We start from the raw sequence: 273574 nt of genomic DNA on the forward strand, positions 1-273574 counted from the left end.
CACGCTCTATAAAATAAAAAAAGTTTTTTTAAAAGACCAAAGTCCTGTGTGAACACAGATATTCAAGTTTTTATAAAAGCCTGCGCCTGACCCTGCAGCTCTCTTTGGCTCCCCGTTTTAGATGCGATTCCTTCCTCCAAGGCGAACGCTCGTTGTTATTACCGTCAGCTGCCGGCGGCGTAGCCGAGAGGGAGCTTTTACCAGAACATACACCACCTCATTTGGACTTTGAGCATCCCCAACTTTGAGCTAAATAATCTGTTGTTCTTTAGAAAGTGAGCTTGCATTTTGTATGTTTGTCACAGCAATGAAATACTGAACGCTTTCTCAGTAAGATCAGAAGCAACTCGGGGAGACGGGCACTCTCGTCACTTCTGTGGTCGACGTTCTGGAAGTGAAATTAGACTAGAAACAGGAAGTCACAGGCGCGCAGACTGGAAAGAAGAAGAGAAACTATTTAAAAGACACGATCAGTAATGCAGAAAGTGTTTCAGAATCCACACAGACGCTGCTGCTCATTGAGTTTACGAAATTTCATGACACATATCAAAATCCAATACAGAATGTCTAACTGAATCTCTACATACCAGTTGAAAATGATTAGAAATTGAAATACTTAAATACCATTGACAACAGCCTCAAAAATATACCTTAATTAGAGCGAATCTGGTGACAGATTGAAAGCCGACACAGGTGCCTTGTGGGGATGCTGCAGGTTTGGTTCCAGGTCACTGCAACGAAGTAATTCTTTCCATTTTCTAGTGCACGGAAGAGTTACTACATTCTATGGTAGTTTATTACCAGATGCTCAAATCACTGGTGAGCGTCCAAGCCCCCAGCAAGTCCCCGTCCTCCTGGCCAAAGAGGGCTCTCCTGGATGCTGACGGCTGTCAGTTACTTCTCGGGGTGGCGGGCTGAAGGTGGGGTGACCTGGCATCGCCTTAAGGAAGACAAATGTAAGTTTGCTGCATCAGCTGATTCTTTCACAGAAGAGCGATCCGTAGCACGCAGTGCTGTCTGACAGCGTTTTCCCACAGTGGGATTTCCCTCGAGATCGGAACTGATCCCATTAAGAAAACTTGACACTGCTTTGTCAACTAAATCTATATATCTTTTATTATCATTTCAGCAAGGTTCACGGCCTCCTCACCTGGAGTAGTCTCCAACTCCAGAAATCACTTCCTTAATCACCCATAAGAAAAACTCACCATCTTTTGGACTTTTGTCACGCAGTTGCAGTGAATGGTCACACCCTCGAGCTCCCCCTCCAGTTCTCATGTCCACCTCATCTACAGTTACTTCCTGCCCTGCGGCCATCCTTGCGTGCTGTACTCAAGATCCTGTTAGTGTGGATGGCTCCTAGGAAAATAGCTTCCCTTAAACTCCTTCCCTGCAACAGGTATCTCGTCATGCTGGCCGGCTGCTTTGCAAGGAAGAGATCTGTGGGAACTTTGCTCAGCATAGTTTGGTGGCAGCAGCATTTCCCGACGGAAGTCCCATTGTGGTCACGTGGTATCACCCCTTGGTGATCTGAGCTATCAGGTATTTTATTTTAAAAATTAAAAATTAAGATGTGCATATCGGGTTGTAGACACAATGCTATTACACACTTAATAAACTGCCGTTTGTTGTACAAATTATGCTGGTGAGCGGATGATTACTGCTACAAACCACAGCAAAGGGTGGACCTTGGACCTTGCACGGTGCAGAGGGGTCTCTACCAGCAAGAGAAGGCGTGGAGGCTCAGCGATACTCAGGCATCTTGCTTTGGCCACCAGTCCTGAACTGGGACACCTGACATTTCTTGGGTCTGGGGAATCTTTCATCCTCCAAGAACTGGTGTGGAAGAAGTTGTTACACTCATTGCCCCAGGCATATCTACAAAAATGACCACTGAATCCTGAGAGTAGTAGTGCACGCCCGTAATCCCAACATTCAGGAGGGTGAGGCAGAAGGGTTGTTGCAAGTTCAAGGCCAGGCCGACTACATAGCAAAAGCCCATGATCACCTGAGACTCACTGAAACCTCCCAGCCAGTCTCAGGAGAAAAAATAGATGTCATGAACATCCAGCAGCTTTCAGGGTACTAAGTGTTGTGGTATTTTACAGAGCTAGCTTAAGACACGAAATGAAAATTAAATTTGTACAGAAGAACAAGCTGTAGCCATGACAGGAGTGGATATAAATGATGCAGCTGCTGATTGTGGCCAGATACTGCAGTCACCATGGGCCAGACTGGCCCAGAGTTTGCAAAGAGGTAGCAGGCGTGGCCCTGGTAGACATGAACCTCCAAGCCATCCTGTCTGCAGCCGAAGAGGGTTAGAGGAGGTCCTGGTTACTTTTCTCTCATTGCTGGGACAAAATATCTGACACCCAAAATGAGGGAAGGAAAGGTTTATTTAAATCACAGTATGTGAAGGTTTCAGTCCATAATCAGCTGGCTCCAAGGCAGGGTGGCTCTGCACAGGGGCAACACTTCAAGACAGCAGAAGACAGCAAAAGCAGCCAGAGCAAAGGAGTGGCGGGGAATAAGCCTCTTCTCCTCCCTTCTATTTTGAGCAGATTGCCCCCTACCAGCATCTCAGGTTGGATGTAGCACTCACACATCTGGCTGCCCTCCTCTTGCACAGGATAAGGAAGTTTACAAAATGAGGCCCCTGGCTGCCCGCTGAGTTGGCTTAATTAAACTTCTAAACTTCTGGAGATAACACAATGACCATTCTAGAGCCAGGAAGGCTTGTCCTCCACCCCCAGGATGCAGAGCTGCTGAGTTACTTCACTAAGTTTCTAGACTTATTGAGTTGACACAATGTATCAACCATAACAGGGGATTTATAACATTAAACAGCTCCTTAGATTTCAGCTGAGCAGAAGTACAGAGGCACTGTCTTTAATATCACTGGTTACATTAGTGAACTTTCCTGATCCGTGTAAAGCAGATTTTATGGATCAATATTTTTATGGATCCACTGGCAACACAGCCTCAGAGTGGAGCCAGGGAGTAAAGATGTCGTTTATAAACCTACTTGCAACTGGAGGGATGGCATTTTGACTAAAAATTTAATATTTAAAACACATGTGTCATCCATAATCCTCGTTGTGAGCAAGAGCTGCTTCGGGTGTGACTGTAGTATCACCTTGAGATGCTACAATAACCTTCACAGGCTTTATGTTTGTATTTTTTAAGGTTTAATTTTTTATTTTATTAGCACATGTTTGCAGAACTGTTTTGAGAAGCAGGTACATGCACATACCACGGCTTGCTTCTTTTTTTAAAATCCCCTTCCCTTCTCCTCCTCCTTCTTCCTTGTTATGGTTTGTGTCTAGATGTCCCCCCAAAGCCTCAGGTGGTCACAAGGGGCAGGCTTTTCGGGGGCAGCGGAATCCAAAGCTTGTGACTGACTTGTGGTCCAGTGCTGGGTTTATGGGTGTGAGCGCTACCCTCGCCCTAGACTGCATTCAACGTATGCGACAGAAAGACAGTCTTTTCCTCCTTTTGCTCTGGCTGCTTTCGCTGTCTTCACCTCTGGGATCCCCTGCCATCCTGCTTTGGAGCTAGGCAATTATGGACTGAAACCTCCACAAACTGAGAGCTAAATAAACCTCTCAGCCTTCCATCTCAGACCTGTTGGCCTCCTGATATGGACTCCCACGGAACTCCACAGAAAGCTCCAGAATTTGGACTGAAACCTTCAGCCTCTAGCGTGCAGACAACCTCTGCACACTTCCTCATCCAACTTCGTGGCTGACTGTTAGCTAATCTTTTAATTTCTGATACATTTGTGTATCTTGTGTTATATGTTTCTCTAGTAAAACTCTGACCATAAAAAAAATTGGTACCAGGTCCATGGGGTCATTGCTGTGACTAGACCGAGCCACGTGGCTTAAGAGCCTTGGGAATTAATTTGGAAAGGTTTTGGGAGACTGGCTGAAGAGGCAGCCCCTGTGCACTGTAAACTATACTGGAGACTCTGGTTGTTGCTTGGGAAATTAAAGTGCTCACGGAGATGCTGCCGGCTAGCATGAGGCTCAGGAGGCTTCTGCTGGGAAGCCCGGCCCTGGCTGCTGGATCCCGGGTAGCGGGTGCTGTGCTCTGGCAGGGAGCTGGTCTGCATTTTGCTTGCGTTTAGCAATACTGCCTGAGTGACAGAAAAACTTCAAGGCAGTCTACTGTTGGGACGGTGGCGAGGATACTGTTGAGAGCTTTTGGACAGATCTATGTTGGAAATTAAGAACAAAGAACCAGTAGGGCGATTTGAAGCATTTGGCTGGAGAGAAGCTCCAGTGGAGCTGTGGGTTGCACGGATGACACAGAGGAGAACGTGATTGTTGAGGAGGAACAGGATGGTGAAATATGGCCTGAGGCCTCTCACCTAAAGGGAAGTGTCTCTGAAATGCAGGAGATCCCTGTTTCTTAGTGTCCCCATGCATGCTTTACTGTTAATTGTTAATGGGAAGTGAGGACTGTGACCATAATAGCTCTTTTAATATGAGTTTAGTGTAATTTTAGATATATATTTGTAATCAGATTAGTTAGTCAAAGTATTGTAACTTTAACCTTGATTTTTTTTTTTTTTTTTTTTTTGTACGTGGGATCAAACTCATGATTTTGTGCCCACTGTGCAGACATATGCCACTGAGTTAAGTCCCTGGCCTTAACCTTTGGTGTGGACATGAGTGAAATAATAATTATATATACACATGTAACTGTTATATTATGTAAATCTGAATAGACCGAGATATGATAGCTTTTCACCAGTCTGCCGCTGGAGACCATGGTCTACGGGAATAGGTCTGGTTATCAAGTTGACTGGGGTGGATTGCAGTGGATTAACTAATGGTCAGCTTGTAACAACACCCAGCTGAACTGAGTCAGCGTGGTGCTGGGCACGGGAAGCCCACCGGAGGACCGTTGCCAACAGCATACACAGAGAGCTGCAGAGAAGAACGGTGTGCTGCTGATTCTCCCGGAGAAGACTGTCGCGCTGGCTTTCCGTATATGAACTCAGCTTCTCTCGTCATCCGAGGGGCCTGGACCCTCACAGTTGCTGGGGAGGCCGCGGTTCCTTTCCGGGGAGCTCTGGTCCTTTCTCTGAGCACCACTTCCTGGCTCCAGTGCAGATCCCTCAGCTGCTGGCACAGCTCCAGCCTGCCGACACAGACTTTCTAGCTTCCGCCACTGGCCCTTGTGCCTTCCCAGCACAGATTCTTGAACCAGACTTGCATGAGGCATCGCCGTAGGCTCTAGGTCTTCAGCTGGACTCATGCAGGACATTGCCCTGGGATCCAGACTGTCCACTAGAATCTTTGGGTCTCTGGTATGTGGACAGAGCTCCCACTTTTTTTTTTTTTTTTGCATTTGACTCTTTGGGTGAATATTATAAAATAATCCTATAAATCATGTGTCCTATTTTAAATCCTCTCCCTTGGAAGCCCTGACTACAACACTGCCCCTCCAGTTCTGTGTCCCATTTTTTATTCCTGTTGAGATTGAGAATCTTAACTCATGACATCTAATATTTACATCCGCTGAGCTTCCTGGACTCCCATACATGACAGAATTTATTCCTCTTGTCCCCTTTCCCTCCTGCTCACCCCTTGACCTGTTCCCTGGTCCACCTCCCTACTGCAAGAGACTCATCCTCTGCTCCCTTCTGGCCATCCTTCGCTAGTCTCTTTGTTTGTACTGTGCCTCACTCCAACGACAGACCACACGGTGTGTCGCTGTGTGTGTGGTTTATCTCACTCGGTGTATTTTCCAGATGCACGCACTTTCCCACAAGTGTCTCAACTCTGTCATTTTTTATAGCAGGTAATATTCTGTTCTGTGTAGATACCACATTTTCCTTACCCAGTCATCTGTGACGTTAAACGGCCTGTTCCAGGACTGAGCCATTATGAATCGTGCTGCTGTAAACATCAGCAAGCATGTATCATGTAGTAGATGAGGAAGCCCTTTGGGGAAGACCATGGGGTCGCTGGTCATATGGAATGTCTCACTTCTGTTCTTTGAGAAATCGCCACACTGGTTTCCATAATCTTGGTACTAGTTTGCATTTCCTCCAGCAGTGAGAGAGGTTCCTTTTTACCCCAGCCTCACCAGCATTTGCTATTTCTTTTATTTCTTTTTTCCCGGTACCGGGGATCGAACTCACAACAGCCTGCTTGCAAGGCAGGTGCTTACGCCACTGAGCTAAATCCCCAGCCCCTATTTCTTTTATTTCTTGGTGAGGCATTCTTTCTGGAGTAAGATGGGATCTTAGCATTTTCATTTGCATTTCCCTATGCCCAACAGAGATGTTGAACATTTTTTTTTCTCATAAATGTTGGCCATTTGTATTTTTCTCTGTGAAATGTGTGTTTGCTTCTTTCCATTTCTTGACTGGCTCTGTACTTTTGGGTCCTTTAATTGTTTTGAGTTCTTTGTGTATTTAAGGTACCAGTCTTCTGTCTGAGGAGCAGCTGGCAGTTTTTCTCCTCTTCTGTAGGCTCTCTCTTCACTCTGCTGATTGATTCTTTGTTATAAAGAGGTTTTCAGTCTGGTATAGTCCCATTTGCTGATTCTTTCTGTTATTTCTTGTTCAACTGAGGTTCTGTTTTAAAAATTCTTTCCTGCACCTATGTCTTCAAGTGTTTAACCTATTTTATCGTCCAGTGGGTTTAATGCTTTTGCATCAATGTTTAGATCTTTGATCCATTTTGATTTTGATTTAGTAAGTGGTGACAGATATGGATCCAGCTTAAATCTTCTGCACACAGATAACCGGTTTCTTATCACTACTGTTGAATAGGCTGTCCTTCCTCCCACACGCTTTTGGCCCCATTGTTGAAGACTGAATAGCTGAGTGTGTTGGGGGCCGTTTCTGTGCCTCTGTTCTGCTCCTCTGACCAGGTGTCTGTGTTCGTCCCAGTGCCTCACTGTTTTTGCAGTGCAGTATAGCGTGAAGTCAGGCGTTGTAGGCCTCATGCTTTGTTCTTCTCGTCCAAAATTACTTTTGCTATCCTGGGTCTCTTCTGGTTCCAAATGAACTTTAGGAATTTTTTCTAGATTTGTAAAGTATGTTTTTGGGGTTTTGATGTGGACTGCATTGGATCACTGTAACACCTTTGGGAGCATGGCCACTTTGACAATATTGATTCTGCCTGTACAGGAGCAGTGGACATCTGATGTCCTCTTTAATCTCCTTTTTCAGAGTACTGTGGTTTGCTTTGTCGAAATCTTTCACTCTTTTGGTTAGGTTGATTCCTAGGTATCGCAATTTTCCTGAAACTGTTGGGACACACTCGTAGAATAGAAAACTTACAGGGATTTCACAGTAAATTCTGGAGTTCGGTTAGAGGCCGGTGACCATGCTCCTGCTGCTTGTCACGGAGCTGCCCTGCTAACTTCAGTGAGCCCTGACTGTCTGCATCCCAGTAATGCAGAGTCCGCTTGGCTGTGTTCCTGCTTCAAGGACTTCAGGCCCAGGACAGACGGGCCCAAGGCCAGGTTGAAGTCTGTTTTTCCCACAAGAAACCCCCTCCCCACTTTCCCAGAATGTCCCTGTATTACGATAAACAATTCCTTTTAGGTAAATGTATTTAGAATGACCTGACTGACAATGTACGTAACCAGTCATGTGGCAACCTGATATCAGCTTTTGTACTTTCTGCTTACAGAAAGAAGCCACTGCCAAGGATTTGGACTTGGTGCCAGGAGCCGCCAGCGTAGTAACAGTTGCCTCCTGAGCCCTTGGTGCAGTCTTCCATTGGATCAGACTTCCCATAACCACACTTGTGAATGCTGTGGAAATTCCCTTACTACATTCATTGTTGTTCACTGTCAGCATACACGAATGCTAATGGGTTTTGTGCATCAATCTTGTTTCCTGCTGCATTGCTGAAATTTGTTATTTATTTGTAAGATTTCTGGTGAAGTTCTTTAGGTTTTCTCTGTGGAATAGTGCAACACGTCGTGTGTAAATAATGATAATTTGAACTCTTCCTGTCCTGTATGTGACCCTTTTGTTACTTTCTCTTGCCTAATTGTTCTAGCTAATGTTTCAAGAACTATGTTTAAGGACAGGTGATAGTGGACGGCCTTGTTTTGTTCCTGACTTCAGGGAAAGGCATTTGGGGTTTCCCCCATATGTATGACACTAGCTATCAGTTTGCCATATACCGTTTTGTCACTTTCAGGTGTGGCCCTGCCACACCTGTTATCTTCAGGTGTTTTGTCATGAATGGGGGCTTGGACTTTGTCAAAACCTTTTTCTGCACCTGTAGATAAGATCATAGCTTTTTGGCCTTGCTTCTGTTTATGTGATGTTACATTTGTTGATTTATGTATTGAACCATCCTTGCATCTGTGAAATGAAATCTACTTGATCATTATGTATTTTATTTTCTTTTTTATTTTTTATTTTTTAATGTATTATTTTTTGATAATGCCCTGAATTCTATTTGCTAATTCTTGTTGAGAATTTTTGCATCTATGTTCATTAAGGAGATTGGCCTATAGTTTTATTTTTTAGTTGGGCCTTTGTCTGGTTTGAGGATCAGGGTGATAATGTCTTCTATAAATAAGTTGGGGAGCACTGTATCCCTTTCAATTTCTTTGACAACCTTGAGTACTGTTGATAGAGCATCCTTAAAGGCTTTATAGAATTTAGCCATTTATCCATCAGGTCCTGGGCTTTTTTAGTTGCTAGATTCTTTATTATTGAGTCAATTTCATTGCTTGTTATTGGGCTGTTATGCATATTTATTTTGTGGGTTAGTTTTGGTAGTTTTTACGTGTCTAGGAATCTTTCCATTTCTTCAAAATTTGTTGGAACATAATTCGTCAAGGTAGTTACTAAGCAGCTCCTGTATTTCCAGTGTCTGTTGTGACTTCACATTTTTCACACCTAATTGCACTGCTGTGAGTCTTCTTTTTTCACTCTCTCTTGCTAAGTCTGGCTAAGGGCTTATCTATTTTTTCTTTCAAGAACCAGCTCTTTGGCGGGTCTCAGCAGCTCTGGCAGCAGGAGGAGCAGCCCCAGTCGAACAGTGAAGGCTCCTGAGCTCCTCAGCCATCCACCAGCAAGATGCCCAAGAGAAAGGTCAGCTCGGCTGAAGGGGCAGCAGAGGAATCTAAGACATTAGCTAGGTTGTCAGCCAAAGCTGCCCCTGCAGAAGTGGAAAGGAAGCCAGAAAGGGAGGTGAGGAGCCTGGGAACCAGCGCCATGCGTAGGCCGCCACCAGCCTGGGAACAGCCAGCCCTTCCAGCACTTGGGCTGGCAAACAAGAACTACCAACCTGCTCACCCCACCATAAGCAACCGGCTTATCTGGAGAGACACAGGCTATGAAGGTAGCTACGGAGGTGAAGGGCAGCTGGATGCCTGTGGTGCTGTGGTATGTCACTGACACTGCAGGCCTAGGGCCAGGGTCTGACCACGGCTTCGGAGGATAGCGGTGCACAGTGGGCGGCATCTGGGGTGGGGTGGGGGGATCTCCTTCTGAGGGCTGCAGCCATTGTTGATTCCCTATGGCCTTGTTGAGGTCCTATATCATTTCCATTGTTTTTTTGGGTTGGGTCTCATTCTCTTTTGTTTTGTTTGTTAAATCCAATGGCAGGAGCAGCTATTTCAAAGATAGCAAGATACATTATAGCAGCAATTTTGGATTTACTATTGGCTTATTTTGGAGTCCTTTATTGCATTAATTGCTTGTTTTCGTTGTTTCTGTTCTGCTGTTTGATTTTTACTATGTCCAGTTATCTGCAGCTATTTTTTTTTTTTATCTGCAGCTATTTTGAAGACATCAAGAAGCATTGTTAACTACTGTTGATTTTGTAATGTTTTCAAGTCCTGTATCTCTCACCCTGGTTTGCTTTGATTGGTCCTTGTCTCCCTCCTTGTACAATCCAGAGTACTTTTTTGGAACCAGGTATTAAACTCACGACCCCATGCTTTCCAAGCAGGCACTCATGCCGCTGAGCTAAATCCCCGGCCCTGAGGAATATTTTTATCAACTATTTTGTAAACACAAGTTTTTAGTAGCTCTAGAAAGATTTTTAAAAAGGAAAGAATCCCACTTCATCACATTTTTTAACTGTAAATGACTTTTTAGAGGTGAAATCATTCGCTGGTTGTTTATTTTTTGGTACAACCAGAAAATAGTGGGGTATTGAATTGCAGCAGGCTTTGGCTGTTTAGGGTGTCAGCTTAACATGCCACGGATGGGGGTCAGTTTTATATCCTGCAACACAAAGCATACTAAATGGCAATTTGGCATCACAGTCATGCACTCGTATGTCCTGGATATTTTAAACAACTTCTATTCCCATGTGTTTTTAGTACTGTTTCCTAAAGGAAACTGCTTCCCGATGGTTGCCCCGTCAGAATCCTGTGCACTTCAAAACCCAAGCTTGTGAGGGTGCTTGAACCCAAAGCCGAAAGCTCCAGCGAGAATGGCTACAGGTGTCACGAGCACCACAGCGTAGGGAAGGTGGATGCTATTCCAGCAGAATGAAGCTGGGGGCACAGCCCTGCGCAATGGCTCCAGTCCTCCAGCAGGAACGCAGTGGCAAAGCCAGCTCCACATCCTCAGACAGGGCCCTCGAACACAGCACAGCCAAGACCCAAGAGGACTTCTCAGCTCATTAGAAAGGTTTATTGCTTCAAATGCATCCAGAACATGGGGCTCTGGTTCGGAAGGTTGTCACACATAGCAGGGGGCGGGACAGTCAGCCAGTCCTGTGGATTCAGCCCCACTCCCACCCCCTCCTGCACAGCCGCTGGTGGGGACCACTCCAGCATCAGCCACTAGGCCCTAAGTCTCTGCAGAGGGAGCAATGGCTTCCTCCTGCCCAGACACTGCGGCTCCACCCCTGCAGAGCCAGGTTTGGGGGAGCTGCCTGGGAACTGAAAGGACAAGGCACACGTGAGCTGGGGGTCCCAGACAAGCCTTCGGCCTGCAAAGTATATAAAAAGATAGCTGCCAATGTTTAAAACTTGTGAGATTTCATGTAAAAATCTGGATTTTGGCCTCTCCAGGGAGGGAAATGAGCCTCTGGCACACTGAAACTGTAACATTCCTCCATGGTCCCAGCTGCCCGCGTCCCCGCGCCCACAGGACTGGACTGCAGCTGTCTCGCATCAATGCACATGGCCTGATACAGCAATAGGGATCCTAGGGATCTATTATCTTTATGAGTAAGTAAAAGTGGAGGTCACACCTGGAAGGAAGCTGTTTCTACTGGTTCTAATTTCTCTTGGCCCTGCAGGCGCCTGAGTTTGTAAATGATCTTAAACAGCTCCAGCATTCTTAGGATAATTAGCGCCTGCAGGGAGCTTCACCACACACACCTGCCTCTCCAGCACACCCTGCCACACTGAGCAAGCAAACCTAGAGAGGAACGCAGTTAATCACGGAAATTAGTGGAGGCACAGACTACCTTTCAGCCTCCTGCAGCCCTTCAGCGCAGGAGGAGTCTGCAGAGAGGAGCAGTGTTAATACTGGCACTCAGCTGGGAAGTCAGTGATCACCAACACTTCGCAGTTCTGGAAGCCAAAGAAGTTAAGAGAGAAAGTCCCTGGGCGGGGGGAGGAGGGACAGGACCATCCCGGCAGAGCTGCCCCATGCGTCCTCCCCCCACCCCGGACCAGGGCTGCTGGCCCTGGCCGGAGACAGAAACGTAAGTGGCACAAGTGAGGCAGTGGACAGCCGTGCGGAGAGGAGCTGAGGGCCATATTTGGGCCCCTGCAAGCTCCAGGTGCCTTATTTGCCCTTCAGAGAGGCAGAGATCTTGACACAGGCCAGCCGCTTCTCGGTGCTGCTTGCGACGCCCTGGACACGGTAGTTCCCGCTGCTGAGCCAGCTGGGCAGCTCCAGGTCAGGCAGGGTGAAATTACTGCTGGGCAGGGAGTAGGTACCCTGTGGGGAGGAAGTGGTTACCTAGGTCAGGAGAAGCTGGAGACAGGATCTCATTCCTGGAGCCTCCCCTGGGACTGCAGCCATGAGCAACCCCTCCTCCCACCCTCCTGAAGGTCACAGGAGTACACAGCACCATGGCACCATACAATATTACAGCTAAAGGGTCCCTGAGGTCGCACCTAAGGTTATGTCTCCCATTTCACAGATGGGAAAACTGTGGTCTGCGGAAGAATGTAAGGACCCTGTCTCTAAGCCTCCTTGTCAGTCACAAGGGCAATGTTCCCCTTGCCCAAGGACTTACTTCTTTGAAGGGACAGTGGCAGGGAAGTCCTAAGGTATGCAGGGGCTCTGGGCAGGGCTCCCCAGGGGGAACGAAATTGTCCAGCACATTACAGAAGTCTTCATAGACACAGCTGCCGATCTGTTCTACACATGGGATCTTGATCCACAACCCTGCCACTTCACGCTCCAGAGTTACTTCCACCTGTGGGGAAAGATTGGCAAAAGTTACATATGTAAATTCCCCTGCCTCCTTACAGGGTCAGTATGAAGCCAGGCGTGGTGGCGCACCCCTGTGATCCCAGCACTTGGGAGGCTGAGGATCACTGCGAATTGGAGACTGGGTGAGCTCAAGGCCAGTCTGAACTGCATAGCAAGATCCTGTCTCAAAAAGACAAAAAATAAAATAAAAACCTTATTCTCCCTGCGGGCTGCGAGACTCAGGCTGGTTCCAGCTGCCTGGATATCAGGCTACAGGCTGCAGTGCACCAGGCCTGGGAGAACAGCAAGTCAACACCCCGTGCCCTGAGTGGGTGAGTTCAGTTCCCTCCTGCCAGCCTTGCTGACACAGCCGCCACCCATCCCACAGTGGAACCTCCACCAGCTCTGCCCTCCTGCCATGCGGCCCCAGGCCTCTGAGAAGGACAGCTGGGGGGCCAAGTGGAAAGGTCAGCTCTGCAATTTCCAGGCAGCATAACCTGGGGAGAGTCACCCCACTTCCCTCCATCTGCATGCCCCAGCTCCCCAAGTGGAGTGTGCTGCTGCCCCCCTCTTCCACAGCCTACTGCCCAGCACATGGCACGGGGCCTGGAATGCACGACGTCCCGAGCCCAGCCTGTGGCCCAGCTGACACCCCTCCTTCATTCCCCAGTACCCCAGAGAAAACGCATGAGCCAGTTACACCCACGAAGCAGAACTCCCAGTGCAGGGGTACGGGAGTCTACCAGAAAGAGGGCTGCCTCCTTCCTCACCGTCCTCAGCCCAGACCAGCACCGTGCAGGGCTCACAGCACGCAGGGGGTGCACAGTGGGTGTTTCTGCACTGAAGGCCACGGGCAGCTGGGACTACCTCGTGGGGAGGACCAAGCACAGCCCATGTCCTGCTCTCAGTCACCTCTCCAGCAGGGTCTCCGAGGAGCAAGCAGGACTCAGCAATAAGGAGCCAGCAAACTCTCCACTCTGGGACTTGTTCCGTGCTTCACAGCACTACGTAATTGGCTCCCAGCTCCTGCCAGGAGACAGCGACTCCACCCAGGGGCCCAGATCCCAGCCCAGGCCTCTGTTTCCCTGCCCTGACAGGGAGGTGTGCAGATCTCATGACAGCAGGAAGACCTACCATCACGGCAGCCTAGGAACACAAGTTTCCTGCAGGTTGGAAAATGATGGCTTTTCCTTTTCCTGGTGCCGTCACAGAGCCAGGCACACAGAAGGCTCGAGATACAGATCCGTTGCCTTATATCGCTGTCATATGATGTTTTTCATTCTTGTGGAAGATATCCAGAAGGGGAAAGGAGGACCTCTAGTCCTGGTTTGTTGGGGAATCTCCACACTGATTTCCACGGTGGCTGCACCAGTCTGCACTACCACCAGCAGTGGAGAAGGGTTCCTGTTTCCCCACAGCCCCTCTGGCATTTGTTATTGGTTTGATCTTTTTTTTTTTTTTTTTTTTTTTTTTTTTTGTCTTTTTCATTTTTATTGGTACCGGGGATCAAACTCACGACCGCTTGCTTGCAAGGCAGGTGCTTATGCCACTCAGCTAAATCCCCAGCCCCTACTGGTTTGATCTTTAGATAACAGCCATTCTTTCTGGGGTGAGGTGGAATCTCAGCCTTGTTTTAATCTGCATCTCTCGAATGACCATTGACGTGATCCTCCTCACACTGCTTTTAAAACCTTCTTTTGCTTCCATCTCCTTGAGTACATCAGTTACTGTGGTTTGTGTGTTCCCACTGCAGGGCTCTCTGCATCCCTAATACGCTAATTAGTCTTCGGAGCCCCTTTCTCTGCATGTAATTTAGGTTGAAAATATTCACAAATCACATATCTGACACAGGACTTATAGCCAGGGTGCATTTTAAAACTCTAATTCAGTAATAAAAAGAAATAAAAGGGGAGCCTTTGAATTGACCCAGTGTGCTGGAGCCCCAGGCTGCAGCTCTAGCAGACACGGAGATGGGTGCCCGCCAGCCCCGGAAGCCCAGTGCGCGTGCGCTAAAGCCCCAGCACTCCGACAACTTCCGGGTGCACAGGAGCCGGAAGCTGCAGCGAGCTAAAAGGTAAGGGGCATCCCGCCCCACCTGTGGCTCTGGGGTCTGGGGATTACAACATTGGGGCTCTGGGATCACAACAGCCGCTTCTGACGAAGGAAACCCCCCTTCACAGGTGGGAAGGGACCTGACGGGTGGGCGACCTGCACAGCTGAGGGCCCGAAGGCGCCGACCCTGCAGTGCTGGGCAGCAGCGGGGAGTGCTCCCCCCGCACCAGCCACCACAGGGGCTGGCGTCCTGCAGGGGTGCCCAGAGGAGACAAGAACTGACCTCCAAACACACACAAACTAGAAACGTGCAGGGAGGGCCCGGGAGGATCTGGGCCGACTGGTACGAGGCTCAAGGGACAGCAAAGACAACACTGGGCCCAAATGGAGGGCAGGTGATAACACAGCAGCAAAGGGGCAGGGGTAAAATCCACTGCAGAGGCCACGAGGCAGCCAGGAGAAGCGGGCTGGGGCAGCGGCGGGGGGGCTCTTCCTGCTTCCACGCTGGCCTTGGGATTGGATCTCCCCAAAACCTGCCAGCCAGTCAGCCCCGGGTCACAGAGCACCCACTTGACCCTCTATGCTGGCTAACAGCTAAAAAACCCTGCAGACGGGCTGGGGATTTAGCTCAGCAGCATAAGCACCTGCCTTGCAAGCAGGCAGTCATGAGTTCGATTCCCGGTACCGTACCGATAAAAAAGAAAAAGACAAAAAAAAAAAAAAAAAAAACCCTGCAGTCACCCAGCCCGGAGAGGCCTGGAGGAAGACAGGGAAGCAGGAGGCTAGCACTGGGACAGGACCTGCATTTGGGTCAAAGGGGCTGCAGGACACGATTGATGCCACTCAGAACGCTGGCAAGGACTGGCAGGCACGGTGCAGGTCCTGTGTGCCAGGCCCACTCGGGGCACTTCCCAACCACTGATTAACTCAGGAGCATTCAGCAGGCCCAGGAGGTAGGGGCTGGGCTGTGCCAAGTGTACAGGGACACAGACTGCAAATCAGAACTCTTTACCATAATTAAGAAAAGAGGTTCCAGAGTAATGGGGTGGGGAGCAGCCTGCAGGGCATGTAAGAACATTCCAGAAATGTGGGATCCTAACTAGAGTGTAAGGGCTGCAAAGAGCAATGTTGCGGTGGATGTATTAAAAGCCCTTACTGTCCTGCAAAGGAAAGGTAGCAGACTAAAGCTAGTGATTCCCAAGTAAATACAAAAGGCTAAACTCACAAAGACACTTACATTCCCTGGGACGGCACAAGCGACTGGCAAAGGTTTTTAGAACATGCTTGCAGTAGACAGTGTGTGGGAAAACAGAAAATCCACTGTGGTTAGGAGGTCAGTTGCCTAGAACCCTGGGAGGCACCTTGCCATGTGTCTCAAGGTGCACAAGGGCGGGGCCCTTAGCTCAGTGGTAGAGCACTGGTCTGGCATGCACAAGGCCCTGGGTTTGCTCTCCAGCAGCACAAAACCTAAGACAAACAAAAAGACCTAAAAAATCTGTGTCCAAATAATCAGAAAAAAACATAAAAAGATGTATACTAAGGGTAATTTCTACAAAAAACCCCTCCCTAAACCAAAAATATAAGCAAACAAAAACTACCCTGGAAACAAACAAAATGTCCAGCATCGACTTGTTATATAAAATATCAAAGATTTACAACATGATATTTCTGCCCTTAAAAATTATTAGGTGGTTCTGTGCCAAGCGCCATGGAAACAGGTACAGAATATCAAGTATTATACTAAATAAAAAATAAAATGCAAGTTTAATAGCAGATGTCACATGACCCCATTAACGTAGGAACATATACTACATTTACAAGCATGTAAAAATTCTGACAGGTTAAATATCAAGGAGACCCTTTCAGAGAAGCCTATGGGAGAGCCTTTCTAAGAAGCATTGTTTCCTTTCATATACAGCTATTAAAATAAGCACATGCAGTCTGGGTGACAGCGTATGAGGGAAAGCTGCAGAGAATGGCCTGTAAGGTGTTTTGCCAGGGTTCCGATCAGTAGCACAAGCACCTGCCCGGCAAGTGTGAGGTTGTGAGTTCGATCACCAGTACCCACAAAAAAAAAAAAAAAAAAAAAGTGCCTGATTCACATCACTAGGCAGTGAGATTTCAGGAGATTTATTTCCTTCCCCTGTGTTTTCTACAATGACTATATCACTGGTTGATTGATACTTCTATTTCATAACAAACAGTTACCAACCAGAGTAGGCCACCCTATCTTAAGAGACTGAGGTTGGGTGTGGTGGGCTGTGATCCCAGCACTCAGTCCTTCATGTCCCCATGGGGAAGCTGCTGGGCTGACATCAGGAATTCCTTTAATCCTGTGATCCTGTCGTTTTCTGAACCTGAACGGGTCTCTGCATCTACCCAACCTGCATTGCCAGGAAACCTTAGGATCCCAACTCCTTCTGGGTCCCCACACCAGCTCCCCTCCTTACCTTCAGAGGAGAGCTGAGGGACACGCTGGTCCTGCCCTCTGCGCTGATGGTCACATTCCCAGGGATGACAATGGGGTCGGGTTCCACAGCCAGCGATTTAAGCACCGCCGGGTCCTTCCCTTCGTCACAGTTATCCCAGGAAAAACTGCCAAGCCGGGAAGGCTGGGGTCAAGGAAAGAGAACAAAACAAAGTTTCACAAAAGGAGCGGCTCAGGTCAAAAGAATCAACAACAGAGCGGAGTACTGGCGGAGTCTCCCGACCCCTCTGCAACTCTGCACCTCATAGCTGAGACCACACCTGTGCTGCCCATTTTATAGGCAGGGCTGCACTAAAAGACATCACATCTGGGGAGGGGGCACGAGCCGTGAAGCATCATAGCCTGAACACCAGCAGGAGGGCCTGAGCTCAGCCATCCTCGGGGAGCCATCCCTGATCTACCCAGCCCTCTCCAGCCAGCCTGGGGTCCCACGAGGACCAGCTCCCGGGAACCACCCTTCATGGCCACGTGCATGGCGCCCAACACGCACAGAGATCTCCAGCCGGGTCTCTCATATTCCCATCCCATCAGGCATGCCATGGCTCCCACACCTTCCTGAGGCCCTCAAGCCCATCACCAGGACCTCACTATCTTTAACACAAAACTCCCCAACCACTCACCCTCTTCCAGCCCCCCAAAATGGCCAGTGCTCCCACCACCCACACAGTCTTAGAAAAGATGTCAGACCACACCCCAAGCTGAGCAGCAGCTTCACCACACCAAAGGCAACCAGGAGAGAAACCCAGTTCGGTCCCAACCCCTGATCCCCATAAAAAGGAAGAGGAGGAGCAAAAGACAGGCTGACCGTCTCTCTCCCTGGGGTTGGGATTAAGACACCAGAGGCTGCATCGCCTCACACGTGGGGCTCAGTGCCACTGCAAGTCCTAAGTTTTGGGATAAGGACTGGGGCTGGGATTTAGCTCAGCGGCATAAGCGCCTGCCTTGTAAGCAGGCAGTTGTGAGTTCAATCCCTGGTACCGATAAAAACGAAAAAGACAAAAAAAAAAACTCTTAGCACCTGCCTGGGATAAGAACTGAGGGCTCTACCATGTGATAGACGTGGCAGCAGGCGGGGTCACATGCCGTGGGGACCCTGGAGTCCACACGGTAGCGGTGAAGGGCGTGGCTTTGGGTTGGCATCAGTTCAGCCACATTTGCCACACGATTCTAGACGTCAGTGACCCATTCGGAGCCTCCACGTCCACATCTTTTCTTTTTTCTTTTGATAAAAGCTCTAACTATGCAGTTCAGGCTGGCTTTCAACTCAACACCAGTATGAAGTCCGGGCTGTCCTCAAACTCACTGCAGTCCTCCTGCCTCAGCCTCCTAAGTGCTGGGATTATACATGGAGGCCACCACACCACATCTTTTTTTTTTTTTCAGTGCTGGAGTTGAAACCCACAGCTTCACCTATGCTGGCCAAATGCTCTACCACTGAGCTGCATTCCTAGCCAGCATAACTTTTTCTTTTTTTTGGTACTGGGGATCGAATCCTGGAGCGCTCTTTGCCTGAGCCATATCCTCAGCCCTACGTATTTACTTACTTTTGAGATGCAGTCTCACTAAGCTGCCCAGGTGAAATTCAAACTTGTGATCCTCCTGCTGGAAGTACAGATGTGTGCTCCTCACCTGCTCATGACATCTTTTTAGTGGGGGCATCTCTGCCTTCCTCTCTGAGCTGTCACAAGACTGAGAACGCATCTGTAAAAGCTCGAAAGACTGCACCAGGCACAGACCGCCAGCTGGCTCAGGAAGTGACAGCCAGGAACGGTCCCAGCCTCCATTTCCAGCTATTGATTTCAGGGTTCCCTGTACACCAGTTAAACTTCCCTTTACTGGAGCTGTCGTCAGGATGGGTTTCTAGTCCTTGGAATGGAAGGTTGCACCGTGACTAAGATTAAGGCAGGCTGGGTAGGAACCAGCAGATATTTCCTTCAACATTCATTCTGCAAATATTTACAGAGCGACAATTACAGGCATTATGGGATGTGTCAAGGCAAGCCATTAGACACTGTTCCTACCCTGCCTCCTGCAGCTTACAGTCAGGTGTAGATAAACATCACCCTGGGCCCTGAGTGCCACTGGAAGTGACAAAAGACTGGAGAGTCAAGAAAGACTTTTCAGCAGGACAAGATGAGGAGTCACACCTGCGAGGCACTCTGCAGGCCTTCCAGGAAGACTGATGGGCTAGGGGTGCTAGACCAGGGACCCAGCAGAGGCTGGAGGGGCTGGGGGACCGCACGGGTCACAGTCAGGAGGCAGTGGGACCCTGTGAAGATCCACAGCTGTGGACAAGGTGAAAGAGAGCCGGGAGAAGGCCTAGAGTTTGGAGCAGGCTGCGGGATGGACAGAATGGGCGGTTTCCTCGAGGCTGCCTTCCCCAGTGCCAAAGTCACCTGACACACACTGAGCAGACCCAGGCCAAGGGGTGTTCCCAGCATGCCCAGTCCGGAGCCCCCATCAATCCACCACCAAGCACCCTTCCCTCAAGGCCCTAGGGAGACGGATGAGGTGGCACCCAGCAGTAGTGCCCAGCTGGCCGCCTCTGTAGTAAAGGGTTCTGCAGCTGAGTCCAGGCTGCTGGGAAAAGAGACACAATGGCTTGGCAGAACCCACAAAGGGCCAGGCCCGGAACCAGGTATCTCCCTTGCCAGACTATACCAACACATGGGAAAAGAGACTCATGGCAGAGGGCAAAGGCATGACTCTAGGGACAGATCCACGGTACGGTCAGACTTGGCCGCTCTCACTCGTTGAGGTACTATAAATTAACCCCTTGAGACTCAATGTCCTCCTCTATTAAATGGGCACAATTATATCTTCTCACATGGAGAGTCTGACAGCAAGAAGCCTGACTGCAGGGCTCAACTCCTCACGGAGCGCTGTCAAACTCCTGAAACATGGGGAAGACTGAAAACCATCACAGGTCAGATGAGCTCAGGGAGAAGGGGCAGCAGGGGCAGCACAGTATCCCAGGACAGAAAGAGGGCATTCATGGAAAACCACGGGAACTCAAGTAGTCTGGAGTTCCGTTCACAGGAAAGCACCTTTGTTGGTTTCTTAGGCATATACTGAACTTGACACTATCTATCTTTGTAAATCTAAAGTTGTTCCATAACTGATTTAGGAAAACTAAGGTAAGGTTCACCGCATAGCCTGCAGGGCGTGACCAATAAGAGGCAGCCACCATACAACATGGAAGACTGTCACCCCTAGAATACGCCAGCCAGTCACCGGGCTAACCATTCTGTTACTTGACAGTCATCAAAACCCACAATCACAAGACGGTCAGTACTGGACGAGGAACTAGAATTCAGAGTTCTGGAGGCCAAACCACACCTCACGTATCACCCCAGAGCTTGGCTGGCGATCGCGGGGTCAGAAGGAAGAGCAAATAGGGATCCGTCCCGGTGCGCTGGCTCCAGGCTCTCCGGTGAGGCCGAGGCACACGGGAGAAGGGGTCTCCGCAGGGCGCGCGCGTGCGGCCTCTGGCCAGACTCACTACATCACAGGAACCCCGAGTTTGCAGTTCCAAACGACAGTCGAAGACCAGATCCCTGCTACCGGGTAGGCGGGAACCGGTCCCTGATGCTCCACGCAGCAGATCACTAAGAATTCTGCCTCTGAGCAGCGTGCGCCCCACCTCACTGGCTCGCTTCACTTCACCGGGTGGAGAGAGCTTTCTCAGGCCGCTTCCCCAGCAGGAGGGATCGGAGGCCAGAAAGCCCTGGTCTCGTCCTGCCCGCTGTCCCCTCATGCACACAGCCTCGCAGGCAGGCGACAGACTCCGTCCCCGGGGTGTGCGGCACAGGCCGGAGGAGAAGCCAAGAGGAAGCTGACGGGGGGCCGAGGGCACAGGGCCAAAGCTGGCGCTGCCCCCCGGCAGGGCTGGGCCCACCCGCCCGGACAAGCCCCGGGGAGGCTGCAGGCCTCGGCCCAGGCAATGGGAAGTGGTAGGGGTGTCGGGAAACGCGCCCGGTTCTCCGGGCACGAAGGGCTTCGCACCAGGCAGCGAGACCCGCCCTCCCCACGGCACCCAACGGACGGCGGCCCTAGGTAGCTCCGCGGGGGGCCCACGCGAGCGAACGGCGCGACCGCACCCGCGCTCATCCCCGGACCCGACCTGCGCCCCCGATCCCGATCCAGGCCCCCCCCCGATCCTGACCCGCAACCCCCGATCCCGATCCAGGCCCCCCGATCCTGACCCGCACCCCCGATCCCGATCCAGGCCCCCCGATCCTGACCCGCACCCCCGATCCCGATCCAGGCCCCCCGATCCTGACCCGCACCCCCGATCCCGATCCAGGCCCCCGATCCTGACCCGCACCCCCCGATCCCGATCCGCGCCCGCGCCCGGGCTGCACTCACGCGGCTCACGCTGATGCGCGCAGGGTCCGCGCGGCCGCAGAAAAGCAGGCCGACGACGAGCAGGGGCAGGGGCAGAAACCACTGGGCGCGCATGGCGGAGCGAGACGGCGAGACTGCGCGGCGGGCGCCTTAAATGTGTGAGGAAGCCGAGCGGAGGAGGGAACGCGCGGAACAGACCCAGCCCATTATGAGGGGCGGGGCGGATCCGGAGCCGGGCTCGGCGCTTGGAGGCGGAGCTCGGCGGGTGGGCGGGGCGGAGCTGAGCGCTAGGAGGTGGGAAGGGTGTTGCAAGGCTGAGCGCAGGGGGCGGGGCTAAGCGTGAAGGGGCGGGGCTGGGTGGGGCGGGGCGGAGCTGAGCGCAGAGTGCGGGGCTGGCCGCGGGAATAGGGGGTGGGGTGGGGGTGGGGTGGGGGTGGGGTGGGGGTGGGGGTGGGGGAGACGGGGAGCACGGTTGCGCACAGCGTTGCCGGTTTTAGCACATTCAGATTCTTCTTGAATAACATTTCATGCTTCCTGCCACTGTTTCTTCCCAATATCCGTGTTGCCAATCGCTGTGTCCGAGGAACGTGATCCTTATGAGCCACAAATGTGCATGAAAAATGGGAAAGGCGCCCAAGGGAGGTCAAGGGGAGGGACAAAAAAGGGCTGAGATGCGCTGGTGTCACGTCCCTGCACTAGGAATTGTGTGCTGCAGTCATGTGCGAATGAAATTACACGCGTGATGTCACCTGCTACAAAGTCGAAAAGACTCCCAAGTGGCAAACATCAAGTATAGCCACGCTGCTCACCACCAACAAACGCAGTCAGTAAATGAAATCGCTGCCTTTTATTATAATTACTGCAATAACTAACACTTTGACGCTTTATGGCAAGCTGAGGACTTTACCAGAAAAGCTGGGGTTTTGGTGATCTTTGCCCCCTATTTTAGCGCTGAGGATACTCTGCAAGGGTTGACTTTGACAAAGTCACACGGAGGTCACAGAGCATAGTGAAGATTTGGCTAGGTGTTTATGTTACTTAATGTTTGCATTAAAGATGGTGAAGGAGAAGGAGAAGATAGAAATATTTCCACCAAATTACCACTAGATTGTAACTGCACAAGAGATGGGACCATACTTACAGTCACTAAAGAGACTAAAATCCAGTGTCCTCTTTTTCAGATAAACTTTCTATTTTGGGATTAATTTTGGATTTATAGAAAAGTTGCAAAATACTTCAGAAGCCTCTTCCAACATCCCAACCGTTAGCATTAAACTATCATGGTGATAAAGGAGGCTGTAACTAACCTAACCCTCACCTGTTAGATGAGAGGTGTGCCAAGTTGCTGGTCTCACATTGCAGAATAAAACACACACACACACACACACACACACACACACACACTCGAAGGATAAAATCATAACCCAAAGGAGAAAGTTAGGAGCATTATATGGGAAATGAAATGAAGAACAGCTCCTGGGTTTCCAGGAGGGTCGGGAGTGGGCAGCCCCCGCAACTCAAAGGAATTCTTGGGAAAGCAAGGAGGAGCAGGCATCTGGCCCCCACCCGCTCGCCTGATGCCTGGCTGGGCCCGGGGGCCAGGTGCTGCTAATCACAGCAAACCCTAAACGGCTGTTTATCTCCTGGTAGGCCTGCAGGCCTGGCTGATGCTACTCCCGGAGGCCAGGCTCTCTTGAGCTGTGCCTCAGACCACTAGCTCCCATGTCTGTCTTTTTGAGTTGCCTTCCCTTGACAGCCCAGTCCCTCTCTGATGCACATTAACGTCTAATTTAGCTGCCTATAATGGTCCTTCTCTGCTACCCATTAACCTGAGGTTGGAGTAGGCTCCAGGCTCTTCCTCCTGAGCCTCTGGTTAGGAAGGCTCCCCTCTCCCAGCTCCAAACCTCTCCCCATGTCCAAGTGCAGATTCAGAACAGAGAGGAGGACTTCCCCAATGTTCCCCAGATGAATAATCCGAAACTAGAAGTCACCATCTGCAGCTGACCCCACGCTGAAGAAGAAGAGCTGCTAGGTGGACATGGGGGGAGGTGGCAGCACTGTAACCCCACTAGTCCTCTGGGGGGGCACTGGAAATAGTCACCAACTCCCTGCCAGGGTGGCCCCTTTGCCTTGGGAGCTGCCAGACCCCCCAACCCCGTGCCACCCACTTCCTCCTGCATACTAGATATTCTGTTCTCTTGGCTTCAGGTGCAGTCCACCATCGAAGGCAGAAAAAGGCTAATTTTCCCGGAGGAATTCACATTCTGGGGGAAATGTTTTAGAAAACTGGAAATCATTGTCACTTCACCATCAGTGACAATGAGCTTCCTGGGGGAGAGACTAGGGCATCACCCAGCAGCTGCACTGGAGAAGTGGGCATGTGTCTAAAGGCTAACGTGTGTGTGTGTGTGTGTGTGTGTGTGTGTGTGTGTGTGTGCGTGCGCACATGTGTGTGTGTGTGTGTGTGTCCTGATTGTGAAGCATGATGACCATTACAGGTGCATACCTGTAATCTCAGCACCCAGAGGCTTTGAGGCAGCAGGATCACCAGGAGTTCACAGCCAGTCTGGGCCACATAGTGAGCTCAAGGCCAGACTGAATCACATAGCAACACTGTCCCAAAAAACAAAAACCAAATAAAATTTGTATAAGCAAGCAAGGTATATAGAGGTCAGACACAGAGGTCACAGAGAAAAAGTACAAACCTCAAACATGATTTGTCTGCATGGTTAATTCTAAGACATCTTTACATAGTGTCTAAGACAAAACTTTATAAATCTTTGGTATAGAATTCTAGCTTGGCCTAAAGGATCCCTGGGGAGCCCTCCCCCCACAGAGCTGAGGTGTCCCATGGTGGGAGGTGGTACTCCGGCCCTCAAAGCTTATCTCCCATTCTCATTATCACCTGGTTTACAAGTCTCAATCACAACTTTTTTTAGGATGTCTGGTTTTAAATCTTGACTATTGCCATTATTAAAAGATAGCTTTCAGAAAGAAAATAAAAATCCACATCTCTCACGCATATATAAAAGGCACAGGTAGGTAGTCAAGATTTTATTTTGCTCATTCAGTGAGGGCGCCTAGAAGATGCTGCAATCATGGGCTGGGGATTTAGCGATTGCCTAGTAAGCGTGAGGTCGTGAGTTCAATCCCCAGTACAAAACAAAAAGAGAGATGTTGCAATCAGTTTGAGGAAGATCCAAAGAACAAACACATTTCTAGGCCAGGAATAATTAAATGCCATCAACCGAAGAGCTGGGCATGGTGGCTCACGCCTATAATCCGGTACTGTGGCCAGCTAAGTGGGCTGTAAGTATCGCAGGCAGTTAGAAGAGCCGTGGCTGCATACGTTCATGGAGGCCAGGCTTCAGGAGGACAGGAGACACCCACATTCTTCCCTTGGGGATGGACGGCTGTGACTGATATTCTCAATCACCTGGGGCGGAACCGAAACCTCCCTAACCCATTGCTTCCCGGAAGTCCCTAATCCGTCCGCGTGCCGTGTAATTTGCTTCCCCCTGGGTGCCCATTTAATCAATATTCCCTAAGCCGCTGTCCACTTTCCAGGTCCCCTCCCATCCCTCTTAGCACCTCTGTTTCAATAAACTCTTTTTACTCTTAACCTCCGCTGATGCTAGAATTCCTTCTTTGACTGTAGAGAACATGAACTTGCTCGGTGTTGGATGTCCAGCAGGTTGGGATTATATTTCCCTTATATTTGCAGGTCCACAAATCATCCCTGTATCGTAAACCCTATAGCACCAGCTCTCGGAAGGCTGAGGCAGGAGGATTGCTGCAAGTTCAAGGCCAGCGTGAGTTATGAAATCTATAGCAAGACCCTGTTTCCAAAAACTTTAAGATAATGAATAAACCTGAAAACAAAACTGGCTGCTTCCATAGCAGGAGAAGAAGGACGATTTATACCCCAAGGGGCCCAACTGTGTGTGTACATCAAAGATTATCACTGATGAGAGTATCCAGAGCCAGAAGACCTGAGGAAAAATAGATGGCACCTTAAATAGACAGAAGAGAAATAGGGAAGCCGAGAAGGCTCAGAGTGAGACGGAGAGGACCAGACTGATCACCCGAGAAGGAAAAGGGCCAGCGGTCTTCCGGGTGCCGCGGGGGGCTGGGGCCTTGGTTTTGTCATCCTGGGAGACTCGGTTCCCTCAGGGGCTCTGCCCCTGCTTGGGGGCGGGAGGGGGCTCCCTGCGGATCCCCACGGAGGAATTGCTCCCGCTGGGGAGGTGTCCTCGCAGAGGGGTGGCCTGTGAGGCTGCAGTTTCCCTGGGATACGAGGTGACCGCGGTTTGTGGGGAGGCCATGTGGGTCAGCAGCCCCTGGCTTCTGCCTGTCTCTTCTGAGGGACCAGTCCCAGGTGTTGGGAGCTCAGCAGTGTCTAAGAGAAACGGGATAACCCGGGACTCCCACAGACGGTGGGCTGGGGCCCAGGCTATGGCAGCTTGGTCTCTTCCAAGCCCTGGGGCCTGAATTCCAAAAACGGGGGAAGCTAGAGAAAGGACCTACATTCTGTCACCAGTACCGCCATCGGCCGTTGCAGTTTATTTGCAAGCATTCTAGCACTGCGCTCATTCACGCTTGCAACAAACCTTGCGCCTGGGTCCCGGCTCGGCTCGGGGACTCAGAGCCCGCCGCCCTCTGGGCGCACCCGCTCCGGGCGCACCGCCTCCGGTGACCTCACGGCCCAAGGCCACCGGGCGGGGGCACCAGACGCTGCGGCCACGTGTACTACGCGAGTTCAGCCAGCAGGGGGCAGCCGCCCACCACATGGATTCCCTGTGGCCGGGAGCCCGGGCCCAGCGTTCAGAGCTGCAAAGAACCCGCAGAGAGGAAGGGGCTTAGTTTACTCCGAGTTGTATGCGTGCGCGAGTGTGTTTCACGGGGCAGTGAATCGAGGGCCTTCCCACTAAGCTAAATCTCCAACTCCCCTTTATTTTTTTTTTCTACTTTGAGACTGGATCTGGCTAAATCGCCCAAGCAAGATTGTAACTTACGATCTTCCTGCCTCAGCCTCCCGGAATGCTGCCATTACCAGCCTGCACCACCACACTCGGTTTAATTAACTTTTTTTTTAATGAGATAGGGTCTCGCTCTGTAGTTCAAGCTGGCCTTAAATTCACAGTGGAACCTAGCCTGCCCCAGCCTCCCGAGTGCCTGGATTACAGGCCTGTGCCACCCTTACCCAGGTTTAATTTGCATATTTATAACTCTGCTTGAACTAAAAATGGGTCTCCAGGACAGATGTACTCTAGAAACCTCAGTAGGCAAACCCCACTGAACTTTGACCGGAAAATGAGATCCTGGAGGTAGGTCATTATTCTGAAGTCCTCAATTTACCTGTTGGGAGGCTGAGGTCCAGGAGCAAAGGGGACTTCCTGACTTCCGGCCCAGGTCATCCTGCCCCAGGAGCCCCGGGGTGGGGCTGAGGCCCTGATTCCACAGCTGGGCGGGGCCTGCTGGGGGGCTGGGCCCTCCGAGGGGGAGCCCCAGGGCAGGAGGGGCAGGGGTTATTTTTAGCTGCCTGGAGTGTTCCTCCGAGCCTTATTTAGACATTGGGCGACAGGGCGAGCCGGAGGAGGGGGAGCCCCGCTGCTGGCCGCGCTCAGCTCAGGACTGCTCGGGCTGCGCCTGCCCCCGGGGGGCTCCGCTGCCCTAAATAGCAGCGCGGCCGGCCTGGGCGCTGTCCAGCTCCGCACCGGCTCCCGCCTCCCGCCCGCTCCTCCACCTGGCTGAGAGCTCAGGGGAGGACCCGGAACGAGCGACCTCCCCTCCCCAGCCTGGGCGCCAGCCCTGCTGGACCGCAGCTCAGCGATGTGGAAGCAGGTGACCAGCTCAGTTCGTCCTGGGACAGCCATGGTGTCCACCCCGCAGTGGGACGGCCTCCCCATATCGCAGCGCTCGGGGGCCGCACCCTGCAGCCCTCCGCTCTCCCCTGGTGCCAACTCAATCCTGCTCATTAGGCCCCTCAGCCACTTGCTGTCAAGTCTTCGCGGAAGTGTACAGGATGGCAGGCACTGGGGACAGGAAGGGACAGGAGGGGACAGGAGGAGACAGATCAGAGAAGTAAATGCTTGTCAGTCTTTGGGGTGCAAATCAGTAGCAAACCACAGATCAGAATGAAAGTCTATTTTTTTTTTGTTTTTGTTTTTGTTTTTTGGAGACAGGGTCTTGATATGAAGCCCAGGCTGCCCTCAAATTCGAGGTGATCCTTCTGCCTCAGCCTCTGAGTGCTGAGATTACCACTGTGCACCTGCATGCCCAGCCCCAAAATGTCTACTTTTAAAATTTATGGAGATATAATCAATATACAAAAGACCCCATCTGGTTAATATACACGATTTGATAAAGTTGGTCACATCTCTACACTCACGAACCCATCACCACAACCTAAGTGACCGTCAGACTCACTGCCTCCAAAGCTGCCCTGTTCTGTGTTTGTAGCGCTGGGTTTTATCTGGGTTGTAGTTTTGTTGTTTACAGTGAGATCTACCCCCCTTAATGAGGTTTTAAGTGTGTAATTGTGGCCAACCATGGCTCTTGAACTAGTTCATCTTGTGTCACAGAGACTGGACACCTACCTGGAAGCAAAGCCTCATTTCCTCCCAGCCGCCAGTGATGCCATCCCCTCCTCAGCTTCTGTGAGCCTGACTGTTCCCCCAGTACCAGGGACAGAACCCAGGGCCTTCATGCTGAGCTACATCCCGCCCTTTCTTTTATTTTTTACTTTGATACAGGGACCCACCAGGTTACTAAGCTACCCAGACTAGGCTTGAACTTGTGACCCTCCTGCTCCAGCCTCCCAGAGGGTCGGGGGTTCAGCCATGTGTCCCCGCACCCAGCAAGCCTAGCTTAGGGACCTCACACTACCATGGCCTGCTTGTCCTGCTTAGCAAGATGCCCTCGGGGCTCACTCACAGTGTGGCAGGTGGCCAGCGTCCCTTCCTTTTCAGGGCTCTGTAATGTTCTCCTGGGTGAAGCAGCCCGGCCTTTATTCACTGGCCGTTGGCTCGCAGGCTCTCTCTGCCTTTGCTGTGAGTGGTGCTCAGGTGAAGCTGATGTCTCCGAGGTCATTCTGTTGGTGACCGCACTTTGGGCTTTCTTGGTGGAACCCCACACTGGCTCACACCCAGGAGCTGCCCTACCCTCTGGCCCCACTTAGCGGGGTGCCAAGGTCCTCGCTCCCTCCTGGCCCTGTTAGGCCCTGAGAGCAGCTTCCTGCATGGTCTGCAAGTGCCCTCCAACCCTCCAGAGGACAGGAGGGAGATTCCCTCCACGCCTGCCCCACGGCTCCGTGCAGGAAAGGTTTCTGCTCTGAACAGGTGGGGTGAGGCCCTGCTTCCAGCCTGATGGAAGCCACCCGCATTGGGACCCCGAGGCTGCACCATTGCCTGCAGCGCTGGGGTGCACCCGCTCCTGCCAGGCTGGGCCGACACTGACCCGGTGGAGGAGGAGCTGCTGGACCCCCGAATGGGCAGAAGGGGACGCTGGCTCTCGGAGGCCCAGTGCCCTTCTCCACCACCCCCCACCCAGCGCAGGCTGAGCCCCGTCCGCAGCCCGCAGCTGCTGCTTTAAGAAGTGCCTGGGGCGGGTCCTGCGCTGCCCTTGGCGCCCCACCAGGCCCTGATTTAAAAGGTATTGCAATGTTTTCAAAAACAAACATGTGTTGTAACCCAAAGCCCTGGTAACCACAACACTGCAGGCTTCCCCTCCCCAACTGACAGAGGAAACTGCTCCCCGCCTCCAGCCCGCGCACAAATTACCGTATTCCACCAGGCCCGGCCTCAGCCAGCCTGCCAAGGGAGTCACCCAGCCCTCGACCCGGAGGAATCTGCCCCTCTGCCCAGCACCCCTGCACTCCAGCCCAGCCAGGGCCCTGAAAGCCCCTGGGACCTGGCAGGGAGACGCAATCCCCACACTCCCCACACTGCTAACAAGAACTCATGCTTGATCTACACAGCCCAGCCCAAAGGTCCCAACCTGGGCAAGGCAGCCCGAACTTCAACCTTCGCTCTCCCACACAGGCCTCATCACTCAGCTTGCCCCTGGGGGATTTTTCCGTACCCTCTGACCCAGTGTCTAACTACCTGGGCCAGATGCATGTAATTGCCTGCAAGTAGTTTGAACTGCAGTGATGTGTGCGTGCGTGCGTGTGCGTGTGTGTGTGTGTGTGTGTGTGTGTGTGTGTGTGTAAAGGAAAGGAGAAAGGGAAAGAGCACCATTTTGCATTTCTAAGGATATACAGCCAGGAATGGTGGGGCACCCTGTAATCCTAGTATTGGGGAGGCTGAGGCAGGAGGATTGCCACGATTTTGAAACCAGCCTGGCTACATGGTGAGTTCAGAACCAGTCTGAACCACATGGAGACTCTGCCTTGAAAACAAAACAGAGCTGGGGATTTAGCTCAGTGGCATAAATGCCTGCCTGGCAAGCCTAAGGGCGTGAGCTCAATCCCCTGTACCAAAAAAAAAAAAAAAAAAAAAAAAAAAAAAAAGAAAGAAAAGAAAAACCAGAGGAGATTTCCTGCTTCTTTTGTATTTTTTTTTTTTTAATTAGTACCGGGAATCGAACTTACGACTGCCTGCTTGCAAGGCAGACGCTTATGCCACTGAGCTAAATCCCCAGCCCCTCTTGCTTCTTTTGATAAACTGGATGACCTGGGCCACGAGGACATGTATTTCTCCCCGCACCTACTAACCACGCAGACCCTCCCTTGTTCTTCTGGGCGGGCAGCCACTCGGGTTTGTGCCACACTGCTCCCCACCAGCCCTCTCCTCATTTACGAGTCACGCCCCCCTGGTGGGCTTTTTGTCAAACTGCTGACCTGTGCCTGAGCTTTCCCGTTTAGAAATAGTTCCGCCTCACCGTTTCTCTGAACGCTTCAGATGCCCCAGGATTCCAGTATTTTGGCCCAGAATAGGAGGAGCAGGAGCAGGAGCAGATCTAGAAAGGCATGCAGATGTCTCCCTGATCCTGTTCTGATCCTGCCCGAGCTGTCCCATTGCTGGCCCTTCCCGTCCCTTTCGGAGAGTGGGACACCGAGGTTCCTGGAGCTTTGCTGAGGGGCAGCTCTCAATCACACAAGGCGAATGGCTCATTTTCCCCGTCAAAGAGCGAGGTGGAGCCAGCCGCAGCGTGCACACCGGCATCTCAGCTACTTGGGAGGCTGAGACAGGAGGCCCACAAGTTCCAGCCCACCCTGCCTACCTTAGAGATTTAGGGAAGCCTGGTTCAGAATGAAAAACAAGAAGGCTGGGCTGTGACTCGATGGTAGAGCAGATCTGGGGCCACGATCCAGCACCATGTCTGGGGAAGAGGGGGGACACTGGAGCTAGGACTCACACCGACCAGGGACACAGCGGTCAGAAGGACCTGAGGGGAGGACGTTGGGTGGGAACCGGCAGAAGGTGCAGATGGAGCCAGGGGAGGAGGGGTAGAAGGGCAGAGGGGTAAGGGGTGCACCCGACAGCGCCAGCCCCACTCGGCTCCCGCTGCCTTCAACCCCACAAACTGCCTGGAGAAGCCGGAGGAGAGCTCCAGCAGCCGCACACAAGCGGCCCCTGCGCCTCACCAAGGGCGATCCGGACACCGCCACACAACCCAGCCCCCATCTCTCAGACCCCGCCACCGGCTGACTCTGAGCCCATTCGAAGGGCAGGAGAGGCTCGGAGACAAGACAGGGACAGGGAGGCAGAGGCAGTGACTGTCCAACATGACACATGGGGCACCACGGCCAGCCTGTGCCAGCCCAGATGCCAGGCACACACCCAGGACCCTGAAGCTGCAGCCGGGGGTGGGGGCAGGAACCGGCCTTTCTGGGTGCCTCCCAAGGGTGCTGAGGCTGTTGACCCTGGCCCACATCCTGAGAACCCATGGAGATGTGTCCCCCGCTCCTTCCAGTGGCCACCAGACCCCACAGCCCTTTGGGGAGAGTGCTCCTGGGCACCACCCTACACCCCTAAGTCGGGCTCATGGGGGCTCAGCTCAGCTAGGGGACAGAGAGGGTGCAGTGGAGACCAGCATGGGTCAGCTCTAGGCAAAGAAAACAGATTTCGCCCCTTCTCCCAAAGCAACCCCAGATCCCACTCCGCATGGTACCCAAAACCCAGCAGGGAGGGAAGGCGTAATGGACTCTGTCTCCCTTTCCCTTAATTCAACTTAAACAGCCTAGTCCATCCCCTCCCTGGTGGAAATGTCAGAATGAAGATGCCCCGCCCCACCGGGTCCCCATGTCCCCATGTCTCAGCAGGGAGAAGTGGGGCCAGGGCAGCTGCGCCTTCCCTGCAGGCCCCGAGCCAGCCGCTGCCCTGCCCTGAGGATGCTCGCACAGGAGGGAGCCGCAGCATTCCTCCAGTTCCTCCTTTCAGCACCAAGAGGAGGCGCCCAGGGGATCCCCAGGGAACCTTGCTAGTAGAGCCTTGTGTCTGTCCTGCAGCTGGGCTTCCTGGTGTCCCTAATTCTAATTAATCCCAGTATCACAAGGCTCTGTAACAGACCTACATCTGAGTTAGAATTGCATGCTCCACTGGGCCTGAATCTCAGTGTCAGTGGCTGGTGCCCACCGCTGCTTGTCCTGTAAAGAGCAAAGGTCTGGACCGGTGTAGGTTGGATGAAGCGTTCTCCTTTGTGCATGGGGTTAGAGATGCCCGCTGGACAGGAAAGGAAGGAGCAGTCAAAGGGGAGGCATCTCCTTGTGAAAGTTTTCTGGACGCCCCTAGGTATCACCGTCTACCCCTAAACCCAGATGCGGGGAAGCAGCCTGTGAGCCCAGGAACCTCAGCATTCCGTAAAGCAGGAAGACAGAAGGACAGATGCTCGGGAGGGCACTGGCCATCTGCTGAGTGCCAGACAGAGGGGATCGGTGAGGAGGGCTCCATCACACTCGGTCCTTCAGTGGTCCTTCGGTGGTCCTTCGGTGGAGCTCATCAGCAGGGGGTGCCGGGGAGCCGCAGAGAGAGTGTGGGGTCTTTCAGGGCTGAGGGCCACTGAGCGACTCTCTGATGGACACAGAGAACTGGAACCCACAGAAATGGGGTGAAGGACGTCACCTGGGCTGCAGACGTATGTTTGGGGGACCACTGCATTCAACCGGAAGAGCTGGCAGAGAAAAACAGCTTAACTAGAGATCTCCACATCCCTCCCCGACCCCCGGCATGGGCTGCAGGGTCCCTGAAACTGCTTGAAACTCTGCGGGAAGCTTTTGTGTCTGAGCACAGTGCACCCTCCTCATGGAGCCCGCTCAGGTTGATCCCCACACCGTCCTTTCCTGTCTGTCCCCAGATAACCCAGCGCCTCCACATTGTCCTTCATACACAACCTGGCGACACCACTAGTCCCTCACTGGCAGCTGCCCAGCCTGCGCGCCCTCCCCGACCTGACTCACCCTCTCCTCCCACTTCTCCTCCTCCCCTTGGATAAGGAGAGATGGTCCCGACTTCCGCCCCTGCAAGCCCTAAACACAAGCTGCATCATCCCCTGAGGGGAAACCTTAAAAAGCCCTTGCATGAGTCACTGTTCTTAGCTGCAAACAGAAGTCAAGCATCAAATTCCATCCCAGCCAGAGACCAGAGAATCCCTTCTGGCAGACGGTCCTCTGGCTCTGACCGTCCTCTGGCTCTGACCGTCCTCTGGCTCCTCCAGGAAGTGCTCCTTGACCCTCCCCGTCCATCCTGGCCCCTCACCTCCTTTTAATGCTAACACCTGTAGCACAGCATTAGCCCTATAACTTGCTTTGTAGGATTTCTCTTTTTTTCCTGTGTATGAGTTTAATGTCAAAAATATAGATTATAACTAACTCAAAACAAGGGCTGGTTTTTGTCTGAACCTTCACAATGCCTTACCCATAGGGTGGCCAACTGTCCTGCTGTGCCTGGGACTTGGCAGAAATGGGGGAATCCTGGCAAACCAGGATGAGTTGGCCCCCCTAACTGCCCAAAAATTGAGCACACAGTAGCTCGGGCCTGATTGCTGATGGCTGCTGGAGACTGTTGAGGCTGGATACAGGTACAGGGCTGTGGCATGACCTGAGAAGGAGCAGACCCCTCAGGGGGCAGGACAGGTCACAGCTGAGGCCACCTGGAGACTTCCTGGACAGCCTTCCTTAGTTAGCACCATCTCTTGCTCTGAGGGGTCCTTGAACCCCTCCCAAGGTCCTGCTCAGGTTTCCTCCATTGTCCACTCACCTTCTTGCTTGTTCTGATTAAATACGGGCTGCCCAGCGTCAGTCGGCCACCGGCTAGCAGTTACCAGCTCTGCCGAGGTCTTACTCCTGCAGCCCTAAAAACTGGCGGAGTGTCTCATTCCTTTGGGCCTTCGCTGTGCACCCTCTTGGGGTTTGGGGATCTAGGCACAGACGCCAGCAGATTGCTAACTACAGAAGGCATTGCTGTTCCTTACCACTGTCTGCTTCCGGTGGACCCTATGTTTCTCCACCCTCTTTCTGAAGTTGGCTGTGACTGTGTGACCTGCTTTGGCCCACAAAACGTGAGTCAGCTTAATGTGTGTCACTTCTGAGTGGGAGCACTTAAGACCCACACACCAGGTACAACCCTGGTAACCCACAGCCAGCCTGGCAAGACAGATGTGCCCCAGGAAGACATGAGTGTCTCTCCTTGTCCTGCCCAGAAATGCAGTGTGAGCCATCACGTAGCTTCTGGCATGTTAATCACTGACATTTTTATGTCTTCTGTTATTGCAGCAAAACCTGACCTGCCTGGCTTGCATACTAACCATCCAGAGTCTCACTGGCAGCTGGCCCTGGTGGCATAATGCTGTAATACCAGCACTCAGGAGGCTGAGGTCAGGAGGATCGTTGCAAATTCAAGACCAACCTGGACTACAAAATGAGCCCAAGGCCAGCCTGAGCTGCACAGCGAGACCCTGTTTCAAAAACAAGGAAAAAAAAAGTGGGGGGGTCTCACTGGCAACTTTCTTAAACACAAGTTGCTAAAACAAGAAAATCTCGAGTTCTTCTCAAGCAGAAACATCAAAGTACATATGACAGGCAGCAGTGCAAGTGTGGGAAATCCGAAGCAACTTCGGAGGGGGCTCGGAGAGCCTGGGGGCAAGGGCCCCTGAAACCTGAGGGTCCAGTACAGGGCTTGCCGTCCTGTTGCTGCCCACCGGTGCAAGTTACTGATTTCAGTGGTTGACATTAAAATTTGAAATCAATTTCAGAGCAGTCAGCTCCGCGGTGGGCGGATGGGAGAGCGGCAGGCGGGAGAACAACAGGCCACCACTCGGGGCGCCCGCCTGCTCCAGGTCTGCTGTGAGCCATCGCTGGTCTTTATGTCTTCCTCCCAGCTGACTCTGCAGTCATGCACTTCGGTGAGACTTCGCTCACAGCCTGATTCGAACAACGAATCCCAACCTCTTGCATGGTTTGTTTGTTTTGTACAAGGTCTTGTAGCCCAGGCTGGCCCCAAACTTGCCTCAGCCTCCCAAGTGCCGGGATTCCAGGGTGCACCCCCACATCCCGCTCCATGCATGGTTTTAAAACCCTGTTTCAGTGGTGGAAACGTAAACTAGTACAGCCTCTGTGGAAATCAGTGTGGAGAGTCCTCAAAAACTAAAAAAAGAAATTCCGCTGACCCAGCTCTACCCCTCCTAGGCATCCTCGCAAAAAGCTACAATCATCCTATTGCAGAGCCACATGCAGGTCCGTGTTTACAGTTATAACAGCTGGATCTCAGGAGCGGTGCAGATCTCCATCAGTGGGGGACAGAATAAGGAAATGTGGTGTTTACAGAAAGCAGAGGGTGACACTTCTATAAACCTAAGGCGCTCACAGGCAAATGAATGCAGCTTGAGAACATAAGTCGGATACGGAAATATTGTGTGCTTTCTCATGTAAAACCTGTATATAATACATATTATATTTTTTACATAGAGAGAGCAACAGTGCAAAATAGAAAAGATATAAGGAGGAAGCAGATATTCAAATACTTCCCCAAACTACAAATTCTGTTACTCTAAAAATATTTCAATATACATGCCCATTGGTTTCATTTATACTACCAGTCTCTTAGTGTTTTGGGGGCATTTTGGATTTTTTGTTTTGTTTTTTGTCTTTTTCCCTTTTATCGGTACCAGGGATCAAACTGACGACTGCCTGCTTGCAAAAGCAGGCGCTTATGCCGCTGAGCTAAATCCCCAGCCCCTTTTGTGTTATTTTTGTTTGAGACAGGGTCTCGCTAGCTATGCAGCTCAGGCTGGCCTTGGGCTCACTGTATAGCCTCGCAGCAATCCTCCTGCCTCCGCCTCCCGAGTGCTGGGGTTACAGGGGTGCACCACCAAGGCCTGGCCTTTTGTTTCTTTTTTCTAAGAACCTTTTTGGTTTATGCCTTGTACTCTGAGTAACTAACTACTTTGAAGATAATGACACACAGTGTAACAACTAGGTTATTGTGTGCTTATAAAATTTTATTTTTTCATAAGAAATAAAAAAGGTAAAAAATAAAACATACTTTAAAAACCTTTTTCCATTTTAATAGCAAGTTTCTTATTAAAATAATACTAAATGCATACTTTTTTAATATAAGAAAATAAACAAAGGCTTTATAAATCCAAAATCTAAGCCTGGGTAATCATTATTAACATTATTATTATTATTATTATTATTATTATTATTATTATTATTATTATTTTGGTCTTCTTGATCCTGAAATGGAATCCAGGGGAGCTCCACCATGCACTCCAAGCTCAGTCTCCCCTTCTCTGAGATAGGCTCTCACTGAGTGCTCAGGCTGGCCTCAAATTTGCCATCCTCCTGCCTCTGGGTGCTGGGGTTAGGGGGTGCACCACCATGCCCAGCTCTACTACTTTTTCTTAAACTAAAAATAAATTTGTTATACTTTTCAGCATTTTAAAATATCCATCTTCAGCCAGTTGAGTCCAAGGACATCCTGACCTACAGTGAGGCTCTGTCTCAACACAAACCATCTCACCAGTACTTTTAGGGTGGCCTGGACTCCCCTTGGTGACTGCGCTGCCCCCATGCTTGGGGTTGTCTCATAATTTATTTAACCAAGCTTCTTCCTTGGGTGTTTAGGCTGCTTGGCATTTACTGTTTTGTTTTGTTTTAATTCGGAGCCATGTTTCAATAAACGGAACGAGACACCTCCTGTGACCTCTGGGCACTTCCCATGGCAGGCTCCCCAGGACCCCAGCCTGGATCCCCAGCCCACCCATGCCCAGGGCTTGGGAGCTGTAGGTGCAGGCCAGGCCTGAGAATTTGCATTTCTAACCCAGTCTGGCAGGGCTTGGGCCACTGGTACAGGGCTTGGCAAACCATGGGCCTACACTGTTCTGAGAAGCCAGGTCACCGGTTCCCGCCGTTTGCTGTTTTAGGGCCTCCACTGCTGGTTTTCCACTCGGTGGAAGGCCAGTGTCCTGTGAGCACTCGGGTCCTTTCCTGTCTTTGACTCTGAATCCCTTCCATCCGTCTCTGTCCACTACTGAGCTCTGGGCCTGACACGCACACTGTGTGCACACACATGGATTTTTTTCAAAACTAGTATCCTTCCCGCCTACATTGTGACTTTCAGAAACCCCAGCTAGTCAGAAATGAACACTGATGAAGTTCCTTTCTGGATGATGTGTGGCTCCGTGCCCCTGAGCTGGGCAGACATCCACAAGACCATGGGTTCCACTCCCCGGGAAAACAAAACAAAACAAAACAAAAACTTTCTGACCCCGCGCTCTAAGTCCCTGGTTCCGGCTGCATCCGGCTGGGCTCCGGGCTGGGAGCGAAGAGTCCAGGGCCGGCCGCGTGGAGCTCCCGGTTCTCCGGCCTTCACTCGCGGGGAAGTGATTCGGAGATCGGGTCCTGGGAAGCTCTGCCCGGGCCCTGGACCGCCCAGCTTTGCCGAGGTCCACAATCGGACACTCGCTCTGCCAAACCATCCCTCAGTGGCACGGAGAGGGCGAGGAGCGGAGCCGGAGAGCGCGCAGGGCGGACACAGCGCTGGGCACCGGCCCGTCCTGCCCTCCGGCCCTGGGCTGCGTCGCCCTCCCCGCCCTGCCGCTCCCGCTGGACGGTGTCCCGGTCACCTGCCGGCCGCGCGGGGCCCGGCTGCTCGGGTATTTACGGCGCGGGCCGGCTCGCTCCGGCCCGCCGGCTTCAGTTTCAGGGTGTCCGGCGGGCGCGCAGGGCGCAGCGGGGCCCCGAGCTGGGCGGCGCCGGGCCGGGGAGGAGGAGGAGCGGGCGGAGGAGGAGGAGCGGGCGGAGCAGGAGGAGGAGAGGGCGGAGGATGGGCTGCGGACCCAGCCGGCCGAGCTGCTGCCTGCGCCCCGGGAAGGTGCGGAAGGTACGCGCGGGGAAGTTGGCCGGGGCGAGAGGGGCGCGGGCCCCGGCGGGGACCCCAGACCCAGGCCAGCCCTGCGCCCTGGAGTCTGCGCAGGTGCCCCCTGGGCTGCGGGTCCCGCGCCGGGTCGGGCCCTCCGGAGCCGGGCAGGGGCAGGTGGTGTCGCAGGGTCCCTGCCCAGCGTGGCTCCGGACTTGTTAGGAAGGCGGAATCCGAGGCGCAGCCCGGGGCACCGCGCACCCTGCGAGCCCCACCCGGCCGGGCTGGGCCTCCCCTGCCCTGTGGGCGCCCGCAGAGCCGCCGCCCCGCTCCCTGCCTGTGCCTCCCGAGCTGGGTTAGGGCCCAGGGGACTCTACTCAGGTTTCCTGCCAGGTGCCCCCTGGGTCTGAGGAGCCCAGAAGGTCACAGCCAAGAGGACGTGTCCTCCTCGGCGCAGGTCACCAAGCGCCGGGCGGGAGAGGAGCGCCTGAACTCCTGCGCTTATAAACTTTGCCATCAGCCTCCCTGGAGATTCCCAGGTGCCCCAAAGTGGGGCGATATTTAATAATGCTGCGACGCGCTGCACGCTGCTCCCGCTCCCCAACTTGCGCCTGAGGCAGGCTTTTCTGCCTGGTAATTGCTCGGGGCTGGAGGAGCCCATCGCCTGGCCGCACCTACACCTGCGGACAGAGCGCTGGGCGGAAGTGCGATGCCCCTGGCTTATCTTGTGCCTCCTTTATTCTCTGGTCAGAAAACTTCACCAGCTCAGACCCAGCCCCTCCTGCCTTGCCTGGTCCAGGCCTTGCCCAGGCCACTGTGGCCACCTGGAGCAGAATCCAGGCTTCCCGGCCAGCGGTCCTCACCCACAGTTCACCGGCTGCAGAGCGCTTTGGCATGAGGACCTGCACCCTCACGGCCTGAGGACAGCTGGCGTGTCTTCCCTTCCCCTGTGCAGGCATCGCTGGGTTCTTATTTAAACTTTGTGTCTGTTGCTGTCCCTTTCGGTTCTGCTCTGACCCAGGTTCTCAGCCAGGTACCAATCCCCAGAGGCCTGAGCCATATATGCTGCCAGCCCCCGGGGGAGAGGACTCTAAGCCCAGGGTGGCACCAGACTCCAGAAGGGTCAGGTCACAGGACTAGTGAGGGGAGCATGAAAACCAGGCTGAACTGCAGAGTGAATCTTCTTCCCCTCTCAGGGTCAGGGGATAAAGCGTGGCCGTGGCCAAGCAAGAACCTGAGGCCAGCCCCCCACACCCACCCCCGTCCTGTGCCAGCACAGAGCAGGTGCTAAGTGAACACAGCCCTGACTGAGTGAGGGCAGAGCCTCCTGCAGCCGCCAGCAGCACATGAGGCTGCCCGCCTGGCCGGCCCTGAGAGTCTGTGGGAGTCGCCCCGTCAAGGGCAAGAGGAGGCCTGAGGGAGGAGAGCTGTGGAGAGCACAGCAGAGACTCTGTGCAGAGTGGGGGTGGCGGCAGCTGTGGATGCAGCTTCACTTGGTGGGGGGCTCACTTGTCCCCCAGGCCTCTCGGGTTCCTTCCAGGCTCAGGGGTCTGAGTCCTGCAGTCTGAGCCTCTGGGCCTGGCCTGACCAACACTCTGGACGCCACCCAGAGGCCAAGCCTGGGGTGGCTGCGCTGCCTTCTTGAGGGGATGAACAGTCCCTGGACACAAAGATGGGTGCTGAGGATCTCTCGGGATCCTGAGGTTCTTCTCAAATGCTTCTTCTCGGCAGAGACTGTGGTCCTGGGGTCGTATCCTCAGGAGAACTTGGGAGAAGGCCAGGCGGAGGGTGCAGACCTGCCTGGGGGTGAAGAGGGCCGTCTCAGCCCCCAGGGTCACCGGCATCCTTAGGTCAGCCAGAAAGGGGTAGGCTGGAGTGACAGCTGGTGGCCAGCCCCCTGTGTGACATGACCACTGTCCCCTGTCCATCCTGCTCATGCCATGGGCTCCAGCCACAGTGCTACAGCTGTGCTCAGCGGGACAGCCCTGTCCCGGCCATGCCTGAGCACTTCCGGTTGGCAGGCAGGTGAGAGCCTGGTGACCGCTGGAAATAAGGAACAGGAAAGAGCCTGGCCCAGGCTAAGTCCTGCTCAGGCAGAACCGCAGACCCCACGGCTCAGGCGGTAAAGCTGAGACCACTTGTCCTCCTGTGAACCTGGCAGATGTTTGCAGGGACCGCAGCAGAGTCGGGGCTGGGCTCTGGTTCTGTCCATGCTCACTGTGGATGTAAGTGACCCTGGAAGTGTCTCGGCTTCCCTGCGCCCTGTTTCTTCGGGAGCCAGGCACAGTGTTAGCTCCTGTGTCACGGGAATGTGCTGAAGCTGCTCTGAGAGGACGCAGGGACCGCGTTCCCAGGAGGCAGCTGCTGAGCTGGAGAGAGAGATGAGGTAGAGACTGAGTCTTGAGGACATCACGGCCTGGACTGTGCCCAAGAAAAGGACATGGCGACGTGGGGATGGTGGATGTCACTGTCCTGTGTGGGCAGGTGGGATGGGGAAGGCGGCGCCCACCTGGTGCCACGCGGAACCTCTGCCATCAAGGGGCGTGGGAAGTGGTCTCATTTGCCGCTGTTCTGGAAGGCGAGACTGTGGCCAGTAGGGTCAGTAGCTGGCTTTCTACCCCTCCAGAGGACAATGTGGCCACAGAAAACCTCAGAGCATAGTGAGTTCCCCACTCACTGCTGGTGGGACTTGGGCAGAGGTCAGATGACGTTTGGGCACCAGCCCAGGACTAGCAAACTGGGAGAATCTACTTGCTCTCACAATCACTGCGTTTTAAGACAGAATTTCAAAATTTGGAAGAGAATTAAGAAATTTTGTACTCATAAGGCGGAGGCAGGAGGATCATTGCAAGTTTGAGACCAGCCTCAGTTACAAAGTGAGCCCAAGTTCAGCCTGAACTGCAGAGTGAGACCCACCCTGTCTCAAAAAGACAGACAGACAGACAGACAGAAAGAAAGAAAAAAAGAAAGAAAGAAAGAAAGAAAGAACTCTGCTTCCCATCTCACTGTGAGACCTGTGCACTGAATATGTTATGGTACCATTTTGGTTTTGGTTTTGGTTTTTGGTGCTGTTTTATCTGGTTTTGGCTTTAGGTTTTTTGAGACAGGGCCTCACTATGCAGTTCAGGCTGGCCTTGAACTCCCTGGGTGGCTTCAAACTTGAATGAACCCCCTGTCTCAGCATCCTGAGTGCTGAGATTACAGGCCTGCAGCACCATGGCAGCCCTCCTTTCTTTTTCTTTTTTAACATATATAACACTTGTTGAGTGTGACCATTTTTATAGAGTGGGAATATATGTTATCTGGATGTCATCTGGTTACTAACTATCTCCTGGGACAGTTTCCCACATCCATAGCCCATGGAAGTAGCGTTTCTCGGTGGCTCCCTCAGCTTCCTGGGCTGTCCTCCAGTTCCTTAGGTCGCTTTGCCTCCACCCCCTTCTCCTGCCTTTGTTACCGATCAGCATCTTTGCTGGGGCTAAGGTGACCTTGGGCTCAGAGGGGATCTGGCAAGGTCACCTTGGAGAGGCAGCTTGACTGGGCTCTGGGGCTGAATGGGTGAGACAGCGGAGGCGGGAGAGTGTCCTACGCAGAAGGGACAGGGCAGCAGGCCCTTCACCCCAAGTCACAGGGAATGGACAGACCTGGCCTTGGAGCTGGGCCTGCCCAGGCCAAGACGTGAGAGGAAGCTGCCCATTGGGCCTGCAGAGGCAGCCCAGAAAATAGTCCTGCACGATGGCATTGACACAGGCTTGCATAGGTGGGCAGCACCCTGCAGGAGGTTTGACCTGCATTTTTCTGTTATGAGGGGACAGCCGTACCTTACACCCTGAAATGTGTTCTAGTAATTGCTGGTGATTGTTGCCTGTGACAACAGGATTTCTGATTTCCTTTAGTGATACTAGGGATGGAACCCAGGACCTTGCGCAGGGCGGGCTGGGCAGGCACTGAGCCACATCCCCAGCCTGACACATTCCTGATTCTCTTCGGCTAGGATGGGGCCCGAGCGCCCAGCAGGTCTCACCCACCTAGGAGTTGCCCTGCCTCCTGGGCTGTAACATCGGGGCCTCAGCACTAGTCTTCTGTTTTGTGATGGAAAGGACACAAAAGATAAAGGTTCAAATGAATCACCCAGAAACATGCCACTGTGTGAATCAAGACAGTGAAACTCAGGGGCGTGGACCACATCCACCAATCGGCTCACAAACAGAAACCTTGGCTCTGCCAAGGGTCTCAGTGTGAAAGTTATGAGCTTTTACGCTCAAAAAATGAGCGTAAGGATGGGGGCCCCCTGCTGTAAAAATCTGACTGATGAGCCCGGCTCCCACCACTCTGACATCTCAGGTGCCAATGGTTTTTTGCCTCCAGGCCTGGCCCATGTCCTCTCAGGGGCCCCTCTGCCAGCTCACCCAGCTATCCCGGAAGACCAGGGCAGGGGGGGGCAGGAAGTCTGCTTGTGCCAGCCGGGCCAGGGCAAGGAAAGGTGGGGATGGCTCATCCATCCGTCTACAGCCGACCTAGATCCCTCCATCACCTGAAGACAGGCTAGTTGGCTTCTCTCGCCAGGCAAATTTTAATCCCTGAATACAGTTTGTTTTGCATCACTTCATTTTCAAACCTGCGCCTTCCAGAGCACCGGGGCCAGAGGTCTTGTAATGCGTGCAGGTCTATGTCCCTGCCCCCGCACTGCTTCCCCCACAGCCTCTTGGTGTGTCCGACCCCTCCCCACCTGCAGTAGAGCTGTCCTCTGCTGCGTGGACACTGAACTTGTCCTAACAGATGTCAGGATAGCTGTCCAGTGCTCCCCGCCAAACTCTCAGGCTCTCAGAACCTGTGGCTGGGACCTAGCTTTGCAGGTCTACTCAGATGAAGAGGAGGTCCTCCTGGACAGCAGGGGCCTGCTCCAGGGGTGGGCGTCCTTCCAGGGGAATGTGGACATGGACAGGGAGGGTGCATGCAGTGACAGAAGCCGAGGTTGGGATGTGCCATCCACGAGCCAGGGCACCTGAAGCAGCCCAAAAGCACTGGGGAGAAGGTGTGAGCGTCCCCCCAAAACGGCCAGTGAGAGCCCACCAGGAGGCATCTGGATTTTAACTTGTAGCTTCCAGAGCAAGAGGGAATGGACGGCACCCTCAGGGCTGCAGTAGTTTGCTCAGCAGCCTGGGAACCTGTCACATGCTAAGGCTGATGGCTCCACATCCACCTCGTCTCCCAACTCCTGCTGCTGCCCGTCACAGAGGATGGCAGGAGCCTCTATCCTCACCACCATCACAGCCTGGCAGCGTCTTGGGGATGGGACGGAGAGGGAGCCTGAGGTCAGCAGTCCCAGCGGGCAGCGGTGGTGCAGGGAGCCCCTGTCACCCCAAGCTGGACAGGATGAAGGAGCAGGAGGTGACAGGGAGCTGCTTGCACAAGGCCGGCTGCTTTGGGTGGCCAAATGCAGGGTGTGCAGAGGCCAGAGCCGGGGCTCGGAGTCCGGAGGCGCCCTGCTCCGCTCTTCCCTATGTTCTCCTCCCTCGACTTCTCATCTTCTTTTCTGGGCTGCTTTTTGGCCTGAGGGATGCATTTGTTCTTACTGCTACTTTCTCTGTACACAAGTAATACCTGAATACATTGTAGCCGGAAAAGCGGGAGAATCCCTGGGAACTGAAACTCCCCTCCTGGAGCACAGCCTCACAGTCCTGTGCCTTTGCTATGCCGTAGCCACCACTGGAATGGCTTCTTTTTCTGCGGGTATTTGACCAAATGCTCTCTCCTTAGAGGGCTGCTCTCCCTCAGCCCCGGGTGTGGACAGCACTGCATGGCGTATAGAGCTGGACCTTGGTGCTGAACACAGAACGGGTCTCAGAGTCTCCCCACCTCGGAGGTCCTGCCCTCAGCCCCCAGTGGTTGCCTACTGGTCCTCATTAGCGGGTACCTCCTCCTGCTCACAGTACAACGCAGGGCCAGGGGACCTGCTGCTTGCAGTGTGGGAGGTGGCCCTGGGCTGTCACCCTGGGACCGAGGCCGCCCTGCCTGCCTTTGAGACCCAGGCTGCTGAACAGTGGAGGGGTGAGGGCTCAGGACCCCACCCAGCCGCACTTTTCCTGCCCTCCCACGCGCCTTCCTCCTGTCACAGGCTGACAGCCCTGTGTGTCAGAGCAGCAGCCCCTGCCCTGCCCAGAGCAAGGGAACCTAACAGGACTGATGGAGCCCAGATATCAAGGTGAACATGCTCAGCCCCACTTTCCAGGCCACAATGTGTGGAAATCGCTGGGCTCTTAGGGTTCCTGTTTCCCAGCACTGGGCCATACAGAGGAGGAAGCAGAAGCCCAGAGAGGGGCGGCACTCACCCAAGTCACACAGCCCACGAGGGGCAGGCCGGGCCTCCACTCTGGCTTTGCACCAGTGGCCGCAGGCTTTGCCTGTGGTTGCTCAGATCCGAAACTAATGGTGCTGGGGCTGCACCCAGGGGACAGCATCCAGGCGTCTCACGAGCTCCAGCCCCGGCCCTTTTCTAAGAGTTTATTTTCAGACAGGGTCTCACCTTCCCCCTCCAGTTGCCCTGACTGGGCTCAAACTCGTCCCCCTCCTGCCTCAGCCTCCCAGAGGATCACAGGTGTGCATCAAGTCCAGCAGTAGGGCCTGGGCTGTGGATGCCCAGTTTGTCCCCAGGTCAAGGACACAGGAGAACACCTGGCAGTGTGTCCGAGCAGTCTCTCCCCCTGTCCTCTCCTGGCCACCGACACTATTTTCTGTCCAGCTCCTCCCAGGTCCCCTGTCTGCCAGGCTGAGCCACAAGCAGAGTCCGTGGCCCTGTGTGGTGACCTCAAGTGACAGAGCCCTGGGAGGCTGATTTGGCCCAAGAAAAGGTGCAGAGGGGAGGAAGTGCGGAGCGGAGGGCGAGGGGCCTGAGAGGGCAGGCAGCATCTCAGGCTTCCTGGCTGTCTGCAGTGACCTGGCGGGCACAGGTGTCTGGAGGGAAGTGGCCCCGGCCCTGGAGGCCTCACTTGTCAGCAGCTGTGTAGGCGCGGGGAGACCACATCCGCCCCTCCCTCATGGACTGGGGGCACTGCAGGTGCTCAGAACCTCCAGTGCCCCAGCGCAGCTGGGCGGGGCAGGCCACAGCACCCTGCTTTTGGTTTGCTCTGGTTGTCCCACAAGCAGGGCTGGGAGGCGCCCATCACAGGGGCTGAACTGAGCCCTTTGAGGCCCTGGCTGTGAGCAGTGGAAGCCTGGTACTGGGGTTTCTCAGGCAGAGCACCCTGCCCGGGTTAGAGCTGGGATGCAGAGGCTTGGGCCTGTAGCGTCCTGGGCCTCTGGCTGGGGATGAGTGCTCAGGCCTGGCCCTTCCTCCCCGGGGCCCTGGGGGGCCCCCACCACCGCCTCCTTCCTGCTTTTCTGTCCTGGCCTTTGGCTCTGCCTGTGGTTGCTCAGATCCGAAACTAATGGTGCGGGGGCCGCGCCCAGGTGGAGCCTGGGCAGCAGGAAGGCAGCTGTCACACTGCCGAGGCTGCGACCTGAGTCCCCAACACAGAACCACCCCTGCCCTGAAGGCCCAGCCCTCAGCTGATGCTGGTGTGCAGATGCCTGCGGGAGAAGGGGTGGGCGGCACAGGCTCAGCTGTGAATCTAGGTTCTTCCCAGCGTGTCTCCGGCACCTGCTCCGCCCAGCCCACCTCTGGGTCTCAGTTTCCCTCTCTGGAAGAAGAGGGTGGGGAATGGAACAGACTCCCCCAGGACCCTTCCTTTCTGTCCCCTGATCCCTCCTCAGCTCAGCCAAGATGGGTGGGTGGGGCCCTGCAGCCAGGGACAGCCAGGGCTGTGGCTGTGGGACAGGGAGGAGCGAAGTGAACCCCGGTGCCTTTTGTACAGAGGGTTCTAGTTTAAGTGGACGTTGCAAAGGGCCAAGCACAAATGCACATGCTTGGGTGGACACACACAGGATGCAGTGCAGTTTCTGGAAGGTGGGCCAAGCCAAGTGTCTCAGGCAAGATGCGCCTTCCTCAAGGCCACCCTTGGCTGCCTCTGGAAAGGGCAACTGGGCAGCTTCTGTCCATGTTGCTTCCGCTCGTGTCACCCTCACCAGCCGGGACTCAGCATTGGAGGGAGGCTGGCATGTCTTCCCCAAAGGCTTGAGGGTGCCGCTGCCCCCCACTACACCCCGAAGGGGACTGGATGGAGTGCTGAGGCTCTGGTGACACTGGGGCTTAGCATGGCACCACTTGCACTGGCAGAATATCTCGTGCTCCTCAGAGGGGTCCGATTGCTGGACACAGGGACGCCTGGTGGCCACAGACTGTTGGAATTGGGGCTCCTTATAGATCACTCAGTCCCACCTGAGAAATAACACTGCCTGTCCAACTTCTTGCATGCTTCTGGTGCCGTCACTCTCATGACTGTCACCATGCTCTGCACACCCTTGAGGCGCAGGCTCCCTGGAGGGGAGCTCTGAAAGTCCTGGTGATGATGTGGGCACTTGCAGGCACGGCCACAGTCCTGCGCTTCTGCAGTTTGTCCATGTCTTCCTGAGTTGATCCACTTTCCCTCCAGACCGAGATATCTTCTCAGGGGCCTCACCTGGCTGCAGCTCTGGGTCCTGCCTGTCATCCTAGCTGACTCCCTGGATGACCATGTCCTGCTGCAGCCCGTGTGCTTCTGGTCCACCTTCGGGGGCCTGCAAGTGCTTGGCCAGCTGCTGGGGCTCGAGCTGCATGTGCCACCAGGTACCAGGCTCCATTTCCAACCTTCGTAGGAGTAGAGCTGCAGAGACCCGGATCCTTCACAGCTGGGGGAACTCGGACTTAGAGAAGGGAAGACCCACCAGTGAAGCTGGTGCCCTAGTGTGCCGGGCCGCCCCATCCCGGGTTCTCCCACATTCTGTACAGCCAGCCTCCTCCCTCTCAAGCTTCTGGTGACTCAGGAAGCTGCCATCCCCGTTCCGAGCAGTCCGGATGCCCCACCAGCCCTGGGCCTCCCCATAACCTCCTCCTTTTGGAAGGGGAAGTTCTCACGTCCCCTGCACCTCTCCCCTGCAGGGTGTGCTCTGCTCTATGACCTCTGAGGAGGAAGCGGGCCAGCCACCAACTCAGAGAGTTTCCATTCAGCGATTGTTTGGGTTCTGCCCAGCCCTGGGCCACACATCTGTGAGCTCACAGAGTTCTGTGGGCTCCTGGGTCATCTGGACAAATGACCAGGAGTGGAGATACCAGCAAGCATGGTCTGCCTCAGGTCCTGTAGATCCAGAACCAGCCGGGAGCTTCTGTGAGCACACCCACAGTGGACTTCAAAATCGATCTCTGTGCCCCGAGGGGCCCTGGGCTGGACAGGAGACACACAGCCCTAACTGCCCATGGCTGTGTCCTGGGAGCCCGGAACAGGGAGGACAGGGGCCATCCTGACCTAGGGAGGGCCAGAGAGAACTAAGGGAGCTAGACGCCTGACGGTGACCAGGGCAGTGTGGGATGGTCTCGCACATGCATGTTGGGGCCAGGTGGGAGCACATTTTGATCTAGCAAAGTTGCCAGTAGTTTTTAAAAAGTGGTAAGGTTGCCAGGCATGGTGGCATTTGCCTATAATTCCAGCACATAGGAGGCTGAGACAGGAGGATCATTGTACATTCCAGACCAGCCTGAGATACAAAGTGAGCTCAAGGCCAGCCCGAACTGCATAGTGAGACCCTGTCTCAAAAAGACAATAATAGGGGCTGGGGATTTAGCTCAGCGGCATAAGCACCTGCCTTGCAAGCAGGTGGTCGTGAGTTCGATCCTTGGTACCGATAAAAATGAAAAAGACAAAAAAAAAAAAAAAATGAAAAAAGACAATAATAATAAGAGACAAGGTACTATTCCATGCCAGCCTTCCTCATAACTATTTGTGGGGGTGTGGAAACCCCGAAGGGTGGGCCATGCTAGACATGCTCACAAGCTAGTTCATTAATTTGTCGCTGGTGTGGGAAAGCGAAGGCAAGCGTGAGCTGCAGGCTAAGCACACACTCTGCTGCTGTACGTGCTGCACCCTGGGTCGGCCCCAGCCCTGAACAGAATTTCAGAAAGCAGTGTGTTCGCTAAAGTATCAATTGCAAATTTAAAAACAGGAAATACTGTCACTCCCCAGCACACCTGGCTGAGGCAGCAGGTGGTGAGTTGGAGGGTGGCCTGGACTGTGTGGTGAAACCCTGGTCAGAAAAAGCCCACCAAAATAAATAACTAAAAGTAAAAAATGGAGGTAACCTAAACACCCCACAGTAGATAAATTCATTCTTTTTTTTGTCTTTTTCCTTTTTATCGGTACCAGGGATCGAACTCACGACTGCCTGCTTGCAAGGCAGGTGCTTATGCCGCTGAGCTAAATCCCCAGCCCCATACATGTATGCAGTAGTCCTGCAGGGTAGTAAATGCTTACAGCATGTCAACTAAGGCGTAAGAAAGCGTACGTCATAGTCCAGTGCTGATACAGCTGTGGAGACCGATGTGTGCCTTAGGGTTGTCTTGAGTAGTGGGACTTAATTTTTATATTTTTCTGTATTTTCCATCCTGGAGAAAGATGTCTGGGGACCGACTGTGGGCTCTGAGGGACTCGTGCTAAGGCCATGTCCCGCCTGGGGTCTGGCAGCCTTAATTCCAGACATGTGGTGCTAGGGCTTAAACCCAGGGCCTTGCACTAAGCTTCGGCCCAGCCCTTTTTTGGTTTTTTGAGACAAGGTCTTGCTAAGTCATGAAGTTGCCAGAGCTGGGCTTGAACTTAGGATCCTCCCGCCTCAGCCTCCCAGAGTGCTGGGATCCAGGCGTGCGCCGCCATGCCCAGCGGTCTGGCAGCTTTTTACACAGGAGAATTCTCGACTGTTCTGTGATTGCCATTACTTGGAACAAAGCAGGGTCTCAGGTCTTGGTTCAGACGGCAAAGCGCAAAGCGTGAGAGCTGGTGGCAGCCCGAGCCATCAGCCAGCACACAGCTGGGATCTCTATTCCCAGCGCATTTCTCGGAGGTACAGCACAAACATTTCTGCAGTGGTCGAGCTGTTCTGTGTTCGAGGTGCTGTGGGGGCATCAGGTCCTACACAGCCTTGTGGGAATCAACCCCAGCATAATCACGAATCCAGATCTGGGTGGTTCTAGGGTCCCGGAGTTCTCAGCCTTCTGCTCTACGGTGACATTCGCACCCCTGGTTCCGAGGCCAGGTCAGACAGAGGCATGCGTGACCCTGTCTCAAGCCCCAGGTCTCAGTCACCTCCCTTGTGGCGCCTTTGCCTCCAGTGCTCGGGAAGGAGCTGAGATGCACACCCCGAGCTGGAACCCCGAGGGATCACGGGTGAACTGACAGACCTCCAGACACCCACAGGGCTGGGGGCGGCGCACCTGCACCAGCAGCAGAGCAGCCTGGACCCAGGTGTTCCTGCTCTGGAAGAACAGTACCCCGGCTCACCTGGGCCAGCGGTGGCACCAGGGAAGGGGTGGCCTTGTGACCGTCTTCCTCCCTTCTCCTCCTCCCTCCTCCCTCCTCCCTCTGGCTCTGGCACCTCCAGACTCCTATACTGACAGCTCCTCTAGCTCTCCTGTCCCTGGAAGAGGGTGGGTGGCAGCTGCACACCAGGGCCTGGGGGTGGCGCCATGCTTCCTCCCCCTGCCAGGCTCATGCCTGCCACTTTGGGGCAGAGAGGCTGTCTTGGAAGCTGCTGGTGGGGATGGGCTCTGCTGGCAGAGTGTGCTTTCCAGGGGTTCCAGGCCAGGAAACAGTGCCCATTTTTATCCTAATAATTGCTTTTCAGAAATCTGTTACCATAGTCAAAAGTAATGTTTGTCCTCTGTAATACACAAACACTTTTGCAACTTTTCATGGACTGATTTTTTTTTTCTTTTTGGTACCAGAGATCAAACTCATGACCTTGTGCTTGCCAGGGAGGTACTTATACTGAGCTAAACCCCTGGCCCCAATGGTCTGACTTTTTAAGTAGTTTTGTGTAAGTGGCCCTTAAAATAGGATCTGGAACATTTTTTCCTATTTTTTCTTTATTTCTTTTCTTTCCTTTTTTTTTTTTTTTTTTTTGAGGGTTACGCCACATAGTCCATGCTGGTCTTAAACTGATGGCAATCCTCCTGCCTCAGCCTCCCACGTGCTGAGGTGACAGGTGTGTACCACCACACCTGGTTCATCTGTGAAACCTCAGGTTCAGCTCACACTGGGTGTGATGGAGAAGGCCCTCCATCAGTTTCTCCTGTCAGACTCGGCTGGGGCAGGCCCAGGCTGGATGAAGGGCCTGCAGAGGGAGGCCTGAGCCTCCCTGATCCAGTTCTTAACCCACCAGCCTCAGCTTCTCATCTGCAAATCATTTCTTCCAGCGGCACCGAGAACAAGAGCAGTCGCCCAAGGCAGAGCCCCAGGAGCTGAGTCCCCTCCATAAGGATGCAAGTAAGTGGCAGTCCCCACGCCTGTCCCCACTGACACTCTGAGGCTTCTGTCTTGCAGTCAAAAAACAGACGTAGCTGGAGCCCCTGCATCTCAGTGGGTTGTGTTAATAGGAGTATCTTGTCCGAAACCGTGGAGGTGATAATCTTGTCCTGGGCTTCCTTGTTCTGAGCTGCTGACGCCATACCTAGAATGCCATGTCTATTTCTGGAAAGTATTTCTGAGGGATTCAGAAAAAATGGAGGAAGTACAGTACAGCTAAATCAGGCTAGTAAAAAACTCTGGAAAGTATGTCCTGAGAGGAACAGGAGAAGGGACAGAGATCGGTCCACCCGGAAGGAAGACGTCACCGTAAAACCGCGCTTTTCCCCCACGAGAGTCTGAAGTGGCCCAGTGGAGAAGAAAGATGAGCTTTGTTCTGGGCGCCCCGGAGGTCGGTACCAGGTCCTTGAGGTGGTGACGCTGCGCAGCCCGAATTCAGCGCAGTCTCAAAGAGTGGCTTGTGCAGCTGCCTGGCGACAGAGTGAGCTGTCCCTCTGGCGGTGTTGGGTTTCAGCCTGGAGCTGCGGTGATACTGCAGTGGATCGAGTTCAAGCCCCAGATAAGCAACCCGACCGAATCTGGGGCTTCTCCCGTCTGTGTATCAAAATTCCCCGAGCAGCGTCACAGACACAGATGCCAGGGCCGCACCGATGACTCAGGAAGAATCTCAGCACGGCTGAGGGACCCGCATTTTCAAAGGGCTTTTTAGGTAGGCTTCTCCCATGCTGGGCCAGTCTGGTCCTGACCCCCTGGACCAGCAGGGAGCCAGAGGACTCAGCAGTGCCTGGTTCTGGGGTCACCTCCATCTGTGCACTCCGGGAGCTCAGGCCTGAAGGACACCAGCCTCTCGCTCTGTCTGGATGGAGCTGGCCACAGGGCTGGCTTCTCCCTTGTCCTTACATTGCTAGCCAGCTGGGCCAGACCCTGCCTCGGACCTTCACCATGACCATAGAAAGCTCATCGCAGCAGCAACAGCAGTGCTAGGATCGGCCAGAGCGCACAGGAAAAGCACTTCATGAACAAGGAGACCCTCCCTGCTCACAGGCAGCCCCTCCGCACATAGCTGGGGAGGTGTGATGGTGACAGTGAGCAGTCCCAGGCCCCAGCAGGATGAAGCGACCCCTTCCACACATCCGGAGGAGGGGAGCTGAGGGGGCGGTGGCCGACCGACTGCAAAGCCATGTCCTGGCAGAGGAGTCTCAGCTGGCCCTCGGTTCTAGCCCCGCCTGACCTGAGGGCCATGTTGCCAGTTCTTTGAATCCTTTCAGAAAAAGAGTCAGGAATCCACGTTAGTAAGGAAACTTCCCAGTTGTGCACGCTCAGTGACTGTGTTCTGGTGCAGATGTGGGTCAGGACAAATCAAACTCCCTCTGGCCCAGCCATCCCAGGTGCTGGAGGCTGCAGAGACGGCCAGTTCCTGCCCTGAGCAGGAGGAGGGATCCAGGGGCTGTCCTTAAGGGTCTGGGGTTCGCATCCTTCGCCGCGGCTCCCCACACTGCCCGTGCTGAGTGTTTGGCTTTCTCCCTGCAGCCGCAGCTCTCCAGCAGTGCCCATTCAATGAGGCCGAGCAGCGCCAGGACAGCGCCAGGCTGTGGCAGCCACATGAGGAGCAGGAGGAGAGGGCCCGACAGGTAGGACCCGCGCCCCACATCACTGCCTGGGGGCTTTGGTTTGGGGTCACAAGTGTTTCCTGCCCTTCTTGTGAAGAGGGAGTCATTGATCCACCGCATACATGTCTATTTACGGCCACCCCACGTGAGACCCCCTAGGCTATGAGCAGCAGAGCAGGCAGGCGCTGTCACCAAGCCAGGCTGGCAGCTGAGAAGCATCGAAGTGCCTGGATTTGTTGCCTTCAGGACCACTATGCATTCACGTGGGGCACCGAGCTAGGTCTGGCCGGTGAGCAGTAAAAGAAAACCCAGCATCCCTTCTAGCCTGAGTGTGATTGCTGATTTAAAACCCTCGAGGTGTGGTGTGTGCCCATAATCCCAGCACTTGGGAGGCTGAGGTAGGAGGGTCACCAGGAGTTGTAGGCCATCTAGGGCTCTTTAGTGAGACCCTCTCTCAAAACTACTTTTTAAAATGATACATATGGAGAGAGAAAGACTAAAGCTGAGGATCACAAGTTCAAGGTCAGCCTAGGTAAACTGACAAGACAGAAATTTAGAAAGGCTGGACTGTAGCTCAGTGACAGAGCCGCTGAATCCCAGGACCTCAAGAGAAGACGATTTGAGAGTGGATGTGGAAGGCACTCGGGCTCTGGCCGGCCTGTCAGTCAGAGGTCAGGATGCAGCAGATGGGAAGACTGAAAACACTCATCACCAACAGCCGCACAGACAGAGCTGCGTGCACAGCTGCAGTCTTTTCTAAACAGACCGTGTGTCCCAGGTCGGTGGCCGAGTGGGTTCCAGACAGACAGTTAAAGGGAATGAATCAGAGGATTCAGAGCAGACTTCTTACACCTTGCTGAGATATTCCCTACTGCTGTCCTCTTCCCTGGTCGGGGAGGAAACACGGCTGTCAGGAGAAGCGGGTTTTCCGTGGCCTTGGGCCTGGTGGTGACCTTTACCTGGGATGCTCACCTTGAGGGTCCCTGGGGGCCCTGGATCTGGTCATGGGGGAGACAGGAGCTGGCCTCGGTTGCACTCCTGGAACCTCTCTCCGCTGGGCTTCGGCTTTGGATGGTCGTGCTCTGTACCCTTGCAGGTGGCCCAGGCCTGGGAACGTCCAAATTGTGGGGCAGTGAGACTGGTGGGGCTCAGTCAGCCTGGAGCCATGCTTGTGTCTCCACCGGGCTGCTGGCCTAAGCAGCAGACCAGCTGGTGGGACCTGCTGGGTAGAGGATCCTGGGCTCTGATTGACTCATTGCAGGCGTGGGCTCTGATTGGCTCATTGCAGGCGTGGGCTCTGATCCCGAGGCTGAGCTCCAAGATTTCATTCCCTCTCGCCCTCTCGCCCCAGGTGGAGAAGGCTAGGGAGCTGGAGCTCCGGGAGAGACTGGAGGAGCAGCGGAGCGTCCTGGAGGGACAGCATGAGGAGGCCCTTCGAGGTGAGGATGCAGGTGGCCCACCCGGCCCTACTGCCCGATCCCCTCCTTCTGCATCACAGCCGGAGTTCACAGGACCCTTGGCCCCAGAAAAAGATGGAATTTTCTTCTGGAGCCCTAATTTTAAAAGTCTGGCATCAAATCAGGTGTAGGGGTGCTTTCCTGTAATCCCAGCACTCTGGGAGGCTGAGGCAAGAAAATCACAAGTTTGAGCCCAGCCTGGGCAATTGAGTGGTTTAGAAAGATCCTGTCTCAAAAACTAAAGGCCTGGAGGTGTGGCTCAGGGTAGAGGCCCTAGTTTCATCCCCAAGACAAAAATCAAGCCAAACCGAAGTGGTACCATGTTGCTTTACCTTATTTGACAGTTTTTTGTTTTTAAAGCAGTGCCTATACATTAAAGGAACTGTCAGAAACCTAAGAATTTGTAAGGAAAGTGTTGTGAAGTAGCCATACCCCACCCCACAACGACCACAGCCTATAGCATTTGCAGTTGCATGAAGAATTTTGTTAAATAGCTTTTTCCTCTTACATCACTGACTGTGATCATTACAGAAAATCAAGAATCCGTGAGTGACATGGGAAAAGACCCTTTAGCGCAGTGGGGAAGGCCTGTCCCCGGCCAGCTCTGCTGCCCTTTGGGTGTGTCACTTTAAGGACTTCCTTCTCCTGCCTCACAGATGTGTGTGAAAATGCAGCCATGTCACAGCAGACAGGTGCAGACAGGACTTAGGACGGTGCACAATGCTTGGCGGGTGATGGCCAGCACCTGCTGCCTTCCTGAGGAAATGTCCTGTGTGGCGCCCCCCAGCTGGCCCGGTTGTCACGCTGCTGGTGGTCCCTGCTGGGCTTCCTCTCTGCCTGCGCCGGGTGTCCATCTGTGCACACTAAGTGGCTGTTGGGCTTTCACCTTGAGTTACACCGGGACCTTGTAGGACCTCTAGCATTCCCATCCTTACCTTCCTTCATGTAAGGCATCCCCAGGGTCAGAGGTAGTTTCCCTGTCTTTGCTATCATTTATAATAACAAGGACGCTTGCGCAGTGAACTTTATCTGGTAAAATCTTTGCCGGTTCCTAATGTTATTTTTCGTGCACCCTCCTGGTAGAATCCATAGGGCTAAGCTTGTGTGTATGTAGTTCCATAGTGGAGAAATAGGCATAATATGTACCATGGTTACATTAACACATCCTCAGTGCCACCACTGCAGACCTGCTCCCAACACTGACCTCACCCTAAGGCAGCCTCTGTCCCGACAGGCAGTAGCTCCTCTTCCTCCCACCAACCTCTGGCCACCACAAATCTGCTGTCTGTCCCTGTGCCCCATCCACTCCAGGAAGCCCTGTAAATAGAATTGTAAGATCTGTGGCCTTCACCTCCAGCTTCCTTTCCCCAATGTGAGGTTTTCAGAGCCTGTCTGTACCACAGCATACATCCAAACCCATTCCTTTTTATGGCTGAGTATATTCCACTGCATGGGACAGGGTTTATTGATGCATATCGGGCCACCTCTGCCCTCTCCCACCCTCAGCAGTGCCCGCATGGACATCTCAGGTGTACACTGGGGGAGAACAGCCGTACTGGCCTTTTGAAGAACCACTGAGCTCGTTCCCACAGCAACTGCACTGCCTTGTGCTCCCCTAGCCAGGCACAGGTCCTGGCTGCTCTGTGATCTCACCAATATCTGTGATTTTCCAAACTCACTGTCACATGCATGCATGTGAAGTGGTCATCACGGTTTTCTTTTTCTTTTCTTTTTTTTTTTTTTTTAAACCGGTACCAGGGATCGAACTCACGACCACCTGCTTACAAAGCAGGTGCTTATGCCGCTGAGCTAAATCCCCAGCTCTGGTCATCACGGTTTTAATTCGAGTTTCCATGATGATGCACATGGCTGAGCAGCTCTCCAGTGTTCACTGCTCATCCGTGTGTTGTCCTTGGAGGCTGTGGCATTTTTGAAACAGACCCTGAAAATGATTTTGCTTTGCATTGTCCATATGTGTGTGCTCTTTCCCCTAGAATAAACCCTGTTTCCTTGAGAATAAGAACAGGCCGGATAATAGCCTTAAAAACTAGAAGCCCAAACCGCCAGCCCAACCACCCTGTCCCTGCCTCCCCTGCTTGGGACTGCTCTTGGGGCAGGTCAGACCGGGACAGGCTGGCGGGGCTGGCAGCTTTGACCTCTGGTTTTCAAGCTAGCTATTTTTCAGCAGGGTCTTCTTTTCTGGGAAGCACAATATTTATCTTTTCAAAAACACAGTTATCACAAGCACCTGTCTGGCAAGCATGAGGTCATGATTTCTATCCCTGATACCACAAAAGGTGAAAACACAGTTACGATTATTTGACATGCAGCATTTTATATCTGTACTTTTCATTTAACATTCTATTGAAATGATTCAGCACCTGCTGCTGCTAGAATGTTTAGAAGGGCTGGACTAGAACCACATGGTTGCTTATTTCCTGTGAATCTAGACACCTAGATGCTCGCTGCTGTATCACTGATGTAAACAGCTTTTGCATAAAGCTTTGCTGGCGATTCCCAGGAGAGCTCCGAAGTCCTGAAGGAGAGGAACTGGAACAGAGGCGTGAGAGATTTCAGGACTCTTAAAGCATAGCAAGACGTGAGCAGGGGCCACCTTGAAGTGGAGCTAAGCCCCTTGCCAGAGAACTTCAGAGCCACGCTGTGATGCTAGCACAGCCGCCACCAGCCCGGCTGTCCCTCAGCCGCTTACATCTCAGCCCCATTGCTCTCTGAAACCCGCCTTCTCCACTTCACAGGGGTCTGTGGGAAAAGAAGCTTTTCTCTAAACTTTGTATTATTTTTATCACTATAAAAGTGGTGATTAGAGTTTTCCTACTGTAAAGCCCAAAGGAGAGTGCCTCTCCTCTCTCCTCAGAATTCCTTTATAGTTATTTTCAAATTGCAACACATTAAGTGTTGCGTAAGTATATATCGAATGAATGAATGAATATACAGCTTGGGGGAACTGCGTGAGAGTTCATTCATTCATGGGATGATACGGCAGTAACTGGGAAGCCTGGTGGTGGCTTTCCATATTCCGTGATTCTTTGTCATCTTTATCTTCTATTTTTGTTTCAATTTTTTTCATTTTAAATTACATGTGTGTGTGTGTGTGCGCACGCGCTGTTCCATAATTTCTAACATCCAGCCTCACGTGTGATTACACAGGCCTGTAGTCTCAGCAATTTGAGAGGCTGAGGCAGGAGGGATACAAGTTCAAGGCCTGGCTTGAGAATTTAGTGAGATCTTGTCTCAAAATTTAAAAAAATAGATTAAAAATAAAGAAGACTTGGGACAGGTCAGTGGAGAGCACTTGGCCAGCCTGCAGCAGGCCCTTGGTCCACTCCTGGCACGGGGAGAAACCAGCTCCTACACATGCGTGGCTGTGTAACCATCTCCGTCATCAGGACGTGAAGTATTCTACTGCCCCAAGGCCTCTGTCCTCTCGTGTTCCTCTTGTCCCCAGGCCTTGGTGACCCTGGTCTGGCTCCATAATGACAGCTTTGTCCTTGGGGAGCCATGGAGCCCCATTTCCACTGCTGAGCTGTGCTCCGGGGTCGGCTCCTTCACTGGCTGCAGGGCATCGGGTTCATTTCCTGTCGGGGTGACCGAGCGGAGCTATTGTAAACTCTGTGTGCAGGTTTTGGGATCACCTGAGTGTTCACCTCTCTGGAGTGAGTGCGAGGGCCTGAGCAGCAGGTCCTGCAGCAAATACAGTTAGCGCGGTGAGAAGCGGCCAGTCTGCGGTCCTGAGCCACCCCCACTTTACCCAGCGCCCGCGGTGACTGGGCCCCACGCCTTGTTGCCCACACTGGTAGTTGTCAGTGTCTTGGGATTTTTTTGTTCGTTTTTGTCTTTTTGAGACAGGATCTCGCTATGCAGTTCACCCTGGCCTTGAGCTCACTTTGTAGCCCAGGCTAGTCTCAAACTTGCAAGGATCCTCCTGCCTCAGCCTCCCGAGTGCTGGGATTACAGGAGGGTGCCATCACGCCTGGCTGGTGTCTTTGTTTAGGCTGGGATTCGGGATGACTCTCCCTGTGGGTCCAGTCTGCATTTTAATAGTGACTAGTGATGTCGAACATCCTTTCATTTCTCAGTTGCTGGCTGTACATCATTCTTGGTCAGATGTCTGAACAAATCTTTCCCCAGTTTAGTTAGCGGATTTGTTCTTATTGTTGAGTTCTAGGAGATCTCTATATGAATACAATACTCCATGCATACAAATTCTCCATGTTTGCAAATACTTTCGCCTAGTCTACACGGAGCTTTGTCTTCTTAGTAAGGTCTGTTTTCTCCTTCCCTTCCTTTCCTTTCTTCCTTCTTTCCTTCTTTTATTTATTCTTGCGGTGCTAGGCATGGAATCCAGGGCCTTTGCTCTGAGCTGCCTCCTCCAAGTATTTACTTCTTTTAAAAACAGGGCCTCACTAAGTCACCACGTTGGCCAGGCTGGGCATGAAATTTTGATCGTCCTGCCACAGCCACCCAGAGTGCCAGCATTATAAGCCTGTGTCACCACATCTGTGAAATAATAACTTTCAGAAAGCAAAATTTTAATTTTGATAAAGTGAAATCACTATTCTTTTCTTCTATTATTATACTTTGGTGTCGTTTCTTATGAGCCTGCCCAGACCCAGGTAACAAAGACTTTCTCTTTTTTCTTGCAACAGTTTTATGGTTTTAGGTTTAACATTTCAATCTATGATCTATATAATCATGTGCTTTTTCTTACTTAGACTGTTGATATGGTAGATCAGAAGATCTAAACTGTTAAATACTCGTCAGATTCCTGGTATTAACCCTGCCAGGTCACGGTATGTTGTTGGCTATATCCATATGAAATAGGGATACATTGCTGAATTTGATTTGCTGATACTTTATTGAGGACGTTCGTGTCTATGTTCATGAGTGACACATGTCTGTAGTTTTCTTATTCTGTTTTTAGTGTCAGGGTAAAACTTACATCATGAAAAAAAAAAACTTGCATCATGGAATGAGTTGGAAAATCTCCACTTTCTGGAAAAGGGTAAAAATTGGTGTCATGTCATTCTTAAGTGATCAATAGAATTTGGCGTGGAACCATCTGTGCTTGGGTATTTCTGTCCCAGAATGTGTTTACGTACAAATTCAATTCTTTTCACCAATGAAGGAACCCACGGTTTTACATTTTACCCTGGGTGAGGGGTCTGTAGCTTTGGCAGAGTTGGTACATTTCATTGGAGCCGTCAAATTGACATGCATAGAACTGTCCGTAGTGTTCCTTCCCTGGGTGTCATTCTGTGTGTTTACTGCGTCCGGAGTGATGGCCTCCCCCTCGCTCCCGGTGCAGAGAACCCTTTTCCCTGTCGTGTGTTCTCTTTTCCCTCTTGTTCTTAATCAGGGTTATTATTTTGTTGACCCTTTCAAAGGGGCTTTTAGTGCCATTAGTGTTTTTTCCCATCTGCCCATGTTTAATCTCACTGATGCTTGTTGTATCTCTTCTGTTCACTTGCCTATGTTGGCTCTTCTTTTATGATTCCTTAAAGTAGAAACTTAGATTATTGCTTTGAGACTTTCTAACGTAAGCACACCGCCTGTGACCCTCCTGCCTCAGCCTCAGCGCCCTGCCTGCTCCCTCAGCTGACTAAGCCTTCCTGCCCGCTCTGTTCTGCTTCTCTTCCTGCCATCGAGCGGCCCTTTCTCCACTGTCTTCTTTCCACCCAGACAAGGTTGGAATTTTCCGAAGGGCGCAGAGGGGTGATAAACAGCGCTGGCTTGGGGAGTGACGAGCAGCTGCGGCTCTGTGCAGATGGCTCCGTCTGGAAGCCTCCAGTGTCCTCAACTCTTGCGATCCTTGAGTCACCCCGTGGGGTGGTTGGGCGAGCACACTGACCCCACTCCACGGTCACGGCAGCAGGCCTTTTAGGTGCTGGATGTGCCCTTCTTGAGGTCCCTGTGCTGGAGAAGCAGAGCCACGCCAGGTGGATTCCCAGCCCCAGGTCTGACGTCCTTCGCCGCAGCGTTGTCCTCTGGTGTGACAGGAGCGCTTGGTGACTGTGTGATTTGGCTGACCCAGCTTACAAGGCGTCTGCCCTAGGCATCTTTCACAGTGCGATGCCTGAGGTGGACAGGCCTGCTGCAACGTCTCTGGATCGCAGCCTCAGTGAGGGGGGCAGCACCCACAGCCCACTAGGTTCACAGCTGTAGTTTGTTTCCATCCCATGAGCCTTGTTAAATACCTGGTGTATTTCCGGCAGAGCCCCCCAGCTAAACTAGGAGACAGGAGGATGGTAAGCCCCTCCCCAGCTCCTGGCCCTTACAGGGCCTGGGTGATCATCTCCACCCTTCTGTTCTCAAGGGATTTTCCAGAAGACTTAGGGAAAAGTGTCTGGGCTTATGGAGCTCTTCTTTCCCCCACAGTCCTCCGGGAGTCACATGAACAGGAGAAGGAGGCCCTGACCCTCGCCTTCCAGGAGGCCAAAGCTGCCCTTCAGGTGAGATGACTGAGCAGTGCCTGTCCCTGGCATGGGTAGGGCAGAAAAGCAGCCCGGAGCCCCGAGGCAGCCGAGACTGAGGGGCTCTGACGCAGAGGGGCTGAGGTGACCCCCTTCCATGTGCCCCAAGCCCCTGATGTGGCCAGACCATTATTAGCACACGAGGACTCAATTTGCAGCTGGGGTTGGCCAGGTCTGTCGGGAGGATATTAGAGACCGCATGGCTCCACGTGACTAGACAGGTACATAGATGCCCAGGGACTCGTGGGGGTGGGGAGAAGGCATTGGGCTACCTCAGTGTGGCTGCCCAGGGGACATTTCCTAGAGGGAATGAGATCTAAGCGGGAACCCAAAAGATAAGTTAGAATTCCTCAGTAAAGAAGCCCGGGAAGAATGCCCTAAGCAGAAGAGAGCAGTTTATCCTAAAACCTGGAGAAAGGGAAAGACACACAGATTACCTGAGGGACTGGAGGAAGTCCAGGTGCCATGGTGTGATGTTCCAGTGGGCAGGGGAGAGAAGCTGCAGGGCTCGGCCAGGCCAGGAGCCCGAGAGCCGTGCCAAGGGTGGGGTTGGATCCAGAGGCAACGGCTGAGGCTGCAGAGGAGGAAATCTCAGCAGGGAGGAAAGCAACCCGGAGACAGGAGCGAACCTTGTTGTTGGAGCAGAGATTAGATGTGGAGGCAGGAGAGAGGAGATGAGCCCAGAAAAAGTCATCAAGTCCTCAGGGACTTATGGAGCCATTCCAGGCTACACATTGAGAGTGGGGCTGGGGCGCTTCAAGCAGTGCTGAAGGAGTCTAAACCCAAGTCATCACATGGAGCAGACTGCAGAGGAACTGAGGGGCCCGAGCCTCTCCGCCCCTGGGACATGGGGGACTGATCCCCTCCCCCTGCTCCCCTGCAGGACACCATAGCATCCCTGACCGCCCAGCTGGAGGCTTTCCAGGCCAAGATGAGGCGGGTGGAGGAGTCCATCCTGACCCGAGACTACAGGAAGCACATCCAGGTAGGGGCTCCTCTGCTCCTTGAGCCTCTGAGGACTCGGGGCTGGGCATCGTGGGAAAGGCTGCTCTTCCACCAGGCCAAGTCTCGGAGCCGATATCTTCAGAAGGGCCTGGAGCAGAAGGGGTGCACACTTCCCTGAGGGAGAGAGGGAGGCATGGGTACAGGCAGGGGATGGGAAAGTCCCAGCCTCTGGAGCCCATGAGATCTAGGTGCACGAAGCAGACCTCCCACCCAGCACACACCCAGGCAGCTGCTTTACCTGATAAAGTGCTGGGACCCTCCACAAGGGCGTCGTGAGATAAAGCAGATTAATACTTCCCGAGAGTCTGTGGAAAGCCCTCAAGCTGGTCGCAGGACAGGGAGAAGAGAGGCAGCCCGTGCCCTCCTCTAGCTGCTGTCTGCTGAGTCCCTCTGTGTCCCCGCCCAGGACTATGGGAGCCCCAGCCAGTTCTGGGAGCAGGAGCTGGAGAGCCTGCACTTTGTCATCGAGATGAAGAACGAGCGGATTCACGAGCTGGACAAGCGATTGCTCCTCATGGAGACGGTGGTCAGTGGCTGAGCGTGGTGGGGCGCCACCTGGGGCTGCTGCTTTCCGGGCATTTTCATGTAAAAGTATATGCATACCCCCACCCCGGGGCACTGCCCTTCAATCTGCTTCCACACTGAGCAGCCAGCTGGGTCAGGCAGTGACTTCACTGTGGGTCCTGTACTTTTTTTTTTTATTTTAAAGGGGGTAAAATTAAACAGAACAAAATAGAACATAAGAAAGCAATGTAAGAGACATAAATTTCAAAGCTAGCTGACCTGAGATCTTCACTATCATATTGTCTCTCGCTTTCTTCCAAATAGTTGTCCATGTCTTTGCATACAGAGAATTCATACAAAACACCATAGTATAAAACTGATTTGAACAGAATGAGGAAGGCAATTTAGATCTTCAAAACCAGACAATAGGGAAGTCACTAATGGCTGTCATAGAGTTTTTCCTTCGCTTCAAAATAGCTGTCCCATGTGTATTGAAGTTCAACAGAACAAAACAGGCAGTGGGGAGGGGTTGCTTGGTTTCCCAGCACTCCGGGTCCCAGCATAGCGAGGGTCCCAGTAGACACTGGTGGCTCCTGTCCTGGGCCACCACAACCTGCAACACTCACAGCCACTTATGGGGGAGGGGAGGAAGGTGTTTCTGTCTAATGAATTGACCATTTCACTGCCCAAGTTCTGAAATGGCCAACAGACCATAGAAAGACATCTCTTTAGGCTCCTGCTTGAACCAACAGCGTCAGGAAGCTGCTGGCCTTGATTCAGGGCCAGAGGTCCTGTGCTTTCACTGGCGGCTCATCCAGCTGTAACTTGGACCCTGCTGGCAAGTCACCTGACTAATCAGGAGAGACTGGCAAATGTTGCAGGCCAGGCAGGGGCCGAGGACAGGAGGCTTTGTCCACGGAACAGAAACCTCAGAACCCTGGGCTGGATCCAGACAGACGGCACTGCTCAGGGAGTTTCCCTGGGCTCCTGTGTGCAGCGCCCACAGCCCCATCCCAGCCTTTCCTGTCAATTCTGTTGAGCCATTCTTGCAGAGAAGCTGTTGGCTGGCTTAATTCTCCTTCTACAGCCCGGGCCCTTTTGGCTTTCCGAGCCCCTGTCTTCTGTAAGCGGAGGGCGATGTGAGCGGCTGTGTTCTTTTTCACATCTCCCCATAGCAGAGTTAAACGCTGGCAGCCGTTAGCTCTGCAGCCTTATTACAGGCTGTCTCGGTGCTGCGTGACATGCAGCACCCAGGAAGGTTGGATCCACATTTGGGGTACCCTGGACAAGAGGGAGGTGATAGGAGGTACTGTGCCCTGTGAGTCCTGCAACTTCCTGAGCTCATTCTGGTTTGTTACAGAAAGAAAAAAACCTGATGTTAGAGGAGAAAATCACAACCCTGCAACAGGAGAATGAGGACCTTCACGTCCGAGCCCGGAACCAGGCGGTGGTGTCAAGGTAGCTGCCCCCACCTGCTTTCCCCTGCCCCGCTGAGGCCCCCGTGGTCAAGGTCTCTGAGGGCCTGGGGAGTGCTTGACCGGTAGCCGAACCTAGCAAGGAAATGTGGCCTCCTTTCCTCGGGAGTCAGGAAACGCAGCGGACCTGCTCCGCCAGAAACACGGTCGAGTCAGTGTCCGAATCTGTTGCCGCTGCCTCAGTGGGCTTCCTGGGAGGAGGGGAGGAGACAGGAAGTGAGGGGCTAACCCGGCTGCTGGGGATGGCCGGTTCTGAGGGCTTCGGGAGTTCGGGGACCTCAGAAAATACACCTCTCCTGGAATCCCCACGATGGTCCCCAGTGCTGGGTCCTCTGTCATTCTCCCCTAACAATGAGGAAGCTGAAATTCAGTGACAGCAAAGAACCCATCCAAGATTTCACAGAACAGAGATCTAGGGCAGCCCTAAGCTGTCCTGGAGGAGCACAAGCTTCTCCGCAACTGCCAGACAGGTGACAATTGCAGGGCAGGTTGGGGACCCCAGAGTAGGCTGCCGGCCTGGAGAAGGCTGAGTCCCTGCAGCCACCCTGGCCTTGTGTGTACTGCAGGCAGCTCTCGGAGGACCTGCTCCTGGCCCGCCAGGCCCTGGAGAAGGAGTCGCAGATCCGGCAGCAGCTGCAGCAGGAGAAGGAGGAGCTGCTGTACCGCATCCTTGGGTCGGACGCCCCGCCCGCCTTCCCCCTGGCCTCCATCCCTCCCACAGAGGTCTCCTTCCTGGCCACCTAGGGGACAACAGGGCCAGGCCCACTACGATGCCCGTGTTATGACTCCGTCCAGGAGTTTCCGGAGAAGACAGGACAGCCTCTCGGCTCGTGTCCAGGAAGACTCGAGGGCAGGGGTGAGCTGGGAGTCCAGGCAGTGCCCGAGAGCCCTGGGCACTGGGTCACAAGGACCACCCAACTGCCCTAGCAGGCCCTGGGAACACTCAAGAGGAGCCCCCGCCCTCCCGCTCCTGTTGCCCAAATTGGGGAAACTGAGGCTTCTCCTGGTCCACTGACAAAGAGCCAGCTGTGGTCCCAGCCTGCAGCCGTGCTGCCGGCTCTCGGTTCTGTCCTGGTCTTTCCTCAGCCTCAGTTTACCTCTGCTCTGAGGCAGTTACGGTCACTGTCAGGAGACTTGAGGAGCCGACTATAGGCCTGACCAAAGGTCAGCTCAGGGCCGGGGGCGGCACGTGCCCTGCGACTCAGACCAGGTCGGGGACAGCCGGGCCTGAGTCCCTGCAGGCCAGCAAGCACTCCTAGTCCTTAGTCTCGGTGCCACTCAGGCCCAGAGGCCACTTGGGGGACTCTGAGGACCCTCGACAGGCAGAGCAGGGACCTCATCCCTGCACAGATGAAACCCGAGTGGGGAGCAGACCCGAGTCAGGATGGCCCTGCTCTCTTTCCTTTCCCTGGCTCTGGGGCGGTCGGGCTGTGACGAGCCCCTTCTGTCTAATCCCACACCCAGCCCTCTCTCCTCCTGTCTGCCTTTACTCCTCCTGCCATGCAGGGCTCCCGCACGGCCCTCAGCTCCCCCATCTGTGAAAAAGGGGTTGCTGGAATCCAGGTGGTACAGGCCCGTAATCCCCACACTCCTGGAGGCCGAAGCAGGAGGATTGCGAGTTCAAACCTAAGCTAGGCAACTTAGCAAGACCCTGTCTCGAAATAAAAATGGATCTGGGATTGTAGTTCAGTCCCCGCACCATGCATTCACACGGGGCCAGGCGCTCAGTGAGTGACCTCAGCAGGCCCGGCTGTCTGTGGTGTCAGGCTCTTCTCAGGAAGCTTGCCCTCCACGGAGTCTGTCCATGAGATGCTTCCACACAGCCTCTCTCCTTAATCCTCAAGGGTCCCTGAAGCAGGCTCTTGTCCTCAGCAGCAGAGCGAATGGAGGTCACCAGAGCTCAGGGGCCCAGCGTCACAGGAAGCTGGTCCACTGTCGCTGCGGCTGCTTTGCGGGTGGCGGCATCCGCCTGCCTTTCTCAGTCCTCTGGACACAGCCTCTAACTCTTGAGCTCCAGAAGTTCGGAGGTCACCATTTTCTCCACCTCCCCAGTGAGCAGGGGGACCAAGGGGCTTGGAGTACAGGGGTGTTTTTCCGGCCAGTCTCTCGCCACAAAGCCTGAGGCCATTCCTGGGGTGAGGCATACGTGTCATTTTTCATGCAACTTTTCCCAAAGCAGAACAGACGTGTGGTCTGTCTGTAGGACTTCCCCCTCCTTAACGTGCTACTGTGCACTGCAACTTTTCACACAGGGAGCGAAGTATCACGCATCTGCCAAACTTCTTCAGGCTGCAGAATGCACTTTAGGAAGCCTCCTTCCAGCGGGAAGGGGCAGGGCCGGGCAGGGGTTTCCCTCGTGCGGTCCATGGTGGACGGAAATAAACTGTGGTCAGACCCTTACTCAGGGCAGGCAAGCTGAGGAAGCTAAGGGTCACATGAAGATCTTTTCTTTATCTCTGCTTTTCCTGGGAGAAGAAAGAGGTGGCCAGGACCTTTAAGGAATAAATTTCGGGGCCTGGGGCCCCTCAACCCTTCTGGGCTGCCTTCTCGGGTACCAGAGGACCTGGTACCTGAGGGCCTGGAGGTAGAGGACAGGGGCTGGACTGAAGGATGAGGGGGTGGGGTGGGAGGACGTGGGGGTGGTGAGAAGGCTTCTGCCTGCACAGAAGGAGCCCTGGGGTGCCCACAGGTCCCCACCCGTCCTGAGCCTTGCTCCGCACCCAGGCACAGCCAAGAGGCAGGAAGGAGGAGCTAAGGAATGGTGTAGGCAACACGAGGGCTTCTGGCCACGCAGACATGGGTGGTGGCAGGTCAGTGGCCCTGCAGATGGAGACGCCACCATCCCAGTGGGCCTGTTCCACACACAGGGTGCTCTCAGCTATGCTGGATCCGTTGGTGGCGGAGGCTGCAGGTGACACAGGGTGACCGTCATTACAGGTGCCATCTCCAGCTCAGGCACCAGGTGACCCTTTAGGCAAAAGGGAAGTGACACCTGCCAGGTCACACACGGTGACCCTTGGTGCCAAAGCTCCTTAGTGGTCAGGTTCTTCATGAAAACCTTTGTGCTCCTCAGTCCCTGGAGAGAAGCCGGGGTCCCCTTCCCTGCTGCAGAAGCACTCGAGGGAACTGGGCTCAGAACAGCATCTCCTGCCGTGCTTTGGCCCCTCCGGTTCCACAGGGGTGTCGTGAGTGCTAGGCTTGTCCCCACAGCAGGGGAAGTGCAGGTTCCATTACACAATGCTGGGAAATACTGAGTGACACAGAGGGAACCGAGACTCGGACCGCTGATGCTCCTGTGTGCATCCGTGTTCCCACTCCCTAAGGAGTGTTAGGGCCACATTTTCCAGAGAACACAGTTTTGGACAGCGGACATGTGGGAAGAATTCTCCAGTATCCGTCACTCCTGGGAGCACACTCAGGAAGATGCTGGCCTGGCCAAGCCACGGCCCCCCAAGCATCTCTACACTTCCTCCGCATGGCCTGTTGGCTGGGCCCGCAGGAGGACAGCACCAGCACGGGGAGGAGGAGGATGCAGGGATTCCTGATATCCTGGCTCAGATTTTGGGCGTTTTAGGTCCTGACCGTGGTGCTGGGCTCCTGGGTGCGGCCCCTCTGTCCCCGGTCTGCTCAGCAGCTCTGTGTGACAGCCTGGTCTCCAGCTCTGAGTGAGGGACACGCACCCCCCTGCTTTGTTCCTGTTGCCGCAGCGCCTCAAGGCCTTGCACTCACCTGAGTCCACCTTCAAGGCTCCGGCCAAGTTTCAGCTCTTCCAGGAGGTTCTTTTAGGAATTCCTAAAGCCCTCAGTGTTCAGAGCACGCTTTGGCACAGCTGCTTCCAGATGTTTGAAGGTTTTTGAAAGTTAAACATCTCCACCACCACATTTCTACTGTCACCTTGGCTGTATTTTATTTTTTTGTCTTTTTGAGACAGGATCTTACTATGCAGTTCAGGCTGGCCTTGGGCTCACTTTGTAGCCCAGGCTGGTCTCGAACTTGCAAGGATCCTCCTGCCTCAGCCCTCAGGGTGCTGGGATCACAGGTGTGTACCATGCCCTGCTTTCTACCGTCACCTTGGGAAGGTCCAGCCCATGGCATGTGCCCCAGAAACTGTATTTAGTGCCCCCAGCCCATCTCTGGTCACATCCTCACTGCCTGCCTTGGTGTAGGTGGGGGCCACTCTAGCAGTTCCTGGAAGATGACTCCTTGACCCCCTCTCTACACATGTCACCTGGTCTCACTCCACTACAGCACGTAGCAGTCCCCGCGTGACCCTGCATCCTCGCTGCTTAAATTGTCAGCCTGCAGGCCACAGAGCTCACGTCTGCTTGTCTGGAGCTGCAGTCTCAGGTCCAGGACAGTGATGGGGATGTGGTGGCCCCATAGTGATAGATAAATAAACAGAGGAGGAGCTACACCTTATCCTGGGCAAGGTCCTGAGTGGCCCCGATTGACACCAGAGGGTACCGAGGCCCAGAGGGAGCAATTGACTGCTCAGAAAAGCACTGCCAGGGTGGGGACTAGAATCCAAGGTCATCAGGCAAGCAGTGGTCCCCTTGTGCAGTGATGGCTACACCTTGGTCATCCCCCCGAACTGCCACCCCCCTGGATCCCAAAAGCAGTGCCTCTCCACCCCCCCCCGTAACCTCCCCTCCCCTCCTGTGCTGAACTGCAGCCCAGTGGATTATATCAGCACAGTGGATTAGATCAGCCCATGCTGGAAGAGATCTGTGCCCCAGGCTGGCCAAGAGGGAGCCAGCAGGCAAGCCCGTGCTTGGTGGTTGGTGACCTTCACAGGGGAGGTGTCTGTCCTGCCCACGAGGACCTCTTTGGGAGAACTCTGGGCTGGGGGTTGGCCCTGGAGGGCAGCAGGGCTGCTGATGGTTCCACAGCTGCATCGGCTTATCGAAGGGACAACATCAGGGGCTCCTCTGGGTCTGGGGGTGAGGGGAGAGAAACAAGCTGGGGGCAGATCCTTGCTTCCTGGAGTTTTATCCGCACCCAGAGGCCTTGAGCCCTCGCTCTCCCTGCTCTGCCGCACTCCGAGCTGCTCTCCTGGACGCAGGTCGCTAAGGTGGGCCTGTTGTTGTGTTCTGTGTTTAGTTCGCGGTGTGTCTGAGATCTCTTTCCCACTCTGCTCATCCTGAGACATGATGAGAGGTCCGGACTGCTTGATTCTCAGTCCCCCGACTCGCTCAGCACCTGTGGGAGCCTAAGCAGCTTGCTGGCTTCCCCTGAGACTGGACCCTCCTCGCGGGCAGTTGGGAGCCATCGCCCCATCCCGGCCTGTTTCCTAGCACTGATCAGAAGCAAATGAGACACTGGATTGAGGCCCGGGCCTGAGGAAGCAAATGTTCCCCACACTTTCAAGGCAGCTTTCACAAGTCTCGGGGCGACTCTTGGGTGCCCCGTGCAGTGAGCAGGAACTCTGGGGGCAGCTTTCCGGAGCACTGCTGTCCCACAGAACTCTCCACGCTGACGCTCGTGTGCTCGGCTTGCAGGACCACGGAGGACAATTAAAACGCAGACAGTCCAGGGAAAGGGCTGAATTCCCCCCAGCCATCCAGAGGGCGCCACCTTTAAAGCATATGTTTCTAAGGCTTTCTAGTGCCAAAAATTAATAGCTTATTAAAAATAAAATGGAACACAATAATACATATTTTAGTATTTTTTAGGAACATGTTATCATTTCATATCAGTGAACACATTGCAGAAACATTTTAAGTGATTTCTATGGTATTTTATGGTAGGAATGTATTACAAAAAATTTTTTTTTCTTTTGCAGTACTGGGGATTAAGCCCACGCATTTACACTGAGCTACATCCCTGCCCTTTTTCATTTTTGTATTTTTGCTTTTTGTTTTGAGACAAGATCCTACTAAGTTCATTAAATTTCCCAGGCTGAGCTTGATTTTGTAATCCTACTGCCTCAGCCTCCCAGAGTTCTGGGATTACAGTCCAGCCAGTGCATCTCCTTGTTAGGAATTTACGTTGTTTTACATTCTTATCTTAAACAGTTCTGAGAGTCACACCTTTTAGGGTGGCGGCAAAACAGAGCCCAGGGCCTTTACACCGAATTATATCCACAGCCCATTTTTTTGTTTTTTGTGTTTTTTTTTGTTGTTGTTATTTTTTCATTTTGGGGCAAGCTCTCAGTAAGTTGCTCAGTCTCATCTTGAATTTGAAATCTTCCTGCCTCAGCCTCCCAAAGTGCTGGGATTACAGCCTATGTCACCATGCCTGGCATAATGAATTCCCTAGAACTGCTGCTGATCCATGGAGGAGTCTTGTACATGGCCTTAGCCAAGCTTCTACCAAGATTTCAGAAGTCTTCTGGAACATTCTCTGGTAATAGGAAACTCAGTATTGAGTGTCCATAGCGGGCACTGATGGAGCCTGTGGTATCTAGAACATTAATAAGCTCCTCTAGGTGCATTTTCTTATCCCCTCCTCTAATGACTGCAAGGTCAGTATTGTTCTGGTTTTGTAAATGAAGGGCTTGAAGCGCAGGGAGCCAGCTTTCCCAAAGAGCTGTGCCACAGAGAAGGCTCGGAGCTCGAACCCGGTCAGCCTGGCTTGGGAGTGCCATCGTAACCCACAGCGGCCAGGCCAGTGCAGCCCGGCTGATATTGCTCGGAACCTGTCAGACAGCGACCCTGATCACTCACCAGGCTTTATCTGCTCGCCTCATGTTCGTCCCTCCGGAACCAAGCACATGGAGGGAACAGGGCTCAGGGCCTCGGAGCCGGGCGCCTGGTCTTTGCTCCATCAGAGCTGGCTGTGTGACCAGAACCAAACTTACTAATCTCCCAGAGCCCCGTTTTCTGCTGTTAGACAGTGAGCACAGGGCCGCCTACCTCACGGGACTGTCCCGGGCCTTCAGTGTGACGTACCCAGGAAGCCCTCGGGGGACTGTGCTCAGCGTGCTATAGGGGTTTCTTTTGCTGCTGTGACAGATCCCACAAAGCTGGTGACCAAAATGACACAGACTTCTAACCCCCGAGTTGTGGCGGTCAGATGCCCGGGGAGCGGCTCGCTGGGCTACACCAGGCCGTGAGCAGTGCCAAGGATGGACTGTGGCCCTTGCCTCTTCTGTCCCTCTTCAAGGCCAGCAGTGTTGAGCCGGGGCATCCTCTTGCCAGTCCCCCCCCTCCCCCCCCTCCTGCTCTATCCCTTCTTCCTCCTCACAGCTGTGGAGGCTGCAGCCCACACTCAGCTGGCTCCAAGGCAGGGTGGCATGGCACAGGGGCCACACTTAGAGGTGGCAGAAGGCAGCAAAGCAACAAGCGCAAAATTGGGGAAGAGCAGGCCTCTTCTCCTCCCTAATGTTGCAATCCTCCCCTCCGTCCCTCCTCTGGTGCAGGCTCAGCATTGTTTGCAAAGGACCATGGCTCCCTGCTGATTTTCTTAGTTAAACTTCTAAACTCCTCAGGTCAGCACAATGTATCAACCCTAACGCAACATTTTTCCCTTTTGATCGATTTAAACGCTGGGTGTTTTATTCATGGGGCCCCTAAGGTTGAAAATTCACTGCCAGTAGGAGGCCACACCAAAGTGAAATTAAAGCCTTGAAGGTGGATAATCAGGGGTAGTTTCCAGGCCAGAAGGCAATCCTATTTGAATCTGGCTGGGAACTCAAAACAGGAAGCCACGGAAGTTGTGAGAAGGGATCTGCTTCATTGAAAGGAGGAGACTAACAAAAATTTGAGAAGTGCCAAAATCTGGGATGACACAGAGAAAGTCCGAGTCACCTTACTGAAGACCAGGTACGGGACACCTCCCTCTGAGCCTCGATGGCGCTGGCTGAGGTGCAGCGCTTTATGTTGTTGAGCAAAGAAGCTGGATCTGACCGGTGCTGGGTTTCCTCCGGCTCGGGGTGGCTTAAACACTGAGGAGTCCTTACTCTTTGCATCATGTGCCAGTGAGTCATCCACGCTGATCCGAAGGTCATGGGAGAATTTTTGGAAACTCTAAGCCATCGTAGAGGAAAACTACCGGCCAGAGCAAATCTTGAGGAAAGATGGAAGCTCCCCACCTGGGAGCAGACCTCTGAAGGGGCCGGGCACCAGCGCCAGTGTCAGGGTTTACACACAAGCAGCAAGCACAGGCACACGTAGTTTTTAAGGACAGCAGCAGTCTTGCTGGGGCTGATGTTGCAGACTGCAAATTGCAGCCCTTGGGGAACTAGTGGGGAGGAGACACAGGACTTGGGAGTGCACGGTGCATCAGTGCTGGCTATGGACTCCTCTCCCACATTTCTCTGCCACAGTAGTGGAGAGGAACTGTTTGGAGAAGAGCAGCCCTTGCCCCAAATCTCCTCCTCTCACTGGGGCTTTTCCCGCCTGTATCCATGAGTCGCTGTCCCCCAATGCCATCTCTCTGGGCTGGCCCCTGATGCATCGAGGGTGTGAAAGGCTTACGTAGACCTGAGCACAGCTTTGCCCAGGCTCCTCTGCAGCTGGGGAGACTCTGACACCCGTGTGGTCTGAAAGCCTTGCAGCCTCTCAGCCTGCATCTGAACACGGGCTCGTGGTGAGCAGCTGGAAGAAGACCTGGCAGGTCACTAACCACTTCCCGGGACTGGACAGGGCTGTGGCTCAGATGGGAACACCTTTCACCTGCCTGTGGGTGAGGCCGGCACCTCCTCTCCAAGTGGTCCTCCAGTGGCTCAGGCCAGAACGGGAAGCAGAGGAGGATGCTGCAGAAGAAAATCCTCTTTGAGAATAGCAGGAGCCTTGGCAGACTGCAAAAACCCCCTTCAAAGGTCTGAAAGCAGTGACTGCCCACACTGAGAGCCGCGCAGACCTGTAAGGAAAACAGGAAATGCACCTAGCAATCCACCACCGAGGAATTTCAGAAAAACGGGACACTGTTCTAGGACAGCCTTGCCGCATCCTTCAGGGTTTCGAAGGTGACCTTGTCATCACAGGGGAGTACATACAGCTCCATGCGTGTTCCTGGCCCCAAAGGCTTCCCAGTAGGTAAGATGTGGAGATCCCAAGCCTTCATAGGCCTGAGCTAATGTGTGTGGCTGTGTTTCAGTTTCCAGGGGGGAAAAAAAGAGTAAAACTAAATAGGCTGGGTGTGGTGACCCATGCCTGTAATTCCAGCATTGGGGAGGCTGAGGCAGGAGGATCCTGTGAGTTTGAGACCAGCCTGGGCTACAGAGCGAGAAGTGCAGCAGTTTGAACTGCATAGCGAGACCGTGTCTCAAAAATAAAAAAGGAAAACTAAATAAATAAAAATAGTAGAAACCTGATAATGATACTATATATATATATATATATATATATATATATATATATATTCTTTGGGTTTTTTTCTTTTTCTTTACTTTCTTTTTTATTTAACACCAAATACATTTATTAGAAAAGAAGAAAGTTATGAAATATCCTCATCTTCCTTAAGAAATTAGAAATAAAAGACATAATAAAACCAAAAAAATAGAAGAAAATAATAAAGATCAGAAAACACAATTCCTTAACAAAATATCAACATGATTTTCCATACTTTCGTTTTGTTTGAGACAGGGTCTCTCTCTGCGGTTCAGGCTGATCTTGAACTCATTATATAATCCCAGCCAGCCTCAGAACTCGCAGCAATCTTCCTGCCTCGGCCTCCTGAATGCTGGGATTATAGGTTTGCGCCACCACACCTAGTAGAGAAAATATTCTTGTACAGCTATACAATCATATGTTTGTGTTTTACATTAGTGTTATAACAGGAGTCAAAAAATTTTTAAAAATCAAAGTACATACAGTTAAAGAGTCACAGTCAGCACCAAGGTGAATTTGTTGAGAAAAGAAAGCTTTTGTGCACGTATCTCAGCGTGAACCAGCGTGAGCGCCCGAGCAGCCATGTGCCTCTGTCACACCTGGGCAACTTGCACTTACACACTCGCCCAGACCAGGCCCACAAGCTTCCTGCACCACTAAGCCCCTGATGCAGGGTTACCCTGTTTCCCCCATCCGTGTTTTTGCTGTGCTTTTCCACAATCAGACACACAAACACCTTGGTGACGCTGCCTGGAGCACTGCTGCTGTAATGAGGGGCTTCCAGGATTCGTGGCCCGGAGCCCCCCGTGAGGCGGCCGTGCCATGGGGACTGGGACTGCACGTTTACCCAACAGTGCGCTCTGAGAGTGTCCCCGGGGCACTCGGGATTGGGCATGGAGTGTCCAGGATCCAGTGCTTTCCCGTCTGTCTACCTGTGAGGACATGAACTGATCTTCCTTCTGTGCACAGCAGCTTGGCAATGTTTATAAAAGTCCTAAAAATCTCCATTACTAGTTTGTCTGAAGTTCAAATTTTGGAAACAATGTCTAAGCAATGCTGAAAATATTAGAAACAACCTAAATGCCCAACAATAGGTAATTAGATAGATAAATTGTGCTAATATAATGAATTTGATGCAGTGATTTAAATTACCTTAAGAAGAATGTTTAATACATAAGATATTTTAACATCTTTTAAATAAAAAGATGTTAATAATAAGTTTTTGAAAAGACAAAAGACGATTTGCAATCAATTTCCATTTTTTCAAATAAGAGTGTAAGTGCGTTGGGGTTGGAGGTGTGGCTCAGTGGTAGGATAAGCACTCAGCTGTGCAAGGCTCTGAGCTCCATCTCCAGAAAGGTGGATGGGAGAAAGAAAGGAAGGAAAGAAGGCAGGCAGGCAAAAGGGAGGGAGGGAAAGAAAGAAGAGCCTGCCACAGAAGTTCTCCATAAACGCTGTTATGCAGATAGTTCTATAACAAAAGAGCACTCTGTTAGGAAAGTTTCAGTGCAGGCTATCTTTGGATGGTAGATGGATTAGTCAGCTTCTTTGTTCCCGAGACACAATGCCAGACACCCACAACCCAAAGAAGAGACTCAGTTTGGCTTCTGGTTTTAAGAGATTCAGTCCATGGTAGGCTGAGCCCCAGGCAGAACCATCTGGGCAGAAGAGCACGGGGGCAGCAGAAGATTTTCAGCGTGTGGTGCGCAGGAAGCGGGGAAGAACAACACCCACGAGAAAGGAGTGAGAGACCAGATAAGTTCCCAAGGTCTCACCTCCACGGCCGTCCGGACACCTCTAGAATTGTGCCTTGCTAATCCCCTGGGCAGCTCCCAAACCATGTTAAGTTGACAGAGCCAAGTTTAACTACCCTGGTAGGGTACAGCTGCTTCATTTTTGATTATTCACAATGGACACCTTTTATTAGCAGTAAGGAAAACAAAAATCGTGAGCAAAGCAACCTGTGGTGTTGGTGGGTGTGTAGGCCCTGGGGAACAAACACAGGGCAGAAATAACAATCCACTTTATATCAGGTGGGTTGGGGGGGGGGTTGGTACCGGGGATCAAACTCAGGACCTTGCACTTGGCAGGCTGGCGCTTATGCCACTGAGCTAAATCCCCAGCCCCGTCAGGTGGTTTTTAACTCCTTATTTTTCTCTCCGGTAAAGACAGGCAATCCTTCACCCCTCAGCAGGAAGGCTGGGCACTGAGAGGCCTTCAGGGCGCAGCTGCGGAGGACAGGTCCCCCTGGCTGTATTAGAAGAGCTCCTTGGGCTGCTTAAGTAGGGAACACAGAGGAAGGAGCTGGCAGAACTGGGAACGGCCAGCAGGTGGCAGGATCCAACCGTGTCCAGCTTGGGGTGTGGGGCAGCCTGAATCCAGTTTGAATTGCTAGAATCAGCCTGAACCAAGGCTCAGCTGGAGGAGGTGAGAAGGTCCGAGGCCCAAGCCGAGGTTCTGCCTGAAATCTGGGCCCCTCGTCTTTCTCTTCCTCATGGGCCGAAACCTTGAAGCCCTCTGCTGGCTGCTTCCTAGAGAGCCAGGCTCTGGGACACCTGCATTCCCTCCTCCAGCCTCCTGTGCTCTGGTGACTGACTTTCTCATGTCTGTCCTAGAGGCAAGGCCTAGTCCTCCCCTCGATGCGCTGTCTTTCTGCCCTGCCAGCTCCTCTTGGGCCTTTGCTCTGAGAGCAAGAGAATCCTTCACCCGCAGCGTCAGGACCCAGCCCAGGCTCCCAGTGCCCCCCAGCTAGGAGCAGCGCTGGGCTCTGCTGGCCACGCCCTCTCTGGAGTACCTTCCCCCCTTCCCCATCTGGCTTCCTCCCAGCTCCTGCAGGTACAAGCCTAGTTCTCAGCAGCACAGTATCTGGAGTGTGCAGATCTGACCCTGAGTTCTCCTCGCCCTGGGGACCTCCGCTCCTGAACTCAAGACTTTCATCCAACTGCCTCTGTGACATCTGCCCCGGGTACCTACTAGAGCCCTTGGAGGCTGAGTGTGGTGGCCCACGCCTGTGGTCCCAGTTACTGGGAAGTCAGAGGCAGGAGGATCAAAATTGCCAAACTAGCCTGGGCAATTTAGTGTGACTGCCTCAAAATAAAATACAGAAGAGGGCTGGTGGTGGAGCACTCTGCTGTCAGGTGTGGCCAGGCTTCAGTCCCCAGCACAGAGCAAGGTGGGGACACCGCCGTGCTCCTTCATGGCAAGCAGTGACCCCCAGGGGTGGGGCGTCAGACACGTACAGAGTCTGGGTTTAGTTCCTATCCCCAGCAATGAAAAAGAAAAACATTGAACGTAGAATTACCGTACGGCCATACCAACTTTAGTCCTACAGAACCAAAGAAAACCAGAAACAATTTTTCCCCCAAAAGTTCACAGCAGCCAAAAGTAGAAACTTTTTTTCAGTAAATAAAATGTGTATTTATACAACAGACCATCCCTCAGCCACAGAAATAAACGAAGTCCTGCCACACGCAACCATGTGGGCCAGCTTTGACAGCAGATGAAAACAAAGGCCAGGCGTAAACGGCCTGGGCACACCGCGGAATCCACATCGGAGGGAACTATTCAAGGTGGCTCACTCCTTACGTGGGTGCAGGACCGAACACACTGCCAGGCTGGCAGGGAGAGTGCGGGGCGGTGCCTGCCTAGGGTGTGAGGTGTGGGCTTCTAGTCCCCGGTGTCTGGAACCAGAGGGGCACAGCGCTTGCACAGGCATCTCCCTCCTTTGTCAGGCAGCAGCTCCCCAGTAACTCAGAGTAAAGGACAAAGTCCCTGCAGGACACCAGCCGGCCTCTGTCCCTCCCCGCTCTCTGCCTGCTCCTGCCCCAACTGCCCCTGCCGCTCCCCACAGATCCGGGTGTGCCCCCCCCCCACGCCGGGAGGCCCCTGCCTGGGACACGAACTCCACCAGGACAGAGATCTCTGTTAAAATCGTGCCCAGCGAGTGTTTATGACAGGGACTACCAGGACCAAATGTGACACTGCCAGTAAAATGCTTACAAAGGTACGTGGCTGGTAGAACGCGCCCCTAACACTCAGGGAGACCCGCCTCCGCCCTCCTGGGCCCCCCCTCCCCCGCCACTGTTTCACCCTACAGCTGACCGCATTTTATGCAGGTACGGTTACTCTGCGCTCTCCCCGCGGGTCCACCCTTCTTGCTGGTTGCGATTTAGAGGGCGGACTGGTGGTGGAGTGCACGGCTGTCAGGCGTGGCCTAGGTTCAACCCCCAGTGCAGAGCGAGGTGGGGGACCCCGCTGTCCTTCACCGCAAGCAGTGACCCCCAGGGTGGGGCGACCCAGCGCTGCCCGCAGGAGCCTGGACAGCTGGACTTCCCCTGTCCCCACGCAGACAGCTCCCCCCACCCCGCCCCAGCAAGCCCAGCACGCAGCTCCAGGGCTCGCCTCTCCGCGCTCAGCCTCCAGCCTGGCTCCTCCTGGGGGCTGGAGCCACTCAGTCAGAGGCCAACACTGGACGGGACCCACCTGCCCGGCCGTCAGGGTTTCAACACCGCCGCCACCCCCAGAGGTTCCCCGAAACAGCGGAAGCCTCTCTGTTTGCTGAGGGCGCGGGCCAGTGTGTTCTCTCACCTGGGGGCCTGGCTTGCCAGGGCCACAGGATGCCAGAGGACAGCTTTTCCAGCCAGGTCTCCCTGTTAGAAGCTTCCGGCTCCAAGGCCAGCACTCGGCAGGCTGTGCGGGCTTTGCAAAAGCTGCGAGCGCCTGCCTCCCGGTGCGCAACCTGGACCTCAGCGCTGTGAAACCTCTGGCTCGCGGAGCCCCGCGGAACTGACCGCTGGGCGGAAACCCCAGGGTGAAAGCTGGACAGTGTCTTTCCACAAAACCAGGACTTCCGCGAGAGCTAGGAATGCATCTCTCCCTCCCAGGGGAGGACCAAAAGCCCCTGGGGAGGGGGACAAAATTCTCTCTTCCCTCTGGATCCCCAAAGAATTTGTTATTTCTCAGCGCAGCCCCGGAGCCCTGCCCCCCAGCAACGCAGACCCGGGAGCCAGGCAAGGGCAGCCCCACAGAGGCACCCGGCACAGGTTCGAATCCCAGGCCACCACCGCCCAGCCTGCGACCCTGGTCAAGTCCGTCTCCTCCCGACTGTCCTTCCCTGGACAGAGGGTAAATAGCGCCAGTGACGCAGGGGCTGCTGAGGCGTGAACCCTGATCAGGCAGAGAAGGTGCTTGCTTGGCCTCGATTTTGGCAGAGTTCAGGGTTCTGTTTTTCAACCAAGCTTTGGTGAGTCGCAGGGATTTGGGGAGAAAGTGCACAGCTCTGGGGGTCAGGACCCCGGAGGGCCGGGCACCTCGGCCACCCCACCCGCTGCCCCGCCCGCCGGATCTCGGGTCTGGGGCTGAAAGCCGCCCCCGCCCCCGCGGCGCGGTGACATTCTAAGATTCCAAAGGCGACCGGCTGGGCGCGGGGTGGGGGTGCAGGGCGCGGGGTGGGGGCCGGGCCTGATTGGCTCGGGGCGCGGGCGGGGAGGCGGGCGGGCCTGATTAGCCGGGGCGCGCCACGTGGCCGGCTCGGTCTCCCCGCCCCTGCGGCTCCGCCGGGCTAACGGGCTCCGACCCGCAGCTGCGTCCGCCGCCCAGCGAGAGGCCTGCGTGGTGAGTGACTGCGGCCGTAGGGCCCCGGGGACCCGCCAGGCGCCCGGGCGCAGGCGAGCGCACCCCTGCAGGCCCGGGAAGGGCGCGCGCAGTGGGGCTCGCGGGGTGCAGGGCACGGCCACCCGAGGGCATCGCGGACCGGGCGGATGCGGGGTGGAGGGGAGCCCGGCACTGCGGAGGGTGTGGCCCGGGCTGCTGAGGGAGGTTGTCCGCGTGAGGACAGGTGAGGTCCAGCTGCCCGGGCTCCTCCTGGCACGCTGGGTCACCCCCACTCCCCCAGGTCAATGATTGCAGTGAAGGAGGTCGGCAGGTTTCCCCACACCTCGCCCTGCACTGGCCATACGTAACAGCTAAGTCTCCACCAACCACTTCTGTATTTTATTTTGAGGCAAAGTGACGCCAAATTGCCCTGGCTATCCTGAAATTTTGATCCTCCTGCCTCAGCCTTCCCAGTAGCTGGGCTCACAGGCGTGGGCCACCACACCCAGCTTCCAAGGGCTCTGTGACTCCCAGAGCGCCACCCTTTCAGGCTGTGCCAGCTGCAGTCTGTGCCTTCCCAGAGGACGTTTGGGGACCTCAGGGACCTCCCACTATGCTAGCTAGCTAGCATGGAGGGAAGTATCCTGCCCCAAATCCCAGCTCCTCCAACAACTTGCACTGCGACCTTGAGCCGATCCCCTCTCTGAGCCTCCTTCCTGGTCCAGAGCGGTGAACCGGGCCCCCCTCGGACGAAACAGTGGCCCTGTAAGCTGCCAGGACCCATTACAGGCGTGAGACTCTGGATCGCAGGGTGGAATTCCTAGGCCAAGGCTCATAAGGCCCTGGAAGGGGACCGCAAGGGGACTAAGAGCCCTGCAGGGAGTCTGGTCCCCCCAGGCCTCCTCCCTGGGCCTCCTCCTCCCCGCTTTTGTGTAAACCCTGGTGGGTCTTCCTGACAAGTCCAAATTTGGACATATAGCTTGGGCTTGTGTGAGGGCTGTTTTCCCAAAATCTGTTTTTCCTTTCCCGCGCCCCACCCGCATTTCCTCTCCTCATACCGATGTGCTGCTTGTTAGGGGCGGGGGTGCACACCTGTGGTCCCAGCACTCTGGGGCTTTGGGGCAGGAGGGTGGATTGAAAGTTCAAGTCCAGCGACTCAGGGAAACCCTGCCTCAAGATTTTAAAAAAACACAGAAAAAGTGTGGCCTCCACGCCCCGCTCCCCTCACCCCATTCAGGCCTCAGTAGGGGGAGGGGATCCCGCACATGGTTGGCCCTTCAGAGTGTTTGCCAGGCCCTGGGGACCCCAACCTGTAGCTGGCCTTGAGAGTAGAGGCCAGAGCTTGCAGGGAAGTGGGGTACAGTTCCAGATGAGCTGGGGTCCTTGGACAAACCCCATGTGTCTCTGGTCCCATATACCCACAGCGAAGTGCTAAGTGGACGCTAGTTCCCGTGCTGGTGCCCTGCACTGTCCGGAGATTAGGATTCTGGGAATCGGGTGGGGCCGGTGGGGGAGGGAGGCTAGGCCGCCGCCCCCCTCTGCAGCTGTCCGGGTCACTCATTCTGCTTCGATTTCTGCCCTTTGTTCCCAGCAGCTTCCGCTGGGACACAGAGCATCACTGCGTTTCTGGGTGAGGGACAGCTGTGGCCGGGACAGAGTACGAGCCTGCAAAGGAGGCGCCACCCCAGGGTGGGGGTCGGGCTGGGCTCCCGAGGCCCGTGGCGCTGGGGCGGTTGCTGCGGTGCTGGCTCGGTGCCCACAGCAGACGGCCGCACTGCAGAGCAGGCTCCAGCCCTGGCCTCGGCTGCACCCCCAGCCCGCGCCCTGGCACACCACCCTTCGGGCCTCAGTTTCCCGCTCTCTAGGGAGCAAAGGTGTGCGCAGGGCACCGGACTGGCGTGGTGGGGTGGGTCTTGAGGCCCTTCTTGCTGTGCCCTATTGGCATTTCTCTCCCAGATGCTTCCGGGGTGGGGGACCAGCCCAGGATGTGGTCTCCGCACTGATTCCAGAGCAGCCCCGGCGGGCAGAGGCCCGGAAGTGAGTGTGGCCAGGTTGTGAACCGGACCGGTTTCCTTTCTTCTGGGTTTGAGAGCCCTGGTGGAGACTGGCTAGGAGGAAGGACTGACTGTTGGTGGCCTATTGTGCGCTGGGCTTGAGGTCCTAGGATTGAACCCAGGATTTCTCCCAAGTTTATTTTATTTTGAGACAGGATCCTGCTAGATTACTCTGATGGGGCTCAAACCTGCCTCAGTCTCCCAGAGTGCTGGAGTTACCGGGTGCATCACCACGTCCTGCCATAGGTTCTTCAAAAGCTCAGGTCACTCCTCCATCAAAGACAGGATGGAAGTGATCACTTAGTGAGGCAGCCAGGTGACAGACAGCAGGGTGCCTCCCACTGTCATCTCAGAAGCGCATGGTGCCCGAGGGTGCAGGTGACCCGGGCCTCAGGCTTCTCTCCTGGGGGGGGGGTCCTAGGGCTCTTTAAATAATAAGTGAAACGGTAACCGCCATTGTTTGTTGAGCCCTTAGGACTCAGGCACTGGCGAACCTGGGTGAGCCAGGGCCGTTACCACTTTGCACTTGTGATGCTAGAGAAGTAGGGATGCTTGCAGCCTGTTACACGTTGAGCTTCCTCCGGTCGGTTTGCCCCTGGCCACCACATCACCAGGGAGACCGCAGCAAAGTTCAAGGCCTGCCCAGGGCCGCCCAGCTACTAACCTTCAGACTCCAGGTTCCCCTGGGACATCAAACACCCCGGTGCACCCCCACCTCTTGCAAAAGTAACCTGAGCTGAATTCGTACCCAGGCAGACCCTTTCCACCCTGGGGCAGCTGGCAACCCCCCAGGTGCTTTCCAGTCCAAATCAATGGCCTGGGTCGGAATGGGAAAGGCACTGCACTCTAAGAAACCCGAGCATCGGGAGCCCAGCCAGGGCCAGGGATGCTGCTGCCAGGAAGTTGAATTTTTGAGACAGGGTCTCAGTATGTAACGCAGGCTGGCCTTGAACTCACTATGTAGGTAAAGTGGCCTCAAACTCACAGTGATCCTCCAGCCTCAGCCTCCCAAATGCTAGGATTATAGGCCTGTGCCACCACATCCCGCTAACTTTTTAAATCCTTTTCTATGCTGGCTGTAGAATGAGGAGTAAGTACAACTTGATGATTCCATTTTTTCTCCCATTTTTTTTCTATGATTTTTCAAGGGTGTCACTAAAGAAAATTTTTCACAGGCACTCAGTAAAAGTTTCAGCCGACGATCTGGTAGAGCCCTTTGTGCTTATGGGGGAAGGACAGCTGCGTAGGAGTGCAGCATGGAAGCCTGGGCGGTAATTAGGCAGTAAATTCTCCAGAAGGGTAACATCATGACGCACACAGACATAGAAACGCTATGTCTAAGTGCAGATTTTATTCTACTATTAACCAGACAGATGCTAATGACCAGCTCAAAAGAGAAGCAGTAGTAGGTTTATAGCGAAAGGAATATGTAATTAGAGGCAAAACTGGTTTTTCCACCTGAGGGGGAGGGGAGGCTAGGGACTGGTGAGCATTAACATCTGTTATCTGCAACTTCCTGAGCTATAAATAGCCTCGCAGGAAAGCCTGAAGGCCAGGAACCCAGAAGGGTTCCCTTTAAGGTAAGGGCGTTTCCCCCTGCAATCTTAGGGAGGCTGGCAGCTTCCATCTAACGGTAAATCCAGTGTGCTTCACCAAACCCGCGCAAGGGAACCGGGATCCCAAACGGGAGAAATGCATTTCTCATGGCTTCCTGGAGGAGGCGGCATCTGAATCCCACGGAGAACAGTGGTGCTCAGCTGCCTGGACAGACTATGTGCATCAGAATCATCCAGGGAAACTTCTAGAAATTACCAGAGCCCAAGTCTCACGCCACAACCATTGTGTCCATCTCTGAGTTGGCCTTTGGTGATTTGGACGAAGTCCCCAGCTTTGAGCAGCATTGTCAAGGCCCTCAAAGTGGAGTAGAAAATACTGAGGCACTGGCACTCAGGAGGCTGAGGCAAGAGGGTTGCCAAGAGGTCGGGCCAGCCTGAACCCCACAGTGAGATGCTGTGTCCAAAAAAATACAGGGAAAAAGTGCAGGTGGAGGGCGCGGCAGGGGCAGGTTGGGGTGGACAGGGCACTTTGAGTGTGTGCTGGGGGTGTGCTCAAGGTGGGCGGTGAGAGAGGACAATGAGGAGGGAAACTGAGGGAAGAGGGCTGGCCTCGAAGTCCTGAGAGCAAGACGTGACCTGGAATGACAGCCCTCTGCACACCCACAAGGCACAGGGTACAAGATGGTCATTATTCTCTGCCCCCGAATGTCTATATAACTGTAATCTGCATTGCAGAGATTCACAGGGTAAGCACGCAGGTTTATTTATGTGCAAAAGCTCAAAGCCAGGCACAGAGGGGGTGAGGCGCCAGCACCTTCCACCCACAGAGGGACAGGGCTGGGGGCCCAGGGAGCAAGGGTGGTCTTGTTTTGCAAAGAAGTCTCCAGATAAACCGCCTGGCCTGTGGGCCCCTCTGTCTGGGCCAGGTGTCACACCCCAGATGCTTCCTCTGACTGGCGAGGTGGTGGGGTGGTGTGCACCTGAGATCCCAGCACTGCCAGAGGCTGAGGCAGGAGTACAAGCCCTGGCTGGGCAATTTGAAGGCTTAGAAATTTCTGACCACATCATAAACAGGGCTGGGGTTGTCGCTCAGTGCAGCTCCAAAGCAAAATTAAAACCAAAAACTGCAACCAAATCACTTCATGCAGAAAGAACGGGAGGTAAAAACACCTGCGTCTGCTGTTATGGATGCTGCAGGGGCTGACTTTTTTTTTACTAAAAGGACAGATTCATGGAGCCTGTCTTTTGTCTGCAGAGGTCTGCAGTTTCTTTTTTTTTTTTTTTTTTTTTTTTTTTGTCTTTTTCCTTTTTATCAGTACCAGGGATCGAACTCACGACTGCCTGCTTGCAAGGCAGGCGCTTATGCCGCTGAGCTAAATCCCCAGCCCAGAGGTCTGCAGTTTCTCTGAATAACTATTTTAAAATGTGCCAAAGAAACACATATATACTTGGGTAGGATGTTTCCTGTCCCGCAGGAACCTGAGCGAATTTTTTTTGCACAGTCTTCGGGTAACCTGAAAACCCGTTGAGATGGCCATCCCAGGGCAGCAGAGACAAGTTGCGGAGCTCACCCGAGGTCCTGAGCCAGGAACGTGCAGTGCCAGGGTTTGAACTTAGGGACCTTGCTTGCGTCCACCCCAAGACCCCGCTATCATCACAGAGATGGGCCTTCTCAGGACGCAGGCAGACTTTACCCCGTCCAGCTGGAGAGGGCACCTGCTCCTCCCAGACTCAGTCTTGAGTCCAAAAGGGAAGGAAGGGACCATGAGGGTCACAGGCTGAACGACAGGGCAGTGGGTGGCCGCACAGCACAGTGCTGCTCCAAGCTCTACCATGGAGCAGTGACATGCTGAGCCCTGGGGCCCCGGGCTTCTGGCAGAAGAGAGGCCCCGTGTTCTGGTCTTAAGGTGATGAAGCGTGTTGTGGGGGGAAGGATGGAAGGGAATCCCACGGTCTGGGATTCCTTGTGGAAATTTTGGGTGAAAGCCTCCTTGCAAGTCAGCTATGGACCCTGCAAAGAAGTATCAAGGTGTGTTGTCCTCCTTGGTAGGAGGACCGAGGCCAGAGAGGAACTTGTTTGTCTGAGGTCCTGTGGGGCCGGGCCGGGGGCCAGGCCCTGGAACTTTTCCTGCTGTCCCGTGCAGTCAGGACCCTGGCCCTGTGGGGCTTGCTGGGGCCTGGTGTTGCCAGGCAAGTGCTGGCTGCTATCTCAGGCCCTGGCTCTGCCCTCTTCCTCAAGATGCCTCTATCCCATCTCGGAGGAGAAGACTCGAGTTGGGAGCCATTGGGGCCTCGCCTGGATTCTAGAGCAGTGTGCAGAATGCAGGTAGGGAGCTAAGGCTTGCTGGGAGGCTGTTTGAGAGCCAGAAGGCTCGAGGCCCCTCCTTGGAGCCTGGTCTCCTTGGACGGGGCCTCTGGTCCAGATGGGCCTGGGTGGCAGCCAGCAGCTGAAGTTTCCAGCAATACGGCCAGAGGAGAATGCTCCAGGGTGCAGGTGACAGGCCTCAGCCGCCTTCCCCGGCTTCATTCCCTTCCTGTCTCTGCTGGCCTTGGGGTTTCCTCCCCTCCGGCCCCCCTGGCCCAGGCTTGGGGTTCCTGGAGCTGGCTCGCAGCCCAGTTTCGGGGTTGGTGTCAGTCGCCCAGCACACACGCTGCAGGAGTGTGGTTTCCGTTTCCTGGGGAGAGCTGCATGTTTGTACCAAGGGGCCCCTGGTCACCAGGGCAACGCCGGGGTTCCCCGAGCTGAGCCGAGCTACGTGTACAGGCCGATCTCTGACCACTATCCTCCCTGACTGCATCTCCAAGGACTTGCATTCAGGTAGCCGGGCTTGTGGCAGACATGACAGAGCCCTGCCCTCGGCCTCCCAGGGGTACTGTTCAGCCAGAAGGAACCGGCCCGGAGGTGCCGGTGCTGATGCCTCCAGCAGCCTGTGGGGCAGGACAGGGAAAGGCCCAGTTTCAGTGTGAGATGACCCTGACCTCAGAAGGGAGCTAATAAGTGACAAAGCGAGCATCAAGTCCAGGTCTGCCGGGCTGGAGAAGCCACTTCCTATCCGCCGTGTCACTCTGTGCCCCATGACCCCAGGGACAGAGCTGTGTGGGTGGGCGTGGGGCTGGCTTCCTCGCTGAGATCCTCCTCAGCTTGGCAGGAGCAGGTGATATCAGGGAGCACGGAGCTGGCACGTCTGTCCTCGTCGCCTCTCCTAGTTCTGTCCCCTTTGGCCTGATTTGCTATTTTCATTTTTCAAAAGCAACGCAGGGCCGCGCACAATGACTCACGCCCATGAGCCCAGCTGCCCAGGAGGCCTAAGAGGGATCGCTGTAGGTTAGAGACCAGCCCGGGCAGCCTAGGGAGCCCCTATCTCAAAGTGAGCTGAGAGGGCTGGGCCAAGAGGGCCGGGGCCGTAGCTCGATGCTCCTGGAGTTTAGTCTGCAGAGCTTTAAAAGAAAGAAAAGCTGAGAAGAGAGGCGGATCATGTGGGCTCACAGAGCCCCCACAGCCGCAGCCCCATGTCGCCTTGTACGCCAGGCTGTGCCATCACTCACATCTTTGCCTTTATGCTGCTGCCCTGTGCAGCAGCCCAGCTGCACGCACATCTCCTTCCTCAGTTTCCTCCTCTGTCAGGCGGGGTAGGAGGCCTGGAGGGCTGCCCTGGGGACTGAGGAGAGCTTTGGGGAAGCCCCCACGGATGCAGTGGCCTCTGGGCTGCCCTTCCTCTGTGTCTTTTCTAGCTAGCATGGCTGCCTGGAGGCCCTGAGTCCCTGCAGGGTCCTCTGAAGCAATGGGGCTGGCCGGGAGCCTGGACTTCGGGTGTGATTTAACCCGCAGGGCTGTGAGCAGCGGGTGAAGAGAATCGGGGAGGAGCAGAGCGCGGGGATCTCACGGGCTCTCTTTCTTCTCCACAGTGGCTTCTGCTGCCAAACCGAGACCATGGCCAAACCTGCACAGGTAAGGGGCCTCCCTCTCCCTCAGATTGTGCTCTGCCTTTCCTGGGCCCCAGGTTCCCCTAGACTTAGGGTCCAGGGCCACTGAGGCTGCCACAGAGGCCTCTCCCACCTTCAGCCTGGAGGATGAGGAAACGGTCTCAGGTCCTGTCACAAGACAGTTCCTCACCAGTCCGGGTCACCAGCAACTACGCAGTAGCCCAAGCAGAAAGGCATGCATGTTGGCTTCTGTGACTGAGAAGTGCAGGGCTTCAGGTCTGACTGGATCCAGGGGTCCAGATGATAGTTTTTGTTCTCCATGAACAAGCTTCCTCTGGGTAGCTTCATTCCCTGAAACATGAGTCACCAGCAGCTTTGGGCTTCCATTCCCTGTCTCAGGCCAAGGGAAAACAGCATGTAACCTGTCTCCAGTGATTCCAGGGCAAGTCCCATATTCTGTTCCCTTTGGCTGGGCCTCAGGGACTCACTCTTGCTTGGAGCAGGACGTTCACTTGGTCTCACCTGAACTGCAAGGCCGGGGAAGGAAAGGGACACTGAACCGGCAGAGCAGTAAGGGTCTTCCTTGCTTGTGAGGTGGAGACGGTCCCTGGTGCACCCACTGGGGTTGAACCCCTGGCTGGGAAGACTCCAGCCTCCATCTCGTGCCCTGTCACTCTGCAGGGGAGTGGAATCGGGGCGCTTTTCCATCTGCATAGGTGAGGGTCAGGCCTCTGTAGCCACCACGAGGGTCACACTGTGTCCAGGCTTGTCTAGAAGTGGCCCCTTTAGCTGGCCTTACAGAAGGCGGTCAGATCAGCGAGGGGCCCTGGGAAGGAAAGCAAGCTGTAATCCCAGCACTCCGGTAGGCTGAGGCAGGAGGGTAGAGCCCAGCCTGGGCAACTTAATGAGACCCTGCCTCAAAATTTAAAAACTGTAAAATGCCCTGGGGGTGTAGCTCAGTGTGAAGGCCTTGGGCTCAATGCCCAGTACTGAAAAAAAAGGAAAAAAGCCCTTGTGTGTCCTCCCTGCCAGCCCCAAGGAGCTCACTTTGCACTATGGGCTCTGGCCAGGCAGAGAGTGACTGCGGTTAGGGCAGATCCCAGGACTGGACGCTCCCTGGCCTCTATTTTCCTAGCATGGTCCTGCCAGAGCTGCTTCCTGAGAGGCGGCTTCATGCCTGATTCTGGATGAGTCAAGTGGACCACCAGGCCCAGGGGACCCGAGGCCAGGATCTGGGGTGCAGGTCTTCGGGCTTTCGTGCAGGCCTTCTGCCTGGCTGACTGGTGATCCTCATCATCCTGGGCCAGGGACCAACAGACCCCAGCAAGCCAGGGCCAGTGTAGCAGGTCCTAGCAGTCCCTGGGGTGGGTCCAGCAGAGGAGCTCTGGGCAGGCAGGAGGACACCCGTCCCAGCGTGAGAGAGCCTGGGAGGGCAGCTCAGAGGAGCAGCTGGAACAGAAGACCAGCAGCCCGAGATGGAGGGCAGGATGGCAGGGGAAAAGGTCATGTGGATGCTGGGAATGCAGCGGCCTGGTAGGAGCCCAAGAGGAGGATGGTGTCGGGAACTGGGCGGTCTGCTCCCTTCCCCGGCTGGAGGTTGAATCTTGCCCCCAACGCTGCTTCTCGGGCCCCACTTCTGCCTAACGCACATGCATGGATGCAGAGGCACAGTGTATGCGGGCAGACCCTTCTCGGGCCTGATCACCCCACACTGCTGTCCTTCCTGTCTGCTGTCACAGAAGAGGAACTAGAGGTCCACAAAGCCACGCAAACAGTAGTGTCATAGACGGTCCCACAGACGCTGTTCAGTGGCCTTTGTATTGTGGGGTTCGGGTGGGGGTGGGGGTGGGGGGTGGGTACATGAGGACAAGACGAGGAGGCCAGGTGCTCGTGCCTGCCTGGGTGCTGCAGAGGCGAGGCCAGGTCCGGTCCCATCAAGGCCACTCTGCCCTGGACAGGGACTCTACTAAGTGTCTGTGCGAGGCGGCCTAGATCACCTGTTCCAGCAGCAGCCTGGTGGGGCCTCAGACCACAGAACCCCAGGGCCTGGGCCGCTCCCCAGCTGGCACTGGCACCTGCTAAATATTTCAAGGTGGAGTAGGTCCTTTCCACTGCCAGTGCCTGCAGCTGGGATCCCATCTGCCAGCAGTGTCAGGCCATCAGGGGCAGGCGGACGAGGGGAGGAGAGGGGAAAGGAGGGGAGGGGTCTCCACAGGCTCTCAGTGACGTGAAAGCCACATAGAGAGGGGGAGAATGTCTGCCGAGGGCAGCCGGGCATGGATGACTTGAGGACCTGCTGGTGCTGATGCGCTTGGTGCTGCAAACCCCCCCTTGTAGCGATTGAGCGTCAGGGTGCTCATTCTTCTCTAAGCTGAGCTCTAAGAGAACGCCCGGGTCAAGCCCTTTGTAGACCATTGCATCCTCTCCAGATAGCTTCGCTTCACCTCTGTTCCCTCAGCCCCTTCCCCACTACCCACCTGTAGGGATGCTGGCAGGGAGCCGCAGGAGGAAGGGACCTGTGCCAGACACAGGCACAGAAACAGGGACAGTGTCTTGGTTACTTCTCTCTCATTGCTGGGACAAAATACTCAACACCCAAAATGAAGAAAGGGTTTATTTAGCTCACAGCTTTTGAAGGTTTCAGTCCATAATCAGCTGGCTCCAAGCCAGGGTGGCGTGGCATTGGGGCAACGCTTCCGGGCAGCAGCCAGCAAAAGCAGCCAGAGCAAAAAGGGGCAGAGCAGGCCTCTTCTCCGCCCTTATATTGTACACAGGCCACCCTGCTTGGAGGCCAACATAGCACTCAGAAAATCTCCCTGCCCTCTTAGACAGGCTCAGGAGGTTTACAAAGTAAGGGCCCTGGCTCCCTGCGGAGCCTCTTAGTTACCAAACTCCCCAGGTTGACACAGTGTATCAACCGTAACAATCTACCCTTTGTCAACTTGGCAGCCAGACAGATTTCTTCAAACAGGTCTCCAGATACAAAGGCATGCTAATCTTATCATTTCACAACTCAAATATTATAACACAGGTTTAATGATCCTTAAGAACTAACATTAAGTCTATCAATATTATATTACATTAGAACCATAACATTTTTCCCCCAGCCCCCCCAAAGGCTCATAGGCATCCCTTTAAGCAAAAGACATTTAGTCCATTCCCAAGAGTTGCCAAAGTCCTAACAGTTTCACCATTGCTGGAAAGTTCAAGTCCCAAGTCTCCTTCAAGATCTAAGGCAAACTGTTAGCTGCAAACCCCTGAAAACAAAGTTAGATGCCGCCAACATGCAGTGGCTCAAGATAAACATTTTCATTCCAAAAGTTACCAACAGGAGGGTGCAAAGAATTGGGACAAAAGAATGTTCAAAATCTAAACAAAATTGTGAGCTCCAAAGGGCTGTGTGACTCCCTCCTCTGGTTCTTCTGGTGCTTACCGATCCACGGCTTCTCTCTAGGCTGGCTTTGCTCCTTCATCGCAGTTTTCCTTAGATGACCCACGTTCCTGGCTTTTCCAAACTTCTGGGTTCTCCACTGCACCTTTGGCTTCACACTCACAGCCTCAGACACTGTCCTCTCAGGTCCTCCAAAACTGGGGTGGAAGCCTTTTAAATCTCAGAACTCTTGCATTCTCTATGTACCTAAAACCAACGCCATGTGGAAGATGCCTACGTCTGCTGTCAGCTGGAGCAGTAGCCAGGCTCTCCTTTCTCTTGGCTCTAGGGGTCCAGTGCCTGGATCACTGGGCTCTCTGAACCTGATTGTGAGGAACAGATTTCTTATGCCATGCCATTCTAGGACATGGCGCTCTGCAGCTTTGGCTTCAAAGTCTTCCACTTTTGCAGTTTTGAGGCTGCAAAGGTTCAAGATTTCCTGCTTTTTGTGATGCCTTCAGGGTATCTTTTCTGTTCTGTTCCTTTTCAACAATCAAGATTTCCTCAACTCTGTCTTTACAGTCCATAGCTTTATTGGAGCTTCCTTTCTGGCCAAACGCACAATGTTTTAATCATCTTGCTGGGCTTTTTGCTCTTGATATGCAACATAAATCTGGCTAAAAGTCCCCAACATGGGGCCAGGGATTTAACTCAGTGGAACATGTGCCTGCTGGGCAAGCTTGACATAATGAGTTAAAAAAAAAAGTCCCCCATAGTAGCCATGCCACAGCCTCAACATTCAACTGCCTTGAAATTTCTTCAGATTAATTAGTCAATCATCTTTAATCTTAGTCTCTGGACATGAGCAAAATGCAAACTTTCTGCCAAACTATAACACACATCATCTGGAGTCCAGCACCTGGTGCAGTCTTTACTAGTAGAAACCTCCGAATCCTGCTCTTCACTGGTTTTCTGGTCTTCTGCGCTCTGACCAGAATCTCCCGTACAGAGCAGCCTAAGCTGTCCCAGGGCTACTCTTCCAGGTGACATCTCCAAACTTTTCCAAACTCTTCCCCCAAGCCATTCCCAAAAGCTTGCGATCACAGCAAAGATCTCACTCCTCTGGGAGAAAATTCTGTCTTGGTTACTTTTTTCTCGTTGCTAGGACAAAATACTGGGCACCCAGGAAGGAGAGATCTATTTAGCTCACTGTTTGTGGAGGTTTCAGTCCATAAACAGCTGGCTTCAAGGCAGCGGGCAGAGCAAGCTTCTTTTCCTCCTTTATACTGTACACAGGTTACTCCTGCTCCAGGGTAGATGTAGCACTCACAAAATCTCCCTGCTTTCCTCTTGCACCAGCTGAGAATATTTACAAAGTAACGATACTGTTGGGTGTGGTGGTGCATGCCTGTAATCCCAGCACTAGGGAGGCTGAGGCAGGTGGGTCATTGTAGCCTGTGCTACAAAGTAAGTTCAAGGCAAACCTGAACTGCATAGTAAGACCCTGTCTCAAAAAGAAAAAGAAAAAGTAAGGATTTTGGCTCCCTGCTGAGTCTCTTAGTTAAACTTCTGAACAGCTCAAATTGGCACAATGTAGCAACCATAACAGACAGAGACAGGGAGTGGTCTATGCTGCAGCCCCTGCAGCTTCCAATCCTGGACCTCAGGGCTCTGGTCAGCCCCCATGCAGAATACTATGCATCTGATTGCTTTCCCTCCACGCCCCGCCCTGGCACACAGTCCAGCCTGGAGAAAGGTGTGTGTTTGAACTGTATGAAATCTGCTGCTATTTGCTGGTTTTACTGCACATAAAAGCAAACTGTATGATTCAATCTAGCTGTTAAGGAGTGGGCAGCTCTGTTTCCTGAAAGAGTATGGCAGTGCCCATCGTGAGCGGTGCCTGAGCAGTGCCACCAGGACAGTGCCTGGCAGTGCTGCAGTCCCTGGGACTCACCTCACTGGTCTCTGTCTGGCCCCATCCTAGTCAGTGAGCCTTGTGACTCCGGCACCGGCCCTGAGCACTGGAGAATTTGGGCCTGCCTTCCCCAGCACGCCTGCCTGCCCCGGCCCTGCTGTGCATCCTTGGTGTGATGCTGGTCCGCAAGGTGCACCTCCTGGCAGTCTCCCTTCTCCGTGCATCTGCATATGAGACTGAATGGCAGAAAGCTGAGCTGTTCCAGGCCCTCTGCTGGGGGCTGGGAACACATCTGTGAGCAGGTCAGGACCGGGCCCTGCCCTCACAGAGCTTCCAGAGGAAGTGTGTCCCCCTGCTCTGTGCTGCCCCTCCCCAAACACCCCCACATCGCATTGCAGCTGTGGTCCTCAGGCATCTCCCCACTGATGCTGGGGTCTCAGCATACCTGGGCCTCATTCGGTAGAAGCATCATGCACCCTGCTTGGCTGGGTGGATGGATGGATGGATGGATGGGTGGGTGGATGGGTGGGTGGATGAATGAGTGGGTGAGCAGAGGGCTGAGCGAGTGAGTGAGGGGGTCGGTAGGTGGGTCGGTGTTAGGGGGGTCCTGGTCCCGGCTGCCCTGGAGACACAAGTGTCTGAGTGTGAGAAACCTTAGGGTCCCCAGGGTTGAGCAGCACCTCTGCCTATTTTTAGCTTTGAAAATGGGGTCAGAATGACGCAGGCAGGAAGCAGCCAGGCTGGAAGGAGCCTGTGCAGCAGAAGAGGCAAATGGCGCAGTGAGATAGCTCAGACCCTTTTTTCAGGGACAGGGAACGGTGCCCTTCAGGGGCCACACCGGGTTGCCCCTCCCTATCTCCTTCCCTGCCCGGGACAGTGGGGGGAGGGTGAAAGTTTGGATAGTTAGGAAGAGCCTGGGGCCCCCTCCGGTGGGCCTCTGACTTGCTGTGTGGCCTCGCTGCATCACCTGTCTCTGTTCTGGGCTCACGGTGGCATCTTTACTCCCAGGTCCAGGGGTCCTCAGCACCGCCCTGAACACTGAGGAACCCCGGCTTGCAGGCCCGCCCACCGCCTTCCTCTGCCTTCTCAGAGCCTGGCCCTTGAGTGTCCATTGATTCACTCAGCTTGTGCACAGTCTCCATTGCCACCCCTGCACTAGGGCTGGGGACTCAGTTACTCTTCTTATACACAGTTGTTTGTCTTATTCATGATGTAGTCCCTGCTCCCCATGGAATTGAAGATCAAGAGGAATGGCCGGTGTGCTGATGCAGGCCTTTAATGGCAGCACTCGGGAGGCTGAGGCAGGAGGATCACCTCAAATTCAAGGCCAGCCTGGGCTACATAGTTCAAGGCCAGCTTGAACTGCATAGCAAGACCCTGTCTAAAACAAAACCAAGAGAAGCGCAAGACTATAAAGGGGTTTTAGTCTCTTCACAGAGCAGTCGTCCCCGCCTCTTGGCCCTCTGTTTCTCCGTCTACCCAACACTGGCTGCGCCTCCTCGCTAATGTTGCCAGACTGGGGGGATTCGGGGAGAAACACCGCAGGGTTCACAGCTGTCCTGCCTTCCAGCTCATGGGTCCCTGCACCCAGCACTCCGGCCTCCTCGGGTCTGTGGTCTGAGGCCTGCCCTCCTCCCCCGGCGGGCGCTGTCTCTGGCCAGAGCCTCAGTCTCTGAGGTCAGGCAGGAAGGGCCTCGGCAGCCATCCTTCGCTGCCCCAGGGGTGATCAGGTTGCAGGGGATCCGTGGGCGGCGGGAAGATGGTGTCCCTGTCTGGTCAGCGTCACTGTCAGGACTTTAAATAGCAGCTCCATGCTGCCCACGCACGGATACCTCAGAGGAGGCAGCGCCTGCAGGCTGGGACCAGGGCTGCAGAGGCCGGGGTACTCTGCCAGCGACAGACAGCAGGGGGCGTCTCCCTCGCAGGCTCCCGGCCCCACAGCGCCTCCACGGAGCTGAAGTCAGTGCCGCTTTCTTGCAGGTCCTTGCTCCTGTCTGCGGTGTCTGTGCAGCTTTTGGTGGTTTGCACTCGGGCACCCGCAGCCCTCAGCCCTCAGCCCCTGCCACACACCCAGCCCCACGGCTGGCTCCCACAGGCATCGGCCCCATTGTGCATGCACATTTTGCTTCGAGCTCTGAGGTCGCTGGCTCCTTGGCTTCCTCTCCTGGCCTGCAGGCCCAGCCAGCCTGTCCTCAGATGCCTCCTACAGCTCAGCTTACACCGCCAGCAGGCCCGTGCCAGATCTTGGTATCAAACCTGAAGGTGGCTTCCTGGTCCCTTGGGCCCAAGACCTGTCCTGAGCAGCTGGCAGCTGCAGGGTTCGGCAGAGCCAGACAGCACAGGGGAGCCGGGAAGAAGTCTAGGGCCTGGGTGGCCACCGTCAGGTGGCTTGCTTTGTGCTTGACTGCTTCATCTCACACCAAGACCATTTTAAACCCAGCGTGGTGGCTCACACCTATAATCCCAGATATAATCCCTTCGGGCTGAGGCAGGAGGGTCTCAAATCCACATCTAGCCTGGGCAGTTTAACGAGATCCTGTCTCAAAGTAAAAATAACAATAGGTAGGGATGTAGCTCAGTGGTAGAGCACCCACGGCTCAGCCCCACATTCCACTCCAGCAAGCCTTACAGGAGTCACGTTCATGGGGAGCAAACAGGCGCTGTAAACTGTAAAGTGCCGTGAAAACAGGAGAGGCTCTGGTTCCTCTGCAGGCGCCCTTCTCCTCCCTCGCCACTCAGCCAGGCTTATTTAACCCTCTCATAGGGTGAAGGTTGGTGCAGGGCGGTGGGCATGACCCTGACCAGAGCCCAGGTCCCAGGTCAGCACCCCTATCTCTCCCCCGTTCAGGGCACAAGGTACCGAGGCTCCATCCACGACCACCCGGACTTTGATCCCGGCCAGGATGCCGAGGCCCTGTACAACGCCATGAAGGGCATCGGTGGGTGCTGGCCGCGGGCAGGCAGGCCTGAGGGGAGGAGGGGTCTGGAGAGGCTGAGCTCAGCCGGGCTTGGTGGGAAGGGGTGTGGGGGAGTAAAATGAACCCCTCTGCCTGTGCATGCGCGTGTGCACGCGTGTCGCTGGGGTGAACCCATAAGCTCTCGCACGCTGGGCTAGGCGAGTCCTCCAGCCCGAGCCACAGCCGAGCCTGTTCCTTGTTCAGCCTTCTTTCATTTCTCATACTTGCACAGTATAGCATTCCCCGCCAACAGAGAGGGCTGAAGAGGAGGAGCCCCAGACGGGCTGCTGCAGCTTCAGTCCTAGTGCTTCCCCCGTGTAGTGGACACCCCGGGACGCGCCTGCTCCCCTGGGGTAACCGCCACCCTGAACCAGGGCTGACTGTTCTCTTGCACTTTCCTTGGGGTTGAAGGAAACCTGCGCTGGCATTCGGACTCCCGGGTTTTCTAAGCCAGGCTTCCTGCAAGGCCGTGGGCGAGCCCTTGCCCCTCTCGGGGCCTCAGTTTATCTGTACAGTGAGAGCTAGATCAGGGGTCCGCCGGGCTCAGGTCCGCTGTGCTGCCGCCCCTCTCGGTGAGGTGGATTCTACACTCATCACTGGCTCCTCCAGAGCAGAAGGCTCATGCTGTGGCCAGGGAAGGAAGCACCCTGGCGGGCTTCCTGGCAGCAGCGTAAGTAGCGTGACAGGGGCCCTCCTGACTTCCAGGCAGTGACAAGGAGGCCATACTAGAGCTGATCACCTCCCGGAGCAACAGGCAGCGGCAGGAGATCTGCCAGAGCTACAAGTCCCTCTATGGCAAGGTAACCATGGCGATCAGAGGCGGGTGGGCCGGACAGAGGATGTGCTCATCAGAGTCTTCCTGCAGGTTCCTGCGCCTGTGTCTGGAACCTGCCCCTGGTCTTTCTTCTTTAGCCTCAAATACAGCCAGGGCACTGCGGTGCCCCAGGAGTAGTGGGGAACAAACGCCCAGATAATGGAGGGAGTCAGAGAGTGGGGCAGCCGACAGAGCTGGGGAAGGGACACCATGCCTCTCTGCCGGCTGCAAGTTCTGGGTGGTCACCTGGGGGCTGTGTGGCGTGCATGGGCCCCATGGCTGTCAAACGAGTGCCCATCAGGTATAATCCTCAGGGCTGCACTGTCTTCCCCCAGGACCTTATTGCCGACCTGAAGTACGAACTGACGGGGAAGTTTGAGCGGCTGATCGTGGGCCTCATGAGGCCCCTGGCCTACTGTGACGCCAAAGAAATCAAAGATGCCATCTCGGTAAGAAGCGTGTACACATGCATGTGTGCCTGTGTGCTGGGGACAGGGACTTGGGTAAGCCCAGAGCTTACCTGGCAGATGTGCCCAGCCAAGAGCAGATTCCAGTGCCACAGACAGACAGACGTGGACAGAGGTCAGTGCAAACAGACCCTTTGCCAGCCCCACAGCAGCAGGATGTAGGGGAGTGAAGCCAGGTCGTGTTCAAATCACCAGAGCGCAAGTGGGCACCGAAAGAGGCCGTCAGGGCAAAACCTGGTTCTGGGTGACTTGGGGAGCCAAGAGCTCAGCGAGGAATTGGTGGGTCTTTTCAGGCTGGGGAGACCCCCAGAGAGCTTGCAGAGATGGGGTGAGGCTTTGAGGCAAAGCTTTGCCCAGTAGAAGGAGGCAGAGATAGAAACCCCTGGCCGTACCTGGAACTTCAGTTTCCAAAGCTCGTGGCCCCTAACGATGTATCCAGTGTGAATTCGCTTTCTAAATTGATTCTCGGCTGCCCGAGAGGTTGTCACCTTCTCATTCTCCTTAGAGTCTGGCAGAACCTGACACAAGCATGCAAGAAAATCGAGGTCCAGTAAGGTCATCTCCTCGCCCCCCTCAAACTTTTAGAGCTTGTATACAAAGGGCCGGCTTGGCCTCTTCCCTGGTTGACGTCTGGGATCCCCCACTTGCATGAGACCCTCCGGTCTCCCTAAATGAAGCCTGTGACCTCCCCTGCTGCTGCATCCCTGGCCGTGCTGGGAGAGGCCCGTTCCTAGGTCACGCCTCCAGGTTTGTGCAGAGGCACCAGGAACCCGGGAACCAGAGCCGGAGGGCGGCTCCACTAGACTTGCCCTCTTCTCAGCGTGCAAAAACAAAAAGCTAGACCAAGTTGCTTTCCTTTTTGGTTAAAGGTAGGAAAATTTACTGGGGGAAAAGGAATAGGGCCTAGGAACAGCCCCGAGAGGCAGGAGGGCCTGAATGGGCTGCCCAAGATCCAGTTTCTTGATAAGAAGCCGCAGAGTGGGACTAAAACCCAGGGCCCCGGGCTTCCTGGCAGCAGCACCAGAAGGTGCCAGAAGAGCAGAGAGAGCCGAGGGCCTCCCATCCCCGGGCGCCCCGCCTCACACACACCCCTTCTCTGCTGCAGGGCATCGGTACCGATGAAAAGTGCCTCATTGAGATCCTGGCCTCCCGGACCAACCAGCAGATCCACCAGCTGGTGGCGGCCTACAAAGACGGTGAGAGGGGGAGGGGCCTGCTAGCGGTGGGGGGTGGGGCCAGGAGTGCCCCGCCTGATTCATCCTCCGCCCATCCGGCTGTCCAATGAGCGCTGCTCTGATGGGCGGGGCACGAGGTTGCTGGGCTATGGTAGTGGGCGGTGCTAATGCAGCCCCTGCCCTTAGAACCAATGAGAGAACAAGGCAATACACTAATCATTAGATTAACACGATGAGTACACACCATGGGGGTTCAGTGGTGAAGGAAAGGGGTAAAACTTTGATGAGGGAGGACCTTCAGACAGATGGTCAGGGAAAGCCTATCTTAGGAGGAAATGAAGAGCCAGTTGGATAAAAAGTGGACAGAAGATACTGCCAGCAGAGAAGGGCAAGTGCAAAGGCTCTGTGGTAGAAATGAGCCTGGTAGCAACGACAAGGCTAGAGAGGTAGAGGACAGGGCAGGCTCACACAAGGCCTTGAAGGCTGAGAGAGAGCAGCTGCTTTATCTGGAGTCCAAGGCAGCAGGGGGATGATAGGGGACAGGGGAAGATTCACATCCTAGTACCAGCAGCTGTGCACGTGGGGCCTTAGATTTCGGGACCTGTGACAACTGTCTGATCACTTTGAAGGCTGCACAGAGCCTTTGTCCTGGGTCCCCGAGGCCTTGGGAGTTGAGGTTAGAGCTGTGTTTCTTCCTGTAGCCTACGAGCGAGACCTGGAGTCTGACATCATTGGTGACACCTCTGGCCACTTCCAGAAGATGCTTGTGGTCCTGCTCCAGGTTGGTCCACGCCTGGCCCTCAGCCCCAAGCTCCCAGGGCTGGGTCCCCTGCTCCCTACTGTAGGGCAGGCAGCCTGGCCAGCCCGTCACTACCAGTCCTTCCTCTGTGCCATGCCTTCCTCACCACCTGTCCCTCCCCAGCTGTCCGTTTCATGCCCCAGCGCTGAGGTGATTTCTCTGGCTCCTCTGACATAGAGCCGGGGAGCTCAGGGTTCTGCCCCGTCTTCCTGGTTTGCCCAGCGGTGTCTTCAGGCGGCTGTGCAGTGTAGGAGGAGGAGGCTGGAAGGCAGGCCTGGCTGCACACCTGTGCCTGTTCCCTCCGAGCAGCTTCCTGACTCAGCCTCCTGCACACGTGGGCACAGGGCTTGGGTGGAGGAGTACAATCACTGAGAAGCTCCGCCACCGTCGAGGCTTCTGAGCTCAGATCTTGGGCCCCAGGCCCCAGACCCTTAGGATTAACTTCTGGGTCAGGTGTGGGACCTGACAGTGCAAGCCCAGGTGCGGCCACTTGCCCCGTGGTGTCATTGCTGGGAGGTGTCATGGGCCTTTGGCCAGCTCTGGAGTCCAGGGTCTGGTCTGCAGAGGTAGAGGCTCCGCCTGCTTCCCTGGGGCCGGGCCCCTGAAGGACCTGGTTATTCCCAGCACTGCCATGTTGGATCACAGCCCTGAGGGTGAAGGGAAAGGTCAGGGAGCCTCCTTCGAGTCCCCGTGAAATCCACCCTGTGGTCTGTAGGTTCCTCCCAACCCACTCACCTTTCCTGCACGCCTCTGGGTGCTTCTGGGTCTCGGCAGCCTCCCTGCCTGCACTGCGGGTGCCCAGGCCTCCCACCTGCTCTGGGGGCTGCAACACTGACCCTTGTCTCTGTTCAGGGGACCAGGGAGGAGGACGACGTGGTGAGCGAGGACTTGGTGCAGCAGGACGTGCAGGTAAACGGCCCCGAGGGGCGGCCTCGGGGAGGGGAGCTCGGGCGGGAAGGGCTGGTGGCCACATCGTGGGTATCAGATGCCGGAATGCTGGGCCACAGCCGGTTTATGCAGAGCTTCCTGAGAGGAAAGACTGAAATTCTTTCAGAAGTACAGGACATGTAACACTGGCGTCATGAGCTTTGGAGCTTGAACTGTTCATGTGTTCATTCCGATTGGTCCCAGTCTTAGAAAGAAAACGCCCGCTGTGGGCAGGGTGCCCTGTGGAGCACCGGGGGAGAGACTTTTGGGCATGTTTGGTAGCACGCACACCTTTGCTGCGTGTACCCCGCGGGCCGGGGGCCTTGAGCACCCCTTGTGTGGCCAAAACACTGTGGCAGCCGATAACGACATTACTGAGGTGCACCCTGGCCTCGCGCGGGGCTGGGAGGCAGACGCAGGAAGGGACCACTGCTCTGCCCAGGAGAGGAGAGCAGGGCAGAGGCAGGAAGCCATTAGGACTTCCAGGAGAGGGGACAGGAAAAGGTCTCCATCGGGACGCAAAGGTCAAGTCGGGGCTTCCCCAGAAAGGGAGGAAGGGAGCTGGGTGTGGTGGCTCATGCCTGTAATCCCAGCACTCAGGAGGCTGAGGCAGAAGGATCGCTGAGAGTTCAAGGCCAGCCTGGGCTACAAAGTGAGTTTAGGGGCTGGGGATTTAGCTCAGTGGCATAAGTGCCTGCCTTGCAAGCAGGCAGTCGTGAGTTCGATCCCTGGTACCGATAAAAATGAAAAAGACAAAAAAAAAAACAAAAACAAAAACAAAGTGAGTTTAAAGCCAGCTCAAACTGCATAGTGAGACCCTGTCTCAGAAAGAAAAAGACGAGGAGGAGAAGGGAGAAGTGAGGAGAGGAGAGGAGAGGAGAGGAGAGGAGAGGAGAGGAAGGGAAAGAGAGAGGTATGTGCAAAGGCCCGGAGGCTTCCAGCTACTGCCCTGTGAGGGGACTGGGCAGCAGCCGTTGAGGCTCGGCCAGCAGGCCCCCGAGGAAATCTCTTTTGAGCGTGTCCCACTTCTTCCCCCTTAGGATCTCTACGAGGCAGGGGAACTGAAATGGGGAACCGACGAGGCCCAGTTCATTTACATCTTGGGAAATCGCAGCAAGCAGCACCTCCGCTTGGGTGAGAACTGGAGCCGGCTCGCTCGGGGATGCGCCCACCTCCCCTGCAGCTCCCCTTTCTGCGGAACCGCTCCTTGTGACAGCTGCTTCAGTTTTATTGGGCAGTGCTTCTGTTAGCCCGGAGTCGTTCACGACGCTCCGTCCGTCTGTCCTGCCCCTGAGCGCCAGGCCTGACTCAGGCAGAGGATTTGGTGCAAAGTCCTCCCCAGCGCCCGCAGCCTGGCCACCCGAGCTCCAGGCCTTATTTCCTGCGGGCGGTGGGGTCCTGGCCCCTCACCCTGCGCTTGTGAAGTCCCCGTATCCCCCGCTGCTGTGGGGCGCCATCTGATGTCCCCTCTCTCTCTGTGACTCAGTGTTCGATGAGTATCTGAAGACCACAGGAAAGCCGATCGAGGCCAGCATCCGGGGGGAGCTGTCCGGGGACTTCGAGAAGCTGATGCTAGCTGTGGGTGCGTCGGGGCCTGCGGGGATCTGAGACCCTGAGAACCGCGTGCAAAGGGCTCGGGGAGGAGAAGACCAGGCGGCTGCACCTTCCAGGGAAGGGGAGGAAGCTAAGTCACGGGCTCCAGGTTCTTCCCGTTCCTTTCCAGCATGGTCGGGGAGAAGGCCACCGAACTGGGGTGGGAATGAGGAGGGACAAAGGCCTGAGCGGGGCATCTGATGGGCCAGGTGGATGCAGGAAGCCAGGCATGGTGCCACACACCTGTCATCCCAGCTACTGCGGAGGCTGAGGCAGGAGCGTTGCAAGTTTAAGACTAGCCTGGGTGACTGAGCAGGACTCTGTCCAAAACATAAATCAGAAGGGCTCTGGAAACAGCTCAGAGGTAGAGCACTTGCCCAGCACGCACAAGGCCCTGGGTTCCATCCCCAGTGCTGGTACACATGCACACATGCACACACACATGCACACGTGTACACGCACACCCTAGGAGTGGGGCCTGCTGTCCCCTTCACAAGAGACGAAATTGAACTGAGGTACCTTCAAATTCAAGGGACGGATCAGTCCCTGACGAGGCCATTTGGGTGTGGAATCCAGATTCAAACCCAAGAATTCTCCCAACTTGCAGTTGACTATGGGGCAAGTCAACTTAGCGTCACAGGGCCTCAGTTTCCTCATCTGCTAAATGGACCACTTGATTCAAGTGCTTTGCAAGACCGACATTCCCAGGTGCCGCATGGGGGCGAGTGGGTGTTTTTCGGGGAGAGCCACAGCCCAGGCCTCGGCTCCCTGCCCGGAGTTCTTCCCCGCCGGCTGTTTGAAGAATTCAGCCTCTGCACTCCTCTGCCGACAAGATCCAGAGTGATTCATTGCCACTACTTTTCTGGTGTAGCTGAATCCAAAGAATAACCTTTCCTAGTCCAACCTGGACACTGACCCTGACCCGGCCCCAGTCTCTGAAAGTCCTCGCCCACCTGAGAGCCTGGAGAATGACCTGCCTCCGAGGTGGGCCACCAGGTCCTGACAGGCTCCTGGTCTCTTTATCCCCGAGTCTGTTGTAAAGCAAGCAGATCTGAGTTTTAAGGGGTTGAACACTGTCAGGAAGCTGGGGTTCTTCTGGCATTTGAACCACTGGCTCCTGGAAACCAGGACCCAGCAGGCCTCAGGCCGTGCCTGCACATCCATCCCGGGCAGCGGCGTCACACCTCCCCTCTCTCCCCAGTGAAGTGCGTCCGGAGCACCCCTGAGTACTTTGCAGAGCGGCTCTTCAAGGCCATGAAGGTGTGTGGTGGGGTCAGCATGAGCAACCCGGAGGGAGGGGACGGTGCCCCCTGCTGGACGGTCAGACTCCTCATCGAGTCCTTGATGTCCACTGTCTAAAGGTGGCCCTTCGGGGCTGGGCCACAGGGCTGACTCGGGGTGGCGCTGTGTCCCAGGTGACCTCCCACACGTGGGCGCTGCCTGGTCCAATGTCCTGCCCCTGTCAGAGGAGACATTGACAGCTGGCACCATCGCCAGCCAGCCAGACAGGTTGGCACCAACACTTTAAAAACACAGGAACTGGGCTGGAGCTGTAGCTCAGCGACATAAGCGCTGGCCTGGCAAGCACAAGGTCTTGAGTTCGCTTCTTGGTACCAAAAAGTAAAAATAAAAAGCACAGGAAACCGGCCAGAGTGCACATAGACAAGGCAGCCTGGGAAACCCCGGGCACCGTCTGCTAGGACTCACGAGCTGGCAGTGCCATCTGGGCTGTGTTTCCAAGCACAGTGCTGCCCAGGTTTTTACGCCTGTGCCACACAGAGGCACTGGTGCTATTTCCCTGGCACAACAGAGCCAGTGAACACCTGCTTGCTGCTGGAGGCCCACGACCCAGAGCTCGGGCCTCCCTGTGCCTGCCAGGCCATCTCACAGGGGCGAGATGGGGCAGTTTGTGTCTCTGCCAGTGTACAGAGCAAAACTAAGCAGCTCGCCCTTCAGAGCAATGCTCAGCCCCTCAGAGCACTGCTAACGGTGCTGACTGAGAAAGCTGGGCAGAGCCCACGCACACCAGGCAGCACGGAACGACCCATGCGTGGTGCCAGGTTTGCAAAGCACGCACCTCTGAGCACATCAGGGGGTCACCCAGCTGGGGTAGAGTCAGGAGGACTCAGGGTGAGAGCGATTGGCTCCCCATGAGGAGTGCGCAGGAGCTTCAGAGGGAACAGAAGTGCCTGCCTTCCGCCTTCCTGCATTTAATTCTTTATTATGAAAATCGTGTTTCTCCCTAAGCCGGAGGCCGTGAGCCTTCCAGGTTCCATTCCCAAAGCTCTGCTCAGTGCTGCTGGTCTCCTAGGGCCTGGGAACAAGGGACAACACCCTGATCCGCATCATGGTCACCCGGAGCGAGCTGGACATGCTGGACATCCGGGAGATCTTCCGGACCAAGTACGAGAAGTCCCTCTACAGCATGATCAAGGTCAGTGGTCCTGAGGGCGGCAGGGAGGGCAGCAAAGGGCTTTCTGCAGAGATGGGCTGGGGTGCCACTTCAGGGAGAGCGGCCAGCGTCCAGAAAGCTGGGAGTCTCTTGGGAACTCCAGGAGTCCTGGCCTGGTGGTATCAGCAAGGACAGTCAGGTGTCGGGGGAGCTTGGGAGAGGTGAGGCTGACGAGGCGACAGGGCGGCAGCTGGGAGAGCACTTGCCTGGCGCTGACAACGACGGGCTGACCGGTATTTAACCTGATGTGAGGGTAAGAACGCTCACAAAGGGAGTGAGGGTCCTGCAGAAGAAGGACACCCACGCATGCGTGAGCAGTGGCTCCTCCGGCTGTCCAGTGCGGGGGCTTTGTCCAGAGGCAGGTGCAGGATCAGGCTTTATGAGGCTGACAGAGATCCGACTTTGGGGCCAAAATGTGCTTCTGAGCGGGGGGTCAGCGAGTCAGGGGCGTCCCATTCCATGGGAGGGACTAGGAGGAGCAGAGAGAACCCAGCCTCTTCGCCACAACCTCCTCACAGAGAGATAGAGTACACCACCTACATGGGCCGTCGAATGCGTATGTGAGGGCAGACACTCCCCGGGTCTCCTTCATGGTGCCCTGGTTCCCCGGTGCAGCTCGAGCTGTCCTCCTTTGGCGGCGCTGACACTCAGCGATGACAAATGCTGCAAACCAGAGCTTCCCGCCCTTCCCTGCCCTCCCATAGAGAGCTGGCGGTTAAGTGGCACCCGGAGCTCCCACCTGGTGACCAGAGAGGCTGCCGGGCGGTCCCGGGCACCTCCAGAAGCAGGGGTCCGGCTGCAGTCTGCAGCTGGGGCCCAGCAGACCCTCCCCTCCCTGCTGGAGAAGAGCCAGGGCCGGCTGGAGTCACCTCTCCCTCTGTCCACAGAATGACACCTCTGGCGAGTACAAGAAGGCTCTGCTCCGGCTGTGTGGGGGTGACGATGAGTAAGTATCGTGGCCAGGGGGAGCGGCCTGCGCTCCTGGCCCTGGTGGACTGGTGGGTCTGACGGGTTGGACTCCCTCGGGGCCAGGGCGCCACATGGGGGCAGTGGGGGTGGCTGACCCCTGCAGGACTGTGGGTCTGCGTGTCTGAGCGTGAGTGTGGTCTCCCCTTATACAAGCTGTCTATGTGAGTGGACTTGGGGGCCAGCCGGGGGCAGCCCCACCATGGGGACAGGGAGCAGGTGCCAGCATGGGGACGCCTGGGCTGAGCTGCCCAGGCTCTCAGGAGACAGCAGGGGCCAGGTGGACAGAGGACTCAGGGCGGGCACCTGGGTGGAGAAAGCCCTCAGATCAAGGCCTGGAGACAGGAAGGCCCGTCCAGCTCACTGGTACGGGCGAGGCTGCCCTTGTGGAGCTCTGCAGAGAGAAATGGGCAGAGAGGTGGGCAGGGCCTCTGCCTGGGACGTTAAATTGGGCCACGGCTTGGACAGAGGGGACACACGGGTACACTGATGTCCTGTGGATCTGAGCAGGGTCCGAGAGCCTCTGCAGCTGTTCAGCCTCAGAGTTATCCTCGCCGGAGCTGCGGGGCAGGTGTGGCCGAGTCCTGCCTCTCAACCACATGGAGGGGGCCATGCAGACAGGAGTCCCGCTGGAAGGGGGATGGAGGAGGGTGGGCTGCAGATGGAGAGGAGAGGGCCAGCTTGGGGAGTGGGGAGGACTCTCAGAGACCAGGGAGGGCGCTGGACGCTGGGTCAGGCATACCGTAGGAAGGTGGCTGGCTGTGTGTGCGTGTGTGTATGTGTGCATGTGTGCGCATTGCCCGCCCGTGACGTGCCCTCCCTCCCTCCCTCCTGTCCCTCCTTAACCCCTCCGTTCCAGTGCCGCTGGCCAGTTCTTCCCGGAGGCAGCGCAGGTGGCCTATCAGATGTGGGAGCTTAGTGCAGTGGCCCGAGTTGAGGTCAGACCCTCCCCACCTCCTGCTTGACCTCCTCACCCCCAGCTTCCACTCTCACGCTGGCCCCTTCCTGCTGCTCCTCGGGTTGGCACCCGGCTGCCCCCTGGTGGCCACCCCGAGCCAGCGACTCGCGTCCACAGCTTCCTCTGCTCCTCCAGAGCTGAGAGCTGAGACCTGGCGGGGAGGCACCAGAGGGGCACCTGGCTCCCCAGTTAACTCCTAACACTCTGGGGTGCGTTTGCTGCTCGCTACTAACACTCACAGACTGGCTGGCTCTGCAGGCAGCCTCCTGGGCCTGGGTGCCAAGAACAGACATCCCCAGGCCCACAGCAGGAGCTAGAGTTGTGCTGCTGAGCACCCCAGGCCCAGGGTCCGCAGAGCACAAGTCATGCAGAAGCACGTTTGGGACCTGGGAGTCCTGTTACCGATGGGCTTCCTTCAGCTTTAAAGGAGGGGTTAGGCATGCAACCTTGGGGACCTAGGGACTGGAGCACTGATGCCCAAGCAGAGTTCCCCAAACTGCAGGGAAAACTTGGCTTAGCAGTGTATGCCTGTAATCCCAGCACTCCAGGAGGCTGAGGCAGGAGGGTTTCAAGTTTGAGCCCAGTGATTGACACCCTGATACAAAATATTTTAAATACATAAAAGAGGCTGGGGATATAGCTCAGTGCAAAGGCACCAGACTCATTCCTCTGTACCACATACACACACAAACTTACCAGGCAAAATTGTCATTGCAAATCATACACAGTGACATAGACCTGCGATCCCAGCTCATCCTAAGGCTGGGTCAGAAGGATCACAAGTTCTCAAGCAGCCCAGGCAAATTAGTAAGACCTTACCTCAAAATAAGACAAGTAAATAGAAGGAGCTGGGGTGCAGGTCAGTGGAGAGCTGCCGGTTCAGTGCCCATACCATGTATGTGCATACACGTACGCACACTTTGGAGATGGTCTTAAATTGTGTGTGAAAAGCACCTCCTTTGGCAATGGAGGCACCAGCCAGTGCTAAGAACCCCCAATTTCCCAGAGTGAGGGAGCCCTGTCCACAGTGGCCCTCCTGCCTCTGCCGAGCCACTGGCTTCATGCAGTGGCATCTCGTTAAACTGGGTGATACTTTCATTTTTATTCCATGGTGGCAGTGCTGGTGTGCAGTTCGGGATGGTAGCACAAGACTGTTTTCATCATGAATTTGTTTAACAGGGTTTTGTTTGTATTCTGAATGTCCACTGTGTGTCAGGCACCGGTTGTAGGCACAATAGACACATCAAAGACAAGTAGACACCCATGTGTCCTCCAGGAGTGTGTAAACGTCAAAGTGCGTGCCTGGAGCGGCGGGGCATGTGCTTAGCATGTGCAAGGTCCAAATTAGATGCCCAGGACCAAAAATAAATAAAATAAAAAAATTTTAAAAGTCTTATAAAACAGACATGTTTAAGTAAAACAGAAAAGAATAGAATTTTCCAGAAATGTTAAATATTAAAAGCAGCCTAGGCCATACACAGACTTGGAAAAGCAGAGGGCCCGAAGCTGGGAAGGCTGTTCTGGCGTCCCTGAGCAATTCTGCTGCCTTCTCCAAGCCAGCGGCCCCAGCGGGCAGCAAGCCTGGGCCGGCCAGGGTTCTGGAAGACCTGGGACCCAGGAGCTGGGGCAGAATCCGTCCCGCAGCAGCAGCCCAGCCACTTTCCCTTTGACCAGCACTAGCTCTGCTCTGGGTCGGTCTGTCTCTCTCTCTCTCTGTACTGTGCAGGGTCTGTCTGCTGTGCCCTGGCCCCTGCCTCTGTCCCCAAGCTGCTTGGCTTGGGGTGAGGGGGGAAAGTCCCCCTCCCCAGCATGCTCCCCTCTGGCGCTGGCCCCTGGGGTCTCGGAATGGCCACCCATGTTCTTTCTGCTTCTCACAGATGAAGGGAACCGTGCGCCCAGCCAATGACTTCAACCCGGATGCAGATGCCAAAGCCCTGCGCAAAGCCATGAAGGGTCTCGGTAAGGGGGCCTCAGGGGCAGCTGGGACCAGGGGTCTGGCAGTGGGCTGGGTAAGGGGATGGGTCACGGCCTCCACTCAGGGTCCACTGCCTCATGTCGTCCTGCTCCCCGGACATCTCCTGACAGCGTACATAGCGGAAGGAGGGGGCTTAGGAAGGAGACCAAGGTGTCCCGCAGCCCGCTGGGCACAGTAGCCTGGTATGGAAGGTAGTTGTGGGTCACAAAACCTGGATCTGTGCCCTGGCTTTGCTGCTGACTCAGTGTGTGGCTTCTAGCAAGTCTTGGTTTCCTCACGTGCAAGGCAAAGGCCCACTGGCTCTGTGACCCAAGAGCACGCACGGTCTTGGGCAGGAGTGTCCCCTGCTGGCCAGCTCCTTCATGAAGGCCCGTCTGCCACTGGTTGAAAGCACCCAGGGCTGTGCTCAGAGCCCAGCAGGGACAGGATGGCTAGGGTCCAGCTTCCACTGCCTGGTCTCCTCGAATCTGCCCAGCGGTGACTCCCAGGGGCTTTAGGGCAGGTCCCTTGCACCCTGGGCTTCATTCCTGTTTGTCTCTCGGGAATGAGAACACTTTCCAAGCATTTCCAGGTCTCGAAGATGGTAGAAGTGAAAATGCTTTGAAAGACAGAGTCAGTGCCAGCGCTGAGGTGACGCGTTAATGTAAGCCAGGCTGTCTCCCCGGGCAGTCCTTTTCCTCCGGCAGCAACACGGCAGGAGGAAGCAGGGAAGAGTCTAGGGTGATCAGGGGCTCGGGCCAGAGGCCAGGGTGCCAGCCACAGGGGCTCAGGAATGTGTGGCCGCTGAGCCAGGCTTCCACCTGACAGAGACTGGTGGGGACCGTCCACGGGGCACTGGGAGGAGCGGGGTCACAGGCCTCCCTCTGAGGCGAGTGGCTTTGGTGACCAGGAACCGATGAAAACACGATCATCGATATCATCACGCATCGCAGCAACGCCCAGCGCCAGCAGATCCGGCAGACCTTCAAGTCCCACTTTGGCCGGGTGAGCGCCCTGCCCCAGCCCCAGCCCCGCACCCCAGGCCTGCTCGAGAAGCTTGGCTGTCGCTGCCAGCTGTGCACATTCGCATGATCTTAGGGGTCCCCAGCACAGGGTTCCAGCCACCTCGTGTGCCCCCTGCTCTCCCAGTTGCTTGTGATCACTGATTCTTGGGTGAGGTGGCTGGGCGGGGGGCAGAGGCTCCGTGCGAGGCCAGCGTCAGAGGTGATGGCTGTTTCTGCAGGGGGTTTGGGGGATTTGCAGCCCCAACACACAGAGAGCAGCCTTCAAGGCCCCAAGGCTGCCTGTGACCTCACACCCGGGTGCCATGTGCCTTGGGCTGACGAGTTTCCTCCCAATGGACACGATGTCCCTTGGCCTCTTGGTGGCTTTCCTGAATCCTCTCGATTCATCTAAATCTTGAGTCCGGCAGAGGCAGAGGCAGCAGGCTGCCATCACCCACAGGCAGCCCCGTCCTCCGCTGTGTTTCCACCTCCTCTGGGGTCACGTGTGCCAACCACCATGGCTCTGGTTCTGTCCACTGTGCAGGACTTAATGGCTGACCTGAAGTCTGAGGTCTCTGGAGACCTGGCCCGGCTGATTCTGGGGCTCATGATGCCACCAGCCCATTATGATGCCAAGCAGCTGAAGAAGGCCATGGAGGTAGGGTGTGAGCCCTGGCGGGGCAGGGCAGGGCAGGGCAGGTCTCTGGCAGTGCTGGTGGGACACAGGTCATCTCTGTCTGGATGTTCTAGGGAGCTGGCACGGATGAAAAGGCCCTCATTGAAATCCTGGCCACTCGGACCAATGCTGAAATCCACGCCATCAACGAGGCCTACAAGGAGGGTGCGTGGGGGCGGGGATTGGCGCTGCCTGGTGGCGGGAGGAGGCCCCACTTGCAGCCTGAGCTCCAGCCTGGCTCCTCTCTCCCAGTCCACAAGCCTTTACTAGGCCCTTGGGTGTGCCTGGCCTGGGCCAGGGGAAAGACCAGTGTCCCAGGGGCTGACAAGGTCCTGGTGGTAAAGAGCCTGGTGGAGGAGGGAAGGGAGCTCTGCAGGGCCACCAACTCAGAAGCGCCCTCTGCTGCCCTGCATTCTGGGTCATCACCGTCTCGAAATTTTGAAACAGTGGCTTTGAAGTTGCATTCTGAAGACCCTTGACTACCTGTCAAAACCAGTTTTCCTCTGATAAGCAGCTTTAAAGGGGTGGGATTTCAGAGCCACAGTGGCCTGGGCAGAGCTGTGCAGCTGGAGTGCAGGAGGGGAGGTGGGGGAGGGGAGTCAGGGCTCCTGGCTGACCGCAGCCAGGCAAGGCGCGGGGCCAGGTGCCGGCACGGGACGGGGCGCAGAGCAGGGGCCAGATCATTGTCTGACATGAGGGCAGCTCCATGCCGCCAAGGGCCACCCACAGACTCCTTTGGTCTCTACCCCTCCTGAAATGCTGCTCAGCCACTGGCTGCCCGAACTCCGCCCTTTCTCTGTTCCAGACTACCACAAGTCCCTAGAGGATGCACTGAGCTCAGACACATCCGGCCACTTCAAGAGGATCCTCATTTCCCTGGCCACGGTAAGTGAGGTTGAGGCTCGCAGCCCGTCTCCCCAAGCTGCACTGCCCTCCCCAGTGCTCACTTCTCAGAGCTGGCTGATGTCTCCTCCCTGACAGCTGGGCCTCAGCCAGTTCCTGGAGCCCCCGGCTCACAGGACAGAGCCACCTGTGTGGCCCTCTCTGTGCTGTCCCTGCCCAGGCCTCTGAGTTCCAATGCCCAAGCTTGAGACCCTCACTCACAGCCCCAAGGGCTTGGTGTGTCAGCCCTGGAAGGCAGGGTTCCTGTCACTGTGTTCCAGACCGGGAAAGGGGTTCAGACAGGGAAGGGGTCTGCGGTGGCTGAGGAGCAGGGACGGGACTGGCAGGCATTTGGGGACTGACTTTTCCCACTGGTTCTGTTGCAGGGAAACCGTGAGGAGGGAGGAGAAGACCGGGACCAGGCCAGGGAAGATGCCCAGGTGAGACCCTGGCTCGGATTGGTGCCTCCACATTCAGGAGACTGAGGACTTTTAGAGTGACAATTGGAAACCTGGCGCCAGTCTCACTAGCATTTGTTGAGTGACTATTAGGATTGTCAGAACTCGAGGGCTCTCCCAGGTCCTCCAGGTCAAACCCCCAAGGGTACAGTGGGAGACCAGAGGCCAGGCCAGGTGGATGGATTCTGAAAATCACAAGGCCCAGGCAGTGTTGAGACCCGGAGGGAGGGAGCTGGCCTGGGCTGAGTGCTGAGTCTTCCACGTTAGCTGTGAAAAAGCCGAAAAGCCAGTTCCTCTTGGGCCAGAATTATGCTCTGATGCATCCCAGCTACCACATACTTGGTGCTTGGTACTCAGTGCTCGGTGCTCAGTGCTCAATGCATTTGCTGGGTGACTGTGGGGGAGGGGGTCTCCAGGAGTGCTGGGCTGCTCTGCTCCTGTCCCACCCCCCATGCTGGGGAGCGCAGATCTGGATGCAGCCCTGAATCCACCCTTCCTGAGTTTCACTTCGGCTATGCTGTCCCTGCCAGGGCCATCTGCAGGGTTCCAGCATCTACCCACCTGGTCTCCCATCCCCACCCCCAAAAGCTCCACATCCGGGGTTTAGGCATGGATGCCACAGCCTGGGCAGCCCCCTTATTTTGTCAGTGGTGGGTTGAAGCCAGGAAATCAGCTGTTCTGGTGTGCACCAGCAGACCTGCGCTAGAAAAATCTTTTAGTCTGGCCCCTAAGTACACAACTAGGATGACTGAGCATGACGCTGAAACTTCTGTGCCTCTTCGGGTCCCTGCTTTCACCAGAGAGGAATGAAGTCTCTAAGCCTCTCCAGGGGTACAATTCCAATTGGCATTGGTTCGATTGGAACTCAGGCTCTCCTGGCTCCATCCTGACTCTCAAATCAAACATGACCCTCCACAGCCCCGCACAGCCTTGAGCCCTGAAGCTTCCAGATCAGGTGGCCGCTGTCCAGGTGTCCAGCCCTGGCTCTGGAAATGGCTTTTGAAAGCTGCCGGTTGCTTTCAGGATGCTATTGCACTTACACCATGGGTGTATCTACCCCGGGGCTGGCCTGACACCAGGACAGCCGGCTTTGGTCACATTACATCCATCCGTCCACTCAATGCTTACTAAGCCGTGCTGGGCGTGCTGTGCGCAGCCGGGGCTGCTAAGCAGGACACCAACCTTAGCAAACCCGCCTCCAAATTCACCTCTAGGGAACGCACAGGTCTGTGCTTCCAGTGGTCGCCGGCAGGGGGCGCACGCGGCCTTGTGGGCGGCTGCTTTGCAAGCCAAGAAGGGGAGAGAGAGAGAACCAAGGGGGATACTGAGGGACCCCAAAACCCAAGCCTGCCCGACTCAGCTCCAGATTAGGCCGCGAGGCCCTGACCTCAATGTGGGCTCGTTTTCTTAGCACTGGCCATCGTTTATTTCAGGATGATACCCTTTTACGGAAAGAACAGATAAGGGGAAAATCCCCAACCTGAGCGTTGTAATCTAACAGCACACGTGGAAATTGCCCTTCCGAGTATGCGGAAAGAAAGTCCCGGCTCCTGATGAGTAACAAACACTGCCCCGCGGCGCCCCGCCCCCTGCCTGTCCCCAACAGGTAGACGGTCTAGTGCTTCTGCACCTCGGCTGGGAGGCCAGGTCCACTGCTGTAAATGCTCTTGAAATTTATTCATTTATTTATTTACTTATTTTGTACCTGGGATCAAACTCACCACCTCACACTTGCCAGACAGGTGCTTATGCCTCTGGGCCACATCCCCAGCCCAGCTTTGTTGGGATATAAATCATATTCCATACTGAGTCATTTAAAGTGTACAGTTCACTGTGAAACTCATTATTCTGTATCATTAACATGCAACAAAGCTCGCTAAAAGACTAAAATTACCAGCTAGGCACAGCAGCATACGCCTGTAATCTCAGCGCTTGGGAGGCTGAGGCAGGAAGATCCTTGCCAGTTCAAGATCAGCCTGAACTGCATAGGGAGATGGTCTCAAAAAGACCAAAAAAAAGTAAAAGTTACTCTAATCATCAAAATTATTTAAAATGATAATTATAAAACATAAGAATTAGTATATATGGGGGCTGGGGATTTAGCTCAGCGGCATAAGCGCCTGCCTTGTAAAGCAGGCAGTGGTGAGTTTGATCCCGGATACCGATAAAAAGGAAAAAGACAAAAAAAGAATTAGTATGTAAGTGAGTGGTTTTTAGTATCTTATCAGACCCACACAACCGTCACTACAATTGTAAACCATTTCATTGCCCCAAAAAGAAGTCCAGATCCCATCCACACCAGCAGTCTGTCCTCACATCCTGCTGCCCCAAGCCCACAGCCGCCCCTGCTCTGTCTGCCTGGATTCGCCTGTCCTGGACGTTCGGTGTCAGGGGAACCAGGGCGTATGTGGCCTTTGGTGGCTTCTGTCACTTAGTATAATGTCTTCAAGGCTGTCGTGTTGTGGCCCCGTGAGTGCCCCGTCTCTTCACTGCCCAGTGACACTCGTACAGGACACAGCAGCCGTGTCGTGTCTCCGTTCACCAGCTGATGGGCGTCAGTTTTGCCAGAATAAGGCTGCTGTAAGCAGTAGCGGGGACTGAGCTTTCGTTCACACGTGTTTTCATCTTCCTTGGGTATCTAACTACAGGTAGACAGCTGGGTAGTGTGGTACCTGGTTGGGTTTTGGTTTCTCAGACAGGATCTATGTAGTCTAGGCTGGCCTTGAACTCACGATGCAGCCCAGGCTGGCTCAAACTTGCAGTGATCCTCCTGCCTCAGCCTCCCAAGCACTGGGCTTACAGGCCTGTGCCACCCTGCTGCTCTGATACCTGGTGTTTTGTTTGTTTGTTCTGGGAGTTTTTTGCTGACTGGAGACTGAGTCATGGTGGGCCAACACTACCATCAAGCTGACCCCTGGCCCGGTGTGTGACCTTCTGAGGAAGAGCTCCGATGACTTCCAGCAGGAAGTAGACACGGGTTTCTGCCGAATGTTATTTTATTGCCCGATACACTTTTTTTTGTCATTCTCTTAAAGATGCTTTGAAAAACAGAAAGTGTCAATGATGCTCAGACCTCAGTGGCAGTGATGCTTCAGGTTCTTCTTGGCTTAATGTTGTAGGTAGATGCCTGGCCCTTTTCCATACGTTTCCCTTACACAGTCCTAGGCTTCTTCCGACTTAAATTTTTAGCTTGTTAGGTAAATGCTTCTGAAATTTACCCCTCAGTCACATACATGTGATCGTTCTAATGACTCATTTAAGTCCTTTCACTGTGGTGGGGCCTCCATCTCCAGAACATTCTGCCAGCCTGAGAAGGGGGCCGCCCAGGCACTGAGCTCAGCGATCAGCGCCTGCCTGCCAAGCGCAGGGCGTGAGTTCGATCCCCAGAGACTGTACCCGTTAAACAGTGGCTCCCCACTCCCTTCTTCCACCAGCTTTCTTTCTGTCTGATCCCGACTGTTCTAGATGCTTCATGAAGGGAAATTACACACTGTTCGCCCTTCTGTGATTGGCTTTTTTATTCAGCACAGTGCCTCCTGGAACAACTAGGTGTCTTTAGTACAGAAATGTACGGAAAACCAGAAGCAAACCTGTGACCCTAACTCAGGAGGTTGAGTCAGGAGGGTCGAAAATTCAAGACCAGCCCAGATGACTTACTGAGACCTGGTCTGAATTTTTTTTGTCTTTTTGAGACAGGGTCTCTCTGTGCAGTTCAAGCTGGCCATGAGCTCACTTTGTAGCCCAGGCTGGTCTCGAACTCGCAACGATCTTCCTGCCTCAGCCTCCTGAATGCTAGGATTACAGGCGTGAGCCACCACGCCCGGCTCTGGTCTGAAATTGTTAAAGAATTTTTCAAGGGCTGGGGCTGTAGCTCAGCAGTAGAGTACCTGCCTAGCACATGTGAGGCCCTGGGTTCCAGCCATAGTACAAAAAAAGAAATACTGTGAGCCGGGTGTGGTGGTTCACGCCTGTAATCCCAGCACTCAGGAGGCTGAGGCAGGAGGACTGCTGTGAGTTCAAGATAATCCTGGGCTACAAAGTGAGTTGAAGGCCAGCCTGGCTACACAGCAAGACCCTATTTGAAAAAGACAAAAAAGAAAGAAAAAAGAAAAGAAATAATGTGTGTGATGGGGAAATGTGGTCGTAAACTCAGGATTAATTTAAAAATGAGTAAGTTTTTCCCCACCTTCTCTCTCTCCAGAGATAATCACTCAACCATGTCCTGACAATTTCTGATGTACTTTCTGTGAGTGTTTGTACATTTTTAATCTAGATAAAAAGAACGTTATTACACACACTACGTACGCTAGACCTTTTGACATCATTTAGATGGGAGCCCCTTTTCTGGCCCGATAAATCATTCTCCCTGTTTCTTTTTCTAGGGCTGGGACTTGAACCCAGAGCCTTGCTCATGCTGAGTGTACTGTCTCCCAGCGAGCCAGACCCCAGCCCAGGGTCCCCTTGAGAAGCTGCACGAGTTGTTCCCTTTGGATAACCCACAGCATATTTCTCATTTTCCTCTACTATAGACGCTATCGTACTAAACACGCTTGTGTTATACGGCAGAAGGCCTTTGCCTCTCTCTCTGTGAGGCCCCTAAAGTCCTAGCCACGTAAAAGCTAATTGAACATACGTGCATCTTGATTTTTGCTAGACTTTGCCAACATATGCAGTAAAAAGGTTCCAGACCTTAACGCTGTGGTGCAGTTTCTAAGGCCAGGGCCTCGTCTCCAGGAGAACCAAGTGGCCAGCAGGGCCAGGGCAGGAGGCAGGGGCATCCACACCCTGGCGCACAAGGGCCAGCTCGGTTTGGTTCCCAGCACTGCGAGTCCTAGCTCCTTTCCCAGCAAAAGGGCACCCAGCTTTCAGACACAGTGGCCCCGAGCCTCAGCGGGACCCATGTTTAAATCTGCCGGTGGGGAGGGAAGGGAAGAGAACCGAGGTAAAAAGAACCAAGGTCCTCTCCTTGAAGGCAGTTGCTGTGTACCCCAAACACATACAATCAAAGGGCCATGAATAGAGCTCAGTTCCATAGCGCCTGCCTGGCAAGCACAAGGTCGTGAGTTCAATCCCCAGTACCAAAAAAAAAAAAAATCAAAAAGAACCCAGGCCCAGCTCCCATGCCAGTGCTGGCCACTCAAGGTCAGCCCCCAGCAGTCCTAGTGGCCTGGGCCCTTGGCACGCCCCTCGGGCCCCAGCTCCCCAGGCCACCTTCTCCAGCCTCCTCTGACTCTGCCTTCCTCTCTCCCCCTGTCTCCTCCCCTCTCTCAGGTGGCTGCTGAGATCTTGGTGAGTGTCCCCTTCTTCCCGAGGATGTGGGGCCGGCTGCAGTTCCACAGCCCTGCCCTGGTCTAGCATGCGAGAGCCTGGTTCTTCCCCAGGAGGGCAAAAGAGAAAGAGCAAGCTGCGGCCCTTGTCTGGGGGCAGGACTGAGCGGGCAGGCTTGCTCCTTGGCTTCTCTCTCTCCCCTTGGGGCCCCCTCAGGTGCCTAGTGGTGAAGTTGGGGGCTAGGTGGGTGATCCCCACTGCAGCCAGTATCCCTGGCATACTTTGCACACCAGCTGTTACCATCTGCTTTAAATTGACTCACTTTTTTTTCAACCTACAAAAAGTTATTTTAAAGGGAATTAAAGCCGAGCATGGTGGTGTATACCTGTAATCCCAGCACTCGGGAGGCTGAGGCAGGAGGATCATTGTGAGTTCGAGACCAGCCTGGGCTACAGAGTGAGCTAAAGGCCAGCCTGCACTGCATAGTGAGACCCTGTCTGAAAAAGACCAAGAAAACAAAACAAAAAAAGCCCCAAGAATTTACATGGATAGTGCAGAATCGCAGCAGGCTAGAGGAGAACCCCAAGTCTCGCGTGTGGCCGCAGGGCCTCTAGGAGCTGGAGCTGAGGTTGCAGAAAGGGGCCCATCTCAGCCCATGGCACGGCCCCGTGATTCCCATGGGCCTTGGCAGAGAACCGGGAGTAGGTGATAACCGGGGCTGTCAGGTGTCTCCCCTCCCTGACCTGTGCCCCACCACTGTCTGCGCTACACAGGAAATAGCAGACACACCCAGCGGAGATAAAACGTCCCTGGAGACTCGGTTCATGACCATCCTGTGCACCAGGAGCTACCCACACCTGCGGAGAGGTGAGGCCCCGCCCTCCAGGTCCGGGTGGGGGTGGGGGAGCCATGTCTGTGGGCCCCCTCGGCCTGCCGAGGAGTGAGGAGACAGAATGGGACTTGGCCACAGGATTCAGGACACCCTCAGACCAGCTTCCTGAGCTCCTAGGGCCCTGGCCTGAGAGACACGGGGGATCTGACCCCCAAGGCTGCTTCTGGTGGCGAGGCTGTGTTGAGGACTCTGAGGTTCAGTCTTGTGATTCTGCCTCATGGCGTGGGGATGATACAAGTCCACAGGGTGGCCTGTCCGCCACACCTGTGTCAGCGCTGCTTCCTCCACTTCAGCTCGATGGCCATCAAGTGCCATCTCTGCTGACACTGACAGAGCTTTCACTTAGTGCTTTAAAGAATGGCACTTGGAACCAGGCACCCCTGTCATCCCAGCCCTCGGGGGCTGAGGCAGGAGGATTGCCATGAGTTCGGGCCAGCCTGGGTTACAAAGAGGGTTTAAGGCTAACCTGAACTGCATCGCAAGACCCTGTCTCAAAAACATTAAAAAAAAAGAAAATTGGGTAGTACATCAGTGATAGGGTGCTTGCCAACTTGCACAGGAGCCTGGGTTCCATCCCTCGTCCTCGCTTCAGGCCCTAGACTAAGAAAAAGAAAGAAAGCAGGAGAGAGAGAGAGAGAGAGAAAGAGAGAGAGAGAGAGAGCGCGAGAGCACGCGCAGAGGGGACTCAGACCGCATCCGCTGCTTGTCGGCCCCGCGCCCCTGCGTGACTTACCTGAGTCACTCACCTGAGCCCCTGTCTGGGAGTCGGATCTGAGCTCTGCCTCGCTTGGTTGTTGTGTGGAGACAAACACAGATGCACACAACGCCCTTGGCAGAGGCCCATATGGCGCCTTCTAAGCATCGTCCGCGTGATTGATGCTTAGGATCAGCGCTGTCCCAACCTGACCCGCAGGACAAGGAAGCCCAGGCCTCGGGCCTCCCTCAGCAGGCTGGGCAGGGCTGTGCCAAGGACCCTGTCCCTTCCCATATGCCAGCCTGGGTTCTCAGAACCTGGCCAGGGCTCCAAGGCCCCTGGCCAAACCTGGAGGTGCTGACCTGGCACAGATACGGCTCTGAGCCACTGCAGCTTTGCCACCGAGGCCTCCCTATCACAGCAGTCCTGCATGACACCCTGAGCCTGGGTCGCGCACCATCTCCTGCCCTTCCACTCGGGGTGCAGCCTGTGGGCAGAGCCGGGCAGGTGAACTCACTCCTCTGAACCTCACCTCTCATGGCCAGTCTTCCAGGAGTTCATCAAGAAGACCAACTATGATGTGGAGCATGTCATCAAGAAAGAGATGTCTGGGGACGTCAGGGATGCCTTCGTGGCCATTGGTAATGGGAAGGGGCATGGGGAGGGGCTGGGAGCACTGGGGATGCAGCTGGGTTCCCCAGAAAAGCGGGACCACGGCAGCCTCCGCCTCGGTCACCTCAGGTCCTTCGAGGCGGTGACTATTGATACAGGAGGATTTTGTTCCAGGCTGCAGGATGAAGCCAAGACGGGACACTTTCCAGGGAAAGAACCAGGGACAGGACAAGAGGGAGAGAGGGGCTCAGTGTCCTGCGTGCCTAGAGTGTGCACACACACTCCGGAACACCCTCTGTGCACATACAGCATGAGTCAGCTGTTTATCACTGTCACCAAGTACCCAAGAGACAATTTAGAAGAGTGAGGAAAGACTGACTCTGGCCCACGGTTCCAGAGGTGTCAGTCTATGGCCAGCGGCTCCACTGTGTTAAGGCAGGAACGTAGGGAAGAGCACAAGGCAGGGAAACCTGCTCCCCTCATCCTGCCAGAGAGCAGAGTGGCAAAAGAGTCAGAGGAAGGGGTGGGGAACCAGATGCGGACCTCAGGTCCTGCTCCCGGGACCCCTCCCCTTCAACTCGACCCACCTCCTGTATCTGCAGCCCCCACAGCACTGTCAAATGCTGAGCTCTTCAGTGACTTGATCCATGGTGAGGTCAGAGCCCCAGGATCGCTGAAAGCCCCACCTGTGAACCCAGGAGATATTGGGAGAGAATGTGGATCTACCCCAGAGTGTGCACTGTGCACACACAGCACATGTACACACATACCCAAGATGTGCACACAGGACACTGCACACACACACGCTGGGTACACTCACACAGGTACACACCAGACACAGATGGTCCGTGAACGCACACACGCATCTTCCCTCTTCCCAGGGTCTGACTGTCTTTGGTATTCTTTGTACGATTTGAGTCCTTGACTTTGAAAAAGTCTCTTTTCCTTCTCAATTTCTCAATGAGAGACAGGCAGGTAGCACAGGAGCCAAGCATGTGAGTATTGGCATAAATTACTGAGCTCCTACTTAATTTACTGTTCAGTGCATTGCACTGATGCATGTGGGTTTTTGTTTTTTGTTTTTTTTTTTTTTTTTTTTTGGTTGTTGTGTTTTGTTTTTATCTTACCAGGAGGTATGAGTAGAAAATTTTCACTGCTAAACTATATTTTGATTTCTGAGGTGCTAAATGTGGAGAAAAGGGGCCTTAGATCAGACAGATGGGGTGTTGCTGTTACTTGGCACCCAGAGGCCTGCAGGAGTCCCTGCTCCACAGCCCGCTGTCCACACATCCCAGGGCAAATCACAAACCCAGTCTCCACTTCCTTCTCTACATTGGAGATAACAATAGTGCCCAGCCCCTAGGGCGGTCCTGGTAAGATTTAGTGAGTGGGCACCAGCACCCCGTTCCTATCAGCCTTTTCCGCAGAGGCCCCGTCCCTGAAGTCAGGCACCTGCTGACACCCACGGCCAGGCCTGGCACAGGGCCTTAAGATCTGCTGGGAGCCCGGCTCCGGGTAGGATCTCTCTGAATCAGTTGGTCTCCAGTGTCAGGCTGCACCCAAGTTGGGTGACCACCTGGTTTGAAGGGGTCTTTCAGTGTTAAGAGCCTGCAGAGTGCCCCAGTAAACTGGGGTGAATGGATCACCTACCCCCAGAGTTTCATAGCAGCACATCTGGGGTGAAGCGTGAGAATTTGCATTTCCACCAAGGTCACAAGTGATGGGTTCTCTAATTGTCTCTAGAAGCCAGGAGTGCCATACAGAGCCGGCACTGGGGAGGCTGAGGCAGGAAGAACACAAGTTCATGACCAGCCTGGGTTTCTCAAGTGGTTTGATGCGATTGAGAGTTTGAGGCCCTGTGCCTTGGGTTCAGAGAGGTTCGTCCCTCAGAGTCTTCTGCTCCCCCTGGTTAGCTGCACGAGGCTTAGCTGGGCATGAGTTGCAGCCCAGGTGGAGACAGACCAAGGAGGGAGCCAAAGGAGGTGGCACTGGGAGAGGCAGTGGAGACGCCACCCCGAGCATGAGCCTGGGGTTGGCAGTGGTCTGCAGAACCAAGCTGCAACCCCAAATCCTGCTGACTTATCACACCGCGCCAACACTGCACTCCAACCTGAACACGGAGGTTTCCATTTAAAAAAAACAACTCTGCATTAGGATCTTTCCTCTTAAAAATACAGTCAGTAACACACACGAGCTGCAGGTTCGCCCCCGCTGGTCTGGGCACAGGGTCTGACCGGGTTCTCTACGTCTCTCTTCCCACCAGTTCAGAGTGTGAAGAACAAGCCCCTGTTCTTTGCTGACAAGCTCTACAAATCCATGAAGGTAGGGTGCTTTGCTCCATGACCCCGGTCCTCGAGGGACCCCAGAGGTTCGTGTGCCCACTGCCCGTCAGCACCCTTGGGTCAGGAATTGGGAGCTGTTTCCTGAGCTTGTGCCTCTGAATGTGCCCTGTTCAGCTGTAGCCTGCCAGTTCTCACTCAGCTCTACACTGGCAATGTGCAGACATCTTTGGTCATCGCAGCTCAGAGAGTGTTGGGCTGCTGTCTGGTGGAGGGACAGAGATGCTAGTGAACACCCTACAGTTCCCAAGACAGCACCTCACAGCAAAGAATGGTCTCCCCTAAATGCCAGGTGGAGAGGCTTGCTCTGGGGACACAGGGCTGAGGAGGACACACGCTGTGCCCTCTATGTTCCCTGGCTGGCAGCTGACCTAGGGTCCCTGGACAAATGATCATCTTCCTACGGCCCCCAGTGCTCAGCCCTGTTCTCTAGCCAAACCACCAGAGCCTGAGCTAGCCAGTGCCAGTCCTAGAAGCTAGGAAGTCAGAGTCCAGACGTCACAGGCCTGGTCCCATCCCAGGCTCTGAGGGAGGAGCTCTTCCCACCTCTTGTGTGCCTCTCTCTCCGGTGATGGCTGGAAACCTCTGCATTCCTTGGCTTGTGATCAAGTCACTGCATCTCTGCCTTTGTCATCACACGACCTTTGCTGTATTATACCTGTGTCCCCTCTTCTTATAACCGTGCCAGAACAGGGGATGCAGCTTGGTGGCAGAGCCCTTGGCTAGCAGGCACGAGGCCCTGGGTACCATTCCCAGTAGTGCAAAAAAATAGTAGTAAAATACTAGTAAGTGGAGGGGCTGGGATTTAGCTCAGTGGCATACATGCCTGCCTTGCAAGCAGGCAGTCCTGAGTTCAATCCCTGGTACCGATAAAAACGAAAAAGACAAAACAAAAAAAAAATACTAGTAAGTGGAGATAGCAGGCATCAGATCTAGGGCCTGCGCTCCTCCGCAGTAGCTGCATCTTAGCACACTGTACTGCCTCATGCTAGGCCAGGCCCTGAGGTCCCCTGGGCTGAGTGCTAGAGGGGACACTGTTCCACCCATGCGGGTCTTGTTGCCCCTCCATATGGTCCGGCAGGGAGCCCTGAGGTCTGGACTGCTTGTGGAAGATGGACCTGATTTGGCAGGACAAAGGGGAGGGGGCAGAGAGCCGCTCCTTCTCCCTGACTGCCTTCTGTCTCTGCCCCTGCCCTGTGTTCCCCGTCTGCTCACCTCCACCAGGGAGCTGGCACTGATGAGAAGACCCTCACCAGGGTAATGGTCTCCCGGAGCGAAGCAGACCTGTTTAACATCCAGCAGGAATTCATCGAGAAGTACGACAAGTCCCTCCACCAAGCCATTGAGGTGAGGGAGGCTGGAGCCGGGGCTGGGGGGCTGCCTTGCAGGATGGCCCATCTGTGCAGAGCCACACGGTGTGCATCATTCGTACCGAAGCAAATTCAAGGGCTGGGGCCGGGGTTGTAGCTTAGCGGCACAAGAGCTTGCCTGGCAGGCGCGAGGTCATGAGCTCGATTCCCGGTACCAAAAAAAAAAAAAAAAAAAAAAAAAAAAATACAGAAATTCAAGGGCTGGGAATATAACTCAGGGGCGCAAGTGCCTGCTGACAAGTGCAAAGTCATGAGTTTGATCCCTGGTATGGAAGGAAGGAAGGAAGGCAGGAGGGGAGGGAGGGAGGGAGGGAGGGAGGGAGGGAGGGAGATAAGGAAAAACCCAGAGATTTCCAAATGAAACAGGAGCCCATTATTTTAGTTTTTTAAAAGAAACTTTATTAAAGTGTAATTCGCATACTGTAATTCGGTAATTTTTAGTAAACTTACTGAGCTGGGCATCTGTTACCACAGTCCTGCGCCAGGCATTTCCATCTTCCTGCTAGGGTGTCTCCTACCTGTTTCCGATTCCCATTGGGCTGCTTTCTGTTTCTGACAATTGGCCTTTTCTTTTTTCTTTTTCTTGGCTTTTTGAGAGAACATCTTGCAGTGCAATCCGGGCTGGCTCAAGCTCACAGCAATCTTCCTGCCTCAGTCTCCCACTACTGGGATTACAGGCCTGTACACCATGCCAGGCTGATTGGCCTTTTCTTGATATGTTGTGGGCTCCTGCAGTGTGGCATCTTTGTGTCTGCCTTCTCTGACTTGGGAGCCAGTTCTTTGGTCTTTGAGCTTGGCCAGTAGGTGAAAACCCGATGCTGTCCCCTTGGTGGCAAGGGTGTGGGATTCTCAGAGACTGTAAGGAAGATCTAGTGGGTATTTAAATGGTAGCAAACAGACTTGAGGAAGCTTTAACCTGACTCATTTTAGAAATCAACTTGGCAGTTTCAAATCTTTAACTGTTTCTACTTTGGACTTGGTAATAATCTGCATATGGATAGGAATGGATGGTCTACAGCCACACACACTCCCAAAGACATGCGGGAGAGCAGTGTTTCCAGCGCTGCTCCCAGCAGCTCGGCAGCTGCCTTGGTGACCAGGCAGGGCACTGCTGTCCGGCTCGGGGGCGCCAATGCCGGTTTTGACTCACTCTGTTCTCCCTCTGCCTGCCAGGACGACACCTCCGGAGACTTCAGGAAGGCCTTGCTGGCCCTCTGCGGCGGCCAGGACTAGGGCCACGGTGGCAGCATGTGACTGAGCTGTAGTTCCAGCTCCAGAGAAGAAGGATGAAGCAGGGGTGGCTCTTGTCCTCAGCCACCGTGCGTGCAGCCCCGCTGCCCCTGCTCAGGAGCTATGGCCCTCACCCATCCCGTCCCGGCCCCTCCCGCCTCCTCCTCGCACCTCCGGCTTCTGTCCCTCACCACCACCCCTGCTCCGCCCTGGACCTCGTCAGACCCCCTAAGCATATGGAGCCTTTTCCGTGAAACGCGTGATGTGTATGCTCTGAACATGGGGTGTGCTCGGCAGCCCCCCATCATGTTCTGACCTTGGACCGGTTCCTGTCCCCCCAGTCTTTGTGTCCTTAACCACAAAATCAGAGAATTGGACAAAAAGAAATCTCGGCTTCTCTTTTAACACTGACAAGCTGGCGGGAGCCTCTGACACTTTCCCTTGGGGCCTTCCATTCTCTGCACAATAGAACAGAAAGAGACACAAGCAGGTTCCAGGGAGGACCTGTTCTTGTGGAGCCTGCAGCCGGCCTCTTCCCCCTCCTGCCAGGCTGCTAGGACCTTCCGGGAACAAGTCCCGAGCCTGGGGGCTGCCCCGCTCCAGCCGGGGTCTCGGGTCCCCTCTGCTCCTCTCCCATTGTGGTCAGCCACACTCATCCCTGGTGACCTCTGCAGGACACTGGAGTGACAACACCTGGCTTGGCCAGTGGAGAGTCCACTTCCTGAAGGTCCTCACATGCCAGCTCCCTTCCCTCAGCCCCACTCCGGGTCTGGGACCAGACCCAAGATTGTCCAGTGACTGTGGCAGGAGTCACCCACTGGCTCAGAAACTGCCCGTGCAGCCAGCAGGGCCAAGTGAGAGACCTATGGGGGCTGGTCTTGGCCCTCCCACTCTGCATGACCTTGGCTCAGCCATTCGTGGCCGCCCCTGGGCCTCAGTTTCCCCATTTGTACACTGTAGGACCCAACAATTTGGAAAAACTCTCTTCATCTTTGACACAGTGGCCCTGAGAAAAGTCATTTGTGGCTTCTCCACTTCCTTCCTTTCCTCCTCTTGGCAGTGAGCCCAAGTTCCTTGAGGGTCAGCAGAGGGCTTCTCAGCATATTTGTGCATTTAATTTAGTTGTTACCGAGTGGCAAGGTAATAAGATGGTCAAGGGCTTTGGAGTGGGCTCTTCAGTGCTTTGAGACTGTAATCTTCCTTGAGCTGCCTCTGCCTGATCTGTAAAATGGGCTCCTAATTGGCCCTAACCTAGCACCTCACAGTGTGGGGCTTCAACTGTGTGGCTTGGAGTCTGATGTTGTTACCCCTGCCTTGCACGCAGCTCAGCTGTTGGAGCTAAGAGAATTTCAAGGTGGTCAGGCCACCTGTGCCCCAAGGCCAGGCAGGAGGAGCAGTGCTCAGGCAGATGGGTGGGGAATGGTATCCAAGGGCAGAGGGGAGCAGGGAGAAGTGACCTGGGCACAGGAAATGAAGCCCTTGAAATTGAGTGGGTTTTTCACTTCATTTGCAGTTCAGGTGGCTGCGGGGGGGGGGGGGACCAGGAGTGTCACTCACAGGAGGGGATCTAGGAGGATTTGAAGGGTGACATCAATCCAGTGACCTTGGCAGTGGGAGTATGGATCCAGCCTCAGACCTTGAACCTCAGGATTTTCCCTCCCAGCCCAAGGGAGCCTTCGGAGGCTTGAGGTAGTCAGGAAACTTTCCAAAAGCCTGTCTGAAGCCACCCTGGGAAGGGGTTTCCTGAAGGGAATTTGTGTAGCCCACGGCAGAGGAGCAGCAGGGCTCCAGAGGGAGGCGATGTAACAGCCCACCTGGCCGCAGGCAGGCATCCAGGTGCCTCAGAACTGCAGCCCTGGTGGGAGCCGCGGTGGTTCTCACTCCGAGGCACTTGGTCCATGACCTCGCCCTTCCTGAAGGTCTTCCCGTGCCGCCTCATGAAGGCGCTGCCACAGGGTTTCCACCCAACAGCTCTCCCTGCCAACTCAGGGGTTGCTTCTGTGGCCAGGGTTCAACCAGGAAAGTGGCAGGGACTAAATTAATCTGAAAGGAAAGAGAAAACAGAAGCCCAAACCACTGCTGTTTCAGAGCAGGAGCCCAGGAGCTGAGGTCACAGTGCAGAGGAGGCAGTAATTCCCAACTGCTCGCAGTCCTGGTCACCTCTGCAGGCAGCCAGCCCATGGCCTAGGGTCACGGTGACTTCCCAGCATGTAGAGCTGGACGGCTGTGGTTGTGGCCTGGCTCCAGGGTTTTTATAAGCACCCTGTATTTTGTCCCCTCACAGGGTCACCCTGTGATGTGAACACAAGCTGGGGTCACCTCCCCAGCTTCCCACTGCCCCCTCCTGCCCCTCCAGGAGTGCACGGTTCAGGGCCTATGGATGGGCAGAGACAAGCTTGAGCTTTGGGGCTGGGGCAAATTGGCTGCCCTTTGACCTGAGTGGAGAATCTCTTCTCCCGAGTGCCCCTGCAGAGTGGCTGAACTGGGACTCCCCACGGTCACTGTCCCTGGGCTTGGCTGAGGTCAGAGGAAAAGCTTTCCCCTCCGGCCCTCACAGTGCTTCCTTTACAGCTGAGGACATGGGCTCCCAAATATTCTAGGGCTGAGGGGGTGAGCAGGCAGGGACCAAGTGACTGGAGCCACCATACCAACCAACACTCTTGTGTGGCATGTTGGTGACAGGGCCACAGAGCAGGACAGTGACCAGCTGTGGACTCTGGGCTCCCGGGTGTCTCTCTGCTGTCTCTGCTGATTCTTCTCTCTGCTCCTCGTGATGGCCAGAGTCACAGAGCTGGCGGTGGAAGGCAGAAGTGGCCAGTTGCCCAACCCAAATTTCAGAACCCAGAGTGGTAAATCGGCGTGGCACTGTTCCCTGCCAGAACCCGCATTTCCTGAAGGAGACTTCCTCATTCTGCAGTCAGAGTGAGGCAAGTGTGGAATTTGGACATGATAGCCTCTGCTCCTCAGGGCATCAGCATCAGGGCCACCCGAGGAGCTGGAATCCCATCAGGCCCTGGTCCTGTCTGATCCTGTCCTGAGGACTAAGCCAGACACGGCCTGCACAGCTCTAGTATACTGTGTTGGGCCCAGCAGACATCAGCTCCTGAGGGTTCACAGTGGGCACATTCCGCTTTACAGGAAAGTGACAGCCGTGGAGGGGCCACCAGCAGTCTCCCTGGCTGCAGTGTCCCCGTCACCCTCCCAGAGTTTTGCAGGGAAAGCAGATTATTCAGCAAGTGCCACTAACGGCACCAAGACCAGGGAACTGAGTGTGGAGGCTGCAGAGGAGGGTCCAGGAAAAGGACCATGGACTTAATCCTCCAGGTCCTAGTAGCCCCCAAATATTCCAGGGATGGGACGTGGCATGATAGGCACCCTGCAGAGAAGAGAGCTGTGGGGGTGGATGGAAGAGGGGCAGGAAAGCCCAGCGGCTGGCATGGAGGCCTGAGGATGCCAGCCGGGTCTAGGGGGGCACGGGCAGAGAAAAAGATGCTGAGGAGGGAGAAGGCAAGGGAGAACCGAGGGGGCGGCAGACGCAAGCCAGGTATGTTACCTGGGTACCCAGGAGCAGGGGCAGTTTCTGAAGGCAGCTGGGTAAGGACTGCAAGCCCTCAGCCACCACTCTCTGGGAATGGGCCCTTCTCATAGGCCCAGCTGTTCTAAAAGCTTCTAGCACATGTATTTCTTTCTGTGCACGGTCCCACCCCTCCCCCTCGGTTACCGCCATCTGCTGCCGTGCTGCCAGCTGAGCCGGAACCCCCTCCCTGGGTCCCCTATTTGAGAACTCTGGGCCTGGCCTAGGGAGGATCTGAGAAAAGCAGGGAGGCAGGGAAACTGGTGTTCCCACTTGATGCCTTCGGGCCCTGTAGTGACACCCAGGCCCAGACTCTGCTGGGAGCACACACGGAGTAACTCATGCTGCTGACCACACAGAACAGTACAGCTGTGGGCCCATCAGTAACCCAGAAGTACCAACGCTGCGTCGGTGTCTGTAGTAGGCAGTATGTGGAGACCTGACCACGCGGGGGCCCTCCTGGGTGTCCAGCCGTGCTCTCCACACACTCACACTGTCCTCAGCACACATCTGAGTGTGCCATAGGCAGCTCTAGGCACCGGCCAGCATGCTTGTGTGTGAGCTCAGTGACCGGAGAAACATGCAGGCCCCATCTGTGACAGGAAGGGCCGGCTCTGGGCTTCCAGCCCTGACTTGCACCCACTTTCTTGATGCCTGGCTGGGAGAGGTAAGACTGGCTCTCCGGAGAGCTGCATGGTGCCTGGGGTCAGGCTTGGAAAGAAGCAGCCCTGAGGGAGGCAGGAGGCACCACAGATTCCCCTTCCAGGAGGCCACCCCAGGCCGGTCCCATCTCCTGCTGGGCAGCCGGGGTGTGTGTGTCGAGGGTAGCAGTGCCAGCCTCTCCCAACTATGCCTACCGCCAAGGAGCCTTGAAAAGCCAGAGCCCTGGGATTTGCCCAAGGTGAGTCAGGGTCACTACCTGCCCTGTTCCCAGGATAAAATTCCCCTGGTGAGTGAGACGGAAACTTAAACTGAAACTGCTAGACTCCCCAGCCGGCCCAGCAGAGGCAGCAACAGAAGCAGCAATTCCTCCCCTCATGGTCACTTCTGAGAACGGTCTCCCCTGGGGTTGGGACGTCCGGCCTCTGTCAGGCTATGCGCCTCCTCCCTGGGCCTAAGGTTTCCAATTTTCTAATCAGAAAGTGTTTTAGGGGCAAAATGAGGTGAAGCAGAGGAGGAGCCTGGCATGTTTGGGCCCCATCTCACACACACACACACACACACACCGTGTGCGTTCCCCAGCTCCTGTTGGGGTGAGGTTGGAGTGCAGCCTTTGCATATGCCTGAGCCCTCACCCTGGGAAAGTCCCCCTCCCTGAGGTCAGGACACATCATCAGACTGCGCTTCCTCTCTGCTCCCCACAGCCGCCCGCGGGCTGCAGCCCTGTCGCCTGGCAGGTGTGATCCAGACTCACAGACAGTCTCGTCTTTTGGCTGTGGGCATTGTGCCAAAGGTGGGGGCGCACAGACTGGATAGGGACAGGGCTGGCAGCGGCCTGGTGATGTGTCCTTGAGCAGTAGAGGGAAGGGTGGCAGGAAGCAGGTGTCAGGAAGCCAGGGCTGTAATGCTGGGTCATCTTGACGCCCTGCCCAGCCGCAGGCCCTTGCCTCCCCCCGCTCTGCACCTTTATCTCTCCACTGTCCAGCGAGATCAGTGAATCTCGAAGCTTTGCTCCAGATCCCACAGACTAAGAAGCCACTTCCTTCGGCACCAGTCTTTCAACATTCGTCCTTGGGTCCTTCTCCTCCTCTGACGGGAATCTTGCGTCACAGCCCTCAGTGTCTGCCTCCTTGGAGAGCACGATTTTGCAAAACGCACCCCCGAATCCCATCTCTTCAGATACTGACAGAATTTCACATATCCTACTTCCTTTCAGTAACTTTGAGTTTTAATCTTTTCTTCCACTCTACGACCATGACCTACGTTCTGTGACCCAGAAAAAGAGGGACAGGGTGCTGTTCTTTTCAGAATCTAGGACTTTGGTCTCTGATCTGTCCTGAGAAGGTGCCTTCTTGGGAAATAAAGGAAAATAGATTGGAGAACCAAGGTGACCCAAAGACAGCAAAGTCCTTGGGCCACCTGCATCAGAACCAAGCATTAAAAAATAAATTTTAAAAAGAAGCCAACCATTAAAAGGACAGCTTCCAGGGCAATAACCACCATTCACCCATTCGAGTCACCTGGGAAGTTCCATAAATACACATTCCCAGGTCTCACTGGCCCCCTACAGTTCTGATCCAATCAATTGGGGCCAGGACCTGGGCATCCCTATGCTTGCAAATGCCTCGGGTCATTCAAATGTGCAGCTTGTTGAGAATCCATGATGTAAGGACCCACCCAGGACCAAACAGGCCAGATAACCCTAAAGCCGAATCACCTGGCCGAAATAGCCTTCTGGAATAGCACAGCAGGTCCCCTTTCCTGCTGCAGTCTCTGGGGGTCCCAGGAGGCAGGGAGCCGACTCCCACAGGCGGAAGGGTGAGGGGAAGTCACTGCAGAGGTCGCAGGGCTGAGTCAGAGACAGCAGCGGGCCTGGTCGCGGGCAGATGTCTGTAGACGTGATGTGATTTCATTTTTCTCATATACAGTCACAAGCTGAAAAAAACCTGCTTCCAGCTGTTCAGAAAACTGTTAGCCACTGCATAGCAACAAAGCAGGGAGGGACATTTGTGGATCCAAGCCGTGAGTAGTCATGCATCGGGCAACCCCTTTCTTAGGACACACTTTCCACTTTGCTCAAATCAGGTCATTTTGGGCCCTTAAAAAACAGTTCCCTGGCAGGAACCTAACAGCTGCAGCCCCTGCGGCTCACAGGACAGCGGGGAAACTCTCCGGCCCAGGGTTGGAGCTGCAAGTTCAGCCTGTATCCTCTGCACCCCAGCTCATCTCTCCCTGTGCACCGTTCGTCCCCAGCCCCACCTCATCCCAGCACCAGGAATGCAGCTAACGATGGCCACATTGCTGGGGTCCCAGAGTCCCTCCTCTGATTCACTCCCACAGGCGCTCAGTTACCTGCCATCCATCAGGCACTGGAAGGAAGTAAAGATCAAGAAGCCACAGGGCTGGAGATGTGACTGAAGTGGCCTGAGTGGTAGAGCACTTACCTCACATATGTGGGGCTCTAGTTCCATCCCCAACACCTCCCAGAAGGAGGAGGAAGAGGAAAGGAGGAGGAGGAAGAAGAGGGGCAGTGGGAGGAGAGGAGCGGGAGTGAGGAAGAAGGGGGGAAAAATAGCCCAGGGTCACCTGGCACCTATACTCCAGCAGTTCTCCCTGCTGACAGATTGGCTGGCACCATCCATTGGAGACCAGGTCCATAAAACGCTATGTTCAGCCCAGCCTGGTGGCACACGCCTGTAATCCCAGCACTCAGGAGGCTGAGGCAAGAGGATCGCCGCAAATTCGAGGCCAGCCTGGGTTACAGAGTGAGACCTGTCTTAGAAACACTATGGTGCATCTTTTATGCACTAGGCACCAGATCTGGCACTTTGCCCTGTGACCCTTTTGGAGCATTCCCAGTCTCCACCTACCCAATGCCAGTAGTTGATCCCCTCCCTAGTTGGGACACCCCAAAATGTCTTCAGATATGGCCAGATGTCCCGTGGAGACCAAATCGCCGAGGCTGAGAATAATCAGGCAGACGTTAAGCAAATTATACCAATAGTCATCACATCACCTTTTCTGGGAGAGGGAAACTGAGGCAGGCTGGAGAGTGCAGCCCTGGAGGGGAGCCCCAGAAGTGGGGAAGGCTGGGAGATTCTCCCAGAGGAGGACGGGAACCCAGAGCAGCGCTGGCTGGCTGAGGGAAAGGCCTGCAGACTGGAGAGCGCGGCCACCAGAGGCCAGGACTCCCAGCAGGGAGCAGAGCTGGCAAGGGATGTGACAGGAGTCTGCTGGGCAGAGAGGGCCTCGTAGGAGTTTGTCACTGCTGATGCACAGCCACGGAAGGAGGTGGATCTGACTTCATATACCCGACTGTGGACCGGGACTGCTACAGGCTGTGTGGGAGGTGGGCAGCTCCTGTCATGGGCGATATACTGGCGGAACTCAGAGGGCCACCCGCCCGTGGGGTCACACTAACATTTGAAAATGTGGGGTCCTGTGACCTCCTCTTCTAGCTGCCTGTCCTCCGAGTTCAGATAAGAAGGTACAAGAGGGGGAACTGAAAATTCAATATCAAAAGAGTCCTACCCTGGAGCTAGTAAACTCGGGGAGACTGAGGCAAGAGGATCTCAAGTTCAAGCCCAGCCTGGGGAACTTAGTGAGACTCTGTCTCAAAATTTACAAAAAAGAAAAGGGCTGGAGATACAGCTCAGTGCCAAAGCCTTTGGTTCAATCCCTAATTCTGCCACACAAATTACTAATAATGATGACAATAATAATGATTGCAGATATCTCCTAAGGATATTTTGCTACAAATGCAGTGAATATTTAAATTGCTAAAAAACGTGTTACACAGTGAAAAACACGTTACCGTTCATTCCCTGGGAAATACACCTCTCTTTTACACACGGTCGTCCCTGTTTCTTGCCGCTTTCTGGCGCAGTTCTGGAGTCCTCTTCTGTGCCTTCAGCTGCACTGTCCTGTTTTTCTTGATGTCCTGAATCGATTGAAAACGTTTCCCTTTCATGGTCGTTGTGACTTTGGGGAAGAGCCGGAAGCCTCATGGCGCCCGCCGATGCGGTGAGTAAAGTGGATGAGGACGCAGCGTGATGTTTTCAGGAGCCTGCCTTCCCCTGAACGGCACTTGGCAGCAGCGTTCGCCATTGTTTTATTTTTTTTTTTTTTTCGCCATTGTTTTATTAAATCACACTTCACAAAGTCACTCACGAGAACGAACTTCCTGAGCAGCCTGCTGTTCAGGGCAGAGGGGTCTGTTCAGGCCATAACGGCAATTTGTCTTTCACTATAGTAAACGTTGGGGCTGGGGATTTAGCTCAGCACCATAAGCACCTGCCTTGCAAGCAGGCAGTCGTGAGTTCGATCCCTGGTACCGATAAAAAGGAAAAAAAAAAAAAAAAGTAAACATTTATTTAAATACACACTTCCATTTCTGATCAGTCCTTCACCTGCCATCTGAGTCCCATCTCCAGGGCTCCCGGGAAACATCACAGTTGCCCTTGGGTATCTGAAGGGGACTGGTTCCAGGACCCCTCAGAAACTAAATTCCAGGAATGCTCACGTGCCTCTCTAAAGTGGTACAGGACTTGCACAAACCTGCACGTGCCCTCCTGTACCCTTAAGTACTTATACTTACACCAGGTATCGTGACTTATACCTGGTGTAATCCAGATGCCGTGTAAATAGCTGCCATACTGTATTGTTTAGGACTGATAGAAAAAATCTGTACACGTTCAGAATAGGTACAACCTTTTCTTCTGAAGATTCCCGACCTGCAGGTGGTTGAATCCACAGGTGGACCACCGACACAGAGGCCAAAAGTCAGTGGGCCAGAGTCTGAACTCAGAGCCACTTGCTATCATTGATCCTAACCCATTAGAAACCTCAGTTTCCTCTCTGTAAGGGATTAGTTCTGGCCTCATAGGGTTCTAAGGAAGAATGCACAAGCCCGGTGTTACGATTCGTGTCTAGATGCCCTTCTAAAGCCTCATGTAGTCATGGGGGCAGCTTCTAGGTTTGTGACTGATTCAGAGTCCAAGCTGGGACTATAGGTATGAATGATACACCCACCTGGGGCAGGTAGCTGTGTAAAATGTAAGGGAGGGAAAGAGGCTCACTTTCTTTCTTTTTCCCCTTTTTCTCTTACTTTTGCTGTTTTCTGCTTCCCTCTGCCATGAGCCACCCCACCTTGGAGCCAGCACATAATGGACTGAAACCTCCACAAACTGTGAGCTAAATAAACTTTTCCTCCTTAAACTTTGGGCATCAGGTATTTTGTCTCAGCAATGAGAGAAAAGTAACTAACACACCTGGCATGTTACCATGTTCATAACTTAAATACGAGGCATTAGGGTTATTCTTTCTCAACCCCTGCACCACCCCATTCTCCTTCCTCCAAACTCTGAGGCCTCCTTTTAGGGTCAGGATAGAAAGTCCCTCAGCTATCAGCCTCACAGGACTCAGTTCAGCTCCTGCAAAGCCCACTCTGAGGACCTCTTCTTTCTCTCTGGTAGATGCCTCAGGCCTGCATAGGGGTGGCAACTTCAGGGGACCCATGGCTGGGGCCAGGAAGAGGAGGGCAGAAGGTGGAGTGCCAACTGCTCTCAGCACTGGAGCAGGGAGAGCCCGGAGCCAGCCCTCAGAACAAACTGGCCCAGTGCTCCCAGCTGGCCATCCTGCTCCTGCTGGCCCAGCTCCTCGAAAGTTCTTAGCCCCTGGAAGCCCACCTGCTTTTATTTTTATTTATTTGTGGTGGTGGTGGTGGGAGACAGGAACTAAACCCAAGCCCTTCACACTGAACCACATCTCCAGCTCTTTAAGGAAAAGAGAGAGAGAGGGTTTGAACTTGGGATCTTCCTGCGTCAGCCTCCCAGAGTGCTGGGATTACAAGCATGCACCACCATGCCCAGCTCCATCTACCAGGTAAGACCTCCCTGAGTGAGCATGGATCAACCAGGCCCCATGAGCTCACAGAGAGTCTGTGATTACTGGGTCTCACATGTGGAGACAGCAGCGTAGGGAAATGTACCATTCTTCTGACCTGGTCCAGTTCAAGGATTGCTGCCAATTCCAGTGCTGAAAATATCTGTGCTGTCTGCATGAACACTGTTCAGTTTCCTGGATGTACCCTCTCTTCTCTTTGCATATTCTGTTCCCTTTGCTGAGAAAACCCTTCCTCATGCTCTTGGTTGGCTACTTTCAAGTGAGAAGTCACGTCCTCCAGGGGACTTCTCAGAGCCCCAAATCCTGCCCCGGCACTCTGCTTTGTCCTGGCTCCTGTTGTTCCTGGCATTTCTCCTGCCAAAAAATATCTGCACCTACTGTACTGTAATGGCCTCTCCCGTGGCCTAGAGGCTGCAGAGGGATGCTGTCCAGGAGAAGCACATATGGCTGCTGAGCACTTGAAATGCACCTCGTGCTTCCAAGGGGCGGATGACAGTTCATATCTAGACAGCCACACATGGCTGAGGGCTACTCCATGGAGCAGGATGTCCCAATGTCTCTGAGCTTTGAAGGGACAGAACAGAGGTCAGATCTGTTCATCCTTTATTGCCAGTGATCTGTAAATGTCGTTGGGAGAATGAAGACGTTCCAGTTGGTGTCACACACCTGTAATCCCTGCACTCAAGAGGCTGAGGCAGGAGGATCCCCGTGAGTTTGAGGCTAGCCTGGGCTACACAGTGAGTTCAAGACCAGCCTGAACTGCATAGTGAGACCCTGCTTCAAGCAAAGTCCCCTTCCCATGCCTTCACAGAGGGTGGAGACCTGATTTCTAGGCATAGCACACACAGGATGCATGCAAACCGAGTTTAATTTCATTTTGATGTCAGAGCCTGGCCAAATGGGACTCTTCCTCCTGATGTAGAGAGGGGGCTGCCGAGGCTCAGAGGAGGTGGCCTGCCCAGGATCTCCAGCTGCTCCAGGTCCCCCAGCAGGCTCTCTCTTCTTGTGGGGCAGGGGAGCCTGAGGTGGAAGCAGATGGACAGAACGAGGCAGCAGGATATGGCTGGACATCTGGCCATTTCCTCTGCTCTGAGCACTACAATCCTCTCCTCAGACAAAGCAGGAAACCAAGGTTCCCAGAAGAACACAAGTCAACTCACCCTGCCCTCCTGTCCTCCAGCTGGGTCCCAGCACCACCTCCCCTCCCTGGAATTCACAGCTTGTGATGGCCTGGGGCCTGGCTCAGGGCGGGACAGGGCCTCAGCGGGGCCTCGAGGGGCTGCCTCTTCCGTGGCCCGGAATTCCCCAGCTGTCTAAGTCAGCTGCCCAGCCCTCCTTCCTGCAGAGGCACGGAGAGCACTCAGCCTGCGCAGGACTGGCAGCCCCCACACGTACCCTCGGCTTCCTGCCCTCCCCAGGTGAGTGGCCAGGACTGGAGGTAGCTGGGCCAGGCCAGGCCAGGGAAGGGGCTCCCCACATGGGTGCGTGGGAGGTCCCAGAGCCTCCTGCTCCTTCTGAGGAGGGGATGGCTGTCTGGCTGTCGGACCTCCTCCTTCCTGCCAGCTGGGGCTCACCCCTGCCCAGTGCCGCACCAGCTTGGGCTCTGGCCCCTGCTCCTGGCCTGGCCTCCTTCTCCTCTGACTTCTCTCCCCAGCTTCCATTTCCTCTTCCTGTCCCAGCTTTGTGCCTGGCCTTCCCGGCCAGTCTTGCCCTCTCCCACTTCTCCAAAGGCAAAAAAAAAAAAAGGCCTGCATCTGTCTCCTCCCCCTACCCAAGGAGAAGGTGTGCAAGCGTGAGCCTGGACGTGTGTGTGTGTGTGTGTGTGTGTGTGTGTGTGTGTGTGTAGTGAGGCACATCTGTGTTGGGGACTGTGCAGACCCTAGGAGGGGATGTGTGTGGGTCCCTACGGGCACGCATTCACAGGCTCATTCGTGTGTGTGTGTGTGTGTGTGTGTGTGTGTGTGTGTGCGCGTCTGTGTGTGAAAGCCATTCTGTGGCTGAGGCTGCAGTTGCGAGCCTGGGGCACACTGCCTAGTGACCCCCCAGAGTACAGCGGAAGCTGGGGTGCAGAAGGCCCTCCCTCCTGTCCTGCCTGCTTTGTGGGGCCCCTGGACCCTTCTGAGGGTAAACCCTCAGCAGGGAGCCTGAGGCCCTGGGCCAGCCCACAGCATTCCTGTGGCCTCTCCTCTGATCATAGATGGAACAGATTTTGCCAAAGCTGATCGGAGGCCCAGCCGGGGAAGTCCCAGGCCCAGGGGAGCAAGGGACAGAGGTGGCCTCAGAGGGACAGTGGCTGGAGGGGAATGAGGAGGGCCTGGGGAAGACCAGAGGGTGGGACCAAAAGGGCCTGGTGAGGGCTTCCCAGGGTTAGGAAATGCCGGGGTGTGGGTGGCTGAGCTATTCAGGCTTCCAGGAAGATGCGGGGGGGGGAGGGGGGCTTGGCTCCCAGCCCACATCCAGTGTGACACCCCCATGGACACAGGCTGGCACAGGGGAGACGCAGGGCTCCCAAGCACTGTGGGCAGAGCCTCAGGGCCCCGTACTTGATGGGGCTGGGAATTTTCCCGCAGTGTCATCTGGCCCAGCTCTCACAGTGCCCCAGACACAGAGCAGTCACAGGCAGGCAGGGGACACAGGAAAGAGCCTGGGGGGTGGGAAGCTCCCGGGGCTGCTCAGGCTCCTCAGAGCTGCCCCTACCTGTGGGCCCTGGGGTCCTCCTGGGCACAGATGACCACTCCTCCCTCCTGCCTCCTAGGGTTAATTCTCAGCGCCCAGGCCCCAGGCTATGCCTTGTGGCATTTATCCTGGCTGTCTGGTGAAGGTAGCACTGATAAGGAAACTGAGGCACAGACCTGTGAGTGGCAGGCCTGGGACTGAAACACAGCTCTGTCAGACTCCGCAGCTCCAGCTGTAATACCCATGGCTTGTCTCTTGGGAAAGGGAAATATGTGTATATGTGGTTGCTTTTGCCTTCTGATGCCAGATGAACAAGGAGCTACAGATATCTGGCTGTCCTCCTGTGGAGGTCGGTAGACAGAATTTCAATGTTTTCTTAGGCTAAGGGGGGAAAGCTGGGATCACAGACGTTGGTGATATATTTATTTCTCACATTAAAAAAGTCATGATTACCCGGCACCATTTCAGTCAGTATCACGTGGGTGATTGCTTTATCTCATTTAACACACACCCACATCTCTCTTTGATGTACACACACCCAACACCAAAAAAGTACCTAGAACCTACTGCAGGGTTTTACACTCCTGCGACTGCACTGGGCGGTGGATCCAGGACAAACCTGGGCCATTGTCTTCCAGGTTCATTAGCTCCCCCCCCACACACACACACAGTTCCCTCACCCGACAAGGCCTTGGATCAGCCTCCTGCCCTCTCCTCATGAAAGGATGCGCAGGCCCAATTGGCTTAGAAGCCTCCCTTTCTGGGGCTGGGGATTCAGCTCAGCAGCACAAGTGTGAGGTCGTGAGTTTGATTCTTGGTTAAACCACTGCCCGCCCTCCCCAAAAAAGCCTCCTTTGCCATCAGCAGTTGCTTGGCAACTGCACACCACCAGGAAGAGCAGATTTTGATCCTGAAGACTAGTCCCAAACTCTGGAAGAACTACGCATTCTGTTCCTTGCTGGCCCTCGGTGTGGCTCCACTCCTGTGAAGATAAGGCTGGGTTTGATGGTTTCTTTTCCTTTCCTTTTTCTATTGTGGATATCTCTGTTGCAAAATTTGTCCTTTATTTTGAGTAAGATTCTTTTGCTTTCATTCCCCCCTTTCTCTTTTTGTAAAGACTAAATATTGTAGGTGGCTTAGAACAGCCTCCAAGTCACACTCCTCCTGGCCTCCGCCTCCTGAGTGCTGGGGTTACAGGCGTGTGCCAAGGGCTGTCATTCACAGAGACCCTTTGGAGGGGCATTCTGTGTTGTGGGTCTTGCTAGCTGCCAAGCATTGCAGCATAATGCTTAGCGTTGGATGTGTTTAAGAACCCGGCTCCAGGGTGCTCACCTCCCCAGCTGGCTGAGAAGTAGCCTGTGTAAAAGTACTGGCCTGATATACAGCAGAAACTCTGTGCTACCTTTTAATACTTTTATCGGTACCAGGGATTGAACTCATGACTGCCTACTTGCAAGACAGGCACTTATGCCGCTGAGCTAAATCCCCAGCCCTACCTTTTAATACTTTAAAATGTGGCTGCTACCTCTCTTCTAGCGCTTGGTCAGAGCTATGTCAGTTATAGGTGGATTTGGGGATGTATTTTTTTATTTCCTTCATATGTGTATTTTGGAGCCACCCTAGCAGAGATGGTGGAGGAGAAGGGAGTAGCAGAAGATTGGGAGGTTGCAAGCTTTACAATAAAGCAAAGTAAAACAAACCACTGGCTCTGGGTGGGGCTCTGCATGGCGCCTGTCACCCTGGAAGAGCAAGAGGCTGCCATCTGCCTGAATCACTCAGCTGCCAAGAGCAGGCAGCCTCCTGACTCGGAAATCCCCTTCCAGGACAGGGGTGGCAGGGGCTGCCAGACCAGGGAGCCCAGCCCCATCCCCTCCCTATCCTGAAAAGATACAAGTGTGAGGGAGCTGCTGTGTTGGTTCCTGGGTTTGACAATGGGATTCTACTTGACACAGGTAATCCATGCCTCTGCACCACTCTCCTTTCTCCAACCCCTCCTGTGTGCTGGGCCTCAGCCTGTCTGTATGAGCTCATCCCTCCTAGGCTTCCCTGAGGGGCAGGAACATTTTGCCCCTTTTCTAGAAAGGACCTGAGGCGCAGAGGCCACCGGGTAGTAACCGGTTGAGCAGGAGCTGCCATCCCTTTTGATCAACAGCCTGTGTTCAAGATACAGCAGAGCAAAGTTTCTAGTTTTTGTTTTGAGATAAAGCCTCTCTATGAAGCCCACACTGGGCTCAAACTCAAGGCTATCCTCCTACCTCAGCTTTCTGAGTGCTGGGATTATAGGTGTGCACCCCTGTGCCTGGTTCTAGAGCAGATCTCTGTAAAAATGTGAGAAAAATCAAGAACCTGTGAAGACAACAGGCGCTGTGGGCAAAGGACCCAGAGCTGGGAGCCATCAATCCATGCGCTTGGCCTGGAGCAACCCTTCTCCACACAGAAGCTTTGGTTCACCTATCCGTCAAGTATGGGAATGGGACCAATGGCTCCCACTACCAGGACTTAAAAGGGGAAAAGAGTGGGGACAATTATGACTTTGGGAAGATAAGTTTCCTCATTGTGACTGTGAAGCAAAAGCACCTCAAGCTGGGCTTGGTGTGCATGTCTATAACCTTAGCACTCTGCAAAGCCGAGGTAGGAGGATTGTGAGTTCAAGTCCAACCTGGATAACTAAGGGACTTAATGATCCCATCTCAGAAGAAAAAAGACGATAAAGGGCTGCAGATGTAGCTCAGTGAGAAGGCCCTGGGTTCAATCCCTACTACCTGCAAACAAAAACAAAACTATAAACAAATCACGGTTGTACATCAAGCTTAAGCTTCTTTAGTGAGGTCACACAGGAGTTGTCTGGCTCTTTAAGGGATGAAAGTGCCCAAAGTCAGGCATTTCACAAAAACAACCCGGCATAGTGTAGAACCCAAAGACAAAATGTCGGAGACATTTTTTCCCCCAGTACTGGTGATGGAATACCAGCTTGGCAAGAGCTCTACCCCCGAGCTACACCCCCTGCCCGACGACTGTAAATTGCAACTATTTACAGTGGGTAGGTATGAAGAGTTGAATTGGGGTTAGGAAGAGAATATTCCAGAAAGAGGTAAATCGAGACACACAGGGGACGGGCAAGAAGAAAACAGAGATTTAGAGCCAAAATGCATAGAAATGACTCCCCGCTGCAGCTGTGCGGATGGTGGCATCCCAGGCCCACTGGTGTTTTGCTTGATGTTCATCACCCCCTCCCTTCTTCCCTTCCAGATGAAAGTGTATGCCTACTTCTTTTCATAACTGAAAAGAACACTGTTTTTGAAAACTCTGTAACACCTTTGAAGTAACAGAGCTCCTGGTGTTGTCCAAAACCCTTCAGGAAAATCTCCAGCTCAGGCACCCTCTCTCTTCTAAGGAGGGCACGCATAAAACAGTCCCCCAAGCCTTTCCGAAGACCAGTGCCTCTTAATGACCAAGTTTTCAAGCCCAGTGAAATGGGTCTCTTCCCCTAGGTCTTTTCAAAAAGCTATCATTAACCAGTCTAACGAGTTGGCCTGTATTCCAAAGTCAGGTCTTCCTTTTGGAATTAAAGTGTTTCTTTTAAATAATATAATGGATTGTAAAACAAAAACCAAGGGTTCCTATCTTAAAGCAAGTTATTATACTGCTATTTACTGGTCCAGGAACTTCTCCAGCCTCTTGGGTTTTTGTGTCACAGAGGTAGACAAGATAGAGGGCGGCTTCTGGATTTGCCCACCTGGTTTTGGATCTTGGTTCAGCCCGCTAGTGAGGTCATCAAAATTCACAGGGTTTGTTGTTACTGGGTTCAGGCCTCCCGGTCCGGGTCAGGAAGAGATGAAATCGCACTCTCCCTGCACTAGTGCGCTTGATCTCCTACAGCAAGCACGGAGGGTACACGATAGAAAGGCAGAGGCAGAGCGCCTAGGCTTGCGCGTCCCTTCCTGGGCCTAGCCTCTCTCTTCCTGGCCCGGGGGAATGCAACTGAGCTTGATCTCCAGGCCTCAGCATCTCCACGCTCTGGTCCAGCCCCTGGGCAGAGGAGAGGCGCGGGGGGGGGGGGGGGGAGCTGTGCATGCCCTGGGCCAGAGGACGGGCGTAGTAGCCCCTTGTCTTTCAAGGATAAAAAATACATATATCTAACTTTTCAAGCTGCATTTTGCAACGGGGCGATCGCACGAATACAACGACACATGGTAAGTGCGGAGGACAGGCCGCCGGCGTCTTCACGGTCTTCTGGCGGTGGATGCAAACCTGCTGCCTGGACCCTTCCGCAACAGCCAGTCTCTGCCCGCGACTCCCCGTAGCCGCTGTTTACCTCCTCGGTCCCGCCCCCCGCGGCGGCGTCCAGAGCGCGCGCCGCGATTGGGTGAGCTGCCTGTCACTCCGCGGGGACTTTCCCGGAGGCGGGGCTGCCTGGCACCAGCACTTCCTCGTCCTGCGCCGTGTCCCCTTCTTCAGCGCCGCGGAGAGCTGTGGGGAAACCGCGGCCGGGACGCTGTCCCGTCCCTCCTCCCTGGACCCTGCTTCGTAAGTAAGCCAGCCGGGCGGCCCGCTGTGGGGGAACCAGGGAGGTCGGGGAGGGCCGCGGCGGGGAGACCGGCGGGCCGAGGCCCGGGAGTCTTCGGGCGGCCGCGGTGGGCTGCGTGGGGCGTGGCGGCCCGGGGCGCGCGTGCGCACTGCGAGGGGCGCCCGACGGTCGGCTTGGGGCCGAGGCCGGGGCCGGGGGCAGCGGCCTCGGAGATGTTTGCCTCACGGCGACAGTGGCCTGCGCGGCGTCAGTAGTTTCGTAAAAGTTGTGCAAGCAGCGCTCTGAGGAAAATAATAGGAACTCCTGGGCGGTCCCGAGTGCGGTTCTAGGTTAAGCTCCGGTAGTGGTTGCAGCCGTACTAAATGCGAACGTTCTCGTCACCGTCTTACCCTTTAGGCAACGAAGGGTCTTGGAGGTTCGGGTCACACAGCTGGTGAACTGCAGTCAGGGTTTGAACACAACTGCGCAGCTCCAGAGGCTGCGATGTGCTGTTTGTGATGAGCGTATTTTGCACACTGCTGGGAACCTTGGTTGAAGGTACAGGGTACCTTTCCGGAAGTGATTTGGGGGGGTCTGAGTTCTTTTTTTTTTGTTTTTTTTTTTTGTTTTGTTTTTTTTTTGTACCGGGGATCGAACTCAAGACTGTGCGCTTGCAAGGCAGGCGTTTATGCCACTGAGCTAAGTCCCCGGCTGAGTTCTTTCTCATAGGGGTGAGTTTTGCAAGGAAGATGTTGGTGTGCAGCCTGTGAGAACACGCTTGGAGATCATTGCATTCTACAGGAATAGTGTGTGCGGGAGTGCTTGGGAATTTTGGTGCAGCTGGGTGAGAAACTGATAAGGGGAGGGAGAGACTTTTGTTGATGATGCAGAAGAATGGGCAGCGTCCATCCCCACCCCCTTGCAGAATGACAGTGCAGTGAAATGTGTAGATTCCTAATGCATCATTTTGATTTCACTGTAACGTCAAAACGGGGTTTAATCAGCTCTTACTCATTTTCCAAACAATGGGGGTGTGGTAGAGGGGAATTCAGCATGTGATCGACAGGTCAGAGAAAGAGACTCAAGAAAAAAAAAAAAAATATATATATATATGGAATATATATGTATAATGTGTATATATATGTATGGTTTTTTTTTTCGATTCCTGACAGTGGATGTTGTATTAGAAGGGTGGGGTGTTTATTATTTCAAACTTCCAGCAACCCTGTGATACTGTTTTACTATCCATTTTGCAACAGAGCAAATGGAAGCAGGGGGGAAAAAAGACCATGATACTATCACTAGCTTACATTTGGACCAGGTACCAGGCAGTGCTGTGTATTTAGTGTCTTTTAAGTCATCCCTCTATAGCCTCAATTTTTGGATGAAGAAACTAAGGCCCAGAAAGGTGAAGACTTGCCCAAGACTAGTAGGCTTGGGACCTTGGGTCCTGTGCCTTTCCCTGACCAGGTCTTCACAAATTGGGGATGGAAGGTCCCTGGGCAATCCTGTCTTTCCCTACTGGAAGCTAAGGTGGGCGTGTCCTGTGTTCTACATATTTAGTGACTGCGCTGTCCCCCACCCACGGGTGTTCTGTAGGTTTGGGTGTAGGGTGGCTGAGGCTTGGTGCCTGCCCCCTCGATGCCCACACTGGGTTCTCTGAGGCCCCAGGAAGCCGTGGGGTCTGACTCATTCCCTTCCCCAGCGACGCCTGGGCCCGGATGTCTTGGCGGGGTCAGGCCCACCCAGTTGAGTGCCACTGAGTTGTGGGAGGTTGTTCGGAAGCCTGTTGCCCTAGTGACTATCAGGCTGTGCCCTTGCTGTGATTTAGCTGGGGTGTCTCAGCCTGACTTGGCCTGTGAGTATGTCCAGTGTGTTCCCACCCAACTTTCTCCTCCCGTGGCTGGGTTTTCCTTATCTGTCAAGTCTCAGCTCAGCTGTTACCTCCTCAGAGGGGCCTCCCCTGACCTTCCTATGCAAAGTGGCCCCCTTTTTCATTTTTTGTCACGTTACTGTTTTATTTGTTCATATGTTCATCATGCTGTGAAGTAAATTTGTGAGAATACAGAACTTGGTCAGCTCGGTATTACTGTCTTTCTCTTTCCCTGGAGTATAAGGGTAAGGGCAGGGACCCCTTTACCCTTCTTGTCTGTTTCCCTGACACAGGATCAAGTATTTGGAGTGAGGTTCTGCTGGGTTTGCCCAGCAGAGGAGGAGAAGGGAAGAAACTAGAATAATTGGGAAACTGAGGCCTAGCTGTGGGAAGGCAGGAGAACTCAGAGCCAGCTCTCCCCAGGAGTTTGCGAACTGTCCTGATGCCGTGGCTAGCAGATGTTTCCAGGCAGCCCTCAGTGCTGGTGCTATGCAGTGTGTGCAGGACGCCCAGGTGTGTAAGGCCCGCTCTCTAGGACTGAGCAGTCCGATGGGAGCTGTGTGCTACGCGCATGACTGGAAGCCAGCTAGTGCTGCATGATTGTGACTGGCATTCATTGAGTATGATGGAGTGTGACATCATTCAGGGACCTTGTGGGGTCCAGGGCTCCTGAAGGGCAGTGACTATAAAGTGATGAGGAACAGTGGCCAGGGCCTTGTTTAGGGCAGGGGTTTAGGGCAAGACTGCTGGACTAGGAAGCTGACCAACTGGACCAAGAAAGACCCCAGAAGGGCCAAGCGTGGAGGTGGTGGTTTTTCCCTACTAGCAACATTGGGAAGTGGTAAGAGCAGTCAGGTCACACTCTGGAGCTGTTCGAGGGTCACTGGGGAGGGAGACTGTTCCCATCTGGTCACCCCAGCCACTGACCACTGCAGACCAGAGTGCTGGATCCTGGAGGCAAATGCTGCAGGTAGGGCGCACTGCTGGGTGGGCACTGCCTCTGCCTCTGGCCTCTGCTGTCTCCCTGCCAGCTCATTGCAGTGCTCCCTCCTGGAGAAATGGGAACATAGCTAGAGCCCAGTGCCCACCCTGGTGGAACAGATGGTGAGGGCCCCATGGGTGACAGCTGCTGTTGCTTGTGAGAGGCTGCCGGAAGGGCCTCAGTAGGAGGCAGTGAGGGGATCTGATTCTCAGTGCCCCAGGTGCCTTGGCCTCAGACCTCTGCGGACTCTGCTGCTGTGTCCTCTTTTGCTGTCTCAAATGTCTGTCCCCCTGTTCCTGGTGGGAGGGACCCGGGACAGGGTGAGTGGTCTGAATTCCTTAGGACCACTTAGTGGTGGGCACCTTCCACTTGCTTTGCTGCCCAAGGCCACATCCTCCAGGCAGGCAGCCATTTCCCATGCATCTCGAGCTCTCTGCCGGGCCCTCGAGGTGCTGGGCAGATGTGTTGTCCCCAAGCCCTTCAGTGCTGACATTTAGTGCTTGCGAGTCCACCTCAGCCCAGGTGGCCTTTCGCCGTTTCCTGTGCTTCCCTCATTGCCCACCTGACCACCAGGGGCGAGGGAACATGGTGAGAGCAGGTGGGAACACCGGAAGACCGGTCAGTTCTTCTGTGCTGCTGCCAGCCGTGACAGCTGGGCCAGGTTTTTCCCTCTGCTGCCTTTGGTTTCCCAGCTGCCAAATGAAAGCTGGGGTGGGCTGGCATCTCCCCCAGCTTTTGGACTGGCACCAACCCAGGATTGGGCTGCCCCCACCTTCGTTGGCCTCAGCAGGTCGTGGCTTTCTAACCCTGGACTGGGGTTTTCTGTGCCTCCTCTCAGCCTCCTTGCCTCCCTTTCTGTCTATCTGCCCAGGCAGGGTCTCCTGCTCTTGGGAGAGCTACAGAGGAAGGCACAGGAGACAGGAGCCAGCTCCCCTGCTCTGCAGGGCACAATGAGAGAGGCCAGCAACCACTGTGGCCCCTGCAGGAAGAGCTTGGCATTATTCCCGTGACCTTCCTGGGACAGTCACCCTTCTGGACGGAACAGATGACTGGCCATAGCAAGCAGTACCGAGCTGCGGGACCCTGCATCCCACAGCACCCAGTGCCAGCTGGAGCTGGTGGGCTGTATGCAGTGGAATCCTGTTGTCACGGAGGCCAGAGCTGGTATTTCCAGGGTGGGCCTGGGTGTCCGAGTCAGGAGCTTGCTCCAGCCTGCAGTCTCTGTGCACTGCTTGGCCCGCCCTTCGGCCTGCAGGCTTTCTGCCCTGACCTGCACCGGCCAGCCTCGGCAGCCAGCTGTCAGAGGAGCCTGGGCCGCCTCTTCTGCACCTCTGCCTCCACACATGGGTCCCGGGCCCTGGGAGCTGGTGACACTGATGCTGAGGAAGCAGTCTTTCGGATGCCCATGTGCATTTCAGGAGATTCTGAGTTTGAAATTCCTCTTGATCATTCCTTCAACCCTCTCAAAGAAAGTGTTCTGAATTTAGTCTGTGTCATCCTTATATATTTCTTTATGGTTTCATTATAGATGTGTATATCTATAAATAATAAGTTATATATATATTTTTTGTTTTTTTCTTTTTTTGGTACCAGGAATTGAACTCACAACCTCATGCTTGCCAGGCAGGCACTTTGCCACTGAGCTAAGCCCCCAGCCAACAATTAACAATATTGTTTTATATTAGAAGTGTTGTTCAAATGTTATCCTACTTTATTCTTCCTCAATTGCTTGTTTTACTTAATGTTATATTGGAGAAATTGATCCGTGTTTATACATATAGCTCTGATTTAATTTTTACTACTGCGTAGTATTCCTCAATACGGAATCACAACACTTCGTAATTTCCTGGTTTGGTTGGTTGGTTATTATTTGTTTTGAGACAGACTCTCACTGTGTAGTTCAGGCTGGCCTTGAACTTGTGGCAGTCCTCGAGTATCGGTGGGATTATTGGGGTACGCTGCTAGCCCTTCATTTTTAGTAAGCGTCCCTGGCTTTTATTGGCACACTCCTCCCCTGTCCACCCTGTCCCTTCCTCACACTCCCTTAGCCATTACGGTGCCTGTTTGAGTAGCACTTGAAGGTTTGCAGACAGCTCTGTGTCTGACCTGATCCACACAACATTTCTGGAGAGAGAAACAAGCAAAGTGAGACCTGTTCAGGATCACCTGAGGAGGGAACAGAGCCAGGCCTGACTGCATTCAGTCGCTTCCCATCCTATTGGCTGTAAGAAGAACTGTCAGAAATTAACGTCTTTGTCCTCAAGGCCAAGCATTGTGGAGCTGGGTCACCCAGCTGTGGCATGTGCCGGACAGAAAAATGGAATGGTCCTACTGCCCACTTTTTTATGGTGCTGGGGATTGAACACGGGCTCACACATGCTAGGCAAAGGCTGTGCCATTGAGCTGTGTGCCTAGCCCAGCCCTCTGGTCCCAAGGTTGGGCGAGTGCCCTCTGTCCTCAACGCATATTCTTGAGGCCTCTGCCGGGCTCAGTGAAGCCCCAGCTCCACGAGGAAGTGCGGTGAAGGAGAGGCAGGCAAGCCTCACTGCTGCCTTGGCCCCTCCTCCAGGGAGAGAAGCTGGGCTCCTCTGCACTCCTGAGGCTGTGGACCCTGCCCAGGGCGGGGGTGTGGTGCCAGCTACCGGCTCTTCCTGGGCAGTGCATAGGGAGACTCTTGTCACCCTGGTGCCCCGCCCAGGGCGCTTCCTCTCACCTGCTGTTTCTGTGCTCTCCTGGGGCACCTTTGGCTTCCTGAAACCATCTCCTTCCTAGGGTTCCAGATGAAACTGTCTGCTGCAGTTGCCACCTCTCCACACACTCAGTTCCTTAACAGGAAAACTGGTCCTTGAGTTTCTTCCGCATTTTCCCTGAGTTCCTGCAGCCTGCTGCTCTGTGCACACAAAACAGGCACATAATAAAGCAGCTGCCACGTCTTACCCATAGTCCTCCAGCCTCACTTGGTGCTGGACAGTGGGCCTTCCCTGTTGGTCTAATCTTGCCAGACCACCTCAGCTTTAAAAAACATTATTTAAAAATCTTCCTTTAAAACTTTACAGAATAGCCAGGCATGGTATTGCAGGCTTTAATTCCAGCACTTTAGAGGCCGAGGCAGAAGGATTGCTGCAAGTTTGAAGCCAGCCTTGGCCACCTAGTGAGTTCAAGCCCAGCCTGAACTACATAGCAAGATCTTGTCTCAAAAAACATTAAAAAATTACAGAATGACCTATGCTCATTAGGGAAAAGAACAACAAAAACTTCAAGCAATATAAAAAGTATAAAGTGATGCTTGTCATCTGTTTTCTTCCTCGCTTCTTTCTCTGTCCCTACCATATGCAACAATTAACGTTTGAACTGCATAAGAGCAGTGCTAGATTTTGCATGTAAAGGGTTAAAATATTATGGGTAAAGTAAGTCTGCTGATCCCAGCCCCTCTGCTAGGTTTTTCTAGTAGTAAGCTGGAATGTATGCGTCCAGACTTTTTTTTGGGTACATTTAAGATTTTGCACACACAAGAAAAGAAAACACCTCACTTCTTGTTACACATACCAATCTGCACTTTGTAACAAGCATTTTTCTGTGTCATTACAAAAGCAGTTTAGCCATGACTTTTGATGGCTGGCTGTACGTGTCTCTAAGTGAATGCGCCATGGTTTATGTAATTTGTCCCTCTTGGTGGCCCTGCAGGATGTGTGTGCTTCACAGATTGTGTGGCAGCTCTGCACATCTTTGTGCAGCCCTGTGTATGCTAGTGGGATGAGCTCTAGGTGCCTGGATAGGAGATCGATAAGTTGGTCAGCAAGCAGAGCTCTGTTCCCAGTGCTCAGGCACTCGGGCAGCTGCCAAGAGCAATTCGGACATTGTGGCCCTGAGCTGTCTCAGTGTGCAGAGCATCTGAGCTGCGTAACTACAGTGAGAACACCTGCTTGGTTCCCAGCTGGGCAGGTCCTGGGCTAGGACCTATTGGCCCATTGCCTGGGGCTGTGGGTTGGAGCTCGGGGCAGAGCAGAATCGCCCCTTCATCAGCCAGCAGGCAAGGAAAGCGGGAGACTGGGGTCCCACAGTCCCTTAGGGTGCATGCCCCAGTCACCGAAGGCCTTCCATGTGGCCTGACCCTGTGGGACAGGATGGGAAACAATGACAGATAAGCTTCAAGAGAAGATTTGAGGTTCTAGGTCCCCAAGACCCCTTGTTCTTTATTCTCAGAACCCTAGCAGACAGAATAGGGCAGTGGAGGCAGAACTGGGAGCACCCCTGCATCCCTGTGCGGCTGCTCACTGGGCACGGCTGGCTGGAGTCCCCAGCTCCTCTGTGCCCTGGGTGAGCCCAGGACCGGCTTGCCTCTGAGCATCCTTGCAGCTGGGTTGCTTTTTTTGTCTTTCTCCTTTTTATCGGTACTGGGGATTGAACTCACGACTGCTTGCTTGCAAGGCAGGCGCTTATGCCGCTGAGCTAAATCCCCACCTGTAGCTGGATTGCTAAGTCCTGGTGGCTGCGGGCGGTCAGGGGGCAGAGTAGGTCCTGGACTCCACCTGTAGCTGGATTGCTAAGTCCTGGTGGCTGCGGGCGGTCAGGGGGCAGAGTAGGTCCTGGACTCCACCTGTAGCTGGATTGCTAAGTCCTGGTGGCTGCGGGCGGTCAGGGGGCAGAGTAGGTCCTGGACTCGTGCAGAGCTAGAGGCAAGGATAGCTTGTGCTGCAGGGTGGCCAGCAGGACCAGTTTGCACACTTGGAGCTTCGGCCTCTGGCACCCTGGGCGGCACAGACAGTAGGAAGGCCCAGTGTGGGAGTTCCTGTGGTGGAGTCTGGATTACTACCTGCCAGCATCTGTGTGTCCTTGGTCAGGTGACTTAATCTCTCTGAAAACTAGAGATTGTACTATCTTGCAAAGGAGATAGGTTTCCTCACTGGAAAGCAGAGATCATACTTTCCATCTCTGTGTGGTAGGAAGAAAATCAGGCTATGGGCACAGGAGCAGCCCGGGGCCTGGGTGTCAGGCTTACCTAATGGATGGCAGCCTTCCCTACGGGCGCCTGCCAGCCCGTCTTGGTCCTCGTTGGCACTGTGTCAGTCCCTTGACCCAGGCCGGTTCTGGCACAGGTGTCTGGCAGGTGCCGTGTCTGAGGGTGACTCAGCAGAGGAAGGGGCAGGAGGACAGGACAGAGTCCGCAGGCTGTTCAGGGCGGACTGGGACGTCTGGGGAGTCCAAGCTGGGGTGGTGGCTCGTTAGGGCGAGGTTGCCCAGAGGGAGGCTGCAGATTGCAGATCCCAGACTATTAAGACTGAGGCACTGCGGAGGTCTGCAGTGCTCCCCAGCACTGTCGCACTAGTGCCGTGGTTGCAGGCCCCTGCATTAGGGGAAAGTGTTTGCTCTGTTAGCTTTGATGGGTGTTGGGTTCAAGTCCCCATTTCTGTATCAGCCTCTAAGCCTGCAGCATCTTTATCACTGAACAGGGAACCCGCCCAGTGTGAAGTCCTGGGCTCCTTACTGGGGAACATGTTGGGGAGGGCCCCGCAAAGACATTCAGTCTAACGTGAGCGCTATGGGCTTGCAGATGGCAAGCTTGACAGTCCTCAGGAGTGTGGCCTGGCCCTTTTTGTTGTTTTTAAGTTAAATATTTTATCTTATTATTTTTAAAATTTTATTTCTTTAAAGAGCAGTTTTAGGTCCACAGCAAAATTGATTTGTTTGTGGAATTTTTCTTTTTCTTTTTCTGTTTTTTGAAGCAGGGTCTTGCTATATAGTGCAGGCTGGCCTCAAATTCACTATATAGCCCAGGCTGACCTCAGACTCACAGTGATATCCTGCCTCAGCCTCCCGACTGCTGGGATTACAGGTGTGTGCCATCATGGCCAGCACCGCAGCAAAACTGAAAGGAGGTACAGTCAGTGAGTTCCTGTGTGTCCCTGCCCCTGCCATGCAGTCTGCCCCACCACTACCCAGCACACCCCCCCCAGAGTGTGACCATGTTGGTTACAGTCAGGGACTCTATGGGAATTGTCATTACTGAGTTTCGTTGTTTTCATTTGGGTTCATTCTTGATGCTGTGTTGCATGTGCTGGACAGATGTATCATGACATGTCTCCCATCACTGTGTCAGAGTGGTTTCACTCCCTCAAAGTCTATCCTAGTCTTGACCAATACACTTGGGGCTACCATGGAGGACCAGACATCACCCTCAAACCAGAATGTGAGTTGCATTTTGCAGTGTCGTTCAGGGTGCTCGCTTGCTGTGCTTGGGTAGACTTGTGGGACAGTCCTCCTTACAGTGAGGTCCAGTCTCGTCTCATCTCTTGGGGTCCTGATCTTCTGAGCCTCATCTTCACCAGCTGAAGTGTTGTACCCCATGACTGTGGATCTGAGGCCAGCGAGGGGTTATCTGCAGGTTGTTGGGAATTAGCAGAAGCTGTAGTCCTGCTTCCTGAGTCCACAGAGGAACCCAAAATTCTCTGTTGCAGGAGGGACTGCAGAGGGGAAGCTGAGGTGCTTAGATCAGCTGCGCCCTTAGTTACTGCCCCAGACTTTTGCCAAGCATGTGCTGCATGCTGTGTGTGGAATACTGAGCTGGGTTCTGTTACTGTATCATCATGGGTATCACTGTTACTCCTTTGGGAATTTAATTATAAAATGAACGTGTGTTTCTTATTAAATAAATAAAGTCATCAGAAAATATGCAGTAGAAAGTGAAAACCCCTGCCAACTTACACATCTTGCTTCATGTACTTTCTTTAATCTCACACCAGGAGATTCCTGTGATGAGGCAGCTAAGGGGGAGTGAGTGGCTGAGCGGGCCCACAACCTGGGAGGGCAGTGGGGCAGAGCTGGGAGCAGTGCAGAGATAAGGCCCAGATCGGCCTGCTGTCTCCAGGGTGGTGCCTTCGGCGCCTGACTTGCCTCGGCCTCTCCTAGACTGGTGTGGACCCGTATTTCTGATCCAAGGTGGTGTGGGCTCCAGCGTGCTTGTCCCCTTCACTCCTAAGGCCCAGGTCTCCTCTGGTCCTTTGCTCAGCATTAGCACATCACACGATTTCCCTGCGGTCCTGGCTCCTCCCTTGTGCATAAGGAAAAGGACAGGTGGTGAGCAGATTTGACCTTCTGTTCTGAGCTCTTTCCCGGATAAACCCCAACCCAGTCCCTGCCCTCTTTGCCAGGGAGGTACACATTGCCACCATGACCCCATTTTTTCTCAATTTTTTTGATATGGGGGATTTAAGTCATAATCATGCGCCTGCCTCTTATGCCACTGGGCTAAATCTCGGCCCCACCACCATGACCTCCTGTCAGTTGGGACCAGAGATCCGACTGAGCTGTTCCTTTTGGCCAGGGAGAACAGCGCTTCCTCCAGCTTGTGGGTCCACCAGTGGCATAAAATTGGGCCAGTGAATCCCCATTGAGTTTGGTTTCCCCATCTGTCAGACCCATCAGCCCTGCCTTCTTCCCAGGGCTACGGTGAGATCAGACGGAAAACCGGGCTTGGGAAGATATTGAGTGTTGGACAGATGTTAGTGGCTACGCAAATTCATGCCACCTAGGGGTCTGGCCCCCCTCCCACTGCCACGGCATCTGTTGCAAGGTCTGAGCTGGCTGCTCTTCACCTGTGGCTGTTTGTGGGCTGGTGTGTCATTGCTGGTGGATCACCTGCTGACATGTGGCTTTTAGGTATAGCCAGACCCCATAGGAAGTTGAGTGAGGGCTCCAGTATAGAGTGGGACCTCCTGATCCCAACGCCATTCTGCCTTTTCCGTGACTTTGGCTTTCCCTGCTCTGGGCCCTGCTTGTGCCGAGTTTGAGAAGCAGGTGAGCTCCTGCTACTGCTCAACAGGTCGGTGCTACCTGCTCCACTGTGCTTATACTGTGCTGCGGAAGGGATTCACACTGTCCCTGAGGTCCCTGGCCTTCATGCACTGACTGTTGTCTCCTCCCTGCTTGGTAACGGGGGATTGGCTTCCTTCTGGAGATTCCATTCCAGCTCTGTCATCCTGAGCTCAATTCTCCAGGAGAGGTGACTGGAGTGTCACTCACCACAGGGAGTTCCTGTCTGCCCAGATCTTCTGGGACTGCTGCTGACCGGTGGGGCCTGAGGTCAGCATGCCTGTAAATTCCCCATTCCTCTCTGTCCTTCCTCCAGAGTTGCGCCCCTACTGTGGCAGCCCCTTGGATGTCCAGGGAGTTTCCTCACAGTAGCTGCTGTCCCTGCCCGAAAGCCCACCACTGCGCACAGTGCCTCTGCTAAGGATAATAGGCAGGCTCTCCCTGGGGTGTTGGGACCCTGCTCTCCAGAAGTGAGGACCAAGGTCTCTCAGTCCTCTTGCTGTGAGTTGGAGGTGTGCTGAGGCCATTCTCCAAAGGTGCCCAGCACACAGGTGGATGAGGATCTGCATGCAGGGGGCTTCCAATCTGCTGAGAATGCCAGGCAGGGCATTAGAAACGATGCATGTCATCGTGTACTGTTGATTGACGTGGGTCTGTTAGGGCGAATGACAGGAGCCAAGACGCCCCTAAAACTTACCTTGCAAGGCCACATCAGACCCCTTCAGCCCTCAGTTTCCCCACCTGTGAACTTTGTTCCCCTCCCAAGGGCAGCCCACCTTTGAGTTCTGGAAACATGAGGTGGAGATTTGTGGTGCCTGCCTGCCGGCCTCAGGGAGTCCAAAGCGCCACTCCCTTTATCCTGCTGTGAGGAGAAAGGCCAGTAGGGGAGGACCCTGCCCCCCCTTCCCCTCCACTCCCGTATTCAGGGCTTTGGGGCAGCACCTGAGCTGGCTAGGGCTTCACTCACGCCAGCTGCATTGCATCTGTGCTGCCTTGCCCTGCTTATCACATTGACCTTTGAAGCTAAAAACTAGTTGCTCCTGAGCAAGTGGTGACTTCTGTGTGTTGTGTGGGCAGCTGTCCTTTGCCTCATGGGGCCCAGCAGGATGAGGGCGCCCCTTGCAGGGTGTGCTCATCTGTTTGTCAGCCTTTGGAGGAGTTGCCTTGCTTGGCAGAACTTTTTCTTCCTAGTCCCTTCCATTCCGGGGACCTTTTGGCAAAATGCTTGTTCATTGTTAGCTACAGGGCAGGGGAAAGAGCCAGAGGCTACTAGTTAGCCTGAGACTGCCTGCAGATGACCTTGAGACTCTCTGTCCCCCTCTCGCCAGCCTTGCAGAGGATGCTATGGGGCCTGACTGGATGACACAGGTTATAAAGACTCAGCCCTCCTAGGCAGGTGCAGCTGGCTTTGCAGCTGCTCTGTGCTTGTGGCCTTGTCACTCAGCTGAGTTATGTACCCTGGCCATGCCCACTGTGTCCCTGATGAAACGAGGATGAGGTCGGATGTGTCTTCATGGAAAGAAGACATCTGAAAGCCAAGTGTACTGCTTGGCTGACGGGTGGCTAATGAGCAGTGGTGGTTTTCACCCGGCTTCACTTTTCCTGGTCTCTGCGGCTTTGACAGGGCCTTCGAAGATCTCTGAGGAGCGCAGGTTTTGCCCTGGGGGAGGGAGATTTGGGGCCTCTCCTGTGTCTTTCTGAGATCCATGGTGGATGCACTAGGAGCTGTCCTGGAGTGGAGGCTGGCTGCGTTCTTTTGCCTTCTCTCTGCTCTATGACCTCCCCACACTTGTCAGGTTGCTGCTTCACTGTGAAGCCTTTCCTGCTTCTTATGAAAGTCCCCGCCTCACTTTTCTGCTTAATTTTTGTCACTAGACTTTTTTGTCACCTGTCTAACATCCTTTTGCCCTCTACTTCATGGACATAAGTTCATGAGGATGTGTGCCTGCGGGACCCTGCACCAGGACGTGGCTGGCTGTGCTCAGGGCCTCCGCTTGCAGCAGTCAGGGCCAAGGTTGGCTCCTGTTGGGGTTTGAGCCTTCCAGGAAGCAGTGATTTCCTGACACCCAGCCCACAGCCCAGCACAATTGTCATGAATGAATTTGTGAACAGGAAGAGTTTCTCTCGTTGAGTCATGGAACCAGGATTGCGAGGCTACTCTGCAGGATAATTTTAAATGAAATAAAGCAGATGAAATCAAACCGATTAATACAGAAAAACTTGCTGTACAAATAAGTAGACAGTGGTTTGGTGGGAAATTTTCGTGTTCATTAGAACTGTAGGGGACAGCCTGCTCGTGACCTGAGACCAGAGAAGGAGGGTGACAGTGTATGAAATATTAGTCAGGGTTTTCTCAATTGGTAAAGTTCAGCGATTGAGTCTAACACTTGTTTCCCCTCATCAGAGAGGGGTTGGGACTCCCCCAGGCCGCAGTGAGTTAATGGCTTAGGCCACTTACTCATTTGCTAAGTGTGCGGGTGACATTTACGTCATAGCTGATACTGTGGGGCACTGAGGATGCAGGATCCCTGGCCTGGGTGTACCAGGCAGGACACCAACTCAGGTGTTTTGATTTCAAGTCCAGGTTCTTTCTCTTAGTACACATTGCACCTCTGTAGTTGACTGCTGTCCTTGGGGAGCAGGCAGTGCAGTGAGGTCACGATGGAGCCCAGTGTCCAGGTCCAGGGTGGCACCTACTCTGCCTTGCACACTGTGGTCAGACCAGCCCCAAATCTCTGCCCTGCTCTGAGGCGTGTGGGCTGCCTTTGGCACATTGGCAGGAGAGAGCTGGCCCAGAAAGAATGCCCTGATGGCCTGCCCAGTCCCCTGATTCCCTGCTGTTGTCCTTACAGCCAGGTGGGCTAAGCCACCCCCATGGAAGGGAGAGGACCCTACCGGATCTACGACCCTGGAGGCAGCACACCTCCAGGAGAGGCCTCTGAAGCTCTTGTGCGCCTAGTGGAGGAGAATTCTCGGCTGAAGGAAAAAATGCAAGGGATAAAGATGTTAGGTAAAGAGCATCTGCTTCCTTCCTGGTTGCCCCTCCTGCAGTCTGTGGTGGGAGAACACGGCTGGCATTTACCACTTTACCCCCTGGCCGGTGGCCCTGCCTCATAGATGTGTCCTTGTGCACTTGTGTAGCGTGGTGACAATATTCCAGTCCTGATTCCCCATCAACCAAAGAACCTTGAAGATGCTCAGGATGGGGAGTTGGGGTTGAAAGGCCCAGACTGTGAGCCTGGAACTGTCATCGTCTCCTCTTCTGGGGCCTGACCAGTAGGGAGAGCCAGCCTTGCCCAGACAGCCAAGAGGGGGACAAGGAGCTAAAGCAAAGTGGCATTTGCTCCCTCAGTTTCTCTTCTGGCTTCTGCTTAAGCTTGTCCCCACCTTCTACCCGAAGTGTGCCCACATGCAGGCATACAAGCATTTCCTGCATGCCAGGCTCTTCAGACTTTTCCACCCTCTAGCTCCTAAAATTCTTCCTCTGCCCTGATGTCACTCCTCTGGCCTCAGGATTTGGAGGTGGCAGGAGCATGGCTTCCTGACTTCTCAGATGCTTTCCTCTACATGTCAGACTCCTGCTTGGGATGCCAGCTGGAGGGGGAGGGCGGATTTACTCTTCTACAGCTAGAGGAGGGAAGCAGCCTAGGGTGCTGGGTGGTCTTCCCAGGGCCTCCACCATGCAAGTAACGCCTGACTCTGGGGCTTAGGCTGTGGCCAGTTCTGGGGTACTGTGCAGCAGGCCCTGGAGTGCCCTTGGCCTCCTGTGCTCTGGCCAGACATGGAGGCGTGAGGCAGGAAGAGAACACCAGGGGACCTGGTCTTCCTACTGGGTTCCTGAGTTCTGGGTTCCCTTTCATTCCTGTCTTCTTGATTGCCAAGATATCTTCCTCACTCCAGCCTGGTTCTGGGTCTCTTAGTAGGCCAGTGCTGGCTCTGTCCCACCTGGGCCACAAAGCTGTGGTGGTGAAGCTCTGGGCCTGCGCTTGGAAACCAGGCAGAGGGAGGTATAGACCACGGGCCAGGGACAAGCACTGCACTGGCTAAGCGCGGCTGCGCTGCTCCTCCTTCCCCGTCTCTCCAGGGGAGCTTCTGGAAGAATCCCAGATGGAAGCATCCAGGCTCCGGCAGAAGGCAGAGGAGCTCGTCAAGGATGACGAGGCGCCACCGTCTCCTTCCTTGGGCTCCTTTGACCACCTGACTGAGCTCACAGGTAAGAGAGGGTCGAGGGTCGAGATGACTGTGCTCCTTTGCCCCAGCACCCAGCCCTGAACAACAGCTCCCCGTTCCTTCCAAAGTCTGCTTCCCCTTCATCTGGCCTTCAGCCATACCTCCTGCCTATTTTGGCTACAGAATCCCCGGAAAAGTCAGAAGATCTGGAAGGGACTTCAGAGTCCTGTTAGACTGGCCGGTTTGTCATTGCTCCTAGGCCTGGTGTATGAGCCAATCTCAGTGACCTGCTCCACCCCAGACAGTGCCCCAGGACCTTGGCCTGAGTTTTGACCTGACAGATACTTAACCAGCAACCTGTGCCCTGCATGCGGTGCCAGGCAGCTCTGTGTCTCAGCGCTTTCTGCTCTGCCCCTCCCCCACGGTTTGTAATTCAGGAAGCTGAAGCTCGGAGAATCCTGACTTGCCTGTTAGCCTGGCACAGCACAGTTCACACGTCCGTCTGTTAAAGGCAGGTGTGACAGTGACTAAGGGTCAAAGACAAGGTGTGGTCACCCTACAGTACTCCAGCCCATCTCCAAGCCCAGGCCAAAGTCTGGGAACAGGGAGGAAACGGGGCTACGTGGGGCACGCAGCTGCCACCTGCCATGGCTCCACCTTACCACCTGTGCCCAGCCCAGTGCTCAGCACCCCTTCCCAAGTGCCTGCTTGGTGCCAGGCCTACCCCAAAGTGAAACAGTCACCTTCGAGCACCCGGCATACAGCACCAGGAGGTTGGGGAAACAGCTGAGTTTGGTCCTGGTTTGTTGGGTGGGACTGTGGGCAAGGCGGTGATCTTGCCAAGCCCATTTCCTATCTCCTTTTCAAATGGGAATATAGGACTGGGGATTTAGCTCAGCAGCATAAGCGCCTGCCTGGCAAGTGCGAGGTCATGAGTTCAATACCTGAGTACCAAAAAAAAAAAAACCAACAACAACAACAAAAAAAAGAAATGGGAATATAGTACCAGGAAAATAGTTACAAATCCACTTCTCAGTTGTAAATCACTGTCCTTACTGTCACTGAAGCGGGCCCAGGTAGTGGTAGCACCTTAGCAAGTCTAGTAAAGGGAGCCTGTCTGTCCAGTCTCCACCTCTGTCCCTCAGTCCTCAGAGAACTGCCCACCCTATCCCCATCTTGTGGGGAGAACTCTGTGTCAGGGCTCCTGGTCAAGCACAGCCCTTGGAAGGCCGCCATCTGCACTGTCCCCCTTCTCAGTGTCATCTTCAGCGATCCTTGTCTGTTCCAGGAAAGGACCCTAGCGTCACAGCACCACCCACTGCTCCTGCACACCCAAGCGACAAGTCCACACCAGGCCCAAAGCCTCCGTCTAGTGTAAGTTGCATTTGGGGTTTGCCAGACCTTACTGTCCTACGGGCGATACAGAAATACGGAGACCAGCATCCCAACTGGCTAGCAGTACTGAGCAAGGCAGTCTCAAAGCTTGTGAGGCATCAGTTTGCCCACTTAAAGTGGAAATTGTAGGTATAACGCAGCAGGAAGACCTGGTGTGTGGAATGAATTTGTTTTACAAGGTTGGATAACAAAATATATAAGAAAGTATTTAGCAAAGTATACACTGTGCCTGGTGCTAGGAAAATAGACCTGTGACATGGGACTCAGATGCCCTAAGAGTTACCCCCTGCAGTAAACATGGTGGCTCACGCCAGTACTCCCAGCACTCAGGAGACTGAGGCAGATGGTTCGCTGTGAGTTCAAACCCAGCCTGTGCTACATAATGAGTTCAAGGCCAGCCTGCACTATGTATGGAGACCCTGTCTCAACAAAAAGAAAAACCCTCTGCAGTTTTGGGAAGGTTGACTGGGTATATCCTAGGCCTGGGAGAGGCACCCAAGGGGTTCTGTCTGGGGAAAAAAGGGCCTTTTTCAAAATCTCACGGGTAACTGGGACCATGATAGGGCTAGGAGGACTCTGTAGGGCAGGGTTCAGACCAGAGTTGTGGTTATGGTGTGAGACTATGGTGTGAGCTGGACTCTGGGTGTGGTTTCTTTCGTCTGTCCTGCCCTGGCTCAGGACAAAGGAAGGTTAAGATAGTCTTTGTTGTTTTTTGAGACAGGGTTTTGCTATATAGTTCAAGCTGGCCTTGAACTCACTATGTAGCCTAGGCTCGCCATCAACTCACAGCAGTTCTCCTGCCTCAGCCTCCCACTTGCTGGGGTGACAAGTATGCATCACAGTGCCCTGCAGGTAATGGTCTTTTAACTGGGTTTAATGGGAATCCTAGAGCCAGTGTAGGTTCTGCTGGACCGATGCCCCATCAGTCAGGTGAGCAAGCAGAGAAGTCTACTTGGAATGGCTGTGAAGTATGAAAAAGTACAGGCTTAGATGGTCACTGAGGGGTTGAGTGAGTTCAGAAACTCTGCGTTGTGTTGAACTGTCTTGGGACTTTTCTCAGTCAGTCTGTTCCACTGGCATCTGAGACCAGGTTGGCAAGGCTGGTGCATGAGCTTGTCTGGTGGTAGCTGTGGCAGATGTTGCTCGTGTCACCTTACAGCTGGTCAGAGCCATATGGGTGAGCAGACAGCTCCAACGCCATAGCGGTGCCCGCAGTCGCAGGTCCAGTGCCTGCTTAGGCGCTGTCTGTATGGCCTTGTTTCCTTAGCTTTCCCAGGAGATGCCCCCTTCAGACCCTCTCCACCAGGAGTTCTGAGAATGAATGAAGTTCATGAACACATTTAAAAGTCCAGGCCCTTCAAAAATGTAACCATCGCCGAGCATGGTGGCTCACACCTGTCATCCCCAATGCTGTCCTAAATTTAGAAGGCTGAGAATGCTGCAAAGTGTAGAGTGCTCGTCTAGCACTCAAGGCCCTGGGTTCAGCCCCTGGTACTGCGACACAGAACAGAAGGTAACCCTGAAGTGCCAGCCCTCCAAGGCAGCCCTGTTCTACAGGGGCAAACTAGTTACTTCCAGGGACGCCCCAGGCCCTCCCATGAGCACAGCAGCTTGACAGGAGATGGAGCCACAGTGTAGTCACACAGGAGTGCAGAGCGCCCGCAGGCTTGGCTGGGCGGGCTCCGGCTGCAGAGTGGGTGCCCTGGTCCTGCCCTTCCCCTGCTGCTCCCCGAGTGGGTCCCAAAGAGGCCAGGCGTGCTCTCTTGAACAGCCCCTCACTTCTCCACAGGGCACGTCCTCTGAATTTGAAGTGGTCCCCTCTGAGGAGCAAAGTTCTCCACCGGACAGTGGCAGCCACCCCAGGCACTCGATGGTGAGTGGACAGAGGCTCTGAGCATGTCCTGATGTTTGGTCTGCGCTGCGGCAGCTGCCCTGTGTGAGAAGCACAGGGTCAGTCAGGTCCCTTGGGTGCCCTGCAATCACATGGGGACTCGGAGGGCCTGGAGCAGGGGGTGCTTCTCGCTCTTGTATGCAAATCGTTGGGCCAATGACTTCCCCACATGGGGCACCCAGCACCCAACTATTGTGAAAGCCTGTGCGGGCCGCCAGCCCTGCTGCCTTCTGGGCAGTTGCCTCCACACAGTGCGTCTCAGCCCTGGACCACTCAGCCCCGGGGGCCGCGCAGTCCTAGCCTGGGGGGCAGGAGAGCCAGGAAGGTCCAGGGCCACTGAGGCAGGTGTGCAGGCTTCTGGGGTGAGGCACACACATTGGTTCAGCTCCAAGGCATATTCTCCGGCGTCCTCATTCGTGCCTTACACTTTGCCACCTTTGTGCCAACCATGTCTTCCTGCTTTTCTCTCCTAAAATGACTTAGTGGAGAGCCATTCTGGGCAATCTGGAACCTTCCTCCTCTCCCTCCCCTTCTCCTCCTCCTCCCTCTTCCTCCCCCCTCTTCCCCCTTCTCCTCCTCTTCCTGCCTCTTCCTCCCCCTTCTCCCCCCCCTTCTCCTCCTCCTCCTCCCTCTTCCTCCCTCCTCTCCCCTCCCTTCTCTTCCTCCTCCTTCCCCTCCCTCTGCCCGCCTGACTGGGAGCCTGTGACTCTGCATTATGCTGGGAATGTGGAGTCCCGCCCTTCACTGATGCCCTGCTTCCTGCTGCCTTGCTCCCTAAGGATTGGGTGGCTGTTGCTCTTCTGTTCAGATGTGTGTGAAGGGGCTTCTGGCGTGTGCCAGCACACTCTGCTGAGGAGGCTCCTTGCTGCTCCAGGCAGCTCTTACGGTGCTGCTAGAAAGGGTCCCCATCTGTCCCCTGGGCTTCTGTGTCCCTTGTTCTGCCCTGAAGAGTGACAGGGGAGCTGTGTCGGCCCTGCCCACACTCTAGCTCTTCCAGAAATAGGTAGGGGAGTGATGGGCATCCCAGCTGTGGGGCCTCAGGGTGGCAGAAGTCAGCTCCCCTCTTGCTCACCAGCCCCTTGGTCTCTAGGAAGTTCTTCCGTTAGTCCTGCATGCTTACCACCATGCTGGGCCACAGGCAGCCTTCTCCAGCCCCAGGAGGCACTGGGCGGGCAGAGAAAGCCCGAAGCCAAAAGCCGAGTGGGGCGAGTCTCGAGTGCCTTACATAACAGCGCGCACCGCCCCTTTAGATCTGGGAAAGGCAGGGGACTGCAGTGAAGATCGGAAGCAAGCACAGGGCTGGCTTAGCTTGCAGGGCTGCCAGCATGAAGTAGGCATTCCCTAGGTGACTGGGCACTGTGAGTGTGGACAGGGAGGTCAGCGAGCAGGAGCACAGATCGGAGTTAGGAACCCTCCGCTCTGTCCAAGCTGGGCCACTGACTTGCCAGGCGGCTGTGAGAAATGCCTCTGCATGCACCTTGGTTCCAGCATGAGCCCTGAGACCCCATAGCTGGGATGCCGTCACTCCCCAACCTGTTTCTGGAAGAACCGGAATGTGGGCAGAGGGGACACAGGAGCAGGACCTGCAGAGGTAGAGTAGAAGCTGTGGGGCTGAAGTCCAGAGAAGAGCAGGGCCTGGTGCAGGGACGCAGGCGGGACAGAGGGGAGGCCACTCCGAGCTACTTGCCGCTGAAGGGAAGTCAGGTCTGGAAGGTTCCTGTGGAGACCCTGGGCCTGCGTGGACCCATCCGAGCAGTATCTTTGGTTGGAGTGCTGTAGAGAGAGCAGACCATGAGGTGGACTGGCTCCCTGCAATCTATTCCACTCCACGTGTGCTTTCCGAAAGGGGTGGAGTTGTACTTCTCAGCCATCTGGAGTCTGGGGCTCTCTGGGAAGCAGGGGAACATTTGAGCCCTTCCCAGCAGTGTCTCGGCTCTTGAGGAGCAGGGTGCACCCATGGAGACTGCTCCTCTCTTGAGTGCCTGCCTCCTCATCAGAAGCCCAGGAGGCAGGAGGGCAGGGCCAGTGTGGGCCTTCAGCAGCCCAGGGAGGCCGCCTGAACATCTGCCCGCAGCACTCAGCAAGGCCTGGAGTGTAGGAGGAAGGTGGCCCTGGTGCTGCAGAGCTAGCAAGTGTCCTGCGGCCTGGGTCCTGCCCTGTGAGTCAGCCCCAGACAGGGAACCTGTGCAATTAGAGAATTTCCCAGGACAGTGCTGAGGCCAGTGTGGAAACTGAGTCATGAGGAAAGGAGAAGCAGTGGAGGAAGCAAAGCCCAGTAACACCCCCTGCCCACAGGAGCCAGGCCCCTTGCCCCGCGGGGACGGCAATCTGATGCAGCACCTGCAGCGCCTGGAGACCACCCTGAGCGTGTGTGCAGAGGAGCCTGACCACAGCCAGCTCTTCACCCACCTGGGCCGTATGGCGCTGGAGTTCAACCGTCTAGCCTCTAAGGTGCACAAGAACGAGCAGCGCACCTCTATCCTGCAGGTGAGCCCGCCCCCGGCTCTTGAGGAATCCTGGGCACCCGGCGCACCGTGGGGACTTCTGAGCCTGAGTTGTGGGCTTCCTGTTCAGGGTGGCAAGTGGAACGCTGTAAGGAAATGGTGGACCATGCGAGGAAGGGGAAAGAAGTGGGGAAGCCTGAGGTGGGCAGTGCACTCTTCTAGGTTGGCTATACCCTGAGGGGCCCCAGGGAGCTGTGGCGGGTGGCCCGCCTTGCGTTTGTCCTCTGTGCAGGGGGCGGAGCAAGACAAAGGTTCTCCTCCCCTGAGGTGAGGGACAGTACTGTCCCCACATCACAGGGAGAAGCAGCCCTGGAGAAATGCTCATTGCCCGTCACCTCGAAGTACATGGAGCTGCCGTCCAGCCTCAGCCTGTGGGTTCTAAAGCTCATGATCCTGGCTGGGTGTGGTGGCACACACCTGCCATCCCAGCACTCTGGAACACTGAGGAGGAGGGTCAGAAGTTGCCACCCAAATTGGACAGTTTAGCAGTTTAGCCACCCCTGCCTCAAGACAAAAACTTGAAAGATGGCTGAGGACGTACGTAGCTCAGGGTGCAGGTCCTGGTTTACATACCAGTGCTGCCAGACAGACAATGCCTGTGTTCTTAACCAGCGTCACAGCCCACCCCGCCCTGCCAGTGGAACTCTCTGAAAGCTTCCCTATGCATCAGGAATAGGCCAATGGCTTGCTAGTTCTTTATGGCTCTCTGTCACTTGTCTTCTCTGCACCCCACTGTCCCTTGCAGTGCTGTGACTGGGGTGCTTCCCCAGCCATTGCTGTGCTGAACAATGCAATCTAGCAGGGCACGAGGCACTGGCAGGATGGTGTGAGGGGTCGCCCTTGCTGGGCAGGACGTCTTAGCCTTGAGTGCTGAAGGTGGGAAGGAGCCACTTAACCTTGGTGACCCTCCAGAGACCCTCCTTCCTTGCCAGCCACTGGTCAGTAGGCGAGTGTTGCAGACATCCATGGATGAGGGGAGAAGAGGGGCCACCCCTGACCTCAGGCAGATGGGGTTGACAGGAGCAGGGTATGTCCAGGCTGGGTGTGTGGCATGAAGAGAGACTGGGGACAGAGGGCACATGGGACACCCCTGCACCTCAGGACAGAGGTGGGCGTGCAGCATGCAGGCCTGCAGGCAGGCTGGGGCTTGGGTGCCACGAAAGCCTCAGGGTGCAGGCCGGAAGCTGGCAGGTGAAGCTGGCACTGGGCAGGCTGAGGCCACTCTGAGCAGCAGCTTTTCTGCTGAAATGGAGGGGGACCCTAGCCTTCCTGACGGGCCTTGTGAAGCTCAGCTTTTTATGTGAGCTTCCTGCCTGCCTCCTCCTTAGCTGCTACCATAGTTGGCAGTAGTTTTTTTTTTTTTTTTTTTTTTCAAATCCATTCAAAGAGAAAAAAAAAATTTCAAAACACAACCACCAAGGACAGTGATGGTCCACCCATTGCAGTAGGTTTACTTTATGGGGAAGCTTTCTTGCTCATTCTCCCTCTTCCTTGCACTTCCTGCTGGAACACAAGTTCCAGAGGCCAGCGGGTCCGAAGCCCTGTCCCCCTCACCATGGTGACCAGTGTCTGCACTCAGCACACACTTGGCAGGCGAGCAGCACAGGGACCATGTGCTTCCAGTCCTGTCCACTGAGTGCTGAGTGCTGGTGCCTGTTGGGACATTTCCACAGAGGCTAGGGCACAGCCCCTGGCCTGGGGGGCAGCAAGCAGGGCCCCCTGGTGGCCCCCTCAGTGACGGGGCAGGTGCTGTTTCCAAGAGGCTCCACCCATGTATCTCAGGCACTGGCCTGTGGGTGGAGGTGGGTTCATCTGGTTCCTCCTCATTCTTCCGCTGATTTGTTTCATGGTCCAGTCAACAAACATTTTCACACCTGGTGCAGCAGAGGACATCTGCAAGGCACAGGGAGCCAGGGTGTCACCTGGGTGTCACCCCTCAATGAGGTATCTCCAGGGCACAGAGAGGCCCAGGCCAGTACCCAGTCAGGCTGCTGGCTGCTAGCTCCCACAGTGGGGCCCACCAGGGACCGTGCGTGTACAGCCACTTAGAGGGGGTACAACCACACCTGCGTGGAGGAGGGGACACCCTTGCTCACCCCACTGTCCACCCCTCTACCCCACAGACGCTGTGTGAGCAGCTTCGGAAAGAGAATGAGGCCCTGAAGGCCAAGCTGGACAAGGGCCTGGAGCAGCGGGATCAGGCTGCAGAGAGGCTGAGGTGAGCAGGCTGGGCGAGGGGGCAGGCAAAGTTAACACGTGGGATCCGAGGTCCAGGTTCTGGGCTCAGCCACCTTCGGGCTCTTGCCCATCTGCTGGGCTGCTGTGGCGTCTCCTCTTGGGCCCTTTCAGTACCATGGGACTGGTCTGCGGACTGGAAGGCTGGTGCTTGCACCTCACCTCTCCCTTTGGACCCTTGCCCTCCTGGGGATCCTCTGGCTGGCTGTATGCTGTATGGAGCCAGTTTGGGGCATTGCTGCCCCCTGCTGGCCAGACTCCTACCCTGCTCAGATATTCCTGAGGCCCACAGAAATCCGGTGTGGCCTTGGTGGGTCTTGGGCCTCAGGAGGTCGTTGCGTCCTCCATCCCCACCTTGGCCAGACTCCAGGTTGGTGGTCCAAGGAGCGTAGGTGTCATTGGTGTCTGTTTCCATGAGCGGGTGGGCCCAGGGTCACACTCAGCCCCATTGTCAGAGCTCAGGTCCTATGTGGTCCTACAGGCCTGGCCCTCCTGTGTGATGGGGGCCTGAGCCCCAGAAAGAGGCAAGACCCACCCAGGTCTCCGAGCTCTGCATGCATGAGATGCTGCCATCCCTCACACTGCTGGAAAGGGTGTGCTGTGCACCTTGCATGCACACCCCACTAAGGTGACAGAGAGGGAAGTCAGCTAGCCACAGCTTGGCCATGGGGATGCATGCCAAGCCCCGGCCAGCCTGTCTACGCTTGCTTCCAGTCAGCCATGTTGGAGAGTTTTATAGCCACAGTGACATCCGTGGATGCGGAAGGTCAGACTGAGCAAGACTCACGCATTCAAAGGCGGAGTCTACGCCTGCACCGTGAGGCAGGCAAGGCTGTTCTGTCCCGGTTTGTCCGTTCCTAAGTGGAAACCTGTCTGGCAGTAGAATTCAGTGTTCTCCGTATTTCCTCATCCCTAAATCTCACCACCACTCTCATTCTGTAACACCTACTTTATCATATACTTAAGATTTTAGTTTATTCATTTTTTACTTAAAATTTATCTTAAAGAAATTTTAACTAGAGTAAATGGAGAGCAGTGTTACCTGTGCTAAACAGACGATAACTCTAAATGGGAATGAAAGGGTGTTGGCAGGCGTGGCTCGGAGTCACTGCTGGTGCAGGCTGAGCCCACTGCCTGCTCTTTCTTTGATTACATGGGAGACACACAGGTGCCAGCAAGGTGCTCAGAACCCAGGAGCACTGCACAGAGGCCTCTAGGAACGCCCAGGCCACCTGCCCAGGGTCCAGAGAATGCTCTCCCAGCTACACTTGTGGGCTGCTTCAGGGTCTCACCATGCTCCCTGCACTTCCCGTAGCTCACACAGCAGCAGCAGGTCTGCAGCCCCATGTCCCCACCTCTCAGAGCCAGCATCATGATTGCTCTGCTTGCCTCCAACCCAGAGAAGAGAATATGGAGCTCAAGAAGTTGTTGATGAACAGCAGCAACAAAGAGGGCACCTGCGGGCGGCCAGGCTCACCGAAGACAGAGGGCGCTAGTGAGAAGACAGCAGCCAGGCAGCAGCAGGTAGGCGCTTAGAGATTTCCTCTGTGGCATCTGCACCCTCCCTGGTGATTAGTGACACTGATGGTAGGCAGGCCTGCTTGGCACGGCCTGGTGCCAGCCTCCCAGCATCTGATCCTCAGCCTTTTCCCTGCCTGCAGGCTGCAGAGCACCCTTTTCCAGGGACAGGTGCTCAGATCTGCTGGCCCTGCAGCCTGCAGGCTTTGCCAGACTTTGCTGCCTGTTACTTGGCTGCCGGTTAGTTGGCTGATGCTCCGAGAAGGTGGCACTGTCTTCCTTGGTCTGGGCGTGTTCCCTAAGCATGCTCATTTGCCATAGGAAACTAGCATGGGGTTTCAGGTCAGTGAGCCCCATTGGGGATGCTGCTCAGCTCCTGTGTCTGCAGCCCTGGAGCCTCTGAAATGGAGACAGGAGGGTCCTGTCCAGTGGTGTCCAGGGCAATGCATTTCCTCCAGTGACCGCCAGGCCCAATCTTGGTCCGCGGCAGGGTCCCAGTACCTCTCTCACCATCTTCACCACCGCTGAGTCTCCCTTTGCCAGTGTGCTTTTCCCCCTCATTGGGGCTTCCTAGCTGCACAGTGGGGCTTGGTGTCTGTAACAAGCTGGTGATTGCACAAGCACCTGTGCAGTCGTAGTGATTACCATAACAGTGTGCTGCCATGAGGCAGTGTCGTGTATGCCCAGATTTCTGTGCCTTCCTTGCTTCCTGCTAGGTAGGCCCGCCTGGGACACTCCTTCCAGTGTCCAGCTGTGACCATTGTGCTGCAGGGATGCCTGTGGCACCTGCTGTCAGGCAGATGTGGGTGCAGCCAGGGAAATGCTTCTAAGTCACAACCCATGGAGCCCTCTGTCCTTCATGTGCCCCTCAGCTCCATCCCTGCCTTCCCTACCCTTTTTAGAGGAGGCTTGGACTATCCTGACCCCCATGGCTGCTCTGAGCCACCTCAGCTTCTGCTTTCCAGTACCCTCCCTACCCATTGCCTTGCTGATGCCCAGCGACTCTCAGGTCCCTGGGTCCCACAAGGTGTGTGTTCCCATGGTGTTGCACCTCTTGCCCACACCTGATCTTGGACAGGCAGTGTCAGCTCTTTGGGATTGCAGCACCTCCCTTGAGACTGTAGGGGTACATGGGTGCAGTGCATACAAGACACTTGGTTGTAGTAAATGGCCCTTCAGGTCTGCATCTTGGGCTTTCTCACTGTCCACGAGTTCTCTGCAGAGGTTCTGGGTGCGCCACCCAGGATCCCCTCCTTTCCTTCTCTGTAGCTCACCCCAGTGAGCAGGAGGCTCTGTGGGACTGGCTGTGGTCCCCTGCCCTGCGCCCCACTGTCGCAGTGTGCTTCCAGGTCTCAGCCTTGGGGGGCATGCAATCCTGGGGAGGGTGAGGTAGGGAGGACAGGCAAGCTTTGGGGACCTGTGGGGTTGGGGGCCTGTGTGTCAGGGGCCCTATGGGCATGCAGAGACCACCTCCTGTTTTCGTCCTTTGCCCAGGCGCAGAGCAGGCAAGGGGATGCAGCCAGGGCTCAATTTCTATGTGCATAGCTTTGTTCAGTAGTTTTTATTTACTTGTTTAATTTTAAAATGTTAACTAAATTTTAAAATCAGTTTTAAAACTGCTTTGAGATAGTCTTAAATGCAAAGATAATAATGCTGAGCTCAGGTCCCAGCTGCCCTCCACAGGCTCTGCTAAGGTCAGCGTTGTCCTTTTGTTCTGCAACTGAATCCAGGGCCTCACTCAGCACTGAGCTGCCCATCTCGGCCCCCTGCCGGCTGTGACTGGGCCAGCTGTTCCTCACTTCTGTGATCTTGGCACCTGTGAGCTCCACTGGCCAGGTGCCTGGTAGCCTGCTCTTCAGTCTGGTTTGTCTGCATCTTCTCATGGTTAGATTGCACTGTGGACAGGGTAGGGGTCTCGCAGAAGTGAGTTCTGTGCACTCGGTACACACGGTCCTGTGAACCTAGATCACCTCTGTTCTGTCAGGTTATCCCACAATAAGTGACTCTGTGACTGTTTTCATTAATAATTGAAATTTTTATTCAATCTTCTTTTTGGTTTGGGGCCCTCTCCCAGTACTGGGGTGGGAGATGGGAGAGGCAGGCTGGGGCCACGGGGTAAGGATCCTTGGAAGGAATATGGGTACTGAGCCTGCATGGAGACTTGTGCTGGTGAAGGCTGCTGTTTGTCTCCTCAGGCCAGTGTGATGCCAGGTAAGGCCCCGGAGCTGGGGGCCTTGGGTGCAGCTGAGAAGAAGGTGAGGATGCTGGAGCAGCAGCGCATGGAGGTGGGTGTCTGTAGCAGAGTCAGGGAAGACCCCTGTGCCCTCTTGGAACCCGCAGGATGAGGCCCTGCTGGCCCCCAAACCAGCAAGTCCCAGGCCAGCTGCCTGAGGAGGGAGGCCCACTGTCCTTCCTAGATCTGCCCCCCACCCCCGTGGCCACTGAGGCCTGGCATTGTGGGGGTGGGGCAGGGAGCGTCCTCTGGGGAGCTGTGGGTGGGGAAGAGGTGATGGCAGATGAGTTCAGGAATGGAGGTGAGGGGCACCCCTGTCTGCCAGGGGCTCAGCTCCCCACCAGCCCGCAGCTCCCAGAATTCCAGCTCTTCCCTCGTCTTCTGTCTGGCCTCACTTAGCACAGCACCCAGGCATCTGTTCATTGATGAGAAGGGGACATTTGGTACCTGGTCCTCAGGTGGCCCTCCTGGGAGGCACACACTCACTGTCCACCACGTGGTGGCTGGCTGTCACCTCGCCGTGCTAGCCCCGGGAGCGTGCGGTGGCAGACAGTGAGGGGCACCCGAAGAGCCCAGCCTGTAAGAAGCAGGCAGGCTGGGTGTTCACAGCCACTGTCCCCACACCGCACGCATGTCGGGAGGCTGCCATGTGGTGACGGGGAGGCAGCACTCTCTGGGCTTCCCTGCTCATAGCCCATCTCTTCCCCAGCTGCTGGAGGTGAACAAGCAGTGGGACCAGCATTTCCGGTCCATGAAGCAGCAGTATGAGCACAAGGTACTGCGGGGGCTCCTGGCTGTGACCGCAGGGCATCTTCATCTCGCTGCCCTCTGGGCAGTTTGGAGCCTTGCAGGGAGGCTCAGAGGAGAAGCCGGGTGATAGTCAGGGACCAGTGAAGGGGAGCTTGCCCCAGATCCTCAGCATTCTGTGCCTCTGCCCTCCCCTTCCTCTCGCTGCCTCTCAACCCAGATCACTGAGCTGCGCCAGAAGCTGGCAGACCTGCAGAAGCAGGTGTCGGAACTGGAGGCCGAGCGGGAGCAGAAACAGCGTGACTTTGACCGCAAGCTGCTGCTGGCCAAGTCCAAGATTGAAATAGAGGAGGCAAGGCACAGCGCACTGCCCCTACCTCCCCAGTCCCCCACCCCTCCTGCTGTTTTAGCACCTCTTCCTGTGGGGTGGGGTCCAGGAGCCAGAGCTGGTGCTCAAGGGCAGAGCATGCCCTTCCTCATGCCTCAGTGTCCTCTCTCCAGGCTCAAGAGGGAAGGACAGCTTACCCCACTGGCGGTCACAGCAAACTCCTGTGTGAGGCTGGTGGAAGCTGGCTTTTCTCCTAGGCAGCTGCACACAGATAAAAGGCTCTGTTCAGATTTGGGGCTCATGGCCCTTTGAAGGCCCCTCCCTGGGGCTGTGGGCGAGCCCAGATCTCCGCAGAGGCCAGGGCTTCCTGTGCAGCAGGCGGGAAGACTGTGTCTCTGTGCATCCTCTGGTCACCTCACACAAGTGGTACAAGATGGCCAAACAAGGGAGACAGCAGTGTTGGTGATGAGGGCTAGGTGGGGCTCCCTGCTTACCCGACTCGTGCCCCTGCAGACGGACAAGGAGCAGTTGACTGCTGAGGCCAAGGAGCTGCGCCAGAAGGTGAAGCACCTGCAGGACCAGCTGAGCCCTCTCACCCGGCAGCGCGAGTACCAGGAGAAGGAGATCCAGCGGCTCAACAAGGTACGCGTCCAGCTGTTCTGGGTGGGGGGCTCCCTTCGCTGCCTGCATCATGCACCCCTTGTCGCTGCCCCCACTCACAGGGGTGACCCTTGCAGCCCCTTGCCGATTCCATCCTGCAAACGCCCACTTTGCCATCTGCCACCTCCCAGTGCCTACCCATGTGGTGGGATCTGGGCACGTACGGCTTCCAGTTAGATGCTGGGTGAAGCCACAGCCATCCTGCACCAGGCTGAGCAGGCTGGGGCAGGACAGCCTCTGGGCAGCCCAAGCCATTGCAGACTCTGCACCTTGCTCTTGCTGTCTGGTTCAGATCCTATGAGTCCTGCTCTGGCTCCCGTGCCAAGCAGGGGTATGGTGAGCAAGCATCCCTGCAGGCCTGGCAGCGCTGTTGAGTTTGTGACTTGGTTCTGGTTCCGTGCCAACTATGTTCCTTTTTCCTCTGCCTCCTGCCCTCTTCTGGGGCACTGGCGTGAATATGGCTCACCTGGATCCCAGCCCTGATGGAAAAGCCCTTTCTCTTGGTTTTGGTATTTTATGCCCCATCCTGGCCTCGGGGGTGTTCCCAGGGGGAGAAAAGTGAGTCTTCTGAGCTCTGAGGACTCTTGAGTTTGAGTGCTGGTAAAGTCCCAGCTCTGCTGCTCCCCATAAGGAGGAAGCTATAAGTTTCCAGGGCAGGGCTGGGGACCGAGACAAACATATACAGCCGAGTGGTGCAGGGCAGGCCACCTGCTGTGTCTTTGGCCTAGCAAGTCTTTCCTTGTCCCGGGCCTTGGTCCTCTCATTTTGGACCTGGGCTAGAGGAAGACAGAACGGAGCCCTGAGGGGATGCCTGGGTCCCTAGAGCCTGGGGTGGCCACACAGCCCTGGGGCAATCCAGGGACCTCTGCATGCCCTGTATGCAGGGTGGAGACTGGGTGGTAGAGTGGTCCATTGAGGGGGCTGAAGCCAGGAGCAGAAGGACCCCTGACCTTGGAAGGCGCCCAGAGTTCTAACGTTCAGTGTTGAGAGGGTGGATGGGGAAAGCAGTTAATGGGGACCTTCAGAAACCCGAGGTGCCAGGTATGCCAGCACACACCTTTAATCCCAGCTTCTCAGGATGGGGCAGGAGAACTGAGTTTGGGCCAGTTTAGGCTACATAGCAAGACCCTGTTAAAAAATAAAAAATAAAAAACAAGGAAAGAAAGATGTGAGCATGCCATTGACTTTATAAAGGACTATTTTGTGAAGGTGTGGATTTGCTGTTTTTACTTTGAAAATGTTACTTATTGGTGTTCACTTAACTTCAGTGTGAGAAAGGTAAACTGTCACACAAGAAGAAATTAAAATCCAGTCTGGTGACCACAGAAGAGCAGGAGCAGTGCCCTGCTGACGGGGAGAGCCACACAGGTGCAGCGTCTCAGGCCCACTGGCTGTCAAGACCGAGCTTCCCTCCCTGGCCTAGGGACCAGGACCTGAACCTCACACACAAGAGCAAGCTCCCCGCTCCACAGGCCCCCACTGGCCTGCTAGTGAAGGCCGCGTGCTGGGCCACTCGCTGTGTGACCTCGGACAAGCCAGTTGGGGTGTCTGGGTGTCAGCATGTCAGCCATCACGTCTGGGAGTAGTCGTGCCCTCCCGGGTCTGGAGGGGCTTCTGTGAGATATGTGCATGGGATGTTATGTTAGGGTTACGTTTGGTGATAGTACTGCTGACGGTGGTTGTTACTGCCATTGCGAGCAGGAAGAGGGTCCTCGAAGGTGACCTGGCTCTGATCTTGCTTTTCTGTCGGCCCTGTCCCTTCTCTCCCTGCCCCAGGCCCTGGAGGAAGCGCTGAGCATCCACGCCTCCCCGTCATCCCCTACAGCCTTTGGCAGCCCGGAGGGCGCTGGCAGCCTCCTGAGGAAGCAGGAGCTGGCCACGCAGAATGAGCTGCTGAAGCAGCAGGTGAGGCTTGGGGAGCCGCAGCCTCCTCGGGGGCTGGAAGTTAGGGGGCCTGTGACCTGGTCCCCTTGCTGGCCTGTTCCCACACTGCTTATGTCCTTCTCTACCATCTTGGTGACTTATTCCCCTCTGCCCCAGCCTTAGCAGCTATGTAAAACTACATAGTTGAAGTAATCGTATGTAAAAGGGAACTTCCTTTCTCTACTGTAAATGGAGAAACCTATGTGTTTGCTACAAGTAGAAAAGTCCTCTGAGGGACACGGGACGGAGGAGTGAGAGGCTCTGGCTTCCCCGCACATTCACAGGCCACATAATGCTGCTCTTCCTCCTCCTAAACCATCTTGGTCCCAGTCAGTGTCTGCGATTGGCAGGAAGGGGGAGAACCTGCACGGTCCCCACCTGGGCCCCAGAGCCCTGTCATTAGCACCAGCAGACCAAATCCCACTGCTACCACCACCAGCACCACCACCGCCACGCAGCGTGTCTGTGGCCCCACCTATGCAGCCACAGTGAAGGAAGGCTCTACTGGTTGATGGCTGCTCATCTTTTTTTTTAAGCCATGGATTTTTGTTCAGATAACATCCTTGAAGTCGGAACATAAGGGAGAAGAATGCAGAACTGTTCTGTTCCAAGTCGGGAGTGTGGGCAGGAGGAGGGCACCCACCCCACCTGTGATGAGGCCCAGTCCAGGGTGGGGAGCACGGGACATGGGCTGGGCTTAGAGCTGCCGGCCCCTGTCGTGCCAGGTGAAGATCTTTGAGGAGGACTTCCAGCGGGAGCGCAGTGACCGAGAGCGCATGAACGAGGAGAAGGAGGAGCTCAAGAAGCAGCTGGAGAAGCTGCAGGCCCAGGTCACCTTGTCCAACACGCAGGTGCGTGCAGCTGGACCAGCGGGCTGTCCTTTTCAAAGGGAGATGAGGGCTCTAGAGCACTTGCTGCTCTCCTTCCCCTAGGCCTCACAGGCCCTTTGCCCTTGTGCGCAGTGGGGTCTGCGTCTGAGATCCCTGGCCGCACTGTCCCTTATGACGCTAAGAGATGCAGATATAGGAACAGACCCTGGGTCACCACTCGGTCGAGGGCAGAATCTGACATTGAGAGGAAAGCCCAGAAGCAGCACACCCTCCTGACCTGCATCCTGACCACCACAAAGAACGGGGCTCACACCCATGTCAGCACTTCCTGGGGTGCAGCCAATCCACTCTCACGGCCAGGGAGGCCCTGGATCCCGCCTAGCCAGGAACCACCTGCATCATTCTCTCCCGCCCCTTCTCCAGCTGAAAGCAATGAAGGAGGAGGAGAAGGCGAGAGAAGCCTTAAGGCAGCAGAAAAGGAAGGCCAAGGTGAGCTGCGTGCAGCGAATCTCGGCTTCTGATGGGGCGGGGCGGCAGGGGCCATGCTGACACCCTCTGCCAGCTGTCCAGTGAGGCTTGGAAACACTGAGGACACTGTGGTCACTGTTGGTCACCCGTGCCCACAGGCCTCAGGAGAGCGCTACCACGTGGAGTCCCACCCAGAGCACATGTGCGGGGCCTACCCCTACGCCTACCCACCCATGCCAGCCATGGTGCCACACCACGGCTTCGAGGACTGGTCCCAGATCCGCTACCCTCCACCCCCCATGGGCATGGAGCACCCGCCCCCCATCCCTGGCTCACGCCTCTTCCATCTGGTGAGTCTGTGCCCTCCCTGCAGGGTCCACCCAGAGGCTGCTGGAGACCCTGGCCAGGGCGGCAGGTCAGAGAGGGTGTTAACACTGCAGCAGGGGACAGGGGACCAGGTCCCTGGCGTAGTGGAGAAGGCTGAGTGAGACACAGGGCAGGGAGCAGGCTTCCCTCAGGCCTCCAGGGCGTGAGAGGGAGCTCAGCCTCCGAGTCTCCACTCAGCAGCTGCCAGAGCTTGACTAGGTGTTTCCTCGTTCTTTTCTTTCCCTTTTCTTTCCTCTTATTTTCTTTCCTTTTCCCTTGCTTTTTCTTTTTCTCCAAAACATGCTGTCATCTGCCCCTTTTCTGAACTTCTGCCACATTCCCAGCTCTGTCCTGGACAGTCCCTGGCATCCTCTCTGGTGCTCCCCAGTGATCTAAGCTTGAAACACGGAGAGCAGCGTAAGCTAAGAGGTTGAGCACAGCTTCCGAGCTGGGTGACATTTCTTAACCTTCCCCAGCCTCGGTTTCCTCACCTGGAAACATTAACCCACACAATTACGCACATCAGTGTCTCCCTGGTACTCTCAGGCACCATAGTGCTGTTGTGATCGGCCAGTGTGGTTACAGATTATTAAGCACCAGTCTTGTTGCAGCCAGAATACACCTGGCGCCCACCCTGTGGCGGGGTTCGGAATCAGAGCTCCCAAGTGATGGATGCGTCCACTGCTAGGCCTGCAGAACCAGGTGAGTGTGGTCGCCTCGAACTGGAGCTGTCTCCCGAGAGGGAGATGCCTTCCCACAGGACTGGCCTGGTTTGGAGGCCGTGTTGCTTTCTGACCTCAGTGGAAGAAATGCCCAGCTTTCTGAAATGGCGCTGAGCAGAGGGTACTTGGGCTGCAAGGTGCGGGCACCGAGACCGTTCATTCATGGTAGTAGTCTTCATGCCAGCACTGGGCCGGGGGAAGGGGCCTGAGACGGTGGATGAAGACAGTCTGGTGTCTAGGGAGGCAGAAGTGAATTTTAAATACCACATAGCAGCTCGGCATGAATGGCCTTCGCTGGGGGAAGACGTCGGGGTGGAAGATGTTCTTGCAGAAAGCAACACGCTGCTCCCTATTGCCAGGACATAGACCTGAGGGCGTAAGGAGGGCTTAGAGTCTCAATGTTCACTCGGCTTCGCTGCCTTGGGATTGGGCTGGCACTACATCTCAGAAGGAGCACGGGGCAGGCCAGGCCTGCTCACTTCATGGCAGCTAGGAAACAGGACAGGAGAGGCTGGGGTCCCCTGTGACACGTGCTGAGGGCCCCGCCCTCCTCAGCCTCCTTGGAGGCTCATCATGCACAGTGTATACGGTGGGTCCCCAAGGGGACCAGGGTCTTCACTGTTGAGCATGGCTGAAGTCCATGTCCCAGGGCTCCAAGACTCAAGGCAGAGTCAGCTATGAACCCTGTGAAGCCATGAAGAAATATCCCTGCTTCCCACACACAGTCGTGGGACGGGGCTGGGGTGTACGTTCTTCTCTGGGCATAGGGAGGGCAGGGCCTGGCCGGCCGGGCGGTCCATACCCCTGCTTCCCTTCGCAGCCCTGGCCTTGTTTTCCCATCCCCATCCCCCAGCCTGATGCGAGCGGCTTGCAGTGGCTGGGGACTTGGGTGTTCCCAAGATGACCTTAGGGCCGCTACTGTCATTTGTCTCAGTGGCACGAATCTTCACTCTCTTCAACAGGAACTGTGCGTGTGCTGTTTTTGTAGACAAACGGCTACAAAAGCCGTTTTTCTAATCTTTGTGCTTCGCCTCTCTGCTCCCTGTTCTCACAGTAACTCTGGCTAAATCCACTGCCAATGTCTGTGTGGCCTGGAAATCTCTCCCTCCAGGTAGTTCAGCCCTGCCCTCTAGGCTTAGCTCACTCGGTCCAGGAGAGTAGACAGGTCCCCCGCCAGAGCGAGCAGGGCAGCCTCCGCACAGCTCCTAGCAGAGCTGTTTCCCCCGGAAGCCCGTGAGTAGCCTGTACCGCCCACTGTGACCAGCATCCTCACAGACGTGCTGCTGGCCCCTCACAGCAGCACTTGAGGTGTTGCCCAGGCCCCTCCAGACTCCTACAAAACAGTCCCAAAGGTTTCCAACCTGCATCATTAGGGACGGCCACAGCGGTGACCCCATTCTCAGGACCAACCGGGTTTCTGTAAGCTGTGTGCCCCTGGGAAAGAATACCTGAGGTGATCAGCTTCCCAAGAGGACAGATTGACTCTGGTTCACAGTGTCCATGGTCACTCAGCTCCGTCACTTCTGGCCTATGGCAGTACCAGCATCGTGGGAGGGTTGGCAGAGTCTCAGGGTCAGTCAGGAACTGAGGAGAAACAGGAGGGGCTGTGCCCCTAGTGCCCGTCCTCCTCCCACTGGGCCGCCTTCTGAGAGTCCATTGCCTTTCAGTAACCACAGGTGTGCAGCTGCTTCTGGACTGAGTAGGCCTAGGGGGACGTTAGGATCCAGGCTGTGTTGCCTTAGCAGGAGTGTGGGGAGGTGGCCAGCCTGAAGCCCAAAGATAAGCCAGCATGGGCAGCCAAGGAAAAGGTGCAGAAGGAGAAGGGCAAGGCGAGGAGGGAGGTGTGGGCAGGGCCTTGGTGCGTGCAGTGGGACTGACCATGTCTGTAGCATGGTGTGGAGTGACTGGACATTTTAGAGCAGAGCGGCGTTTCCAGAAGCATCCTCTGGCCATGCTGCCCACGAGTAACTCGGGAGGGACCAGGGCCCCGGTTACTCTGGGTGCTCGTGGCTGCCCTTCTCCCACTGGAGCTCTCGTGGGGTGGGAGGCAGTGCTTCACCCTTGGGACTCAGGAGCAAGTGGTGGGATGACCACGTTTATCCTGGCATGAAAAGGAACTTTGTAGAAGAGTTGCCATCGAGCTGCAGTGGAGCCAGCTCGCTCTGGAGACAGTGTGAGCAGAGGCTAGAGGATGGATAGAGTGGGCGGATCGGCGCCTGGAGAGGAGATTGGGCTGGCCAGTCCTGTGCCTGACTGAGGCTGCTCGGATGGGTGGTCTGGCCAGCAGAGCTGACACCCCCTCGTCCCCTACCCTGAACTGCTCCCTAACTCACTGATCTTCATTGAGACTGACCTGGTTTCCATGTAAGACCTTAAAACTAACTGCACCACATAATTTTTAAGTCAGCAAAATTTTTGTTTATTTAGAGTCTGCAAAAAATGACTGAGGGGCCACAGTGAGACCAGATTGTGTCATTTGGCTCCACCTTCATCTTGCAGAGCTGGCTGATGTCAGATCATCGAGGAACTAGAGGCCACATGCTGTGTTGCCAGTGCCTCGGAACAGGAGGCTGGCATAGGCGGTGCACTCCACAAGACTGGGGAGGTGCCCTTGGAGCCCCGGGGAGGAACTCACACCTGGCGGCCACCAACACATGGAAAGACCTGGCTAGCTCCGACTGCCGACCTCTTCTGAAGGCGCAGGATGTCCTTCCTAAGAGTGGGGTGCAGCCAGGCCCCTTCCTTCCGAAACCTCTGTGGAAGTGTTTCTGGCCTCTTGGGTGCCAGGTCCAGTTGCGTGTATGTTTGATTTTTGCTTCAAGTGCTGTTTCAGGGCTGCCCCATGCCCATCCCCACCCCTCTGGGAAGAGCTGCAGGAAGATCGAGCGGGGACCAGCAGGAGGCCATGGCAGTGGCCCGTCATCGCTACCACAGCCCAGCGTGAAGGCCACTGCGGCCACATCTGTGCAGGGTCCCGGCCCCCATGTCAGGAAGCAGGCCCACACAGGTTGGCTGCCTGTCCTTATGCACCTGTTTGCACAAATCGTGGACATAAATCCAAGTTGAGTTAGCATCCTGCGACTGGTGTGTGTGTTCCAGTCCTGCTTCTGTGTCTGCCCGCAGTTGCTGGGGCACTGAGGACCCTGGTGGGAGCCCACTCCGGGGGGAGAAACCACCTCGCCAGCCAGCAGTCACAGAGCAGACCCACCCGTCACGCAGTAGCTCTACTGCTCATCCGAGTTAGCTACATCATTGTGCATCTACAGGAGGCCTGAGCAGGCCAGGCCCACCCATCCAGCACCAGCTGCAGTGGGGAGGGCCCCAGTTCTCCCTGCCGCCCCCAGCTGTTTCCCTCCCCACATGCCGGCGCCACTGCTGAGGAAGCACTGCTGGGCTCAGTTGCTGCAGAAAGGCCTTTACTTTGGGGAGTGGGGGCGGGGTGCCAGGGCACAGGCGGGGCAGCGTCACTGCCTAGGCACAGCCTGAATGCACTAAGAACTGGCCGGGGGCAGGCTCGGGGGAGGTCCGCCCGCTGGGCTTCGGGCCCCTCCCTCATGCAGACGCGGCCCACACTTGGGCCTGGCACTTGGGCTACGTGGCTGGTGGGGATGGGGTCTGGGGGCCCTTCAGGAAGGAGGGGTGGGCAGTGCGGTGAGGTGTGGAGGTGCGGACATCACAGTCCAGGTCACTGCAGGATCATCAGACCTAGCACTGTGGGCTCTTGTGGAAGTGAGTTACTGTTTTGGATCAGAGTGGGTGACAGAAGGGTTTCAATCCCCTGCATGGGCTGTGGGCACCCCTGGTAGGCTGGGCTGGGCAGGGGCAGAGGTAAACGTGGCATGGAGTGGGGAGGGCTTTCTTCCTGGTCGGGGCCTCCATAGCCTCCTTGGGCAGGGCCGGGACAGTGGGCAGCAGCTAGTTCCCCAAGGCCATGAGGGATGCCTGGCGCCGCATGCAGGCCAGGATGTCCATCTTGACATTGCTGACTGTGGTCCGGTGGTACCAGCGCATGATGGGCCTGCCGTCAGGCCCCACCAGGAACTTCTCGAAGTTCCAGCGGATGTCATGGACCTTCATGGGTTCCCAGAAGAGGCGGTTGGGAGAACCCACGAGCTCGGAGGTGGGCGGGCAGGAGTTCTGGGCAGAGGGAGAGTGGTGTAGGCTTAACTTGGCCCCGCCCAAATCCCGGGTCACAGCAGCCCAGAACCCCACCAAGGATCAGGGAGCACCAGCTCGGGACTTAGAGGACCGGCAGCCCGACCAGCCCACTGTGCCTGCATGACTGAGACCCTAAGCAGCTGCTCCCAGGGTGTGCCTAGCACCCATTTCCGGGCCCCAAGACGGGGTAGGTGGTGCTCTCACCTTGAGGAAGGTGTAGAACTTCTGCTCTTTCTCCCCGTTCACATCACCTTTCTCAAAGAGCTGGAAGTTAGGCACGAAGCCCCCGCCTGGCCGGACGTATCTGCGTGGAACAAGAACATTTGCAGGTGGGTCCTGGGGGCAGGCACAGAACCGGGAAGAGGCTGTGACACACCTATGTTGGGGTGGGCTGCTGAGTGGGCTTTCTCAGGACCCTCCCCTCTGCGCTGCCCTGCCACGCAGCCCTGGCATCTCACCCCAGGAGCGGGGTGGGGGCTCCTCACAGAGGGTGTCATGGTGCAGGTGGTCAGCACCATGGGCACGTGTATACGCGAGGGAGACCGGACACCGAGCACTCACTTGAGGCTGGGGAGGATCTCCGAGTTCTCTCCCGGCTCTTGTTTTCCAAATTGGTTGCAGGGGAAGCCCAGAATGACCAGGCCAAAAGGTGCGAGCTCCTCCTGTAGTGCATTCAGTTCTGGGCCGGGAAGAGCAGAGGGGTGGCCTGGTAAGGTGCCCACCATTCACCCTGCACAGGGAGGTCACGGGGCCTGGGAGGGGCCAGGCTCACCCATACAGTATATTCCCCAAAGCTGGGGTTCAGATCCTGCCCTCTGACGCCAGTCCCGTTGGACTGGGCTGAGAAAAGGGACGAACACTTCCTTGGTGCAGCAAGGCAGGTGCTCCAGGGCTCCTGGCAAGGTCCCTGGCACCTACAGGCACCATGCATTTCTGGGCACTGAGCCCAGTCCAGTGCCCTCCTTCCTCTGGGATCCCCGGGAGCCTCCCCAGTACCCCCCACCCTCGGCTTTGTCTTCAGTACGGGCACTCAGCCCACCTCAGACACTGCTGAGGACAGAGCACTGGCGCCGGCCATGCTGCCCGCCATCCATCCATCCATTCAGCTCACACGCCCTGAGCACCTGGGCCCTGCCAGCCAGCCCCACCCCGTCAGCAGACTGACTGCCCACTCCTTGGGCTTAGTACCCTGGCCCAGCTGAGGAGGGAGGCCTGAGGGTGTTAGGGAGTCACCGTGTGCCCATTCCACTGCCAGTCTACTGAGGTGAGGGGTGGGTGACGTGGGTCACCTCAAGTTTGTTTCAGACTCCGCCTTCCCCACGTGCCCACACTTGCTTTTCAGACTGGGGCCAAGAGAAGGGGAGGGGTCTCACGAAGACCAAGCTGTAGCTATGGCTTCTTGCTGCAGGCACGGTGTGGGAGGCGGGAGCAGGGTGTCCACTCATGGAGGAGGATAACCAAGGCTCTATGTGTGTCCTGAGGCCTTCACACATCGTTTATGGAGTCATCTGCACAAACATGCTATAGGCTTGGTGTGTGGCACACACCTGTAATCCCAGCACTCCGGGAGGCTGAGGCAGGAGGATTTCGAGTTTTGAGTCCAACCTGCGCCACTTAGCAAGACACTGCCTCAGAAAGGGCTAAAGAAGTAGCACTGTGCCCTGTGTTTTATCTCCAGTAAGACAGACAGACAGATACACACACACACATGCACAGTGGAGCTGAGACTTGTGACAGACACAGCCCTGAATACAGCAGCGGCAGGTGGGTGGGCTCTTACCAAGGTACTGGTCGGTCAGACCTCAGTAGCTGGCCACGTTGACAAAAAGGATGTATTTGCCTCTGTACTTATTGAAGGGAATGTACTCCTCGCCGTCGATGGTGAGGGCCCCGTACTCGTAGATGGTTCCGCTCACAGCGCTGTGGCAGTCTGTCTGCGGAGCGAGCCCGGCACTGGGAGTCAGTAGAGGCCTCGGCGCCTCTCCCCTCCCAGGGCGGCCACAGTGCCTCGGTGCCACACTGAAACTAAACGGTTGCCCGCAGCATTCAGTACAGGGTGCTGCAGACTCAGGAGCTGCCTCGTGATCATCACCCCACGGGGGTGCCCACTGCAGGGCATTTGCCGGACTGGAGGGAAACTGCTAGCAGGAGGGCTGACCACGCGGGGCTGCAGGGCTGGGGACTCAGTCCAGGCCCATGACGACGAGGCCTTAGCAGGCCACCATGACGGAAAAACAACGAGAGGAGGCAGCCTGGGTGTGGGGAATGGAGGCCCCAGGTGTGGAAGACTGAAGGAAAGGACAGTCCCGGTAGGGAAGCAGGCCTGGGAACCAGACTGGAGGCCCGCTCTGCCCGTGAGGGCAGCCACGGCACCTGGTCTGAACCAGATGTTCCAGGTGATTGGACGGTTGTGACGGTGACCAGGACACCTCTCCGCCCGGCTGCTGCTCCAAGTCAACCTCTAAGCTGGGGAGGGAGGGAGGGAGACCAGGGCCCCACCCCCTGCTCTGCCTCGAACTCTGTGGTCTTGGGCTGCCCCGTGTCCCCTCGAGCTGGCCAGCCACACTCAACCCAGTGACTGGAAGGCAAGCCAGCAGGGGAGGTGGGAAGGGGTCCATGAACCTGTGGACACTGCCCATGATCCAGGGGGTTCTAGCCCAGAAGATAGTACTCCAGAAGGGGTGTTGTTTAACTGTGACATGATTCAGCAGGGGCAGGGGTCATGGAAGGGAAAAGCCAGGCCAGAAGCCTCAGTGATCTCTGAGGTCCTCCTGGGCCTTCATCCTAGGCAGGGACAAAGACAGCCCCCAAACACCTGGCAAAAAGGAAGGCAGACTTCCTGGCAGAGGTGCAGAGTCCCTGCACTCCCTGCTCTCCTCTGGTTCTGGGAACCCCGTGAGTCCAGGTCCCTGCGCCTGACTGGGTGACAGTGGCACTGGGAGGCCAGTAGGGTATGAAGGAGCTGTCTCCCTCCTGAAGGCACCACAGGCCTGCCTGGCGGGTGACAGGCCTGCTCGGCCAGGTGATTCCCTTCCTCAGTGAGCCCAATATTCCACACCCATGACTGTGGGTGCCGGAGGCTGGATGAGATCCAAGGCCACATCCTGCCTTCGTGGAGGCTTCCAAGGGCCCCCATTGTCACCGCCACTGTACAGTGCAAATAGCACAGAGCACACAGCCCAACCCACCCTGGCTATGCTCCATCCTGACCCACATGCCATCTCCGGGAAACCAGGAGGAAAACCAAGGGGCTGTATAAATAGTCAGCTGGAAAACAGCAGGAAGATGAGCTGACACCAGCCTTGGGGGTGGGGGAGGACACAGCAACGCCTGGCGCAGGGCTTGGTCTTCCTGCATCTGGGCCTTGTGAAGGGTGACCCCACATGGCTCTCAGACGGCTGCAAGAATTTATTGGGAGCACACAACAGGCTCTGAGAAGCACAGGCACCACCAGGGTTGGGGACTAGGGACAGTTTTGTCTGCAGCAGGGTTACAGAGCCCTGAGGTCCCCGCAGAAGGATGGAGACAGGCCTAGGAGGACCAGCAGTATGAACATGGTAACACTGGCCAGCAGGCATCCTCCTTAGGAGGAAAGGTGATGGTGAAGCCGCCATGCTTGCTGCTTGGGCCAATGATGATGGGTCAGCAGGTGGCCCTGCACCCCAGGGATGTGGCCTCTCCCCTCCCCTGTGCCCATGGAACCCTGCAGCCCAGTGTCTTGGACGGGGCAGCCAGAGGAGGCAGAAGACTTGAGGGACAGGAGACAAGTGATGTGGGCCTGAGGGGTGGGGAGGGACACTCAGCCCCTGGCCGGCCAAGGCTGCTGGTCTGTGTGGTTCTCCTCCCATCAACACTCCCCTCAGCGCAATGCTGTGAAAGACACTCTGGACTGGTGGGAGGCAGGAGACCTGTGCCTAGCCAGCTGCCTCTCTGGGCTTCCAGCTCCACTATGGGATGGAACCAGAGCCCTTCTGCCTTAAGAGCCCTTCAGTCCTGATATCAGCCTGGGGTCCCATGATCCTCTCTGCCTACTTTAGTCACCTAGAAACAGCAGTTACTAGGTTTCCATGTACATCACGGCAGTCACTCCCTCTGGCTTCTGCAGTCCTTTGTAGAGGAAGGGCAGGGAGATGGACTGAGAAAGGATTACAGCAAGGAGAGAGAGGAGGTCCCTCAGTTCTGTCCTGCTCCGAGTGGGCAAGAAAGCGTCTTCTGGGAGCCGGTACCTTCCCATGCTGGTATCTCCTAGCAGCTCTGAGGGCCAGGATATAGTGATAGGCATGTCTAGCTGTCAACAGCCAGCAAGCTTTGGCTCTGAGTGGCACCCTGTTCTGAGCCCAACCAGCCTCTGAGTTATGCAGAAAGCGTGGCTATGATGGTAACCACAGGGTCCACATTTACCTGCTGCCTGCTTGGAGCAGGGCCAGGTCTTCCCCGCTGTGGCTGTCCCCAGACAGGGGACAGGGCTGACACTAGTCCAGCCTGCCCACAATCGCTGCACTTTCACTCACTTGCTGAGCATGAGACTCGGCCCCTTCCCACCCGCAAGACGCCTCCTGAGCTGGTGATCTGGAACAGGCTGGACAGAAATGGGCGTGTGTGGCCATCCAGCCTGGGCCGGGCTCAGAGGCGGAGCAGACTAATGGCCCTGGGGCTGAGACAGAACCCTGCTCCTGCAACCAGCATTGTGAGCTTGTTGAAACACTCAAGACCCAGAGGATTTTAGAAACAGAACTCCAACGCTTGAGTTTACATGAACATGTTTTCTTTGGATTTTTTGGTTTTGGTTGGGCAGGGGGCTGAGACAGGGTTTTGCTCTGTAGCTGAAACTGGCCTTGACCTCACAATATAGCTGGGGCTGGACTCGAATTCACAGTCGTCCTCCTGCCCCAGCCTCCTCAATACTGGGATTAGCTGCGTATACCACCATGCTCAGCTTTCCACAGCATGGGGCAGAACTGGGCTTTGGAGACATGAATCTCTTAGGACCTGTCCTGCCAGACCCACCCTGGCTCCCATAACCATGGAGAGAAGCGGGCTGCGTCACCTTCACAGACCCACTCTGGACCCCACATCCCCTCACCGCCCCAGCCTCAGTCACAGTCACCCTGCCCGGACCCCTGAAAGCTCAGGACGACCTTGCCTGCCCTGCCGTCTCAGCTCAGGCAGCACGGGTGGTGGGGTGGTGGCCCAGGAAACCTTCCCCGCCTCCCACAGCTTGCTGAAGGGCAGCTTCTCCAAGTGCCCCCTCCAAAGTCCTCAGCGTCATCGTGACCCTGCCTCCTACCCTGCAGATGGAGACACTGAGGCCCAGAATTCTTAGTATTGCGCACATCCAGTCCTAAGCTTTCCGGCCGCAGATGTCTGCTCCTTCCACCAATGCCCCGACCGGCTTTCTACCTGTGTCTGTAATTCTTGGCCTCAAGCAAGTCTTGGACGCCAGCACCCACCCCACCCCACCCCAGTTGCATTCGGTTTTCCTTTCCTTTGGTCTCCCCAGGAAACCCCAGGGAGACCCAGAGGCCAGGCTCCCAGCTTTGTTCTGCGGACTCCCCACAACACCACAGGACAGAGCGAGGTGACCCCCACTTTTGGTGGAACTGGGCGAGGCCGCTCTATCCCATCCGCTTGAACCTAGCAGAACCAGTCGGGTTTGGGTTCAGGTTCGGTGGAGCCCTGGCCAGGAGCCAGCGCGGCGGGCCACAGGTGGGGCCCTGAAGGCGCGGGCTAGGAAGGGGTCACCCGGGCCTGCCTCTGCCTGCGGGCCACTCACCTTGGCCTTCTCCTGGCCGCGGCCGGGCGGGGCGAGGCCGGCCAGCAGCAGGGGCAGCAGGCAGGACGCGCGCAGCAGCCGGGCCATGGCTGCGCTGCCAGGGCCGAGGCCGTGCGACCGCGCGAGTGTCTGGGCGCCCGGCACCGGCTGCCTTTCAAGCCCTCGAAGCGGACCAATCCGCAGCCAGGCTGGATCCGTTCGGCCAATCGCAGTACGGCTGGGGATCCTCCCCGCCTCCCCCTCCCGACCCCGTCCCAGGAGACCAAGACTGGAGAGTCTGGGCGTGGATGCAGCCGCGCCTCGGGGTCTAGGAGCTCTCCCCCCAGCCTCCCACCCCATCCCCTTCGGGCTTCCTGGGGAGTCCTTAAGAAACAAGTTTAAGTGTGCAGGGTGGGAGGGTCCCCCACGACTTGTTTTTATTTTCTTTTGAAACCTGGTCTTGTGATCCTCCTGCCTCAGCCTCCCATGTAGCTGGAATTTCAGACTGGTGCCATCATGGCTACTTAGTCAGATTTTTTTTCTGTACTAGGGATCTTACAGCCCCGCACTTGTGCAATTGAGCTAAATTTGACTGTACTGATACTTTGAATGCAGCCTGGTTAGGGCATGGAACACCTCTGGCTTGCAAATAGGAAATATATTTGCTCCTTGTGCAGCCTTTTAAAAATTTTAATTGACACGTAACAATTGAACCTTTACATAGCATTGTGAGGGACTCTGTACCACAAAAATTAAAAAAGAAAACTGTATGGTTTTGTTTTGTGTGTATGGTATCAAGGATTGAACTCATGACCTCACTTGCCAGGCAGACACTTAGGCCACTGAGCTAAATTCCCAGCTGGCTGTACATTTCTTGACTTGCACACTGCTCTTGTGCTGCCTCTCTGCCTCAGTTTCCCCAACTGTGTGATGAGACCTGCAAGGCCATTCCAACTCTGGCTGGGTGATGTGCTTCTGAGTAACAGATTTAACGCAGGAGCCACGTGAGAGGCTCCAGTCCAGGACACAACAGATGTTTAATGTTCAGTTGAACTGATCAATCATTAAACTTGCTTTTCTGCATCGAGACACTTAACGATGGAACCAGGCCACTGTAGGTCGAGCTGTCCAGGAATGAGCCTGGCTCCAGATAAAGGGCAGAGATGATATCTGTACCCCAAACCTGACTCCCAGTGGGAGCTGAGAAGCTGTCAGCACAGATCCCCAGCACCGGGGAAGGCAGAGTTGCAGCCCCCTCCGCCTGGTTCCCAGGAGGTTTGGAAGCAGGCCCAGGCCATCCTGATTGGGGGGGGGGGGTTCCTGGGGTTAGATGTTCTCTAGACATCTCTCACTGCCCAGAGACACCTCGAGATGCCATCCTGTGCTGTGACTTGAGGGGTGCCATCTGCATGGGATGTAGGGGATCCCGTCCTCATCCCTCTGAAGCCCTGCCAGTCCCCAGACCATGTATGCTGAGGACAGCAAACCCTGGAGGCCTGGAAGGCTTGCAGAGTGTTAGGGTGCAGAACCAAGGCTGTTTATTCAAACCCCAAGTTCCCTCTGCAACCAGTGAAAGAGAGGGGGGGCAGGATGCAGCCTAGGCTTGGTCCTGTCCACAGTGTTGTCCTGGGTTTTGTTCTTTCTTCTATGCAGAGGTTCACAGTTACCCAGACGTACACACATCTGCACCGAGGGCCTTGTCAGAGCATAGTGTTCTCTTGCATCCACTGACCCTCCCAGCCTGTGCCCAGCCACACGTTAACACCCTGGAGGGGGAGGGGGTGCTAAGAGAGAGCCCTGCCCTATGCGTGCTCACCTTCATGCCACACTTTTCCCCTGAAGCCCTGGGCTGATGTTAAGGAGCTGGACCTGCAAGGTGCTGCCCCTGGATTGTGGAGCTGCAGTTACTCTCCTCTCCAGGCCCCAGGTGGCCACTCATTAAACACGGGTCTCTGACAGCCTCTCAGTGTGGTCTCCAGGCTTCTCAGTTCCAAGGCTAAAGACCAAAGCTCAGGAGCCCTCCTTGGGGGGGGGGGCACCCCCTGTGCTGCCTGCCTCTAGAAGAGATGGAATCCTAGGCCAGGGCACAAGACTTCCTGCACTGCGGGCTGTTTGTTCCCAGGCACCTCTGTTTTGACCGATGTTCTCCACCAGGCAGCACCCGGCTGCCCTCGTGTTAAAGTCCAGATTCCTTAGGGTTTCAGACTGTGCTTCAGAACCCACCTGTGCTGCCTCTTGGTCCTGCTCCTTCCGCCACCTTTCTCAGCAAGGCCATCTGGGCTGTGCCAGCATGACTGTCGCGCTCTCTGCCTCTGTTCCTCCCTTCTTCCCTCGCTCCTTCCCTCTCCAGGTTGTACCTGTGCTGCCCTCCTTCTGCTCTCTCCCTCAAACTGGCTTCCTGCTATTTGCCGTTCAGGAATCAGCTAAGTCACTTCCTAAGGGAAGGGCTTTGTTCATGTCCTCCTGCCTTTACCATAACTAGATTGTTCAATTTTGTCCACATCAACCCTTTGTTTTGAACTTCATCATTTCCTGTTTATCTATTTCTGCACTAAATGACAAAGTACACAAAGACTTCATTTCCAGCACCTCAGATGGCTCTTGAAAAATGTCACATCTGTTCACATCAAATAAAACCCTCTTTGGCATATCAACTAATCAGTTTCAAGTTAGCATGCGCTAACATTTTGAGCCCCCGAGACTGGTCTGGCAGATGCCTATAATCTCAGGCATTCTAGGAGGCTGAGGCAGGAGAATCACAAGTTCAAGTCCAGCTTGGGCAACTTGGTGACTTAAACCCTGGTATGCTGACCTGAGGGAACCGAGGCCAGAACTCTTCAGAGAGTGAGAGCACAGAAGTGGCTGAACAGTGGCTGACCAGAGGATGGTGTGTGCTGAGGGAAATAAAAATAACAGCAATGGAATGCTGGAATGATGCTCTACATGAAGACCCTGAGTTCAGTCCCCAGCAGGGAGAGAGAGACAGGAACTCAGGCTGAGTCCCGCTGTTAGGAGCTGGGGCGTGTGGGTGGCGCTGAGTAAGCTGCTCAGATGATTCTCGTTAGGCTCTGGAAAGGGAGGCTTAGAAAGGGACACTGGAGAAGAACTGCAGTCCAGTCTGAGGCTTCCAGTCCGAGGATGTCCTGCACGCCAGACAGAGGGTGCCCTGCACCTCTTCCCCCCGCCCCCCGAAGCCACCCATGCTGACCTGCTTGTCAGGGGACGGAACAGGAAGGATTTTTTAAAAGTGCTGATGTGCTGATCCTCAGGGAAGCTGGAACACAAGTTAGCAAACAAAGAGGGCTGAGAACTCAAGCAGCCTTTGGGGTCCACAGGCCAATGCAGGCAGCCTGCGGAGGTGGCAAGCGGGACGCCCAGCCCTGTTGCTTGGTGCTGACTGCAAACAGGGACTCTGTTGTGCAATCAAAGAGTGCAGAACCCAGGTGAGGCCCAAAGCTTCTGGTTTCTTAAGTGATCATTAGATCTATGTCCTCCGGGCCAGCCGGGAGGCGGAGAGTGGAGGAGTGGGTGGCTCTCACCTCTGCTTCCGAAACTCAGGCCTCCTGAACTCTGGGCCTCGGCTTTCTCACATATGAATGAGGGTTGGACAAGCTGATCTCCGCATATTAAGATTTAAGATAGTGAGAATTAACAAGCATGGCAGCAGCATTACACAGATGCTTGTGTGTATTTTTACTGGACCATGCTGGTTGAAGGTGTATACTTGAGAGGGATTAGTAGGGGACTTTGGTTGACCGAAGTTTACCCTTTTGCCCTGCTGATTGTCTCCAAGGCCATCCCTAGGTTCAGTGATTTGCTCCCAGGACTCACAGAACTCAGCAGATAACCCTTCTGACACTATGATTTATGACAGCAAATGGCTACGAAGTCAGCAAAAGGAAAGGTATGGGGGACAAAGTCCAGAGGAGACCGGACACAGGCATCCCTGAGTCCACTCCGAGTTTAGTCCCAGAGGATGTGCTTAATTCCAGTAGCCAGGCATGTGACAGCGCACGTGAAATGCTGTCTCCCAGGATGCCCACTAGAAGTCCGGGGTTTTATGGGGAGTGGTCATACAGGCATCGTTTGCTGGGCACCAACCAAAATTTTAGACCCTCAGCATTACAGTGTTTAAAATGAAGAGGGCAGTTTGTGCTATTAGCCACAGTGAGAATTCTAGGGGTGGTACAAATCCCCTAAAGATAGGCATGGTGGCACACGCTATAATCCAAGTTCAGGGGACGCTGAGGCAGGAGGATCACCTCAAGTTCAAGGTCAGCCTCCACTGCATAGTGAATTCAAGGCCAGTCTGAACTACATGACAAGCCCTGTCTCAAAAAACAAAACAGAAGTCCTCCAAAAATACAAGTTTCCAAAGGCCAGTCAAGGGCAGGTGTGGGCAGCGTCTCCAGGGATCCCAGTCTCAGTCCTCCCGGAAAACTTCCTGGCAAACCTCACTCAGGACCTTCGGTATTACTTGGGCTTCACAGCAAAAAGCACAAACAGCTGACCCATAGTAGAAACTTTGCTTACACAGTGCTACAGGGTCCGAAAGTCCACATCAGGGTGAGGAGTGCGTCCACTTCCTCCCCAGCCTCGTGAGTGAAGTGAGTGAAGGTCTCCGATGTTTTCATAAGGGCGCTAATCCCATCTTGAGGGCCTGTCCCAGCCAGAGCCCCACTTCCCAATGCCATCACCTGAGACGGTAGCAGATTTTGGAGGGACACAGACCTTGGGGCCACAGCAGGAGTGGTGACTCCCGCCTCCTCCAAGGCCCACTGGTTTAGAGGTGTTAGAGAGGGAGACATCGCCAGTGACTAGGGTCTGCTTAACCCCACTCAGCCAAGAGGCCGAGCCACCGTCCAGGCTCCCACTGCAAATGCAAGCATAGGAAGGCCGGGAGCCAACCGGGTACCGCGCCAAGCCCTCAGCTGAAACCCCCTACCCTTGCTTCCCTTCAATGTCCTCACATGGTTCTGGAACCCGAACTGCATCCCCTTCCCTAGTCTTTGCGGCTGAGTCTGTCTACACCTCAGCCTTTCTGAACTGTGGTTCTGCAAACCAGGCAGTAAACAAGTCGTGGCCAGGACCTCTCATCCCTCCACCTCTGCCAGCCTGGCCTCATCCCAAGGAGAGGCTGGAAGGTTTTCCATGGAGTTGAGTCCTCACCCTGTCTCACTCTGTGTGCCGAAGGCTACTCCCTTGGACCACAGACACAGATGCAGCAGCAGTGGGACGAGGAGTCTGGAAGCTGTGGCTTTGCCCACGCCAAGTTAGTCTGGGAGCACGCAGTGTTGGGAGCCCTGGTGCCTGGCGGACTGAGCTGGAGGCTGACAATGGAGCGGGTGAAGCCTGCTAGCTGCCCTGGGCCCACTGCTCCCCACAATGGCTACTTCAGAATCTGCACTTTCCCACAGGACGGAGGGGTTGGGTCTCTAACTGCTCACACCCGGAACCATTCCCACTCTAGTGGGTTCACCTCTCTCTTGGGGTGCACCTTCTCCCCCCCCAGCCTCTGGGTGTGAGAGATTCAACCCCCTGGACCTGAGATTGCTTGGCTCGTGATTCATGGGGCTGAAACAGAGCCCGAGGTGAAAGCTGACAAGAGCTGGCCAGAGAAGCAAGCAGGATGGACAGGGCCAGGCTGCCTGGGCCTTGAACTTTCTTTTGAGCACAGTGGGCAGAGGCACCCCCTGGCCGCTTGGCTTTGCTGTGCTTTTCCTGCTTTGCTTGGTTTTAAATGATTCGCTCATTTGTTTATCTCTCTCTGGCCTGTCCCTTTCTCCTGCTAGGCAGAATATTAGCTGAGTGAGTCAGAGACCTGTCTTTGCCATCATCCGGCCCCTGGGGAAGCACCAGGCACGTGGAGGAAATTCACAGAGCATCGAGGGAGGGAGGGAGCGAGGTGAGGAAGGCCGGACGCAGCCTCCAGAGTGGCTCTCCTGCTGTGTCTGTATGGAAGGAAGCACCCCAGCCCAACCCTCACCCCTCAACCCCTCAACCCTCTGAGGAGGGAGGTGGCTTCGTCTCTTCCCTTCCAAAAGAGCAGTGCAAGTGAGGAAGACGGCTGGGGGAAGTGTCAAGAGTCCAGGCTGGAGCTGACCACCCCGCTGAGCTCAAGACACCACGTTCCTCTCGGAAGGTCCATGGAGAATGGCCTGGTCCTCACCCTGCACCCCGGGGTCACTGAGGGCTCTCCTCAGTCTCCCATGTGCCCATCCAGAGGAGATCTCGGAGGCAATCTAGCTGCCACTGCACGAAGCAGGACCCTCAGGCCCTGAGCAGCAGCACACAGGGGAGTTTGTCAGGCATGCGGAATCTCAGGCCCTCTTTTGGGCCCAAGAAACAAAATCAGCATGTTGTGAAGTTTCTCAGGTAACTTGGGGCTTCATTCCGGCTTGAGAAGCATTGACCCCGATCAGCCTTAAGCCAGGGACCCTGAGGAATTGGCCTGAGGTTAGGCAGGGAGTAGATGACGCATAGGGTTCTGGAACCCAGGGCGCCCTCTTCTCCCCAGACCTGTGTTCTGCTGTAAGCCCCAGATGAGACAACAGTCACAGTGCTGAGCTGCAGACAGAGCTGGAAATGCTGCTCCCGCTGCCAGAACCCCGGCTTGGCCGCAGGCTTCCTGGACTCCCCGACCGCTTCCCCCAGCTGCCGGCTGCTGGCCGCTGGCCGCTGACCTTTGCCTGCTCAGTGTGAGAGGTCGCTTGGCCTTTAGCTCTAGCTTTGCCCTCGGATAAACGATTTCCGCCAGGCCTTGGTTAGACTCGCAGCCGTGCCAGGCTGCAGTGGCAGTGGCGGGAGCAGTGAGGAAGAGTGTGTCCCTCGTGTGGCCCGTGCCAGGCACATGTCAGAGGCACTGCATTCTGTGCCCAGCTTGACTTCCTTTTTCCAGGCGAGGCTGAGGTGCAGCAGGTTAAAGGAATGGTCTGCCTCAGGTCCCTGGCTTCTCATGCACCCTACCCTTGCTTCAGGGACAACTGTTGAGAGCCCCGGAGGACGCTCCCAGGTCCCAGAGCAGGGTTCTGATGGCCATCAACACCTTGGCAACTGCAACACCCCACACTGCAGGAGCTACTGACTGACTCCATGAGACACAGCTTGGGACAGCCACCAACAGTAGATGTTTGCAGTCTTTGAGCCTCCCATTCCTCATCTTGTTATTTTCTAGGTTCAAGTTTGATTTTTTTATGACATTCTTTTTTATTAGTATACGTTTGAGATACATCACTGTGGGCAGTCAGCACATCTTCATATCCGTCCTAGTCTTTTGCACGGCCCGTCTCCTCCAAACATTGCCCCACTTCCAGAGCCCATCCCACAAAGTCTGCCTCATCTGCCTCTCTCTCTATTTTTTCTTTTTGAGACAGGGTCTCGATATGCAGTTCAAGCTGGCCTTGAGCTCACTTTGTAGCCCAGGATGGTCTTGAATTTACAGCAGTGTTCCTGCTTCAGCCTCCTGAGTGCTGGGATTACAGGTGTGCACCATCATGCCTCCATGGAGGAGATGACTCCATTTGTCTCTTACTTTGCTCTTTAAAATATTTGTACTTCAAGTTTCTCATGTCAGAGAAACAGTGCAATATTTAACCTTCTATGTCTTTATTTCACTTAACATTATGGATTCAAGGTACATCTATTTTCCTATAGATGACCGAAATGTACCTTTTGGTGGCTAAGTAGTACTCCATCATGTGGAAATACCATATATTCATTACCCATTCATCTGTTGATGAACACACAGGCTGCTTCCCAAGATCTAGCTTGAAAGGATTTTGTCCTGAATGGAACACTGCAGCGGTGGGAGGCTGGGAGATGGAACCAAGGGCTCTATCTTGAGGTCACCTTCCCCGCCCCTAGGCAATTTACCTGTGTTTCGAAATGAATCCCAGTGGGTTACTTGTGCATCAGTAATGCTCCTTATGCACCATCCCAGCCCTAAGCTACATGTATGCCCCACACCACGAGTCCAGCAGAGAGAAAGCCAGACCCCGGAGGTCATGGAGTCTCTCTCCACATTCTTAAAATAAAGGCCACTTTTATTTCATATTTCTATTTTTTAGCCACACCAAAAATTCTATCATAGCTGTTGTGGGTTCTGCTGCTATAAACATGGGTTTACATGTCTCTCTTTATTTTATTTTATTTATTTATTTATTTTTGGGTACTGGGGATGAAACCCATGACTTTGCATTTGCCAAGCTGCTGAGCTAAACCCCAGGCCCCTTGCATGTCTCTCATTATGATGCCTTTAACTCTTTGGGGAAGGTGGAACCTCTACTTTTAGTTTCTGAGAAATATTCACACTGGTTGAACTAGTTTACACTCCCACCAACAATGTAGAAGGGTTTTCATCCTACAGTCTCATCTGCATGTGTTGTTTTCTTGAATTCTCAATGGGAGCCATTCTTTCTGGAGTAAGATGGAATCACAGTGTTGCTTGGTTTGTGTTTTTCAGTGGCCAGAGATGTGAGATGTTTTTTCATGTATCTATTGGCTATTTGTACCTCTGAGAAGTGTCTGTTCATATCAGTCTCCTGAATTCTTGATTGGGTCTTTTATTTGGACAGATCTAATTTTACCAAGTTCTTTATACATTCTAGGTATTAGTCCTGTGCCTGAGGAGTAGCTGGTGAAAGAAAAAAAGTTTTTTGCCGTTCCGTAGGTTGTCTCTCCACGTGGTTGGTTGCTTTCTTCCTTCGCTGCCCAGAAGCTCTTTAATTCGATGTGATCTCATGTGTTGATTGCTGCTGTTATTTCTTGTGCAGCTGGGGCTCTGTTCAGCACGCCCTTGCCTATGCCTGTGTGTTCCAGAATTTTACCCCTTTTATCTTCCAGCGCATTGGATGTGTTTATATCTAGGTCTTTGACCCATTCTTTTTTGCTTTTAGTACAGGATGAGATAACAGCTCTATGTCCTTTCTTCTGCAGGTGGATGACAGTTTTCCAAACACTGTTTGCTTAAGAGGCATCTTTCTAGCAGCGTACGTTTTTGGCCCCTTAATAGGAGACCAGACGGCTGAAGGTGCCCAGGGCTGTTTCGGAATCTGCAGTTCTATCCCACTGACTCACATGTCTGTTTTGTTTCTTTGTTTTTTGAGACATGGTCTTGCTGTGTTCTCCAGGCTCATTTTGCACTCCCTGTGAAGCCCAGGCTGACCTTGAATTCATGGCAATCCTTCTGTCTCAGCTTTACAAATGCCAGGATCACAGATGTGCCACCATGCCGGCTTCACTTGCCATTTTTGGTTCCAGTGCCATGTTGTTTTTATCACTGTGGCTTTGCAGCATAACTTGAAATCCAGGGTAGAGACGTCTCCGGGGTAGAGACGTGCTCTTGTTGATCAGGATTGCTTTGCCTACTATGGGTCTCCTCCAGTTCCAGGGAATTTTAAGATTGTTTTTTTTAATTCCATGAAGAATGCTATTGGGATTGGGATTGGGACTGGAAAATCTGTGTATTGTTTTTCATGATTCAGCCATGTGGGCAGTGCTGGTTCTGCATGGCCAGGAGCAGGAGATACTTTTCCATTTTCTGATGTCTTCTTCAGTCAGCTTTTTCCAGAGTACTTTGATTTCCATTATACAAGTCTTTTACTTTCTTGGTTAGTTTAATTCCAAGGTATTTAATTTTTTAAAGCTATGGAGGATGGAATTGTTTTCCTAATCTCTTCCTTAGTGAGATCATTGTGGTGTAGAGGAACGCTATTGAACTTTGCATACAGACTTTGCACCCTTCTACTCTGCTGAATTTGGTAGTTCTGAGGGTCTTTGGTGGAGTCTCCTGGGTCTTCTATGGAAAGGCTCACGTGGTCTGTGAATGAGCAGAGCTTAATCTTCCCTTCCTAGATGGGCCTCTTTTACCTCTCCGTCCTGCCTGATGGCCCCGGCTAAAGTTTTGGGTCCTGTATGGAACAGGTATGGTGAGAGCGGGGCCCTCGTCACCTTCCTGATCCTCACTTCTTTAACACGGTGTGTGTGTGCTTGTGTGTATTGCTGCTGAGAAAATACAGGGCCTTGCACACATTAGGCGTGCACTCTACCAGTTACTGCTCCCCCATCCCTTACTTCTGGGTGGCACTTTTTGCTTTTTGGGTTTTTTTTGTTTTGGTATGTGATTCTTTTTTTTTTTTTGTGACAGGGTCTCCCTGTGCAGTTCAGGCTGGCTTTGAACTCAGTATGTAACCCAGGCCAGCCTCAAGCTCATGCATTCCTCCTGCCTCAGCCTCCTAAGTGCTGGCATCACAGGTGTGCATCACAGGTGTGCGGCACTCAACTGTCGGAACCTGTTTTTCAGATGTGAAGGTGAAATTTACCAAGTGCCCCGCTCAGGGGTTACAGTGAGTGATAAAGTAAAACCCGCGATGTGAGTTTTGTAACCCAGGTTTCAGTTCTCTCTCTTCTGTCCATTCATTTTTCATTCATTTCTCATATGTTTATCACCATAGTAGTCGGGCCCTGGGCAGGGTGTGGAGAAATGGAGTGAACACAGCCGACGTGGTACCTGCCGGAGAAGAAGGCTGCACCACTTAAACTGACCAATTCATATCAACATACATTTACTTTCTTGAGGGCACGCTATGTTTCACCTTACCCCTGTCAAAGGGCAAAATTACAACTTGAAGATCTCAGTTGGCTTTGTTTTCTATTCTAGAATCAGGGATGTGAAGCTAAGTGTCCAGTGGGCCGGGCAGGCGGAGGGAGCTTAGATCCTGGTGGCTAAAGCTGGCCTGCCTGGGAAGCCTGGCTGTTACTGGTCTCCTGATTTTTTTTTTTTTTTTTTTTTGTCTTTTTCTTGGTACCGGGGATCGAACTCATGACTGCCTGCTTGCAAGGCAGGCGCTTATGCCGCTGAGCTAAATCTCCTGCCCCTTGGTCTCCTGATTTCTTGAGAAGTCTGACAATCCTTAGCTTGGGGACTTGGGACTCTGTTCGTTATGGCCCACCCACCTACCACCCTTCCTCATTCTCCCTCCTCTAACTTGTTCCTGGTCTCTCCATGAACTCAAGGCCCTGGCTAAAATCAGGGCATGGAGGTTCAAGAGCCCTCGGCTTCACCCCAGCTCAGAGCCCACCCTCTCTGCCTCTTCCCCAAACAGCCCCTGCCTCCAGGGGGAGGACGGCTCTCCCGCAGGAGGAAAGGGGTTGGAAAGATGGCCAGCAGCCCAGCCGGACACACTGGTGTGACCTCTTGGCCAGCTCCTCTAGACAAGTGTGAAATTCGTGTTTTCCAAGCCGGGGGCTCAAGACTGAAAGCAAACATGGAAACACGGAAAGAGCATTGCACAGAACCCCGATTTTGGTATCAGAAGCCTGCATTCAGATCTCCGTTCCTCTCGTGTCTCGGAGCTGCACTCTGGGCAGGTTCCTTCCTTTTTTCTCGCTCTTTTTGTGATCATGTGTTTGCAGTATGTGCTGATGGCAGGCACCGTGCAGGGCTGGCACATGTGCACAGCACATCTTAACCCCATCTCCTGCCCCGCCTTCCCTCCCTGCTCCATTTCCCCTGCCCTCCTTCCAGTCTCCCCTCCCCCTGTTATCTAGCTTATATTTTATTCTTTATTTATATTTTGGTTTCTCATGTAAGACAAACCATGCAATATTTAAACTTGCATGTCTGATTGATTTCATTTAAACTTATGGTTTCAAGGTGCATCCATTGTCCTACAAATGACTCAAAATTATCTTTCTTTATGGCAAACCGGTGCTCTGCTGTGTATAGATACATTTTCTTTATCCATTCCTCTGCTGATGAACTATAGACCATCTCCAAGATTTAACTATTGTGAATTGTGCTACTATAAACGTGGGAGTGCATGTATCACTGTAATAGATTGTCTTAAACTCTTTGGGGAAGATCCCTAAGAGGAGAAAACAGTGGAGCCCCGAAATTTGCAGGGGCTATGGTCCTCAAGCAAAGGGTCCATGAATTGTGAAAAAACCCCCACAAATTTCAGATATGGTCAGAAAAATGCCTATATGTGCCTATTTTTACAGTCTAAACCCTAAACATACTGTGTCTCCCACAGTTGTGTTATTTAATTTAATAAAATGTTGTATTAATAAAGCCTTAGAGGGGCTGGGGATTTAGCTCAGCGGCCTAAGCACCCGCCTTGCAAGCACGTGGTGAGTTCGATCCCCGGTACCGATTTAAAAAAAAAAAAAAAAAAAAAAAAAAAGCCTTAGAAGGCAGAGGGAGTTTTAGGAATCTTAGAGGTCTTAGGACTTTAAGTGGAACAAGATGGAGAACATGGGAGACAGCTGCATGCAATGCAGTAAGCTGTTACCGCGCGAGGAATGCTGGCCAGCTGCCTGAGACAGCAGCCAATCAGCAGCAAGCAGAATTGAAGCTCACTCTTGGATTGGCTACTTGCCCACTTTAAAAAAAAAATGCGAAGGATATTTGCAGATTCTAAGAAGTTGCAATTATTGGCAGAATATGCTTGGAGTTGTTCTGCATCCTCTGTTCTGTTCCCTTGATCACTTCTGTTTCATTGTAACTTTGTAACACACGGAGTTTGGAATTGTGATACTCCCACCTTGCTCTTGTTGCCTGGGATTCCTTTGGCTATTCTAGATGTCTTTTGGCTCCACATAAATTTTAGGAATGTTTTCTCTAGTTCAGTAAGGAATGCTATTGACATTTTGATTGGAATTGCATTAAATCTGTTTATCAGTTTTAGAAGCTTGGCGGCTTTGATTCTATTGGTGCTGCCTGTCTGGAAACAGTGAAAGTTTTCCTTTTCCTGCCGTCCTCTTCCATCTCCTTTTCAAGTGTACTGTAGTTTTCATTGTGGAGGTCTTGCACTCCCTTGGTTAGATTAATTTCTAGGTATTTAATTTTTCTTGATATTGTAAAAATATTGTTTTCCTAAATTCTTTTTTGGTGAGTCCATTTTTGATGTACACAAACATTTGTTTCTGTGTGTTGATTTTGTATCCTGCTGTGCTACTGAATTCTAGGAGTCTTTTGGTGGCATTTTTGGGGTCTTTTATGTAGAGGATTATGTCACCTGCAGTTAACAATAATTTGATTTCTTTCCTTCCTATCTATATCTTTTTATTTCTCGTCCTCATCTGGCTAATGTCTCAACAACTGTACTGAACCAGAGTGGTGACAGTGGACATTCTTATTGTGCTCCTGATCTTACAGAGAAAGCACTCAACTTCTTCCCATTTAACATGATGTTGGTCATTGCTTTGCCATAAATTACTTTTATCAGATCGACATAGGTCCTTCTATACCTATTTTTTTCAGAATTTTTATCATGAATGGATGTTGGATTTTGTCAAAGGCTTTTTCTGCACCAACTGATATGATCATGTAATTTATGTCCTTGTTTCTGTGTATGTGATGTATTACATTTATTGCTTTGCATATGTTGAACCATCCTTGCATTGCTTGGATGAAACTTACTTGCTCATGGTGTATGATCTTTTCTATGATGTGTTTCATTCTGTTTGCCAGTATTTTGTTGAGGATTTTACATTAATATTCATTAAAGAAGCTGGATTATAGGCACATGCCTGTAATCTCAGCAGTGGAGAGGCTGAGGCAGAAGAATCACTGCAAGTTCAAGGCCAGCCTGGGCTACAAAGTGAGTTCAAGTCCAGCCTGAACTGCATAATGAGACCCTGTCTCAAAAGGACAAAAAAAAAATTGTCCATTAAAGAGATTGCCCTGAGGGGCTGGGGATTTAGCTCAGCAGCATAAGCACCTGCCTTGCAAGCAGGCAGTCGTTGGGTTCAATCTCCGGTACCGATAAAAAGGAAAAAGACAGAAAAAAAAAAAAAAAAAGAGATTGCCCTGAAGTCATGTCTTGTTTTGTTTTTGGTTGGGTTCTTTACTGGTTTTGGGATTAATTTCCAGGAAGGACTTTGGGAGTACTCTTTCCCTTTGTACCAAGCATGATGTCACACATCAGTAATCCCAGCACTTGGGAAGCTGAGGCAGATGGATTACTTCACGTTCAAAGCCAATCTGTGATACATAGTGATTTTAAGGCTGGTCTGAACTACATGATAAACCCTATCTCAAAAAAAAAAAATCAATTTCACTTAAGAGTTTGAGGAATATTGGTATTGGAGTTTCCCTGAAATTCTTGCAGAATTTAAGAGTGAATTCACTGGGACTTGAGCTTTTCTTAGTTGGTAGTTTTTTTACTTTTGCAGTCTACTCAAGGTTCTTATGTCGTCTTTTTGTTTTGTTTTGTTTTTTGTTTTTGAGACAGGGTCTCTCTATGCAGTTCAGGCTGGCCTTGAGCCCACTTTGTAGCCTAGGTTAGTCTCAGACTCACAATGACCCTCCTGCTTCAGCCTCCCCAAGTGCTGGGATTACAAGCATGAGCCACCACACCCGGCTTTTATGTTTTCTTGATTCAGCTTTGGTAGTTCATATGTCTCTCGGAATCTATCCATTTCATCTGAATTCTCTTGTTGATTTTTCTTTTTTTTTTTTCTGTCTTTTTCCTTTTTATCAGTACCAGGGATCAAACTCACGACTGCCTGCTTGCAAGGCAGGCGCTTATGCCGCTGAGCTAAATCCCCAGCCCTCATCTGAATTCTCTCTATCTTATGACAGTACAGGTTCTCAAATCATTTACTAATAATCTTCTGGGTTTCAAGAGAGTTCATTGTGATTTTACTTTTTTCATTTCTAAATGCATTGATCTGGGTCTTTACCTTTCTGGGTGAAAATGACTAGACGTTTGTCTGTTTTGTTTATTCTTTCAAAGAAGTACCTCTCTGATTCACTGATTCTTCATACTTTTTTTTCAGTCTCAATTGTATTAATTTCTGCTCTGATCTTTATAATTTCTTTCCTTTTACTAGCTTCAAATTTGGGTTGTTCTTGGTTTTCTAGGTTCTCAAGGTACATAATTAGATTATTTATTCACGCTTACTCTGTTTGTCTGATGTGAGCATTCACAGCTACAAATTTCCCTCTTAGGACTGCTGTCATTGTGTCTCCTACGTTCCAACATGTTGTGCTGGGATTGTTGTTTTATTCTAGGTAATTCCTTGATGTCTTCTGTGATCCGTGGTTATTCCAGAGGGTATTATTTACTTTCCGTATGTTTGCATTGTTTCTGTGGTTTCTTTTGCCAATGATATCTGGTTTCACTGCACTAAGATTCGATAATATATGAGGTATAATTCTGATTCTTTTGTATTTAATTAAGTATGCTTTATGAACCAGTATGTGGTCTAATTTGGTTAAAATCCCATGTGCTTCTGAGAAGAATGTGTATTCTGATGCTGTTGTTATTGGTGAGTGGAACACTGTAGATATTTACTAAGTTGTTTTTTGCCAAGTTTGGTTCAATTCTGATATTTCTTTGTTGCCCTTTTGTCTGGCTCATCTGTTTACCTGTGAAAGTGGAGTACTAGGATCCCCCACTGTAAACGTGCTGATGTTTGTTTTCTATGTCCAGTGGTCTTGGTTTTATGAAGTTGGGTACATCAGTGTTTGGCGCACATATGCTTATAACTATTATGTCTTCCTGTTGTTTTGCCCCGATATGTGATGACCTGCCTTTGCCTCTTCTTAATCAGTTTTGGCTTAAAATTCACTTTATCTGAAATTAGGACTTTTTCTGAGTTTCCATTGCATGAATTTTTTTTTAATTTTTTTTTTTTTTTTTTGGTCTTTTTTTGATACAGGGTGTCGCCATGCAATTCAGGCTGGCCTTGAGCTTTGTAGCCCAGGCTGGTCTCGAACTTGCAACGATCTTCCTGCCTCAGCCTCCCGAGTGCTGGGATTACAGGCATGAGCCACCATGCCCGGCTTGTTCTTTGATTTTGAATCTGTGTATTTCTTTTTAGGTTAAATGTGTTTCTTATATAGTGCATATTACTGGGGTTTGTTTCTTGATCCATTCTGCCAATCTGTGTCTTTTGATTGGGAGTGGAGAGCATGCACAATGCAAGTTATTACTGAACAGAACTGACTTATTCCTGTCTTTGCATTATTTTCCTGTGGGCGGTTGGCCCCTCCTCTGCTTAATCCCTCAACTTTCCTAGTATATTCTTTCCATTAGACTTTTTGCATTGTTGTCTTCATTGTGATTGATACATTGTGTCGACTTGAGACATCTAGAAGTTTAAGCCACTCAGCAGAGGACAAGGGTCCTCCCTTTGTAAACGTTCTCATCCTATGCAAGAGGATGTGATAGTCAGGGTTTGCAAGAGAATAAATTTAATGCAGAACACAGTCTGTAGGAATAATCACCGTATAATAATATTCACCCAAAGAGACAGAGGCAGAAGAGCATAAGAGATCTGTCCACACACTACAGACCTAAAGAATCCAGCTGCATGCCTGGGTCCCATAGCAATGTCCTGCATGAAGACTTGGATGACAGGGCAGTGTCCTGCACAAGTCCAGCAGGAGGCCAAGAACCCACGACATGTCTCATGTAAGTCTACATAAAGAGTCTGCACTAGGGAGACCCAAAAGTAAGTGACGGAAGCTAGAAAGTCTGCACCAGCGGGAGGATGTGTGCCAGCAGCTGAGGGTTCTGCACTGGAGCCAGGAAGCGATGCTCAGGGTAAGGACCAGGGCTTCCCAAAGGGAACCACAGCCTCCTCAGTGACAGCGAGGTTCATATCAGGAAAAGCAGCACAACCAGCTTCTCCAGGAGAATCGACCCCATCTTCCTCTCCACTTCTGCTTTTACGCTGTTGGCAACAGTCCTCAGGTGGGCTTTCCACACCCAGCACCATGCTGGTTCCATTCAGCTGGGAGTTTCAAGGAGCCCACTGGTTCATCCTCCCCAGCAGATCTGCATTAAGCAGCAGGGCAAGGATTCAAGTGCCGGCAGGCCCATCCAGCCCCAGCTGTTTCTGAGCACAGCTCCAGCCAGGCCTGGCTTCCCATGGCGGGCAGGGGTGAGTCTGGGTCCTTCCTGCCTGAGGTTACATTTCTCAGGGTTCTCTTTCTAGCCGCTCCCTCTTTGCAGCTATTTCCATGGCTGCCTCTCACCTGGTCACTGTGGGACAGTAACATGGGGAGCCCTGATGTGAAGTTGGTTTTCAGTGGTTCTGGGGTCCAGATTTAAACAATGAACACCTTCCTGAGGTGCAGCCTGACAGAGCTCTCTGGCCACATGGTGGGAACCACACTGATGTCTCTTCCTGTGTGGAAGAGATCCCCTGGGAACAGAACCCCATGCCGGTTTTGCAGTCACGGAGCCTGTGGGCTCCTCTGCTGTTTCTCCCTGAACTCCCAGGCTGGGCGCTTACCTTGCTTCGGGCATTCGGGCTCCCGCCTCCATCCTCAGGATCTGTGGAGAGGAGCCACACGGCTTCTTCCTTTTCCCTGTGTTGTGGACTATCTGATAGCTTCTCTGTAGCATCTAATTTTTCCTGTCAGTTCCTTTCTCATTCTTAGTAATTGACTTCACTTTTTTTGACAAGTTGTTCATTTCCAGTATCTAGATTCCAGATCTCAGCTGAATTTTGCTACTCTGTGGTTGTTTTGAGGTAGAGGCTCACTAGATAGTTCAGGCTGACCTTGAACTCACTATGGAGCCCAGGCTGGCCTCGAACTCATGGTGACCCTCCGTCTCAGCCTTCTGAGCACTGGTATGACGGGTATGCACCACCATCCCTGGCTGAATTTTGCTACTGATCACGACTCTGCCATCCTCTTTCTGGCCTATTCAAGACATCTTTCTTTACCTATGCAAAGCGGGTTTTGTGTGGACTGAGATGATGCATGAGGAAGCAGGTGGTGAGGTGGAGGGGAGATGATCTCTCCTCACATAGCTATGGTTAATTCAAAACACTAATGATGGTGGGTGTGGTGGCGTGTGTCTGTAACCCTGTACCTGGGAGACTGAGGCAGGAAGAATCACCAGGCATTCAAACCCAGGTTGGGTTACAAAGTGAATTTAAGGCCAGGCTGAACTGCATAGTGAGACCCTATCTCAAAAAAGAAAAATGCCAATAATGACTCCAGACTCTTAACCAAAAATCCTCGAAGGCACAAAACCTGGGCTCCAATCCTCAGCACTGTACAGCCCCCAGCAACCACGGCGTGTCCCTCCTGCACATCCCACTCAGAGTCCTGGGATCCTAGCCCGGCCCGCAGGCTCGCTGGCCTTCCCTCTTCTGTTCCATGAGCAGCTGATACATGTGAGCTCTGAGGGCAGCGCCTGACATTCCCTTTGGTTTCCTGGAACAGCCGAGTACTTTCATTTCAGGATTCCACGCGTTTTGATCCAGAAGTCAACAAAGGAAAGAATGTGAGGTTTGGGCCGCAGGGTACCCTTGGGGACTGTTCCACTCTCCTGCTAGCCACAGGCGCCTGCCGTCCTGCTCCATCTGCAGTGGGGGCTGAGACAGCGCCTGACAGAGCTACTCCAGCTGCTGTAGCCACACTCAGGTACCTGGTGCTCTGACTCCCACAAGGCAGGTGGGCTGCACGGTTCACCTCACAGTCCCAGCACCGAGGCACAAAGAAGCCTGGCTACTCCGCGGTGGTCACGGGTCTCCAGCTCAGCCTGATGTCCTCACCTCACTTCATTTCCATCCTGCTTTGTCAAGGCCCAGTGGGGAAGGGAGCTGCCAGCAGTTGAGGTCCTCTGCACTATGATTTCTGACACCAAGCTTTAGGGGGACCCAAAGGGTGAAGATGAGCCATATGGAAACCCCAGAGCCTCGCCCTTCCTGCTTCCATCCCAATGCTTACAGTTATTAGAAGCAGAGAGGAGTCAGGCATGGTGTGCATACCTCTAATCCCAGCACTCAGCAGGCTGAGGCAGGAGAATTGTTGCAAGTTCAAAGTCAGCTGGGCTATACAGCAAGCCCGAGGCCAGCCTGAACTGCCCAGTGAGACCCTGTCTCAAAAAGCAAAGAAAAAAAGGCAGAGACCTGTGGGGCAGGCCACGCTCGGGGCTGAGCTACGCTGGCAGGCAGCAGGAGCCCACGGCAGCTGGGGCACACGGGGCAGGGCCAGAGCTGCACAGCAGGCTTAGAGGAGGCGGAGGATAAGGATGGAGGGCAAAGGGAAGACGGGCGCATGTTGGAGGTCACCTACGAGCAGGGCCCTGGTCACTGCCACGCACAGAAAAGGAAGTCAAGGTGGGGTCAGGTGTGTCTGGTTTTTTTCAGCACAGTTGAGAGATAAAGAGAGGGAGAAAGAGAGAGAGCATGAGGCCTTTATTGTGGGCACAGGAGGGCTGCAGAAGAGAGTGAGGTCCCCCCAAAAAGCAGGAGCTGGGGGTCGGTGTTTTGGCGTTGGATTGGGGTTGTGGCGCTTGGGTGACTGTGGAATCCTATGGAGAGGGCTGGGTGTTCGTGCAGAAAGTGAGCTTGGGAGGTTTATTTTTGGAACTAGAACAACACAGAAGTTACTCTTGGAGAGATAAAAGTTGTTTTTTGGGGGCCCAGTGCCAACTTGGGCAGACATCCCGTTAGAGATTGCTAAACCCCAGGCCGGCAGAATTGATCAGTGTCCACCATGGAAAAGTAGCCTCTCTGGACAGGACAGGGAAGGAGGGGAGAGCCCTGGGGAGGGCGGAGCAGAAGCAGTGGAGACCTGGCGCTCTGCCTGGGTGTTTCTGAGAATCCCTGGCCTCTGGAAGCAGCATGACCCCCGGCCTGCCAACCACTGCCCTGCATCCGTGCTAGGCTGGACACAGCCTGTTTACAGCCCCAGGAACGGTGCTCCTGGGGGTCTGCTGAGTGCAGCTGCAGACCAAAAGGTCCCCAGACCTGGAGGCCTGATTGGCCACCAGGCTCCCACCCCTGGGTGCAGCCCAATGCTGCAAGTTAATGGGCCCTCGGAGCTGACCTCACACTCTCCAGGGAATTGTGCAGCTTGACTCATCTCGTGACTCCTTGACACTCCCGTCATTAGAGCACGGTTGCGAAATCCAGTGAAGTCACAAGTGTCAGAGCACTTGGTAAACTGAACCACCCCTGTACACACAGACAAGCTGGTCCTAGGCCAGCCCAGCACGGCCTACACCCTGCAATCCACCACTTGGGGAGACATGTGCATCCCCCTGCCCCCTGCCTCCAACAGGCTTGAGTGACCCCAGTCACTGAGCCACCCTGCATCTCAGCTGCAAAGTGGGGGCTTAGAATAACACAGGCCTGCGGGACCTCAGGGAGACACCAGAGCTGCTTCTCTGAAGTCATCGCCCACCTGTGTGTGCTCCACTGTCCCTTGAGAAAGCCTAACAGGCCCCAGGGGACAGGGGAGAGGGCCATTCCTTGCTGCTCGGTGTAAAGTTGGTGTAAACTTGGCGCTACCCCCAAACACAAACAGGTTACCGGGAGAAGCCCTCAGTAAATCTGCTTGATCACCCAAGAGGCTTTGCTCAGAGACCCAGACCCAGGGTGAACTGTTTGTTTTTGTGTGTGGGTTTGGTGAAGCCGGGTAAGCCCTAAAACCACAACTGGATGGCAGGGTGTGCACCGGAATGGGGAGCCAGCAAAGCCTGCCTGTCCTGGCTCTTCTCAGCCTCTTTTGGCTGCGTCCCCTCCTCCCAGGGACGTGCCAGGGCCCGTCAGGAAGGGGTCCTAGGATCCGCTGTCAGGAGAAGGGGCCAGCTCCCAGGAGAGGCAGAGGAGGCTCAGAGTAACCTCAGGCTTGCTTTGTGGAGAACAGGTCCTAGCTTCTGTGACCCACCGTGGGGAACAGAAATTCTAGTTTGGGAGGAGGGACAGATGGGGACCAGGGGTGAGAGGGCAGAGGAGGCCACTTCTGAGGCTTCGCTTGGAGCAGCGTGTTCTGAGCCCCAACCCCCGCCACAGAAGGGCGTGTCCAGGGGAAAGGCTGAGAGCTGGGCTGTGGAGTCCTGGGGGAGGGTGCACGTGTCTGAACACACGCTCTACCGGTGGGGAGGCTCGGGGTGTTGACAGCCCCAGAGAGACCGGGTGAATGCCACCTCTTTCCCAGACCAGAGTGGGGCCTGAAGACCTTTCAAGGACACAGGCTGGAGGCTGAAAGGTGTTGAAAATCAGCTCAGTGACAGGGCTGGGCTCCTCCTGCTGGCCGCTGGCTCTTCGGGGTGCTTAGCACATGGAGGGCTGGCAGGAATCGAGTACCTCCCCCACCAGCACTGCTAATGCGGCCTGCCCAGGGCTCAGAGTGGGTCTCTGTCTCTCTCTACTTTCTTCTTCCAGTGGCACCCTACTTTTTAAAAAAATAGTTTGAGAATTTTTATTCACCAGGGTAATATGTAATTACATTCTTACAAAATTAAAATTTGACAAGCCTGCTGCGGTGCTGCACGCTTGTAATCCCAGCACTCAGGAGGCTGAGGCAGGAGGATGATTGTAAATTCGAGACCAGCCTGGGCTACAAAGTGAGCTCGAGGCCAGCCTGCACTGCACAGTGAGACCCTGCCTCAGAAAGACCAATTAATTAATTACTTAAGAGTAAAACTTGACAGCTATGACTAAAATCCCACTGAACCCCTTCTGCTCTCCGTGTTTTTTTTAAATTTTGGGACAGGGTCATATTAAGTCACTAAATTGTCCGGATTTATTTATAATTGTCTGGGCTGGATCTTCCTGCCTCAGCATGGCCGGAGTGTTGGGATTATAGGCAGACACCACCGAGCCTGGCTTTGGGGATGTTTTACGGTTCGTTTGCCTGCTCCAGCCCCCCCCCCCCGCCCCCTGCAGATAATGCTGTCATTAGCACCTTTTCTGTGCTTTCTTGTACACAGGCGATGTTGTGTCTCTGGGACAGATGGCTGGCATGGGCTGCAGGTTATGAGGCCTCCATATCCCCGGCTGAACCCCAAGCGTGGATTTTTCATGGCTGGGCCCCAGCGCACTTAGGCTGCCTCTCGGTACTGCCTGCCTCGACTAAATGGCTGGCTCCCTGCTGAGCATCTCCGCCTCTGTACAATGTGAGCTCACCTCCTCCCCGCCCTGTTTCTCCTGCACACTCATGATCTCCCGGCCACCCCGAAACCTTCATCACAGCAGCTCCCCACCATCTAATGAGGTGCCGGCTCATGTGAATTTTATCTTGGTGATGTCTTTCGGTTCTCATCTTCTCCGTTCATCTTGGCTCGCTTGTTTTAACCACCCTGACTGGACTCTTTGTCCCCTTACACAATGCACCAAATTAATCCTCCCAAAGCAAACATGATGTCATTCCCTTCGCTGGTTACCTCTGAAAACACAAGAACTGTGGGATCCCCTCAGCTGGCCACCCACGGACTTCCCCAGCCTGGCTGCCCGCTCCTCTGGTTTTCATCGTTTCAGATTCCTCCTCTTCCGCCTGCAAGCCTATTAACTCCTGGTCATTCCCAAATGTGCCTGTATTTAAACTGCCTCCCAAGTTTCCTTCCTCCATTCTTCCTTCCCTCCCTCCCTATTTCCGGTTTGTTGTTTTGTTTCCCTTTTGGTAGTGGGAACTGAACCCAGGACTTTTGGAGTGAACTACATTCTTAGCCCTTTTATAATGTTTTATTTCAGAACAGGATCTCACTAAATTTCTAGATTGCAGCCAGGCGTGGTAGCGCATGCCTATAATCCCAGCACTCAGGAGGCTGAGGCAGGAGGATTGCTGGGAACTACATAGTGAGTTCAAGGACAGCCTGAACTGCATAGTGAGGCCCTGTCTCAAAAAATCAATAAAATGAAATGAAATAATATAAAATAAAATGCTGCTCAGTTGCTCAGGCTGGGCAGTTGAGCTCGTGCTCTTCCTGCCCTCACCCTTCCAGTGTCCCGGGATTACAGGCTTGAGCCAACCAGGCCTGGCTCTGGGCTTTCTGGGTGTCCTTCCTTTCAGTCTCTCCTAGCACAGCTGGTCGAGAGTCCCTCCAGCCCTGCAGGTGCTGCCTGTCCCACTGAAGATGTAGGTTCTCGTGCTCTGCCATAAGCACCTGTTTCTTTTTTCTGGTACCGGGGATCAAACTCACAACTACCTGCTTGCAAGGCAGGTGCTTATGCAGCTGAGCTAAATCCCCAGCCTAAGCACCTGTTTCTTTTCCTCTATTTAAAAAAAAAAAAAAAAAAATGTAATACCGTCAAACCTATGGGGAAGTTTTAGTGAGATTTAAAGAAAGCACTTAGAAGAGAAAAAGAAGGAATATGGTGGATTAACTAACGGTCAGCTGGAGAAGGGGCGCCCTTCTGACATGAGCCACCCCAGGATTGTTGCTGTCAGCCTAAAAGAACAGGAGGGGAAGAGGGTGTGCTAGTGACCACCCTGGAGAACCCTTGCACGCTGGCTTCCTGGTGTGAACTCGCTGTTTTCATCAGAGCAGCTGGCTACGGTTCTCTTCAGGGGAGCTCTGGTCCTTACTGAGCATTGCTTCTGGGCTCCAGCACAGCCACCTCAGCTGGGCTGGTGCAGACTTTCTAGCTCCCACCGGTGACCTTGGGGCCTTCCTGGTGCAGATGCTTGATACAGACTTGCATGAGACATTGTCATTGTCTAGGCCTTTGACTGGGTTGTTAGGGTGTCTTGCTTGGATAGATCTCTTGTGCTTTTCTGCATTTGACTTTTTGGGTGAATATTATAAAATCATCCTATAAATTATGTATCTTGTATTTAATCTGTTCCCTTGCAAACCCTGACTACGACAAAGCAGGAGGAAAGGAAAAAAGGGAGGGAGTGAGGGACTCAGACCTGGGCAAGGCACTGCACATCTGTAATCTCCGCACTCTGGGAGGCTGAGGCAGGAGAACTGAAAATTTGAATCCAGCCACTAGGGATGTAGCTCGGGGTGAAGGCCCTGGTTTCAGTACACACACCCTCACAGAGTACCCTGCATGCAGCTTAGCTCTGGTTGTCATGGTTCTTCTTTCACAAAGCCAGGCCCTGCAGGGAGCCCTTGAAGCTGCAAATTGACCACAGGTGTGAGGCTAAAGCACAGAAAGACACAAAACAAGCCAGGTAAACAAGCTGTTCAGCTCCACGAAGGCCAGGGCCCAGGCCAGCCGGCCAACAATTTGCTAGGCAGCCGGGCTGAAACTTCCTCCTCCTGAGCTATAAATACAGGTGTGAAGCCCCGGAGGAGCAGGCTCCCGCCACCTCAGCTTGGTCTCTTCCCTTTCTTTCTGTCTTTCCTTCCGTCTTTCTGTCTTTTGTCTTTTTTTCAGAACAGTCTTTTGTCTTTTCCTCCGGTCCTCTCACTGTCCTCCCACCCCGGAACACCCCGAGCTGCAGGGCCCAGCCTCCAGCTGAGAGCAGCCCTCCTGGCCCTGGCTTTTATTACAGCGTTGAGCCGTTCCATTATTCATGTGTACATCTGTCCTCACACCTGATAATGACCGTCTGAGAGGCAGGGAGCCTCTTATTTATTTTGCATGAGTCACATGCATACACGCTCACACACCGGTGCCTGAGGGCGGGTGAATGTTGCTCAGGAGCGCTGGGCACCGCAGTCCCTGTCGCGGGTGGGGCGCTAAGGAGGGGCGCGCCGCTGCCTGCCGGGGTGCAGAGGGGAGAGTGCTCCTGGGTCACACTGAAGCTAATGCGCCCGCGCGGGGCTGGCTGGGCTACAGTGTTTTAAAATCTTAGCACGGTTGCTTGCTTCCCCCTTGTGGATAAAATTCAAATCGTTTACTCACAGAAGTCGTCTCCTAGTATAGTAGCCCACTTCCCAGGAAGACATTTTCTAGGTAACTACAGTCCGAGCCCGAGAAAACCCCCGGGGTAACCTGACCGGCGCAGCTCCCCAATGAAACAGGAGACTCTTATGGAGGACAGTTAACTGCTAGTTTATTTACGCGGGCTCTGGTTTATATATTTGGCCGTGACCAATCACAGGCTGCCACAAGGAAGCAGGGCAGGAATGGGATGCAGGCTCTGGCTACTATATCCAGCTGCGGCCAATCAGGAGTTGCCACAGAGTAGGAGTAGAGCGCGGGGTGCGCACGGGTTGGCTAATTTAAAGAGGGAGGTAGCGCATTGCGCATTGCGGAAGCTGGCGTGGTCCTTAGTCCCGGCTGGGGTATGGTATGTTGAGCACCTGCGCCCAACAGTAACCCCAGAAAAGAGCCGTTGCTTCTCATACCACAGGGGGCCTCGGTGTCAGCCAAGCGGTTCCCACTCCGCACCTGGAGCCCTGAGCGGGGTCCCCGGGGTCCCCACAGCTCCCCCAGGACCGCAGTTCTGGCCAAGCAAGGGGAGAGGGGCGAGGGGAGAGTGGAGGGAGACAGCGACGGTGGGAGGCAGGAAACGTGGGTGCGTTGCTTTTATTAGGAAAAATTCTAAGCGCATAAGAAAGAATTTCAAGTCTGGAGGGCCGTTTGTGTAGCGGGTCACAGATGTCACCGGTCTGCTTCAGCAGCACTTGGGTCTTGGGAAACACACAGAGGCCTATGTCCTCCTCCTGGGAGTCCCTGCCTCTCAGAGTGTATTGGTGCTTCCCAGGCCTCTGGCTATGAGCCAACAGGATTCTGCTGCATTAAAAGTTTTAAAAGTAGGACCACGTGTGGTAGGGCATGCCTATAATCCCAGCACCTGGGAGGCTGAGGCAGGAGAACCTTTAGGAGTTCGAGGCCAGTCTGGGCTACAACGGGAGCTCAAGGCCAGCCTGAACTGCATAATGAGATCCTGTTTCAAAAAGAAAAAAAAATACTTTTTTCTCTTTTATAATCATGTAAAACATTTGGAATATATTTTGATAGAATTTCATTTTCTTCCTCTTTCTTTCTTTCTTTCCTTCTTACTGTCTTTTTGAGATGGAGTTTTCCTCTGTAGGCCAGTCTGGCCTCGAACTTACAGCAGTCCTCTTGCCTCAGCCTCCCAAGTGCTGGCTTACATGCATATGCCACCACGCACGGCTGTCGTGTGTGTGTGTGTGTCTGTGTGTGTGTCTGTCTGTGTGTCTGTCTGTCTTCTCTTGAGAGACACCTTGCAGGCACTCACCCCACTACCCCTGCATTTCCCTTTGTCAGTGCCGGGGATTGAACCCAGGGCCTTGCACCTGCAGAGCGAGTGCTCCGCTGCTGAGCTGTATGCTATCTTCATGGCGCTTTTGACTGTTTTTACCAAACACCCTTTTCTAGCAGAACGGGATTCCCTGGGGGAGATGTCGGATCCAAACCTGCTGCCAGCTCCACTTTGGGTCCTCTGGGGTTAGAACCAGGTTAGCTGGGCCCTCAGCCCCGAGGGATGCCCTAGCTTGGAGACTGCAGAGCTGCAGGGGTCTCTGAGTAGCAACCCCACCCCCGCCCCACATTCTCCAGGAGGCTAAGGGGAAAACCAGAGGCTCTGGGGCGGGTGGGGTGTGACTGTGGATTTTCTCCTGCCCACTGTGCTGCAGAGCTCTCACTAGAGGGCTCTGGGGCGTGGCGGGGTGTGACTGTGGATGTTCTCCTGCCTTCTCTTCTGCAGGCATGAGCTCATCCCCTCCCTAAATCAGGGGCTGCTACCACAGACAGCTAAGTTGGGTGGAGACACCGGGGGCAGCAAACAGGGCCGGCATCCGAGAGGTCAGTGCATCAGGCAGCCGTGGCTGAGGCACATTCACTGAAGGCCAGGCTATAAGAAAAGAGAAACTCTGCTGGGGGGTTAGCTCAGCAGCACAGGCGCCTGTCCGGCAAGGTGGTGAGTTCGGTCCCTGTACCAAAGAGAGAGAGAGAGAGACAGAGACAGACAGAGACAGAGAGAGAGAGAGAGAAACTCCTGAGCCACGGGCTTCCCCTGGGAGGAACAGCAGGCCTTAATATTGTAAGTGAGCACTGTCCTGTCTCCTTGGGGTGAGAGCACACTCTCCTCACCCTCCCCTTCAGGAAGTGTCATTGTCTGCTTCAAGACATGCTCCCCTACTTGACCCCTACTTAATCAGCGTCACCCCAGCGGCCATCCTTGTGGTAACCGTGTTGGTCCCCGAGGTCTTGTTCCACCTCACGCCACCTCGGGATTTCCCACGGAATCACTGTTACCAAGCGGTCATTCCTATAGGCTTTCTAGTTGACTACAGCCCTGTCCCTCCTGGAGCCCGCTTCACCTCGTGGCTTTGCTTAATAAACACCCTTGAGAAGCGGGGGTGGCGGCAGCCCACCTTCCGGGCCCCTCCGTCCCTCTTAGAAGCTGTCTCTCAATAAATTCTCTCTATGCTTAACCTCTGCAGATCACAGATTTTATCTCGATTTTAGAGAACACGAAGTTGGTGTTTTGGACCTCTAGCAGCTTGCGAGTTACATTTCTCCCATATCTCTGTGAACATTCTTTAATTTTCTCAACTGAAAAACCTGGCCCCAAACAGGTGCTCTGTCTGAAATCCTGAAGAAAGCACAGCCTGCCAGTCAGAGCCAGCTGATGCCATCCAGGGGCCCCACACGCCCCGGCGGTCACACATGGGCCTCTGGGTGAATCAGGGAGGAAAAGGGACTGGGGTGCAGCTCACGGGTGGAGCATTCGTCCCCACGTGTGAGGCCGAGTTCAACCTGTGGGACTGAAAAGAAGGGGAGAAGAGATGGGGCTGGGATTTGAAGAATTTTAGACTTCGGGCTCAATTCACAAGAATAAGAGAATTCGATTTTGCATTTGATTTCCTGTATAATTTATTATAGACAGGGAAGTTAGGCAGAAATATAGGAGGGCTGGGCCCCAAGGGGGCAGGGAAGATGGTGAGCCTGCATCAGAACTGTGGCTGGGGTGCATCTGAAGATTAAAGTCACAATGGCCAGATTTAGAGACTTCCCAAAGGGATGGAGGAGGCTGGGGTGATTGGTGTCACCCTTTTGAGATTTCCCATTATCTCACCAGGGGTGAGCCAGCCTTTTCTTTCTGCTAAGATTAAGACCCCCAAGACTAAGACTAAGAGACTACTAAGACTGAAAACAAAAATCAGTGTGCTGGTGTACACCTGTAACCCCAGCACTGGGGAGGCTGAGGCAGGGGGATCACTGCAAGTTCAAGAACAGCCTGGGCTACAAAATAAGCTGAAGGCCAGCCTGAACTGCACAGTGAGACCTGTCTCAAAAAGACAAACGTAAATATATAAATATAAAGTTTCCAGGGATGTAATCTCTGGACTTGGCTTTCTCCTTAGGTTCCTGATGAGCAGCGAGGAGCTCCACCGGGCCTGGGGCAGCCTCTGAGGGCTCTTATTTGCATGCCTCAGTGTCATCTTTCAGTCTCCTGCAGCCCCTCTGATGCGCTCTGCTGGGCAAAAGGACGGACAAAACCTGAGGTGGGAAACAGTTCGTCTTTAGCCTTCAAGATAGTGTTGGTCCCATAAAGTTATTTTTCTCACGTACCGCCTCACCTTCTGGGGCAAAACTAAGCTCCAGCAACAACCCCGGGACGGTGACCGAAGGGGAAGTGGTTGTTTTGAGAGGAAGTCTTTTACAAACTGGAGGCAGACCGAGAACGGGCCCTCGCCCACCGGCTGAGAAGCCCAGTCCACGGGTTAAAACAATAAAAAGCAGAAGTAAAAACTTTGCTTCTCTGTTCCTGGCTTCTGTGAAGCGACTTTTTCCTAGACACACTGTCCCCTCATCGTCCAAAATAGGTAGAAGGCGGGGAGGTGAAGCAGAGGAAAAAGAATTACAGTGTTTTATACACACACTCACGATGCTCTATATACTCCCCATAATGAAAGCAACCATTATGTCCTGCAAACGTGCACTAATGAAAATACTTTTTTTGCTTTTTTTTTCAAGACAGGGTTTCACTAATTAGTTCAGGCTGGCCTTGAATTCAGTTTGAGTCCTCCTGCCTCAACCTCCTGAGTGTCAGGATTACAGTCACACACCACACTTGGCTAAAAATAAATTAAAAAAAAAAATGAGGACCCTTGCAAGCAGCACTGAGACCTCTAGGTCCTCCCTAGGCTTACAGACGCTCTGTCCTGATGATAGCAGAAGAGATGAGACACGGGAACAAGGCGGGTGGGGTGACCCACCTGAGGGCAGATGTGCGGAGAAGAACCAGTCACAGAGTTCTCAGCTCTTCTGCCCCTCCAGGGCAGCTGCTCAGGGTCCCTGGTCCTCTCTGACCCACAGGAGCTGTTTCCCTGCCAGGAGACCGATTTGAATTATTCCCTCCCTACGCTTCACCCACCAGGTACACACATGACTGTCCCCGGCGGCTGCTGCCACTTCTCAGGGGCTCTTTGCAAAGAAAAGCGTTGACTTGGCAGGCCAGGTGTTATCACGCTACAGTTCCGTAAGAAAATTGTTCACACGATGCAGTAGCTGTAAGTGTGTATTACACAGACCAGCAGTGGGTACCTATAAGATTTCCACGTTAAAGTTTGAAGAATTCTTGATAAGCTATTGGCTCGGGAAGAAATGCCCTGGGCGCAAATTATTTGAAATGTGATATGTAGCAATTTTTTTTTTTTTTTGTCTTTTTCCTTTTTATCGGTACTGGGGATCGAACCCACGACTGCCTGCTTGCAAGGCAGGCGCTTATGCCGCTGAGCTAAATCCCCAGCCCCGATATGTAGCAATTTTTAATTGGGCTGCAAAACACAGGTAACAAACGGGGAGGGGAACCCTCTGGGACCAGCGGGCTGTGTGAAGGCAGCAGGGGGAATTTACTGTCCCTGGGGCGGGCAGGCAGAGGGCACGATAAGACGGCTGCCCCAAGCCAAGGGAAGTGTGTGCCTCCCGTAGGGACAGAGAGAGGGAGGCAGAGGACTTTAGGCGGGGAGACCCCGTGAACATCTGGGGTCAGAGGTCCCCAGCAGTCTCGGGGGCAGAGTCCTGGAAGTTCAGGTGTAAACTCTTTGGGGTCCCCAGATGTCTCAGGACCTGCCACATCTCTTGTCCTATCTTCTGTCCTCCACAGCACCCTGTGCTTGCTGATGGCAGCCTCCACGCCAGGTCCCTGCAGAGAGCAGTGCTCTGCTGGCAGGCGGGCTCGGGGCTGGGGCTGGGGGAGGTGGGGCTGGTCACAGCCTTACATTATGAACAGTATTAATTAATACTTATATGTGGGCAGTTATTAAATCCAAGCAACTTTAACTAGATCTGGTCCGTTTACAGACTTTTTATTAACTCATAAAAAGACTGATAAAAGTGAGTCCGTGTGATGCACTGGAGCGCGTTACACCTGTTTAATTCTGGGTTGAGCATCAGCAAGACCCGTGGCTGCAGACTTGGAGCTCCTCCGGACAGCTCGGTGATTTAGATATACACAGGCGGTCAGGCAGGGCCAGGCCCTCGAAAGAAGTCATCTTGAGGCTGCTGGGGCTGAAGGTGCAGCCCTTGAGGACACAGAAGTGGCTGCACCGCGCTTCCCCTGGGGGTGGACAGCAGGGACCGCACTCTGCATAGCATCAGTCCCTGGGCAGAGAAGTCCCTGTAGGTCCCTGTACACCGGCTTCCCCTCCCATCCCCATTTAGCTATCATGACCAAGCGGTGACACCGTGAGCTTACGGGCTCACCGCAGCTTTGTCCCCCGCGCTCCCCTCGTGGTTTCCCACTGGATCCGTGTCCCCTACGTGACTGTCCTCAGAATCTTAGCAGGTGATGGCAGTTTTTCCCGCTTAGGTCTGCCTCACTGCACACCTTGCTCTGTAAAACTCCCCAGCCCACCCACGCAGGACCCCTTCTGTCTCTTAGAAGCTGCCCTTCCCCCAGTAAATATTTTCTGCTCCTAACCTCTGTTGTCCCTTAGAAGTCATCTTCAGTTTTGGGGAACACAGACTCGGTATCAGACATCTAGCAGGGTGGGAGTTTAATATTTCCCTTATATTATTTGGATTATTTGGAGATCCTGTGTCATTCCTACATCAGTATAGCTTCATTTACATGAAATATCCAAAAGGAAAAAGAAAAAGAAAAGAAATATCCAAATAGGCAAACCTAGAAAGACAGCAAATAGATTCGTGGTTGCTCACCATTGAGTTTGGGAGGAAATGAGAGTGTGAGTGCTAGCGTATAAGTTACACACGTCCTTACACATCTTGTCTCCTCGAAACACTTTAGCGTGCACCCTAAAGAACAAAGACATTTTCCTAGAAACTCACAATTATCTATCTAGAAAAATCAACAGTTTGATGAGGTCGTCGAATATTCAGTTTATAATCAAAGGTCTCCAATTGTCTCAGAAGTGTCTTTTATAGCTTTTTTTAAATCTCAGATCATTATCATCATTATCATTATAGATTGTATTATGTTAAGTCTCTTCAGCTTCTTTTGATCAAAAGGATCCCCATACTGCAGTGGTGCCTCAGTTCACCTACTCGATTCACTCTGCGTTCTGGGGACGGTGCTGTGGCCATGTTTGCAATGATGCAAAACTGGGTGAGAGGGGAGGCGTCTGTTTGCCAACCGGATTGCGTTACTGCGTTTCGGTGGTTGTGGTGGTTGTTTACGGTGCTGGTGGCAGTGACACTGATGCTTGGAATGAAATGAGACTGTGAGTGCTCGCTGTGGCGTGGTCGGGGGAGCAGCGCCCGCCTGGGCACAGCCGCATGGTGGAAGCAGCCCGCGTGTGGGTCCCGGGAGCAGGGCTCGGTGAGAGAAATGAACCAGACACGCAGGCTTGAGCATCACATCCAAAATATGAATAAACAGCAAAGTAACAGATCCCAGGAAGCAGGACGGTGGCGCTTCCTCAGAGGGGGAGACCAAGAGCTGGAAGCGGCGGGGGAGGAGAGGGGTGGAAAGGGATCTTGGGGTCTTTCTGAGGCAGGGCCTTGCTGTGAGATCAGGCTGGCCTGGGGCTCGCTGTGTAGCCAGGCTGGCCTCATGCGCTTCCCCGTCTCCAACACGTCTGCCTTTTGTTTCTACTGTTGTTACTAATTTTACTGTTTTATTCATTTGTACTTTAAGTTGCTCATATAAGGAAAGCCGTGCAGTATTTAACCATATCTGCCTTATTTCACTTTTGGTCTCAAATTCCATCCACAGTGCCTCTTACTTTGCCCTTTCATTCTTTTTTATGGCTGAGCAATATGCCGTTGTATCCATACTATATTACTGTATCCATTCTGTTGATGGGTATCCAGGCTGTCTCCAGGTCTTAGCTGTTGGGAATTGCATCGCTGTAAACATAAGCATGCAGTAATCGCTGTGATGTTTTTTAACTCTTTTGGAAGACACCCAGAAGAGGCACCGGAGTTAGGGTTGGAGGAAATTTCTACTTCTAGTTTTTGAGGGATCACCACATAAATTCCTGGCCATGGAAACATGGAGAGGCTCCTTCCCCCAAAGCCTCGCCAGGCTTTGCTGTGCTGTGTGTTCTCCACAGAGGACAAACTTTTTCTGTGTATGGTATCAGCCATCTGTAGTTCTTCTGAGAACTGTGCATTCAGTTAATTTGCCTATTTTCTGCCCAGTTTTTTGGGGTTTTTTTGCAAAATGTCCCACGTTCAGGATTTAAGGACTCATCTGTTTGCTCCCTTCTTGGTAGATTCAGATTGGACATTTCTAGGGTCCTTACGTCACTGTTGGCCATGCCCACTTTGCTCACAGATTTCCGTATTGTCAGTGAAGCATACGTCTCTTGTTTGTAATCAGTAATGATTGGAAGCCACATTTTAAAAGCATGTCCTCCACCCCCAATTTTTCACCCAGTAGTGTTACCACAAATTGATGTTTCTTGCTTGAATCAATTATTAGTAAAGGAAAATGTTTATTTTTTTCCATTTGATCATTTCCTCATTTACTAGTTGGCATTTTGGCTTTTTAAAAAGGTTGTGCCAGGCATGGTGGTGCACGCCTGTAATTCCAGTACTCAGGAGGCTGAGGCAGGAGGACTGCTGAATTCAAGCCCAGCCTGGGCTACACGGTGAGTTCAAGGCCAGCCTGATCTACATAGCAAGACACTCACATAATAAGATCCTGTATCCAAACGAAAAAGGCTCCTCTTTCACATCTGTATAGACTTAGAGGTTCTCTACTTATTATGTCCTTTATTAAACATTTTTGTGCTCAGCTTGTCCCTAATTCGGCCACCCTTCAACCAGACTCCTATGTCCTCTCCACAAGAGCTGTCAGTCTGCCCTCCCTCCCCTGCCTCTGCAGCACTGGGAACTGAACCATGCACTCCACCGCTGAGCTGCACCCCAGCCCTGTTTTAATTTGAGACAGGGTCTCACTAAGGTGCTAGGCAGGACGCGAACCTGCAGTCCTGCCTCGGCCTTGCAGGAAGCTGGGGTTACAGATGTGTACCTCCTTGGCAGCTCCTCACCAGCCCCTGAGCGCTTTGCCTTCCCGGCCTACGGAGCAGCAAGGCATTGTCTGCGCGCCTTGGACTTCCCTGCCTGCACCTGCAGCAGCACATGCTGAACCTGCTGGCTGAGTGCAGCGTTTCAGAGCCTGAGGGCTGGAGCTGGGTGTGGTGGTGACGCAGGCGCTGTGGGCACTTGTGCTTTCCTGCAGGAGAATCAGAACGAGCTTTTACTCTGATGCTGGAGTGGGGACAGGGGCCCCAAGGCTGACTCAAACAAAGGACAAAGCTTTTACGGCATCTGGGGGGCAGACAGGGCCAGTCTCTTGACGTCATCACCTGTGGAGGTGAACTTACCCTTGGCATTGGTGCCATATATATATATGTTGTTTTTTTGTTTTTTGTTTTTTTGAGACAGGACCTCGCTATGTAGTTCAGGCTGGCCTGAAACTCACAGAGATCCTCCTGCCTCAGCCTCCCGAGTGCACCACACACCTGGCCCACCTGTGCTCTTCTTTATCATGCCTCTTCATGTGGTGCACTTCTTATCTTTTTTAAAAAACTGTTTTTACCATTAGTACATTCTGTGAGCACTGTCTTTAGTATGTTTTAGCTGCGTCCTTTATGACATGAATCAAATGTTCCCCACAGAGATGGATGCAATGCAGTGTACTCACTAACACACGTGGCCCATGGCTTTTCTCTGTGATAATCCGCAGCTAGCACCACTGCGTAGCCAACTGACTTCCTTCCTATGGTCCGTATGTACCTAGTGAGCGGCCTTAGCCGCGTTCCTGGCATCGTGGCTAAAAGCTGTTTCTCTTTCCCCATCACTTCCTCGTTTCTGCATCTTCCCAATTTCATGGCACAAAAGGTCCTCAAAAACGTGCCCCTGGAATTCACATCTTCCCTGTAAACTGAGAATTCTCTCTCTCACACGTGAGCCAGTGTTGTGGCGTATTCAGACGACTCCCCAAAGCCTCATGCACACGTAGGAGGGCTTTTGGGGTGGCTGGGTCTACTGGGGAGGGGTGTAAGGGGTACAGGAAGCAAATCAAGCTCCTTAGAGAAGCACAGGAAAATCTGTAGTATCTAAGATATATTTTGCCCTGATTGATGTGTCTTGAAATTTTGTTTCATTTTTTTTCCCTTTTTTCTCTTTGAAATAAAATGGATTTGGGAAACAAAAGTGGAAAAAAATCCATTGTGAAAAGGTCTTCAAACTGTCAAACTTAGCTTTTATATATAAGAGAGGCTGGGCACCTGACAAGGAGGGCTCAGGGGGTGGGAATGTGGAGTGCTGGCTCAGTTCGGATATTTAAACCCCATTCTTCCCTTGACCGACACTCTAACCTGCTCATAGAATATTGCTTAGGCTTGGAGCTGTGGCGGCACTGAGGATCGAACACCGGGTTTGGCTTCAATTCTTTCAGTTCTTCAGCTCTAAGGGCAGGTATCTGCAAAACTCCTGACATTTTTTAAATAGCAGAGTCATAAAAAGCCCCTAGCTGTCAACTGACAACTTGAGCTCCTAACTATTTGCTGTGCTCTGAGATATTCTGCAGTGTTAGAAGCAGTCCCACTGCCTCTAGTCCTGAGCCTGCGGTGACAGCCTGGGGAAGCCCAGAGCCCAGCCTTCCGCTGGGACCTCAGAGCAGGAGCCCAAAGGGAAGTTGCCCCGAGTCACCTCACTGCCGTGCGCCCTGGCTGGTGAAATCCCCTGTTTAAGATTGGCACCTGCCCTTCGCCTCACCCTGTAGTCTGAGCAGTCGCAGGCTCTACACCCAACATCAGCTGGTTTCCTGAAACAGCATTCAATGCACGGCTCACGGGTAACTGGAGACCCGGGCAGCGGTCAAGAGGAGTTACATGGACAATACCGCAATCAGCACCCCACCGGAGCTGGTCCTCGGGGACGCCCGCCACGGCCTCCTAGCACCAAGCTCAGCAAGCACGGCTGTCTCCCGGGAGTGCTGGTGACACCCGAATCACCCTGCCTGCCAACCCCGGGCTGCTGCCACCGAGGCCAGAAAGAAGACTCCGCTGTCCTTGTTTCTCTGTGTCATTAGTTTCAAATTCAGAATCCCAGGTGGGTGCATCTGATTGGCACAGGCAAGGTCAAGGGCTGACATCCCAGCTGGCAGCGGACCCAGAATACTGGGTGTCTTCATTTGCACGTCTCTCTGGGAGGCGAGGAATCCCTGCGGCAGGCAGGAGTTCAGACTGCACATGAATCCCAGTCGGCACGGGAATGACACGGACACACACGGGGGCTCTGGGCCAGAGTTTTATTTGGTACACTCGGCACAGTGCCCATCCCACAGCAGGCTGGAACAAGCAGCAGGATGGCAGACCTTCCCCAACCCCTGCAGTCAGGATCTGGTCAGGAGCACAGCCGTTTTTGTTTGTTTGGTTTTTGTACTAGGAATCGAACTCAGGACCTTATGCTTGCCAGGCAGGCGCCTATGCCACTGAGCTATATTCCCGGCCTGGCACAGTTATTGCAGAATGGCAGCCTACGGGATTCGGTGAGTGCGGTGTACGTGGGACAGCCAAAGTCTCAGGAAGACAACAGAGATCAGTGACCAGGAGGGTCCGATGGCTCTTCCCGATGCCTGGGCCAGAGAGGAAAACTCCGAACTGACTACAGTCAACTGTCTTTCACTGTCAGGGACCAGAAAAGGCAGGAATAGACAGACAGAAAGCACAATTCCTGCATACGCAGGCCGGGCAGATATTCGTGCTCTGTTTTCAGGTACACTGTGTCCCTCACACCTGCGCTGAACATTTCAGGAGAACCCCGCAGGACCGCTGCACCCCCTTTCCCCTTCTGCATGGTCTCTTGGGATTTTTTAGGTGCTTAGTTCTTCACCCACTGCCCTGATGGGACAGCAGGTGGGCAGGTATCCCCGCCCAGCGGAAAGCGGGCAGGGAGAGTCTGGCTGCCCCACGGGGCCAGCATGCTGTGACGCAGTGGCACTCCCCGAGTCCTGTGGGTGGGGGCTCCTGGCCCCGAGGTCTACTGAGGTGCTGTCAGATGCTGTCGGGAGGACACCTGACTTCCTGAATGGGGATGCCAGTATGACCAGGGGCTGCTGGCCACCTCTGCCCTCCCCACAAGCTTTCCCCGTGGACTGTCCTATGGCCACAGCAGCTGGAAACCTGCAGCCTGTCCTGGACACCATAATAGATACCAAGTGGGGCACACACACATGCGGGCCGGGGTCAGGAGGCTGGCGAGGCCTTGTCCTGATTAGCAGACCACCCTGGCTTGGCAGGCGGGGGGGTGCCAGGGAAGCACCTCAGTCTGCAGGAGCATGAAGACCAGTGCTGGTCACCTGCCAGAGGCTCCTCCTGCAGGACCCGCAACCCGCATCTGGACGGTGGCCTCTCGTCTCTTTCCGAATTCTTTTTGCTCTGCTGTCACGCTGGCCTTTCCTTTTTCCTGCGGGTGATATAATTCAGTGAAATGTCTCCCCCAAGCGCGATGAAGTCAGTGACGCATGTCCTGGCAGGCGTTTCCCCTGCTTCCTTTGTGAATTATTTGGTGTTAGGCCCACTCGTAGTGACTCTTTGAACCCCCTTGTTTTGAATATATAATAAATGTGTTCCATAGTGTTTGGTCCAGAAGGTACACACCTATTTTATAATGATATTCTTTTCCTTGCTGCTTGATTACAGAAGCTCTTAGATGCTGGTCAGCTGTCACCACCGCCCACAGGCTATCATCACACGGACCACTCCTGGAGTTCTTAACATTTCGTTCCTTCTTTCAATTTCTACCATGTCTACATTATGAACAGCTGACAATAAGGAGGACACGTTTTTTCTTTCCACTGCACAGCAGACTTTTCCTCTCTGATCTGCTCACATCTCCCCCTCCTTTAGTTCTTTCTTTTGTAGCTCTTTTGGTAGTTCCTGTCTGTCCGTCCTGGTGTCCCAATGTGTCTGTTCTGCACTGAGGACACCACTGTGCTCCAGGGCAGTAGAAGTTATACCTAACGTGCTTTTACAATATGTTGACGATAGCACAAATGTGTTATTTTTTCACAAAATAAGCAGAACATTTAGATTTCACGAGAAACAAGCATCAAAGGTGAATGCAACACTCAACAAGTATGGAAAAAAATAGTCCCTTGGGGGAAGCTGTTCAGTGGTTACAAAGACATTTCAGTTAAAACTAAATTTATCAACTCCTATGGTTCATCTTCAAAGACCAATCACATTATAACCAGGCAAGTTCCAAAGATCCGGTTCTCCTTGGAAAGAAAACAGAAGTTGAACAGGGTGTTATGGCTGGAGTGCAGATGTCCCCGAAGCCTCAGGCGTAGGTGGGGCTCTCTGGAGTGCAGGATCTAGGCTGTGTACAGCTGGGATCAAGGGTGTATGGCACTAAACCAAAGCACAGATTGGAATGCACACAGCTGTGGGTGTGGCTGGAGAGGATCCCAGGCTTGCAGCCAGGAGGGAATGCAAAGGGACAGGAAGGCGGCCGCTCCTGCTGCTGCCTCCTGCAACTGATGCCCTTCCGGCCACGCAGCCTTGCCTGTGAAGTCAGCCACTAGGGACGAAACCTCTACAAACTGAAATGAAATAAATCTTTCCTCCATCTGGTGGGTGTCAGGCATTTTGTGTCAGTAGCAAGACGAGGGCTCGCAGCTCAATGGTAGTGTTTACCTAGCAAGTGCAAAGCCCGAGGTTCAACCCCCAGCATTACCAAAGAGGAAGCAAATGACCTTCAAACTTAGGAGTCCACCTTCCCACATTCCAACAAGCAAGTTTCCTCAATGATAAATCAAATCAATGCAGACTGTAAACCATGCAATGTCTTTTATTACATATAGGCTTTTACAATAATCCCTTCAATCTCTCCATACACAGGCATAGGTAAGCGTGCTGTTTAATGTACTGGAACTTTCGAGCTTAATCGCTGCCTAGAGGTGGGAAAACTGTCCCCAAAGCGTGCTTAACCAGGAGGCCAATGCATCTGCCGACCGCCGAGAACGTGGAGGTGGACGTGATAGACGGACTGTCCCCCATCTGCACCTTCGTTGATCACCATTCGATAACCTCTGCTCAGGCCCAGGTCAGCAGCACATTTCTTGCCAACAATCATTAAATGCCCAAGAAGCTGGAAAAGAAAGACGGTTTCTTCAGCACTGGCAATTATAGCTTCTTGCTATTCAATAACGAACTATCAGTATGAAATATCAAAGTAAAACTGTCAAGTTCAAACACTGCTTGGGCAAGCATTTAGAAATTCTCTTCATCCTAATGATTTACAATTACAGTCGTTAGAATTAAGGGTTTAAACCGGTGCTTGCTTCTCCTTTGATCACTCTTTCGTCTTCCTAGACAGGGTCTCGCTACGTAGTGCAGGCTGACCTTGACAGCAATCCTCCTGCCTCAGGCTCCCACATGCCAGGATTACAGATGTGCACCATGACCAGCTTTACTCTTTCTTCAGAAGGTTCTGCTATGTTTTAAAATCCGGCCTTGAATTTGCTGCGTATAGCCCAAACTGGCTTCCACCTCACAAGCCCCCTGCCTCTGTGCTGGGGTTACAGGTGCGTGCTACAACACCTCATGGCATTACTAATTTCAATAAATGAGCTAGAGACAAAATCTGCTCCATTAAAAACCATTTTAGCTGAACATGGTGGCAGATGCCTATAATCCGGTAATTGGGAGCCTACGAGCGGTGCAAAGCTCAAGGCAGCCACGCAGCTCAGCAACTGTCTCCAATCTAGAGGCCAGAGCGCCTCAACCAAGTTCTCCTGTGGAAGCTGTTTCGGAACTCAGCTCTACTGAAGCTGCTACTGCTCTGACCTCTTGAGCTGTAAAGTGAGGCTGCTGGGGTAAACCTCCACCTTGTTTTTACAGCCTTACGGCTACCGCTGAACTTTCACACTTTCCACAAATATTCTGGAATCAACTTGTCAAGATCTAATATTTTCATTTTAATTGGACTAAATCTTCATTCTAAACTGAGAAAAACCATCCTTAAGTCGTGAGGCTGTGAACAGCACATCCCTCCATTTCCTTAGACCGTCAACAGTCTTTACAAAACACTTTCAGTTCTGCCCACTGCCCCATGCCAGTTACAGCGGCTCGGGCCCCTGAATCCTGGGTCAGCACCTCTCGGTCTCCCAACAGGAAGCCTTGGCCCTCAGGCTGCGGTCACCACAGAACCACATTCGCTAAGGGGTCTGTGTGAAAGACTGAGACCAGACTCAGGGTTAGCACACATGGTTCAGTCTAGACCACACGGAACAAGAAAAGACGGGACACGCAGCATTAACTCACTCTGACAAAGTAAAAGGGAATAAGGTTCAGTGGATTGGGATGCACGATGAGGAACCTGGAGACACTAAGGTTTCCTCTGGAAAACCAGGCGCTCTACCCGAAGTCTGAAAATGCTGATCTGGGTAAACAGATACCATAAATCCTCATGGAAAGAACTTCACTTACAGGTAAGATAGTGAAAATCTACATATGTAATTTTTTTTTTTTTTTTTGGAAGTTAGGCTCTAGCTTGCTCAGTATCCAGGCTTGCCTTGAACTCCCTGCGTGGCCCAGGCTGCTGCATCCTCCTGCTTCAGCCTCCTAAGTGCTAGGATTACGGGCACACATCACTAGGCCTGGCTAAAATTTACATATACATTTTTGAATTAAAAAAAAAATCTTTCAATGAGATTTAATTTTGCCTTCTTAAAGGGTTTACTTAACAAAATTCATCTTGTGGCCAGGCGTGGTAGTACATATGCCTGATCTCAGACAGGAAGATCACAAGCTCAAAGCCAGCCTGGGCAACTTAGACTTTGCCTCAAAATAAAATGAAAAATGGCTGAGGATACAGTTCAGAGCTCTCTGGGCTTTACACCCAGCCCTGCCTCACCACTACAACATTTTCTTGACAAGATTGAACTATAAAAATTATAAATGAATTACAGTATTGTGTAACCCTAACCAATAGGATCTGAGCTGTTAAAACCCATCTGACCAGTGACTGGGAAACGTTGTGCTTCTCAAGTTATACTTTACTTTCACAGGTTAGCTAGTTCCTTTTTACAGAGCTCAGAGCTAAGTAACTGGTTCTGCTCATCCCATTTCTGGGCTGCTGTCTCTAATCCAGGTCAGCAAACTGTGTCTGCAGGGCCCGAGACTAAGCATTGTCAGTTTGCGGACTACAGCGGCGTCTGACAAAACCACAGTGACACAATTCTGTCCTCATGGTGCAAAAGCAGTCCTCTGGCCAATAAGTCAGAGCACTGTGTTCCAATAAAACTTTATAAAAATAGGCAGCCAGCCAGATATGGCCTACAAGTCAGATTCCCGGTCCCAGCTGAATCTGCAAATTTAGTAACCAAACTTTTAGGCTCACGAGGCATGTGCGTTTGAACTAAGACTGAAGAGGTTCGCCGACTTTATGGTATTTATTTTAGGTAGACGTGACTTACTTTATTTGGATTTTCATATGACCTCCTTTCCAGTATGTGCCTTAGATGTTTTTACGCAAACAAACCTTCAGTCTTCATCACTAGAATTTCAGTGATAAATATGCCCTATTTACACATTTTTTCCCTCATTTCAGTCTCATAGCACGCCAATTCTTGGTCTTTAGACATGTTGTTAAAATGCATATTATTAAAATGAATATATATATATATATATTTTAGTCTTTTTGAGACAGGGTCTCCCTATGCAGTTCAGGCTGGCCTTCAGCTCACTTTGTGGCCCAGGCTGGTCTCAAACTCACAATGATCCTCTTGCCTCAGCCTCCCGAGTGCACCGCCACGTATAGCTTACATATAATGTTTCAATGTTATTTTATCAAAATCAACCTGTACTATAAATTACCCCAATGGTCATTAAGTTTTGCCTTAAGAAGAAAATGTGGTATCACAAAATTTAACTTCCTAATTTAAAAAGCAGTAGAATAAAAACCACATTAGAAATGTACTTACACTTTCATCGTCATCTTCTGCTACAGAGATCTGGGCAATATGTTTCTTTGGAATCACCAGAAAATGTGTTGGTGCCTGGGGGGAAATGTCATGGAAAGCAAGGCACTGTAGAAAAGGAAAATAAAAATCAAAGTTTAGTTCTCAGCCAGTAGGCTCCACATACTATTTTTCAGCAAGTATTACGAGCACCAACCACACAGGTGGCACTGAGATGCTAAGAAAACAGAAGTGTACAAGATACACCTGGTCCACAGCCCTTCTCATGGGCTGAAAGAGTCACACAGAAAGACTGGCTTTAAATAAACTGATGCAATGCTCAAAGTCATGCACATCACAAGAAGAGTGAAAGGGCTGAGTGTCACTCAAGAACCTGCCTTAGGTCGGTCAGGGACCATCGTGACACTAAACTGTGACCCAGGGCTGGGAGTCAGCCCTGAGGACCTGGCCAGTCTGAGGCATCTCAGATCTCACGTGATTCTTCACACTAGACTGGATGGATGCACAGCTGGACACGTAGAATCATGACTTTCCACCCTCAAGGCTTGGTCAGCTGCCCTCCCCTCTACTAAAAGGGTCCCCTAGCCCTCAATCCCGACTTTGGTCTAACATAAAACACCATTCAGTCCTAACTTGAAATGTTACTAATTCTTCCCTTCCCAGGATACATATAATTTCTAATGAAGCCTGATTCTCTTTCCCCAGGTCCGAGTCCTGATAGTGCTTCGGGCTTCTTTCCCCCTTCCCTGAACTACTTGAGAAACCTGTCTTTTCTGCTGCAGAGCTGCACTCTGGAGGCAGCAGCATTGAGATAAAGGAGCCGGCACTCCCTAAATCCCCGGGAGTGTGCCACATAGGGTCCGACGCCTCTGCTCAGCAGAAACCATCCACATGCATTTCCCCCAGGAGTGGTTTCACTCTGCAGCGCCTGTGAAGCGCTGCGTCATCCAGTTTCCGGCTGCTGCACTGGGGTCCAGAGGTCATGCTATGGATCATTTATAAAATGCAACGGCAATATTTTCCCCCAAAAAAGGCTTTTTCTAAAACAAACTTTTCTCCTGACTCGGGACACACACATCAGTTTAATTAACACCCAGCCCATCGGGGACCCTTTTAGGGGCCACCTGACTCCTGAATCGGGCTCCCCGCGGTGCGCTCTGCCCGCCTCTCCCGCCCCGCGGCGGCAGGCCCGAGCCCGCACGTGTAGCCGGCGCTGAGCGGCGGGCGCGGGGCTGAGGGCGGCAGCCGGGGTCTCCGGGCCCGCGAAGTCTAGGCAGAGGCCGGGGCGGGCGACCCCTTGAGGCCGCGCCGCTGATAAGGCGTAACCGGAGCCCCGGCACGCGCCGCGCCCGCCGCGGAGCCGCCAAAGGCCACGCGGGCGCTCCCAGGCGGCGGCCCTGCCCTGCCCGGCCCGCCCCGGCCCTCCGGAGACCCGCGACCCCGGCCCGACCCACGAGGCGCGGCCGTGCCCACCCGGTCGTCCTCGAAGATGATCTTGGCGGGGATCTCCTTGCGGATGATCTTGCCGAAGATCGTGTCGCCGCCAGGCCGGGCGACCTGCGCCTTGGCAATCTCGTCTGCCATCGCTGCCTCCCTGTGGCGCGCGCACGGCCGCGAAGCCCCGCGGGACGGGGACGAGGACGAGGGCGCGGCGCGCAGCGGGCGGTGCTCTGCGCGTGCGCACTGGGCCCCGCGGAGCGGCCCCCTGCCTCCGGCCCCGCGCGGCGTGCGCTGCGCTGCGCGCTCTGATCGCCTGGGGGCGCTCACGGGCAGGCTGAGCGCGGCCCTGCAGAGGCGGCTGGTGCAGGTCTCTGCCTGCTATATGTGTGCAGCCCCGGCCCGCGCGGGCCCCTCCAGCCCTGCCTCCAGGCCCTAACGACGGCGAACGCACCAGCACCCCGGGGTTTCTGTGTCCATCCCCAGCTGGGAGTCGTTTGCAAACTTCCAAACTGTTCTAGACTTTCCCAGAAGTCGTCCCACTGTGACGTCCCAATGCAAGACGTCCCACTGTGAGCGAAAGCTTATTGCGTTCCACACTCCCCTCCATTTGTTTACGCCTAGAAAATGTTAATTTTTAAATTATTATTTTGAAGCCGGGCATAGTGGTGCACGCCCAGAGGCTGAGGCAGGAGAATCGCCGTGAGCCCTATAGTGAGGTTGAGACCAGACCAAACTGCAGAGACCCTGCCTCAAAAAATTATTATTATTATTATTATTATTATTATTATTATTATTATGGTCCTGGGGATTGAACCCACTTCAAATTGAGCTTCGTACATCCCCAGTCCCCACCCCACACTCTGTGAGTCTCATCGAGTTTCCCAGGGTGTGCATATTTGCAATCCTCCTGCTTGAGCTTCGTGTTTAGCTGAGATTGTAAGCTTGCAGCATTACACTAGGCTTTTTTCTTTTCTTTATATTGGTAACGGGGATCGAACTCATGACCGCGTGATTGCAAGGCAGGTGCTTATGCCACTGAGCTTAATCCCCAATCCCTGTTTCCTTTCTTTTAAATTTAGTTTAATTTTATTATTTTGGGTTTTGTAGTTCAGGGTGGTCTTGAACTCACTGTGTAACCCAGGGAGGCCTCAAACTCTGCGATCCTCCTGCCTCAGGCTCCCAAATGCTGGCATTTCAGGCGTGCACATCACACCCTGCTTCTTTGCTCCTTATAAAAATCGTGGACTTCATGTTATGTCCACTTCCTCCTCTTTCATTTTGGAGTGCATTTCCCCCTCGCCACGGTTACTAAGGACTTCCACTTGAACCCTTAGCTCGCTGGTCATCCTCTTCCAACACTGGCTTCTGCTCCTCCCTCTCTGGACGCTGCTTTCTCCTCCGCAGCCAGTGATTCCCGAGCCGTCCACACCTCTCAGCGGCCCTGCTTCTCCAGCTCGGTGCTCTTCTATAGCTAACAGTTTCTGTAGTAAGAGACCTAACTGCACCTCCTGAGCTGCTTGTTAGGATTACCCCTGACCCACACGTCTTGGCAAAATTATTGATAGGGTTCACTTCGGTCTCAAAAGTGTCCCCTGTTTTACTTTTGCTATTAAAGGCATGACTGATGCATGTGGTGAAATCAAGTACAGTGATGGCTATGAATGAGACAACAGGTTTGAAAGCATGTTAACTTCCTTTCATAACCACAGCAGAAGAATCCAAATCCGATGGGGATTTCAGGGTGGGGCCCTCTTAGTGTTTCGAGGGGCACACTTGCTAGTGACCCTCGAACCAAATCACTACATTATTACCGACACAAGGAAATGTTTTGGTTTCTTTTTTTTGTTTTTGTTTGTTTATATTTGAGACAAGGTCTTGCTATGGAGTGCAGGCTGGCCTTAAATGCACTATGTAGCCCCAGGCTGGCCTCAAATTTGGGGCAATCCTCCTGCCTCAGCCTCCCAAGTGCTGGGATTACAAGCACCATGCTTGGCAAGGGAAAATTTTTGAAGGAAAAACCTGTGATGTATTTAGAGGTATAGGTATCATGTCTGCACCTTACTCCCAAATGTTTCAAAAGGGGGAAAATGCCTTAGAGACAAGCATGGAGATAGGAAGGGATAAAGTCATTTTAGTAAAAAGTATATACAATTTCTTTTCTTTTTTTTTCTTTTTTGCTACTGGGGATTGAACTTAGGACCTTGTGCTTGCCAGGCAAGTGCTTATGCCGCTGAGCTTAATCTCCAGCACAGCATATACAATTTCTATGTGCTTTTCTTGCAACTTTTCTGAAATCTGAAATTGTCAAAATAAATAAAAGTAAGTGTGCTATTTTTCTCAAAGCTACTCCAGAGGTTGAAGGAGGAGAATTTACCAAGGCCAGGAGTTCAGGGCCAAGCTGAGCAACATAGCAAGATTCTTTTTTTTTTTTTTAATTTTTAAGATTCTGTCTTTTTTTTTTTTTTTTTTAAGATTCTATCTTTTTAAAAAAAAAAAAGCTGTGTGTGCTGTTTTGGATAATAAATAATAGGGTCAAATTTCACCAGGTCCAAAGACTGCACCGACTATCATGACTCAAGTAAAGTACCTACTTCTAATTTACCTTTTCCCTTAATTCCAGACTGTTCTAAGAGACCCATTAACCGATTACTGCTGTTTACCAGGCACTGAAATTTACTTTTACTCCCCAAACTTCCTTTTCATAATTCTGTGTCTGCTACAATAGCCGAAACCTGGACGCCATCCACAAATCATCTCCGTACATTGGAGAGATGCCATGGCTTCCCTTCCCTTCTCCCCCACAGTCGATCCTAGTCACTGTACTCTGGCCTGGAGCACTTGAGGGGCCTCCTGATGGGAGAGCCTCCCTGCCTGTGCTGTGGTCAGCTGCCACACAGCACTGCTGATCGAGGTAAAGTAGAGATCACGTTGCCAGCATCCCCAGCAAGCTGTTGCAAAGTAAAATCTGTAGTCCTTGCCTTGGCTCATAGGGCCTGATGTGACCAGGCCTAGGGCTGCTTTTCCAACCTCATCTCCTTCCATTTCGACTTAGTGCCTGGCTTCACTCAAGCTGGGGGCCGTAAGTGGAACATGCCCACCTGTCCTAACTCCTGAAGCCTGTGAGTGTCACTTTATGTGGGAGAGAGGGCTTTACAGATGATTTAATTTAAGGATCTCATATAATGGAGAAGGATAAACTGGAGACTTTTATAGGTAAATGGATGCAACTTGAGACCATACTCATTAGTGAAATAAATAAGACACACTTGTAAACATCATATTGTCTCATTAGTGTGAGAAGTGGGAAGAAACATGTGTATATGTGTATGTAGATGTATGCAAAAAGTTAAGATAAAAATAAATAAGGATCTCAAATCAGGGACCTTTTTTTGTTGTTTTGAGATAGAGTTTCACTATGTGGTTCAGGCTGGCCTTGTACTCACTTTGTACCCCAAACTAACCTAGAAATCTCTGCAATCCTCCTGCCTCCTAAGTGCTGGGATTACAGATATGCACTTCCACACCAGGGGGACAGTTCTCAATGATCGAAGTGGACACCATTGTGATCACAGTTTTAAGTGGTAGAAGTGATGGATGGATTTTAAGTGGTAGATGTGATGACTGAAGTGGGTGTGACTCAAAGGTTTAGAACTGCTCCATTGTGGGCTTTGAGGATGAATGAGGCCATGAACAAGGAACATTCTGGAAGCCATAAGTCAGATGGGGTTCACTGAGCTGAAATCAAGGTGTCTGCAGGCTGCCCTGCAGGAGCCGGTCACTTGCTTCTCTGGCTTCTAGAGACTCCCTGTTGGCCTTAGCTCATGGCCTCTCCTGCTAGCAGGAGAGGAAGTCAGCAGCAGAGAGTCTTCTCTCCTTGTCCCTGCTTCCTTCCTCTGTTGGGAGCCACCACATTGCCGAGCCGCCGCATATAGCGATCATGCGGCCTGTGGTAAAGAGTAAAGCCTGAGTTAGATTACCCCTCCCATCGAGCACGTTAGTTTCCTGCTTACCGCGTAAACAACCCGCTCAATAATATGTTAAGCCAATCAGCTTGCCTTGCTTACTTTAACATGATTGGACACTGTATCCGTATATATACTGGTGCCACCCCTGGGGGGAAGTAGAAGCCCGGAAGGAGCCGCGGAGAGCGGACCGGTAGAGGCTTCGGAGCGAAGCACGGAAGGAGCCGCGGGGAGCGGACCAGAGGAGGCTTCGGCTGGGAGCGATCCCAGGGCAGGCTGTATGGAGAGAAAATAAAAGAAAAGGTTGTCCACTGCCAGACTTTGTCGTGTGTCCTTCCTGCCGGCCGGGAGCGACATCGACATTCCTCCACTTCTAAGAATCCTTTCCTGGGCCACCAGACAACCCAGGATTGTTTGCCCATCTCAAGATCCTTCCTTGAATCCACCACATCTGCAGAGCCACTTCTGACCTCGGAGGTGAGGTGACCAGAGGTTCTGGGGATCAGAACAGCCATTGTTCAAAGGGTGTCTTTCACTGCCCTGTGTTGCTCCGTGGGCTTTCATGATGGGCTTGCTGTGTCTTCTGTTCTGTCTTTGGCCCTGTACTTTGAGACAGAGACACACCAGGATGTGTTCCTAGAGCAACCAGAGTGGTGAGCAGCCACCTCACTGTGGAGCAGGTGGAAGAACCATACAGGTGATTTAAGAACAGGTCAGTCACAAGGCTGGACCGGTGGCACCACGGGAGCTCTATTTCCCAATATCAGCAGATTAGGGACTCTGGTGAGCTGAATGCAGGACTCTAGTTAGTATCATAATCAATTTTTTAAAATTGGCCTATAATTCTAAAGTGAAAATAAAGAACAAAAACATTTCTTTAGCATTCATGTTGTCAGCATTCAGAAGGCACTAACAGCGCAAGATCACCTTTATTGTTTCTGGGTAAAAGACAATGCCCAGGTGTAAGTGCTTTGCTTATGATAAATGCCATTCTGCGGGCAGGTGTGGAGGCACAGGCTGCAGTACTCTGGGAAGCTAAGGCGGGAGGGTTGCAATTCAGCAATTTAGTGAGACTGTCTCCAAATTAAAGTAGAAAGAGCTGGCGAGGAAGCTCAGTACAGAGGTTGAGTTTAATCTGCAGGGTGAGGAGAATGCAAAAACAAAAACCCTTCAGCAAATCTACTGCACCTGATTAATTATTTTAAAAAATCAACAATTATCTTGTGGTTCTCATGATGATTTAAAATATAGTTAAAATTGCCAGGTGTGGTAGTACACCTGTAATCTCAGCACTTGAAAGGCTGAGGCAGGAGCATCTCCTTGAGTTTGAAGCCAGCCTGAGTTACATTGTGAGCTCAAGGACAGCCTGAAATACAAAGCTAAACCCTGTCTCAAAAAACAGAGCCAGGGATACAGCTCACTGCGTATCACCTGCCTGGCAGCATGAGGTCCAAAGTTTGATTCCTGGTACTGAAAAAAAAAATACAAACAAACCATATATAAAAATGATATAGGTCATGAAGGCGAAAAAGGCTTAGAAATCTATTGGTCCAAATCTCCTGTCTTTGATAAAAAGTCAGTTAATAAGTTAACCTGAAAAGTGGGGTGGAGACGGTGAGGGTCGGAGGCTGGGAAAATGATGCTTATTAAATAGGAAGCATGAGATTTTTCCTGATGCTTGCAAATTCTAGGTTAATAGTTAAATAAATATTTCACAATAGCTTATGAATATGATGCAGCTAATAAATTAGACATTTTCTACTCCCTCAAAATCAAGGAGTGGGCCAAGCAGGCAGGATATTTAGGGGGGTGGGAATAGTCTTGAACAGGCACAGATTTGTATCTGAGACCTCTATTTACTAGTTGTGTGAACTTGAGAAAGTAGCTTCGAGGGAATAAATGAGGAATGTACAAATTATAAATCTTTGTTTTGGTTTTTTTTTTTTTTTTTTTTTTTTTTTTGTCTTTTTCGTTTTTATCGGTACCAGGGATTGAACTCACCACTGCCTGCTTGCAAGGCAGGTGCTTATGCCGCTGAGCTAAATCCCCAGCCCCCCAAATTATAAATCTTATAAGCATTCCAATTAATGTCCGTTGTAGTTAGGGCTTGGTTCTTATTTGTGCTTAATATGTCCAAGGACGCAGTCATAACTAGGAGCACTTAAAATACGGGTTCGCTAAAAGGCGACCATAACTCATAAACAGGAGGTAATCACATGTACGGTGTGTGCAAAGCAATTCATTTAACACCAGCCTAATGTGTAAACCAGAATCTCTCTGGCCCGGAAGTGACTCTGCCCCTAGAAAATATGGCTTCCAGGGCATTTCCGTTCGCCTCCGGCCCATAATTGAGTGCCGAGGCTTCTCGCGGTGTTTCACTTGCCACCTGTTTAGCAAGGCGCTCCCGCGGCTTTTAAAGGAAGGCGGGGCTACGAAGGAGTTGCTGCGTGGTTATTGGTTGCGCCGCGTGAGGAACGTGGCTTCGGGGGTAGACGTCAGTGCCTGGATGTGATTGGTTGTTAAGAGGCGGGGCGACTTGACCGATAGAGAGGTGGCAGGCGCCACGCAGAGAGCCATGGGTCAGGCGGCCAAGGTGACAGGGCCCGGCAGCGGGTGGGCGCGGTGCCCAGGGGGAGGGTTAACCGTGGGCGCGGGGAAGGTGAGCGGAGTGTGCGGGCTGGGGCTCCGGAGCTTGCGTGACCCGAGGGGCCTTCGAATTTGCGCGGGCGCGAGGGAGGCCGGTGCCTGGGGTCTGGCTGCTGGGGAGAGACTGCTCTGCGCTGTTATCTCCGCCGGGCTGTTCGCCGCAGGGCCCCTGTCACATCCCTGGGAAGTGAGGGAGATACCAAATGCAGTCCCGCCGCTGTGGTGGCGCACACTTGAAGTCCCAGTTCTCTGGGAGACTGAGGCAGGAGGATTGAGAGTTCGAGTCCCGCTGGGGCAATCAAGTAAAATAAAAAGGGCTTTGTGGCTATAGCTTAGTGATAGCCCACCCGTGGGTGACATCTCTTTATTGAGATTTGTAGCTGTCACTGGCGAAGCGGGCACAGTGGGAGACACGACTTGCTTGGAAAAGCAGTGCTATGGTTGATCAAAAATAAGGAGTCACCACACAGTCCCCATGAACTCAGTGCTTATCACAGCAGTCACGAAAGCCGAAGTGTGTGTTAGGCCAGGAGTCGCAATGTTACCTGAAGCAGGGAGACTGCAAATTCAACCCCAGCCTGGGCAATTTGGCAACTTAGTATGACCCTGACCCAGAAAATTTAAAAAAGGACTATGGATGTAGCTCAGTCAAAGGCCCTGGATTTAATCTCAACTACTGGCCCCCTGGGGGTGGGGGAAGTTTAAAAAGTATTGAGTGCCCCAAATAGTTTTTAATATAGTTAGCAGCCAACGTGTAACCTATGTAAACTATAATGCTGTTTTACCATATGGAATGCAACATTGACCGTCTTCTCTTTGATAAACTGGTCTAGCTGGTGGGGAGATTTCACTTATTTGTTTATTTTTTGAGACAGGGTCTCACTATGCAGTTCAGAATGACTGTGAAGTCTCTATGTAGTGCAAGCTGGCCTCAAACTCTGAAGCTATCCTCCTGCCTCAGCCTCCTGAGCGCTGAGATTATAGGCCTGCACCACCAACCCAGTGTGATTTTAAAGTTATTATAATTGTAATAACCTCTTAAAATTGTAAATAAGGTGTGTCGTGAAGCTAAATATGGGATTTAATCAATTGGTTAAAAAAGAGATCATAGGGGCTAGAGATCTAGCTCAGTGGCACAGCACCTCCTTGGCAAGTGTGAAATCCTAAATTCAATTCCCAGGACACCCCCCCCCAAAAAAAAAGGGAAGAAATCACAAGAAATGTAAGCTGGAACCTGAAGTTTGTCATAATAAATAATAAAGTGCACCTGAGCTACAAGCATTCAGTGAGGTGGAATGTTTATTCATCTCAGTGGAAAAACCACAGAAAGCCCAGCTTTGGCAGAAGTGAAAGTGAGACACAGCAAAATCTGGGGGTTTCCCAGCTATGCCAGGCTGGACTCAAACTCATGACCACCCTCCTGCCTCAGCCTCCCAAGTACTAGGATTACAGATGCTGGCTAGTTGCTGGCTTTTGTACTAGTGGAGGCGAATTTCTTTCCTTTCCTTTTTTTTTTTTCCCCCATGATGCTGGCGATTGAACCCAGGGCCTTGCACACGTTAAGCATAGGCTCTTCTGTGCTGCCTTTAAACCCACATTTCTACCAACAACCTTTTCAAAGCACTCTAAACTCTTACTCTCCACATTATTCAGTTCCAGAGCCATTTCCACATTTTTAAATGCTTGTTAGAGCAGCACCCTATTTCTCAGTACCAAAATCTGTATTTCCGGTGACTCTTAAAGTACAAGTTAAACGTTCCTAGTCCAGACATCTGAGACATGAAATGTTGTGAAGTCTAAAAAATTTTGAGCATGAACCTGATGCTAAAAGAGTTTCGGATTTGGGATGTTCAACTCATAAAGCCCATGCAAGTATTAAAAGATAAATAAACTGAAAAAAGCAAACTGAAATCTGATCTCAAGCATTCTGGCTAGGGAATACTCAATCCGCCATAAATGGAGTGGCTCAAAACCACAGAAATGGATCACTTATGAGTTCTAGAGGGTGGGTGTCCAGACTGGATGTCATCAGGGCCACCGTCCCTCTCGGCTTCTTGTGTTTCTCTGGGTTCTGATGGCACTGCTAGGCGTTCACATTCCTTGGCTGGCTGCTGAGCGACTCCAGTCTGTGCTTTTGCTTCTGTGCAGCCACTGCTGAACATGAGTGTACTCTTGAGTGTCAGGTTCCTGGGAGACTAAGTTGGAGTGAAGGAGAGTCAGTGGTGGCAGAGTGACCTTAAGAAGTAGTTCCCAGGCCAGAGGATGTGAAAATGATTGGAGAGACATCCCCACATCTCCCTGTGGAGAGCAGGGTGTCTAAGGACAATCTACAGGTTTCTGTGTGAGAAAGCCAAAATCCTCCAGGAGCCAACACCAAGGAAGCAGGCTGGGGATGTGCCACAGTGCCGAGGCCCTTGGGTTCGACCCCTAGTACCACAGAGAAGAAAAAGTAAAAATAAAATAGAGACCCAAGCCCAGCACTCAGGAGGCTGAGTCAGGAGGAGTTCAAGGCCATCTGCAGCTACTTACTGAGTTCAAGTCCAGTCCAAACTACATGTAAGATCCTGTTTCAGAAAACCTAAACAAATAAATTAATTTTAAAAACCCAAGGATAGGCTGTATTGGGAGAACAATTAAACTTTAAAGTGAGAAATGGCCTCGGCCTATCAATAACATAAAATAACTTTTACCAAATGCCAGGCTGTTTTGTATCCTTTTTTCCTCTTTTCTCCGACTCAGAATATTCTTACTTTTTTGTTTTACTGTGTTTTGTTTGGCTTTGTGAGACAGGGTTTCACTGTGCAGTTCAGAACTTTGTAGTCCAGGCTGGCCTTGAACTCACAGGGATCCTCCTGCCTCAGCCTCCTGAGTGCTGGGATTACAGGTATGGGCCACCATGCTGGCGTAGGATATTCCTCAATCTGGGCATTCCAGTCTTCTGAGAAATTGCTGGTAAACATGGATTAATTATCTGAGGCACCTTTCTGGGCTCTGTTAAATAAGTTCACAGCCGGGTGCTGGCACCCACCCTGGCAGACTGCGCAGGAGGACCACAGTTGGAGCCTGCCTGGGTAATGCAGCCAGACCTAGTCCCAGAATAAAACATAAAAGGTGCCATGGATGTAGCACGGTGTAGACAGCACTTGGATTCAATCTCCAGTGCTAGAGGGGCTGGAATAACTCATTGTTTATAATTCCAGCACTCTGGGAGGCTGAGGCAGGAGGATTGCAAGTTCAAGACCAACGCAAGGCAATTTAGTGATTTAGCAAGACCTTGTCTGAAAATAAAAAATGAAAAAGTGCTGGAGATAAACCTTGGTACAAAGACCCTGAGTTCATTGTCTAGTATCACTAAAAAAATAAAAAATAAAAAAGATTCTGTATGTGATGTTAAGAGCAGATTAAACTTTCAGTAAATTAAGAAAGATGAGAAGTAATACTAAACTGGTGATGTTGACTACCTTAGGCTGGTATTCAGTGGAATTATTAAATAGCTTTCTCTCTCTCTCTCTCTCTTTTTTTTTTTTTACTGGGAATTGAATCTTTGGACAGCATATATTAAGCACTTGCTTTACCACCAAGTTATACCTCCAGTACCTAAAAGTTTCAAAATTTAAAATAAATCATATAGGGAGTTATTTTAGCAACCCTTGGTTTTCACTACATAGTCTGAAAAATAGTTTAAGAAACAGAAAGAATACTGTTTGAGTACTGTTTAATCCTTATAGTACAGTTATGTAAATTGTGCGCTTTTTTTCTTATGAGGTCTGAATTGATTCTCTTGGCAGGTTTTACAGCTCTTTAAAACACTGCACAGGACCAGACAGCAAGTTTTTAAGAATGATGCCAGAGCTTTAGAAGGTAAATGCATACCTCTTTCTTACCCCGTTGTAGCAAGTCTATTCTGGAGAGCTGCTATTCTGAGAAACTCTGCCTCTGTGGTCAAGACCATTTCAGGGAATAACCTTTACCGTCTCCCCCTGGTATTATGTTTTATGATAGCTTACATTATGCCAAAAATTTAAATGATCTGGTTTTTATAAAGAATCAGCGGGCTGGGGATGTAGCTCAGCGGCAGAGCACCTGCCTGGCAAGCACAGGTCCTGAGTTTGATTCCTGGTACCAAAAGAGAATCAACAAATACATTAAGTGTGCTGGTGCGCGTCAGTAATCCTCACACTTCGGAGGCTGAAACAGGAGGATGTCAGAGCATTCGAGGCCAGCCTGGACTCCACAGTGAGAGCCTCACACACACACATCAGCTAACCGAAGAGATGAGCATCAGAATTTCTGTTTTCTCCCTGGCTGTGTTCATCACACAGATTCCTGTTTTAATTCTTGCATCTGCTTTACCAAGTACCAGCAATTATAATTCCCAGTTTTGCAGATACGAAACCTGACAAACACGGAAAGGTTTTCTCTACATCCCCATACTTAGGGGAAAGTGGAGAAGTATAGCGGGGGTTGGTTCCAAAACCTGGGCTCTTCACACTGAAGTGCAGGAGCGCAGAGGAGGGCTTTCCGGTGTCCTGTACCAGCACAGACAGCAGGCTGTTGCTGTGAACTTTGAAGTGGAGCCGTTTTAAGAACAGCTACCGTGTTGTATATGTGCTCAGGGCCTGATGGTTGTACAGACGTGCAAGGCGCACTAAGGCTGATGACGGTGGACTGAGCTTTGCTGCCGTGATGATCTGAAGTCTTGGTGCTGTCTAGAAGTGAATGTTTTGTCACCTGCAGTGCATGTCTGGCAAGATGCTCAAAACTTCATGTATGTATTTTTGTTGCTGTATTTGTGTGTGTGTGCGTATGTTGTTTAACATAGTTGTATTTTTGCCATCTTAAAAAAACTTTAATGTAATTCTTAGATTAAATATAAGGCATTAATTTGGGTTCAGGAAAGAATTCAGGAGCTGTAGGTACCCAAGTGAAATTTGGAATAAGAAAAAACCTTTCTTTTTGTTTTGAGACAAGGTCTGACAGTGTTACCCAGGCTGGCCTTGGGTCCTCCTGCCTCAGCTCCCAAGTGCTGGGATAGAAAGATATTCAGACGCTAAAAGTTTCTTTTCTTTTTTTCCTTTTTTTAAGAAGAAATGTCCTAGCGTGTCAAAAGCTCTCCAAGAGATTTAGTACATTTTGAATGTTTTGTTTTGCATAAGGGCAAACCTTTGCTAGAGAAGTGAAAATTAATAACAACGTGTAAATTATTGTGAGGGGAATTATAAATTAGGAAAACAAATAACTCTTTTTTTTTTCTTTCTAGCAGCCAGAATAAAGATTAATGAAGAATTCAAAAGTCATAAAAGCGAGGCTTCTCCTAAGAAAATAGAAGAGGTACGGTCATTGAGTCTTTTAGCTCCAGTAAAACTGGTGAGATTATGTTGGCAAAGAGGAAATTGTGAAAGTAGTGGGGAGTGGAAAGCCAGACACGTCACTTGGCACCGAATGCCGTCACAGGGTGGCCGCCCTCACTGGTTAGGGGCCGCTCGGCCCCTCAGGACCGTCTGCCCGTAGCCAGACGCAGAGCAGCACCTGGAGTAGCCACGGTCAGGGCCAGACAGCTGTACCACTGGTCACTTGCTGTCATTGAAGGCACCACTGATACGATGCTTGCCTGTGAGCCACTCTTAATACATGAAAAAATGTGATTCCTGTTCTGTCTAATGTGTGCTCTAGCTTACGCAGGTTGTCTTCCCTACTAGGTCCTGAGCTATGGGAAGGCAGAGAAGGAGACCCTAGAAAGAAAATGAAAAATAGGAAACTATTTGCAGGGGTAGTCACTGGTTCTAAAAATTGGTTTGGTAAAAAGAAGGCACAAATTAGGAGATGTGTTCCGTGTTGAGTAGAATTTCCAAATCTGGTAAAAAATGAATTTATATTGGTAGAGAATACTTTGTGTGGGGGGGGGGGTAACTGGGGAATGAACTCGGAATACTGAGCTACATCCCAGCCCAGTTTTAATTTTGTTTGCAAGAAGATCTTGATAAGTCGTCCAGGTTGGCTTTGGAATTTGTGATTCTCCTGCCTCAGCCTCTCAAGCAACCTATTAACGGCATGCACCATCATGCCTGGCTAAAATACTGTTTTAAAAGAGTAAATACCTGAAGTGATTGAGCTAAAGACACAAAATGATACGGCCTACTTCCACCTCTATAATATAAACAAAGGGAAAGGTTTCACTTAAAGATATGCGAGGACAACGGTGTATATATTTATTTATGGCAGAATTTAGAGTGAATGTATAATCAGCACAATGTGAAGAGAAGTTAAAGGCTGTATCAGGAGGTTTCTATGACTTGGTCTTCAGTGGACTGATTAATAACACTTTGGTAGTTATTTTTAAATTCCGAAATTATGATGAGTGACTTTTCAGCTGATTCAGGCACGGCAGGGATGCCTGCAGACCTTGCCGATTGGGAGACAGAGGCAGGATAATGGCTTGAACTCAGGATAGAGACCATCTGGGTGTGGTGGTTCACATATGTAATTCCAGCACTCTGGAGGCAGAGGCAGGAGGATCACTTCAGTTTGACACCAGCCTGAACTACACAATGAGACCATGTCTCAAAAAGATAAAAAGAAAAGCTAGAAATTGGCCTGGCCCAATTCAAAGGAATAATTTTTAAAATTTGAGATCTGTTCATATCAACTAAACTAAAGTAAACTATCTCCCAAATTCATTTTAGTTATAGAACGTTAATTTCACATATAACAGGTATTTATTATGTACATATTGTATGTACTGTCTCTAGATCCTCTATGCTTGAGTATTTAGTGGTTCTTAGATAATTGCACCCTTATGTGTTAGAGAGTTTGTGAAACTAAGGTCCAGTAAGCACAGCAGTTCTCAAACTTGGTGGTTTCAACACATCTTTGCACTCTTTGGGTACCAGGAATCAAACTCAGGAACTTACGCTTGAAATGCAGGCACTGTGCCAAGTGCTCCTAAAAATTAAGGACTTTTAGCCAGGTGTGGTGGCATATGCCTATAATCCCAGCACTTGGGAGGCTGAGGCAGGAGGATTGCTGTGAGCTTAAGGCCAGCCTGAACTACATAGTGAGACCCTGTCTCAAAAAACAGACAAAAACCACACACACACACACACACACACACACACACACTCTCACACACACTCACACGAAATAAAGTAGAACTAGTAACCTTTCCAGGTAATCGTGAGTGTTCTTTGGTGTCCTGCTCTGACAAGTGGTCATTTCTTCAAGGTTAGTTGCTGTGGAACTCTGTGATATTAGACCAGTGGATGGTGAAAATTCAGGTTCCCACAGACAGTCCCCTACGCAGCCCCTCTGATCCCTCAGCCCCCTCTTCCTCATCCGCCTAGTCTCTGGCTTCACATCCAGGACTTTATGTGGCTGTGCACTGCTCTCCCTTCCCTACTAGGTCAGGCCTCTCCCACGTGTTGGGAGGGCAACCCCTCTGCCCGCAGCCTTCATGTCCATTGTGGGCACCTCCAGCTGCTCAGACCGGAAAGCTGCAGCACTCGTTCCCGGTGCTGTTCTCTCTGTCCTACCCGCGTCAGATCTTACCAGCTTGGACTGAGAGGTACATCCAGGAGAATGGGGCCACTTCCCGTCCTTTCCTTCAGTGTTGGCTGATTTCTTCCTTTTTTACCCATACATGACTGTGACATCGTACCCTGGTGATTTGGAAAATACAAGTTCACTAAGGAATACAGGTCTTCCAGATGCTGCCAGAGTTCATGGTGTGATCCTGTATCTTAAAATTCCCATTAAAATTTTTTAAAAATTAAAAAACAATCATATCCATTAATATTAAAACCCATTTCATCAGAAAAATCTTAGTCACTAAGCTCACTGTAGTAGACACAGAATTACAGTTTTTGCTTGCAAACTTACATTTTATTGTTGTCAGTAACCACTGACATTTTCCTTTGGTGATGCTCATTTCACTCACGATGAAGAAAATGCCTGCTGAATCGCTGGGTCTGAGTAATCATGTTGTTGACTCTTGCAAGTAAAAAGTTATATTTTCATAGGGAAAGCTCTGCTCTGCTTGCCATGCAGCCATAGGAGGCCCTAGTATTTTGAAAATAATTCTGAATTCCAGGCTCCCTCAAAGGGTCTCGAAGTCCCTCTGGACCCTGCAGCTTGGAGAACCACTGTTTCATTCCTGTTCGTCATTTTGCATTTGAGCAGGTGGTCAGTTGAAGGCCACATCCATAATGCCAGAGCCTGAGTTGGAGTCTGAGTATTCTGAGTCCTAAGCCAGCACTTCTCAGTGTTTGGCATCGTCTAACTTTTCAGGGTGGAGGGCAGGGATGTAGCTCAATGGTGGAGCACTTGCTGAGTGTGTGTGATGCCCTGGATTTGGTACCCAATGCCGCAAACACCTCCCTCTGGAATATGCATTTAAATACATTTAAGAATACACTTGAGACTCTGGAGGCTGAGGCAGGAGGATGGATCATTGCAAGTTCGAGGCCAGCCTGGGATACAAAGGGAGCCCAAGGCCAGCCTAAACTGCATAGCAAGATACTTGTCTCTCAAAAAGACCAAGAAAAATAAAAAATACACATTAGAACAAAAATACTCTAAATCTGTTTTGGATCAAAATAGGAAGTGGACAGATAAAAGTTAAAATTATGCGTATGTGTACTTGTTTTCTACACTGTTTGGGGTAGTTGCAAAATGTTAAAAGCAGTATTAAGTGTAGACTTGGAAGCCAGGTGTGGTGGCTCACATTTTTAATCCCAGCACTTGGGAGGCCAAGGCAGGAGGATCTTGAGTTTGAGGTCAGTCCGGGCTGCATAATGAATTCAAGTCCAACCTTGAGACCCTGTCTCACAAAAGCTGAAAAGTAAATAAATAAAGAAATAAAACTATAGTTTTCAAAAATAGTATATTCATGTGAAGTACTCAAAAGATTGATTGTTGGCCTGGTCTCTTAACAGCTCATGAAAATAGGTTCCGACGTTGAACTGTTACTCAGAACATCTGTCATACAGGGCATTCACACCGACCACAACACACTGCGTAAGTGGAAGTGCGGGAAAGGGTTCTCATCCTAACGGGCTGGGACAGTTGAAGGTGCTCGCACTTTGTTTGTTGGTCTTTATTTTCAGTGTGGTCTCACTGAGTTGCTCAGGCTAGCCTCAAACTCCTGGGCTCAAGTGGTGCTCTTGCCTCAGCTTCCTAAATAGTGGTGACTACAGGCCCAGCACCAGTTAAATGGCTCTTAGGTGTAGCACTCTTGTTAATCCCAGCTCTTGGGAGACTGAGGGAGGAGGAACAAGTCCCAGGCCATCCTGGGCAGTGTAGTGGAAGTCTGTCTCAAAATAAAAAGTTTGGAAAGGCCGAGGGTGTAGGTCAGTGGACAGGCTCTTGCCCAGCGTGCGGAAGACTCTGAGTTTGAACCCAGCACCACAAAAAATAAAGTAAAATAAAATAAAAGGCCCCGACCCTAACCACAGCATGTTTAATGTTGTGTGACAGCTTGATGTGGCCAGCCAATGCGGTGAATGTTGTGGGGCTGCCGTTGGAGGCCGAATTACAGAGTTTCGTTACACCAGATTCTTTTAATTTTTAATTTTTAAAATTTTATTTATTTATTTATTTATTTATTTGGTACTAGGGATTGAACTCATGACTGCATGCTTGCAAGGCAGGCACTTATGCTGCTGAGCTAAATTCTCAGCCCTTAATTTTTAATTTTAACCCGTTTATATTGCAAACTGCAGCTACAAAGATACACAACTGTTAATTTATTTTTTCTGGCATTGTCACTTAAACCTAGACTGCATCTTTTTCTTACTTTTGTTGTACAGTTTGCTATTTTAATTCAAAAGAGCTGTGCCTGCAGGAGAAGGGAGTGGAGCAGAAAAAGCCTGCGTTTGACCTCGGGCCTGGCAGGGCTTCCTCACAGCCTCATTTCAGTCCCTGAAGACTCCCTGGGGGCGGCAACAAGGCAGGGGTGTTCCGGGCGGAACTGGGGGGGTTTGGGTGCTGAGTCCTCACAGCGCGCAGGAGGCGCCTGCCAGTACCCTCCCCGCTGTCAGCGCAGTGTCACCTGTGTTCCCAAAACCCCACTGGGTCATCGCTCCCTGGCTTTCAGCACGGCAGGGTTTGAACTTTATATGAAGCTCTGGAGCTTTGTACAAAAAGGTTCACCCCGGGTTTCTGTGTTGTGTGGCTTCTTTCAGTCTGACATCTGTGAGATTGATTTCTTCGCTGTGTGCGCGGTGATGCTGTGAGAATCAGCTGCACACCCTGCTGTTTATCCATCCATTTTCCTTCAGGTCACTCCCGATTTGAATGTGATCACTGATGTTTCTGTGGAATACTCTGGCAGCTTTTGGTGGAAAAACGTGCCTTTGTGTACACACACATGAGATGCTCTGCTCTTGAATTAGTGTGTGCACAAAGTGAATTTCTAGGTCGTAGGACCTGTGAGTATTCCACTCACCAGTTCTCTAGAGTCCTCATACTAACTCACACTGCTGGCAGCAGCATCTGAGGGCTTCAGTTTCTTTGCATCCTCACCAAAATTTGCTACTCTGTGTTTATTTATCTATTCACTTACTTTTGAGAGAGAGTCTTGCTATGTAATTGAGTCTGGCCTTGAACTTGTGGTGAACCTCCTGCCTCAGCCTCCCAAGTGCTGGGATCACAGGCTAGAGGAATTCTTTCTATTTTCTAAGTAAAAGTCCTTCGTTAGATACATGTATTACAACAGTCTTCTAATGTGTGGCCTGTCTTTCCACTTGTATAATACTGATGAGTTGTTCTTTTTAAAAACCTTAATTCCATGTGTTTGCAGTGCTCGCTAGTCCCCTTCGCTGTGGGTGCTGGTGCGTGTCCATAACCTCTCTCTCTTCTTTTTTCAGCCCCTCCCCCTGCTGCCCCTCCTCACTCCCTCCATCTCTTGGTCCTCTTCCTGTTTGAAAAGATCTGTCTCCCTGTTTCCTGTTATCTTTTACTTTGCTCTTTAATTTGTTTGTACTCTGAGTTTCTCACATAAGCCCTGGGCTACTTAAGCCTACGTGATTTATTTCACTTACCACCGTGGCCTCAGCATGCGCCCATTTTCCTCCAGATGGCTCAGACCCTTCCACCCTTCCCGCAGAGCAGTATTCCATTGAGAACTTCTGTGCTGTGATGCAGTCTGGCTTACCAGTTTTTTCTTCTGGAGTTGGTGGTACCTAGGAATCTTAGCCTGTCTCAGACAAGGTCACATGCAGGCTCTCCGGTGCTCTCTTCCAGAGACTTTATTCTTTGCTAGTTTGTATCAAGTGGGGTTGATTTTTGTCTATGGGGTGATATGGGGTTGAGATTTATTTTCTGATCTGTAACTATCCAGTTGATACAGAATCATTTGTTAAAAAGACTACTTTTGGGGGCGGGTACTGGGGATTGAACGCACAACTTTGCATTTAATAAGCAAGCACTTAAACCGCTGAGCTAAATCCCCAGCCCCAAAAAGACTGCTCTGTTCCCTGCTGCTGTACAGATTTCCAGGTAACTGTACGTGTTCATCTGCTTCTGGACTTTATAATCTCACCTCTTAGTCTGTGTGTTTGTCCTTGACTCATTTATCGTGGTGGTATAATCACTACAAACTAATCCATCCTCACGTCGATATTATATGTCTGCGAGGGCTTTTTAACATTTTTAGTTAGCGTGTCCACGATGGGGTTGTAATTTCTGTGTCCTGTTCTGTGGCTCTGCTGCTGAGCTGAATCCCTGGCCCTTACTCATTTATTATGGACAGTTTTGTTAGAAATATGGTCAGTACAAGCATGGCTGTCTGGTCAGGTGGCTTATGGGTCCAGCCACTGTGATGCATATTAGCCAAGGGCATTTGTGTGTGTGTTTGGACCTGGGGATTGAACTCACACCTCATACTTGCCAGGCAGGCGCTTGTGCCACTGAGCTATAACCCCACCCCTGTAATGCATGTTATATACACCAGCAGTGGGGACCTATAAGATTTCCATGTGAAAATTTACAGAATTAGGCGGCTGGGAATTTAGCTCAGTGGAGGGTGATTGTGAGTTCGATCCCCAGTACCGATAAAAAAAATTTAGAGAATTAATTATTGATAAGCTAGTTAATGAAATCAATACATTTGTTGATTATTTTAATTTTTAAAAATTGTTATGAATAGTTTTAGTTAATATTTATATCTGGACAGATTCAAGCAACTAATTAGATTTGGTCCGTTTATAGACTTTATTAATTTTGTTAGTTAGAAGACAGACGACAGTGATTAGACCCCTTAGTAGCAGTGTGGTCCCGGCCCCTCGGGGCAGGGTGTGTGCTGCCAGTGATTCCGGCCGGTGGGGGCGTGTTAAGGGGGTTTATCAGACATTATTAAGTCTTCATTTCTAAGGGCAGCAAACAGTTATCTCACGTGTAAAATCTATAGTCAGCAGTTTTAATTTTTTTTTTTTTTTTTTTTTTTTTGGTACTGGAGATCAAACTCACAACTGTACACTTGCAAAGCAGGCTCTTATGCTGCTGAGCTAAATCTCCAGCCCAGCAGTTTTAATTTTGATAATTCCTAGAGCTTCCATGAAACACAGCCAGCATTTTATATTTATTATTTATTTATTTATTTATTATTTATTATTTTTATTATGTGAATAAAATTTAAGTTATTGCAGATAACTAAACTTGGTATCTATATTTTACATGCTTGGTTTTAGATGACAATATTAGTTAGATTTTTTTGACCTTTTGGTTTTTGGTATAATTTTCCTCTGGGGTTGAATTATGATTATGAATATATATTGCTACATTGCTTTGGAACTGGCTTCATTCTTTCTGTTATTTATGAGTCTATTTTTCTCCACTTTTTTGCTGTAGGTCTAAGATATAACAAATTCGATTCCTTAATCTCTTTTTTTAAAATTAAGCAAAATTCCTGTAAATATTTTACTGAAGTCAGTACCAGAATTTAAGAATTTTAGAGTCTAAATTCTGCTTCCATTTTAGAAAAGAGCTGTGATTATGTATCTCTATTTTCAAACTTTTTTTTTTTTGTCTTTTTCCTTTTTATCGGTACCGGGGATCGAATTCATGACTGCCTGCTTGCAAGGCAGGCGCTTATGCCACTGAGCTAAACTTCCAGCCCCGATCATGTATCTCTAAAAGGTACAATGTCTTAACATAAAAAGTAATAGAAAGTGAAAGTAATAAAATAAATTTCATCTTCATAAATAATCCCCTTGTGTGCATGAATTATAAATCTGTTGCTCTTTTTCTTTCATTTCAAGTAATATTTGTACTGAAAATTGAGTATTGAATCTTATCAAGAACTTATGCTAAGTAATTTTTAATTTTTTTCTTTAAAAAAGTACTTATACTTCCAGGTGACTTTAAGATTATTATACACATAATAATTTAATCATTTGGAGAAAAAGTTATTTTAAAAATTCTTAAATATTTTGGGAACTTTTTGATAATTTTTGTGAGATCTCGTGCATGAATTTGCAATCATAATTTCTGATTCACATTTTTGTCATGGAATAGCGTAGCTTTTAACTGTGACCTAAATTGTTTTAAATTCACTCAGCCTTCTGCCCTTGCTTCCTCCGTCCACTGGCCCTCATCTCTGCCCACATTCTGACATGGACACTAGGTAGGCGGCATCAGTGCCAGTCTCCATTGAATATGTTGTGTAGATGTTGACCGCATTTATGCATGAAGATGGCACAAACAGAACGCAGGCCTTCGGGTGACTGTAAATATGCATAGCTGTGTATCTTAGCTTCCTCTCTTTCATAAGACAAACAAAAGGAGTGCGCTTCTAACTGTGCATTACACATTAAAAATAATGCACCACATGTCAGGTGTGATGACTCATGCCTGTAACTCAGCAGCTTAGGAAACTGAGGCAGGAGGATTGGAAGTTCCAGGCCAGCCAGGACAACTTAGCAAGACCCTGAATTTGAAAAGTGCTGGGGATGCAGCTCCGTGTTCCCTGGGTTCAGTCCCAGTGCTACTTAAAAAAAATAGACCTAGGAAGCTCTGCTTCAGATGTGTGTTAAAACTTCTGCCATTTGTTGATCCACGTTTGCCGTGCCAGACTGTTCTGTGTGTCCTAAGACAGGCTGCCGTGACTCCGCCAGCACTCCGTGGACACACTAGTGCTAGACACGGGGACTTAGGTAGAACAGTGGCCCCACACGTCATAGGAAAGGCTAGCAGGTGAGTAAGAACTCCCCGCCGACCTGCCAGGGCCTCTTGCCGGGCAGGGGCAGAGCTCCAGACCCACAGGCCAGCCAGGGACGGACTCTCGTTGACATTTATGTACCTGATACATTTAGCATCGTTTCTGTAACTTCAGAGCTAAATATTTTGATGTCCTGTAAATTATTTCTGTCAAAAATATCTCCATGATTTTCACACCATTATAAGATGTGCTATCAGGGGGCTGGGGATTTAGCTCAGCGGCAAAAGTGCCTACCTTGTAAGCAGGCAGTTATGAGTTCGATCCCCGGTACCGATAAAAAGGAAAAAGACAAAAAAAAAAAAAGATGTGCTATCAGTAATTTAAAAAAAAAATTTGGCTTAATATTTTTTTGGTGGTTCTAGGATTTTATACCAAGCCACAGCCGCAGCTCTTTTTATTCTTTACTTTTGAGACAGGGTCTCCCTAAGTTGCCCAGGCTCCCCGCAAACTTGTGATTCTCTTGCCTTAACCTCCCAAATAGCTGAAATTCAAGGCATGTGCTGCCATAGCCAGCTAGAAGTTTACAGTTTCAATATTTAATACGACTGGAGTAGAAGAGGCTTTTTGGGGGCGTAAGGACAGGTGATGAACTGTGTGCTCACCACAGTTCCTTGGCAAAGGCTGGCAAGCTCAGTGCACTAATGTAGTGCTTGCTGTCTGCCCGAGAGAGTGAAGGCAAGGGCTTTGTCATCAATAAACGGGCTCAGTGGAAGTTAACCTGCAGTGCGGCCTAATGATGTGATAGCAGTTAATGAGTATCAAGGAATTAGACAGTCAGTGTCCTGCGTGCCCAGTGAGGTCAGCGGATGAAGACAGGTAGTGGGTGTTCTCCAGCTCTCTTATTTATCAACTTTGAAGGGCCTTGCTTTGTTTCCCGAAACTCTGTGCCTTCTGGGTCCCTGAGACAGAATGAGGGGAATTCAGGGCTCTGGTTTCCTTTGGGCTCAGCCACGCACACTGGGTACAGTGCAGCACGCAGTTAGGAGCCGCTGGGCCTGGGTCCTCTTGGAGCCCTGGTTGTGGGCTGGGGTGACTGGCTGGGTCCCGGAAGCCTCTGAAGTGTCGCTTGGAGGGTGTGAAAGGGCTGCAGCTTCTTCCCAGGCCTCAAGGAAGCAGCTGTTTTGATTGTTGGGCCAGTTGTGGGGTGCGGCTTTGGTCCCTGCTCCCAGAAACTTGGTTCCCAGTCTGCCAAGCTCTGTATCGGTCACCGTAATTCCCTTACATGAGACCTGTGACCTAGTAATAAATGCCTTTTCTGCTGATCAGCCAGCAGCATCGTTTCTGTTCCCTGTGACTAACCCAGCAGAGGCTGTGCAGAGTGAGGAATGAAAGGTTAACCTAGCCAAGGGGAAGGGACACTCTAGGCGGGTGATTACTGGGACCTGCCCAGAGCAGGCTTCAGGCTGGGGAGCCTTTTTCCCTGCACATTAAAAGTTTAATATTACCAAAATGCTATCCAAAGAGTAACTCAGGTTGCATAAACATAATTAAACTGAATTGCAGTTAACTCTTCTCTGAAATAAAACTGCTGAATAGGTAACAATAAATCATTTTGCAGCTATACAATTTTTAAAAAACTTAGTTACCAATTTTAAATGCTACAAACTACAGTAACTTTTGATGGTTATTTTTTGTTTGTTTCCCTCTGCAAGTAATTATTTTGTTGTGCTTTGCATGGCCAGGCAGTTTTACCACATTTGGTAAAATGAATAGCTGGTTGTAATTTAATTGTCAATGAAAAGGGCCAGAAGTAGTGGTGCACCCCTGTAATCCCAGCACTAGGGAGGCTGAGGCAGGAGGATTGCTGTAGTCCGAGGACAGCTTGGGCCACCTGGTGAATCCAAGGTTGGCATGCGCTACACAGCGAGTCCCTGTGAAGACATCTATGAAAATCTATGAAAAGGGTAAAAAGCTGGCCTGGAAATGGAATAATTTGAGAGATATTTCACATGTTCATAATCTTAAAAGTCAGAATCTTACTGGGATGCCAAATTTATGGCAATTTCAACTTTAAATTTTTTGGATAGCCTGCAGACATACATGGCCTTTACCTGAAAATAACCATGGGGGGCAGTATTGGGAATTGAATTTAGGACCTTGCATTTTTTTTTTTTTTTTTTTTTTTTTTTTTTTTTTTTTTCTGTCTTTTTGAGACAGGGTCTCGCTATGCAGTTCTGGCTGGCCTTGAGCTCACTTTGTAGCCCAGGGTGGTCTCGAATTTGCAACAGTCCTCCTGCCTCAGCCTCCCAAGTGCTGGGATTACAGGTGTGGACTATCACGCCTGGCAAAATGACCATTTTTACAATCCTGACGACTCACTTGGATTTAGACCTTCTGGGAATAATGTAGGGTGTGTTTCTTTCCTTTAGTGCGTATGTATTAAATATCCAAGGACACTTTCTAAAGTAGGCACAGCATAATAAAAACAGGGTATTAACTCGGATGCAGCGTTACTGTTGCCTTCATTTGTCCTCACGGTGCCCTTTTGCCCTGGCTCACTGTAGGGACTGAACCTGGAGTCTTCATACTGAGCCATGCTCCCCTTCTGTTTTATTTTGAGGCAGGCTCTTGCCAAGTTGCTGGCCTGGGCTTAAACTATTCCTCCTGCCTCACCCTCCCAGAATATTGGGGTTACAGGCGTGTGCCACAACACCTGGCCACGACGACCTGATGGCAGCAGAAGAGAAGCAGCGTTCCTTGTGGTCAAGGATCACACGCTGAGTGTGAGGATCACACACTGGGTTAGTCTTCATGTCTCTTCAGTCTTCGTTACCTGGAACAGTTCCTTCGTTTGTCTTTGTCACTCTTGAGTGTGTTTTGGAGAAGGTCAGCAAGTTACTTCTTTGTTCTCATTGCTGTGTGGCTTTGGTCTTTGCAAGCTACTGTCTTGTGTGTCACTGCATGACACTGTGTGGCATTTCCATATTGTTTTTGAGACAAGGTCTCTGTAGCCCAGGCTGACCTTGAACTTGCAGCAGTCCTCCTGCCTCAGCCTCCCAAGTGCTGGGATGACAGGTGCATGCCATCAGGTTCGGTATAAGGAAATTGGTTTTTTCTGGAGAAGAGAAGAAAAAACCTTGTGTCTGCTCAGAACTGCGCTCTCCGGGTTACAGGAGACACCTGGTGCCGTCCGACAGTTGCCTGCTTGGCTGTGCTCCTTGGTGGGGCATCCTGGTCATGTGGCGCCTGGGTGTCTGCTGGGCCAGCCTGTCCCACACGTGCAGGTTGTGGGAATGGCTCTGGGCCATTCTCCAGCCCCAGTGTCTCTCTCCCCTTGCTGTGACTACATGGAGCTTCCTTGGTTAGGAGTCATTGATGTAGGGCTGGGACCTGGCTCAGTGGTAGAGTTTATGATTAGTCTCTGAGGTCCTGAGTTCCATCCCCGAACCAACATGGAAAGAACTGTTATTTTTAAAATTTGGAATCTCTCTAAACTAGAAGAGTAGTCTCACTTTTTTCTAGAGTAAGTAGTATAAACAAATTTTGCAACTGACAGTTTTAGATGTCAATATTTAGTACTCAATATGGTCATTAATGTGTTTTAGCTGAATTTTGAACAGTGATTGAATTAGGTGTATTTAATAAATAAATTATAAAGGAATAAATTGGCCCTGTATGTTTTGATATAGTCTGAGATAAGAATGTCTCCATTTAGAATTAAGAATTCCACTTTGATCCGGGTATAGTGGTGCATGCTGGTAACCCCAGCACTCCGGAGGCTGAGGCAGGAGGATTATTGTAAAGTTTATTATTGTAATAATAAACGGTTATGATGATTATTGTAAACCAGCCTGGGCTTCAAAGTGAGCTCAAGGCCAGCCTGAACTGCGTAGTGAGACCCTGTCTCAAAAAAAAAGAAAAAAAAATTCCATTTTAAATGTCAATTGAAATAAAATGTCACCAGAACATTTACCTTAAAACAAGAACTTTTACTGTTACAAATTTTAGGAGGGAAGAACATTTGCTTTTATTTCTATCTCATTGGTTACATAACTAATGTTAATAATTTTATTCTCTTTTTTCTTTTAGAATTGGTCCCTAGGAAAGACCTTCTTGTAGAAAATGTGCCATATTGTGATGTACCAACTCAGAAGCAGTGAATGTTTTAAGCTAAGACAAGTCTTCGCACTTTTTAATTTTAGAAATGGAACTCTCGCAAAAGTCCTGAAATGCAGATGCTTCTCTGAACTGGCATACTGGGCGTGAGTGACTGAGACAATAAGTGTCGTGGTTAAATTTTACACTAAAAGAACATCGCGGTGAAGGGGTGAAGGTTAAGCGTTGTTAACAACAAGTGAAACAATTCTTTCTCATTGAAACCCTAGCTTTATAAAGTGAGGAAGTGCTCGGGGTGCAGCATGCTGCCTTCTCTAAGGTCTGGATACGTGTTCTGTCCTTTTTAGCTGTTTGGGAGCAGTGTGTGACAGGGTGGTGAGTTTTCTTCCCATGGAAAATGCAGTTATTAGATTAAACTGAAATTTAGCCTCTAAAACATTAAATGGTTAGAAAATCATAGTGTATGCTAGCTCTCCACAAAACATCTGTTGTTTGCTAAAACAGGAATTATTTCTGTAGCTTGTGAATAATTACAGTTTCCTTTTAGAGATAGAGCATGTCTCTGTGTTCTTATGAAGGTATATATATTTCCTTTTTTTCTCTCTTCCTCTTGGTACTGGGAATCCACTTTTGGACCTTGTGTTTGCCAGGCAGGTGCTGCACAGCCGAGGTGCATCCCTGATCCATGAGCTCTCCCTGGCCTGATATTTCTAATCAGTCTTCTGAAAATAGGTCAATAAAATAGAACCACCTAGATTCACAATGGAATAAAGAAATCTTAATTTTTTTAGGAAACTGTGGCCTTTGATCAGTTATGATGGCCTTAGTAGACTTGGCTGTATCTAGACCAGTTAGAGTTTATTGTGAAAAGGTAAGGGATGTATGGTGGCACACACATCATCCCAGCGCTCGGGAGGCTGAGAAGGAGGATCTTTGAGAGTTTGAGGCCAGCCTGAACTGCATAGAGACACCCTGTCTCAAAAAGACAAAAAGTAAAGGATAGCTTCATTCTCTTCAAGTTAGTCAATGAAATTTAAATGGCTTCTACATGTCTGTTCTCCAGTGAAATTGGCAGTGTTATGAAAAGGCTCGACGTTGGCTCCTCTACTGATAGGAGATATGAGTTATACATGATATTCTTCTTCCTCTTTGTCTGTGTATCTTTACCACTCCGCTTGCTCATAAATAGTATGTTGTTCCATTCACTTAGGAGTTTTCTGTATTTGATGATGATACAGTGTTTCCAAGTTTTGCAAGATTTTCAGTGTAAGCTTTGTGAATTTGTCTGTTGGCAAAGCACCTTGGTATAGCCACACTGGATATAAAATGTCACGTCTGAAAATGGTTTTAGCAGGTCCAAATATGATCAGAATCACTCAGAGCTAGTACATTTATCATTAGACAGAAGGCTAACCTTCATGTCTCCTGATCACTTTTAAGGAGATCAGTTCCTGTTCTGTGAAGTGCAGTACACATGTCCAGCAGAGATTTCTCTAAATACTTCTTCATCTCCTGTGTATATAGTTTCTTGCTATGTATATAGAAATCATACCCAGAGGAAAATGAAAGTTGTCGCAGATTTTAAATTAACACTTTGGAGAATGCTAAGACTTATCACAGCATAGTCCCTACATAGATAGAACTGTGTTGTTGTTTTTTTTTTTTTTAGACAGAGCCTTGCTGTGTAGATCAGGCTGCTGGCCTGGACTCACTGTGTAGCCCAGGTCCCAGGCTGGCCTTGAACTTGAAGGGACCCTCCTAAGTGCTGGGATTATAGGCATGGTGACACACGCCTGGCATCACATGTATATTTTATTAGAGCTTATGAGTTAGAGATTTTCCATGAGATATGCAGGTAGAGATAGATAAACAAAGGCCACATTGTGTTTTCATGCCTTCAAGTTACGCAGTAGGTTTCTGCGAAGAACAGTAGACCTGTCACAAAATTTTGGAAAATGTGGTACCCTTTCCTCATACAGCCTATATGCGTATTTCAGATGACTTCTAATTAGTTATTTTATGATGTAACCAGAAAAGTCATTTTTTGAATTCTTGGCATTTTGCAAAATGACAGTTGAGAGTTGATATTCTAGAGCATAAGCTACTGCAGCTATCCAGGGCTTATTTTGAGCATGACAGTAAACTAGATACCTAACTTCTCTTGTTCAGTGCCAGCATTTAACTAAACCTTTTAGTTAAAAAAAACAAACAGTTGTTCATATTCCCATAGGAGTTACCCAAATCGAACGTTCCATTTAACTGTTGGATCCAGTGAAAGTTGGGTGTACGCATTGTTACCACTGCAGATTCCTGCTCAGAGGCCCGCAGACTGTGTAAAAGTCTTCCAGCCCAGGTTAGACGTCTGTCTGTGTGACCAAGCACTGGGTCTGGCAAGGATATGGAAGGAAGAGACCGCACTGAGTGTGTGAATGGGGGGAAGTGACAGACACTGCAGCTTGCTGTGTCTAAGTGAGCACCTTTAGGCTGAAATTTGAGTTAGTCAGACTTTGAACTGGTTCTTATTTCACCCACAATTGCAACTCTCAACATCAGTACAGTTCAAGATATGGTAGAATTTCTGTATTCATTGACAAGGCAAATGATTTTATTCTTTTATTATAAAAACATTTAAAACAATGATACAGAATTTCAAAACAAAATTAAGATTTTATTTTTAAGGCAAATAAATTTAACAGTACCACAAAGCCACAGGCCAACAAATAGAAAGTGGCACGTTCTTGTAATCTCAGCTACTGGTGAGGAGATGGGGCGGGAGAACCAAAAGTTGAGGCCAGCCTGGGCAACTTAGTGAGCTCCTGTGTCAAAATAAAACCAAGTTCCCAGCACTTGGGAGGCGGAGCAGGAGGAGCACTGAGTTTGAAGCCAGCCTGGGTTACGAAGTGAGTTGAAGGCCAATCTGAACTGCATAGCAAGGCTAACTCAAAAAAAAAGACTTAAAAAAATAAATAAGCAAACAGGAAAAGGGCCAGACATGTGGCTCAGTGGTAGACCACTTGCCAAGCATACACAAGCCTTAGGTTCAGTCCCCGTCACGGGGAGGAAAAGAATCTCTTGACACTGCAGCCAGCGTGGGTACATAGTGAGTTCAGGCCCAGCCAGAACTGCAAAGTGAGTCTGTCTCAAAAAACAAAACAAGAAAAATAAACAACCAAATTTAATCTATTGAAACCCGGTGATTAATATTCCTGCATAAAAAATAATGTGTTTTGTGAAAAACCACTATATATGAAGTGTAGAGAAAATTACTTGCCTCTAATGTAATTATTAAAATAGTTAAGATATAAGGTGCTTCTGTGAATCAGTTAATAAAACAACTCAGTGGAAAATGGGAAAATTATATGCTTTAAGAAATTCACAGAAGAGTTACTAACCTCTCGTGGTCAGAGAAATGTAAATTAAAAAGATACTTTCATTCAAACTGTTACAAATACAAATTATTGTATTCAATAATTTGTAAAGGTTGAAATGTCAGTTTTTAAAGAAATAGAAATTACAAGGCTATTTGGAAAGGAAAATTAACTATCAAAATTTTAAAAATGTATATTCAGTCCATTTCTCAGCTCAAAAGTATACTACTTTTGTGTACTGAAATGTATGTTCAGAAGTTTCTGTAACATTGTAATTTTTAAAAATGAAAAACAGCTGGGTATGGTGGCATGACTGTAATCTCAGCCCTCAGGAAACTGAAGCAGGAGAATTGTTGCAAGTTTTGAGGCCATCCAGGGATACACAGTGAGACTGTTCATCCAGAAATTAAAACAAAATAAGATAAAATAAATACAGCCTGTTTCCAAATGTAAGGGGAGTAATTAAAATGTAGTTCATCTGCATCTTGGGTATTATACAGATACTGAAAAGAGTGATTTTCTAAGTACAGGCTTTCAAGTGGAGGAAGCTGGTCACAGTATGGGTTCACTCCACCCACAGGTACAGAGCTGCTCATGTATGTGTCTGAATGTGTACATACAGGTGCACAGAAGTGGCACACGCTGAGTGCTAGCCTTTAGTTAGGGAGGAAAATGAGATCAGAGGAGGAAGTGTGAGCTGAGGGCTTGTGTTCTCATTCACTTTCTATTTAAATAAATGTCATTCACAGCCCTGAGCATTAGCTTTGTGGTGCGTCACTGGACTAGCATGCATGAGGGCCAGGGTTTAAACCCAGCACCACAAAATACAAGTAGACACATACCTACTGTTTTTAGTGAGTGTATCAACATACAGGTTTAAAGGATGATTTCTAAGCTGCTAGTGATTTTTAATTTAAAATTGATAATCAAATATTAGCAAATAATATGATACTCATGAATTCTCACATGTTACATTTCCTACATTTCTTTCAAGACCTTTTTTGTTTTTTGTTTTTTGTTTTTAATCAGTACCGGGGATTGAACTCGCGACTGCACACTTGTAAGGCAGGCGCTTATGCCGTTGAGCTAAATCCCCAGCCCTGTTTTGTTTTTTGAGACAGGGTTTCACTATATAATTCAGGCTGACTTTGAACTCACTATATAGTGCAGGCTGACTTTGAACTCACTATATAGTGCAGGCTGCTTTGAACTTGCTGTGATCCTTCTGCCTCAGCCTCCTGAGTGCTGGGATTATAGGAATGTGCCACCATGCCTGGCTTTAAAGATATTTCTAAAAAGTCGTAATTTTTTTCTTTCGGTGGCACTGGGCATCAAACCTACAACCCCACACATGCTAGGCAAGAGTTACACTGAGCTGTACTTTCAGCCCGCATCATAAAATCTTTTTTTTTTTTTTTTTGGTACTGGGGATCAAACTCACAACTTTATGCTTGCCAGGTGGGTGCTTATGCCAATAAAATCTTACAAATCTAAAGACTAGCCCTCCTTTTCTCCTCTAGAGGGATCATCATTGTTTGCAATTTGTGCATTTCATTCACATACATGTTTTTTACTTTTATCAAACACTTATGTTTTTAAAAATCTTCTTTTGTGGTCTTAAAATGTACAAGAGCAGTATGATACCTTATGTATTATTCTGCAGTTCACAATAGATTTTGAGGATTTACCTGTATTGTTGCATGAACAGCTATTCTATTGTAAGAATAAATTGATTTGTTTGTACATGTCTCTATTATAGTGGGTTTTTTTCCCTGTATTATGAGCCTGTTTGCAAAAAATCTTCAACAGAGCCTGCTTGCTGGCACACGCCTCTAATCCCAGCACTTTGCAAGGCTGAGGTAGGAGAATTTTAAGTTCGAGCTCATCCTGGCGACTGCATGATTTAATATAGTCCAGGTTTAGCAGGGAAACGATTTAATACAGGATACATAATTTATAAGGTTATTGTAAAATATTCTTCCAAAGAGCCAAATGTAAAAGAGTGCAGGAAATCTGTCCACAGCACTGAGACCCAGAGAATCCAGTAGGGGACCTGGAGCCCATGACAGTGTCCTGCCCAAGTCCAGCTGAAGACCTAGAGCCCACAACGATGTCCCATGCAAGTCTGTATCAAGGATCTGCACTGCAAAGGCCCAAGGGTCCCGGTGGAAGCTAGAAAAACTGCGCCAGCGGGAGGATCTGTGCAGCAGCTGAGGGGGCTGCGGTGTAGCCGGGAAACGATGCTCAGCAAGGACCAGAGCTCCTTTGCGGAGGACCACGGCCATCCTCAGCAACAAAAAGGGGGAGATGTAGAAGCCATTGTAATGTAGAAAAAATTTTAAAACATACTTCTGGTACTAAGCGTATTTCTAACACTGTTCAAAGGTGAGACCCAGAGACACTGCCTGTTCCCATGCTTAGGAAGCTACCAACTTGAACTTTGATGCTCTGTGTGCCAACTTCGAGATAAGTGTAGCTCGGCCAGGAAGGAATGTTTCTCTTGCTTCCGAGTCCCAGAGAGTGACCACTGCAAGGACACCTCTGCCCGGTCTCAGTTTCGGATTCTCCCCTTCTGTTGCACGACAGTAACCTCATTTAGTTGCTGTTTCTGTAGGAGCGAATTCTGCCCAGCAATTAATGATAAAAGGGTAACCAACTGCAGGATATTATGTATCTGCCTTTTGTACTTCCTTTTGGAAACATAAATGACAGGAAACCTCCCATCACTGCTGATGATTTGGAACTGAGGTTCCCCATGGCCCGCTAGCATAATAAAGCTGCCTTCTCACATCCCTCTGGTGCCAAGTGTCCATTTGGTCTGGTCCTGAATTCTGCATCACTCTGACGACAACGATGAGAACAGCTTTCTTTTCAGGAAAGCCAGTGTGACAAGCTTTTCCAGGAGAATCAACAGTGCCGTCTTCCCTTCCAGTTCGCTGACTTGGGTCAGCTGGGTGTTGCAGGCTGCCCATTAACCCTTCACACACAGTGAAACCCTGTCTCAAAAGGAAATCTCAAAGGCAGGGTGGGGCTGTAGCTGAGTGTTAAGGCCTTGAGTTCAGAAAACCAAACAAAACCCTGCCCGGGAGCCCTACACAGGATGTATCTGTGTATTACCTGGATGTGTAGCAGAAGGCAGAACTGCTGGGTCACAGGATAGGAGCATACTCTCTAACTTTCACTGGGAGTGGAACTTGGTGGAGAGCCCGTGCCTGGTGTGTTCCAGGCCCTGGGTTCAGTTTTCGGCACTAAAGAAAACAGGTGCTTACCCTGGATTATGCTCTGATCAGTGAGATACTGATGGATGCCATACTTGGTTTTGTCAAACCATGGGTGTGAAATGCTTACCAGTGACTTGAGAGGCCGACCATCTCGTCCTGTTTATGGACCATTATGGTTTTGGGGTATAAATATGTGTTCCTAACCTTTGCCTGCTTTTCATTATTGGCCGGCTGGCTTTTTGTTACCAATCCTTTATATGTTCTAAATTACTAATATTTTGTTACCTGTGATGCTAGTATCTTCTGATGTTTGACCGTTTATGAAAAACCTGAGAGGGCTCAGGGAGGCCCAGTGGCTAGTAACACTCTGTTCCTAGGTGTGTTTGTGGGGGTGGATCTGGAAAGATGGGCGCCTCAGCTGGGCGACAGAGCAGAGCATCATCCTCACGGCAGGGACAGTGACGTCCGGTCTGCAGGCTACGGACAGGAAAAGAAAGGAGAGATGATTTGCCCTCTGCCTAAGTGAAGGCCTCCATGTCCCAGCGCTGCTGCTCCTGGTCCTCAGGCTGTCAGGCTGGCCGGGACTTGAGCCTGTGGACCTAGGCTGGGTTACATGTCCTGCTTTCTAGATGCTCAGCCTGCGGAGGGCATACCATGGGGCTTCTTGGCCTCTGTAACTGCGTAAGCAGGTTCTTCTTCCTCTTCCTCTTCCCTGTCCTTCTCTTCCTCCACCTCTTCTTCCTCTTTTTCCTCCTTTTTTTGGGTCTTTTTCCTTTTTATCGGTACCAGGGATCGAACTCACGACTGCCTGCTTGCAAGGCAGGTGCTTATGCCGCTGAGCTAAATCCCCAGCCCCTTTCCTCCTTTTTTGAGACAGGGTCTCACTATGCAGTTCAGGCTGGCCTTGGGCTCACTCTGTAGCCCAGGCTGGTCTCGAACTTGCAATGATCGTCCTGCCTCAGCCTCCCGAGTGCTGGCATGACAGGTGTGCACCACCTGCTCGGCTTGAGCAGGTTCTTGGTGGCTGGCTGGGGCCAGGCACCCAGGGTAGCGGTTTTCACCTTTTGTCAGTGATTTCTCCTCTTCCCAGAGGCCCTGGAACTTCTGGGTGGTGTTTTTCAGGCCCATTTCATGATTGGACCCTTTGAAGGGCTTGGCTTTGGGCCAAGCTCAGACCTGCCTGCCTTCCGCAGGCCCGCAGGCAACTCCCCTTACTGTGCGCAGCAGGCTCTGCTAGCCAGCCGCCTCCTCCCCTGGGGCTGCCGAACTTCCCTTTCCATGACTTCTCCCTGGCTGGCCAGCCGGCCAGCCGGCCAGCGGCCTTCGCCTTCATGTGGGCTTGGCAGGAACGCGAAGTGCAGAGACTGGGGGAGGGGGCTGCAGTGGTGCTGAGCAGGAAGCGCGTGCTTGGCGTGTACACACACGCACAGTCACACACCCCGACAGTCGGAGGGACCCTCGCTGGTCAAGGATCATAGTGACCACAGTGGAGTAGCAGTGTCACAGGTCGTGTAACGTGAATAACCCGTGCTCATAAGACGAAGTAGGGAAAGAGATGAGAGCGGGAGGGAGCTGCGTTCCTCCCAGCGCCTGACTTTCCGCCTTCCTCATCTCCAAAATTCTTCACATTAGATGCCAGAGGAGATGCAAATGGAATTTCACCCAGCTGTCATGGTAAGATGGGCTCTGCATCAGCTTAGCCTACATGTTGCCAACTGATTGCAGAAGGAAACAAACGTATTAAGTGTTTTTCCGGCAGTCCGTCAATAGTGTCTCCGGCCTCCGGTGGGCAGGGGAGGACGTCCATGAAGTGTGCCCCAGGCCTTCAGTTCAGTGCTGTTCCCTGCTAGCCCCTGATTCCCGTTTCAGCTGAAGGCAGTCTCTCCATCTCTGATCAACATGGACCACCACAGACGCCTGGCTGAAGCGGCTCACAGATGGGCGGGAGGCACACACAGACGAGACTGAGCTGGGGGGCACACCAGGAAGCGGGGAGTGGGGTGGAGCAGCTCTAAGCAGAGCTTGAAAATGTAGTGCCCGTTCATGAAAATGTGACCTGTGACATACAATGAACATGCAGTGATGCATTTTTAGTAAGAGAAACCAGGACTGGGGATGTTGTGCCTGTCGGTAGTGGCGCTTACCTGGCAATCTGAGGTCCTAGGGCCGGTCCCCAGCATCACCAGAGGAAGAAAAAAGAGCAAGGAAGAGGAGGAACAGGGGAGAGCAGGAAGGTATAAAATAACTCACACCTAATACCATTTAAAAATACGTAAACCGGAAGTCCACTGTGGTGACGTGTGCCTGTAATCCCAGTCCTCAGGAGGCTGAGGCAGGAGAATCCACGTGAGTTCAAGGCCAGCCCAAACTACAGATCGAGACCCTGTCTCAAAAACAAAAAACCAGAAAGCCCTATATGTAATCTATATGTCGAGATAGATACACATTGGAATGAGAAACACAGGGTTTTGTGGGTGAGTGAATGCTTTCTGCCACGAACTGTCCCACGGCTTTCATCTCTCCTCTCCTCTCTTTCTCTCTGGCAGCAGAAGAGGGAAGGGCTGTGTTGTAGCCGGATTCCCCAACTTGGAGGCCCTGCATAGAGATTTACAGGTGAAAGGTCTGAGTTAGGGGTGCCCTCGGGCAGCAGGATGGGCAGAGGGAGCGGCTGAGCTGTGGTGCAGCTGCGAAGGCCTGCAGAGTGAGCCTCTAATGGCTGAGGCTGGGACAGAGAGACAGATGCCGCTTGCTGGGGTAACGTGGGGGGCGCGTATGGAACCCACTCTGCCGCGTTGGGCTTTCTCCTCATGAGCTCACTTTGGGCAAGAGAAGCGGAATCTTCTGATAAGTCAGATGCCAAGTGAGTTAGTACCTTGGTTCATCCACTCATCCAGTCACCATTTTCCTTTTCCGTCTGGAGATTGAGTCTGTAACTGGGCACTTGCTAGGCTGGCACTCTGCCCCAGAGCTCACCCACAGCGCTTCTAAATTTTATCACAGGACAGGCTCCTGCTAAGTTGCCTCCGCTGGCCTTGAACTTGCTGTCTTGCTGCAGCCTCCCGAGTTGCTGGAATTACAAGTGTGCGCCACCATATCTAATGTGTTCAGTGCCTTTTATCCAGTGTTACCTGGAGAAAAGCCCGCCTGCGAGCAGTGTGGTTGCTGGAAACGGCCTTTGAACCATTTTTTTAAAAAAATTTTTAAATTTTATTTTGAAGATAGTAAAATACAACAGAACAAAGCCAATTTAGACGGTGTAGTGAAGTTGGTACAGAACCTCACTGCAGGTTACTGGGATAACGGCAATAGGTACCACAGTATGTCTCGTGATCTTCACAATAGTTGTCCAGTCAATCAGGTAGAGCAAAATAAAACAAAATGCAGAACATTATAGAACTTATCAGAACAGAATACTGAATAGAGCAGTACCATTAATCAGAATAAAACAAAACAGTGATAAAATTATTTGCCACCAAAGAGATGGTAGAAGGAAATCCCCCTTATTTGCTATATTGCATATGGTCAGTCTCCCAAGAGATGCTCAGACCTCTGGTGAACCAAGCATTTATCACAGCCAGGCTTCTAGTCCAGTTCCTGTGCAGTACCATATCTGGACTTGGTGATGCGTAATTAGAATTCTCTTAATTCTCAGTAATAGGAACAACTTTGGTTTATTAAGCAGCTTGAAAAAAAAGACAAGGAGAGGGAGGAGGAGAAGGAAGAAAAGGGAGGAGCAAAGGGGGGTGCTTTAAGGGATGGCTGCGAGCTTTGCAGACTTGGCGCAGCCCGGTTGCGGTGGGCGGCCAGGGCTGCCCTCTGCTACTGCTCCCGCAGTCTAGTCCTGGACTGTGTAGTTGTCAGGGCAGCAGACACCCACAGTAGCCCCAGCTTTGCAGCACCTCTCTTGGGTGGAGCAGGTATTTTGAGGCTGAAGCCCTTGGGCTTGCTTCCTTGGTGTCGGAGCCCACAGTGTGGTTCCTGGGTGTCACTCAGGCCCGGGAAGCATCCCCTGGCTGGCACCTCTGTGTCCGGGCAGAAGCCTCCATGACAGGAGGGTTCCTAGCAGGGTTAGGGCTTGCTCAGCACCCACACAGCCACAGCTCTTATCTGTGAACCCCTCCAACTTTACTCATGAAAGTAGCCACCAAGGTAGAATTTAATGACGTTCTCTTGGGTCCTTCAATGAAACCCTGAGTTGTGATTGTAGAATTACAGCGCTCAGCTAAAGTGTCCCAGTGGAAAGTCTGCCAGTAGATATGGAAGCCAAAGCAGAAGCTGCTCAGCCGGAGACACTCAGGACTCCGCTTCTGGCTGGCCACAGCAAGGCCAGCGTTCCCATGGTGACAATGTGTCAAGCTGTACACAACAAACATCTTCATGGGGAAGACTGCTGATGCTCAGTCATGTGGAAGTCACTGTCTGACACTGGGAGGGAATCATTATGAGGATTTGTGAAGAGACTGCCAGAGAGGCCGCTGGCACAGGGCAGGCGCACAGGGTTCTTTTTAGATACAGGACACAGCTCAACCGCACCCAGGCAGAGCAGGTGCAAATACCTCTGTCTTCATGTCCCCAAAGTCTCACTCAGAGGCTAGAGAAGTAAGCGGCAGGTCGGGTGTCACAGTCCCCACTGGGGGTGAGAGTGAGGTGGTGGTGGCAGATGGAGGGGTCAGATGCACTTCCTGGCACAGCAAAGGGAAGGAAAAAACATCAGCTCCTTCACCTGGGAGCACAGGACGCAGGACGGGACCAGACCCTGCAGAACACGGGAAACACAATGTCTTTAAAGAAGGAAACTAAGCAAACAGCTAGACTCGAGATCACCCCTGAACTAAGAGTTTTTCGGAGCAGGGGAGAGGTGAACAGAAAGCCCCTGGCCATCCCCACTTAGGTCACAGTCGCCTGAAGCAAGAGAAGCCTGCAGAGGCCCTGCACCCCACTAGGGGAGTCCCCAGTCTACGCCTTGCGCCATGCTGGAGAAGAAAGTCCACATCCCCACGCAAGCCTCCCCTCCCCGCACTGCTGCGCTGAAACCCCAGACAGCTTTCCCCAGCAGCTTGGCCAGCCCAGCCCTGCAAAACAGCTGGTGGTCTTGCCCTCTGCCCTGGCCACTGCCCTGGGAAGTGGCCAGCAGACCATTCTGAGCAGTGCAGCCGGCAGAGGCTCTGGGCCCACAATCCCTCCCTGGGTGCCTTGCCAGCAGCACCCGGGAAGCAGAGGGGCAGCCCCATCCACCAATCCACTTGTGGTCCAAAGAAGCAGCGCGGCAGCCTGTTGAGATGCTCAGCTGCTGAGGCATTGAGAAGCAGGCAGACAGCACCAACCACCCACTCACGCATGGGAACCAGCAGGGCAGCACCCAGAGGCCTCTCAAAGTCAGCTTTGTGGCCTTCAGACATGAAGAGGGATTCCACCACACTTACGTGCACACTGCACCACACCCACTGAGGCCATCAGAGCAGCCTCCACTGTGCGTGTACCCACAGAGGCTGACGGTGCCCCATAGCTGTGCCCACGCGCACCGCACCCAGCACCTGGTGTGACTGCCCTGCCTGGTCAGTGCGCCTGGGCCAGAGCCACCTGCAGGCACTGCTGCCGTTAACTACAGGTGAAGAGGTGACATGGACAGTACAGGAAAGCATGCACCTGGATCTGGTCAGCACAGCTGTGTAGCCAAAGCTCAAAGCCACATCACCGGACAAAGCCATCACCTGTGAGAGCCACCGAGAAGTTTGGTAGAGGCAACAAACCGATCCATGAGATACCAGATATCAGTGCAGGGACACAAAGGCCCAGACACAACCAGGTAAGATGATGCCTCCAAAAAGGAACCAGCAACTGCCTGGGGATTTCACTCTGTGGCAGAGTGCCTGCCTGGCAAGTGCAAAGTTGAGAGTTTGATCCCGGAACCAAGACAAAAAAAAAAAAAAAAAACCACAGTCACTCACTAGCAAAGACCCCAAGTAACTGGAAATCAGTGAACTGCATGAAAAACTCAAAATAGTGATTTTTCAGAAAATATAATGAGATAAAAGCAAATACAGAGACAGTTCAATGAAATTAGGAAGACATTTCAACATACAGATAAAAAATTCAGCAAAGAAAGATCATGCAAAGGCCCTGTGGGTAAGGTAAGCGGCTCAGTAAGTGACCTACTGAGCATGGCAGCTTAGGGGCAGAGAAGAAGGAGGGATTTTTGAGCTCAAAGACAAGTCTTAAAATGCTTCAGTCAGACAAGGAAGAAAAAAGAGAAGGGGACAGGAGGGAGGGAGGAAAAGAGGTGGAAAGGAATGAATGAATAATTGTAAAGAATGAAGAAAGCATCCCAGACTTTGGGGAACCATAAAGAGCAAGCTTGCCCATTATGGGAATTCCAGAAGAAAAGGAAAATCATTGCTGGGAACTTTAAAATCGCAGGAAAGTTATGAATATCTAGGTTGAGGTGGTTCAGGATGCTCCCAGTAGACTCAGTAAACAAGGTTCTCTCCAAAGCATATTGCAGTTAAATGTCAAAGCAGAAGACCAAAGGAGAATTTCAAAAACAGCCAAAAACCCCACGTCAAGTCACGTGGAAGGGAATTCCCATCCGATGCACTGCAGACTTCCCAGCAGAAACCTTACAGATAGAACAGAATGCAAGGGTTTTACTTAAACCTTGAAAGCATATTATACTTAGCAAAGCTACCATTCAAAAATGAAGGAAAAATAAAGTCCAAGACAAAGGAGGAGTGGGGTTTCCATCACCACCAGGGTGGCCCCCTAATAAATGGCTAAGGAAGTCCTCCCTTAGAAGCTGTGTCCCTGGCTGGCCTCAAACGTGTCATCGTCCTGCCCTGTCCTCCCCTACTTGTGGGATTACAGGTGAACACCACCACCCCGACACACTGCGTGTCTGAGTGACACTTATGTACGGCTGTGCCCTTCATGAAAATACATTGCAAAAACGAACATAGTGTTGGGTGTACGATTGTGGTGCATGTTCATTTTGTAATTTGTTATACTTTAATTAAAATGCTTATATTTTAAAAGATTAAAACCAACCTATGCCAAAGACAGAACAGTAACTTAAGGACAAACCATGATTAGCAAAAAGCAGGAGTTGCCTCAGGATCAGCAATATTTTATATAGCTGTGAGTCCCCGAGTGACAGGGACAGGCTTTGAAAAACTCACTTTTGGGGAAATGTGTCATTTCAGAGGCTCACAGAGCGCGCCTATGCATACCTGGGGGCACAGGTCAAGCAGCCCACATGGCCTGTGTATGGAGGCACAGATACGCAATAATGAGGGCTAGGAGACCACAGCTGGCATGTTTTGCAGTAAACTTTTTTTTAGGCAGAAGGGATATACTCTAAAATAATTTTTAAAAATATAGTATATACATAAACCAGTATGTAGTCGCTGATTTTCGTCAAGTGTTGTGGGCGTCACTGCACAGTGCAGTTTGTGGCATGTAGCTGGACGTGCCGCACTTCTGAGAGCTGAAAACCCAGGAGCCTTGCTGCAGCTGCGTGGGTAGTGCACTGCCGTGCCAGGCTGTGACAGCTGCAGCGTCGCTCGGGGACGGGGCCTGCTCAGTTCTCAGGGACCCTGCTGTGTCACTGTGCGCACACACACACACACACACACACACACACACACACGACCTTCCCCGGCTGAAGCCCTTCCGCAGCTCCTCCCCGTTTTGTGAACTGAGGGCGTTGCACAGTCGCGTTTGCTTTGTGAAGGTTTGTTGAGCTTGCGCGCTTGTGATTTAGCTGAATTTTTGTATATGTGCGTGTTACACTATAATAAATTTTTTTATTTAAAAAAAGTGTAATTTTATGTTACTTGATTAGACCTTGTGACCTCGGCATAGTGACTTTTACATAATGCACATTAGGAAAAAGGTTTCATAAAAAAATTTATTTTTGAGACAGGATATTGTTATGTTCAGTTGGCTTTGAACTCACTGTATAGCTGAAGCTGAGCTCAAACTTGTGATGTTCCTCCTACCTCAGCCTCCCAGTTGGTGGGATTACAGGCATGTACCACCACACCTTGTAGAAAAGGGTTTTATTCTTTTTTTTTTTTTTTTGTCTTTTTCCTTTTTATCAGTACTGGGGATTGAACTCACGACTGCCTGCTTGCAAGGCAGGCACTTATGCCACTGAGCCAAATCCCCAACCCAAAGGGTTTTATTCTTAATAATGGTATAGGGCTGGGGACACAGCTCAGTGGCACAGGTGCCTGCCTGGTAAGCCCAAGGCCCTGAGTTCAATTTCAATTCCCAGTACCAAATAATAATACTGATGGTGGTGGTGGCGTAGGTTACAGTGACAAACGGTAAAGTGCAATCTTGTCTGTTTCAAGCTTTAAAATAATCAGTTGCCATTTGACTAAGCCTGCCCAAAGAGGGCCCTGACGTCAGGTTGTACAGAAGCTGTCGCTTTCATTGCCTTTCCTGAATGCTAGCGAGTACCCTTTTTAGAAGAATAAGATGCTGACTCTTTAAGCTAAAAATAAAGTCTGAGCGTTTGGTACAGGAACTGTAGCAATTTATTACTTCCCTTCATGAAAGTGAGCAAATAAGACAGAAAAAGCCCAGGTCAGTGAGCTGGGTTAACTACTGACTCAGCTCGGGCTGCGTAGGGTCACAGAACCGCTGTGCCATGCGCTTGGTGCACACGCAGGGAGGGAAGATGTGTGGGTCTCACAGCAGCTGTAACATGCTGCCTTTGGTGCTGGCTGCTGAAGGTCACCTGAATGTATCTGCAGTGTGTGTCGTGTGGCTAAATCATGGTCGGAATTACTACGAGAGTTGAACTTCAGTAAATGCCCATTCTCAGCTCATAACATGCTGGCCAGGCCTGCACTGAATTATGTCATTTGTTTTAAAATAACCCTATCTGTTAGAAGCTATTTCTAAGCAAGGAGCAGATACTACTTAACTCTGTCTGCAAAGGCACAGTTAGCCAGTGTGACTACGACAGCTCCTTGAGGTACCCTGGTATAGCCCTAAGAAGCAGGATGGGGTAACAGCAGGCAACCCACGATCTCAGAGCAAACAGGGCAGAGCTTCACTGCATTCTGCTCAGGGTGAGCCGTTAGGCAGGGGGCGTGTTTGTGAAATGTGTGCTATGACCTCATTCTGGAGCATACTTTTATGTCAGTGCCCTGCACCCTGGGCCACCATCTCCAAGCCCACAGACGTCTGTGCCTGCAAGATCAAAAAGGACCAACCGGTTTTGTCTCCGGCCAGACTAACACTTCAAATAACTTCCTCTATGGGAAGCATGGCTCCGGGTGCTGTGAAAAATTCAAAAGGACCAAACAATGCGACCCACTTTCAGAGTTCAGATGAATGTTCTCTTAGGGGACTGTGCATTCATAGGGGAAGCTAATGAGCCCCAGAATAGCCACAGCCTTGCAAAGGAAAAGCCTTCAGCATGCTGCTTGTGTTCAAAATGCAGGAGCTTCCTGGGTAAGAGAACAGTCTCTGTTGTTTTGTGTGTGCATATGTGTGTGCCTGTGTGTGTGTAACTTTTTAGTACTGGTGGTCAAACCCAGGACCTGTGCCTGCTGAACACACATTCTAGCCCTGAGCTGTACTCAGAGGCCTCCTCTGCCTTCTTTGTTCCATTGTTTCCTTCCTGTAGAAACAGTTTCTAAGAAAAGAGGAAAAGGTTTCTATCTAGTTGCAAAACTGAATTCTGGCAGGGCATGGCAGGGTTCCCTTGTGATCTCAGCAACAGGGAGGCTGAGGCAAGAGGATGACAGTGAGCTCAGGACCAGCCTGAACTGCCAGGTGAAGATCCTGTTTCAAAACAAGCAAACACTACACAAAACCCAACAAAACCCCTGAATTCTCCTTTCTCATCTTCCAACTCTGCCCCCTGCACGTCTCCCTCCCTCTTCCTGCTTGCTATCAGCCATTTCATAGGTGAAATGGCTAAAATTAATATATACTTACTGCTAAATATTAGTGTGGAAAGGAACATGGCAGGTGATTGTTGGCTCATAGGTACACATGAAATCATAAACTCTTAAGACAATGTCTGAAGAATATTCCTGGGAAAGTGTGTGGAGTTACCATTCTAGCATCACACGACAATCAGCAAGTGGACGGGAACTCACTTGCCAAACCTTCCTCAGGGCTCTGATTCCGCCTGACACCCAGCTCCTGGGGCTGTGTGTTCAAGATATTCTCATTCACCCGAGAGAGTGGCACAGGTTTGCAGCTGTGCCGCTTCTGCGATGATAGGAAAGTTCCACTCACTCAAGTTTTACTAAGGTGCGGTAGAGTCGATAATGGAAAGCTAGGGTGGGCTCTTCCCAGGCGTGCAGGCCGGGGAGTTCTCCCCAGGCAGGAGCACCCGAGTGGAGACAGAAGGTTCCAGAAAGCTGGGAGGAACAGGCTTTCCCAGGCTGGCTGGCTAGCTCTTTGCTTCCCTATGCCTCAGTGTCCCATCTGTGGAGGGAGAATGATACTCCCTCCCTACCTGGGCTTAGTTACCATTCTTAAGTAGGTGGCACCTGCCACATTGTAAACAAGCAACTTGTTCCCTCTTCCTGGCATTTGATGGCAGTGACATTGAATCAAGGAAGCTGCAACTATTGTTGCATGAAATGGAAACAAAGTTAAAATGAGAAGAAGCCAGGACTCAGGGGGTGCTGCCTCCCCTTAGCATCTGCACTGCCTACGAGTTATCAGGAAGGTCCTCAGAAGGGTCACCGCAGCACTGGTTTGGCCTGGGAGGGCAGCCTGTGTGGACCTGGTCCCAGTGGACTTCTTTAACAGCACAGGGAATGGACACAGGACAGCGACAGTGAGGGCCCAGCGCCCTTGGCTCTGGGGGACTGTGCTGTTGTCCCCTCAGAAATACTGACAGCACCACCATGACCCCCTCCCTTCTGCCTGTGTCCTGCCTGAGCCTGGCTTTATCCTAGATCGAAACCTTAGCCCCCTCGTGCTGAAAGGTGGAACAGATGCTGACCGCTTTCTCACCTAACGGGGTGAAATTGCTGTGGACCCATCCAGTCTCTTAAAATAGCAGATGCTTCTCTCCTTCCAGCACTGTTTCTGTCGCTCTCTCTCTCTCTTTTTTTTTTTTGTCCTCTCAGTGTTGGGGATCAAACTCATGACCATGTGCTTGCCAGGCAGGTGCTTATGCCACTGAGCTAAAGCCCCAGCCTCCAGCACTGTTTGTTAGCTCATTTAATTGACTCATCATCGCCCTATCCATTTACCTAAAATAGAACATTACTTTCTACCCTCCTCTCTGGTTCCCTCCTGCTTTTACATGGAATACAATTAACCGGAGTGTCTCTTTCCTCTCGGTTCACCGGACCCTGTCTGGAACATCCTCACAGCAGACTCCCTGGCCCTGGCTCCCCAAAGCACCCCGCTCTGCCCCTTTCCAATTCCTGGAAGAGCCTGCTGGGGCCAAGCTGCTGCCTTTCCATCCTTCCAACAAATATGCTTGCTTTCTTAAGACCAGTACTGGAAGTCAGCTCAAAACTGCGATTTTCTGCGCGGAGCAGACTCCCTGTGACGGGGGCTGCCGAGCACCGGCTCTTCCTGGGGCGTAAGGCTGTGTGTGCGTTGCCCCAGCTGCTCTGTGTGTGTCCAGAGCGCAGTGTTGAGCCTGGGGTTATCACCTGTGCTCTCTCTCTGGGATCCCTGCTTTCCAGTCCCTAGGGGTGTGCAGTCCAAGCACAAATGCAGAACAGCATTTTCGATTCTGAGTCAGGGGACAAAGGAGCCCCACGTTCTAAATATGCGTTCCCAGGGTGTGGGGGAGCAGGCTCCACATCCAGCTCTCCTTTTTGTTTTTAACAATAATGGGGAGAAACCGACCCTCCCAAGCCTACGAGTTTGTGCTCAAGGCACCCTGGGCTCCCATCCCTCCCGTGCAGGAGGCGTTCTCGCTGCTGCCTGTGCACCGGGCTCTTAGGATCTCACGGCCCCTCGGTCTACATCAGCCTTTGCTTCTCCCCTCACCGGGGTCTCCAAGGACAGAACTCAGGTGCCAGCCTGTAGCATGCACCGTAGGGAAGTCATGGCAAGAGAGGGGCAGGACCCTTGGGGCTGTGGACACTAGCTCCTTAATACCTTTTATTTAATTAGTTTGTGTTTTGTTTTGTTTGTTTTTTGAGAGAGGGTTTTGCTGTACATTGAAGGCTGGCCTTGAACTCACTCTGTAGCCCAGGCTGCCCTCAAACTCACAATGATCCTCCTGCTTCAGCCTCCAGAGTGGTGGGATTACAGACATGCACAACCACACCTGGCTTAGTATCTGTTTTGTCCAAATTTGTCATCAAGCCTGTAAGGGTCCCTCAAACTGTTTTTTTTTGTTTATCAGTGAGGTCCTGTGTGCTATAATGAGCCCATCGCAGAAGAGTAGTGTCTTCCTCCTCCTGTGAAGAACACCAGGTACGTGGTGCAGCATCGGCCCAGGAGTTACTGCTGGAGGAAAGATCGGTGGAGGAGGTGGCGGAGGAATCTCAAGGCTGTCATTGCCTTTGGCACAGCAGGCCTAGACCAACAGTGTATCTGTGCAACTGCAGCACTCAGCACTTTCTGCCAGACCTCACCGTGTCAAGGTCAGGAAGCTTTCTCAGGGCCAGTCTCCGCTCCTCTGCAGTCAAATAAGCTGAGGGACAGCGGGGGAGGGAGGGGGCGGCGTGGCATAGGCAGTGAACGAGATTTGTGCTCATCTGGGCCTCTGTGAGCTGATGGGACCAACTGCCCAGGAGCCGCCAGTCTCAGGAGACCCTAATAGAGAACTAAAATTGTCCCTCACCAGTGGAGACTCAAATCAAAGGAACCCAGAGAAAGCGATTCTAACGCTTCCATACGGAACCAGAAAGAATAGCGAAAGCAAAGAGGGAGGCACCGCAGCCGGAGGATGAGAGCAGTGGTGCTGGCACAGACACAGGCTCGAGGGCGGCGGCCGGAGCAGGCTCCAGGAAGAGCCCCGCGCAACACGACCACCTCATCTTTGCCAAAGGCCGGAAACCTGCACTGGAGGAGAGACAGCCTCTAATAGCCAGCGGGGAAAACTGGGGCTCGAATGCAGAAGATTAAATCTAGACCCATCCCTCTCCCTGTGTACTCAACTAAAATCAAAGTGGGCCAAGTAACCAGATGTTAGAAAAGCAGCACAACCTGCGGGAAGATAAAACCCGTACAACTCTTGAAGGCTTCGGCACAGGCAGATTCCTGAACAGAACCCCAGTTGTACAGGAAATGGTGCCAAAAATGAACAAATGGGACCAATAAAATAAAATAAAACAACTTCTTCACAGCAAGAGAAACAGTGGACAGAAAAAAGGACAACCTCCAGGGTGATTAAAAAAATTTACCAGCTATTCCTCAGGCAGAGGACCATTATCTACACTACATACACAACTCAGAAAGGTTAGACTCCTCTCAAAAGACCTGATCAAAAGATAACCAAGTAAAACGAATGGACATTCGAGCTCAGTTTGTAGCCCAGGCTGATCTCCTGCCTCAGCCTCCCGAGTGCTGGGATAACAAGTGTGCTCCACCACGCCAGCTCCGGATTAGCTCTTCACTTTGTGAAAGTGATGTCTTCTTTGTGAGGTGAGCACCTCCATGCCATGCAGGTTCTGTCCCTTCCTGGCTGCTTATTCGTGAGCTAAACAGCTAAACTACCTCTTACACTAGCAGCCAGAGAGGTGGGGACAGGGAACCAGGCCGACTGGTCACTGAGGAGAGGGTGACCGCAGCAGCAGCTGGAGCCAAGGTGGACAGATGGCCAAAGGCACCAGAGGTGGAGCAGCAGCGGGCAGAAGCAGCATCTGGGGAGGGGGTGTGCAGGACCGGCCTGAGCTGCACGGTGGGTGGAAGAGCCACAGCCTGGGCTGAGCCCTGCGTGGTGCCCAAAGGACAGCTGTGGTGCCGATACAAGTGGCATCCTGGCCGAGTGGAGCCCAGGGCAGAGTAAAGCAGTATCACACACAGGGCCCTGCCACCAAGACTCCTGGCAGATCCCCATGCAAGGGACCCTTGAAAGAGGTCCAGGGTCTTACAGTCACACACATGCAAACTTTGAAACCAGATGAATTTGGGGCCTGAATATTAAGGTGATTTTGCTTGAACTACATTCATATCCAGGCTCTATCTCAAAAGACAAAACAAAAACCAAGCCAGAACTAACAAACAGAGGCCATACAAAGTGTTCTAGTTAGTGTGAACATGCCCTCCAAGTGGGTATCAGGGCTCTATCACCTTCCTCTTCCTCCCTTTCACATCCTAGCTGAGAACAGTTTTGCCCCAGGTTCTCACCGTGAGATGCTGCCTCACTGCAGGCCCAAAAGCAGCAAGGACCAGCCACCCATGGACTGAAACCCCTGAAGCAGTGAGCCCAAACAACCCGTTTCTGTTTATAAACTAAGTACCTCAGGCATTTGTTACAGTAATGCAAATGCAACCAATAGTATGTCAGATTAGAAGATCCCTTACAAACCCCCTTTACAGGCTGTGGTGTGTTTTTTTTTTTGTTTTGTTTTTGGTGGTACCGGGGATCGAAGTCATGACTGCACACTTGCCAGGCAGGTGCTTATGCCACTGAGCTAAACCCCCAGCCCTACAAGCTGTGCTCTTACAGAGAAGTGGAATTTTATAGCTGATAAAGTTGAACTGTGTTTAGTAGATCCGGACTCACTGTCTGGTTCAGTGCATTTGCTTTATAATTGAAATTAACCAGACGTGGTGGTGCACCCCTGTAACCCCAGTGCTCAGGAGGCTGCCACAGAGGATGGACATGAGTTTGAGCCACTCTGGCCTGCATAGCAAGACCCTAGATGTCTCCAATATAATGCCAAAGAGCCTTAGCTCCTCTATCAGCATCAGCTGCCAGGATCACAGTTTTGCTTGACCATGTGGGTTTCTGTGGAAGCATGGGAGACTTTTGTCTTTTGTTTGATTTTGTTTTTGGGACCCTCCTTTCAGCACAGTGTACACTGGGCATCTCCTGTCCTGTGGGATCTTAATAGTCACCCTATTTAGGAGGTTGAATTACCCACTAGAGTTATAGGATAGTGTAGAGAGATCTCTTCTCTTCATGTCCTGGGTCCTTGTTTATCTTGGAGGGCTGTGGCTAGAATGATGATTATTTTTTAGCACCATTATATTTTGAGTTTTGGTCTCTTAAGTTTCAGTTGTTGAACCCCCAGGAGGTCAGTTACACCAACCTCAAAGAGGGAACAGTAGGTTTAAGTATCATAATCTTACCTGGATACCAACCATTTTGAAATATAGAGTGCGATCAGAGAACTGCTATGTTTCCCCTCCATGATTATCTTAGTAGCCAAATTTTATAACACGTTAACAGATAACCTTATAAATTTTTACAGGGCATATTTGAAATGAAGAACAAGCATTTTTTAGCATAACAATTACATTGACATCACTATGTTAGAACCATTGGGGCTTTTATTTCTAAAAGTATAAAGTTTTATTCTATCATGAAATATTACAGAGCAGAGCTGTAGACTGTCACATGAGATATCTGTTCACAATTTCTCCGCATTATAAAACCCAGACTGGGAGATATTTGAACAGAAGGTGGGGCAGAGGGTAGTGAAGCCCCAAGGAGGTGTGGCATCCGATCCTTGGCATGGCTAGCAGGGTCCCTCCCCAGGAGCTGGCCACAGGCAGGGTGCACAGCTGGCTGCAGAAGAGCACAGACCTCTCGCTCAGAGGGCGCCCTTCAGTCCCATGGTAACGTAAAGGAAATTTTAAAACTCCTAAGTCTGCCACCATATTCCAGGACAAGAAGAGGCAGGCACAGCCTGTTCCCATAATTAGAGAGTGGCAAAACCCAGCTAGTGCTGGCATTCCAATGCCAGCTGCAGCCTATGAGGTGGATATAACTCAGACAAAAGGGCATCTTATGCTAATCCATCCCAGGGTTTCAAGGAGCTGTCACCAGACAGCTTGGCCCAGTCTCAAGCAACGAGTGTTTCTTCCTGCTTCCCTAGTGCTGACCCTCCTACTATAGGACAGAAAACCCCCAATTAACTTGCCTGAACTAAAGCTGCCTAGCAGTGTACAACGAGACAAGATACAACCAACTGTAAAGTCCTGCTATCAGCCTCCCTAGTCCTTCCCGCTGGCCTTTTGTATATCCTGTTAGCAACATGTATAAACGTTTGATTAACCCCAAGACAGGGCTGATGATTTGGAAGAGAGGTTCCCATCAGGCTGCCGGTGTAAATAAAGCTGTCCGCCTTCCAACTTCCTCATTGTGAAAGTCTGGCGTCTGGTTCAGTCCTGTTTTTTCCACAAGAGGCGCAGAAGTACTTTTAGTTCACCGCTTGGAGGACACCCACCTGCTGACCTACACGCTGGCGAAACTGGCCGGGAGGGTGCGGGGAATTCGGGAAGGACTTGGCTAAGTGCCCTGCAGTCCCAGGGGGCCTCCCTGCTCAGCAGAGAGAGGCTGCCTGGGACTTTTGAGCCAACTGCACCAGATCCAGTGACATCTGTGGTGCTCCTTGAGCCTTACTGACTCTGAGCAGCGTGTGTATGCTGCTTTCATTTTCCTTATGTGTGGTTTTCCTCTGTAGCAGAGCTGCTGTGTGAAGCAGCTGGCCGGGCTCCAAAGCCTGGAAAATATTTGCCATGGACGACTCCACGGTCACCTTTAGTTTGAGAATCACTCATCTGACTGCTCAAAATTTTGAAGACATCAGATCTTCTGTGTTATGGAAGAAGGATATTTACTTATTTTAGATTTTCCTGTACTATGTACATTTTTTACCATATGTAAATTTGTACTTTTATTTTAAATATAAGGGAAAAAATGAGAACATTTGAATTAGCTGCATGGAATGACTGGCCAGGCCTGGTGTGCAGACCTCTTCCTTCCAGATTCATGGCCTCATTGCTGCATGTGTAGCTTTTCAAAACTGAATTAAGATTAAAATAGAAAAAAAATTTTTTTTTCTTTTTTGGTGCTGGGGATCAAACTGAGGGCCTTGGGCACGCTCAGTGCAGGAGCTACACCCCATGCCTGAAATAGAAAAGTCTTTAACTCTTTCTGATTCCTCCCAGTAAATTCCTATCAGAATCACTCAGGAATTCTGACTCACAGAATTTAACATTTTATGCCCAGCTGTAAAACACAGATGTGTTATATCAGCCCCAGATTTTAAAGGGCTCTTTCAATGTTTTTACAGATATTTTTATAGCTGCTTTTTGGAGAGATAATAAAAGAACTTCTTTAATGAAACAATTAAAATGAAGTGGCTATTGTACACAGAGATCACATGGCATTTTTGTATATTAACATTAAGCCCTTTGGGTTCTGTCCCCAGCATGGCCAAAAAATTATTTTAGAATGCTGAACATCAAGTTCCTCTTTTGTACAGTGCCCTTCCAGCCCTTTTTTTCTTTCCCTACGGCTCTGCTTAGGGCAGCAAGACAGTGGGTTTCTGCTCAACGTCCAGTGGGCACCAGCCGTGCTGTGCATCTGTGCATCATCTGGGAGGTGAGCCCGGGCCTGGTCCTCATGGTGGACTATGGGGCCAGATGGAGTAGACCTGGAGGCTCCCGGGGGGATGGAGAGGAGACCCTTCCTAAGGACGTCCCTAAGCCCAGCCTCCGGCAGAGCACCGAAGGGGCCAAGGGGCTTTTATCAGAAGCAGCAGCAGCCTGTGCACCAAGTCTGAAGGAAGCAGCTGAGTCACTTCCAGAATCTGCTCCTTTCCCCCTGGAGCACTGGAGGAGGCACTGGAGGAGAGGCTGTGGGCCAGACGGCTGGCCATCCACAAATTGGAATAGTGAAATGGTCTCTCTTGACTTGAACTTTGCCCTAAAAACCTTCCTCAAGGAACCTAGGAGATGACTTGTTAGATCTCAGCTCCATGAGAGTTAGGGTGGGAGCCCTGACACCAGGGCCATCAGCACAGGAGAGCCCAGCACATGGGCGAGGACCCTAACCTGTCCTGGCCCAGCAGATCTGTTGGGACACATTTGGAGAAGAGGAGTCCTGCTGTGTTAGCAGAGAGACAAAATCGCTGAGCTAAATCCCCAGCCCCTACAGCTGGACTCTTGACAGAGGCTTCTGAGAGGCTCAGGCAGAGGGGTCTTGGATCACTTGAAGAGCACAGAGCAGAGTTTACCTCTCACCTCACAGAATGTTGCTTGGGTGTGATGGGTGAGTGGAAATTTATTTGCTGAATACCTGGTCAGGCTGTCAGGACCTTTGAGAACCCACTGTGTAACAGCCTGGGCAGGGCCTTGCAGCTGTCCCCCAACTTTCACCAGTTACCTATAACCAGAGGCATGTGTCTGAAAAGGCGTCCCACTCCAGGTGCAGCCAATGTTTCCTCCTCGTAGTGGTGGGTTCACCAGGAGGTGCTGGGGAACCTGCCCTCTGCTTGGAGAATGGCGGCCACTCTGTCCACTGAGTTTTAGAAAGTAAACAGGCAGAGAAAAGGGAGCCTTGTGAGACTGAGCCCATGCTGGGCCCAACGATGCAACACTGTCTTCTCTCTGGGCTCCTGTTCCATGGCCAATGGAAGAATGGAGCCATGGGGACAGCTGGGGGGGATGGAACCAGCGTGATTTACTAGAATAAAGAAAAGTCCTCGCTGTCTAGGGGGCCGGATGGACGGGCTGGGGAGGACGCCAGGGAAGCGTCTGGCTCTAGAAGCTCACACGCAGCCTTCTGGCAGCACAGCGGGCAGCTGGGTGTGCGAGGCTGCAGGTGTGCAGTGGCCTCTGCTTGCCAGGCGGTTTGTCGCCGGCAGATTTTATTAGACCTGTACCTTTCAAGCTCCAATTAAACTTTTGTCCCTTGTGTTCCACCCTCCCCCCTAGCTTATCTCGGTTTATCTAGGTCCTGGCCTTGTTTACTGAGTTTACTTAGTTAATTCGGCCCTTGACCTTTTCCTCCTTTTTTTTTTTTTGGTACTGGGAATTGAACTCATGACCTTATGCTTGCCAGGCAGGCACTTAATGCCACTGAGCTAACCCCCCAGCCCTTCTTGACCTTTTCTTTATCTCCAGGTCTCCTCTCCTCCGGCTCTGTGGAAGA

The 273574-nt window shown here is 52.6% G+C and overlaps 7 protein-coding genes, 2 long non-coding RNA genes and 1 other non-coding gene across 23 annotated transcripts; 4 read left to right on the forward strand and 6 right to left on the reverse strand.

The window, feature by feature from the left end:
• Positions 1-10614: 10614 nt before the first annotated feature.
• On the reverse strand, positions 10615-21475 carry Gm2a (ganglioside GM2 activator). The gene is made up of 4 exons (XM_063230550.1): positions 21288-21475; positions 16882-17043; positions 12201-12383; positions 10615-11899 (listed from the first exon to the last, which is right to left on the reverse strand). The coding sequence occupies exons 1-4, from the start codon at positions 21378-21380 to the stop codon at positions 11744-11746; spliced, it is 594 nt and encodes a 197-aa protein (XP_063086620.1). The 5' UTR covers positions 21381-21475; the 3' UTR covers positions 10615-11743.
• A 13009-nt stretch (positions 21476-34484) lies between these two features.
• Positions 34485-63480, forward strand: Ccdc69 (coiled-coil domain containing 69). The gene is made up of 10 exons (XM_013146731.3): positions 34485-34551; positions 36990-37591; positions 49884-49953; positions 51523-51623; positions 52954-53041; positions 59456-59529; positions 60434-60535; positions 60962-61081; positions 62420-62517; positions 63101-63480. Exons 1-10 carry the CDS (start codon positions 34485-34487, stop codon positions 63276-63278), a joined length of 1500 nt encoding a protein of 499 aa, XP_013002185.2. The 3' UTR covers positions 63279-63480.
• LOC111755368 (small nucleolar RNA SNORA2/SNORA34 family) lies at positions 61710-61845 on the reverse strand. The gene has a single exon (XR_002789930.1). It is a non-coding gene; the product is annotated as a small nucleolar RNA SNORA2/SNORA34 family (small nucleolar RNA).
• Positions 63481-68190: 4710 nt separating the features above from the next.
• On the reverse strand, positions 68191-77227 carry LOC134471572 (uncharacterized). Its single transcript, XR_010041028.1, has 2 exons — positions 76394-77227; positions 68191-71336 (listed from the first exon to the last, which is right to left on the reverse strand). It is a non-coding gene; the product is annotated as an uncharacterized LOC134471572 (long non-coding RNA).
• Positions 75783-121091, forward strand: Anxa6 (annexin A6). 4 transcript variants are annotated; one of them, XM_063230551.1, is made up of 26 exons: positions 77303-77419; positions 84915-84957; positions 93066-93156; positions 93880-93974; positions 94324-94437; positions 95561-95651; positions 96332-96411; positions 97282-97338; positions 98397-98490; positions 98843-98938; positions 100151-100209; positions 101261-101383; positions 102289-102347; positions 103227-103305; positions 105203-105284; positions 106190-106284; positions 106828-106941; positions 107034-107124; positions 107765-107844; positions 108228-108281; positions 113571-113588; positions 114341-114434; positions 115699-115794; positions 118029-118087; positions 119329-119451; positions 120648-121091. In XM_063230551.1, the coding sequence occupies exons 2-26, from the start codon at positions 84940-84942 to the stop codon at positions 120705-120707; spliced, it is 2022 nt and encodes a 673-aa protein (XP_063086621.1). In that variant the 5' UTR covers positions 77303-77419; positions 84915-84939; the 3' UTR covers positions 120708-121091. The 4 variants fall into 4 exon arrangements, 3 of the variants coding, with proteins under 3 accessions (XP_063086622.1, XP_063086621.1, XP_063086623.1); XM_063230552.1 differs by lacking the exons at positions 77303-77419; positions 93066-93156 and adding an exon at positions 75783-75809; XM_063230553.1 differs by lacking the exon at positions 113571-113588.
• Positions 121092-125625: 4534 nt separating this feature from the next.
• Positions 125626-129251, reverse strand: LOC134471573 (uncharacterized). Its single transcript, XR_010041029.1, has 3 exons — positions 128753-129251; positions 127809-127900; positions 125626-127691 (listed from the first exon to the last, which is right to left on the reverse strand). It is a non-coding gene; the product is annotated as an uncharacterized LOC134471573 (long non-coding RNA).
• A 2842-nt stretch (positions 129252-132093) lies between these two features.
• Positions 132094-173752, forward strand: Tnip1 (TNFAIP3 interacting protein 1). 7 transcript variants are annotated; one of them, XM_013146734.3, is made up of 18 exons: positions 132094-132260; positions 151542-151699; positions 152774-152902; positions 154148-154233; positions 156044-156127; positions 158441-158632; positions 160773-160867; positions 162285-162408; positions 164598-164687; positions 165345-165410; positions 165603-165734; positions 166224-166352; positions 168147-168275; positions 169019-169144; positions 169547-169612; positions 169750-169941; positions 170569-170659; positions 173179-173752. In XM_013146734.3, exons 2-18 carry the CDS (start codon positions 151564-151566, stop codon positions 173208-173210), a joined length of 1899 nt encoding a protein of 632 aa, XP_013002188.1. In that variant the 5' UTR covers positions 132094-132260; positions 151542-151563; the 3' UTR covers positions 173211-173752. The 7 variants fall into 7 exon arrangements, with proteins under 7 accessions (XP_013002188.1, XP_013002189.1, XP_005001307.1 ...); XM_013146735.3 differs by lacking the exon at positions 132094-132260 and adding an exon at positions 137887-138045 and having other exon boundaries at positions 173107-173752; XM_005001250.4 differs by lacking the exon at positions 132094-132260 and adding an exon at positions 137887-138045.
• Positions 173753-174078: 326 nt separating this feature from the next.
• On the reverse strand, positions 174079-180770 carry Gpx3 (glutathione peroxidase 3). Its single transcript, XM_003464498.5, has 5 exons — positions 180611-180770; positions 176618-176771; positions 175399-175516; positions 175042-175141; positions 174079-174816 (listed from the first exon to the last, which is right to left on the reverse strand). Exons 1-5 carry the CDS (start codon positions 180695-180697, stop codon positions 174595-174597), a joined length of 681 nt encoding a protein of 226 aa, XP_003464546.2. The 5' UTR covers positions 180698-180770; the 3' UTR covers positions 174079-174594.
• Positions 180771-218469: 37699 nt separating this feature from the next.
• Hint1 (histidine triad nucleotide binding protein 1) lies at positions 218470-223300 on the reverse strand. The gene is made up of 3 exons (XM_063230554.1): positions 223092-223300; positions 221622-221726; positions 218470-218785 (listed from the first exon to the last, which is right to left on the reverse strand). The coding sequence occupies exons 1-3, from the start codon at positions 223200-223202 to the stop codon at positions 218621-218623; spliced, it is 381 nt and encodes a 126-aa protein (XP_063086624.1). The 5' UTR covers positions 223203-223300; the 3' UTR covers positions 218470-218620.
• Positions 223301-229502: 6202 nt separating this feature from the next.
• Positions 229503-254092, forward strand: Lyrm7 (LYR motif containing 7). Of its 5 annotated transcripts, none has more exons than XR_001200051.3 (6): positions 229503-229613; positions 233455-233527; positions 234927-234997; positions 238597-238678; positions 246443-246619; positions 247908-254092. XR_001200051.3 is itself a non-coding variant. In XM_003464524.5 (5 exons), exons 1-5 carry the CDS (start codon positions 229596-229598, stop codon positions 247976-247978), a joined length of 315 nt encoding a protein of 104 aa, XP_003464572.1. In that variant the 5' UTR covers positions 229503-229595; the 3' UTR covers positions 247979-254092. The 5 variants fall into 5 exon arrangements, 3 of the variants coding, with proteins under 3 accessions (XP_003464572.1, XP_063086625.1, XP_063086626.1); XR_001200052.3 differs by having other exon boundaries at positions 246500-246619; XM_003464524.5 differs by lacking the exon at positions 246443-246619.
• The last annotated feature ends 19482 nt before the right edge of the window (positions 254093-273574 follow it).

Source organism: Cavia porcellus, unplaced genomic scaffold (genome assembly GCF_034190915.1).
Source record: "Cavia porcellus strain 051 isolate PalLab524CR breed Dunkin Hartley unplaced genomic scaffold, mCavPor4.1 scaffold_19, whole genome shotgun sequence".
Taxonomy (NCBI): domain Eukaryota; kingdom Metazoa; phylum Chordata; class Mammalia; order Rodentia; family Caviidae; genus Cavia; species Cavia porcellus.

Bases quoted from the DNA above. Each gene is read 5' to 3' on its own strand.
- Gm2a (XM_063230550.1), bottom strand. From the start codon at position 21,380: ATGCGCGCCCAGTGGTTTCTGCCCCTGCCCCTGCTCGTCGTCGGCCTG. The intron at 12,384-16,881 runs GTAAGGAGGGGA...CTTTCCCCACAG, and splicing joins CCCTCAGCTCTCCTCTGAAG to GTGGAAGTAACTCTGGAGCG. The intron at 11,900-12,200 runs GTAAGTCCTTGG...TCCTCCCCACAG, and splicing joins GCCACTGTCCCTTCAAAGAA to GGTACCTACTCCCTGCCCAG.
- Ccdc69 (XM_013146731.3), top strand. From the start codon at position 34,485: ATGGGAGAGCGGCAGGCGGGAGAACAACAGGCCACCACTCGGGGCGCC. The intron at 51,624-52,953 runs GTAGGACCCGCG...CTCTCGCCCCAG, and splicing joins AGGAGGAGAGGGCCCGACAG to GTGGAGAAGGCTAGGGAGCT. The intron at 53,042-59,455 runs GTGAGGATGCAG...TTTCCCCCACAG, and splicing joins GCATGAGGAGGCCCTTCGAG to TCCTCCGGGAGTCACATGAA.
- Anxa6 (XM_063230551.1), top strand. The intron at 94,438-95,560 runs GTAAGAAGCGTG...TCTCTGCTGCAG, and splicing joins AAATCAAAGATGCCATCTCG to GGCATCGGTACCGATGAAAA. The intron at 106,942-107,033 runs GTAGGGTGTGAG...TGGATGTTCTAG, and splicing joins AGCTGAAGAAGGCCATGGAG to GGAGCTGGCACGGATGAAAA.
- Tnip1 (XM_013146734.3), top strand. From the start codon at position 151,564: ATGGAAGGGAGAGGACCCTACCGGATCTACGACCCTGGAGGCAGCACA. The intron at 154,234-156,043 runs GTAAGTTGCATT...ACTTCTCCACAG, and splicing joins GCCCAAAGCCTCCGTCTAGT to GGCACGTCCTCTGAATTTGA. The intron at 165,411-165,602 runs GTACTGCGGGGG...CTCTCAACCCAG, and splicing joins AGCAGCAGTATGAGCACAAG to ATCACTGAGCTGCGCCAGAA.
- Hint1 (XM_063230554.1), bottom strand. From the start codon at position 223,202: ATGGCAGACGAGATTGCCAAGGCGCAGGTCGCCCGGCCTGGCGGCGAC. The intron at 221,727-223,091 runs GTGGGCACGGCC...CCTTTTCTACAG, and splicing joins TCATCTTCGAGGACGACCGG to TGCCTTGCTTTCCATGACAT. The intron at 218,786-221,621 runs GTAAGTACATTT...TTTCTTTTCCAG, and splicing joins CAGAAGATGACGATGAAAGT to CTTCTTGGGCATTTAATGAT.
- Lyrm7 (XM_003464524.5), top strand. The intron at 234,998-238,596 runs GTACGGTCATTG...GTCTCTTAACAG, and splicing joins CTCCTAAGAAAATAGAAGAG to CTCATGAAAATAGGTTCCGA. The intron at 238,679-247,907 runs GTAAGTGGAAGT...TTTTTCTTTTAG, and splicing joins CACCGACCACAACACACTGC to AATTGGTCCCTAGGAAAGAC.